The following is a 235,138-nucleotide window of genomic DNA, read 5'->3' on the forward strand; positions in this document are numbered from 1 at the left end:
AATTATTAAGGTGTTACATTGTCAGAGAACAGCGGTGTTGAGCTGTACTCTTCATTGGAGCTTATTATACTAAGATTTCCATACACTGCAGTTATAAGTATAGGGGGGGCTTTTACAAAGACGCGGTGGCATTTTTAGCGCCCTTAGCGCATGCTAAATGCTAGAAACACCTATAGGAATATATGGGCTTCTCTAGAGTTTAGCGCAGGCTTATTTTTATCGTGCATTAAAAACACTAGCGTGCCTTTGTAAAAGGCCCACGTATTTATTGTCTTTTCAGAAATCAAAGGATAATGTCAACACATTTTCAGAAGAAATCCACATTTTTTAAAATGTTTATTGACTAAAAACATAGTTCAGCTAATGAAAATTAGGAGCCATGCTTGCATCGCATTATAAGTGGATTCGCACTGTAACAGATCGCTTTATGAAGCGGTTGAGCTGTACCTGTGTTTTGTTTTTTTTGATAGTAGTAATTATGGAGGGAAGTATAAGTTTTATTTTGTTATATTGTTACTCTGTTTTGTTTTTATTCTGATTTTTTTCCTGTGTTTCCAATTTTTATTGTTTTATTGAGTGTGTAAACCATTTTGAATAATCTTTCGAACAGGAAAATGGTATATAAATGTACATTTTACAAAATTAAATAAATAAACAAAATCCATCTGTCTTCCTCCATGTAAATATTGCATGGAATATAGATTCAGGTCCTGAGACTTTGAAATGGTCCCTGGTAATTTTACACTGAGGAGTTATACTATTCTCTATCAGACAATAAACATTTCAACATTTGGTGTCTCTGGCTTAATTCATAGTTCAATATCCACAGGTGGATTGAAAAACACTAGGATCAAAACCCTGACAGAATTGAGGGAAGTGATGTTACAAGTCTGATACAAGCTGCATGTCAGCCTCCTGATATATGCCAGTCCCGGCCCTGGTCTGAATTAATTAAATACTAATCTTGCTTATGTACTGGAGAATACCGCATACAGGTGTACACTAGAACACAAACTCCTGAGGTTACATAGTAAAGAGAAATAGCTGGTGCTGAGAGGCTTTACCTTGGTTGTTCTTCTGCTCCTGTAGCACTTCTCCTTGTCCTCTTTCTGCTCCAAGCAGACAGTGATGGAGCAGGGGTGTAACCAGACAACAGATTTTGGGTGGGCCTAGGCAAGAATTGGGTGGGCACCAAGTGTTCTCCCCCCCCTCCCCCCCCCCCCACCAAAAAAAAAATATATCTCAGCTGGTGGGAAAATGCTTCTTTCCACCTTGGCAGTCTGCAGCAGATATGCACTGAAAACTGAGAATGCACAGGTGCCGGTGTCATGGAGAGTAGCGTTTTTGTTACCATCAGGGGAAATCTTCAGCTGGTGGAGCTTGGGATTCCCACCAGTTACTACTAAACATGTGCTACTATTGAGTGGGCCTAGCCCACCTGTGGCTACGCCACTGTGATGGAGGCAATGGCATAGCCATGGGGAGGGGGGGACATTGAGGGCATCAGGACAGCTCCCCTTCTGAGAAGGTATAATTAAACTTTTTTCCACAGACTGGTGCCCTAGCATTAAATCTGTACAGTACTTCTGAGTACAGATTGAGGAAAAGTTATCACAACTGCAAAATAAAAATGATGCTTCTTTAATATCTAAGATAAAAAGAGACTCAAGGATATGGCATCTTTACTGTATTACCTGACCAGGGAGGGTAGCAGTGAATGAAATGAACATAGGAAGGTTTGCTACCAGTCTGTAGGCGGCTCAGGTCCTAAAGAAACTTTGTCAGGATGAACATAAGAACGTTCCATACAGGGTCAGACTGATAGTCCATTTAACCCAGTGAACCTCTGACCTTCTACCAACAGGGGTCAGTATGTGGTTGCTGCCACTTATTCAATGGTTGCTACTGCCTCAAGGGGCCATCTTGTTCCTCCTGTTTTGGATTCTTCATTGTGTTTTTTCTATATTCCTGAAACAGAGAATATCATGATGTCTCTGTATTATTCCATGATGAAATTTCACCTTGAGCACTGCATGCAGTTCTGATTGCCACATCTCAAAAAAGAATTAGATGAGGTACAAAGAAGGGTGACCAAAATGATTAAGGGGATGGAATGACTCTGATAAGAATGAAAGCTAAAGAAGTTAGGGATCTTCAGTTTGGAGAAGAGACTTCTGAGGAGGAATATGATAGAGGTCTAAAATCCTAAGTGGAATGGAACAGGTGGACGCAAATTAATCGTTTACTCTTTCAAAAATGTACAAAGGCTAGAGAACACTCAATGAAATTACGTGAGTAGTACATTTAGAACAAATAGAACATACCAGAGATTGTGGTAAAAATAGTTAATGTAGCTGTGTTTAAAAAAGATTTGGACACATTCCTGGAGATAAAATCAATAGACTATTATTAAGGTAGACTTGGAGTCATACTATGAAATCTTGCTACTTTTTAGGATTCTGCTAGGTAATTATGACCTGGTTTGGACATTCTGCCCACATTAACACAGGCACTAGTCCAGTGACGATTGCCTCTAGTGCTGGCGTTAGATTTTGAGCATCAGCCCAGTGGCATAGGAAGGGTGGGGCGGTGGCGGTGGTCCGCCCCGGGTGCACGCTGCTGGAGGGTGCAGAGGGAGCAGGGAGCCAGTAGAGCCAACAGGCACGTGGCTGCTCTCTGCATGCTCCAGCAGCCAAGAATGCACCTGGAGGGGGGGCTTGATGCGCCGGGGAGGGGGGTGTCATTGCACCAGGGGGGGGACTTGATGCATCGGGGGGTGTCGTGCTGCACCCTGGGGGGACGGACACTGCTGCATCCGGGGGGGGTGCGCAGCGGCGATCCGCCCCGGGTGGCAGCCGACCTAGGATCGCCACTGCATCAGCCTATGAGTTTGTAGTCACAGGCACCAAAATATACTGTTTTGCACACACCTCAGAGGTCATCCTCAGCCTCATTTACTGGCGGACTGGCTATATACTCATAATGTTATTATTGGAAGAGGTAAGAGAAGGTCATGAAGGGCTCCATTGGAATCTATGAGGTAGGGGGATACAGCACAGTATTCATATGCATAGGGCTCAGAACAGAGAGCATTGGCCCTAAGAAAGTTACATTGACATCCAGCTGCCAAAATTTATGCCTCTGATATTGGATTTCATCCCTGTACTTCCGGTTCTCTGGCACTTCTGTAACTATAATCAGCTCTGCAGGAAGGATATAATGTTTTACATTTCTGTCTCTCTGAGCATTGTAAACAGCTTTTTCTTTCTGCTTTGTGCAGAATCTTTAGTAGAGAGGTGTGGTAGCCGTGTTAGTCCATTTTTAAAGGTAATCAATAGAAATAAAACAAAATAAAACATGGAAAAGAAGATAAGATGATACCTTTTTTATTGGACATAATACATTTCTTGATTAGCTTTCGAAGGTTGCCCTTCTTCATCAGATCGGAAATAAGCAAATGTTGGTAGATGACAGTATATATAAGTGAAACATCAAAGCATTTCAGTGACAGTCTAACAGGATGGGGGTGGGTGGGTAGGTGAGAGACAGGGAGATATGCATGGAGACAGGAGGGTGTCAAAGCAGTACAATTTTAATCATCTCTAATAACATAGGCCAGTGGTTCCCAAACTGATCCTGGAGACACCCCAGCCAATCAGGTTTTCAGGATATCCACAATGAATATTCATGACATAGATTTGCATGAAGTGGAGGCAGTGCATTCAAATCTCTCTCATGAATATTCGTTGTGAGTATCCTGAAAACCTGACTGGCTGGGGTGCCTCCAGGACCAGGTTTGGGAACCATGCCATAGGCAACAGTGACTCCATGACCCCGCCCCGGTGTATCACACCTAAATATAATAAATAATAACACAGATACTTGGAATTAAAGATGCAACAACTTGGCCACAGCTTTATTACAAACAAATTATCATGCAACAAATATTCATAAAACTAGGGTGCCGGAGCCAAATGTAAGCTCCCAACAGCTGACATAAACATGCTCCAGTCCGTCACCATAAGCAAAATTGAACAATCTTCACAACACAAACTCCAGAACTCCCCCGCCATGCAGCAAGAGATGATCAACTAAAGTTGCAACTATCTCAGCTGCATGTACCGCAGCTTGATAAAGTTAGAGCTACATTAACACTCCAGGCTCAGGTACACCCGCCACCAGCCTGGGGTACTTATTACTTGCCCCAAGCCAAATCTCCATTAGCTGTGGTCAGTTGAGGCCAAAAACAAATTTTTTAATGTGTCTTCAAGTGGTTATTTATTTTTGTTACATTTGTACCCTGTGCTTTCCCACTCATGGCGGGCTCAATGCAGCTTACATATTGTATACAGGTACTTATTTGTACCTGGGACAATGGAGGGTTAAGTGACTCGCCCAGAATCACAAGGAGCTGCCTGTGCCTGAAGTGGGAATCAAACTCAGTTCCTCAGTTCTCCAGGACCAAAGTCCACCACCCTAACCACTAGGCCACTCCTCCACTCATTAACATTATCAGAAAGATGAATGCCATCTTTCCAATAAAATCCTTCACAGAGGTCATCTGCCCATGGATGTAATACCTTTATTATAGAAATGTGTTTTAAGGCGCATTTTTCTAAAGAATTCTTCTAGGTCTGAGTATAGTTGGATTTCATCTAGTTTCCTCGATGGGCAGAATGAGAGCCCTTTGGAGAGCACAGAGACCTCATGCTGTGATAATTGATGGTTCGAGAGGTTTATTATCCCCATTTGGTTTGCATTTGTAAAGGTGTGATCAGTATTCCCTGGTTTGTTTGGGCTCTGATTTTCACATGCCTCAGATGTGTATCCAAGTGTCTCCAAGGTGTCTGGGGATGTTGGTTCTGCAGAGCTGTAGCTATTCAAGAATAAGCAGTTTCTCTCTCTTTGATTTTGAAGAAGAGAATATAGCTTTATTTCCTTTTTGCGGATAGCAATGTATTGTTTTTCTCCTTGGATGTTATGTAGGTCCTCTTTAAGTTGGTTCACAAGGTGTGGATGTAATTCCTCCATGTTCCTCATGATTACATCCCTTTGGGTTTGTATTATTCTTTTTTTCTTGTAGAGTTGATGTATAAGTTCATTTCTTAGTTTCTGACTAGTGCGTTTGCAGAGTTTCTATGCATAGTCAGAATTGTAAGTAGTAGCCAAAGGATTTTTGATCCTCAGTCCTTTGGGAATGATGTCAAGCGCAACCTCACCTGAAGAAACTCATACCAAACCAGCCTTCTGTGGGCACATTCTACATGCTACCCAAGATCCACAAACCGGGAAACCCTGGCAGACCAATCATATCAGGTATTGGCACACTCACGGAAGAAATATCTGGATTCATAGAGGGAATTCTGAAACCTCTCGTACACAAAACTAACAGCTTCATACAAGACACCACAGACTTTCTGAATAAATTGAAAAATATCAAGCAATCACCACCTACCACCCTTCTGGTCACGATGGATGTAGAATCACTATACAGCAACATTCCACATGCGGATGGCATAGCTGCATGTGGAAGACTCCTAAAAAGATCCACACTGGACCATCAATACTCACCAGAAACTATTACAAAATTAATCAAATTCATTTTAACTCACAACTACTTCCGCTTTAACAATGATATCTATCTACAAATAATGGGCACTGCGATGGGCACCAGGACAGCACCCCAATATGCCAACCTTTTTATGGCTGAGCTGGAAGAGACATTTCTGAATACACACCAGACCAAACCTCTAAAATACTACCGGTACATCGATGACATTTTTATGATTTGGACGGAGGGTGAAGAAACTCTGAAACAATTTTATTCTGCCTTCAATACATACCATCCTACAATCAGATTCAAAATTGACTACTCCCCAGAAAAAGTCAATTTTTTGGACACCACGGTCTCAATCAGTGATGGCTGTATACAAATATCTATATACAAGAAACCCACAGACAGATGCAGCTACCTCCACAACTCCAGCTTCCATCCTTCACATACAAAAAGATCCATCATTTACAGCCAGTGGCGTACCAAGGGCAGGGCGGTGGGGGCGGTCCGCCCCAGGTGCAAGTCGTAAGGGGGTGCTGCGGCAGCCATAGGCATCTTCCCCTCCTCCTCCGAGTGATGCGGTGCTTATGCTGCTGGGATGTACTGTGGTGGTGCTGCTGCGATAAATAAGGGTTCCGTCCAAGCGCTGCCCCTCTCCGATTACTCCGATGTATTGTATGCTCTCCTTCCTCTCTCCACCCTCACTCTGCAGGCCTTTAAACTCTGAGAACTCTGGCAGTGTGCATCAGCGACATGAGCGCTGCCTTTGGCCAGCCCCGGAAGCCTCCCCTGTACAACGTCCCGCCTACGCGGGAAGCTGTACAGAGAAAGCTTCCGGGGCAGGCTAAAGGCAGCTCTTAACATCGCTGATGCTGTGTGCCAGTGGGGCTAGAAAGCTTGGAGGCCTGCAGAGCGCGGTAGGGGTGGAGAGAGCCGAGGTGGACCGTGGAAGAGAGCGTCGCGATGTCAGCCAGACCGCAGGGAAAGGGAAAAGGGGGTGGAGAGAGGAGGGAGAGTAAAGGCAGACCTCAAGGGAAGGGAAAAGGAGGGTGGACAGAGCAGGAAAAGCAACGTTAGACCGAAGGGGAAGAGGGGGTGGAGAGGCAGAGAGTGATTCCAGACTTCAGAGGAAGGGGGAAGAAGGATGGAAAGAGGTGGGAAAGTGATACCACGAAGGAAGGAGAAAAGTAAAATATACAGGAGATACATACTGGAAAGCAGAAGATGGATGGGGAGAGGAGAGACAAAGATGGAGGGGGGGGGATGTTGGACTGCATCATGTAAAAAGGACAGAGGGGGCACATGCTGGATGGAAGGGGCAGAGAAAGCAGGCAGACACCAGTGGAAAGGGGGACAGGGCAGACAGAATGGAAGAGAGTGCAACAGTGAATGGAAGGGGCAGAGAAAGCAGGCAAATGCTGCATGGAAGGGAGAGAGAAAGGGCAGACGCTGGGTGGGGCAGAGAAAGTGGGCAAATGCTGGATAGAAGGGAGGGGGAGAGAGAGGGAGCAGATGCTGGATGGAAGGGAAAGAGTGAAGAGAAGATGAGGAAAGCAGAAACCAGAGACAACAAAGGTAGAAAAAGATTTATTATTATTTTATTTTTTTGCTTTAAGATAAAGTAGTATTGTAGTTGTGGTGATAAATAGAAAATGAGCCTGTGATTTTTCTGTTAGACTAATTTTAATACATTTTTGACTAACTTTCGGAGACCAAAACCCCATCCTCAGCTCAGGACAGGATACCGTAACATACTGACCTGAGGAAGGAGGTGTTGGCCTCTGAAAGCTAATTGAAAAATGTATTAGTCCAATAAAATGGTATCATCTTATTTTCCATTTATTTTTTATTTCTGTTTAATTTGTAAAATGGTGATTGGTATTTGTCAGTTTTTTCAAATTTACACCTGCTGTCTTTATATTGCACAGTACTAGGGGACATGCATCACTGTTTCTGTGGTGTTGAATTGCATGCATAATCTGACTTATTGGGGGTTGTTTAATTTTTGTCTACATATTTCTGTTTTTAGTTTGTGGTTACTTATTCTATACTTGGCAAGGATGTGTCTGTGTTCTATATGAAAAAGACATGGTTTTGTGTTGGCAGGATCATTTTTACTAATGTCTTGTTTAGTTTTGCAGTGAGTGTATTGATGTTTTAGTGCTCACTGCAATGTTTAAGATGTTGCCTTTTCCTAGGTATACCCTTGTTGTGTGACTCATGGATTATTATTAAAAATATTTTTTTCTTATAGAGAGGGGGTGTTAAAAATGATCAGCCCCGGGTGTCACATATGCTAGGTACGCCACTGTTTACAGCCAAGCCACAAGATACCACCGTATCTGCTGTGACCCAGGGGACAGAGACAGACACCTTAAAAGCCTGACTGCATCCTTCAAATAGAAAGGCTACAACCCCAAAATAATCTCCAAGAATATTGCCTCCTCCCTCAAAACACCCAGGGAGAATCTGCTATAGTACAAGGAGAAAAAATCCACAGACAGAATCCCCCTTGTAGTGACATACAATCCAGAGCTGGAAAAACTGAGGAAAATCATAAGAGATCTACAACCTATACTCCAGGAGGATGAATTACTGAAAGAGATATTCCCATCCCCACCAGTACTGGCCTTCCGACAGCCACCCAACTTAAAACACAAGCTAATCAGAAGTAAACTTCCATCACAGACTGAAAAGGAACAGATGGGCACATATCCCTGTAATTTATCCAGTTGCAAACTATGACAAAATATTTCACAGGACCCCACAGTTATCCAGAAAGGAAAGATATTCAACATAAAGGGATCTTTCACTTGCTCATCTTCCAATGTGGTATATATCATTCAGTGTAAAAAATGTAATGAAGGATGCTATATTGGAGAAACAGGCCAGATGCTTAAGACAAGATTCAATTTACATAGACATCACATGAACAATACAGCCAGTAGGGCCCCCACCCCGGTGGGACAGCACTTCACAGAACCAGGACACTGTACCAGTGATTTCACAGTGAGAATACTGAAAGGTAACTTTAAAACCATACAAGAACGTAAGACCTTTGAAGTCAGAATGATTGAATATTTTAACACCCAACAGAAAGGACTTAACAAGGATCTGGGGTTCCTAGCCCATTATCTAATATAATAAAACGCACCGTGAACGTTCTGAAGACAACGTTCTGAAGTCACTCAAACACTCCCTGTAGGGTTTGTGGATTCATGGTGTGAAGCCAGCAAGCCATCTCTGCCCCGCCCTCGCATCAAACGTCATGACGTCGAGGGCGGAAAAAAAAACAAACAAACGGATCGCACCCACGCACGGTGCGTTTTATTATATTAGATTTACCTTCGTGGTGGCGGTTCCGGCAGCGCAGCATCAGGGAAGGAGGCGGCGCTCCCAACGTCTCTAGCCTTCCCTTCGCTGTGTTCCGCCTTCTTCTGACGTCAAGGATGACGTCAGAAGAAGGCGGAACACAGCAAAGGGAAGGCTAGACGTCGGGAGCGCCGCCTCCTTCCCTGACGCTGCGCTGCCGGAACCGCCACGGAGGTAAATTTAAAAAGAAAAAAAAAAAAGGGATGTTGGAGGGAGAGAAGAGGGTGGGCAGTAAAGTTGAACAATGGGAGCGGGAGGGCAGGGGAGAAATGACAGCATGGATGCGAAGGGGGGGGGGAAAGAGGGCGGGCCAGGCTGGGACATGGGAGAGAGAGGAGCATGGATGCGAGGGGGGTCATGGAAGGGAGAGAGGGGAATTGCTGGAAAAGGATGAATGGAGGGGGCAGGGGACAGAGGAGCATGGATGGGCATGGATTGGGAGGGCAGGGCTCAGGGAGAGAGGGAAATTGCTGGAAAGGGATGAATGGAGGGGCAGGGGACAGAGGAGCATGGATGGGCATGGATTGGGAGGGCAGGGCTCAGGGAGAGAGGGGAATTGCTGGAAAAGGATGAATGGAGGGGGCAGGGGACAGAGGAGCATGGCTGGGCATGGATTGGGAGGGCAGGGCTCAGGGAGAGAGGGGAATTGCTGGAAAGGGATGAATGGAGGGGGCAGGGGACAGAGGAGCATGGATGGGCATGGATTGGGAGGGCAGGGCTCAGGGAGAGAGGGGAATTGCTGGATAGGGATGAATGGAGGGGACAGATGGACATGGATGGATATGGATTGCAGGGCAGGGCTCAGGGAGAGAAGGGAATTGCTGGATAGGGATGAATGGAGGGGGCAGGTGACAGAGGAGCATGGATGGGCATGGATTGGGAGGGCAGGGCTCAGGGAGAGAAGGGAATTGCTGGATAGGGATGAATGGAGGGGGCAGGTGACAGAGGAGCATAGATGGGCATGGATTGGGAGGGCAGGGCTCAGGGAGAGAGGGGAATTGCTGGAAAAGGATGAATGGAGGGGGCAGGGGACAGAGGAGCATGGATGGGCATGGATTGGGAGGGCAGGGCTCAGGGAGAGAGGGGAATTGCTGGAAAGGGATGAATGGAGGGGGCAGGGGACAGAGGAGCATGGATGGGCATGGAGTGAGAGGGCAGGGCTCAGGGAGAGAGGGGAATTGCTGGAAAGGGATGAATGGAGGGGACAGATGGGCATGGATGGATATGGATTGCAGGGCAGGGCTCAGGGAGAGAGGGGAATTCCTGGATAGGGATGAATGGAGGGGGCAGGTGACAGAGGAGCATGGATGGGCATGGATTGGGAGGGCAGGGCTCAGGGAGAGAGCGGAATTGCTGGAAAGGGATGAATGGAGGGGGCAGGGGACAGAGGAGCATGGATGGGCATGGATTGGGAGGGCAGGGAGAGAGGGGAATTGCTGGATAGGAATGGAGGGGACAGATGGGCATGGATGGATATGGATTGCAGGGCAGGGCTCAGGGAGAGAGGGGAAATGCTGGATAGGGATGAATGGAGGGGGCAGGTGACAGAGGAGCATGGATGGGCATGGATTGGGAGGGCAGGGCTCAGGGAGAGAGGGGAATTGCTGGATAGGGATGAATGGAGGGGGCAGGTGACAGAGGAGCATGGATGGGCATGGATTGGGAGGACAGGGCTCAGGGAGAGAGGGGAATTGCTGGAAAGGGATGAATGGAGGGGGCAGGGGACAGAGGAGCATGGATGGGCATGGATAGGGAGGGCTAGGCTCAGGGAGAGAGGGAAATTGCTGGAAAGGGATGAATGGAGGGGGCAGGGGACAGAGGAGCATGGATGGGCATGGATTGGGAGGACAGGGCTCAGGGAGAGAGGGGAATTGCTGGAAAGGGATGAATGGAGGGGGCAGGGGACAGAGGAGCATGGATGGGCATGGATTGGGAGGGCTAGGCTCAGGGAGAGAGGGAAATTGCTGGAAAGGGATGAATGGAGGGGGCAGGGGACAGAGGAGCATGGATGGGCATGGATTGGGAGGGCAGGGCTCAGGGAGAGAGGGGAATTGCTGGAAAGGGATGAATGGAGGGGGCAGGGGACAGAGGAGCATGGATGGGCATGGATTGGGAGGGCAGGGCTCAGGGAGAGAGGGAAATTGCTGGAAAGGGATGAATGGAGGGGGCAGGGGACAGAGGAGCATGGATGGGCATGGATTGGGAGGGCAGGGCTCAGGGAGAGAGGGGAATTGCTGGAAAGGGATAAATGGAGGGGGCAGGGGACAGAGGAGCATGGATGGGCATGGATTGGGAGGGCAGGGAGAGAGGGGAATTGCTGGATAGGGATGAATGGAGGGGACAGATGGGCATGGATGGATATGGATTGCAGGGCAGGGCTCAGGGAGAGAGGGGAATTGCTGGATAGGGATGAATGGAGGGGGCAGGTGACAGAGGAGCATGGATGGGAATGGATTGCAGGGCAGGGCTCAGGGAGAGAAGGGAATTGCTGGATAGGGATGAATGGAGGGGACAGATGGATATGGATTGCAGGGCAGGGCTCAGGGAGAGAAGGGAATTGCTGGATAGGGATGAATGGAGGGGGCAGGTGACAGAGGAGCATGGATGGGCATGGATTGCAGGGCAGGGCTCAGGGAGAGAAGGGAATTGCTGGATAGGGATGAATGGAGGGGACAGATGGATATGGATTGCAGGGCAGGGCTCAGGGAGAGAAGGGAATTGCTGGATAGGGATGAATGGAGGGGGCAGGGGACAGAGGAGCATGGATGGGCATGGATTGGGAGGGCAGGGCTCAGGGAGAGAGGGGAATTGCTGGATAGGGATGAATGGAGGGGACAGATGGATATGGATTGCAGGACAGGGCTCAGGGAGAGAAGGGAATTGCTGGATAGGGATGAATAGAGGGGGCAGGGGACAGAGGAGCATGGATGGGCATGGATTGGGAGGGCAGGGCTCAGGGAGAGAGGGGAATTGCTGGAAAGGGATGAATGGAGGGGGCAGGGGACAGAGGAGCATGAATGGGCATGGATTGGGAGGGCAGGGCTCAGGGAGAGATGGGAATTGCTGGAAAGGGATGAATGGAGGGGGCAGGGGACAGAGGAGCATGGATGGGCATGGATTGGGAGGGCAGGGTTCAGGGAGAGAGGGGAATTGCTGGATAGGGATGAATGGAGGGGACAGATGGGCATGGATGGATATGGATTGCAGGGCAGGGCTCAGGGAGAGAGGGGAATTGCTGGATAGGGATGAATGGAGGGGACAGATGGACATGGATGGATATGGATTGCAGGGCAGGGCTCAGGGAGAGAAGGGAATTGCTTGATAGGGATGAATGGAGGGGACAGATGGATATGGATTGCAGGGCAGGGCTCAGGGAGAGAAGGGAATTGCTGGATAGGGATGAATGGAGGGGGCAGGTGACAGAGGAGCATGGATGGGCATGGATTGGGAGGGCAGGGCTCAGGGAGAGAGAGGAATTGCTGGAAAAGGATGAATGGAGGGGGCAGGGGACAGAGGAGCATGGATGGGCATGGATTGGGAGGGCAGGGCTCAGGGAGAGAGGGGAATTGCTGGAAAGGGATGAATGGAGGGGGCAGGGGACAGAGGAGCATGGATGGGCATGGATTGGGAGGGCAGGGCTCAGGGAGAGAGGGGAATTGCTGGAAAGGGATGAATGGAGGGGGCAGGGGACAGAGGAGCATGGATGGGCATGGATTGGGAGGGCTAGGCTCAGGGAGAGAGGGAAATTGCTGGAAAGGGATGAATTGAGGGGGCAGGGGACAGAGGAGCATGGATGGGCATGGATTGGGAGGGCAGGGCTCAGGGAGAAAGGGGAATTGCTCGAAAGGGATGAATGGAGGGGGCAGGGGACAGAGGAGCATGGATGGGCATGGATTGGGAGGGCAGGGAGAGAGAGGAATTGCTGGATAGGAATGAATGGAGGGGACAGATGGGCATGGATGGATATGGATTGAAGGGCAGGGCTCAGGGAGAGAAGGGAATTGCTGGATAGGGATGAATGGAGGGGACAGATGGACATGGATGGATATGGATTGCAGGACAGGGCTCAGGGAGAGAAGGGAATTGCTGGATAGGGATGAATGGAGGGGGCAGGTGATAGAGGAGCATGGATGGGCATGGATTGGGAGGGCAGGGCTCAGGGAGAGAGGGGAATTGCTGGAAAAGGATGAATGGAGGGGGCAGGGGACAGAGGAGCATGGATGGGCATGGATTGGGAGGGCAGGGCTCAGGGAGAGAGGGGAATTGCTGGAAAGGGATGAATGGAGGGGGCAGGGGACAGAGGAGCATGGATGGGCATGGATTGGGAGGGCAGGGCTCAGGGAGAGAGGGGAATTGCTGGAAAGGGATGAATGGAGGGGGCAGGGGACAGAGGAGCATGGATGGGCATGGATTGGGAGGGCAGGGAGAGAGGGGAATTGCTGGATAGGAATGAATGGAGGGGACAGATGGGCATGGATGGATATGGATTGCAGGGCAGGGCTCAGGGAGAGAGGGGAAATGCTGGATAGGGATGAATGGAGGGGGCAGGTGACAGAGGAGCATGGATGGGCATGGATTGGGAGGGCAGGGCTCAGGGAGAGAGGGGAATTGCTGGATAGGGATGAATGGAGGGGGCAGGTGACAGAGGAGCATGGATGGGCATGGATTGGGAGGACAGGGCTCAGGGAGAGGGGAATTGCTGGAAAGGGATGAATGGAGGGGACAGGGGACAGAGGAGCATGGATGGGCATGGATTGGGAGGGCTAGGCTCAGGGAGAGAGGGAAATTGCTGGAAAGGGATGAATGGAGGGGGCAGGGGACAGAGGAGCATGGATGGGCATGGATTGGGAGGGCAGGGCTCAGGGAGAGAGGGGAATTGCTGGAAAGGGATGAATGGAGGGGGCAGGGGACAGAGGAGCATGGATGGGCATGGATTGGGAGGGCAGGGCTCAGGGAGAGAGGGGAATTGCTGGATAGGGATGAATGGAGGGGACAGATGGGCATGGATGGATATGGATTGCAGGGCAGGGCTCAGGGAGAGAGGGGAATTGCTGGATAGGGATGAATGGAGGGGGCAGGTGACAGAAGAGCATGGATGGGCATGGATTGGGAGGACAGGGCTCAGGGAGAGAGGGGAATTGCTGGAAAAGGATGAATGGAGGGGGCAGGGGACAGATGGGCATGGATTGGGAGGGCAGGGCTCACACTCTCTCTCTCATATACAATGTCTTTCTGACTCTCACTCTCACACACTCTGTCTCACACTGTATCACATTCACTCTCTATGTGCCACACAGTCACTCACACACTCGCTTGGTCTCATACACTCACTCTCACAGAGAATCTGTGTCTCACACACACTCTCTCTCTCGCACACACACACACACTCTCTCTCACACTGTGTCTCACATACACACTTGCACACACTCTCATTCTCACACACACACTCTCACAAACACACTCACACCCAGACTCACTCTCTCTATCACACACTCACACTTTCACTCTTTCTCTCACACAGTCACTCTCACATACACTCTCCCAAACATACACACTCCGAGGAAAACCTTGCTAGCGCCCGTTTCATTTGTATCAGAAACGGGCCTTTTTTACTAGTAAACCATAAAGCTGTATGTCTCTATTGATCACCCCACCCCTCACGTATCCACACCCATCCTGTTAGAATATCAATGATATGCTTTGATGTCCCCATGCATACCTCCTACCCACCCCCATCCTCCCACCCTGTCAGACTGTCATAGTAATGCTTGAATGTTTTCACTTATATACACTGTCAGCTAGCACATTTGCTTATTTCCGATCTGACGAAGAAGGGCAACCTTCGAAAGCTAATCAAGAAATGTATTAAGTTATGTCCAATAAAAAAGGTATCATCTTATTTTCTTTTCCATGTTTTATTTTGTTTGATTTCTATTGATAACCTTAAGAGTGGACTAACACGGCTACCACACTTCCCTAAAAATTACAAATCCAGTAGGACATATCTGAAGATATCCAAAAAGAGGTAACCCTAGCTACATGCACCTGTGGCACTCTGCCTTGTTACAGGTGTGTAAAGTAGATGAGAGTACTTCAGGAGTAGGGTTTCCTGCTACAGAGGTAAATGGATCAGTTTTCACATAGTCCCTGCCTCTTCACCTCCCTCCTTTCTTTCCTCCTTTATCCCTTTTGTTCTCTTCAGGGCCCCAATCAATCTCTCTCTCTCTCCTAGGCCCTGAGCCACATGAACTTTAAAAAAAAAAACCTTTCTCTTCCTGGTAAACGACCCTAACTCATGCTGATGTGGCAGAAACAGCAGGCAGATAAAACTCCCTCTGCGGGCCGGCTACAGCAGAAATACTGACAGCACCAGAGAAACAGCAAAAGGGCGTGACGACGACATCCAGCTTCACACTGAAACACAACCTCCAGCACGAAGAAGTAAGTGTCGGTGTTATGTGCGTCCCATGTTTCAGTTCTGGCTCTAGGCTGTGTACATCAGTGCTCTGCATGCACGTCAATGTATGTGTTCTACTTTTTGCACTGATCTAGACCATGTGTATCTGTGTTGTACATGCGTGTGAATGCATATGTGCTACTTTCAATCAGTGGTGTAGGCTGTGTGTGTGTATATGTCTGTGCTCTGATATGTAACGGGCTGCAGGAAGAAGATCTGCGTCACATGCAGTTGATCCGAAATACTTCCATAAAATTAATTACAGGCTCAAAAGAAGTGTTTTCATGTTGCACCACTTCTCAAGGCTGCACATTAGCTCTCGGTTACACATAGGATCACTTATAATTCTTTTGCTGGTGTTCAAAATTTAATTCTCTGGTATTCCCTCTTATTTAGCACGGTTCCTGACACCATATACTCCCCAACCTGTTTTCTGTTCATCTCAGCAACATTTGCTAGTGCCACAATCTTTTCAGCACCACATTCGGTATGACACTACAGAGACTTGATTTTTTTTTTTCAGTGGTTGGCCCCCACCCTATGGAATTCTCTGCCCCTTTATCTCGTAACACAGGCAATTTTGACAAAGTTTAAAACAGACCTTAAAATGTTTCTTTTTGAAGACACCTATTCAACACACGAGGATTTATCCTTCCCTTGTCTATTATACCCTTTATCTCTCAATAATGGAGTCAATTTCTCCCTTTACTAGCTATCCTTTCCACCTCTTGTTTCCCATTCTGTTTCTCCTATAATTAGCCTGTAAGCCTCATAGATATATTTTATTTCTATGCGGGATAGCAAGTTTTTAATAAACCTGAAACCTGAACTGCATACATGTGAATATATGTGTGCTAATTTCAGCACTGATCTAGACAGTGTATATGTCTGTGCTCTACATGTATGTTGAATGTACGTGTGCTACTTTCATAAGTACATAAGTAATGCCACACTGGGAAACGACCAAGGGTCCATAGAGCCCAGCATCCTGTGCACGGCAGCGGCCAATCCAGGCCAAGGGCACCTGGCAAGCTTCCCAAACGTACATGTTATTCCTGGAATTGTGGATTTTTCCCAAGTCCACCGTCTAACCCCTTTTAAACTCTGCTAAGCTAACCGCCTTCACCACGTTCTCCGGCAACGGATTCCAGAGTTTAATTATGTGTTGGGTGAAGAAAAGTTTTCTCAGATTTGTTTTAAATTTACTACATTGTAGTTTCATCGCATGCCCCCTAGTCCTAGTATTTTTGGAAAGCGTGAACAGACGCTATGCTGTCTACATATCTGTGCTGTACATGTGTGTGAATGTATGTGTTTGTGCTCTGCATGCATGTAAATGTTTGTATGCTATCAGCACTGATCTAGCCTGTATGTCTGTGCTCTACATGCATGTGAATGTATGTGTGCTGCTTTCATTAGTGTCTAGGTTTTGTGTACGTCTGTGCAGTTCATATGTGTGCATATACGTGGATGCCATTAATATGCTGTGTGCACACCTGTGTTTATGCATATGTACCAGGGATTCTCAGTCCAGGCCTTGTGCTGCCCCCCAACCACTCACATTTTCAGGATAGCTGTAATGAATATGCATGAAATAGATTTGCATACAATTGAAGCAATGCATGCAAATCTTTCTTATTGTGGGTATCCTGAAAACCTGAGTGGCTGAGTTTGTCCCATGAACCCCTGATACATACAGTGTGCTCTAATCAGAGCTGCCGTAGGTTATTAGATACTAGTAAAAAAGCCCCGTTTCTGATGCAAATGAAACGGGGGCTAGCAAGGTTTTCTTCAGAGAGTGCATGTGGGAGTGTGTGTGTCCCTGCCCCCTCCCCTTCCCCCTCAGAGTCCAGTCCTTCAGTGTTAAGTTTCCTGCTGTTCTGTGTTTGTGTTACAGAGAGAGTGAGGGCATCTCTCTCCACCCCTCCCCCCTCTGATTTTCCTTCACTCATGGGGAAACCGGATATCTCTGGCGCTTCACACTTCCGGCTGGAGGCTTCAGTGGTGCCTTTTATATATATGAGGCTTCAGTGGTGCCTTTTATATATATAGATGTTTGTGTGCTGTTTCTTCCAACAGTGCCCTGTGCTCAGTACAGTTGTGTCTGCAGACTAATAGGGGGCGGGGTCAAAAGTGTGTTTAATTCTTGATTGTCTGTAGTTTCCAGGGGGCATCTCAATAATGTTAATAAATACAAAAATCATAAGAAAATCCAATAAATCAGTATATATATGATAGAATTAATGTGTGTATGTGATTTAAACATAAAAAGTAATGTAAACTAAATGCTAAAATGATGTAGGTTTTTAGTCCATTGTTTCAGAAATTCGTTAAATCAGAATCCGTTGTATTGAGGGTCGACTGTATATATATATAATATATATATGTGAGAGTGTGTGTATGTTTACGTGTGTTCCTTGTTTTCAGGCTGGTGGTTGGGAGGCAGGGATAGTGCTGGGCAGACTTATACGGTCTGTGCCAGAGCCGGTGGTGGGAGGCAGGGATAGTGCTGGGCAGACTTATACGGTCTGTGCCAGAGCCGGTAGTTGGGAGGCGGGGATAGTGCTGGGCAGACTTATACGGTCTGTGCCCTGAAGAGCACAGGTACAAATCAAAGTAGGGTATACACAAAAAGTAGCACATATGAGTTATCTTGTTGGGCAGACTGGATGGACCGTGCAGGTCTTTTTCTGCCGTCATCTACTATGTTACTATGTTATGTTCTGCATATAACTCTTTCATGGTTGCACCTATGTGTGTTGCTGTTCCCTCTGGTGTCATGCTGCATTTAAGGGTGTCCCTGTGTGGGTGTGCCCAACATAGTGCAGCCCCTTCTGACACACACAGTCTGATTAGTGCAAGTTGGGGACAAAATAAATACCCAACACATTCCCTGCCTAAACACTGCAGTTTCTACTGTCAAACAGTCCTTCATGTTCTTCTTGTACTCTTTAACACTGAACTACTACTACTTCTACTTAACATTTATAGAGCGCTACTAGGGTTACGCAGCGCTGTACAAATTAACAATTAAGGACGGTCCCTGCTCAGAAGAGCTTACAATATAAAGGACTGAGGCATTCACATGGAAACTGCAGACAATCGGCAATTATAGACACCTTCTCCCCCTCTATTAGTCCACTGAATCAAAGGTCGACTGTACTTAGCATTCTCCTGTTTTAGCTTAGAAACCTACAGGCAAATTGATCTTATAAGAAAACGTATTGGGACTGTCTGTAGCTTTCCTCCCCCAGCGTGGGCAACACATCAGCCCCAGGTTTAGGTTATCAAAAACAAGTGGATGGGACAGAGACTGTTCAGTGGCTAAAAGTTCCTCAGAAGTGTTCCAGGGTTCCCTAAATAAACAGCATACCCCAGGCAGAAGTAAAATAGTCCAGAAAGAAATGAGAAAAACACTATTTACAGCCCTTATCCCACCTTGAATCAGCATTCAGCAAATTACTGGCTCTTTTATTGCTGGGTTTGAAGACATTCAAATATTTGAAAGGTATTAATCTGCAAACGAACCTTTCCCGGAGAGGGGAAGGCGGTAGAACGAGAGGACATGAAATGAGATTGAAGGGGGGCAGACTCAAGAAAAATGTCAGGAAGTATTTTTTCACGGAGAGAGTGGTGGATGCTTGGAATGCCCTCCCGCGGGAGGTGGTGGAGAGGAAAACGGTAACGGAATTCAAAAATGCGTGGGATAAACATAAAGGAATCCTCCTCAGAAGGAAGGGATCCCCAGAAGCTTAGCCGGCGGTGGGAGGTGGGGATAGTGCTGGGCAGACTTATACGGTCTGTGCCAGAGCCAGTGGTGGGAGGCGGGGCAGGTGGTTGGGAGGTGGGGATAGTGCTGGGCAGACTTATACGGTCTGTGCCCTGAAAAAGACAGGTACAAATCAAGGTAAGGTATACACAAAAAATGACACGTGAGTTTATCTTGTTGGGCAGACTGGGTGGACCGTGCAGGTCTTTTTCTGCCGTCATCTACTATGTTACTATGATATGCTGGAAACAGCCTGCCTAGATGTAACCCATATAGGCCATTAGAGGTAGATGCACATAAAATGGATGCGATGCATGGAAATCTCTTTCATACCAATTTCAAAGAAATTTGGTGGTCAAGGCATCTGGGAGAGCTGGAAGAAAAGCCCATACACAATTATTAGCCAGCTAGATTTGGAAAAGCCACCAAATTATCCCTGGAGTGAAGCTCAAGGAAGGCAGCCTTTCTTTGGGATATTCTTCCTATGGTCTCAGATTGGCCTTTGTTGGAGACAGGATTCTGTGCATGATGGACCTGTGGCCTGACCCAGTTTGGAAATCTTAGGTTCTGATGTTCTTATTTCCAATTTGTCTGCTTTTTTTCTTTTTGCAGTGTCTGGCTATGTTATCACCTATTTTCCTGTGCGAGGTAAGTCTGGAACTCTTTCTTTAATTCCATCAGGACCTATGGGGGCACACAGAGCAGTCACACAGAAATAAGCACAGTTCTGCGGGGGGGGGGGGGGGGGGGGGGAGGTGCTAGGTAATCATTCCAGAAGTACAGCTGTGGGTGCCTCACGGGGGCTGAGCACCCCCAGTATTGAGCAAGTTCTTTCACTGTGTCCAGGGAGGGGTCATTTGTTTTGGGTTTGGCACCCCCAACCATTTTGAAATGTTGGCAGCTATGAGGCATCTGATTAGGGGGCGAAGATGGCACATGTCACTATACCATATACCAGTTTCACTGTATTTTCCTGATTTTATGATAATCTTTTGCTTTCAGCCAGTGCCCTCCACTGTAGGTTTTGCTAGTCTAAATCCATGTTATTGTTTGAATTAGATCAAGTCCTGGTTTTCTCTGAATGTTTTTTTATCGACTGTAACACGGCATGGAAGTGGACAGTACATCTCAGCAGCTCAAACCTGTTGCAGACAGATGGAAACAGCAAACAATAAAAGAGGAAATCAGAGCACAACAGAATAAACCAACAGGTAAAAAAGCACAAAGGGCTTTCGAGAACAGGTTAGTGTTGAGATGTGACTTTATTAAAAGACCCAACACGGTCCGTGTTTCAGCAACCTGCCTGCGTCAGGGGTCTTGGTAATAATTAATGAACATCTGCTACGATGGGCCATCTAATATGAAACTATAGCAGTTCATGACAGCTTGTGCCGTCAGAAGAACAAACACATAAGTACATAAGTATTGCCATACTGGGACAGACCAAAGGTCCATCAAGCCAAGCATCCTGTTTCCCATAGTTGCCAGTCCAGGTAATAAGTACCTGGCAAGATCCCAAAACAGTACAATACATTTTATGCTGCTTATCCTAGAAATAAGCAGTGGATTTTCCCCAAGTCTATTTTAATAATGGTCTATGGACTTTAACCTTTAGGAAGCCATTCAAACCTTTTTTAAACACTGCTAAGCTAACTGCTTTTACTACATTCTTTGGCAACGAATTCCAGAGTTTAATTACACGTTGAGTGAAGAAACATTTTCTCCAATTCATTTTAAATTTACTACTCTGTAGCTTCATTGCGTGCCCCCTAGTCTTAATATTTTTGGAATGAGTAAACAATTAATTCACGTCTACCCATTCCACTCCACTCATTATTTTATAGACCTCTATCATATCTCCCCTCAGTTGTCTTTTCGCCAAGCTGAAGAGCCCTAGCCATTTTAGTCTTTCCTCATAGGGAAGTTGTCCCATCTCCTTTATCATTTTTGTTGCCCAACTCTGTATCTTTTCTAATTCCACTATACCTTTTTTGAGATGCAGTGACCAGAATTGAACACAGTATTCGAGGTGCGCTCGCACCATGGAGTGATTCAAAAGCGTTATAACATCCTCATTTTTGTTTTCCATTCCTTTCCTAATAATACCTAACATTCTATTTGCTTTCTTAGCTGCCACAGCACACTGAGCAGAGGGTTTCAACATATCATAAACGATAACGCCTAGATCCCCTTCCTGGTCGGTGACTCCTAATATGGAACATTGCATTACATAACTATAATTCACACGTGCATCACTTTGCATTTTCTCACATTAAACATCATATGCCATTTAGATGCCCAGAAAATCAAAACCACATATTTTCACATTGGATGCCACATATAGAAACATAGAAGCATGATGGCAGATAAGGGCCCATCCAGTCCGCCCATCCTCAGTAACCACTATCTCATCCTTTCCCTAAGAGATCGCACATGCCTGTCCCAAGCTTTCTTAAATTCATACAATCCAGCAGGAGGCTATTCCACGCATCTACCACCCTTTCTGTGAAAAAGCATTTCCTTATATTACTCCTGAGCCTTTAGCCTCTTAACTTCATCCTATGCTCTCTCATTCCAGAGTTTTCCTTCGTTTGAAAAAGGTTCACCTCCTGTACATTAGTGCCACAAAGGTATTTAAACATCTGCACCTTATCCTCTCTCTCCCACCTTTCTTCTGCATGCGTTCTGTACACACACAGCTTCAATTTTGAAAGTATTCTGATTGGTTTTCTCCACTTAGCAGGTGTTTCTCCACTTAGCAGATGTTCATTAATTATTACTAAGACCCCTGACGCAGGCAGGTTGCTGAAACACAGACCAGGGGTCTTCTAATAAAGTCACATCTTGACGCTAACCTGTTCTTGAAGGGCCTTTGTGCTTTTTTTTGCCTGTTGACAGATGGAAATAGGACATCAGTTCTCTCACAGTAAATGAGGTGCTGTTTCCTTTGTTGGTCTAGTCTCACTTTTTATTGGCCCAGTTGCTTCCTCCTATCCCTGCGGGCTTCCAGCTCAATTAGATTCAGTTAGGCTACACAGTTTCGGGGGGGGGGGGGGGGGGGGGGTTATCCTGTAGTTTGTTTTTTCTTTTTTTTTCTTTATCTATTTACAATTTATTATATCAGCAAATAGAAACTCTGCAACAAAAATAGGATAAAGATACAACAATCAGAAAAACAAAGAAAACAGATACCATTTCTTCTATAATTAACTTTCTACTACGCCACAAATAACAGGAAGGATCCAACAGAGAATTTAGGAAAACAAATAATAAAAACATATCGAACAAAGGCTCTAGCGCATTGAAATGTCTTTATCTTACACCAAAGGAAGATATTCCCCTCGATTCGTAGAGTCGTGTTGGGATCTTCCAAGTCCTGGTATTTTCTTTTGATTAGCAGAGGTTTGGATTTCTGTACTTAGAGGCAGATGCATCAACCAAACGTTAAAAAATCTAAATCGTTAAAGTCCCTAATGATTTTAAAAAAACGAAGAATGCACCAAAAAAAAAAGTCACACATGCTGAGATCGGTATTGAAATGTACAATGTATCAAACAATCACAATACATGTCGGTAATCGGCCCCTAAATCATGCGCAGAGCAGCCAAGCGTTTTGCTGGCTGCTCTGCGCATGCTGCAAACGTCAAAACAAACAAAAAAAAAAAGCCACAACACATACACATGGCTACCCGGTCAGCAAAATACAAAAACAAAGGATCAGGAGGGGGCAAGGGCGCTCGTCCGGAGCATCCTTGCCCCCCCCCCCCCCCCCGCTGCCCCCCCCTTTCCGCCGCTCCCCCCCCCCCCACGAAAAAGCAAAATTCTAGCAGCCCCAGTCCCCCTCCCTTCTTGTTCTTCTGTTTTGCAAAAGCTAACTCCGCCTCCCGTCATTCTTCCGCCCCGCCCCCGCTGCCCCCCCTGAGGTTGACTACGCTGCTCCCCCCCCTCCACCGAGACCCCCCTCCCTATTGCCGACCCGAGCAGCGCCTCTCACCTCTTACGTCAGAAGGAGGCAGGGCCTAGGCCAGGGAAGAAGAGACGTCATGGAGACTCTGCGACCAACACAACAGATCTTCCTGCCCGTGCAGCGCTTCAGAAAGAGGTGAGAGGCGCTGCTCGGGTTGGTAATAGGGAGGGGGGGTCTCGGTGGAGGGGGGGAGCGGCGTAGTCGACCTCAGGGGGGCAGCGGGGGCGGGGCACGGGGTGGAAGAATGACGGGAGGCGGAGTTAGCTTTGCAAAACACAAGAACAGGAAGGGAGAGGGACCGGGCTGCTAGAATTTTGCTTTTTTCGTGGTGGGTGGGAAAGTGGTGGAAAGTGGGGAGCAGCGGAGGGGTGCACGGGGCGGAGGAATGATGGGAGGCGGAGCTAGTTTTTGCAAAACAGAAGAACAGGAAGGGAGGGGGACCGGGGCTGCTAGAATTTCGCTTTTTCGTGGGGGGGGGAAGTGGCGGACAGTGGGGAGCAGCGGGGGGGGGGCATGGCCGTCCATACAGGACGCTCCTGATGAGCGCCCTTGCCCCCTCCGATCCTTTTTTTATTTTTTTAATTTGATGTGTTTTATGACACGTTTTCTTTAAGCTCAAACACAGCTCTTTTGGACATATGTAATGCAACGTCCTTTTGACCAATCACAGCGCTTTTAGCTCTGCTAATGCGCTGGGATTGGCTCAAAGTTTGTTTGTTTTTTCACTTTACAATTTTTCCTGGCACAGAACTGTCCTAACGAGAGGTCCAGACCTCTCGTTAGATTTCCTGCCTTTTTTCTGCGTAAAGGCAATCGGAAAAGGTTAGTGCATCTCGTTTCAATGGGGTTTTTACACTAATTGCTCATCTGCACTCCGTTTTCGTTAGCTGCTAGCTTCCTCGGTAAAAGCCCTTTGATGCATGCAACGGCTCAAAATTTCCTCCGTGGAGGGTCGTTAAAGGCTCATTAAGCTTTGGTGCATCTGCCTCTTAGAGATAAGCCTCAAGATACCCAGCCGTGCTTCACAGTTAGGGACTGTGAGCCATTGCCCCAGCCCCCAATGTTGCTGGCGCTTTTCACACAGGACTGGTTAAAATAGGAAAGCCTAAACAGGGTATTCCGGAGTCCCAGTGGCATAACTAGACTCCAAATTTTGGATGGCCTACTGCCAAAATGGGAGAGCACAATGTCCTTTGAGCAGTTCCCTCCCCCCCCCCCCCCCACCACCTGCCCTCCACACATTGACCCCAACTCAAATGTAAAATACTTGAGCTTGTGAGGATCCTCAAGCCCTGGTAGCTGAAGACACCCCAATTCCCTCCAACGCAGCTCAGTCAGTGGCAGGTTTAGAGAGCCACCCCCAAAGCCAGCACCCAGCACATGCTCAGTTTTCACGCATGCAAAAAACTGATCTTGTGCCAGGTGCTAGCATCCGGCAGCTCACTTAAGCTGCTTCCACTGTGCTGGAGGAACTTGAGGTACCTTTGCAAATGTCCAATTCAGAAAAGATATGAAAACCTATCTTTTCAAAACATTTTACAACTAACCACAAAGATATTGTCACCTTCCTTTCAAATCTACCTCTTCATAAACTGTATGAAAAGTCTACAACTGAACACAAAAGCTACCATTACCTTTTCCTCTTCAAATTATCTCTTCACTCTATAAATAACCACACGAACTATAGATGCCCTCTCCACATTGCAGAACACTATTGTAATTCCACCAAAATGTAAATTGTACACCACTTTGAACCAAAATTTGTTTTTGGATAATAGTGGGATACAAGAATTCATTGGCTGGCGGGGCTTGAGGATCCACACAAGCTACAATAAGGGTACACCAGAGCTGGGTAGGCCTTAGCTCAAAGTGAGTAGGCCCCAGCCAATCTGGGTTCACCTGTGGCTATGCTACCATATAAGGACATAAGCGTTGCCATACTGGGACAAACTGAAGGCCCATCAGTGTTGCCAGGTGGGCGGTTTTACCGCCCAATTGGGCGGTTTTCCGCGACCCGCCACGGGAAATTTTTGCCCGTGGCGGGTTGCGGTTTTTTGGGCTTCTTTTGGGCAGTTTTTTAGGCGTTTTTTTCGGCCGCGGGGGGCGGGGTTAGTGACGTTTTGGGCGGGACCGATGACGGGGAGGCGGGGGCCGATGACGGCGGGGGCGGGGTTGATGACGGCGGGGGTGTCGGGGTGGGGGTGTCAGGGGCGGGGTTTGAGTTTGGGCGGGTTTTTGGCTGGATTTAGGCTGGTTTGGGTGGGAAAAAAATTTTACACCTGGCAACCCTGAGGCCCATCAAACCCAGTATCCTGATTCCAACAGTGGCCAATCCAGGTCACAAGTACCTGGCAAGATCCCAGAACCGTAAAAAAAATTTTATGCAGCTTATCCTAGAAATAAGCAATGGATTTTCCCAGTCCATCATAATAATGGCTTATGGGCTTTTATTTTAAAATGTGTCTTTTTCTTGCTCTTCTAATTTTTCATGTTCTTTTCCTTCTCTTGTTCCTGGTTTTCTACCCATCCTGCCTGTGTTGCTTATGAATTAATTCTGCATGTTCTCACTGGGATGATCTCTTTGTCTGTATCACAGTCCACCAGATGTTTGCTCTAGCATTTGGGAGCTTAGCTGTAGACCGATCTGGTGCTGTGCATCTGTTAATAAATTTGACTAAAGATAAATATTAAATGTGCAAAATAAACCAGGTCTGGATCAATCTCTTAACATGACATGGACTTGATGTGGTATTACTGGCTCTGGTTAGTACTGTGACTCCACAGCCAGGAGCTTGTGAGTAGAATAAGACACAATGGATGCTGCCTGCTCACATCTCCACCGTAGTATTTTCTTGCCTTTGAATCTGTAAATAAGTAATTTCTTAGATGTGGATTTGATATGTCTGAACACAGAATAATGCTTTTCGTGGAGTTAGCTGATGCCTTTTCAGCATAGCTCAAGGTTTGTTACATGCAGGTATTTCCCTATCTCTAGAGGGCTCACGATCTAAGATTGTACCTGAGGCAATGGAGGGTTAAGTGACTTGCCCAAAATCACAAGGAGCCACAGTGGGATTAGAACCCACTTATCTAACCATTACACTACTCCTCCACTCCTGTCTTTATTGTTCTATGCCTTTTAACCAAGGTCATTATTATATGCAGGGCTAAAGGTGACTCGGGGACAGGGACTTATCACCAGAGGGTGGTTACACAGGATGGGGGTGGGTCTGCGTGCACATACTCTGAGCAAGCAGAACTAAAGTCCAGAATGGGAGGATGAGGAGGGTGTGGCTCAGATTTCCACATATAACCAGTTACAGATATTTCTGCCACAGGGATCTGTACTGGGACCGGTGCCATTCAACATATTGTATTTATAATAGATCTGGAAATCGGAACGACAAGTGAGATGATTAAAGTTGCAGATGACACAAAACTATTCAAAGTTGTCAAAACACAAGTGGACTCAGAAAAAAAAATTGGAAGACTGGCATCTAAATGGCAGAAGAAATTTAGTGTGGACAAATGCAAAGTGATGCACATTGGGAAAAATAATCCAAATCATAGTTACCTGATGCTAGGGTCCACCTTAGGAGTCAGCACTCAAGAAAAGATCTAGGTATCATTGTAGACAATACACTGAAATCTTAAGCTCAGTGTGTGGCAGCAACCAAAAAAGCAAATAGGATGCTAGGAATTATTAGGGAAGGGATGGCATATAAGACCAAGAATACTATAATGCCTATATATTGCTTGCTCCATGGTGCGACCTCACTGAGTATTGCGTTCAATTCTGGTCGCCGTATCTCAAAAAAGATATAGCGGAATTAGAAAAGATTCATTAAAAGAGCAACCAAAATTATGAAGAGGATGGAACTCCTCCCATATGAGAAAAGGCTAAAGAGGTTAGGGCTCTTCAGTTTGGAAAAGAGGCAGCTGAGAAGAGGTTTGATTGAGGTCTACAAAATCCCTGTGGTGTAAAACAGGTAGAAGTGAATCAATTTTACACTCTTTCAAAAAGTACAAAGACTAGGGGACACTCAATGAAGTTACATGGAAATACTTTTAAAACAAAAAGGAGAAATGTTTTTTCACTAAAAGAAGAGTTAAGCTCAGGAACTCGTTGCCAGAGGATATGGTATCAGTGGTTAGGGTATCTGGGTTTAAAAAAGGTTTGGACAGTTTCCTGGAGGAAAAGTCCATAGTCTGCTTTTGAGGGCAAGCCACTGCTTGCTCTGAGATTGGTAGCATGGAATCTTGTTACTATTTGGGTTTCTGCCAGGTACTTTTGACCTAGATTGACCACTATTCTAAACAGAGCTAGATGGACCATATGTCTGACTCAGTATGGCTATTCTTAAGTTCTTATGGGTGCAGGTAGCTGTTCTCTGAAGGCAGGCGAGTCTACCTGTCTCCCTTTTGCAAGCTCTTCCTTTGCTCTCTCATATTGATTACACTGCCTTTGCTATCTGGCAGCTAAGAGTAATCCTGGCAATGTGCCGGTATCTGACTGGTATTTAATAGGAGGCCAGTGACAAATATGACCTTTAAACAAGAAAGATGACTATGACAACTGGGTCATGGTCGTGGATTTGATATACTGTCTTTCTGTGGTACAATCAAGAGGTTTACATTTATTATATGCAGGTACTTTCTCTGTCCCTAGTGGGCTCACAATCTTAGTTTTTCTACCTGAGGCAATAGAGGGTTAAGTGAGTTGCCCAGGGTCACAAGAGGCTGCAGTGGGAATTGAACACTGTTTCCCTTACTCTTAGGTGACTGCACTAACCAGTAGGCTACACCTCCACTCCACCCAATTGTCCATTTACCTCCCTAGCGATGGCCACACATGTGGTTCCGGAATCAAGGAGTTGAGGTCCCAACCTCAGTAACACTACCCAACAACATCACCTTCCCAGTTGAATCAGAAGCCAGAGTTCTTGGGGTCTTCCTGGACTCCCACATCAACCAACTTTGGAAGAAAACAGTGTTTAAAATGAGACAGTTTCCTCTAATCAGGGCAGTCTTTTGATGAAAAAGCCTTCACTTTACCGGTACAAATGCTAATCCTACCACACCTGGACTACTGCAATGCCCTATTCACTGGCATTAAGACAGGGGCGTATCTGAGGTTCGGCGGTAGGGGGGGCAGGGGCTAGAGTGAGGGGGCACATTATAGCCACCCCCCCTACCGCATTCAACCCTCCCCCCCTACCGCCGTCAACCCTCCCCCGCCTACCGCCGTCACCTACCCCTGCCAAGGTTCGCTTCCTGCTTCCGGTGCCTTTAAAAATATTACTTCAGCTGGCGGGGGACCCCAACCCCCGCCAGCCCAGCCGAGGTCTTGTTTAAGGTTCTTCTTCCTCGTGCTGTTGAAAGCTGCATCCCTTCCAGTTTCGGATGGAGTCTGACGTCGCAACACGATGTGCTAATATGTACACAAGATCACAATGCATTCTTCCACCATGTATGTACGCACTTGATTGCAAAACCATGTGCATAGTTGTAGTCCGGAAATAGCTATTGCCATTACGGCAAATGTAAGCCACATTGAGCCTGCAAATAGGTGGGAAAATGTGGGATACAAATGCTACAAATAAATACATAAGAATATACTCATCCAATGTCCTACCTACAAATCTGTAACGGTTGTTCCATTTGATGTTGTAAACTGCAATGAACCCAATGTCATACCTATAAATCTGTTACTATTGTTCCACTGATGTTGTAAACCGCACTGAACCCTAAATAAGGAGATATTAGCAATATATAAGACCTAAATTGAATTGAATTGAAATTGAAATAGCACAGAGCTACCTACCCCCCCCCCCCCCCCCCCCCCCCCACCGGGGTTTTCACAAACCAGTAATGTTACTTGATATAAGAGCTAATTTCATAAACTGTTAATATTATGGTTGCCATGTTCTGTGTCCAGTCTTCCCTGGATTCAGTGGAAAGGGGTCATTCAGACTTCTGGGTTTTTATGAGATCATTTTAATTTACTGTTTTGCTTCTGAAACCAATTCCAGAATGCTTGTGACAACATCTATAACTGAACAAATAATGAGCAGTAGAGTATTTGTTAGGATTTGTATTTGAACTAGCATCAAATGGAGGAGTATCATCCTCACCTTAATATTCCCTTATCTCTTGTTTGTCCTGTTTGTCCTAATTAGATTGTAAGCTCTGTCGAGCAGGGACTGTCTCTTCATGTTCAAGTGTACAGCGCTGCGTACGTCTAGTAGCGCTATAGAAATGATAAGTAGTAGTAGAGTAGCCTAGGGTTTGAGCAGTGGCCTGGAAGCCAGAGTTCAAATCCCACTCCAGGTGCACTGTTTCACTCCTTCCTGCTAGTGCAAAGTTCAGCCTTCAATACCGTCTGAAACCTGTCAACTTCATCTCTCCTGTAAGGTAAATACCCTTAATACCACTGTTCTAATCCACATGCATTGCTGGGGCCGCCCACTCTGGCTCCTTGTAATTTTGAGAAAGTCACATAATCCTCCATTTATTTATTTATTTTCAGTGCTTGATATACCACAAGTGATCCCTGAGGCGACTATGCGGTTTACAATTTCTATTATAAGTACTTTTGCTCCCAATCAAAAAGTGCATTGCCTTCAAAATCTGTACTATAGTCCACAAAATCATATACGGTGAAGCACCGGAATACATGACAGACCTAATCGACCTACCAGCCAGAAACTCATCCGTATCTACACGAGCGTACCTGAATCTACACTACCCAAGCTGCAAAGGACTCAAATACAAATCAACTTACGCATCCAGTATGGAACGCACTACCAAAAAACTTGAAAACCATATGTACGACCATCTACACTTCAGAAAGACACTTAAAAATTTAACAACAGGCTCTTGCGAGCCTGTGAGAGCCTGCTCCAGCACACCACTGGGGGTATGCCTTTTTTAACAGGTGGGTCTTAAGTGTCTTTCTGAAGTGTTTTAAGAAATTTTTAAGAATTTCGGGAGCCGGTTGTTAGAGCCCTCCATGGCTACTTTAACAACTGGCTCCCAAAATGTGGGCTTGGGCCCCCTGCTGAATTATCTTTTACTTTGCTGGTGGGGATGCTGAGCCCTGCCAGCCAAGTACATAGACTGCTGCTGCTCCCCACTCCTTGTTTTCAGCTCTGAGCAGCAGGCTGGGACTTCTCCAGCATGTGTGAGAAGTTTCAGCATGCTGCTCAGAGCAAGACATTGGGAGTGGTGGCAGACCATTTATTGGCTGCCAGCAAAGGTATGCCTAGCGTGCCCGCACGAAGGGAGGGAGGAGAGAGAGGCAAGTGTTGGCCACCCCTGGCCCTTCCAACTGCAGAGCTGGCTACATCCATCCGGAGAAAGAGCCTGTTGTTACAAATTTACCAGCATACCCCGCAGATCCAACGTAATTAGCTGAGCTCAGCAACACAACAACGCTGAAGTTCGTGATGGCCATCACTGAACCCCACCGTCGAACGTTTCCTCTATGTGGTCCAACCACATGAACCTTACCCTATCACAACTTCACCTTTGTATTTGTACACACCGGAGCCTGCAACTGCTCTCCGGCACTATGTAAGCCACATTGAACCTACAAAGAGGTGGGAAAATGTGGGGTACAAATGTAACAAATAAAAATAAATAATTGTAAACCCTCAAGGGACAGGACAATACCTACTGCACCCAAAATGTAACTCACATTGAACTACAACTGAAAAGAATGTGAGCTAAATCCAAAATTCCTTCCCTTAATGTTTTTCACGGGGTTGTAAATGATATCTGTGGGGAAATGGAGATTCTTATCTAAGCAGGTTACATGAACTGCAGTAGACAAGGGTTAGTGAACGCATCTGGAGCATCCCTTAGTAGGGACATTTGTACTTTTTACATAGGGTGTTATGCTGCCACCTGCTGACCTTTTCAGGAAACTGCATGATCAGCTTTGCTAGGCATGGAGCAAGAGTGTTTCTTAATGAGGGTCCGTCTGTCTATCTGTACACTTAGGTTCATTTGCTGAAAAACAAAAGGCAGCAGTGGCAAAGTCTCACTAAATGTGCCACAGGAATCCCATCCCCTGCAAGAGAGGAAGCAGCAAACAGGCTATGGCCATGGCAGAGAACAGAACATAAGAGTAGCTATACTACAGATCAAAATGGACGTAGTACGTAACAATAATAAGACAGGTGTAAATAACAAGATCTAATATAATAAAACGCACCGTGAACGTTCTGAAGACAACGTTCTGAAGTCACTCAAACACTTCCTGAAGGGTTCGTGGATTCGTGGTGTGAAGCCACCCAGCCGTCTCTGCCCCGCCCTCGCGTCAAACGTCATGACGTCGAGGGCGGGGAAAAAAAACGGATTGCGAGGGCAGAAAAAAAAACAAACAAACTGATCGCACCCACGCACGGTGCGTTTTAGTATATTAGATTTACCTCCGTGGTGGCGGTTCCGGCAGCGCAGCGTCAGGGAAGGAGGCGGCGCTCCCGACGTCTCTAGCCTTCCCTTCGCTGTGTTCCGCCTTCTTCTAACGTCAATGATGACGTCAGAAGAAGGCGGAACAAAGCGAAGGGAAGGCTAGGCATCGGGAACGCTGCCTTCTCTGACGCTGCGCTGCCGGAACCGCCACCACGAAGGTAAATTTAAAAAGAAAAACAAAATAAAAGGGATGTTGGGGGGAGAGAAGAGGGTGGGCAGTAAAGTTAAACAATGGGAGCAGAAGGGCAGGGGAAAAACGACAGCATTGATGCGAAGGGGGGGGGGAGAAGAAGAGGGCGGGCCAGGCTGGGACATGGGAGAGAGAGGAGCATGGATGCGAGGGGGGGTCATGGAAGGAAGAGAGGGGAATTGCAGGAAAAGGAAGAATGGAGGGGGCAGGGGACAGAGGAGCATGGATGGGCATGGATTGGGAGGGCAGGGCTCAGGGAGAGAGGGGAATTGCTGGAAAGGGAAGAATGGAGGGGCAGGAGGCAGAGGAGCATGAATGGGCATGGATTGGGAGGGCAGGGCTCAGGGAGAGAGGGGAATTGCTGGATAGGGATGAATGGAGGGGACAGATGGGCATGGATGGATATGGATTGCAGGGCAGGGCATAGGGAGAGAGGGGAATTGCTGAATAGGGATGAATGGAGGGGGCAGGTGACAGAGGAGCATGGATGAGCATGGATTGGGAGGGCAGGCCTCAGGGAGAGAGGGGAATTGCTGGAAAGGGATGAATGGAGGGGGCAGGGGACAGAGGAGCATGGATGGACATGGATTGGGAGGGCAGGGCTCAGGGAGAGAGGGGAATTGCTGGATAGGGATGAATGGAGGGGGCAGGTGACAGAGGAGCATGGATGGGCATGGATTGGGAGGGCAGGGCTCAGGGAGAGAGGGGAATTGCTGGAAAAGGATGAATGGAGGGGGCAGGGGACAGATGTGCATGGATTGGGAGGGCAGGGCTCACACTCTCTCTCTCATATACAATGTCTTTCTGACTCTCACTCTCACACACTCTGTCTCACACTGTATCACATTCACTCTCTATGTGCCACACAGTCACTCACACACACGCTTGGTCTCATACACTCACTCTCACAGAGAATCTGTGTCTTGCACACACACACACACTCTCACACATTGTCTCACATACACACTTGCACACACTCTCATTCTCACACACACACTCTCTCACAAACACACTCACACCCAGACTCACTCTCTCTCACACACACACACTCACACTTTCACTCTGTCTCTCACACAGTCACTCTCACATACACTCTCCCAAACATACACACTCCGAGGAAAACCTTGCTAGCGCCCGTTTCATTTGTGTCAGAAACGGGCCTTTTTTACTATTCATTAATAAGAGTCTTACATTCACAGAATCACTGACATAACTGCAATATATTGCTTCCCAATCATATATTTCCTAAACAGAAACGTTTTCAACTCTTTCTTAAAAGTGTCATAACTAAAAATATGCCTTATTTTAAAAGGGAAAGAGCTCCACAGATTAGCCGCCTGATATGCGAATAAACAAGTAAACAATTTCTTCGACAAGATCCCACGAGAACCAGGAAAGGAAAATAAAGATATATTTTGACTATTGTGAAATTGTTGTAATTTTTGAATAGCAAACAAGAAAAATTATGTATTGGGGTATCAAACCCTATATAATCTTGAATAGTAAGCAACCTAATTTAAAAAGCACCCTGGCTTCAATAGGAAACCAGTGTAACTTAATAAAATATGGTGTAATTCGGTCTGATGTTTTAAAAAATCAGACACAGAGCAGGTCAGGGGCATTTACTAAAAATGCGTGCAGTATTATAGAATTCAGGGGATTTGCGCCTAACATAATGCACAAAGATTTACACCAGGTTTCAGTTGGTGTAAATCCTCATGCCCAGTCCCAGCACTATGCGCTATTCTATAAATAATACCCAACTCAGAGCACCGTTTATAGAATAGTCCAAATTTGGATGCCATTTACAGAATCATAAGAATACATAAAAGTAGCCATACTGGGTCAGAACAATGGTCCATCTAGCCCAGTATCCTCTTTTCCAAACAGTGGCCAAGCCAGGTCACAAGTACCTGGCAGAAACCCAATTAGTAGTAACATTCCATGTAGAACCCAAAAGAATGGAAAGATTCTGGAATCCTAAAGAGCAACAAGATTCTGGAATCCTAAAGAGTAGCAACATTCCATGCTAACAATCCCAGGGCAAGCAGTTGCTTCCCCTTGTCTGTTTCAATAGCAGACTATGGACTTTTTCTCCAGGAACTTGTCCAAACCACATCCTCCGGCAAAGAGTTCCAGAGCTTAACTATTCATTGAGTCCAATATATGCACTAAATATAGGCACAGTGTTATAGATTACCCTCACTATGCCAAGACTTAAACTTTATGGAGCAGTGTTGGCAGTAGAGATTGCAGAGCTAATCCTACGTGATACTCAGTTTGACTCAGTCCTTCAGTTCTGTGCCATGTTGTTCAAGGCATTGATAGGGGAAAGATCTACTTCTCTCAGCCTGCCTTACTTACTTACTTACCTTCTTATTTAGATTATTTGATGTGCCACTTTTCTAACTCAATAAAATCAAATTGTCAGCTATATAAAAAAGCATAGAATCATTGATAAAATAAATAAAACTACAAAATAAACAGACCAAAGGTTTGGCTTAAATCCCGCACCCTTGCCGACTTCATTCATTTTAAATTCATGCTTAACTCCTTCCAGTCTGCCCTTTCACTTGCCAAACAGGATTACTTCACCCAATTGACAGATTCCCTTGACTCCAACCCTCGACTCCTCTTCGCCACACTGAACTCTCTTCTCAAGGTACCTCCACCCCCAATTCCCCCATCTCTTTCTCCTCAGACCCTAGCTGAGCACTTCCACGATAAAATCCGTAAGATTAACCTTGAATTTTCATCCAAACCCTCCCCACCTCTCTCTCCCTTAGTCCTCACCCCCTACTCTCCTTCCTCTCCTTCTTTTTCCTCCTTCTCTGAAGTGTCTATTGAGGAAACTACCCTTCTTCTTTACTCCTCCAAATGTACTACCTGTTCCTCTGATCCCATCCCCACTTATCTACTTAACACTATCTTTCCTACTATCATCCCAGTCATCTGTCACATCCTTAATCTTTCACTCTCCACTGCAACTGTTCCTATGGCCTTCAAACATGCTGTGGTCACTCCACTCCTTAAAAAAACCCTCACTTGACCCTACCTGTCCCTCCAACTATCGCCCCATCTCCCTTCTCCCTTTCCTCTCCAAATTACTGGAACGTGTCGTTCACCGCCGTTGTCTTGACTTTCTTTCTTCGCAACCTATTCTTTACCCACTCCAATCTGGTTTTCGCCCTCTTCACTCTACTGAAACTGAACTTACCAAAGTCTTTAATGACCTACTACTGGCTAAATCCAGAGGTCTCTATTCTATCCTTATCCTTCTTGACCTATCTGCTGCTTTCGACACTGTTGACCACACTATACTTCTGGATACGCTGTCCTCGCTTGGATTCCAGGGCCCTGTTCTTTCCTGGTTCTCCTCTTACCTCTCACTTCGTTCTTTCAGTGTTCACTCTGGTGGATCCTCTTCAACTTCCATCCCGCTTTCTGTTGGTATGCCTCAGGGTTCTGTCCTTGGACCCCTCCTCTTCTCCATCTATACCTCTTCCCTTGGCACCCTGATTTCATCCCATGGCTTCCAGTACCATCTTTACGCTGATGACTCTCAGATCTACATCTCCACCCCTGAAATCTCAACCTCGGTCCAGGACAAAATCTCAGCCTGCTTGTCTGACATTGCTGCTTGGATGTCTCAACGCCATCTAAAGCTCAACATGACCAACTACTACTACTACTACTATTTAGCATTTCTATAGCGCTACAAAGCATACGCAGCGCTGCACAAACATAGAAGAAAGACAGTCCCTGCTCAAAGAGCTTACAATTTAATAGACAAAAAATAAATAAAGTAATCAAATCAATTAATGTGAACAGGAAGGAAGAGAGGAGGGTAGTTGGAGGCAAGTGGTTACGAGTCAAAAGCAATGTTAAAGAGGTGGGCTTTCAGTCTAGATTTAAAGGTGGCCAAGGATGGGGCAAGACGTAGGGGCTCAGGAAGTTTATTCCAGGCATAGGGTGCAGCGAGACAAAAGGCGCGAAGTCTGGAGTTGGCAGTAGTGGAGAAGGGAACAGATAAGAAGGATTTATCCATGGAGCGGAGTGCATGGGAAGGGGTGTAGGGATGGACGAGTGTGGAGAGATACTGGGGAGCAGCAGAGTGAGTACATTTATAGGTTAGTAGAAGAAATTTGAACAGGATGCGAAAACGGATAGGGAGCCAGTGAAGGGTCTTCAGGAGAGGGGTAGTATGAGTAAAGCGACCCTGGCGGAAGATGAGACGGGCAGCAGAGTTTTGAACCGACTAGATAGGGGAGAGGTGACTAAGTGGGAGGCCAGCAAGAAGCAGATTGCAGTAGTCTAAACGAGAGGTGACAAGGGTGTGGATGAGGGTTTTGGTAGAGTGCTCGGAAAGAAAGGGGCGGATTTTACGGATGTTGTAAAGAAAGAAACGACAGGTCTTGGCAATCTGCTGGATATGAGCAGAGAAGGAGAGAGAAGAGTCAAAGATGACCCCAAGGTTTCGAGCTGAGGAGACAGGGAGAATGAGAGAGCCATCAACAGAAATAGAAAACGGGGGGAGCGGGGAGGTGGGTTTGGGGGGGAAAATGAGAAGCTCGGTTTTGGTCATATTTAATTTCAGGTGGCGTTGAGACATCCAGGCAGCAATGTCAGACAAGCACGCTGAAACTTTGGTTTGGATGCAAGGTGAGATATCAGGGGTAGAAAGGTAGATTTGGGAGTCATCAGCATAGAGATGGTAGGAAAAGCCATGGGATGAGATTAGTGAACCAAGGGAAGAAGTGTAGATAGAAAAGAGGAGGGGACCAAGAACAGAACCCTGAGGTACACCGACAGGCAGAGGGATAGAAGTAGAAGAGGATCCACCAGAGTGAACACTAAAGGTGCGGAGGGAGAGGTAGGAAGAGAACCAGGAAAGGACAGAGCCCTGGAATCCAAGTGAGGACAGGGTATCGAGAAGTATGCTGTGATCGACAGTGTCAAAAGCAGCGGAAAGATCAAGAAGAATGAGGATGGAATATTGACCTCTGGATTTAGCCAGTAATAGGTCATTGGAGACTTTAGTAAGCGCAGTTTCGGTTGAGTGGAGAGGGCGAAAACCAGATTGTAGTGGGTCAAGAATAGCATGTGAGGAGAGAAAATCAAGGCAGCGGCGGTGAACAGCACGCTCAAGTAATTTGGAGAGAAAAGGAAGGAGGGAGATGGGTCGGTAGTGAAGGGTGAAGGCTTCTTAAGGAGAGCTGTGACCACAGCATGTTTAAAGGCAGCAGGGACAGTCGCGGTGGAAAGTGAGAGGTTGAGAATGTGACAGATAAAAGGAATAAGAGCAGGAGAGATGACATTAAGAAGGTGGGTGGGAATGGGATCAGAGGAACAGGTGGTACATTTTGAGGAAGAAAGGAGAAGTGTAGTTTCCTCAATAGTAACTTCAGGAAAGGAGGAAAGGGAATGAGGGGAAGGAGAGAGAGGGGAACGGACTAGTGGAGGGAGAGGTGGTGAGGTAGAGAAAGCAAGGTTTATCTTTTGAACCTTGTTGTGAAAGAATTCAGCAAGGGTCTGAGGAGATAATGAAGGGGGAGTTGGGGGAGGGGGCACCTTGAGGAGAGAGTTCAATGTGGTGAAGAGAAGTCGAGGATTAGAGCCAAGAGAGTTGGTCAGTTTGATATAATAATCCTGTTTGGCACGTAAAAGAGCAGATTGGAAGGAGGTCAGCATGAACTTAAAGTGTAAGAAATCAGCAAGGGCCCGAGATTTCCGCCAGAGGCGTTCGGCGGCGCGGGTACAGGAACGTAGGTAGCGGATATTAGAAGTCAGCCAAGGTTGGGGTTTTGTACGCCTTACAGGGCGGGTCATCAAAGGTGCAAGAGTGTCTAAGGCAGAGGATAGAGTATTGTTGTAAGAAGAAACAGCCTCATTGACAGACGTGGATGGTGCCACAGTAGAGAGGAGGTTTGAAACATGGGAGGATAGAGATGAAGGGTCAATATCGTGAAGATTCCTAGATAAATTAGATAAGATAGGACGGGACTGGGAGGGAGGAGATTTAAGTGTGAAAGTTATAAGATGGTGATCAGAGGAGGGAAGATCAGAGGCAAGGAAACTAGAAGGTGAACAGTTGGAGGAGAAGATGAGATCAAGACAGTGACCATTTTGATGAGTGGGGGAGGTGGAGCATAGTTGGAGATTAAAGGAGGACGTTAAAGCGAGTAACTTGGAAATATAAGAGTTGGAAGGATCATTAGCAGGAATATTAAAGTCACCAAGGATGAGAGAGGGGGAGGAAGGATCATGGAAGAAGGCAAGCCAGGCGTCAAAGTCACTGAGAAAGGATGAAAGGGACTTATCAGGGGGACGATAAATGACCGCTATTCGAAGAGGCAGAGGAGAGAAAAGGCGGATAGAGTGGACTTCAAAGGAGGAAAAACAGTGAGATTGAGGTGGAAGAGGGGGTTGAAATCTGGAGGAGGGAGAGAGAAGTAGTCCAACACCGCCCCCACGGCCAGCAGGGCGAGGAGTATGTGAAAATAGATAACCGCCATGGCACAGGGCTGCGACTGAAGCAGAGTCATCAGGGCAGAGCCAGGTTTCTGTTATGGCGAGCAGATGGAGGTGACGTGAGATAAAGAGGTCCTGGATATAGAGGAGTTTGTTACAGATAGAGCGGGCATTCCATAGGGCGCAAGAGAAGGGCAGAGAAGAGGAGGGGAGTAGAGGAATAGAGATGAGGTTAGAGAGGTCACGGTGAGATCTGTAGAGTTTGGATAATAGTTGGTGAGGAGGGCCAGGATTGGGATTGATGTCACCAGCTGAGAGTAAGAGAAGGAGTAAAAGAGAGCGGAGGAGAGTAGGAGAGGTGTGGCCACGAAGGCGTCGAAGGCGAGAGGTATTTAGGTGGAATGGGGAAGGCAAAATGGAGGGAAGAAAGAGACGGAGATTAAAAGCCAAGAAGGAGGAAGAGGGTAGGAGAAGGTGAGGTGATGAAGTCAATGGATGGGAAGTGAGTTCCTGTAGCGGAGAGAGGTAGGGGGTGAGGGAAAAGATTAGGAAGGGACAGAGCTAGGAAGAGAATGTGAATAGGGGCCATAAACGATTAAGGTACTTTAGCAACTGGAAAAAGATTAGATACAAAGAGTCCTCCACAGCACCTGAAAGGCAGCCGGTGGTAGAGCTGGGCACCTCTCAGCTGAGGAAAGGCTTACCAGGGGTTAGGCCGAAGCCAGCATTCCTCCCCCTGAGGGTCGCCTGACCAAAACGGAACTTCTCATTTTTCCCCCTAAACCCACCTCCCCTCTCCCCCCTTTCTCTATCTCTGTTAATGGCTCTCACATCCTCCCTGTCTCCTCGGCTCGTAACCTTGGAGTCATCTTTGATTCCTCTCTCTCCTTCGCTGCCCATATTCAACAGATCGCCAAAACCTGTCACTTCTTTATCTACAATATTAGCAAAATTCGCCCCTTCCTTTCTGAATACGCTGCCAGAACCCTTATCCACACTCTTGTTGCCTCTCGCTTGGACTATTGCAATTTACTTCTCACTGGTCTTCCGCTCAGCCATCTCTCTCCTCTCCAATCTGTCCAAAATTCTGCGGCACAACTTGTTTTCAACCAGAATCGTTATACCCACACTAGCCCGCTCCTCAAGTCACTTCACTGGCTCCCTGTCCGCTTCCGCATTCAGTTTAAACTCTCGTACTGACCTTTAAATGCATCCACTCTGCAGCCCCCCATTACCTCTCTGCTCTCATCTCTCCCTACATTCCTCCCCGTGAACTCCGCTCACTGGACAAGTCTCTCTTGTTGTCCTCCTTCTCCTCCACTGCTAACTCCAGGCTTCGCTCCTTTTCTCTCGTGGCACCTTATGCCTGGAATAGACTTCCCGCACCTATACATCTAGCTCCATCTCTACCTGTTTTCAAATCTATGCTGAAAACCCACCTTTTCACTGCTGCTTTTAGCTCCTAGCCACAATTGCCCTCCCCTTATCCCTTCCTCCCTTCTCACCCATTACTTCCCTCACCCGTAACTGTCTGTATTATTTAGATTGTAAGCTCTTTTGAGCAGGGACTGTCTCTTTGTATCAGGTGTTCAGTGCTGCGTGCGTCTGGTAGCGCAATACAAATGCTAATAATAATAATAAATAATATCCAACTTAGAAACAATCACCTATGCCAGTGTCTGCACATGTCTCCCAGTTACCTACGGTTCCGGAAAAGCCAAACTAAAAAATATCGCATTTTCCAAAATGAGCACTTCATTTGGCTGACAGCTTCCAGATAACAGTCCTTCCTTTAAAAGTGGCACATTTGTCTGCAACAGGGATAGGAAACCTTTATACAGAGAGGGCTCCTATTCCTAGTGGACTGCAACATTGCATAATGTTGGAACTGAAAATGCACAGAGGTCTATGTGATAAATAAATAAGTAAAAATTTAAGTAAAAATGATGGAAACAAACTGCTGGAGCGGCTATTCTGGAATATTTGTGAAATACAGTATTTAAAACCACCAAAACTCTGGTTAATAATGTTTTCTGTGTATACTTCCCATGGATTCATGGGCCACATAAAATTCAATGGCGGGCCACATTCAGCCCATGGGCTGCAGGTTGCCCACACCTGACCTACAACAAGGAATAGCGCCTTTTCTACATCAAAACCTAGGTTATGGAATCTGCTTCCCATTTCTCTTAGGGCTAAGCAGGACTATTTGATCTTTAGAAAAATGCAAGAAGCTTTTTGGTTTACTTGGGACAAGTTAATGTTTTTTTGTAATGATTGTATTGTATATTTTATTTGGTTGGTTGTTTTTATACTGTATGTGTGGTCTATTGTGTAATGTATGGAGAATGACTCTCCTAGTTTTTCCCTGCATATAGGTGGGCTTTATCTGGAAGGTTCTTCAAGCTCAAGTTGAGGAAGGGAACTAGTGAAATTAACAGCAGCATCTCACCATAATAGTTTACCTTTTTTTTTATACAGTGGTTCTCCTTCCCCTTTAAAATGAAGGCAAGCTGATTCACTTAGGCTCAGGAAGAATGGGGGAGATAACTGCCACTACTTTGGGAATCTCTACTGAACAGTAAGAGGTGCTAAGGGTATGCCGTGAAGGAGATGCGGTGTGGCCACACAGAGCACAAGGGAGACATGGGCACAAAATCACTCCTCATCCATTGTCTCCCCTGTGATGGTTGCATTGCAGTGGGCAGAGTGGAGATGCTAGAGGCATGTTACACAAGGTGCAATTCTAACTTGGGATGCTCCTGGTGGAGCAGCAGAGAGGAGAAAAGATTAAAAAAAAAAGAGGAAGCAGGAAATGCCAAGGAATAGTTTGGACAGACGAGACACCTAAAAAAATAAATTGTGTCGCTGGAAGTTCCAGACCAGTTACTGGGTTTCTTACAAACCCTGAGGAGTGCACATAGAGTTCATGAGGCTGTAGTGATAGAACGGGGTCACTAACATATTTTATTCTCAACCCACAGGACGTGCGGAAGCCATGCGGCTGCTTCTTGCGGACCAGGGCGCCGAGTGGAAGGAAGAGGTAGTGTCATTCCAGAAGTGGTTTGCTGGAGAAGTGGACCTCAAAAAAACAGCTGTGAGTAATAAGACAGAGTGAAAAAAGTACTGGTATCACCTAGGCTTATAATACAGACTTCAGAGCACTTCCTGAGGACTAAGCCAGCAGGGATAGGTAATCCCAGTGCCATGGATAATTTCCTGGGGGCTCAACTGGTGGGGATAGCATGGAAATACTTTTAAAACAAATAGGAGGAAATATTTTTTCACTCAACAAATAGTTAAGCTCTGGAACTCTTTGCCAGAGGATGTGGTAACAGCGGTTAGCGTATCTGAGTTTTAAAAAGGTTTGGACAAATTCCTGGAGGAAAAATCCATAGTCTGCTATTGAGACAGACATGGGAAGCAACTGCTTGCCCTGGGATTTGTAGTATGGAGTGTTGCCACAATTTGGGTTTCTGCCAGGTACTTGTGACCTGGCTTGGCCACTGTTTGGAAAACAGGATACTGGGCTAGATGGACCACTGGTCTGACGCAGTATGGCTACTTTTATGTTCTTATGGATAATTTCCTGGAGGCTTGGCTAGCGGGAATAGTAATCACAGGCCCCCTGGGTTCTATCCTGGGAACTCGTCCCACTGAGGTTTTTCTAATTTATTTCCTTGGTTTGTGACTTCTCCTTTTTGATGTTCTTTATTCATTAGGTATTTGGTCAGTTGCCACAATTCAAAGACGGAGATTTTGTTCTGTATCAGTCAAACACAATTCTGAGATACCTGGGGCGGAAGTACGGTGAGTCGCTGGAGGTGGGCATGTGATATTGGGGAGGGTCTCCATGCATCACTATTCGGGGTTCGGTGGAGAGAGAGGATGTGACTGTGACATGGCTACCACTGTTGTGGCATTTTGGGAAGTTCTGAAAGTTCCTGATAAAAGTAGGATGGGAATCTTGAAACTTGAAGCCAACATTTAAAGTTTATATTTCTAGGTCCTCATTGGCAGGGGTTTGTTGGGTGAGAATCTGTCTATGGAAAATAAACATGTTTAGATCATAGACACAGCAACATAACAGTAGAAAAAGAGCAGACAGTAATCTTAACTCACATCTAGAGCCTAATTTCTTAGGGGCTCTTTTACTAACGTGTGCTGAAGTCTCTGCTTAACGTGTTCTGATGTGGGATTTTAACGCACACTAAGCCCAGGTTTAACACAGCCCTTTTGAATGGCATTTTCCATTGTCTGAATTTCAGGTTGTGCGCTAATGTTTGCATTAATACTCAGGCCCAGATACATTAAGATCACCGTTAAGAATCCATTCGTATTTTCAAATCGGTAAAAATTACAGATTTGAAAATACAGATGGATTCCCAAAGAGAATCGCATGCAAATGAGCTGCTCGTTGCTTTTGCTACCCAGCTCATTTGCATGCGATAGTGGGGAAGCCAGTCGGCCAGCTAAGCATACGCAGAGCAGCCCATCACTAAGTGTGGCTGCTCTGTGCATGCTACAGATGGCTCTTATACACGCAGACAAGCTGCATGTATGAGAGCCAGCGTAGCTTTTTTTTTTCTTTTCAAAAACAAGACAGGAGCCTGCAGTCTTTTGAAGGGGGGGGGGGATTCCGCTGATGCTGGGAGTCTTAGCAATCTGCCACTTTCTTCAGCGCAAAAGGTGGGAGGAAGGAGACAGCTGAAACACCTGCAGCCCTCAGGAAGAGCAGCCTCTCCACCCCCAGGTTCTCGCTAGTGAGCTCCAGGGTTTTCTTCTCTCTTCTGCCGCCCCTGCTTCCTTGCCAGGGGGCAGAATAGGGCAGCAGCAGCACAAGAACTTCTGCAGCTCTCCCTCATCTGTGCCTGGACCCAGACAGCTGAAGCAGGATCGTTTCCTCCCATTGCAGGGACTCACCAGCTCCCTACACCCTTTCAAGTTGGATTTTTGTCACACTTTTTAGTGTTCTGGTTAAAAGCAGTCCCCCTGCCCTGATATTTTGTTGTACGAAGCTCACTCAAATTTAACGGGAGGTCTGGAGCTGTCAGGACCAACAGCTCCAGACCTCCTGTTAACCTTTCCACGATAAAGCTAGGGACTACTTCCGTGCATCGGGTCGGAAAATGGCTGTGCACATTTCTATAGTAATTAGCTCATTATAATAGCTTTGCATTCCGTTTTCATTAGCTGCTACCATGATAGGAAAAGAGCTCGGAGAACCCCTTTGTGCATGTCTTGTTTTACTCCTTGCTCGCTAGACCGGCTAGAACTGGTATAAAAACCACTTTGCAGGCTCGTTAGGTTTTGTGCATCTGGGCCTCAGTACTCTAAAAAGTTAACATGGGAATCTTTACCATTGCCTGTTTAGCAAGCAGAAAGTGTTCCCACATTAAGTCTGTGTTAGCCAGTTAGCACGTTGTAATGCAAATCTAATGCAAACGCACTAGCTGGTTAGTGTTTCAAAAGCATGGATTAATGAGACAAAGCCAACATGAATTTAGTGAAGGGAAATCTTGCCTCACCAATCTATTACATTTCTTTGAAGGGGTGAACAAACGTGGTTAAAGGTGAACCAGTTGATATTGTGTATCTGGATTTTCAAAAGGCGTTTGACAAAGTACTTCATGAAAGATTCCAGAAGAAATTGGAGAGTCATCGGATAGGAGGTAGTGTCCTATTGTGGATTAAGAACTAGTTAAAGGATAGAAAACAGAGAGTAGGGTTAAAAGGTCAGTATTCTCAATAGAGAAGGGTAGATAGTGGGGTTCCCCAGGGGTCTATGCTGGGACTGCTGCTTTTTAACATATTTATAAATGGTCTAGAGATGGGAGTAACTAGTGAGGTAATTAAATATGCTGATGACACAAAGATATTCAGAGTTGTTAAATCGCAAGAGGATTGTGAAAAATTACAAGAGGACCTCACGAGACTGGGAGACTGGGCGTATAAATGGCAGAAGACATTTAATGTGAGCAAATGCAAAGTGATGCATGTGGGAAAGAGGAACCTGAACTATAGCTACTTAATGCAAGGTTCCACGTTAGGAGTCACTGACCAAGAAAGGGATCTCGGTTTCGTTGTTGATGATACATTGAAACCCTCTGCTCAGTGTGCGGCAGCAGCTAAGAAAGCAAATAGAATGTTAGGTATTATTAGGAAAGGAAAACAAAAGTGAGGACGTTAAAATACCCTTGTATCGGTCCATGGTGCAACCGCACCTCGAATATTGTGTTCAATTCTGGTTACCGCATCTCAAAAAAGATATAGTGGAATTAGAAAAGGTACAGAGAAGGGCGACAAAAATGAGAAAGGGAATGGGACAACTTCCCTATGAGGAAAGGCTGAAGCGGCTAGGGCTTTTCTGCTTGGAGAAAAGATGGCTGAGAGGAGATATGATAGAGGTCTATAAAATAATGAGTGGAGTGGAACGGGTAGATGTGAATCGTTTGTTTACTCTTTCCAAAAATGCTAGGACTAGGAGGCATGCGATGAAGCTACAAAGTAGTAAATTTAATATGAATCACAGAAAATTTTTCTTCACTCAACATGTAATTAAACTCTGGAATTCATTGCCAGAGAATGTGGTAAAGGCGGTCAACTTAGCGGGATTTAAAAAAGGTCTGGACAGCTTCCTAAAGGAAAAGTCCATAAACCATTATTAAATTGACTTGGGGAAAATCCACTGCTTATTTCTGGGATAAGCAGCATAAAATGTATTGAACTTTTTGGGGATCTTGCCAGGTATTTGTGACCAGGATTGGCCACTGATCAAAACAGAATGCTGAGCTTGAAGGACCTTTGGTGGGGCATTTTCAAAAGGGACATCCAAGTTTTGATTTGGACGTCCTCGCAAAACGTCCCGATCCAGGGGCGAGGAAACCCGTATTTTCGAAAAAAGATGAACGTCATCTTTCGTTTCGATAATACGGTCAGGGTCGTCCAAATCCTGAAATTTGGTCGTCCCTAGACATGGACATTTCTGATTTTCGGAGATTTTCGAAACCAAGGATGTCCATCTCAGAAACAACCAAATGCAAGCCATTTGGTTGTGGGAGGAGCCAGCATTTGTAGTGCACTGGTCCCCCTGACATGCCAGGACACCAACCAGGCACCCTAGGGGGCACTGCAGTGGACTTCATAAATATCTCCCAGGTACATAGTTCCCTTACCTTGTGTGCTGAGCCCCCCAACCCCCCCCCCCAAAACCCACTCTCCACAACTGTACACCACTACCATAGCCCTTACCGGTGAAGGGAGCACCTAGATGTGGGTACAGTGGGTTTGTGGTGGGTTTCCTCCACAAGTGTAACAAGTGGGGGGGGGGGGGGGGATTGGCCTGGGTCCGCCTGCCTGAAGTGCACTGCAGTACCCACTAAACTGCTACAGGGACCTGCATACTGCTGTCATGGACCTGAGTATGACATCTGAGGCTGGCATGACATATTTTGAAAGATGTTTTTTGAGGGTGGGAGGGGGTTAGTGACCACTGGGGGAGTAACGGGATGTCATCCCCGATTCCCTCTGGTGGTCATCTGGTCATTTCAGACACCTTTTTGTGCCTTGGTCGTAAGAAAAACACAACCAGGTAAAGTCGTTCAAGTGTTTGTCAGGGATGTCCTTGTTTTTTTTGATTATGGGTGAAGGACATCCAAGTATTAAGTACACCCAGGTCCCGCCTTCGCTATGCCTCTGACTCACCCCCTTGAACTTTGGCCATCCCTGCGACGGAAAGCAGTTGGGAATGTCCAAAATCAGCTTTCGATTATACCGATTTGGATGTTTCTGTGAGGACGTCCATCTTCCGATTTGTGTCGAAAGATGGGCATCCTTCTCTTTCGAAAATGAGCCCGTTGGTCTGTCCCAGTGTAGCAATACTTACGTACTTATGCTCTTTCTCCACCCCTGGCATGCCTCCTCCAAAGAATATTTGTAAAAAAATAGCTAACATGCCAGTTGGCATTCGCAAATAGGCAAAATATTGCAAAACGTGTTACAGTATTTTGTGGGAGCCAGTTTTTCCCACGTTAAGTACACATTAGGGCTTAATGCCGTTTAGTAAAAGGGCCCCTTAATTAATTGACTAATAAATGTTAATTCACCATGAGAAGAACTTCCTCCTGTATTGGCTGACTATACATTTTTGTAAACCAATTAATTACATTTAATTTAATCTGACATGTATAGCTTGCTTTTCCAGGGATTCCCATGATCAAGGCAGATAAGAATAATCCATGACCAAACAGCTGAAAGGAAAAGGGCCAGAGATCAAAGCATTATACTAATAGAATCTGAAAGAAGAATTAAGAAATCTCAAATAGGAACTGCAGAAAGTGGGTACAATGTAATAAAATGGTCTTCATAGAATGAGGCTATAAATGCATCTAGAAATTATCCTTAAAATACCTCTGTAATATATTGTTCTCATACCAACATTTTCCAGTGCAATATTCAACAGTTAGCCAAAACAATTCGACATCCAAGAAGATGACTCAGGGGGGAAGTTATCAATGTTGGCTAATTGTTAAGATATGCTATTTTACTGATAACCCCAGTTATTAGTAATTAAGTGTCATTGCATAAAATAGCACGACTTGTGGTAAAATAACCTGTCTTAACAGAAGCCCATGTTGACAACTTCCCCCCTTAGTGCAAAGAGTTTCAGTCTCTGGTAACTAGAGCTGATACTGTGATGTCATAATGCCTCATTCCTTGTCACTTGCAGCAGACAAATTCCGGAACTAGTGGGTTAAGTCTGCCTACCAGCAGGTGGAGATAGAGATAAACAAACTACAGGCAGTGATGCCAGACGGCCAGCTCCTTCCTCAGTTAGTATGTCTCTATCTCATCAGGTGGTGGGTGGCTTTTTCTCCAGCTCCTGGGCCCAAGGCCTCTGAGGGTGCTCCTGGGCCGGTGGCCAGTTTGAGCCAGGGTGGCGGACTGGTGGTGTCCTCTTTGGCAGCATACGCAGTTTCTGGGTCCCTGCTGCACCTTAAATTCCCTCTGAACAGGCTTTTGCTGTTCCTTTCCTTCCCTGTTTGTTTCTGCCTCCTCACTAAAAAAAAAAAGAAAAACAGAGAAGCACAGGGAAGTGTTTTTGCAGGTTTGTGTCCTCTCATGGTTCTCCTCTTATCTCTCCCACCGCACCTTCAGGGTACACTCCCATGGATCTTCCTCCACTCCCATCCCACTATCTGTTGGAGTTCCCCAGGGTTCTGTCCTTGGACCCCTTCTCTTCTCAATCTACACCTCTTCCCTGGGCTCGTTGATCTCGTCTCATGGTTTTCAGTATCATCTTTATGCTGATGACACCCAGCTATACCTCTCCACACCTGACATCACTGCGGAGACTCAGGCCAAGGTATCGGCCTGTTTATCCGACATTGCAGCATGGATGTCCAACCGCCACCTGAAGCTGAACATGTCCAAGACCGAGCTCCTTGTCTTTCCTCCTAAACCCACTTCTCCTCTTCCTCCACTCTCTTTCTCTGTTGATAACACCCTCATCCTCCCCGTCCCATCTGCCCGCAACCTCGGAGTCACCTTCGACTCCTCCCTCTCCTTCTCTGCGCATATCCAACAGACTGCCAAGACCTGTCGCTTCTTCCTCTTCAATATCAGCAAAATTCGCCCTTTCCTCTCTGAGCATACCACCAGAACTCTCGTCCACGCTCTCATTACCTCTCGCCTCGATTACTGCAACTCACTCCTCACCGGCCTCCCACTCTGCCATCTATCCCCCCTTCAATCCATTCAGAACGCTGCTGCACGTCTTATATTCCGCCAAAACCATTATACTCACACCACCCCTCTCCTCAAATCACTTCATTGGCTTCCGATCAGACATCGCATACAATTCAAGCTCCTCCTCCTTACCTACAAATGCACTCACGCCGCGGCTCCTCACTACCTCTCCACCCTCATCTCCCCCTATGTTCCCGCCCGCAACCTCCGCTCACAGGACAAAGCCCTTCTCTCAGTACCCTTCTCCACTACTGCCAACTCCAGGCTCCGCTCATTCTGCCTTGCCTCACCCTATGCCTGGAATAATCTTCCTTTACCCATACGCCAGGCCCCCTCCCTACCCATCTTCAAATCTCTGCTTAAAACTCACCTCTTCAATGCTGCCTTCGGCGCCTAACCGCTCGAGAAATATAAAATACCCCAATCTATCCACCCTATCAGATTAACTGTTCACTCGTCCTCTAGATTGTTCACTTGTCCTTAGTTTGTTCTCTTGTCTTTTAGATTGTAAGCTCTTTGAGCAGGGACTGTCCTTCTATGTTTGAATTGTACAGCGCTGCGTAACCCTAGTAGCGCTTTAGAAATGATTGTTGTTGTTGTTGTTGTTGTTGTTACTGCTGTCCGAGTCCTGTTTTCTGTTGCCTGCTTGTCTGAGCCTGCCTCGAAGTGGAGTCGGAGAGGTTTTTTTTTCTTCAGCTTTCCCGGTCCAGTCAGCTGTCAGTTCCCGCGCTTTCCCGGTCCGGGGTAAGTCCTGCTGGGTTCCTATTCGGGGACGGGTGATGGCAGCGGAGGCGGTAAAACACTGTTCCCGATGTGGGAAATGGCATTCGGTGGCAGGCCTTTGCAGCGCGGGGTATGCTGATTTGGCGGGACTCGACGGAGCGGTGCTCCCCCCCCCCCCCCCCCCGAGAACATGCTTTCCCACTCAGAGCCTGGCGATTCTCACGCCATTTTGCAATCGGTTGCAGAGCCAGCTCCGGTAGCGGTTTTGGGTAAAGCTTCTTCTCCGCCGGTAGGGGAGTCGGGGGGGCCGTCAGGCACTGTGGGCGGTGGTGCAGGTGCCATGGCTGCAACCTCCGTTGCAGGGGAGGGGTTTTCACCAGAGTTTATTTTGCTCCTCCATCAGGCGTTTTTGTTGAAAAAGGCCTTGCCCCCCCCCCCCCCCCCCCCCTCACACAGCTGCGACAGCTTTGGCCTTTGATTCTCTCAGGATATTTTGTAAATAAAAAAGTTTTTAACATCTTCCTAAATTTAACATAATCATCCTAACCCTAATATTGCAGGGAAACCATGTTAGGGGTACTAATCCTAGATTATGTTAATATTCTATGATGAATCCTAAGTGCGCAGGTGCCGTTATAAAATAAGATCCTACCACGCGTCCATGGAACACCTAAATGGAGGTACCCAGTTGTAGACTTGCCCCATATTGTAAGTGCTATCTCCCAGGCTCTATAAATGGCCTGTAAATTTGCGTGCACAGAATTGCACGCTATTCTGAGATATGCACGCAGTGGTGTGCTGGTAAATGTTTAACAGGCTCTCCCAAAAAATAAAAATCCTGGCACACCCAGAGCATCACTGCCATTCCCTTACTGCGTTCAACAGGAAGGAAACCCCGTGAAACACCCCTCCCCATGACACACCCCTTTTGTCTGCCCCAAACGCCCCCCAATATGTCCCAGTTCCCACTCCCCAGCTCATGATTCATTCTTTTACTCTGCCCCCAATCCCCCACTGCCTGTTTGCCCATGAATCCAGTGACTCATGACTCATCAATTACGTGATCCGTTATCCATGACTCACCTACAATATATTGAATATAATCAATGACAATTAACTTTGTAGCTGTTTAACAAGGAGAATGCTATTCTCAATCATTCTGCTACCTTGCTAAATATGCGAAAGCCATTCCTAACTGTTCCCACCTAGAAATGACCACTGTAATAGATAATTGTGAGGTAATATTTGAAATTGAGCTTCAATATATAGGTCTTTAATTTTAAAAGATGGACCACATTTTTAATACACAGACTCATGACCCATCTAACCAGCACATTTTTCAACTCATTTGACCCATTGACCCATTACTTGCTCTTAACATTCCTTTGCTGCAGCCACTTCCACCCTCTACACGGACTGTTCAAGAGAGCTTGTAACTATCAAGAAAAAATCTGTTGTGGAATGAAAACATGTAATTATTATCTGCAAAACTGACCAGTTTTAAAGTGATGATAATGAATTGAAGATGTGGAACTATTTACAGTAGGCACCTTCCTCAAGCTTCCTCAGCACCTGAAGAAGAGACCTGAGCAGGCTCAAAAATGTACAGCTTTACATCATCTCAACCCTAATACTTATCCTTTACCAACAAACATTGTATTTTAAATCTTTTATGCCTGATTCCCTGCCACTTCCCTGAGTCCCTAAGAGAGCAGCCACATTTGGAACCATGGGATGCAATTGAAATGTTTCATGCTATGTGTGTGATGTCATTTGTACTATTACGACTACTACTTATCATTTCTATAGCACTACTAGATGTACGCAGCACTGTACACTTGAACACAAAGAGACAGTCCCTGCTCGACAGAGCTTACAATCTAATTAGGACAGACAAACAGGACAAATAAGAGATAAGGGAATTACTAAGGTGATGATGATAAAATAAGGGTACTGAACAAGTGAATATGGTTAGGAGTTAAAAGCAGCATCAAAAAGGTGGGCTTTTAGCCTAGATTTGAAGACGGCCAGAGATGGAGCTTAACGTACCGGCTCAGGAAGTCTATTCCAGGCATACGGTGCAGCAAGATAAAAGGAACGGAGTCTGGAGTTAGCGGTGGAGGAGAAGGGTGCAGATAAGAGAGATTTACCCAGTGAATACCGAAGCCAAGTGGAGTCTGTAAATGTAACACAATTTGAGAATCTGAATACTATGGCTGCTCTTAGCAATTTAGAGGAACTGCATGAGAAGACACTCACCTTTTCTTTGCGTGATCTTGTTTTCAGCCGCAGCAGAGCCTCTGTTTCATTCTCTCTTCCTCTCCCCAGCTGAGCTCCCCCATCAATGAGGAAGTGAACCACGGTACAGTGGATCACTTCTTCCTCCTGGGCAAGCTTAGACCTGACTGCGGGATCGTGGTTCACATAAACAGTCGGGTCTAAGCTTGTGCAGGAGGTGGAAGTGAGCCGCTGTGCCGTGGATCTCTTTCTCCTCCTCTTGCTGCACTGCGTTGGAACAGGCTTAACAACCAACTCGCAAAATTCAGGAAAACTTAACAACTGACTCTCGCGAGCCAGCTCCAGCACACCACTGTATGCGTGTAATTACATTGGCTAACGAGCCAATTAGTGCCAATCATTGGGTGCTAACAAAAAATTATAGGTGTTAATTGGAAACAATTTGGATTTGTGCACGCATCATGCTCAGTGTTATTCTATAAAGATCCTTGCATAAATCTTTTAGTGCGCAACATAGGAGGAGCATGGGCAGGTCAGGGTAGGGGCGTATCTGCGTGGGGCCATGGGGGCCCCCGTAGATTTGGCCCTGGACCCCCCTGCCGACGACCCTCTCCACCCCCTCCCGCCACCAACCCGCCGTCGCCTATCTTTGCTGGCAGTGGACCCCAACCCCCGCCAGCCGAGGTCCTCTCTTCCGTTGCAGCAAAGCTTCCTGTTCTGAGTCTGACGTCCTGCACGTACAACGTGCAGGATGTCAGACTCAGATTTTGAAACTGAAGGAAGCTTTGGTGCAATGGAAGAGAGGACCTCGGCTGGTGGGGGTTGGGGTCCCCCGCCAGCTTTGCAATGGATGGACCTCGGCTGGCGGGGGTTTGGGTCCCCCGCCAGCAAAGGTAGGCAATGGCGGCGAGGGAGGGTTGGCGGCGGGAGGGGGGTGGAGAGGGTCGTCAGCAGGGGGGAGGTCAAAGTTGGCAGCGGGGGGTTCCGGCAGTGGTGGGGGGGGGGGGTCGGCGGCACCGGGGGGGGCTAAAATGTGCCCTCTGGCTCTGGCCCCCCTCCCGCCGAAGTCCAGATATGCCTCTGGGTCAGGGACATTCACTAAGGGGGTCTTTTACTAAAGCTTAGGTCGAGTTATCTGCAGCAGGGCCCATAGGAGTGACGTTACCTGGCAGTGGCAGCAATTCCCATACCCTGCCCTGCCGCTGGCACCTGCCGCTTCCTTTTACTGTGGCTGCCTCTCTGATGTAACTTCCTGTTTCGTCAGAGGCTCAGGCAGCCGCAGTAAAGGGAAGAGGCGGGTGCCGGTGGCAGGGCAACGCCGTGAACGGGCTGGAGGTAGGAAGTAGGGCATCGTCTCGGGGGGGGGGCATCCTAGCTCCACCTCAGGTGGCATCTTTCCTTGGGCCAGCCCTGAGCTTTTCCATCATTATCATTCTAAGTGTTGTGTCAGTTTTTGCAGTTTGGAGGAAGCCCTCTCCCTCGTGGAGGAGTAGCTTAGTGGCTAGTGCAGCAGACTTTGATCCTGAGTAACTGGGGTCAATTCCCATTTCAGCTCCTTGTGACTCTGTGCAAGTCACTTACTACTTCTTATCATTTCTATAGCACTACTAGATGTACATATCACTGTACACTTGAACATGAAGAGACAGTCCCTGCTCGACAGAGGTTACAATCTAATTAGGACAGACAAGCAGGACAAACCCTTAACCCTCCGTTGCCCCAAGTAGAAAATAAGCACCTGTATATAGTATGTAAACTGCTTTGATTGTAACCACAGAAAGGTGGTATATCAAGTCCCATTCTCTTTCTTGTTACCTCCTTATTCTCTCTTCCCTCCCTTCTGTTGTTGTACTTCTGTTGTTGTAATGTCAATGTCACATGTGCGAGATTCCTCCTGTTCTTTCCTATCCACCATTGTAGTCCCTTTCTTTACTTTGACTAATGTTTTTGAGTATTGTACACTGCTTTGAACTGCTGGTTGGCAAAGATGGTATAGCAAGTATTAATTAATAAATCTCACGCCCAAAGTTTGGCACGGAAATCAGTTTTTTTTGTTACATTTGTACCCGCGCTTTCCCACTCATGGCAGGCTCAATGCGGCTTACATATACAGGTACTTATTTGTACCTGGGGCAATGGAGGGTTAAGTGACTTGCCCAGAGTCACAAGGGGCTGCCTGTGCCTGAAGTGGGAATCAAACTCATTTCCCCAGGACCAGAGTCCACCACCCTAACCACTAGGCTACTCCTCCACTCTAAGCGCTATTCTATAAATGGCGCCCAACTCAGAGCCCCAGTTATAAAATAGCGCTCTACATGGATTTTTTTTCGGCACCGTTTTTTTAATCTAGTCCTATGTGTCTGTACCTGTCAATGACTTTATAAGAGCCCACTATGCTGAAGTACTTTATATATTTTAGATTGTAAGCTCTATTGAGCAGGGACTGTCTCTCTGTGTCAGGTGTTCAGCGCTGCGTGCGTCTGGTAGCGCTATACAAATGCTAATAATAATAATAAATTTACCTCCAAATAATTGATATTACAAGGAGACTAAGTGCCAATGGCTTTTGGGAACATGTTGGCTGTGATCATGACTGTGTGCTAAACTGGTTTTGCTGACTGGGTTGCTCTGCAATCAGTGATTTGGTGGTTTGCAGGTCAGTATTTCACCTGCAGGTTTGTTCCACGGTGGTATCTGAGGCCTGATCAAGCTCTACATTTTGTTTCTTGCATTCATTTTTCCACCACAGACCTCTATGGCAGTAACATTAAAGAATCCGCGCTGATTGACATGCTGAATGACGGTGTGGAAGACCTACGCCAGAAATATTCGGGTGTTGTCTTCTACAAACGTGTAAGTAGAAGCGTAAGGCACCATGGTTTTCAGAGAGGTTGACAGTAAGGAAACTCAGCTTTCAGAACGTGCTGGGATTAAACTCTTTTTACTCAAGGGCTTTTCTTTTTTCTGGTTGTAGTGACAGTTAGATCATATTCTGCATGGGGTAAACTCTTCTCCTTCATGTTCACATGGAGTTAATTGGAAAGGAGGTAGCCACCTGCATTATTAAGCATATACAGCCGAGAACTATGGAAACTGCAAGAGTAGAGGCCTAGTACCAGCATTAGAATTCTCAGCCAGTGGTTCGACCTGAGGAGGGAGGGAGGAAACAGCAGACAATTTTGACCTTCCATTGGTGGATCTGTACTCTTGGACTGAGGTTTCTAGTGTACCAAATAATCGGTTATGCATGTGTAAGGATCCTTTGAGGAACCTCAGTAGTGCACTATGTTCCTGGCCTCAGGACCATACCAATAGTGTAGTGAAGAGGTGCATACCATGCTGCTACAGCATCCCCTGCTGGCAGCAGTATTTCTGCCTGTCCTTTTAGAAGCCAGAGACCCCTAGGGCATGGAGTGGATTTGTGTATGGTGAATTTGCGGCATTTAATGGGAGAAGCAGTGTTTTTGTTTAAGGCTCAGCCTTTGGGCCTAGTTATTTATTTATTTATTTATTTATTAGGATTTTTTTTACCGCCTTTTTGAAGGAATTCACTCAAGGCGGTGTACAGTAAGACTAGATCAAATATGAGCAATAGGCAATTAGAGCAGTAAAAATATTCGAACAACAATACAAAGTATGGCATGGTGTACTACTTGCAATGACAACACAATATGTACTTGAACATTATAATTAGTAGTGAAGGATAAGGCAAAGTTATAACATATAGATGAGTAAGAAAGTAGGAAGAATTAGAAAGTAAGGTGATTGATTGTGTCTAGTTTGAAACCTCCGTTGAGTTAAATTAATGTCTTGTGTGAGGTGTGTGTGAAATTCAGAGGATTTATGCAACTCTCTGGCTGCTGAAGTAAGGAGTGGACTCAGGAGTTTGAGCTACAATAAGCCAAATAGAAAGTGAGAGAAGCACCAAACAGGAGCTTAACTATAGGTAAGAGTATTTTGGGAAGCAGATTCCCATGTGGAGCGAGTCCATGTGGAAGAGATTCCTGTGAAGGAGAGAAAAGCCCCATGAAGTTTCAGTCTGAAAGAAATAGATTTACCTAGTACCTGGAAAACCCCTGACATCCAAAAAAAAACCACCCTGGTAATTATTAAAAGAGATCACAGACACAGATAAACAAGATGTATGAAGTGTGACAATACAGTGTTTACCTAAAGCTGCACTAGGTCAGGAAAGAACTGTTTCAAAACAGTATTTGTTTTGTACAAGCCCTCAATAAAGTTATCTGTCTGAATTTATTGTCAAAGGGAAATGTACACCCAGACCTTGAATGGAAAACTCTTTCCCCTGGAGAGACCCTGCTCCCTTGGAGAAGCATGCATCTGCTAAGTGAAAAAGGGGAGAGGACCGGAATAAATTAATGTTTAGAGAGCCCTTGTGATTGAGACATGCTAGATGGACTACCCCAACATGCATGGGTACCCTTAACAGAAGCATGAATGTGTGTGAGTGTGTATGTGCATGGTGCAGGGAAGGGACAAAGGGAGATCAGAACACAGTGGGTAGAAAAGGAATGGGGTGCATCCTTACCTTAAAAAGCATAATTCCCAAGACTAGAACTAAACAATAGACAGCAGAGGGCATGGAGGAGGGGTGGAAGAGGCCACATCCAGTGGACAGAGTCTCAGAAGGCAAATGATTTGGGACAGTCCTTATTGACTAAATCAGCTGTCCAATAAGTTGTATAACTGCAACAATTCAAATCAAACCACCATAATAAAACACAAAGACAAATACGCATCATCAAACACTCTCCTACTCACATCCAACCTAAAAACTGTACAAAAGGCATTCTTCTAGAACATATAATACAACCATTTCCAACAGTTCTCACCACTCACCAACCCTGTAACGTATTGAAACATGAAGCATGACTTGTCACAAACCCTAACCCCTGAGTCATCAGGGAGACCAAAGTAAAAACCAGGCACATGGAAATATATGGGATTTTACTTTATTCCTGAATGATGGGTAATTTATTTCTTAGCTTGAGTTTTGATGCCACCACTACTGAATAAATCCTTGCTTAGACCTTAACCAACTGAATATCTCAAAAAGATGGAACCTCCAGAAATGCATGTTGACCTGATCTAAGTTCTTGGCTCACTACATACCATCTTGCCTTTCTGAATAGATATTCTGAGCCATTCTGAAAAACTCAGCAGTTTAAACTTAATCTGAGATACTACAGAGAGCCAGTGCAGAGCATGCCACAGAGGGAGGGCATGAAAAGATTTCCAGTTAACTCCTCTGTGGTTCCATCGAAGACCTCATGGACAAAAAAAAACTCATTTTAGTTTCACTTCTCCAACAGGAACCTGGCCCAGAGAAATACATCGAAGAGCTATCAAATCACCTGGGCCCGTTTGAGAGACTTCTCTCCCAGAATTCCAAGGGCAGTGGATTCATCGCAGGAAACAAGGTAAAGTGCCTTTATCACCGCCACATATAGCCAGCCCTGGCACACTTGGAGCAGATGGTCAGTTCCCTGATTGTCCTCTGCTGGTTTTGCAGCTTCACAGCAGCGACTGATAAGGCCTCATTTTGGAAAAGTCCAAAGTAAATAGGATCCTTCCAAGTTTTGTATGTGCAGGATCTTTAAACTGATCTGGAATGACAGACAGAAAAACGTCTTTGTTAACATTTTCTCTTTTACCAAGCTTTAGCCACTGTCAGGGCATTAGCTGTTTTACTTGGGAACGTTTCTACCCATTTGGAAAACATATAAGCAATATTTCTTGTTTTCACATTTACTGAAATGGATACTTTGGGTGAGGGAAGGTGCCCATTTGGGGTCTAAGTCTTCCCTGAAAATTGTGCTTGGCACAGAGCATACATCGAGAACAGAAAATTTTAGAGTATTGTGAAAACCCGTATGCTGTGAATATTCTGTTACCATTCGTTTTAAATTTACCACAATGTAGTAAATTTAAAACGAATCTGAGAAAATATTTCTTCACCCAACGTGTAATTAAACTCTGGAATTCGTTGCCAGAGAATGTGGTAAAGGCAGTTAGCTTAGCGGAGTTTTAAAAAGGTTTGGACGGCTTCCTAAAGGAAAAGTCTATAGACCATTATTAAATGGACTTGGGGAAAATCCACTGTTTCTGGGATAAGCAGTATAAAATGCTTTCTACATTTTTGGGATCTTGCCGGGTATTTGTAACCTGGATTGGCCACTGTTGGAAACAGGATGCTGGGCTCAATGGACCTTTGGTCTTTCCCAGTATGGCAATACTTATGTACTTATATCCCTCCTGTTGAGACATGGCTTAGCCCATGGCTCACTATTGCAGCATAACATTTTCAGTAGATAGGTAGATGTCATCTAAGACAGCGTCCAGTAATGGAAGGATAAGTACATAAGTAATGCCACACTGGGAAAAGACCGAGGGTCCATCGAGCCCAGCATCCTGTCCACAACAGCGGCCAATCCAGGCCAAGGGCACCTGGCAAGCTTCCCAAACGTACAAATATTCTATATATGTTATTCCTGGAATTGTGGATTTTTCCCAAGTCCATTTAGTAGCGGTTTATGGACTTGTCCTTTAGGAAACCGTCTAACCCCTTTTTAAACTCTGCCAAGATAACCGCCTTCACCACGTTCTCCGGCAACGAATTCCAGAGTTTAATTACGCGTTGGGTGAAGAAACATTTTCTCCGATTTGTTTTAAATTTACTACACTGTAGTTTCATCGCATGCCCCCTAGTCCTAGTATTTTTGGAAAGCGTGAACAGACGCTTCACATCCACCCGTTCCACTCCACTCATTATTTTATATACCTCTATCATGTCTCCCCTCAGCTGTCTCTTCTCCAAGCTGAAAAGCCCTAGCCTCCTTAGTCTTTCTTCATAGGAAAGTCGTCCCATCCCCGTTATCATTTTAGTCGCCCTTCGCTACACCTTTTCCAATTCCACTATATCTTTCTTGAGATGCGGCAACCAGAATTGAACACAATACTCAAGGTGCGGTCACACCATGGAGCGATATAACGGCATTATAACATCCTCACACCTGTTTCCATACCTTTCCTAATAATACCCAAAATTCTATTCGCTTTCCGAGCCGCAGCAGCACACTGAGCAGAAGGTTTCAGTGTATTATTGACGATGACACCCAGATCCTTTTCTTGGTCCGTAACTCCTAACGTGGAACCTTGCATGACGTAGGTATAATTCGGGTTCTTTTTTCCCACATGCATCACCTTGCACTTGCTCACATTAAACGTCATCTGCCATTTAGCCGCCCAGTCTCGTAAGGTCCTTCTGTAATTTTTCACAATCCTGTCGCGAGTTAACGACTTTGAATAACTTTGTGTCATCAGCAAATTTAATTACCTCGCTAGTTACTCCCATCTCTAAATCATTTATAAATATATTAAAAAGCAGCGGTCCTAGCACAGACCCCTGAGGAACCCCACTAACTACCCTTCTCCATTGTGAATACTGCCCATTTAACCCCACTCTCTGTTTCCTATCCTTCAACCAGTTTTTAATCCACAATAGGACATTTCCTCCTATCCCATGACCCTCCAATTTCCTCTGTAGCCTTTCATGAGGTACCTTGTCAAACGCCTTTTGAACATCCAGATACACAATATCAACCGGCTCTCCTTTGTCCACATGTTTGTTTACTCCTTCAAGAATTGAAGTAAATTGGTCAGGCAAGATTTCCCCACACAAAAGCCGTGCTGACTCGGTCTCAGTAATCCATGTCCTCGGATGTGCTCTGTATTTTTGTTTTTAATAATAGCGTCTACCATTTTCCCCGGCACCGATAAGATTAGAAACAAAAGCATTTTCTGGTAACAGCATTTTTTTTTTAATTCTGTGGTAATTTATACAGGTCTTACAATTTCTTCTCTATAAACAGACCATTAACAGTTAAAATAAAACAGCACATAGCTTATTATGTGAACAGAAACATTATGAAACAGGAAACAATCAGTTGCTTTAGTAAGGTTGATGAACTGTGTAAAGGAATTAACATATGAGTTTACCCCTAACAAACAGAAAGATATCATTATAATTCAAAATGCAACATAATTTAAGATTATACAAAAAAGCAACACTCCTACAATCAGACCAACAGTTTAAATGCCAGAGTAGAATTTAACAGTTCATCCAGTAAATGGAAATTACACAAATAAGTCTAACGAAAGTCTCCTTCCAGCTGTAGGTATCACTGTTTGGATACTATACGATCCCTTATAGATTGGGTGAAATTCGTCTTATATACCAGCTGGTCAGGCTGATATTTGTAATTAGGGTGTCACATAGGAGGTAACATCATGCTTCTGATGTTGCCTCCTATGTGACCCACCTCACCGTGGGGTTGGTATCTCTTCCCGTCCCAAGTCCAATCTTTTTTTCCTTCCTCTCTTCCTGTGGGTCTGACACTGCTCCCTCATCTCTCTCTCTCTCTCTCTCTCTCTCTTCCCCCCCCCCCCCCCCCTCCGTGTTCCTGTAAAAGTCACATTGATCAGCAGCAGTGTGACAGGCTGCCTTTGGCCAGCCCCTGGGTCTTCCCTCTTCCTGCTACCATGTTTGCCCGCAGCAAATTGCATCAGAGGAGTCAGGACATAGTAGAGGGAAGACCCAGGGGCTGGCCAAAGGCAGCCTATCATGCTGCTGCTGCCACCAGTGTTCAACATAATTTTACAGGACAGTGTGGGAGTGAAAGAGATGAAGGAGCAGTGTCAGACCCAGAAGAAAGAAGAGGCGAGACTGGACTGTGGGGGTGGGTGGAAATCAAAGGCTTAACCTGTAGACCAGGTAAGGTCAGAGGCTGTGTATTCTGGCAGTGCCCTGGGCCAGAGTCTCGCCTGTTCAGTGGTTAAGTTGGCCCTTCTGGTATTCTGTAGCAGAATCTGGGCGCTCTTACCATGCTGCATCAGCATGCCTAAAAGGAGGAGCTCACTTATAGAATTTCTACCGTAGGGAGTATATGTCCAGTCTACCACTGTGTAGCACAGGGTGTCAAACCTTGGCCCTCGCTTAGTTGGGTTTACAGTATTTCCTCAATGAATATGCATGAGATCTGTGTGTCTACAACAGAGCCATTGCATACAAATAGATCTCATGTATATTCAAGCATTGGGCTTGAAGAGGTTTATGTTAAAGAGATGATGCTGTGTTACAGCATCACAGAGCTTGGATTGTGAGGCTTATCCCTGTTCTTCAGCCAACCATGAAGCTGATAGAAAAATAAGGAGCCTACAAGATTGCACTGCTCTAAGATAAGACTTTTTGGGATTACAAATGCAGCACTGTTTTTCAGAAGACTCCTTGCTAAATTAAAAGTGTAACCTTGTTACAGATTGGTTCAGGATATTTGTTTATGCTTAGGATGGGGGTTTTTTTTGTATTGCATTTGTATTTTGAGTAAAAAAAAAGAGTGGTGGCAATGAGCTCCATTGAAGTATGAATGGTGGTATGCTTGGTGTTTAGTAAGTATGATGTTATAACATACATATGTAGGTTGATCTGTGTCTATGCAGTATAAACAGGAAATATTTCAACAAGAAAGTGTTATTGCATAAAATATTTCAGTAAAGAGGAAAATATTATAAAAGTTGAATGAAATTTGTGATTTTCTGACTGGCATTTGAAGTAAGATATAAATTGTATGCACAGCTTGTGTACGATAACTCATTTAGTATCATATGTATATTCATTGGGGAAATTCTGAAAACTCAACTGGGTGTATTGCAGCCCTCAAAGACCAAGTTAAATAGCCCTGGTATTCACTGGGAAATCTTCTAGCCAGCCACACAATAGTTGTTTTTACTATCCTGGTTTCGTTGTGTATCTTCAGCAAATCCAGCTGCTTTGTTGGAGTGCAAGAGGTCCTTCCTCATTACATCACGTCATGTTTTTTCCTTCAACACAGATATCATATGCAGACTACAGCCTCCTAGATGTGCTCCAGAATCACCAGCATCTGGCTTCAGATTGCTTGAAGTCTTTCCCTTTCCTGTCAGCTTATGTGGAGAAAATGACCTCCCGTCCGAAGCTCAAAACATACCTGGAATCAGACGCCCGCAAGAACTGCCCCATCGTGCCTAAGGATTTCAAATGAGATCCATGGCAACTGTGGAGAGTGGAAGGCATGATGGGAGGGTAGAAAGACAATTTGTTGAAGGTAGGGGTGTTATTTATGGTGGGAAGACAGAAAGCTGATGCTTAGCTATGAGACATGCTGTCAAAACCCTTTGTAATGTTGCAGAAAAAAAACATCTGGAATTATGTGAATCACAATTCATAACAATGCACCTTCAGAAAAAGAAAACTGAAAAAAAAAACATTTAAAAAGCTGTGTGCAGGTATCTTGAGACCACATGCATTTACCTGTTCTAGTTCTCCTCTACTGATAGAAAATGAGGGAAGAGGAGAATGGAAGAGACTGGCATATCCATCTGCCATCTACCAGGAACAGACTAAGTGCCCTATCGCAGTCATTCTCAACCATCTCCTGAAGATACACCTAGCCAGTCAGATTTTCAAGATTACCACAATGAATATGAAGGAGATAGATTTGCATACAGTGCAGATTCATCACATGTAACTCTGTCTCATGCATATTCATTGTGGTAATCTTGAAAATCCGACTGGCTAGATGTTCCTCCAGGAGAGGGTTGAGTAGCACTGCCATAACCTAACATCAGAAAAAGTGCAAAATTTGTATAGAGCAGTGCTTCTCAACCCTGTCCTCAAGGCACATCCAGCCAGTCAGGTTTTTAGGATATCCACAATGAATATGCATGAGATAGGTTTGTATGCATTGCCTTCTCAGTATTCAAATCTCTTTCATGCATATTCATTGTGGATATCCTGAAAATCCGAATGGCTGGATGTGCTCTGAGGACTGGGTTGAGAAGCACTGGTATAGAAGTACAAAAAGTACCATTCCCGTAGCGCACGGCTTCTCAACCCAGTCCTTGGGGCACACCAAGTCTCATTGAGTTTTCAGGATATCTACAATGAATATGCATGAGATAGATTGGCGTACACATCCTCCTTGGTATGCAAATCTATCTTATGAATATTCATTGTGGATATCAAAAATACCCAATGGGACTTGGTGTGCCCTGAGGACTGGGTTGAGATGGCCTGCCATAGCATATCACCAGGGGTGTAACCAGAGGGTCCAGGGCCAGTGCTTGGGTCTCTGACACCCCCCTGCAAACTATCAGTTGGCACCCCACCCCCTGGGTCCAGCATCTCCTTTCTGTCTTCTCCCTCCCCGCACCCTTTTTCAGCCCAGTGCCTTAAAAGGTGAAGTACAAACGTCTTGGTTTTTTTTTACTCGACAGCTTTTTAATCTATTTGAAAGCTTCCCATATCCTATATAATAATTTCTACCTGCAACGTTCTCTGGCTGGCTGGCTGGGTTCGTAACATCTCATGATGTCAGCCAGCCTCCAGTGTTCCATTCCCCATTCCATTGACGTCAGAGGGCGGAACAGTGAGAGGGAAGGGAACACTGGTGATGAGCTGACGTCAGGATGATACGAACAGAAGCCAGCCAGCCAGAGAACGTTCAGGTACACATCACTGGACATGGAGGGGAGGAGAGAATCGCGGGACACAGATGGGAGTGCAGGGAAGAGGAGAATCGCTGGACATGGAGTGGATGGGAGGGGAGGGAAGAATTGCTGGACATGGAGAGGAGGGCAGGGGAGAGAGAAAATAAAATGCTTACACGAGAGCCTTTCTAGGGCCTGTTTCACAAACGGGCTTGGTTCCACTAGTGTAGATATAAATATCATGAAATAAAATAGAATATCACTAATACTGCTTTAAACAATTATTGTAGCTGGTTGAAGCAGCACTAATAAAGGCTATATTTTGTGCTCCTTTTTCTACACTGTTCTATACAATACAGTAATATATGGCCAAATTTCAGTGAGAATATCCTGTTTACTGATGCTTTGGGAAGCCTGGCGTTATAAAGATTGGAAGCCAAATTAAACTCTTCTTTCATTACTGTGGGGGGGGGGGGGGGGGGAGTTAAGCAAGGGTAAGCATGGCAGTCTCTGGCACCCCCCCCTGCCATGCATACCCTGCTTACCACGTTCTGCCGGCCCTGAGACGGCCCAGAAGTAACTTAGATGGGCCCTTCCACGCCCCACCCAAAAAATATCTTCCCAGAGATATTTTTTAAAATACAGATATTTTTCACATACCCCACATCCCCCCCCCCCCCCCCCCCCCCCCAGGGGGGCATCACTTCATCTGCGCTCCTGTCTCTGAAACCCTTCCTTCCCTGTTGTACCAAACAGGTGTTCTCGGTGCCTGCAGCGATTCATTCTCACTGCTTGCACCGGCCCTGCAGGCTTCCATCTGTCACATCACACCCTCACTGATGTCATTGCCTGTTTCCTATCTGGTGGGATGCAGCAGATGGAAGCCTGCAGGGCCGGTGCAAGCAGTGAGAATGAATCACTGCAGGCGCTGAGGACACCTATACAGTACAGTGGGGAGGGAAGGGTTCAGAGACAGGAGCTTAGATGCCAGGACGCCGCAGAGGAAAGAGGGTAGAGAGGCAGTGTGGTGCCGCCGCTGGGTAGGCCTGAGCCACAAATAGGTGGGTTTGTGCCCACCCAGGCCCACTCATAGCTATGCACTGCCTATCCAAAACATAGACATTAATCTTGTGTGTCTTCATGTTTAACTATGCTTAATAGTTTATCATTTTGTTATTTTATAACTATGTAATCTGTAATCTGCTAAGAATTTAAAGATTAATGGACTAAAAATGATATGAAGTTAACCTATAAAACCAGCAATAGAATTTGTTACTTCCATTTTTTTTAAATGCTTCAATTATGGGAAAGGTTGACCCTGCAACCAATAAATGATTTTTGGTACAGTTTGAGGGATCCATGTGGTATATTTGGTGACTCCATGATCCAGAAGTGACTTAATTGAGTACTGCAGTGTTCAAGAAAGGTTGGCTTCCTCATCCATTGGAAATTAAAAGTTTTAGATATTTATAATGCATGAACATGACAGCACATAAGACATGATATTGTTCCTTTCACTTTCTGGTTTGCTGTTCTCTGAAAGTTTTGTTTTTATTAAAGTTTGGTAGGCATACAGATCATTCAGGGTATAAGCATACTTAATGCAATAGTTCAAAACACAACATTGTAGCCTCTGTAGTTCTCTGACCCTTCTTCCTCCTCCCCTAACATAGTTGGAAACACAAACTGGGGTTCTTCACACTTGGGTACATAGGCTGTCCAATGTATTATTTCATTTATTTGGATTTTGCTCACACCTTTTGCAGTAGTAGCTCAAGCTGAGTTACATTCAGGTATACTGGGTATTTCCCTGTCCCTGGAGGGCTCACAATCTAAGGGGTCCTTTTACTAAGCTGCGTAAGCGTGTATGCATGCCCAATGCGCACCAAAATGGAGTTACCACCCGACTACCACGTGGCTCTTGCCGTAATTTCATTTTTGCCTGTGTCCGATACGCGCGTCTGAAAAATATTTTTTATTTTCAGGCACGTGTAGCAGACGCACGCCGAGTGGCATCTAGGTCATTACCGCCCAAATTCTTTACTGCTAGATCTATGGCCAGCGGTAAGGTCTCAGACCCAAAATGGATGCGTAGCAATTTTGATTTTGCCGCATGTCCATTTTCTGCAACCAAAAAAAAAGACCTTTTTTACAGCTGCGCTGAACAATGATTCTGCACGTGCCCAAAATCTGCACCCACACTACCGCAGGCCATTTTTCAGTGTGCCTTTGTAAAAGGACCCCTAAGTTTGTAACTTGGAGAGTTAAGTAACTTCCCCAAGCTCACAAGGAGCAGCAGTGGGATTTGAACTGGGCACCTCTGGATGTCAAAACAGTTACTCTAACCACTGCTCTACTTCACTCTTAGTACAGCATACCTTCTAAGAACCACAGAACTCCTCTCTTTGGCTAGATTGACCCTAACACAAAGTAATTAGTCAATTACTAACAATCAATTATTGGTGTTAGATTAATTGGCAGTAATTAGGTGTTACACATGGATCTGCCCTACACCCTATTCTATAACACGCACACATAAATTTCATAGCGTGTAACTCCAAAAGGGGGATGGGCATGGGCGGGTCAGGCGTGTTCTCAGAAATTAGTCCTCCCACCCACCCCCACCAGTGCCTGCTGGGAATCCACACAATCTGCTGCTTTTTTTCTTTTTGGCCCCAGTTCTTTGGAATTCGCTCCCTAAGTATCTGCAATTAGCAGATACGTACAAATCATTCCGACTACTATTCTTTAACTTGGCTTTTAGACTCTTAACTATTTCCAATTTAGTCAGAGATGTTGGATTACTTGACCAGATTTCTGCAATGAGAAGAGATAACTGCAATTGTTAATTGCAACAATATATGCAGATGATATCTGGATTTTTAATATGTTAGCATTTGATACGAGTGTACTGGCCTTGGGTGTGTGTGCTTGACTATCAAACAATGGAGTTCTCTGTTTTATTTGTATAATTTTGTGGTGTTTTTTTATATATTATACATTGTCTGCATTCTTTGTTTATTTGCATACTATAAACCATTTTGATTTCACCACAAGTAAAACGGTTTATCAAATGGAATAAATGATAACTGCCATCAGTTAGGCACCAGAATTTACACCAGCCCAAAGTTAGGTGTGGAATTTGCGCTAAGCTTGTATTCTATAAAGAACACTCTGTGCAGAGCAACCTTTACAGAATACGGTGCTAGCTTAGTGCAGATCATCCAGGCACCTAACTTTGTGTATACAATACTAAATTCCTATCTGTTGTATGGATATAACACACAATGTTAATAATCCATTTTCCCCCTATGTATATAGGGACGTGCTCATATGTTTCCAAAGGACAATCACAGACTCACTGGTCTTCAGAGTTGTCCAGGTATATGATCATACCACGACTCTATTATTTAAAGTAATGCCTTCAAGTGACAAATAACATTTTTGTGCAAAAATTCTGTAAAGCTCTCAAGGGAACACACTAAACAGTTTCAAAGGCTTGAGCAAAAAGCCAAGCCTTTAGTGCAGGTTTAAAAGCCTTAAAGGAAGATTCTGCATGGATATGGAGGGGGAGTGAGTTCCAGAAAGAGAGCAAAAGTAAAAGCGAAATTTCTGGTAAGTTCTAACTGAGCAAACTTAGAACGTGGAAGAGCAAGACAGTGATCATTAAGGGAACAAAGCAGAGGAGCAGGAGAGTAAGAAATAGTAAGTGAATTCAAGTAAAGAGGAAGCCCTACCCTGTGTGCTTTAAAAGTGAGGGTCAGTAGTTTGAAAATTATCCATTGTTGAACAGGTAACCAGTGAAACTTCTGAAATAGTGGAGAAACATGATCCCTGCGCTGAGTATATGTCATACTTTTTCTGCAATCCAAATTATGCCTCCTGTAAACCCCAGCCTGGCTCAGCTGAGCTTAGCCCCTCTCCTCCTCATATTACCCTGCAGTGAAGGTGATGAATGTTTGAACTGTATCAGTCTGTTCTACCCATAGCAGAACAGCAACACAAATCGTGTAGCCTTCCCCTCTCTGTATGGGTCAGCCTCACTCTTGGACATGTTGAGGAATTATCTGCACTTCCAGGGAAGAAGTAAAGAAAATGTGGCCATTGCAGTGGCACCAGTGAGTACAGTGGTGGGAGCAGAGCTCTTCCCACACTGCCACAGGTCTGGGAAGGAGCATATGTGGGTTCAGGAGACAAACTGACAAGAGCCCCTGAGGCCATCTCCGTCGGTCCCTTATATATATGGCACCTGGTGTTTCCACCTGAAGAAAAAAGGACTTAATGGGTAGGATCCCCCCCCCCCCCCCCACCTCAGGAAATTACAACAAACCTATGTAGAGGAGTGTGGTAGCCGTGTTAGTCCACTCTTAAGGTTATCAATAGAAATCAAACAAAATAAAACATGGAAAAGAAAATAAGATGATACCTTTTTTATTGGACATAACTTAATACATTTCTTGATTAGCTTTCGAAGGTTGCCCTTCTTCCTCAGATCGGAAATAAGCAAAAATATTTCCGATCTGAGGAAGAAGGGCAACCTTCGAAAGCTAATCAAGAAATGTATTAAGTTATGTCCAATAAAAAAGGTATCATCTTATTTTCTTTTCCATGTTTTATTTTGTTTGATTTCTATTGATAACAAACCTATGTAAATTCAGTTCTCTTAACTTTCTCATACCTCTCTTATCTGTGATCTGCACTCAACTGTCCGATTTACAGAACTCCCCCTGACTAACAGAAATCACTCACTGATATTCCTTCCTTAGAAAATTCCTCCCTTCTCCCAAGCAACGGTTGCTATGGAGCAGAGAAACAATTCATTCCTTTGTCAGCACAGTTTTTTGTTTCACAAACAGGCCTTATGAAATGCCCCAAATTCAAAATGCCAGTCTAATCAACTCACAAAGCTATGTCCTATCAAAACCCACTTTATAGATGGGTTACACATGTGACAGCAAGATCTCCAACAGCAGTGACATATTTCTGGGTGGGAGAAACAAGTTCAGCAGGATACTGGGCTAGATGGACCATTGGACTGACCAAGTATGGATACTCTTATGTTCTTAAGGGGAACAGGACAAACGTTCACACTACAGTATAAATTGGAGAAATGAGCAAGCTGAGGTGGGGTGAGCCCTGTGAAAATTGACAGAACCAATCTCACATGGGGCAACCCTTTCAAATTTTGGTTCAGATTGGAAGATCAAGACAGGCAGGCCCACCCATCACCACCTGATCTTACTTTTTTTTTAACCATATCTACTTTAAATTGCATTTGATGTTACTCATAAACCATTTTAATATCTAATGCTAGTAACAGTTATGAAAATCCAAAAGATATTGTTTGGATCTTGGGAATAAGTGTTTTTTTTTCCAGTGGGTTCTGATAAAATAAGTTATCTGATAATCCTGCCCATACTCAGTCTCAGTAGAAAACTGGCAAGATGCAGCTATGAGGCAGGAACTACTTCTCATGCTATTTTATGGTTTGGGCCACTAGATGTCACTGAGTGCAATGCATAGATCCTATAGTCATGGACTGGCCTAGGTGTCTTGAGCTGAAAATTCAAACCAGAACAATACAGAAGGCAAAACTTCTAAATCCTTGGCACAACAGCCTCATTTTAAATGCAAAAATGGGTTACTGAGTGTTCTGGCCCAGGAACCTGGAAGCCTCCCAAACAGCACAAGATAGCCATAAAATACAAGGCCCAGCACACTGGATCCAATCAAATCCTTATAGCACATTATACACATGACTTAATCAAGACACTTACCACTGGCTTTTTTTAATATACATGCTATTTACAGAGACAGGGAGTTAAGATATATTATCCACAGGATATGTGGCTGTGCAGGGCAGGAATCATGGGTGCAGGTTACTGGTGAGAACTGCTTAAAGAAAAGCATTTGTGAACACAAGGCATAGTTGCAGCCTTCTGCTAAAGAGCAGTGACGGTTTATGAAATATTTGATCACCAAGACTATTTTCCAGGAAGTTTTGCCAGTACATTCACAACTCGCCAGCAAAGCAAATAGCACTTACAGCACCGCTATGAGTTTGGTTGGAGCAGGGTTCTCAGACCCAGTCCTTGGGGCACACCCAGCCACTCAGGTTTTCAGGATATTCACAATGAATATGCATGAGATAGATTTGCATATAATGAAGGTAGTGCATGCAAACTTCTGCATATTCATTGTGGGTTGCCTGAAAATCTCACTAGCTAGGTGTTCCCAAGGACTGGGTTGAGAACCTCTGGTTTGGAGGCATAGGGGGAAAGTGTAGAGCAGTGTTTCCCAAGTCCAGTCCGGTATGAAAGAGATTTGTATATAATGGAAGTAGTGTATGCAAATTAGGTTCATGCATATTCATTGTGGATATCCTGAAAACCTGACTGGCAAGGGGTACTCCTGGACTGGACTTGGGAAACACTGGTGTAGAGAGGTAACCGTCCTTTCCACCCCATGGGAACAGCAGTGGGATCTGTAGTGAATTGAGTCATTTCTTGTGTATTGGTCAGAAGCCATCTCTCGAGCACCGCACAAACTGATCATTGGCGCCAGGGTAGAAGTCCCACATCCAGTGAGACAGCAGGTGCTACTGCTGGCTGTAATTGAGCACTGCCGATGAACCAGCTGCATAAATGTTAACTGTGTGAAATCCTGGTGCTCTCATGGCTGGCAGTGCAGAGTAGGGTGTCATGCGCCCCTTCGCTCCCGGGCAAACACTGTGGTATGACAGGTGTTTATAAGGAGAGTTCAGCATGTCAGGCAGAGTTGGTAGGCTCTCTGTGTTTGAGGCCGCGTGCACAGTGCTCTGGCGATGAGAAGTAAGATCGCTGAAACCACAGGAAGCCAGGGCACTAGGGCCAAGCGGATGGTGTAGTCGAGATGTATCTCCATGGACCAAGGACAGTAAATTGCGACCAAAGCGTCTGGGCTGGACTAAATCTAAGGATAACACAAAGCTGTAAGGAAATGCAGGTGAGAATGGAGCAAAGAAATACAAAATCTTTCGTCACTAAAGATTCCGGGGTTTACAATTTTATAGCCCACCATTAAATCATACAGAACTATTTCTAATAATCATCGCTAGTGGTTCCAGGCTTTTAAATCCCATCAACTCTCTAACTTCAAAAAAACATGGGCACCACTTGAAGAATTCAGAATAAACTTAACTCAATGACTTACCTTTTCTTATAAATGCATCTGCTTTGTAACTTATTTCTTATGAAATGTAATACATTTGGTACTATCTTTGTACATAAGTTTTGGTTTACTTTCATATGATGCTGTTGATTTCTATTTGAAAAAATCAATAAACATAATTTGGGGGAAAAAATCATACAGAGCAGGTAACAGTAAAAAAAAAAACATGCATTAGAAAAACACAATAAACAGTATAAAAATTACCCACCCACCCCCCAAACTCAAGGTTATCTTCTTTAGGCTGTTGCAGCTGCCCCAAAGGCTGAAGAAGTCTTCCAGCAGCCTAATGAAAGCCCTAGAAGAAGGGCTCCAATGCAGTGCCATCCAAAGGAGGAGAGAGCCAGTTCAGCTATTTTATAGATGTTCTGCCTAATTCTGTGTCCATCTCCCTCCCCCACCCACAATTCACTCTGCTCCTGTCTGTCCTAACCCTGGTCTAGTGTCCTCTTCCTCCTTCACCCATTCCTCAATCCCTGTGTATTTATGTCAAAATTTCTACATTGTTGAAGCTGGAACTGATTCTCCCATAAAAATATACTGGGACTTTTTTTGTGGGGAGCTTTTAGTTCCCTGGAATTGCAAGACTGATCTGGCCCATTTGTGAACTTGACATGTTGGTTCACTGGGTTTTTCCCCACACATAGGTTTTTCCCTACACCAAATTTGTTTACATTCCGTTAAAATTTCCAAAAGTTATTTTGTGGATCCATCAGTATCTTGCAGAACCTGCTAGCACCGTATGATTCTTAACTGCAAAGGTGGATCCACACAGCACAGAATGCTGACATGAGTATAACAGAATACCCTCCTGATGGCTGAGGGAGAAACAATGGCAAAAAAATGGAGAAAGAGGAACAGGGTTCAGGGAGTTTATAAGAAAGGGAGAGAAGGAAGACTGGTAACACGGACAGGCAAGCTCTTCAGGATTGAACCTGGCCTGCCTGTCTCTAGCAATTTGAAAACACAATATTGAAGCACCACCACCTACTGGCAGCAATGTAGTTGGAGGACTCCTTAGCTTAGAGGGAACAGTGATGCCCTTATAGAATAGAGCGTAATGAGCTTACATATATGACGCTTTTCTTTGCACTTGCATACACAATAATTGCCTTTATAATGGGAGAAACCTCTTAGTAAAGATAGGCCCCTAAATGATGGCAGGAAAAAAGACCCTCTGGTCCATCCCATCTGCCCAGTTATTCTGTTCCCACAAGGGTATTGTCCAATGCCAGCCATTGACAGTGACCGCTTGTGTGACTTCTCTCCCTCCAGGACAGTCTTTGTCTTGCCTCTTTGCACTCCACCATCTTGGGTAGAATAGTATACAAGTTCATACCATATCTACACATTTTGGTGATAATTTTATTCAACATCTTCTGCATGTGAAACATGTTTTGAATGAAGGTTGTAAAATTGTGTAGGGTACACACATGTGAGAAACAGGAGCACAGGAACATGGGGGGGTCGATATTCAGTGGGACCTATCCAGGTAGGAGAGGCTAAGTCCCATGCACTGGGTCCTCTCTGGATTTTAAGTTGCACTTTCCTGAATAGGGCTACTGAAAATCCAGTCTGAACACTTCACCACTCTCCAGGTAATGCAGGGGTGGTCCGGAAATGGAGCTAAGGCAGAGCTGGAAGATATCCAGTACCAATGACATTAAGTGCTTCTACCCAAATAACTAGCCAAGCAACTTAGATCAGCTCAATATCTGTCCTGACTTGTCTGCATAACTGTCTGGGTTCTGACACTGAATATCAGTGGTACCTGGATAGCTTCCAGTGGCTAGTTAATACCCAGATGTTTGCCACTGGATAGCTGTCTGGATTCTGGCCAGGGTTGCCAGGTGGAAAATTTTTTTCCCACCCAATCCAGGCCAAAAACCAGCCCAAAACCCACCCAAACTCAAACCCCGCCCCTGACACCCCCACCCCCGCGTCATCACCCCGCCCCCGCCGTCATCAACCCCGCCCCCGCCGTCATCGGCCCCGCCTCCACAGTCACCGGCCCCGCCTCCCCTGTCATCGGCCCCGCCTCCCCGTCATCGGCCCCGCCTCCCCTGTCACCGGCCCCGCCCAGAACGTCACTAACCCCGCCCAAAACGTCACTAACCCCACCCACAACGTCACTAACCCCGCCCCCCACGGCCAAAAAAACCGCAAAAAACCGCCCGAAAAACCGCGGAAAAGAAGAAAAAGAAGCCCAAAAAACCGCAACCCGCCGTCGTGGAAAACCGCCCACCTGGCAACACTGATTCTGGCACTGAATATCGGTGGTACCAGTAAGGAAACTGGAAGTGACATCCTGCCTTTGCTGACATCACTTCCTGTTCATTCATTGGTGGACGTGACAAAGAGAAGCCTGTGAAGGGCAGCACAGGCAGCAAAGATGAATCGTGAGGATGCCTCTCAGGTACTGGGGAGGGACGGAGGGTTTCAAAGAGGGGCACTTCCCACAATACATGAATACAAAACTAGGAGTAAATTAAATAAACCATACCACAAATTAAGACAACCAATTTTTTGGCTCGGGATAAACATGTTTATACATGTATAAGACTATAATAATAAATCAGTTTTAATGTTTAACCATTTTTAATGAATTTTCTTTTACATTTCAGATCATTTTTATTGTTATTAAAAACATAAAGAAATTAACAGTACAGCAGAATATTGATACAGGAACTGAGTAGCCTTGTAAGTCATATACACAAGTCACGCAATAAGACTGCAATATGAAAGCAAACATTGTCATAAAGGAACCAACAATGATAATATCAAGAAAAGATGAACCAGTGACAAAATATCTTAGTCCATTAGGTTCCCAGTGCTCAAGCTATTTATATATAGCATATAGGGAAAGAGTGTGCATAATAAATGTAGTAAGGATGAAACCATCTACTATAATAAAACTCACCCTCAACATTCTGAAGACAACGTTCTGAAGTCACTCAGTCACTCACTGAAGGGTTAATGGATTCATGGTGGTGAAGAGCCAGAACACTGACCATGTCTCTGCCCCGCCCTCACATGACGGACCAATCAGAAAAAACACCCTCAACATTCTGAAACACAAAGGACCATCACAACACCGTTCCCAGGCAACGTAAGACGGACCAATCAGAGGAAACTACGTGACAATAAGGGAGGAGCATTCCCCAGCAGAATGGCTCATTATCTGTGCAGCACGGAGAGCACAGAACCACCGCTGGAACGAGAGAAGAATATTCCTGCTGTGGGTATGTGCAAAAATAGACCGGGGGAGAGTGGGGGGGGAATTTTTAAATGCCTAATGCCAGTACTGAAGAGTGCCAGAGGGCCCATAGCAAAGACTATATTTGGGATCGCTTGACATGGAGTCAGAGGAGCCGGAAAACAACATGCCCGTCACCATCTGGGACGTGGGCGAACAGGACAAGCTGCGGCCCAGCTGGAAGGATTACCCGCGACCCAGCCAGCAGCAAACAGCGATCAAGGAAGGGGGAGGAGTAGGGAAACATGCAGAGCGTGTTTCCCTACTCCTTCCCTGCCTAGGAATCGCTGGAGACTGGCTGCCAAACTAACGAAACAACCGCACACCGACGCACCACCTCCATCATTCGAAAGGCATCCACTCTTTCTTCAACAGAAATGCAAACTAATAATACAAAACAAACAAAGAATACATGGTTTCTCAGGCGGCTGCAGGTAACTCCACACCCCCTTCCTCTTCCCCTTTTGCCGAAGCGGCCAAGGACGTGCCCAACCATCCCCAGCCTCAGGCAAGCTGTCTCCCACCTCGGGGATTCCCCGAGCACCCGGAAAAAGACGGCGCTGATTCCTGCAGTGCATAAATGTTCCAGCATTCCCCTGCAGCCGGCCTGAAATGGACCAAACATACCGGATCACCCCCCGACGGCCCGAGACCGTGCTCTTCTCCCTTCCGCCAACTTAAAACAACCATCCCCGTCCTCAGGCAAGCCGTCACCCACCTCCAGGATGCCCAGAACCCCAGCCCAATGGAAAAAGATGGCGCTGCTTCCAACAGCACATTTCTCTTCCAGCATTACTACTACTACTCCCCTACAGCAGCCCTGAAACGGCCAAAAAATACCGAAAGACAAAGAACGTGCTCCTCAACCTTCCGCCCATCTAAAACAACACTGCTGCCTCAGCACAACACAAAAAAAAAAAACATGGAAAAAAAAAACAACACTCAACAAAGGCTGACCCCCCCCCCCTACAACCACATTTACATTTCACCAACAGAAAGACCCCCCTCCACAAACCTCCTTGACAGACAAAACCACACACACACAATACAACAGAAACACACCCTCAAAGCCACACACCAATCCAACACACTTTGCCAGCACAGCACAGCACATCCCCCAACCCCCAAGCAAAAAACAAAACAAAACAAAAAAAGACACACATCAACAACCTGCACACACACCACACCCTTACACCCTCACACACACACAAAATAACTCTGTGACACATACACACACACACAAAAAAAACCACATGCTAGCGCCCGTTTCATTGGTTTCGGAAACGGGCCTTTTTTACTAGTCCAAAATAATTAAGTCAAGAAGGTGGAGAAAACCAAAAAAGGGTGGCCAAAAGTGAGTATATCTCCAAGGCTGACGCTGCCAAACTAGCCTTTCCATTCCAGCTACCCACCAAACTTTATCCAGCCAAAAGTGTTGGGAAGGTAAGATAGAACTTTTCAATTCTTGTGCAACATAGACCTTAACAACTAGTACTAATTGCCTAATCAAGTCTAAATGAACAAAAGACACTAAATGATGAGGAGACATACAGAGAAGAATAAGGGGAAATGGGACTTGATATACAGCCTGGTTTTTGCAACTACATCCAAAGTGGTTTACATATATTCAGGTACTTATTTTGTAGCAGGGGCAATGGAGGGTTAAATGACTTGCCCAGAGTCACAAGGAGCTGCAGTGGGAATTGAACTCAGTTCCCCAGGCTCAAAGTCCCACTGCACCAACACTAGGCTACTCCTCCACTAGGCTAGAGCTAATGGAATTGCTGTCTGGACCAAATTGGAGATATATGCAATTATCATTTTCTAAAAAGACTGAATGTGTGGACATGTCTATCACATGTGTACCATATCTCCTGGAATAAAGTAATAAATCCATGTAGTAGTCCTTCATGTGAAACAAATTCTGATGTTTCCTGAAGAAGGCCTACCACATGAAGGACTACTATTTGGATTTATTACTTTATTCATGGGATTTTATGTGAATTGATTGGTCACGGGGACTGATTTTGCCGACATTGCTGACCCTGAGAGGCACAGAAGTTGATATACATTAAGATAAGTAGCACATTTTATTTTTCTATATATACATAGGGCCATTGTTTAGATTTTGGAGCCACTGATGAAGGTGACAAATTTTGACATCTATTTGTCATTATATATGAGAATATAAGGGATGCAATGATGGTTCTCATTTAGTCACTCTTCGTGCAATGTGTGGACTGAGCACTCTTCAAAAATTTAATTAAAATTTGTTAAACATTAAAACTGATGTATTATTATAGATCTTATACATGTATAAACACAGCTAAATCAATTTAAATATTGACCATAATAATTGGCATTTATCAGGGTCTCATACAGTATACAATGTTATACTTTAGGATCATGCCCAGAGCTACTTCTGGGCATGGTAGACATGGAACAGGTAGACATGAATCGCTTGATTACTCTTCCAAAAACTACAAGGACTAGGGTATGCAATTAAGCTATTAAGTAGTAAATTTAAAACAAATCATAGAAAATATTTGTTCATTCAATGTGTAATTAAACTCTGGAATTCATTGATAGAGAATGTGGTAAAAGCAGTTAGCTTAGCAGGGTTTAAAAAAAATTTAATTTCCTAAAAGTAGAGTCCATAAACACATTGTTAAGATGGACTTGGGAAAATCCATTGCTTATTCCTGGGATAAGCAGCATAAAATCTGTTTACTTTTTTGAGATCTTCCCAGGTAATTGTGACCTGGATTGGCCATTGTTGGAAATAGGATATTGGGCTTGATGGACCTTCGATCTATCCTGAAATGGCTATTCTTATGTAGTATGTACTTATGGGGTGCAGGGCAGCAACACTGAAGAAGAAAAGCTTCCAAAGGTGAGAGTCTAGGGAGATCATTTTTACTGTTGCCCAATCAGAGTTGGATAAACCCAGGCACAGGGAGAGTAAGTGACTTGCCCAAAGGCCTACAAAGGGTTTTGATAGAAGAAATGTGAACTTGCATCCTCAGATGTTTAACCAGCCAGTTCACCCTGTCTCTCTTGTTAATTACTTCATAGCTGATTTCACTCAAGCTACCAGAAAAGAATCTGAGGATCTGAGCCTGCAGCTTCCTGACCCTATTGCAGGGTCTCAGCTATCAAGTGAAAGGAGTTGCTTCTCTACTAGTGCTTGTTGGAGAAATTCACTTGCTTCCCTTTATTTCTGTGTTTACCTTGTACCACTGAAAATATGTATTACACAGTGAGAAGACACACAAGCTCAGAGTTTTACCTTTCTCCCGTTCGGCTGGTTTGACCTGTGATGTGACAACAGCAGCAGCACGACTACGTATGAGAGATCCCAGCAATGGTCGATGAGTGCTGGGCCTGGAGGAGACCAGGAACGGGAAAGAACTTTAGTTCATGATTCTAAACAGCTGAATAATTACAAGCAAAACCAGAGAGAGACATACTCTCTCCTCCTCAGTCCACGCTTCAGAACTCCTCAGGCAGCAAGGGGTTAAGCACTAGGAAACATCACTGTGAGTGCTGCAGAGTAAAACAGTGGTGTAGCCAGACAACCAATTTTGGGTGGGCCTGAGCTCAAACTGTGTGGGCACCAAATTTTCTGTCACTCTCCACCCCTTCCCCGGCACCTCCCAATTCAAAATATAAATACTTTAACTTATGAGGATCCCCGTCAGCTGAAGACTTCCTCCAAAGGTGGCCAGAACTTCCTTTTTCCAAGCTTGGCAGACAACAGAAACATCCATGAGCCACCGATGCCAATACCTCATTCATGCTTAGTTGCTGCCAAATGCAGAGCTTGGTAGAAAAGAATTCTGATTGTCTTTGGAGGAGGTCCTCAGCTGGTGATACTTGGGGATCCCCACCAGCTACAGCAACGGTCAGGGCTGGTGTTAGACATGCTAGGGCCCAGGTCAGAAAATAAAGGAGGGCCCCCCCCCCCCCGGATCCTCGCTCCTCTCTGCCTCCCCTCTGATCTCTCCGCCTGCCAAAACTATCCCATTGACATACCCTCACCAAATACAGAACAAGGGATCACAAATTAGAAATAAAAACACATAGACAAAAATTGAACTGGGAACCCCAAAAAGCATGTACTGTAACACTATAGAAATAGAAAGGAAATGCATTTCCTTTTCTAGTGAACAAAGTACAAAGACATCTGCTATGTACAGTGGTGGAAATAAGTATTTGATCCCTTGCTGATTTTGTAAGTTTGCCCACTGACAAAGACATGAGCAGCCCATAATTGAAGGGTAGGTTATTGGTAACAGTGAGAGATAGCACATCACAAATTAAATCCGTAAAATCACATTGTGGAAAGTATATGAATTTATTTGCATTCTGCAGAGGGAAATAAGTATTTGATCCCCCACCAACCAGTAAGAGATCTGGCCCCTACAGACCAGGTAGATGCTCCAAATCAACTCGTTACCTGCATGACAGACAGCTGTCGGCAATGGTCACCTGTATGAAAGACACCTGTCCACAGACTCAGTGAATCAGTCAGACTCTAACCTCTACAAAATGGCCAAGAGCAAGGAGCTGTCTAAGGATGTCAGGGACAAGATCATACACCTGCACAAGGCTGGAATGGGCTACAAAACCATCAGTAAGACGCTGGGCGAGAAGGAGACAACTGTTGGTGCCATAGTAAGAAAATGGAAGAAGTACAAAATGACTGTCAATCGACAAAGATCTGGGGCTCCACGCAAAATCTCACCTCGTGGGGTATCCTTGATCATGAGGAAGGTTAGAAATCAGCCTACAACTACAAGGGGGGAACTTGTCAATGATCTCAAGGCAGCTGGGACCACTGTCACCACGAAAACCATTGGTAACACATTACGACATAACGGATTGCAATCCTGCAGTGCCCGCAAGGTCCCCCTGCTCCGGAAGGCACATGTGACGGCCCGTCTGAAGTTTGCCAGTGAACACCTGGATGATGCCGAGAGTGATTGGGAGAAGGTGCTGTGGTCAGATGAGACAAAAATTGAGCTCTTTGGCATGAACTCAACTCGCCGTGTTTGGAGGAAGAGAAATGCTGCCTATGACCCAAAGAACACCGTCCCCACTGTCAAGCATGGAGGTGGAAATGTTATGTTTTGGGGGTGTTTCTCTGCTAAGGGCACAGGACTACTTCACCGCATCAATGGGAGAATGGATGGGGCCATGTACCATACAATTCTGAGTGACAACCTCCTTCCCTCCGCCAGGGCCTTAAAAATGGGTCGTGGCTGGGTCTTCCAGCACGACAATGACCCAAAACATACAGCCAAGGCAACAAAGGAGTGGCTCAGGAAGAAGCACATTAGGGTCATGGAGTGGCCTAGCCAGTCACCAGACCTTAATCCCATTGAAAACTTATGGAGGGAGCTGAAGCTGCGAGTTGCCAAGCGACAGCCCAGAACTCTTAATGATTTAGAGATGATCTGCAAAGAGGAGTGGACCAAAATTCCTCCTGACATGTGTGCAAACCTCATCATCAACTACAGAAGACGTCTGACCGCTGTGCTTGCCAACAAGGGTTTTGCCACCAAGTATTAGGTCTTGTTTGCCAGAGGGATTAAATACTTATTTCCCTCTGCAGAATGCAAATAAATTCATATACTTTCCACAATGTGATTTTCCGGATTTAATTTGTGATGTGCTATCTCTCACTGTTACCAATAACCTACCCTTCAATTATGGGCTGCTCATGTCTTTGTCAGTGGGCAAACTTACAAAATCAGCAAGGGATCAAATACTTATTTCCACCACTGTACATTTCCCAATGCTAACATATTTCAGTTAATTAATTAAAAATAAAATGCTTTTGTCTACCTTTGTTGTCTGGACATTTTATTTTTCCATCATGTTGGTTCCAGTTTCTCTTTTCTGCTTACCTGTCCCCTGCTAATTCTCCTTCAAGTGGTTGCTGTCCTCTTGTATTTTCCCCTCTCTCCTGTCTTGTTCCATTCTCTAACTACACCTGCCTCTGACATATTGGTCTTTCCTAATTAGCTCTTTTCTCTCTTTTTTTCTTTACTGCCTCCTGTTCACTCAAATTTCACCCTCTCTCACCCTTCTCTTTCTTTATTCTTTTCAGTTATTCATCAAATTCTATCTCTACTCTTACCCATTAGCTCTCCCATTCCCCATCTCTCTCCTTCCCCAGCCTTCCATTCCCTTTTATCTTTAATCTACTCCCCATTAACATATTTCTACCCCCTATAATCACTATCCTCCTCTCATTCATTCCCCCACCTCTCCCACAACATCTTCCTCCCTCCACCCTTCTAGCTCAGCATCTGCTCCCTCTTTCTCCCTTCCCCACCCTCATAGCCTGATATCTTCCACTCCACCCCCACCCCATCCCCAGCACCTTCCTGTTCCTTTTCTCTTCCCTCTTGCTCCCTTCTCCCACGGTCCAGCATTTCTCCGTGTCTTCCCTCCCTCCCAATGTCCAGCATCTCTCTTTCAATCCCTTAGATTCAACATTTTCCTCTTTCTCCCCTACCTCTCCTGTGCATCTCTTTCTCTCCCTTCCCCCCCCCCCCCCCCCCGCCTTGTGCCCTAAGCCCAACATCTCTCTTCCCCCTCATTGTAAAATATTTTTAAAATACATATAACAGAACCCTATATAACAAATAGATATAAGTTGCATAATTAATATGTCAGCATATAATATAAAATAACATACAAAATAAAATAAAATGAATTGAATACAAAATGAAATTCATAGGACAACAATCGTCTTAAAAGACAATTATATACACATAAAATGATAATAACAACAGTTATATGCACATAAAATAAGACCGGATAGGACACCCACCTACACATTGATCCTTAGTTGTCAATATCTGTTTTTTGCTGAAGCTTTACCTTGCACTATTTGAGCTTTTGCTCTGTGTGTTATAGAGTTTGTTTTCTCCTTCCTTGCTGTAGCCCTCTGTTGATCTGTCTCAGTGTGCTTGCTGCTTCCAGCACGTGTCTGATTACCCCTCTTCCCTCACCTGTGATTTCCTCTGTTTGACTGTGGTGCTTTGTGGTAAGCTCGTTTATCATTCTGTTCCAGGTTGTTTGTTTTGTTTCCCTTGGAGTTACCCTTTGTGCTGTGTTTGTATTTTGTCCTGCTTCTTGTCTTTGTGGCAGACTCCGAACCTTTGTTTCTTTCTGTGGGGGTTGTTTGTTTGTTCTTCCCTGTGTTTACGTTAACTCTTGTCTGCAGTGTTCCTGCCTCTGGCAGCTGTGTGTTCAGAGTCTGGTTAACCCTTTGAGTGTAGTATTTTGCCTGCCTCTGGCAGCTAAGTGCTTGGAGCAGTCTTTCCCTTGTGACTGTTTTAATTCTTTTTTGCTGTCACTACCCTCGCTATTACTGTGTACTGCTCTTTCTGAACAGGGTGCGTCTCAGGCCCGGCTTTCTATTTTTTGCTGGCTTTTCCCTCTCCTGTCTGCTGAGGGTCTCTGCTCTCTGTATCCATATTTCTCAGTCCCTCATTTCCTTTGTGTGCTGTGGGGTACAGCCTGACATGTTTCCTATAGTTACCTCTCTTAGTTCATTTTTCCCTTGTGTCCTTAGCGAGCACTTAGTATGTTGGTGCTCTAGTCCCCGTGGGAACCCCTCGTTTTTTATTTCTCCCTTCCCTGGGTTTGAGTCGGTTCTGGTTAGGCCGTGAGGCCCATATGACTGTATTCTGAGCAACTGGGTTCCCGATAGGCCATAAGGCCCACCTGAATGCCCTATCTTCCCCTTTCTGGTAGTGCAAATTGGTCGCGTGTGTATATGCAGGGCTTGGTAGCTGGGGTGGCTTATAGTACCTGTTCGGTCCATCCTAGGCCTTGGCCTAAAAGCTATACTAGGCCTCGGCCTAGGCTCAAGGGCTCACGACCAAGCCATGAGCTCAACTGAACCCTCCGCTATGCAGTTACTCTAGCGCAACTGCATGCTCAGTTACAACAAGTTATGGGAGCTGCCAACATACAACCGGATATTCAAAGCTGGTGCCCAGACATGGCCTGACATTGAATGTCCAAGAATACAGCCAGCAACAGACATAAAAACGCTGACCATCGCCAGCTGAATATCGGTAGGATGGTTTTTATTTGCAGTATATCAATTAAACTTGAACCATACCATCTTAGTGTAATGAGGAGGTGTATACCATTCTACTATAGCATCCCCTGTGGTGATAGCTGCAATGGTTTTGCCTATTCCCATAGAAACCACAGTCAACTAGGGATTATGATCATTTTAGTGGTGGATTTGCTAGGGTTACCACATGTCCTCTTTAAAAGGACATGTCCTTCTTTTGGATTCCTTCAGCTATGTCCTCCAAGTTTTTTTAATTGTTAGGAAAATATCCTCTTTTTCTTTTATGTGCTTATGCCCAACACACTTGCTGGTTGAATCTGTCAAACGAATTTTGTTCGTGCAGTACAACTTTAAGCATATGTCATGCAAAGACTTTCATCTCAGAAGCCAGCCAAAGTTGTTGGATATCCACTCTTCTGATTACGCTTAGGCTCAGACTCAGTCAAACTCAAATCCAGAAGTTTTTGAAAAGTAGATTATTGTCTACTGCTGTACTATAAGTCAGTCACTGATGTGCGTTCATTAACTAAAAGCCATTTACACATTTGCTAAGATTAAATATTTCTGTAGCAAAGGTAGCAACTATTTTTATTTTTGTGTCCTCTTTTTTGTCTCTGCAAATATGGTAACCCTGGGATTTGATAGATGCAGCAATTCATTCCTTAGTGATTTGCTGTATGCACAAGGCCAGCCCAACCACTAGGCAGATTAGGCTTCCATCTAGGGCAACAAATATTTGGGAACGGCACCAGCACAGCAAAGTCATTAAGTCAGAGTTGGGTCGGCCAATACAGGAAGTTCTAAGGAAGAGGGATGTGGCAGGATTTGAACCTGTCCAGATACTCAAGATCCTGTGCCAGCCACACTGACTGTGGTTTAGAACGCAGACCCAGGAGGTCTTGGTAGTGGCAGAGCAGCACATCAGAAATAGGGGGAGAGAAGGAGGGAGATGCAGGACACTTCATGAAGGATAGGGAAGGGGAGATGGTGGACATAAAGGGGAAGGACCTTGAGCTGTCCCTGGCAGGGAAGATGTTGGTATGCACAACTGAACGTTCACCTAGGGCACCCGTGGGTCAGCCTAGTGAAGCATGATGTCTATGCTTGCGCCTTGAAGGGAAATCGCTTCCCCCCTCCCCCCTCCCCCAGACACACCCCCTTGTAAAAGAGTGTGTATGTGCTGAGTGCAGGAGGAGAGAGGTCAGGTATAAAATAAATGTTATGTGGGCTCTTGGAGTGACAGCTGCCTAATGGAGTTCCCCAAGACAAGGTCCCTATACAGAAAGTTAACCTAGAACATAGAGTCATAGATCTCTATTGCCTGCTTTTCAGAGGTCCAGGCCCCAGGCAAGTACTTTTCTGTATGGGTTGGTTTTATGTTTCTGTGGACTCCTGAGTCCTTATGACCAATAAAAACAGGCATTTAGCATGAAACCTAAAATCAAAGTGCAGAGGGATTCCTCAATATGCTTACCAGTCCTCAGGGTCACAGTCCCGGAAACCCTTCGCAAATGGGTTACTGGCGATTTTTAGCTGTGTGATCTGAAATAAGAAAAGAGATGTGAGCCCTGTGGAGAGCCCCAGCTTATCTTCCACATCTCTCCACCCCAGACACAGTCCTCTCCTTGGGGAGGCCAAAGGAGATCACTTAACCCCCTCTGGTCTGGAAGGCAAGTTCATCCTGAAAGAGTGTATTTATCTGTTTATTTTGTGGCTTACTTCTCTCAGTTTGGTCAGGGTCAAGTTTTATGTCTTCAGTGAGGTTGAGTGGCAAAGCATTATCCCCTGTATTACACAATCTGAACCAAGCTACTGATTTCTCTTAGTCAAAAAGCCAGACAGGAGGAAATTCAGCAGGTTGGTTATTGATCCTTTGATGCCCAATCCTTTAAGTGAGATTCAATTAGATGCATTAATTTTTAGCCACAGCTGGTAGCAGAGCACATGATTTTATTACACTTCCATGGTTCAGGTAAAGTGATGTGGTTGATGTTTGGGGAGCACTGATCAGTCCCCTCCATCCTTATGTGTGAGCACTAATGCAGGTTACAATGCTATTTCAGCACCTCTTACGTAAACAAAGGAGACGTGCAGACTGTAATACCACTGAATAAACAGTCATGCCTCTAATTTAGTCTCGTACCAAGCTGATACTCAAGCATAACCAATCACCTGCCTGACCAAGTCGTTCCATTCCAGCATACCAAGGGTGGGATGGTGGGGGTGGTCCACTCTGGGTGCAGGCAGTAAGGGGTGCGCTGAGCCGTCATCGTGCAGCTGTCGGCTCTGCCGTGCCCCAGAACAGGAAGCTGATGTCCAAGGAGGCAGGAGACCGGCAGAGCTGACAGCTACGCGATGGCTGAGCACACCCCCTTGCTCGGAGGAGGGCGGATGGGGGAATGTGCCTGGAGAAGGGGGGTGCTTCGCCCTGGGTGGCAGCCAGGGTAGATAGGCCACTTCCAGACACTTCTATGAGCGCTACCCAGTTTGTAGAAGAGCAGGAGACTGAGGGGAAAATAAGAAATGGAACCTTTCAGGAGAGGCCTTTCTTCAGTGGTAATGAAGTGCCTAGAGAATGTACAGCTACTGGCAAATTTCCTCTGAAAATTTATGAGAAAGAGGGCATTTGTGAGCTAAAGCAAAGGGACAATTGGCTTGCAGGTCCATGAGCCAGCAAGTATTATAGGGAGGCTAAAAATAAGCCTTCCTGTGTTTATGCATGAAAAAAACACCAATTACTGTTAATTCAATGCAGCACATAAGGGAAGTAATGAGGAAAGAAGAGAGAGACTCCATAGAAGTTAGCATAGAACATGAGACTTCCATTGCGAGTACTGGCTTTCACTGGCACACCCAGTGACGTAATGACAAGGAAGCTAATCCAGGAAACAGTGTGAAGAGCAAAGTCTCTGAGGGGGAGGCAAGGGAGGGGGGTCACTGTTCCCTCTAAATTGAGCAGAAGTCCTCCACCTATTGTCCTGCCAATAGGTGGTGCTATTTCACTATCACATTTTCAATAGTGAGGGACCAGCAGGCTCTGCAGGACTCCAGGGAACCTGCCTATCTCTAGCCATTGAAAACACAATATTGAAACACCATCCCTTACTGGCAGCAATGCAGTTGCAGGACTCTCACTCAGCTTAGAGGGAATAGAGGAGAAAGTGTGCTTTTGATAACTGTAATCTTTGTGTTTGACTTGTTGGCACTTTGTATAAATTTAAATAAAAAGTTTTGAAAATAAAGGGAGCTGAAGGGATGTGAGCCTCTCTCTGAAGTTCCAGGTCACATGTAATATCATTATCCTGGGAACAGAAGTATGGCCTGACCATGTAAAACTACCTCCTCTTACCCTGTGGTTCTGGTAGGCAGTGACGGCTGTAAACTGAGTCTCCTGGAAGATGAAGGTTTTGAAGTTCTGCTCAGCGTACCTCTCACTGTCCTTGCGTGGGTCCACAAAGACCACATGGAACCGTGGTTGGTATCGATGCATCGAATTTAAGATGATCTGCCCAGGATAATGTAAAATATATTATATATGTGTACTTTCTCATCTCTCCCATACTCTTTTCTTCTCTACCACCTATTACCTAACTCCAGACCTCTTCAGCACTGTTTAAGGTTTTGCCAATATTCGTTTCTCACTTATGCCAGTTGTGCACCCTTTCTTGCCATCACTTCCATCACCAGCCTCAGGGCAGGATTAAAGTATAGACAAACTAGACATGTGCCTAGAGTCCAAGGACCCGATATTCAGCTGGTGACTGGCATTGAATATCTGGGTTTATTTTGGCTGCTAACCAGATATGCCGATGTTCAGCATTAACCAGTTAACTTTTTTTGTCATCCAAGATAGACCTGCTATGTAAGCAGCCTATTTTGAATGCTCAACATATCGGGTTAGGCGCTGAATATCCACACCTAACTGGCTATGTCGTGCGATATATTCAATGGGAGATAACCAGTTATCTCCCACTGAATATCTGCAGTTAGGTGCTTAAACCCTATTTAACCCGCCAGGAGCTATTCCTGACCAGTTAACTAACTTTGAATATTGGGAGAGGGGAGGGGAGAAGGTTTAGAAGGGGTCCTCTCAGTTGTGCTAATTCATTGGCAAAGCAGATTTTTGTCCTAGTAAGTCAACTACTGGCAGAAAGAAGAGTTGGGGACGTGGTGACCAGAGTCACCTTTGCTCACAGAGTTCTATTTATTCTCCCAGTACCCTGTGCACTTTTCTCCAGTCAGAGTTCGGTGAGCACTGCTTCTTAACTGCTGCTTCTGCTGATTTCCCTCTACAGTCAGAAACATGTGGGACCCCATTTGAGGGAGTTTTAAAATGTATTTATGGTAAAATTATGTATAATCATACCTGATAATTTTCTTTCCATTAATCATAGCTGATCAATCCATAGACTGGTGGTTGTGTCCATCTACCAGCAGGTGGAGATAGAGAGCAAACTTTTGCCTCCCTATATGTGGTCATGTGCTGCCGGAAACTCCTCAGTATGTCGATATCAAAGCTCCATCCGCAGGACTCAGCACTTAAGAGAATTACACCCACGAAGGGACACTCTGCCCAGCTCACCACCGCCGAAACGGGGGAGGGGAATTAACCCAGCTCATCCCCACACAAGTGGGGGAGGGGAATCCGTCCAGCTCATCCCCGCGGAGCGGGGGAGGGACACCACACCCGCCGATGCGGGGGGATCTGGCTTATCCTGCAACCGCAACCGCGGGAGGAGCTGACTGACCCTAACACTGCCGAAGCGGGAGGGGTACAAAGCTGCCCTACAGCCGCACGAAGCGGGAGGGAGTGCCGGCAGAATTTAAATCTCAATCCAGCCCCGTAAAACGGAGGGGAGAGGAATGCAGCAGCTCACTGTAACACAAACTCGTCTCAACTCTTGAAGAATCCAAGTGAAAGAAGAACTTGAACACGAAGTCCTCCTGAAGTAACTGAAGGCTAAACTTGAACCTAAAATTCAACCAGAATATAAACAGTACAGATATCTGGGAGGGGCTATGGATTGATCAGCTATGATTAATGGAAAGAAAATTATCAGGTATGATTATACATAATTTTACCTTCCATATCATCAAGCTGATCAATCCATAGACTGGTGGGATGTACCGAAGCAGTACTCACCCAGGGCGGGACATAGAAATCCCTGACCTCAACACTGAAGCTCCAAACCGGGCCTCCGCCCGTGCAGCCACAGTCAAACGGTAATGCTTGGAGAATGTATGAGCCGAAGCCCAAGTTGCCGCCTTGTATATCTCTTCCAAGGAGACGGATCCGGCCTCTGCCCTCGAGGCCGCCTGAGCTCTCGTGGAGTGAGCCTTCAGCTGGATAGGCGGCACCTTCCCCGCGGCCACATAAGCCGCTGCAATGGCTTCCTTGACCCATCTTTCCACTGTAGGCCTAGCAGCCTGCAGACCCTTACGAGGACCTGCGAACAGGACAAACAGATGATCCGATTTCCGGAAATCATTGGTCACTTCCAAGTATCTGATGATGACTCGTCTCACATCCAGATATTTAAGAGCGGAGTACTCCTCTGGGTAGTCCTCCCTACGAAAGGGAGGGAGACAGAGCTGCTGATTCACATGGAAGCGAGAAACAATCTTGGGCAGGAAGTAAGGCACTGTGCGAATAGTCACTCCTGCCTCAGTGAACCGCAGAAAAGGCTCTCGACATGAGAGCGCCTGGAGCTCGGAAACTCTTCTGGCTGAAGTGATGGCCACCAAAAAGACTGCTTTCAACGTCAGGTCTTTCAGAGATGCCCTCGACAAGGGTTCAAAAGGCGGCTTCTGCAATGCTCTTAGCACCAGGCTGAGATTCCACGCAGGCACCACTGAGTGCAGAGGAGGGCGCAGGTGATTAACTCCCTTGAGAAAGCGCACCACATCTGGCTGCGAAGCCAGGGAAGCACCCTTCAGGCGGCCCCTGAAGCAAGCCAGAGCCGCTACCTGGACTTTAAGGGAACTGAGCGACAGGCCTTTCTCCAGACCTTCTTGCAGGAACGCCAACACTGAAGAAATTGGAGCAGTGAAGGGAGAAAGTGAGCCTGCTTCACACCATGCTGCAAAGATACGCCAAACCCTGGCGTAAGCAGTAGAAGTAGAGCGCTTCCTCGCTCTCAGCATAGTGGCGAGGACCTTGTCTGAGAAGCCCTTCTTCCTCAGACGCTGCCGCTCAATAGCCAGGCCGTAAGACCAAAGGGAGAGGGATCCTCCATCACCACGGGACCCTGATGTAACAGGCCCTGCTCCACTGACAGCCGCAGAGGATCGTCGACTGAGAGCCTGATCAAGTCCGCATACCAGGGACGTCTGGGCCAATCCGGACCCACCAGGATTACCCTGCCGGGATGCTTTGCCACCCGGTCTAGCACCGTGCCCAACATGGGCCAGGGCGGGAACACATAGAGGAGCTCTTGTGTCGGCCACTGTTGGAGAAGAGCATCTACTCCCAGGGATCGAGGGTCCCGTCCTCTGCTGAAAAAGCGCGGCACTTGGCAATTGGCCGATGACGCCATCAGATCTAGGCTCGGCTGGCCCCAGCGCTTCGTGATGTCCAAGAACGCCTGAGCAGATAGTTGCCACTCTCCGGGCTCCAAGGTATGGCGACTGAGAAAGTCCGCCTTGACATACATGACTCCGGCAATGTGGGCCGCTGACAGCTGTTCCAGGTTCGCTTCCGCCCACTGGCATAGATTCATGGCCTCCTTGGCTAGAGGGGCGCTCTTGGTACCTCCCTGGCGGTTGACATAGGCCACAGCCGTGGCATTGTCCGACAGGACCCGTACAGGCTTCAACACCAGTACCGGGATGAACTCCAACAACACCAACCGAATGGCTCTGAGTTCCAGGAGGTTGATAGACCACTTGCCTCTGCAGGAGACCAGAGCCCCTGCGCTGTCCTTCCCAAGCAGTGGGCTCCCCAGCCCATCAAAGAGGCGTCTGTCGTGACGACAATCCACTCCGGGGACACCAGAGGCATTCCTGCAGACAACTTGTCTGTCTGCGTCCACCAGCTCAGCGCCTTGCGCACTGCTGGGTCCAAGGGAAGGCGCACAGCATAATCCTCCGACATCGGAGTCCAGCGCAGCAGCAGAGATTGTTGTAGTGGTCTCATATGAGCCCTGGCCCAGGGCACTACTTCCATCGTGGCCGTCATAGAGCCCAACAGCTGCACGTAGTCCCAAGCCCGAATAGGAGAGGCTACTAGGAACTAGTCCACCTGAGCCTGAAACTTGACAATCCGATTGTCTGGCAGGAACACTCTGCCCACTTGGGTGTCGAATCGAACTCCCAGATACTCCAGGGACTGAGTCGGGTGCAGCTGGCTTTACTCCCAGTTGATGATCCACCCCAGGGAGCTCAAAAGAGCAACCACCCGGTTCACAGCTTTGCCGCACTCTGCATAAGAGGGGGCTTGGATCAACCAGTCGTCCAGATAAGGATGGACTTGAACTCCTTCCTTCCTCAGGAAGGCCGCGATGACCACCATTACTTTGGAGAAGGTCCGCGGAGCAGTAGCCAACCCGACCGGGAGGGCTCTGAACTGGAAGTGTCGGCCCAGTACTGCAAAACGCAGAAAGCGTTGATGAGGAGGCCAGATGGGAATATGCAAGTACGCTTCCTTGATGTCCAAGGATGCCAGGAACTCTCCTGCCTTCACTACCACTATAACAGAGCGGAGGGTCTCCATGCGAAAGTGCCGAACTTTCAAGGCCCAATTGACCCCTTTGAGGTCGAGGATAGGCCGTATAGAACCTCCTTTCTTTGGTATCACAAAGAAAAAAGGAGTAACATCCCTTGCCAAGCTGATTTTCTGGCACCGGAACGATCGCCCCCAGGCGGATCAGATTGTTCAAGGTCTGCTGCACTACCACAGCTTTGACTGGAGACTTGCAGGGAGAGAGTACAAACCCGACTTTTAAGGGTCGGCAGAACTGTAGCTTGTAGCCGTCTCTGATGACTTCCAGCACCCAAGCGTCTGAAGTTATTGTGGTCCACTCGCCCATAAACGAGGACAGCCGTCCTCCAATCTGCACTGGGGCGTGGACCAAGGCCCCGTCATTGGGTACGAGACCCTGGGGGAGGACCGGAGGGAGCACCTCCGGGACGGCGGTCTCTGCGAAAGGAATGCTGCTTGGGGGAGAAATTCCTCTTAAAGGAAGAGGGGGCAGAAGAACCCGACCTGCCCGGGCGGTACCGACGGGCTTCCTGAAACCGTCCTCTGGAGGTACCGGGACGAGCACTAGCCCGAGCCCTGACCTCTGGTAACTTCTTGCCCTTAGACGTGCCGAGATCGGTCACGATTTTGTCCAGCTCGACCCCAAAGAGCAGCTTGTCTTTAAAAGGCAACTTAGCCAGGCGGGATTTAGAGGCGTGGTCAGCAGACCAATGTTTCAGCCAAAGCCACAGCCGCGCAGAGACTGTCTGAGCCATGCCTTTAGCTGAGGCTCTCAAGACATCATACAGCAAGTCTGCCAAATAGGCTAAGCCCGATTCCAGGGCCGGCCAATCAGCCCTCAAGGAAAGATCCGAGGGGAAAGCCCGCTGCACCATAGTCAGGCACGCCCTGGCCACATAGGAGCCGCAAATTGAGGCCTGCAAACTTAAAGCAGCTGCCTCAAAGGACGACCTTAAGGCCGCCTCCAATCTTCTGTCTTGGGCGTCCTTTAGGGCCGTGCCACCTTCCACCGGCAACGCCGTTTTCTTAGTCACCGCAGTGATTAAAGAATCCACGGTAGGCCACAGATAGGCCTCACGTTCACTTTCAGTCAAAGGATAGAGGCGGGACATAGCCCTAGCCACTTTAAGGCTTGCTTCCGGGACATCCCATTGAGCCGCAATTAAGGTGTGCATGGCATCATGCACGTGGAAGGTTCTAGGTGGGCGCTTCGTCCCCAGCATAATGGCAGAGCCAACAGGGGCTGAGGGAGAGACGTCCTCCGGAGAGGAAATCTTCAAAGTGTCCATGGCCTGTAACAACAGGTTGGGCAAATCCTCTGAGCTAAAAAGCCGCGCTGCAGAGGGGTCATCCGCTCCATCCGAGCGGGGATCCGTCTCCTCCAAGGAATCCGCAAAGGACCGTTGGGAGACCTCAGACACGCTGCCCTCATCTACATCGGAGGAGACAAAGTCCGCCAAGGCCTGGAAATCAACCCGAGGGCGTTTACCTCTGGGAACCTCAACCTCTTTACCAGAAGAGGGAGCAGGGGCAGCGTTTTGCATGAGGAAAGCCTGATGCAGCAGCAAAACAAACTCGGGGGAGAAACCCCCCAGACTGTGCACTTCCGCAGCCTGGGCAACAGCCCTAGACGCACCCTCAACCGGCGCTCGCAAGAGCGGGGGAGAGACATGCTGCGCATCCAAAATGGCGTCCGGCGCGACACTCCGCGAAGGAGCCGCGCGGGAAGAACGGCGCTTAACTTTAGCCGCTTTTGTGCCGTCGCCCAAATTAAGGGCGTTCATGGCGGCCCACGAAGAGGAGGCGAGGAGCGGGGGATGGGCGTTTATGGCGGGAAAAAACCGCCACGCCGGAGGAAGGACCGGGACATACATCGGTCACGAAACTGTCACCCAACAAGGGCGAATCAGGCTGTAAGACCCCCGCATCCCCTCTAGAAGCGCTCAAGCGATCCGGGGAGCGACCCTTTGCGCCCTCGCCCTCCGACGCCATATGCCACGAGGAGAAGAATCGGGGAACCCCCTGCCCGCTATAAAAAGGTAAAATTACCTGCTTGCCGCTCCGAGCTGTAACGAACTGGTGTCCCAGTGAGTAGCTGCAATGAACGTTTAAATAAACGTCGAAATAAACGCCTTTAAGGACGTTTAAAATTTTTTTTTTTTTTTTTTTAAACGGAGCCAGCGGGAGGGGGGGAGAAAAGGAGGGACCTGGCACCACCAGGTTTGCACTTGCTCAAAAGAGCCCTCAACCCCAGGCCTCAACAAAACCTAAAAATTAGGCTTGGAGGCCTAGCCAGAGCTGCTGCTATGTGTGACCACCACCTGCTGAGATAGAGAACATACTGAGGAGTTTCCGGCAGCACATGACCACATATAGGGAGGCAAAAGTTTGCTCTCTATCTCCACCTGCTGGTAGATGGACACAACCACCAGTCTATGGATTGATCAGCTTGATGATATGGAAATTATGTTGGCGAGGCCCCAATGCAGGGCCGTGCTAACACAGTAAGCAAGGTAAGCAGCGCAGGGGGGCGCCGACCTCTGGAGGGCGCCTACCGTTTCCTGAGGTCAGCTCACTTGCAAAAGTGTTTTACCTGAAGCTGTGATTCTCCTCTCTCCCTTGCACTCCCCTCTTGGCCACAGTGCTCACTGAGGCAGGCAGGCTGGCTCTGCTGCTGAAGTTGTTTGAAAGAATACAACAAGTGCTATTTATGTGGTTGGTGTGGGATGAACTCCTCATTCAGGGTGAGCTTGAACAACATTCAAATTAAGGAGAACAGCCAGGTTTGGAGGGAGGTGTGCAAGTGAGACTGGGGAGAAATAAAAACTAAATAGTGTAATTGTTAAAATCTGTAAGTGGTTCAAAGTTTTTTTTTTCTCTGAGCTTGTACACCTAGAGGAGAGCATGACTGCAATGATGTTTGCATGATTGTCAGGTAACCGGAAGCTACAGCTAAAAGCCATTTCATTGGCTAATGGTTCCAACAGTAGTTTCAGAGGAAGTTTAGCTGACGTGTAGTGTAGAAGAGCTGGTAAGTGAAAATCTGATTGGTTTTTTTTTTTGGTGTTTGCTTTTATATAAAAGATTCTCCTTGGATAGGAAGAGTACATAAGTACATAAGTACATAAGTAGTGCCATACTGGGAAAGACCAAAGGTCCATCTAGCCCAGCATCCTTTCACCGACAGTGGCCAATCCAGGTCAAGGGCACCTGGCACGCTCCCCAAACGTAAAAACATTCCAGACAAGTTATACCTAAAAATGCGGAATTTTTCCAAGTCCATTTAATAGCGGTCTATGGACTTGTCCTTTAGGAATCTATCTAACCCCTTTTTAAACTCCGTCAAGCTAACCGCCCGTACCACGTTCTCCGGCAACGAATTCCAGAGTCTAATTACACGTTGGGTGAAGAAAAATTTTCTCCGATTCGTTTTAAATTTACCACACTGTAGCTTCAACTCATGCCCTCTAGTCCTAGTATTTTTGGATAGCGTGAACAGTCGCTTCACATCCACCCGATCCATTCCACTCATTATTTTATACACTTCTATCATATCTCCCCTCAGCCGTCTCTTCTCCAAGCTGAAAAGCCCTAGCCTTCTCAGCCTCTCTTCATAGGAAAGTCGTCCCATCCCCACTATCATTTTCGTCGCCCTTCGCTGTACCTTTTCCAATTCTACTATATCTTTTTTGAGATACGGAGACCAGTACTGAACACAATACTCCAGGTGCGGTCGCACCATGGAGCGATACAACGGCATTATAACATCCGCACACCTGGACTCCATACCCTTCCTAATAACACCCAACATTCTATTCGCTTTCCTAGCCGCAGCAGCACACTGAGCAGAAGGTTTCAGCGTATCATCGACGACGACACCCAGATCCCTTTCTTGATCCGTAACTCCTAACGCGGAACCTTGCAAGACGTAGCTATAATTCGGGTTCCTCTTACCCACATGCATCACTTTGCACTTGTCAACATTGAACTTCATCTGCCACTTGCACGCCCATTCTCCCAGTCTCGCAAGGTCCTCCTGTAATCGTTCACATTCCTCCTGCGACTTGACGACCCTGAATAATTTTGTGTCATCGGCGAATTTAATTACCTCACTAGTTATTCCCATCTCTAGGTCATTTATAAATACATTAAAAAGCAACGGACCCAGCACAGACCCCTGCGGGACCCCACTAACTACCCTCCTCCACTGAGAATACTGGCCACGCAATCCTACTCTCTGCTTCCTATCTTTCAACCAGTTCTTAATCCATAATAATACCCTACCTCCGATTCCATGACTCTGCAATTTCTTCAGGAGTCTTTCGTGCGGCACTTTGTCAAACGCCTTCTGAAAATCCAGATATACAATATCAACCGGCTCCCCATTGTCCACATGTTTGCTTACCCCCTCAAAAAAATGCATTAGATTGGTGAGGCAAGACTTCCCTTCACTAAATCCGTGCTGACTTTGTCTCATCAGTCCATGTTTTTGTATATGCTCTGCAATTTTATTCTTAATAATAGCCTCCACCATCTTGCCCGGCACCGAGTCTGTGATATGTGAAAATATATTTTGCTTTAATGAAATTGCTAAACTTTAGAGTCAGAGACTTATCAATGATCAGAAAAAGAAAGTCACCAGACAACAAAGGTAGAGAAAAATCATTGTATTTTAATTTTAGTGTTTGGAATATGTCCACTTTGAGAATTTACATCTGCTATCTTATTTTGCAATGTATAGCAATTTGTTTCTAAGAATATTGCTGACAATTCCTGTCAGTGTAGCAAGTGGTGAGCGATCATTTTCACGGTTAAAAATCGTAAAAAACTAGTAAAAAATGCCCGTTTCAAAAGGGAAGGAAATGGGCGCTAGCAAGGCCATCCCCCACCCTCCCTCCCTCGCTGTTCCAGACTTTGCCGTCCCTCCGTTTTCACCCCCCCTTTCCGTGACCCAGTCGACCCCTCTTCTCAGCAAAAACCGTCCCCCACCGCCGTCCAGTACCTGTGCTGACGGGGGACCCCAACCCCCGTCATCCGAAGTCCTGTGCTGGTCTTCGAGGCGTTGCTTCTTCAATGATTTTGTGTCCAAGTTGCTCTGCGTGCATCTGACATCAGACGCACGCAGAGGAACTTGAACCGAAGATCATTGAAGAAGCAACGGCGCGAAGGCCAGCACAGGACTTCGGCTGATGGGGGTTGGGGTCCCCCATCAGCACAGGTACTGGACGGCGGCAGGGGACAGTTTTCGCCGAGAAGGGGGAGGTCGACTGGGTCGCGGAAGGGGAGTGCAGTGGGCTGTAACACAGGGGGAGGAGTAGGGAAACACGCTCCGTGTGTTTCCCTACTCCTCCCCTTGCTTTGGTATCAGCTGTCACTGACATCACTGACGTCAGTGCGTGCCTGTCTAGCCGACCACCTCCGAGGGAGGCACAGTCCCAGGCACATCCTGTTGGAGGTGAGAATTATTATATAGGATTATTTGCGATCAAGTATTTCGCAAGAAAGGCTTGTAAACCTTGCCATGATTGCTATTGAGCATGATATATGAGCCCAGTTAGATATCAAAGATTTAATTACTAATTCCGTGAACATGAAAGCACGATAAGCTAAGTGGGTGTAAACCCTCTATTTGTTCAGCAATCCCACAAAGATGCACTCCATCTTTCAGCTCCTATTTCCTTTGCATCTTAAGCCACACCGGGGGGGGGGGGGGGGGGGGGGCGCCAACTGATAGTCTGCAGGGGGGCACCAGAAACCCTAGGCACGGCCCTGCCCCAATGTGTTCATTTGCTTAAGGCCTACCAAAGGCTTAATTCTGCCATGAGTACCCTGAACATAACTCAATAGATTTACACTAGTGAAGCACTAAGGGGGCAATTTTATAACATGGTGTCTCAAGTTAGGCACCTCAACGCCATGTGCTGAACACCAATTCTGTAATGGCATCCCAGTGCCAATATTCTGTTATAGGAGGGCTCAACAAATCCCGGGCACCAGGTCACTTATTTTTGAAAGAGAAGGGCGCCCATCTTTTGACACAAATCGGAAGATGGGCATCCTTCTCACAGGATCGCCCAAATCAGCATAATCGAAAGCCGATTTTGGGCGTCCCCAACTGCTTTCCTTCGCGGGGACGACCAAAGTTCACGGGGGCGTGTCGGAAGCATAGTGAAGGCGGGACTGGGGTGTGCTTAACACATGGGCGTCCTCGGCCGATAATGGAAAAAAAAAGGGCGTCCCTGACGAACACTTGGACGACTTTACTTGGTCCTTTTTATTTTACGACCAAGCATCAAAAATGTGCCCTAAATGACCAGATGACCACTGGAGGGAATCGGGGATGACCTCCCCTTACTCCCCCAGTGGTCACTAACTCCCTCCCACCCTAAAAAAATTTTTGTTTAATTTTCCAGCCTCAAATGTCATACCCAGCTCCATGACAGCAGTATGCAGGTCCCTGGAGCAGTTTTAGTAGGTACTGCAGTGCACTTCAGGCAGGCGGACCCAGGCCCATCCCCCCCTACCTGTTACACTTGTGGTAGTAAATGTGAGCCCTCCAAAACCCACCACAAACCCACTGTACGCACATGTAGGTGCCCCCCTTCATTCCTAAGTGCTATGGTAGTGGTGTACAGTTGTGGGGAGTGGGTTTTAGGGGGGTTGGGGGGCTCAGTACACAAGGAAAGGGAGCTATGCACCTGGAAGCTTTTTCTGAAGTCCACTGCAGTGCCCCCTAGGGTGCCCAGTTGGTGTCCTGGCATGTGAGGGGGACCAGTGCACTACGAATGCTGGCTCCTCCCATGCCCAAATGGCTTGGATTTGGTCGTTTCTGAGATGGGCGTCCTTGGTTTCCATTATCGCCAAGAAACGGGGATGAACATCTCTATGGACGACCATCTCTAAGGTCGACCTAAATGTTGAGATTTGGGCGTCCCCGACCGTATTATTGAAATGAAAGATGGACGCCCATCCTGTTTTGATAATACGTGTTTCCCCACCCCTTCGCAGAGACATCCTGCGAGGACGTTCTCAGGAAATCTTGGGCGCCCTGTTCGATTATGCCCCTCCACGGCACCTAGAAATTGCATGCTATGATTTCATGTCCCATGAATGTTATGGGTTTTTTTTGAAGAGCTGCCTCAAAACAGTACATTCTCTGTGTTTATGCTGCGATTTAGCTCTATGTAAACTTGAGCCGCGAGATGCAGGAAGTTCAGGAAGTCTTGCGGGACTTAAAACTGCGAGGCCAGCCCAAACTTTCTGTATTGAACAGCTCATTTACATAGAGCCGAATCGCATCAGGGGAAAAGAAGAATACGGTTTCTTCTGCCAATGCAGTCTTCAAGATGAGGGGAATAGTTCTAAATTCCCATTTAGGAGTTTAGAGGGGGGGAGTTCTAATAGATTATCTTTTTTTGTTTCACAGTATATGAGACTGCAAGTTAGTCATGTCTATGTAATATTTCTTACGCTTTTTGTGCTACCTAGTATAATATATGTGGAATAGAATAAATATTTTTTTGTCAGCTTCTTTTCTTTAAGTGTACCCTCCAAGGTAGGAACCATAAGAACAGAAGAATAGCCATACTGGGTCAGACCAATGGTCCATCTAGCCCAGTACCCTGTTTCCAACAATGGCCGAGCCAGGTCACAAATATCTGTCAGAAATTCAAATAGCGGCAACATTCCATACTACCAATCCCAGGGCAAGCAGTAGTTTCCCCGTGTCTTTCTCAATAGCAGACTATGAACTTTTCCTCCGGGAACATGTCCAAACCTTTTTTTAAACCCAGCTATGCTAACTGCTATTACTACGTCCTTCAAAGAGTTCAAGAGCTTAACTATTCATTGAGTGAAAAAAATATTTCCTCCTATTTGTTTTAAAAATATTTCCATGTAACTTCTTTGAGTGTCCCTAGTCTTTGTACTTTTGGAACGAGTAAAAAAAATCGATTCACTTCTACTACACTACTCAGCCAGCTTTTCATAAATACTGGAGGAACTAAATTCAACCCCCATGGCTCCAAATATGCATTCATTGCATTTACATGCAGAATACATTAATATAAATCTACAAGTTCCCATGAAAGCCCTAGTATTCTAAGCAGTCACACTCCTTTTCAACTTGTTGAAAAGGGGAAGGGGTCACACATACCAATGCAAGTACAAAAAGAGCTCTTATTTACCACTAAATCCCCAAATATGGGTCCAGTGCAGTTTACAACAAAGTACAATTAAATTAAAAAATAACAAAAGATTAATACATCATAACAAATAACATAAAATTGTTCAGAGAAAATTGTAATAAAAAATAATCATAGTAAATTATTATTTGACAAAAACATTTTCTAAATCTTAAATAATGTGGCTCTATTCTAATAGAGAAAGGAAGGGAATTCCAGTGGGAGACCACAGAAAAAGAGAATACAGTATCAGTCAATCTGGAAAATCGTAACCCTTTAAGAATTGGAGGATGAAGAACCAGTTGATTTTGCAAGCCACCTTGGCCACCTTTAAATCTAGACTGAAAGCCCACCTCTTTAACATTGCTTTTGACTCGTAACCACTTGTAACCACTCGCCTCCACCTACCCTCCTCTCTTCCTTCCCGTTCACATTAATTGATTTGATTTGCTTACTTTATTTTTTTTTTTGTCTATTAGATTGTAAGCTCTTTGAGCAGGGACTGTCTTTCTTCTATGTTTGTGCAGCGCTGCGTATGCCTTGTAGCGCTATAGAAATGCTAAATAGTAGTAGTAGTAGTAGTAACAAAAGGAACACTCACTAAATTTGTCACTAATTCAGATGTAATGACATAAATAGCCTGAAACATCAAACAAGCTAATTTAAATTAAGATTCTTTCTGGTACTGGAAGCCAATGCAGTGTTGCTATATAATGAGAAATACAATCAAAACTTTTTAAACCTGTAAATTAATCTAGCTGAAGTATTCTGAATTAGTTGGAGTTTCTTCAAAATTTAACAGACAAACCCGAATATAGAACAGTGCAGTAGTCGCGATGAGACGTTATTAACATATGGACTAATATAGCAAAAGCACCTAATGAGCCTCAACTGTCTCTTTGGCCGCAGACATAGAATAGGAAAAGATCCTTAGTAAGTTGTTTTTTAAAGGAGTTGCTGCTAATTTGGGAGGGGATTCCACCAGTGGCATAGCTAGTTGGGTCTAATCCCCCAAACAGACATCTGATGACACAGTCCCACCGGTCCGTCATGCCTATGCGCGCCTGCACAGTCCACTCTCCACTCCTCTGATGTCTCAACCTGGCTATGCTTCTAGATTCCACCCCTACCCACCCAACCCCTGTTCACTGGGAACAGTATTGGAGAGGTGGGAAAGACGTGAGAGAGGTCTTTGCTTCTGGCTCCTTAGTTTTTTGGCCCGTCATGCAAAAGTGTGAGCTTGCTGACATAAAGTCACAATTCTGGTCAGAATTAGTAACAGAAGTCCATACATTTTAAACTGAAGGAGACCTCCAGCTTGTTGAGGGTTTGTTGTTAGCCTTGGTTCTGTGTAGCAAGGCTTATGAAATCATAGCAGACCGGTATGTGTCCCCCCCACCCTTCCCTTTCCTTTTTCTTGTTTTACACAAATTTAAAAGTGGAGATGTAACCTTTCTAGTTTGGAATAAATAGAAGGGGAGCTGTATGACAAAGAACTACCTTTTCAAGTTGGTGGTGGGAGGGAGGTGGGGAAAATATGCAGCGGCACCTCTGAGAGTTTGCTGCGGTGCCCAGTTTGGGAACCGCTAGCTTAGATGTTTTAATGATAGGCGTTAAATCAAGAATACAGTAAACTTGCAATTTAATAGGTCTGCATCCTTCCTCCTTAGAAATGTGACATTGTGGCTCTGTTTCAGTACTCACATGTCCATTGTCATCCAGCAGGTTGTTGGTGAGCTTCAGTTTGTCAAAGGACACGATCTGTCGCATCCACTGGGCACCCCTCGCAGGTGAATCTGGATGGAAGTGTACCCTTCCTGGTGTGGCAGGGTCTGCCTTCCCTGCAACCAGCCATGAAGAATTGTGAAAGGCATACCTGGAAAGCGCACAAATAGGCTAATCAGATGGCTCAGCATATACAGAATTTGTTCACGCCAGGAACAGACTGAACATTCGGGCAACCAGGCAGTGCCTGAGGGCCCAGTACCGCCTCCCTACATACCCGATATCTCTCTCCCCTCCATCCCTGGGTCTGGCACTTCCCCTCTTTCACTCCCCCCCCCCCCCTGGCATTTACCTCAAAGTCCCTTTCTCTATACAGGGCTCCAGCTGTTTGCTGCTGACCGGAACCTTCTCTCTGCCACAACTCACCCCTTTCTAACTTAACGTCCTGCTTCCACAAGTGTGGGCCGCAGCAGAGAGGTTCTGATCAGCGGCAGATAGCCAGGGCCCTGTATAAAGAAAGGGACTTTTGAGGTAAATGGGGGAGTGAGAGGGGGGAGTGCCGGACCTGGGGCAGGGGTTGAGAGAGGGGGAGTGCCAGTCGGAAGTGGTGTGAAAGATGTGGGACCCAGAAGGGGAGGGGGAGGGATATGGGACCCAGGGGTGGAGGCCCAGGACCCTCTTATTGCATGGGAGCCCAGATCCCTAGCAGTCCACCCTTGGTTCATGCACAGCTCATGTTCATGCACTGGTACAGCAGTCATGGAAAAGTTACACAAATCTTAAATTAGTTATTAAGAATATAAGATGTGCCATGCTAGGCCAAATAAAAAGATCCATGAAATCCAGGATTCTATTTCTGACAGTGGCTAGTCCAAATCATTAGGAAGTACCTGGCAGATCCCAAAAAGCAAATCCATTCCTTGTTGGTTACTTCCCCTTTCCCAAGTCTACTTAGCTGATAATGATTTATGGACTTTTACTCCAGGAACTTGTCCAAACTCTTTTTAAACCCACTTATACTAGACATCAGCAATAAATTCTACAGCTTGATTGTGCTTTCAGTGAAAATAATACTTCATCCAATTAGTTTCATGGAGTGTCCCATAGTTTTATTACCACTTGAAATGATTTTATACATGTGTCACCTCTTTTATCATACACCCTCTTGATCATCTCTTCTCCAAGCTGAACAGCCATAATCTGTTTAGCCTCCTATCATAAAGAAGGTTGTTATCCCCTCTATAACTTTTGTTGTCCTTCACTATACACCTTAGTTCCACCATATATGTTTTTAGATGTGGTGATCAAGATACAGTCATATTTAGATCTACACAAAGGCATAATAATATTTCCCATGTTGTTCTCCATTCCTTCCTAAAAATTCCTAACTTCTAAATGTTTATTTAAGCTGAGCCTTATATTATATTATCCACAATAACTCTAAAATTCTTTCAGAGCTGCTAAGAGACAAAGCTGGACCCCAGGCAGGGGCAAGGGGCAGGGCCACGCATCTTTTCTACCTGTATGGCCAATTTCAACACTTTTAAAACCTCTTTCCTAATACTGAGAGAGATCTATGTCTTTCTATCTTGTGATACTGGGAGCCATTTTATAAAGACAGACTCCATTTTAAGAACCAAGCTTTTTACCATTTTTGTCATTAATTTCTACATCTTAAGTGTTACACTCAATTTGAAAGTTGTACCAGGTTTCAATAAGACTTACCAAGCAGTCCTGCTCTTGCAGGCTCTCAGCTATAAAGCCATCAGCTGTTTATCAGGCCTAGTCAGTGCTTTTCAGCTGTTTAAGCTATGTAACTTGGCCCACCACTATTCCAGTGGATAGGTCTCAAGCTGGGACACATATTAACACACCTTAAGATCATCACGTAGAAAATCTCAGCAGGAAAGGACAGTTTGGTTCATCACATCCTGCTTAGTGTCCTGTCACAACTTTATTTGTTCTGTGGTTTCGTCTCTTCCTCTGACACTAAAAGATTAATTTTTTTTAAGACTCCCCCACTACATATCAACCAGAATTTCTGCCCTTGCCCCACAAAAGAATGAAAACAGGAATCAATGTTAGAACAAAGCCTATGATGCAGAGAGACACCTTTCCCAAACAACACTCATACAGAATGCCTTCATAGCACTGGAAACAAATAACACTCCAGAAACATTACTGCAATCTGAAATAGTAAAAGAAATTAAGATGTCCATTGTATATATATTTTTTTTTTACCTAATATCACTGTCAAAACATTCAGAAAGAAAGAAAAAATTATTTTGCTGGGGGACTCTACCAACAAAGGCATTTATCTGGAGAAACAGTTGGAGAAAAACAACATGTTTAAATATCTAACGGAATTAGAAAAGGTGCAGAGAAGGGCGACGAAAATATTAAAGGGGATGGGACGACTTCCCTATGTGGAAAGGCTAAAGCAGCTAGGGCTCTTCAGCTTGGAGAAAAGGCGGCTGAGGGGAGATATAATAGAGGTCTATAAAATAATGAGTGGAGTTGAACGGGTAGATGTGAAGCGTCTGTTCACGCTTTCCAAAAATACTAGGACTAGGGGACATGCGATGAAGCTACAATGTAGTAAATTTAAAATGAATCGGAGAAAATGTTTCTTCACTCAACGTGTAATTAAACTCTGGAATTCGTTGCCAGAGAATGTGGTAAAGGCTTAGCGGAGTTTTAAAAAGGTTTGGACGGCTTCCTAAAGGAAAAGTCCATAGACCGTTATTAAATGAACTTGGGGAAAATCCACTATTTCTGGGATAAGCAGTATAAAATGTTTTGTACATTTTTGGAATCTTGCTGAGTATTTGTAACCTGGATTGGCCACTGTTGGAAACAGGATGCTGGGCTCGATGGACCTTTGGTCTTTCCCAATATGGCAATACTTATGTACTTATGATCCTCAACTAGCTGAAATGTAAACCAAATTCTTAGTACTATCAGAGAAGGAAAAAATAACTCTGAGCTGAATTTTATAATCTATGTGTGGACCAATGAAGTGACTGGCAATGGAGTCAGAGCCTTAGAGAGTGTTCTGCCATTTATATCCTGCTTTACTGACACAGATTACTCAGTAATTACTGTGGATTCTTTTGGATTCGTATTAGGTAAATGAGACCTTTATTAGAGGTTCTAAAATACACAGTGATTAAGATATATACAATGATTAGCTATATAACTGAAAAGATCTATCTATAATTAAACAACACCTATCTATAAACAATCATTACATCACTAGGAGTTCCTAGACCAGGAAAAGAAGCAATACACTATAAACAATCATCACTGGTCCTTACATCTTCCAGACTCTTATCATCAGCTTGGGGGGGGGGGCCTGTTCACAGCAAAAGCCAGGAGCTTCTTTGACAAGGAGTCTGGTTCTACGCGGTGCGTCCACCCATAGATGAGCTTCCCATTTCACTGCCAGAAGCTCCCCTTTTTTTATTAGGTTTAGAACTTGTTCAGAGCTAAGGAAAATTACAGAATGCTTGAGAATTTCTCTGTTTAGGTAAACAAGCCATACTGTGGGAATGTGGTCACATGTTTCCCAGTCCAGGTGGCCAGTCTGAACTTGAAAACAGGCTCTACCTCTCCCTTCACATAAATTAATTAGAGCTGTGTCTTATCTTCTACATTCCAACTTATTTTCACACAATCAAAGTTAAGCGATCATTTTCAAAAATACAGACCCTGAGTGCACTGGTCTGTCATGGAAGAGTTGAAAAACAATCTTTAAATTTCACTTTTATTACACAGAGGAAATTTCAGAATTAAGGAATGATCTTAGCCGCAGGCAAAGATCATAGGTTTGCCTGTACAAAGCAATGGAGAGACTCCACCACCTTACAGCTGACTTCAATACTTGGCTCACAGCCTGGGCATAAAGAATAAAGAAGATTAATTTATTTATTTTACTTTCAGCACTTGATATACTGCAAGTGATCCCTGAGGCAACTATGCAGACCTGCCAAGTCTCCCGCTTTTGCAGGTCAAAGGGGAACCGGGAACCGGGATCTCCCACTGAACAGCCTCCATTTCCAGTGACAGCAGGAAATGCATTCATTAAATGTCATCTCCTGCTACTGCTGGTCTCGCGACAGCAGGAGATGATGTTTGATGAAGGCATCTCCTGCTGTCGCTGGAAAGGAAGGCTGGTGCTCCTAGCTGCAAATCATAGTGTGCCGGGGCGAGCTGTGGGTGGATCTGGGCAGGCTAGGCAGAGCCGTGGGCGGTTCTGGGAGGAGTTATGGGTGGGTTGGGCGGAGCTATGAGCAGGTTGAGCAGAGCTATGGGCAGGCCCTAAATCTCCTGCTCGGAAGGCTGACCCCCTTGGCAGCTCTGGTCTATGTGGTTTACAATTTCTATTACAGGCACTTTGCATTGTCTCTAATGGGCTCACAATCTAAGTTATATATTGTACCTGGAGCAATGGAGGGCTAAGTGACTTGCCCAGGGTCGCACAGAGCTAATTGAACCTGGCAACCCGCTGCACTAACCATTAGTAGGGTTACCATATGGCTCCAGAAAAAGGAGGACAGATTAAACCAGTCTGGGTTTTACTTCCATTGCTTTCAATGGAAGCAAAACCCGGACTGGATTAATGTGTCCTCCTTTTTCTGGAGCCATATGGTAACCCTAACCATTAGGCCACACCTCTACTCCAATTTAGAGTAGCTGGGGAAAATTACTTTTAGTAAAATATTATATTTTATATAAACACATAAGTAATGCCACACTGGGAAAAGACCAAGGGTCCATCGAGCCCAGCATCCTGTCCATGACAGCGGCCAATCCAGGCCAAGGGCACCTGGTGAGCTTCCCAAACGTACAAATATTCTATACATGTTATTCCTGGAATTGTGGATTTGTATTTATTTATTTACAAATGTTTATAGTCTGCATTATCTCAAATGCTGGAACCAGCTTTCACTAAGAGGCCTTGGAACAATACATCCACTCACTCCACATTCCTCTTTCACTCATTACGTCACTCTAGGCCAGAATGTAAATTCTGAACCAAAGGGTTTACTGAATTTGGATACTTCAGGCAAAGAGACAAATGCTCATTAGCAACTATTTACAGGCACAGGTAAAATAAAGTTATTTCCAATACTTACAGTCTTGAGTAGATGTTCCTGATAACAAGTCCTTTTAAAGCTTAGCCTCTCTGGAGAGGCCCCTTCCATAAACGGAAGCTTCTCTGTTAGTATCCATTCAGTTCCTTCAGTGCTGGTTGAGCCTAATCACAATGTCCTTAACTGTACCTTCAACAGATCGGATTCTGCTACTGGGCTCCTTTATACTTGTAGATATCTAGGGACTCTCCTTTAGTCCCCCTCCTGTTCCTTGGGCTTGATATTTCAGCACGTCTCCCTCCTTCTCCTTGGAAGGATGTGGTGAAGAGCTGGTTCCCCATTCCACTTACCACCTAGTGCAGTGGTTCCCAACCTGGTCCTGGCTGCACCTCAGGAAGCCAAGCAAAGGAGTAGTGTGACCAGCAAGGCAACTTCAGTAACAACAGGACGACAGAGTAATGGAAGAAAAATCTTTATTTATAATGCCCGGCATGGCACCGTGTTTCTGCCAAGTGCCTGCCTCAGGGGCCTTTGTGTAGAGAAAGTACCTAATATGGATAAATGGACTTGAGTCTGTTGAATACTTGCTGTCTTGAAAATGAAGCTTAGTGCTGTGCAGAGAAAAACGCTGGAAATCCGTGATCACTGCTGAACAGGATACACGGTGCCATGTCGGGCATTGTAAATAACGTGTTTTCTTCCATTACTCCGTGGTCCTATTGTTCCTGAAGTTGCCTTGCTGGTCACACTACTCCTTTGTTTGGCTTCCTGTTACATAGTGGATCACAGTCGTCTGCTCCTGGAGGCACCTCAGCCAGTCAGGTTTTCAGGATATCCATAATGAATATTCATGAGAGAGATTTGCATGCACTTCTGCATGCCAATCTCTCTCATGAATATTCATTATGAATATCCTGAAAACCTGACCGGCTGAGAAGCCTCCAGGACCAGGTCTGGGAAACACTGACCTAGTGCAAATGCAGCAGCTTAAGTGGCTCTGGTACTGCTCCCTGTTCCTTTACTCATCAAGTACAGTGGCTATGTTAACCAGAAAACCTCTTCCCTTTACAACAGTGGTGCAAAACCCAGGGAAGGAGGAACAAATACAAAGGAATTGAAACTGTGCTGGGTTTTATACCAGTACAGTTTCCCTCCAAGAGGTGTCTCTTCCCACCTTTGTCAATCACTAGTCAGGAGAACCAGTCCCTTGTTCCAGAAGCTGTGGGGGTATTTTCAAGTCAAAGTCAAAATATTTCAGTAGAGCCACTAGAGGTCTCTCAGCTCCTGAGTGAAGCTGAACCCTAGGGTCTCGACAATATCAATATTATCCGTGGGATCGTTAGTGGGTCCTGTTGAAATTTTTAAGGCAAGTACAAAATCACTTTTACAGAGCCACCTTTTGGAGTGTATAACCTGGTAGGGGTGAGGAATAAATAATACTAACAGAACAGCTGGGCCTAAGAGCAATAAAGTATCAGCCAATCAGCAGCTTTCCAGGGCTACCACTCAGGAGGTGGCTTACATCTAGACTTCTCCTGCAGGAAATAAGGTTGTAAGATGTGCATGCCAGGGTCAAAGTTGCCAGTTCTGCGGTTGTACTGCAAAATTGGGCGGTTTCCCATGCCCCCCCCATGAGATTTTTTGAAAGTCACGGGTTGCAGCTAATTAGGGTTACCATATGGCTCCAGAAAAAGGAGGACGGATTGAGCCAGCCGGGTTTTACTTCCATTGCTTTCAATGGAAGTAATTGAGCCAGCCGGGTTTTACTTCCATTGCAATGGAAGTAAAACCCGGCTGGCTCAATCCGTCCTCCTTTTTCTGGAGCCATAAGGTAACCCTACAGCTAATTGGGCAGTTTTTCACCGCCATGGCCACAGGTTGGACGGTTTTCTCTTGCTCTGTTTGCCCTTCTATTGGTGCAATTGGACCAATAGGAGGCCGAGGGAGGCAGGATCCAGCCCTCTTTAAATGCCTGCGTGCCAGTGCTTTGCTTATAGGCTATGCTGGAGCCTCATTAGGTCATGCCGTGTGGGCCCCTCATCCTATGCAGGTGCTCTGTAGAGACTGTGGGCCATGTCCTTCCCATGGAAATGTTGTACAATGCTTGCAGATTGGAACCCTTCCTGTAAGGACAGTGGAACATTGTTTTCTGTGAGAGGGTAAAACAAACCAAGCTCTGTTTCTGCCCTCCATATCCTTGGTTGCTAATGCTATTAAGGCAAAAATTTGGTATGGCAATGGCTCCTGTGATCCAACTTGTCCTGTAGCCTATGCCTCCCTGCACATCTGCATAGAAGATGCAAAACTGTCCCTCTGGAGCTCCTGCCTTGCCCCCCCCCCCCCCCCCAAGTTATTGGTACAATAATGCATCTCAGTGGAGTAAGACTATGGTGGAGAAGGCTTGGGGCAGGGTATCAGAACAGGGCTCCACTAGTGGGACAAAAACCCAGGACACCACAGGGAGGTGTAATTACAAATGTACCTTTCCTTGTTGGATTCTGCAGCTTATAGCTGGTGAGTAATTCTTTTGCCATTTCTTAAACATTCTGAAAGAATGGCTGAAGGTTGTTCTGGTAGTTTTGAAGGGCTCAAATGGGGTCATATCTACTAACAGTTTTGAAAACACTGCAGTAGTTGTTGAAAGAAGCAAGACTACCTCCTTCTCATGGACTACTAGAAGCTGCAGTTAGAGCAATTTGGGTTACTCCTAAACCTTCATCTCCTGCGATACCAACCAAGAAACATCTGGAAATCAACTTCTGCACAGAAAGCACTGTTTATCTGGGGATGAAAAGCTCAGTAATAATCTCCACCCCCTGTGAAATGGCCTTTCAGAATTTACTGCTTCAGCACAAATGGATACAGCTGATGACATCATATATCACACAACACATCACAACACAGAACACTTGTTGCTAGGAAACTGCACCAACCACTAGGCTATTCTAGGAACCTGCTTGCTGCAGGGTTGCCAGATGGGCGGTTTTTCTGCAACCCGTGGCGGGAAACTTTTGCCCGCGGCGGGTTGCGGTTTTTTGGGCTGGTTTTGTTTTTTTGGGGCGGGTTTTGGGGCGGTTTTTCGGCCGGCGGGGGTGGGGCTAATGGTGACAGAGGCGGGGTTTTATGACGTTTTGGGTGGGGTTTGCCGACGTATTGGGCGGGGCGATGACGGTGGGGCGGGGGTGATGACGGCGGGGGTGGGGTGATGACGGAAGGGGCGGGGGTGATGACGTCGGGGGTGGAGTGTGTGCGGTTTTTGGGCTGTTTTGGGTCGGAATTTTTTTTTTTATATGGCAACCCTGGCTTGCTGCTCTAATAGAAATCGGCCATAACATCTGAAGTTGTCATAAAGGCTGGTATGTACTGTTTCTTTCACATCTTTGGGGTGGGGAATAGGAGGGGGTCATTGACCACTGGAGGAGTAAGGGGGGGTCATGCCTTATTACCTCCAGTAGTCATTTGGTCATCTAGGGCACCTCTGTATGACTTAGTCATGATTGAAACAGGTCTAGACCAAACTGTAACTTTTAGCTCTGGATGTTTTTGTTTTTTTCCATTATGGCAGAAAAACATCCAAGTTTTGTGAATGGCCATATCCCGCCCCCAACATACCCCCTTGCGATTTGGATGCACTGCATACAAACTACATAGACAACCATCTTAAAAATGGGTTTTGAAAATAGCGATTTGGATGTTTTGGCAAACAAAATGTCCATCTGCCACTTTTTGGATGTTTTTCGATCAGCTCTCTGCACTAATATATAAAATCATGAAGGAAGGTAACTTTCAAGTGAATAGCTCTAATATGAATTAGCTGAACTGTAAGTTTCACAAGTTCCTCTACTCGGGCAATAATCTCATGGCAAGTTACTTCCTTAAAAAAAAAAAGAAGACGCTTTGCATTTAGAAAAGTTAAGCTTGAGTTTATTTTGCTAGAGCCAAACTGCAACAGCATCCAGTGGGGCTCAATAGGGCCACACTGGAGACCACAAGCTGTATGTCATCAACTAGTTCTCAACTTCATGGTCTTCTATGCAGGGTCTCTCAAGGCTCTATCTTGGTTCTTTTTCAATTCAGTATCTTTCTTGCTCCTTTAGCCCATAGGGGCTTGATGAACCCTATACCAATGCAGACACCGTCTCACTCATTAGGAGTGTGTTACACGCATTTGAAAGCTTTCTCACTCTCACACTTTTTGAGCCCTATTTTTCACTCATCAGAGCTTAGTATGGGTGGACTGATCTCGATCACTGCTTTCATGAGAGGCAAGCCTTAGAAAAGTAAACCAAGTGCTCCAACCAGTAGGAAGAGATCTGAGCACACCTTCCTGCCTACTGCTTCCCCTTGCCCTGTCCCTTTGCCCTTTACTGCAAGTACATGTGCTGTGAAACTTATGTACATACTTTTAATTACTGAGTGGAAGACACCTTTCAGCTAAAAAAAATTGATCAAAATTTCTCCCCACTTTGTATTCTTTCAGAGGCTCCAAAGAAAAGTCAATATAATTTAATGCTCCCTTCAGTGGCATAGCCAGACAGCCAATTTTGGGTGGGCCTGAGCCTAAAGTGGGTGGGCACAAAATTATCTCTGCTCCGCCATACCTCCACCTCAAAATATAAATACTTTAGCTAATGAGGATCCTCAAGCTTTGTTAGCTGAAGACTTTCTCCAAAGGCAATTAATACCAATCGGTCCAGCACTTTTCTCCCTTCTCCGCCTCCAGTATACGGTCTGGCACCTCTCCCTAGCTCCACCCCATTGACAATTAATACCTTTAATTAAATTTAGATATTAGATATGTATCATATGTCAAATAATTTTAGATATTAGATATGTATCATATGTCAAAGAATAAAGTGGTTGCTCAAAGCATCAATCAAAGCGACAATCACTCAACTGCAAAACACTATGCACAAATTTGTGCAAAAACACACTCAGAACCTTACTGTACCATAAATATTACACTGGGCAGACCCTAATACACCAATATACTGATATGGAAAATGCAGACCGTCAACAATATGAAACAAGGGATCATATCACAATTCTCATGTAGAGCCACAAAACACCTTTTTAGAGTGGATAATGTTCACAATGAGCTCCTTTTATTAACGACCATATATAGATCCTTCAAGAAGTAGTGTGTCATGATTTAGGCTCTACACCCTTTCTGATGTTTTGGTGCCACCTCAGTAAGGCCAATACACAAATTCTCCACTGCAAAACACTATACACAAACTTGTGCAAAAACACACTTATAACCTTACCAAACCATAACAGCACTAATTCCAAGGACAGGACGAGCTACAACCTTATGCGTGGAAAGGCAACACTATAATTACACCGGGCTCTAAAACACCAGTACAAAACCTAGTGAAACAAAAAAAACAAAACAAAAAAGGCTGCAAATACTACACGCTAGCAGAATACTGCACCTTGATCACACATGAAAAACACATGACACAACAGATATGAAGGCAAATTTCTGAACTGGAAAGTTACCTCAAGAAGTCAGACTCAGCATGCAGCAATACTAGAAAAACTGAAACTTACATGCAAAATATCACAGATGCACATTTCCAAAAGCTGACATATTCCAATTAATAAATTCTGAATTAAAAAATGTTTTCTACCTTTGTTGTCTGATCATTTAGTTTTTCTATTCGCATTGGTCCCAGTGTCTTCTGTTTTATGCAGTGTCTTCTTTCTATTTGATATTTTCCACTCACCATGTCCACCATCCTCCTGTGTCCTTATATTTTCTCCCCCTGCCCTCCCCTCCCCTCTCCTCATCCATGTCCAGCAATTTCCTCTCTTCCCTCCATCCATCCATTCATGTCTTGATGTCCAATTTCCTCTGTCCCCTTCCCTCCAGCGATCTGTTCTCTCCCCCCCCCCGCCCTCCTCTCCATGTCCAGCGAGTCTCCCTGCCCTCCCTCAGTTCCCCAAAAGCCCTCTGAGTCCTCTCCGTTCCCCCCTCCCCTCCCACCCATGGCCAGCGAGTCTCCCTGCCCTCCCTCAGCTCCCCAAAAGCTCTCCGAGTCCTCTCCGTTCCCCCCTCCCCTCCCACCCATGGCCAGCGAGTCTCCCTGCCCTCCCTCAGCTCCCCAAAAGCCCTCCGAGTCCTCTCTGTTCCCCCCTCCCCTCCCACCCATGGCCAGCGAGTCTCCCTGCCCTCCCTCAGTTCCCCAAAAGCCCTCCGAGTCCTCTCCATCCCCCCCACCTCCCGCGCACACGAACCTGACCTTTTTCTTTCAGTAGCAGCGAGCGACGTGAAGGCACTGCAACGCTCGCAAGCTTCAAGTTCTCCCTTTCCTCTTCACGCAGTGTTCGTCCCGCCTTCGTGGAAACAGGAAATACATCATCGTAAAGGCGGAACGGACACTGCGTGAAGAGGAAAGGGAGAACTTGAAGCAGTGTCTTCACGTCGTTCACTGCTACTGAAACAAAAAGGACAGGTTAAACATTTGTGGGGGGGGGGCGGACGGAACTGAGGGGGGGGGAACGGAGGAGGAGCGGAGGAGGGCTGATGGTCGGGCGAGGGAGGGAAGGAGGAATGCCACGCGGGGCCTCAGAGCGACTCGGGGTGCACCATTCCTGGGTGGGCCTTGGGCTTAAATGGGTGGGCCTGGGCCCACCCGTGCCTACACCCCTGGCTCCCTTGATTCATTTATAAAGCAATACTACACTTAAATCATTCTAGATTTATACCCTGGATGTACTGTCTGAAAAATCTCACTCTTTGACCTTCAGTCTCACTCCTTGGCGTAGTAAATCTCACTTTTTGGGATGGTTTCACCCTTGGCATCTCTACCATGAATGTTTCACCCACCGGTCAACTGTACCATCTGATGGACTATGACTTTAAAGAACCTGAAGCCAAGTAAGTCTAATACTGCAGAAACAGATAGACCAAATCTACCATACCCTCCCCACCACCACCACCACTAGCACACTCTACCTTCATGGCTGAGTTTGGGGGATCACTGGAAGAGGGAAGGGACTACCTCACAAATGCTGGGAGGACAGGCTGAAGATGAAGTGGAAATGAGATTATAGCCAACGGGTGAGCACAGCCGCATGAGCCACAAGGACTCCGAGCACATGCAATGTTGTTGGCCCCATGAACTCTCCTGCCTCAACTCGCATGCTTCCACTTTGGAACAAGAAGCATGCAGATAGGAAAGGAGGCGGCCATGGAACCAGCAGTACTGCCCACGCTCAGAGACCCCACAACCCATGTTGCTGTGTATACAGAAAGGTGGGAGAGAAGACAGCAATACAAAAAATGGAGGAGAACAAAGAGAAAAACAGAAAGAAGAAATGGGAAAGAGCAGTTTGATAGGAGAGGGTAAGTCAAGAGGAGGGAGATGGTGGAGAAGGGAAAGTGAGAAAAGGGGAATGTAAGAGAAGAGGGAGAAGGAAAGGAAGAGAAGAGAGGACGGTGAAGGGAAGAGATTGGAGACTATAAGAGGAGAGGGAGGGTGAAGAAGGAAGAAACATGAGTTGAAAAGGGGGAAAGAGAGCTAAGTGGGGAGCTGTAGGACTAGAGAGAGAAGAAGGATGATGTGGAGAAGAGATAAAAGGAAGGGGGTAGAAGAAAGGTGAGGAAAGAGGTGAGGGATGTGTGACAGAAGCAGGAAGACAGCAATATGTGATAGGGGGAGAGAAGTAAGTGTTTGAGGAGGAAATGATATGTGTGAGAAGGAGAGCATGTGAATGAGAAAACAGGACAGAAGGGAGAAAAATGTGGAAGGGTGAAGGTAGAATAAAAACTAACACAAAAGAAATGGAACCCAAGATTGACATTAGCAAAAGAAAGATGACCAGGTGGAAAAATCTAGAGGAAAAAGGGAGGGCCCGATATGCTGACTGTCGCTGGCGTTAAACCCAGAAATTCAATGTGTTCAATTCTGGTCGACGCATCTCAAGAAAGATATAGTAGAATTGGAAAAGGTGCAGCGAAGGGCGACTAAAATGATAGCGGGGATGGGATGACTTCCCTATGAAGAAAGGCTAAGGAGGCTAGGGCTTTTCAGCTTGGAGAAGAGACGGCTGAGGAGAGACATGATAGAGGTATATAAAATAATGAGTGGAATGGAACAGGTGGATGTGAAGCGTCTGTTCACGCTTTCTAAAAATACTAGGACTAGGTGGCATGCGATGAAACTACAGTGTAGTAAATTTAAAACAAATCAGAGAAAATCTTTCTTCACCCAACGCATAATTAAACTCTGGAATTCGTTGCTGGAGAACGTGGTGAAGGCGGTTAGCTTAGCAGAGTTTAAAAAGGGGTTAAACGGTTTCCTAAAGGACAAGTCCATAAACCACTACTAAATGGACTTGGGAAAAATCCACAATTCCAAGAATAACATGTATAGAATGTTTGTACGTTTGGGAAGCTTGCCAGGTGCCTTTGGCCTGGATTGGCCGCTGTCATGGACAGGATGCTGGGCTCGATGGACCCTTGGTCTTTTCCCAGTGTGGCATTACTTATGTAATGCCGGGCCATGTCTGGACAACAGCATTGAATATCTGGGCTAAAACATAGCCAGTTAAGTGCAATATTCGGTACTTAACCAGCAATGAAGAACCGCATAAGGACAGGACTGCAGGTCCCTTTTATGCAGTTATCTTAACCAGCTAAGTGCCACCTCCGCCCCTGGGACACCCCCAAAACAGTTGGTTTTGGCTTGAGTGCTAACTGGGCATTTTCAGCAGCACTATCAGGTTAAGTGCCCCTGAAAATGCCCGGTTAGCCCTGGACAGGTGATTTAAAGGGCCAGGAGCCTCTCCTGGGCCCAGAGAAGAAAATGGGAAACAGAAAAAGAAAATTGAAATCAGAGGGAAGAGAAAATATGTAAAAAGATATCAAGAACAAAATGTAAAAGAAAACAATCCAGCTGATTTTTAAAACCATTTAACCAACCAGGAATGGCTCCTGGTCGGTTAAATGGCACATAACTGGCTATCTGGCAATATTCAATGGGAGATAGCTGTTATCTCCCACTGAATATTGCTGGTTTGCATTTAACGGATAGCTGGTTATATCTCGCAATATAACTGACTATCCGCCAGTATTCAGCGCATCGCCAGCTAAGTTTGGCAGCCAAATTAGGTCACCAAAATAGCTGGAATATCTTTGGCTGGTTTAAACTTAACTGGCCAGTGCTGAATATTGGCTTGGTCGGTTAAATTTAAACTGGCCAAAATGCACACAGATATTCAATGCCGGTCACTGGAAATGGCCTGGCATTGAATATCTAGACAGCGCTGACAGCGGAAAACAGTCCGGTAACCTCCCATGGTCTGAATATCAGCCCCAATCAGTAGCATACCAAGGGCAGGGCGATGGGGGCGGTCCGCCCCGGGTGCAGGCAGCAAGGGAGGGCACGGAGCAGACGCATGGCTGTCAGCTTTGCCGGTCCCCTGCCCCCTCTAACACTTCTTGTTCCAAGGAAGGGGAACGGCAGAGCGAACAGACGTACGCCTGCTCCGCACACCTCCTTGCTGGGAGGAAAGGTCTGGTGATGCGCTTCGGGGGGGAGTGATGCGTTTTAGGGGGTGACACACTGGGGGGGGGGGTGATGTGCTTTGGGGGTGACACGCTGAGTGGGCGATGCAGCAACCTGCCCCGGGTGGCAAACAGGCTAGGAATGCCACTGACCCCAATGAAAATAGAACATCAAGACATACAAAGATTTGGAAATATTTGACTCTCTCAGTAGCTCAAGGTGAGTTACATTCAGGTACAGGTGGCATTTTCTTGTCCCTAGTGAGCTATGTTTGTTCCCGAGGCAATGGAGGGTTAAATGACTTGCCCAAGATCACAAGGAGTGGCAGTGGGAGCTGACGGAGGCTTCCCTGGTTCTCAGCTTGCTACTCTAACCATTGGGCTACTCTGTCATTCATTTTATTGCAGTATCTTCCTGCAGCTATAACTGAAAAGGTGGGAGGGTTGAGGTTGGAGGTATCAGGACTAGAGTAGGGGATTAGATAGACTAATAGAGTGTATGGATGAGTGTGTATTTGTGATAGAGCAAGTGACTGTTGGGGGAAGGAAAGCTAATTCATGGCAACCTTGAGGAGGGAGAAAATTCATTCCCTCTCCAGTAATCTGACTGCATTACCCCTTAGCCCATCCCCCTAACAAAGCAGACAAGCTATGCCTATGCCCTCGTTCCTTGCCCAAGACCTATTAATGATTGAAATCCACCTTGATTTCAATCATTGAAATCTCCATTTTGGTAAAGAGGACAATAAATGCCCATATTAAATTAATCTGGACACATTGTCAAGATTTTCCTTTGTGAAATCATGTTCCCTATGATTGAACCACGCTCCCTGGTCACTGCCCCTAGAGGTTTACTAGTCAAGGTTGTACATAAGGCCCCTGCCCCTAGTACCTGTATCTCTTGTCATCCAGAGGTACAAAGTCCATCAGCAGAGCATAATCCGCCATGGGGTCCATGCCAAAAATTTTCACCTGGAATGTGGGAAACATCCTCCTGTGGAGACAGAACCCAGTTGGGTTAATGGGAAGCAGAAATGTGTGCTTTGGTGTAGGAGAGATTCTGCAACCACTCTGTGTGGCCCGAACTCAATAACTTGTGTGGATTTAAAGTCAGAGTTTCTACTGCTAACCACACCAGTCTCCAAATGTGTCTAGTTTTCAGGAGAAACACAAAGAAACCACAGAAGTGGAAAGAGCAACAATGTCCCATGAGAAGTCATAGGAAAAGGAGAAGAGTGGGAACAGAATCATGCTCTTCAAAAACAGACCAAAGATGCTCAACATAGATATTAAAATGTAATAAAGGATGACTCAACACGGTGCCATGTTTCAGCACTGAAAGTGTCTTCTTCAGGAGTCTTGGTAAGACATTCTCATAAGGACTGTTAGACACGTTTACCAAGACTCCTGAAGAAGGCACTTTCAATGCTAAAACATGGTACCGTGTTGAGTCATCCTTTATTAAATTTTAATATCTACGTTGAGCATCTTTGGTCTGTTTTTGAAGAGCCTGATTCTATTCCCACTCTTCTCCTTTTCCTAGTTTTCAGGAGATCCACACCAAACATTCATGACATATGTTTACACGCCTGCTCTATGATTTTGTGTCTTATGGCTGCCATAAAACCTGGACCTCAAGGATTAGATCTGAGAACACAAACATAGGGTAAGAGGGGGAAAAAGAGAACGAAAGTGAGGAAAGAAGAAAGAAAAGACGGTAGAAAGAAGAGCGGAAAGAATACAGATGGAGATAGGAGCGGTGCTGATCGGAGTACAGAAGAAGGGGTGGGATGGGTCTCATTACCTTCCTGCTTTAGTGACAATCATTTCCGTCCCTAGGCGATTAAACTCTTCCCAGAGGGTCTTCATCTCAAGCTGCACACTGACACCAGACACCCGTACATTCTTCTGAACGTCTCGTGGCGTGCAAGAGCCCACGCTGCCTCCCCTGGAGCATGGCAATCCTCTCTCTTCACCATCTGACATAAGAAAAGATACTCCATACTGTCCATAGCCCTGAGGTTGCGCAAAGGAGCAGGGGGCATCCATGCTGTTCCCCCACTCAGGGCTGGAGGTTATGGGGTACCCCTCTGCTGAGGACGTCAGGATGCTCAAACTGGTTGCTGTGAACACTGGGGGAGGAAACCATCCAAGTTAAACTGAGAATTCAAATCACACAAACCCACAGTGACTCTACTGCAGCACCCCAACCTAGACCTGTATCTCTTCCAACCCTCACCTACAATACTCCCATTCCTCAACCATATCACCCCTGATTCTAATCTTCAGCACCCCAACCCTGACCTATAGGACTCCCCGTCTTGACCCATATTGCTTCTGACCCCAACTCATATCACATCTGACTAATCCTCTGCACCCCAACACTGATCCATATCACTGTCGATCCTGACCCATATCAACCCTGAATGACCCTCAACACCCCCAACACTGACCCACATCGCTCTTGACTCTAACCATCAGCAACCCAACACTGATCTATATCACTCCCAATTCTGACCCATATCACTTCTGACTAACCCTCAGCACCCCATAACTGGTCCTTATCAGTCCAATTCCCAACCCATATCACCCCTGTATTACCCTCAGCACCCATCACTCCCGAATAACACTCCAACACTAACCCATATCGCTCTTGACTCTAACCCTTGGTACCCCAACAATGACCCTTATCACTCCTGACTAAGCTCAGCACCCCAACACTGACTCATATCATGTTTTACTCCAACTCCATTTCTCCAGATTCTAACAAGTCTCCTTAGCAGTATGCACACAAATCTTTATAAAGATATAAAGACCAAAATCTATAATAATAGGATGAGTTTTTTCACAGCCATTCCCACAGGTAAAAGCAGTCTTCTAGTCATGAAAATGGACCCTTTGAAAACTGCTCACCCTGCATGTGGGTGCAAGCATGCACAGACCTTAACCACATTAAGCTGTTCCCAGGGTCTCAGTTAGGACGGGAGTACAGCAACCTGCATACTTCTGCGTTTTCAAAAGAATATGTGTTATTTTAGTTAGAAGAAATTACCCACAGGAAAAGTAGGTAACAGTGTCTGTAGGTAATGTTCAAAGTGAAAGATCCATGTCCATGTTTCCAAGCTTATTAAAAGCTTGCTATCCTGCACAGCAATCAATATATTTGTGCATTTTACAATTCTAAAATTAGTGGAAATGAAGAGAAGAGAGAGGATATGAGCAAGAGGAAAGACAGTATAGGAGGGAGAGAAATGGAACTACATTGACTAATAGGAAAGGTGGGGTGATAACTAAAGGTAGAGGAGAAGGAAAGTAGTTCTGAACTGACCTGCAGGCACTATCTTCATGGCAGATCTAGGAGAGTATAAAAGTGTCCTCTAAAAGGAATGTTTTGAGATCTGCTTTAAACTTTATTAAGGAGATCTGTGACCTAAGATAGAGGGGCAGGGCATTCCATAGAGTGGGATCTACAAAAGATGGAGTGATGTGTAGTGTCATGTCTAATGTACCAAAATGCAGGTATTTTTATTTGTTTATTTATTTATTTATTTATTTGTTGCATTTGTACCCCACATTTTCCCACCTATTTGCAGGCTCAATGTGGCTTACATAGTACCATCAAAGGCGTTTGCCCAGTCGGTGGTTAACAAATACAAAGTTGTATAGTGATTTTATGAGGTATAAGTGGAGGGTCGGAATGAAGATTGCATGTTGTCCTGTTCGATCATAGTCATGCTGTGTTGGAAGGTGAAGAGGGTTAGGTGGGTTGTTGGGGTAGGCCTTTTTGAAGAGGTTGGTTTTTAGTGATTTCCTGAAGTTCAAGTGGTCGTAGATTGTTTTCACAGCTTTTGGGATCCCATTCCATAGTTGTGCGCTAATGTAGGAGAAGCCGGCTGCGTAAGTTGTTTTGTATTTCAGTCCTTTGCAATTTGGGTAATGCAGGTTTAGGTAAGATCTTGACGATTTGACTTTGTTTCTTATTGGTAAGTCTATAAGGTCTATCATGTATCCTGGGACTACGCCATATATGATTTTGTGGACTAAGGTGCATATTTTGAAGATGATCCGTTCTTTGATTGGGAGCCAATGTAACTTTTCTTGAAGGGGTTTGGCACTTTTGAAGCATGTTTTGCTGAATATCAGCCTGGCTGCTGTATTTTGTGCGGTCTGGAGTTTTTTTATGAGTTGTTCTTTGCAGCCCACGTAGATTCCATTGCAATAGTCTGCATGGCTTAGGACCATTGATTGTATAAGGTATTGAAAAGTTGCTCTTGGGAAGAAAGGTTTTAATCGTTTGAGCTTCCACATTGAGTAGAACATTTTCTTTGTTACAGAGTTTACTTGGCTCTCAAGGGTTAGGTTGCAATCAAGTGTGACGCCGAGTATTTTCAAACTGTCCGAGGTAGGGAGGGTATGTCCTGGAGTGTTTAAGGTTGTGGGTTTGTATTTGTTATAAGCAGAGGAGAGGATGAGGCAATGTGTTTTTTCAGTGTTCAGTTTCAGTATGACCAATAGGTGCTGTTGAGATGAGCAAAGAGTACAAAAGGAGATATATGGGGTCAGGAGATGTGCCAGGAAAGGAGGGGGGATCCAGAATTTTTAATTTTGAAAACAAGGAGGAGAATTTTATAAGTGATTCTGTGTGTCATTGGTGGTAACCAATGTGCCCCTTTAAGAAAACTAATGCAAACTTGTGAGTTAAAGTACCTGTGAGCACTGTAGTTCTGCAGGGAGTATGGCAGTCTCCCCCCCCCCCCCCCCCCCCCCACACACACACACACTACCTGGCAATGATGCACGTATAGAAATATAATGGCACCTGACACAACTCTTTCATTTACACAAACATTGGTTATAACAAACAGACGTCTTGTCCCGCTTTGTAATTTTTAGCTAGGATTTCCTATACAATCACATCTAGCACCATCTCTGTGGAATCATCTTCCTGTTAGATCATAGAATTCTCTAATGAAATTCAGAGCACTGCTGAAGACATAATTCTGTAGTTCTGTATTTGAAAATTGATTATGTGTTGTGGGAGACGGCACAAATCAGATTGCCACTCCTGGCACTTATGCTGAAATTTGATTTTTATTTCTTTGTTTTCATGTGTGTTGGAATTCGTGTTTTCTTATTTGTGATAATCTATTGTACTATGTGCTTACTTTATTTTTTAACTTTGGCTTTCTATTATGTTATGTGGGGTTTTTCCCCTTTTTATTTTGACGTTCTCTTCTAACTTTTAAATTTTACATTGCAAACCGCTTTGATGTCTTTGCCAAAAGCAGAATAGTAAATGCTTTAATAAACATAATCTGTAACAACCCTGCTCTATCATGCACGCAGTCCTGGACTCCCAGTATACTTATTATTGATCAGGACCAGTATCAAAAAAAATCTTTTACTTTCAAGTTGCTAATCGAATCAGAAGTTATAAGTCAGTCCAGTCCTCTTTAATCTACTTTTCGAAGGATTTAGGGTTATGAGTTCAGGGTGCATGTGTAGGTGTGTGTGGCCATGTGTCTATCTGCATCAAATTTTAGGGCACGTCAGGGGTGCAAGGGGACCCTGACATGAGATATTTTGTATTTTTATGGATCCATTTGTATGCATACCCCAGAAAGTAGGATCCATTACTTCTTATCATCCTTAGATAGCAGTTTAATACAGAATAAAACTTCAGAATATCAACTGGATAGGTAGAAACAGCAAGATAGATCCATTTAATACCAACCCAAACTACAGTAATGTTAAAAGAATCTTGGAAATTGTAACCCGACAAAGTGGACCTCTGCTTTAAAATAATTAACCTCCTAAGCCAGTGATATGAAAAAGAAATTAAAAGACATATTAAAACAGGTATAGCTAAGTGGGGTGCAAGGGGAGCAGCTGCTCCCCTAAATAGATTTTAAATGAAATGGTACCTATGCAGTCTGGCTCCTCAGCCTTGAACCAGCACCTATTTTACAAAAGGTCTGCTCTCCCTGACATCAAAACCTGGCTACGTTTCAAAATAGTACCAAGATAGAAAAGACAAATTCAATGGTAACTTGGGTTTTTAGATTTCTGGGGGCTAAGCAAGGTAAACCAAGTGCTAAAATTATATATTAATGGCCCAGTCTTTACCTATATATGTAAGATAAAAAAGAAAGCGTGACTCACCTGACATAGCACCTGGGAGCTCCTTAAGATGCCGCGCTGCCTCTTCACGCAGTGCTGGACCTGTCCTTAGTCCAACAAGAGTAACTCAGAACTTGGCTTCAATCCTCCAGTTCAGAAGCAGAGTGCTTTCCCCTGGAGGGTGAGGGAGGCGGTGGGTGGAGAAGAGAGCATTGGAGGTTCCCCCCACCCCCCCCAACTCCCTTGTAAAGGCACAGGAGTCAAATTAACATCTAAATGAGAAATATTAAAAATCCATTGACAGTACTGCAGGGCACCAGTAGTCATTCTGGTCCCAGAGCAAGCTGAACTCTCTGCAGAATGTGACAACTTTTATTGGACTGGTGTGAGATGTATTCAGCAACGAGGATGCAGATGATCTTGCAAAACCTCCGCAGTTCTTACCTTTAACTAATACAGAATTTCAAACGTTATTACTAAAATTAAAATATTAGGATTCATTTCAGACTCGAAGACAAGAGGGGAACAAAGCAGAGACAGACTGACAGAAATAAGCCCACTGAGGGGGGGCAGTTCTATAACTGAGCGTCCATTAGTATGCACACTAATTCTGCAATATCTGTGTGCACAGATTCCATTATAGAATACACAGTTGTGTGTAGAAAGTTAGGTGCACTCACGTATACCAGGTCAATGTCAGGCATAAATGGCACCCCTAACCATTATGTATCATGAGGGAAATTCTATATATGGAGGAATGGCCTAGTGGTTAGAGCACCGGTCTTGCAATCCAGAGGGGGCTGGTTCAAATCCCACTGCTGCTCCTTGTGATCTTGGGCAAGTCACTTAACCCTCCATTGCCTCAGGTACAAACTTAGATTGTGAGCCCTCCTGGGACAGAGAAATATCCACTGTACCTGAATGTAACTCACCTTGAGCTACTACTGAAAAAGGTGTGAGCAAAATCTAAATAAATATAAACTTCACCTAAAGTTAAGCTCAGTTTACAGAATACATGTAGCGCCCTTCCCCGTGACTAAATTTGGACGCGGATAAATTTGGACACGGCCATTTATGCCAACTAAAACCTGGTGTAAGTGGCCATGCCTAACTTAGGTGTGGATTGGACATAGAAACATGACGGCAGAGAAGGGCCATATGGTCCATCTAGTCTGCCCCTCCTCAATAACCACTCACACCTCATTTTTCTAAGAGATCCCACTTGTCTGCCTCACGCCTTCTTAAACCAGTGCATGTAATTTTTAGGAGCGCTCATGACCCTCCTATGACCTTCCCATGGCTACGCCTCCTTTGAGATCCATGTGGTAGAATGTATGCGTACCACTTTATAGAATATGCTTAAGCGAGTTGTGTGCGTAAATTCTGATTAGTGCTAATTGCTTGTTAGTGGCCAATCAGTGCCGATTGGCTTAATAAAGTTGTATGGGCAATTTGGCCGCACTGCCATAATTGCATGCACAACTTTAGTCGCCATTTCCAAAATGTTCAAAAGGGGGAAAAAAGGGCCATTCCTGAAAGTTAGTCCTAAGGTAAAAACAGGAGTATTATCAATGTGACAATGAAAAATGCTACAAAGCTGTATATTATTGAGGGGTCCTTTTACTAAGGTATGCTGAAAAATGGCTTGCGGTAGTGTAGGCGTGGGTTTTGGGTGCACGCTGATCCATTTTTCAGCGCACCTGTAAAAAAAGGCCTTTTTATGTTTGCCGAAAATGGATATGCAGCAAAATCAAAGTTGCCGAGCGTCCATTTTGAGTCTGTGACCTTACCGCCATTGACCTAGCAGTAAAGTCTCACATGCTAACCGGGCGGTAATGACCTATGCACATCAAATGCCACTCAGCGCACGTCCAATACGTGTGTCCGAAAATAAAAATTATTTTTTTCAGCCGCGCATATTGGACGCATGCCAAAAATGAAATTACCGCAAGAGCCACACAGTAACTGGGCGGTAACTCCATTTTGGCGTGCATTGGGTGCACATAGGCGCTTACGCAGCTTAGTAAAAGGGCCCCTAAGTTCTTATTTACTTATTCTTATTGTCTATTATTATTATCTTACGATTTTAAAAAAATGTTTTAAAGAAAGTAGAAAGAGGAACAGAGGCATCAGACAGCCCACAAGACAAGCTGTCAGACCTCTTACAGTGCACAGCTTTGACCTGAAATAGCTGTGCACTATAAGAACTCAGTAATAAGCATTTTGTTTTGGATATAAGTTTAAAATTGGACCAATTAGTGTTGAATGTTCTAATTGAGCTTTATAGTCTTTTTCCTTTGCCACATTGGTAATACTACTGTTTTTACCTTAGGTTATATAGAATTTCCCCCATGTGAGTGGAGGAGTGGCCTAGTGGTTAGGGTGGTGGACTTTGGTCCTGGGGAACTGAGGAACTGAGTTTGATTCCAACTTCAGGCACAAGTAGCTCATTGTGACTCTGGGCAAGTCACTTAACCCTCCATTGCCCCAGGTACAAATAAGTACCTGTATACAATATGTAAGCCGCATTGAGCCTGCCATGAGTGGAAAAGCGCGGGGTACAAATGTAGCAAAAAAATGTGTGTAACTTACAGTATTCTGTAAGTTATGCATGTATATGCCCTTTGCAGTTACATGCTATTTTCTAGCACTTACACGTGTATGGATGCGCAACTAATTGTATGCAGTTATAGAATTGCCCTAATTGTGCATGATTGTGAACAAACTCTACAGTGTGACTCACATGACAAAGAGAGAGGAAAAGAAGACAATCCTGCTTATAATCGAACGAGAAAAACGCCCAAGTTCCGACCTAAATCGGGAGATGGACGTTTATCTCACAAAAACGAATAAAGCGGTACAATCGAAAGCCGATTTTTGGACTGCACTCCGTCGTGGATGCGGACAAAGTTGATGGGGGCGTGTCAGAGGTGTGGCGAAGGCGGAACTGGGACGTGGTTATCTGCCGAACAAAGATGGGCGCATTTCACCGATAATGGGAAAAAAGTATGCGTTTTTAGCTAGAATTTAGGACACTTTTCCTGGACCCTGTTTTTTCACGAATAAGGCCCCAAAAAGTGCCCTAAATGACCAGATGACCACTGGAGGGAATCGGGGATGACCTCCCCTGACTCCCCCAGTGGTCACTAACCCCCTCCCACCACAAAAAAATGATGTTTCACAACTTTTTATTTTCACCCTCAAATGTCATACCCAGCTCCCTGGCAGCAGTATGCAGGTCACTGGAGGAGTTGTTAGGGGGTGCAGTGGACTTCAGGCAGGTGGACCCAGGCCCATCCCCCCTACCTGTTACAATTGTGCTGCTTAATGCTTATTAGTCGTCCAACCCCCCCCAAACCCACTGTACCCACATGTAGGTGCCCCCTTTCACCCCTTAGGGCTATAGTAATGGTGTAGACTTGTGGGCAGTGGGTTTTGAGGGGGATTTGGGGGCTCAACACACAAGGGAAGGGTGCTATGCACCTGGGAGCTCTTTTACCTGTTTTTTTGGTTTTGTAAAAGTGCCCCCTAGGGTGCCCGGTTGATGTCCTGGCATGTGAGGGGGACCAGTGCACTACGAATCCTGGCCCCTCCCACGAATAAATGTCTTGGATTTATTCGTTTTTGAGCTGGGTGCTTTCATTTTCCATTATCGCTGAAAAACAAAAACGCCCAGCTCACACATTGTTGAATAAAACATGGGCGTCTATTTTTTCCCAAAATACGGTTCGGTCCGCCCCTTCACGGACCCGTTCTCGGAGATAAACGCCCATGGAGATAGGCGTTTTCGTTCAGTTATGCCCCTCAATGGCAGCCAAAGCAGAACTGTCATTAGCAGACCCCACCCCGGCTCTTTTCATTTTTTCACCCAACAATTTCCTCCTGCTCCTTTGGGTCTCAAGCTTAATCCAGACCATGGCTGGAATCTGGCACCATTAACTTGTGGATTTTTTTCCCTTATTTTTGTACTCTGTGAAGCATACCTAATTTGGCCATTGAAGGCCATGCACCAGGCTCCTTCCAGAACCCTGCAATAATGGGCTTTGAATCCAACCTCTAGGAGTCACCCTTAAGTGATGATCATGATAACACCCTCTTCCTCCCACAGGGCTGCGAGTGCCATTTCTGCAGCATTCCCAATCATTTGGGGAGTGAAGACCTGACTCAGGAATCAGACTGGGCTCTTCCTCTAGCAGTGCATATCATTTGCTATGTGAGCTACAGAGCTGGTCAGCCCTCAGCTGTAATAGAAAACCAGATAGTGATAACCAAAAAAAGAACTGTTATTAAGAAAAGCTCCATTCCCCTCCCTCCACCTACTCATTTGAAAAGAAAACCAGGTTTCTTACTTTTGACTTGATAACTAATGATCATTTGGACTTGTAAAATGCCTTTTACTCTAACACGACTTCAGCACACTTTACAAGGATCATCCTTTAAACATAGTAGACATATGCCTAAAGATGCCCTGGAACCCCCCCCCCCCCCCCCCCCCCACTTGCAAAGGTTGGGGAGGGGAAAATGCACTGAAGATCCTTTGCCTAAGGGAAGCACCATACCAAGGGCTACACTTCAGACAGCCTAAAAATACTCAGCCTCACAATTGACCGAAACCTTACCCTTGAGAGCCAAGTAAACTCCATAATAAAGAAAATGTTCTAGTCAATGTGGAAACTTAAACGAATAAAACCTTTCTTCCCGAGGGAAATCTTTCGAAACCTAATACAATCAATGGTACTAAGCCATGCAGATTACTGCAATACAATCTATGCGGGATGTAAAGAACAACTCGCAAAGAAACTCCAGACCGCCCAAAACACAGCTGCCAGGCTGATATTTGGTAAATCACACTTCGAAAGTGCTAAACCCCTCCGAGAAAAGCTGCACTGGCTCCCAATCAAAGAACATATTATCTTCAAAATCTGCACCTTTGTCCACAAAATTATCTACGGCGTAGTCCCAGGATACATGACAGACTTCATAGATCTACCAACCAGAAACAGAATCGGATCATCATGATCATACCTAAACTTACATGCAAAGGACTTAAATACAAAACAACTTACACATCCAGCTTCTCCTACGTAAGCGCACAACTATGGAATGGACTCCCAAAAGCTGTAAAAACAATCCATGACCATCTAAACTTCAGAAAATCACTAAAACCCAACCTCTTCAAAAAGGCTTACCCCACTGATCCAACATAAATCCCCACACCCAGCAACACAGCACAACTAATGATCGTACAGGACAATATACAATCTTCATTCCCTTCTACCTTCACGGTGCCTGACACACATCTACCTCATTCGACCACAATACAACCTTGTATTTGTTATCAACCGACTGGCAAAAGCCTTTACAGTACTATGTAAGCCACATTGAGCCTGCAAATAGGTGGGAAAATGTGGGGTACAAATGTAACAAATAAATAAATAAATTAGTGGTATGACTGCTTAGAATGCAAATATGGACATCAAAATTACTCCCAGCCCACTGCCTCCTCTTACTAGCATTGGTGAAGCAGGCAGGCTGGGGTGTATCAATGGACAAGTCACACAGGATGCAACTAGTTCTTGGAAAAGTCCTGCCTAAGGACACATGAGATGTAACTCAACCCCTGAACACAACCACCTCAGGGGTGCATGACTACACATATTGGCCTGCACACTGTATGGAAGAGGCAAGAACGTTTGGCAAACTGAGGCCAAGGAGATTAGATAAAGGTATTCAAGCTGCTCAGAGGTAGCGGTAGGGTTAGAACTCAGTCAACTTTCCTTGGCTGTTCTACATTTAGTTTACTCTACCTGTCTTCTGCCAGAAAATGAGGGAGAGACTGAACAGGGGTCACAGAGAAGAGTGCCTTGGCCTCAAATGTTTCATGCACTTCTATTTCCTGAGGGTGAATGATGAAATATAATGAAGCCAATATTACACAGTCCCGAGGGGAAAGAGTCTGCCTGCGGCAGGAAGCACTCTGCAGAGAGAACTTCTCTTACTAGCAAGTCAATTCATCGTTGCTGTTAAGGCCATCCCCACCCCCCAAAAACTTTCAAGCACGTTGACAAAAACTTCTGTCTTCTGAGTAGAGAAGAGCAGAAAAAGGACATTTCATTTCCCTTCAAGTTTTGGGGGAAAAAAAGAGCAAGACCCTAGCTAAATAACCCTTACCCAGAACAGGTCACATCCGTCCCTTTCTTATGCACCTTTAGAGGTGACCCATAATCAAAACAGTTTTTATCAATCTTGTGCATGTCTGTGAGGCAGATAAAACAAAAAAAAAATCATGAAATATCAATTTAGTATTTTATGAACTAAAAAAAAAAGCTTGTTTGTTTTCAGTTAGTTTGAGTGCAATATCACAGATGGGAACTGGTGGCACACGCACACAGACTGAAGTTACGAGGGGTAGGGACCTGGTGCTGTGAAGTTTTTCCTGGTGGCTGTTAAAGACAGGCACCAGAGCTTATCCACCACACACTAACAATGGAGCAGCCCAGCAGATCTCACTGGGCTGGTGAAGACTGATGCTGAGGACAGGGAGGTATGAGAGAGGGAGGCAGATGGGGAAAAGAAAGGATGAGGCAGTGAGAACAGAAACACAGAAACAGAGAAATATGACAGCAGATAAGGGCCAAGTGGCCCATCCAATCTTCCCATCCTCAGTAACCACTAACTCTTCCTTTCCTAAGGGATCCCACATGCCTGTCCCACACTTTCTTAAATTCTGATACAGCCTCATTTCCATGACCCCCGCCAGGAGGCCATTCCATGCATCCACCACCCTTTCCGGGAAAGATTTTCTTAGATTCCTCCTAAGCCTATTTCCTCTTAACTTCATCGTATGACCCCCTCATTCCTGAGTTTTCCTTCATTTGAAAAAGGCTCACCTCCTGTACATTAGTGCCACAGAGGTATTTAAAGATCTCTATCATACCCCCTCTCGAAGGCAGGGAAGAGGTAAGAGGACCTCATTCCCCTAACCCCTGCACACATAAAACCCATACTCTCACCCATGCACACCATCCCCTTCATATTATTAAGTCATAAAGGACAAAATTCAGTAAATGGTGCCCAAAAGATATAGCGGAATTAGAAAAGGTTCAAAGAAAAGTGACCAAAATGATAAAGGGGATGGAACTCCTCTCATATGAGGAAAGGCTAAAGAGGATAGTGCTCAACAGCTTGGAAAAGAGGTGGCTGAGGAGGAGATATGATTGATGTCTACAAAATCCTGAGTGGTATAGAATGAGTACAAGTGAATTGATTTTTTACTCTTTCAAAAAGTGCAGAGACTAAGGGGAACTCAATGAAATTACATGGAAATACTTTAAAAACAAATAGGAGAATTTTTTTCACTCAATTAATATTAATCTCTAGAACTTGTTGCAGGCGGATGTAGTAACAGCAGTTAGCATATCTTGGTTTAAAAATGGTTTGAAGAAGTTCCTGGAGGAAAGTCCATAGTCTGTTATTCAGATGGACATGGGGGAAGCTACTGCTTATCCTGGGATTGGTAGCATGGAATGGTGCTACTAATTGGGTTTTTGCCAGGTACTTGTGACCTGGATTGGCCACTGTTGGAATCAGGATACTGAGCTAGATGGGCCATTGGTCTGACCCAGTATGGCTATTCTTATGTTCTTATTAGCACCCAGTGCTATTCTATAAAGGGTGCTTTGGGTTGAGTACCCTTCATAGAATAGTGCATAGCAGGGGCATAGCCAGACTTCGGCAGGAGGAGGCTCCAGATCCCGAGATGAGGGGGCACATTTTAGCCCCCCCAAGCACCACTGACCCCCCCCCCCCACCATTGCCAACCGCCGCCACCACCAACAACAACAACTTTGACCCCCACCACCACCACCGACCCTCTCGACCTCCCCTGCCGCTACCAACCCTCCCCTACCGCAGCCTACCTTTGCTGGCGGGGGACCCCAACCCCGCCAGCCGAGGTCCTCTTCTTCCGGCGCAAGGCTTTGTTCTGTTTCTGCGAGTCTGACGTCAGACTCAGAAACAAAACGAAGGAAGAAGACTTTGGCTGGCGGGGGTTGGGGTCCCCCGCCAGCAAAGGTAGCAGATGACAACGGCGGGTTGGCGGCAGGAGGGGGGTTGAGAAGGTCATCGGCAGGGGGGTCCAGGGCCAAATCTACGGGTGCCCAGGCCCCCGTGGCCCCATAGTAGCTACGCCCCTGGTCTCGGGATCATGCTCAAATTTGGGTGCCCTTTATAAAATCCAGGGGAAAATGCTCTCTTCTAAGTTGCCTACTCTCTAACTTCTATCTTTTAACCAGATCCCAATCCACAAAAGAACATTACCTCCTATCCCATGACTTTTTAATTTTCTCAGAAGTCTCACATGAAGGACATTGTCAAAAGCTTTCTGAAAATCTAGAAACACCGCATCAACCGGCTCACCTTTATCCACTTGTTCATTCATGCCTTCAAAAAAAATGTAGCAAATTGGTGAGGCGAGATTTCCATTCATGTTGACACTGACTCATTAAATAGGGTTTGTCTAAGTGTTCAGTAATTTTATTCTTCAGCAAATAAGAGGATGAATATGTATATCTCAAAAATTAAGAACCTCTCTCCTATGATATGCAAAGTACTATTGCAACACTGTGTTCCTGTGAAGTACAAAAATATAAGAAAGGGGAAAAAGCCTCTGCACCCACCCCTCCACCCAACAAACATTGACAGAGTAAAAAGGGCTTAAACTGGGTCAAAATATCTTCATTGGCATTAAAAAAAACCTTTCATACCAAACTTTTCTTAAAACTACACAGAAAGTTAAATTTTAATGGATCCACCCAAAATCGTGGTAAAGTAAAGAAGGCAAACACTTAACCATCTGAACCACTGGGCCAGCCCTACTATTTTCACAAAACACTTATGAGTATCAAACAAAGTCAGCACTCACTATACACACACACACATGCACTTCACAAGACAGAAAAAGTCATCCAGTTTCTCCTTTCTGGGTAGTCAACTTTGGAATGCTCTCCCAAGACCCATCCGAGCTATTAATAACTATTTACCTTTCAGGAAAATGTTAAAGTCCCATTTTTTCAAGCAAGTTTACCCTAATGGACCAGCTTAATTCCACCAGATCACCTATGATACTCCTGCTAAGACGTCGACGCTTACTCTGACCCCAATGTTATACTCAATCCCTCATCTTCTTCCCTCTATCTTTTACCATTTCCCTCCCATTCTCCTTCCCTTTCACCTATCATATCCTTGTCTACCTTCCCTATTCTAGTTCATTACGTTCTTTTCACATGTCCTTTGTAATGCCTTTCATAATGTAAGTAGTTATGATCATCACAATTTATAATACTGTTCCTACATTCCCTTGTTTTTACTAGAAATCAAACAAAATAAAACATGGAAAAGAAAATAAGATGATACCTTTTTTATTGGACATAACTTAATACATTTCTTGATTAGCTTTCGAAGGTTGCCCTTCTTCGTCAGATCGGAAATAAGCAAATGTGCTAGCTGACAGTGTATATAAGTGAAAACATTCAAGCATTACTATGACAGTCTGACAGGGTGGGAGGATGGGGATGGGTAGGAGGTATGCATGGGGACATCAAAGCATATCATTGATATTCTAACAGGATGGGTGTGGATAGGTGAGGGGTGGGGTGATCAACAGAGAAATACAGCTTTATGGTTTATAATGGGCTAGGAACCCCAGATCCTTGTTAAGTCCTTTCTGTTGGGTGTTAAAATATTCAATCATTCTGATTTCAAAGGTCTTACGTTCTTGTATGGTATTAAAGTTACCTTTCAGGATTCTCACTGTGAAGTCACTGGTACAGTGTCCTGGTCCTGTAAAATGCTGACCAACAGGGGTGGGAGCCCTACTGGCACCAGTATTGTTCATGTGATGTCTATGTAAATTGAATCTTGTCTTAAGCATCTGGCCTGTTTCTCCAATATAGCATCCTTCGTTACATTTTTTACACTGAATGATATATACCACATTGGAAGATGAGCAAGTGAAAGATTCCTTTATGTTGAATATCTTTCTTTTGTGGATGACTGTGGGGTCCTGTGAAATATTTTGGCATAATTTGCAACTGGATAAATTACAAGGATGCATAGCTGCATGTGGAAGACTCCTAAAAAAAATCCACACTGGACCATCAATACTCACCAGAAACTATTACAAAATTAATCAAATTCATTTTAACTCACAACTACTTCCGCTTTAACAATATCTATCTACAAATAATGGGCACTGCGATGGGCACCAGGACAGCACCCCAATATGCCAACCTTTTTATGGCTGAGCTGGAAGAGACATTTCTGAATACACACCAGACCAAACCTCTAAAATACTACCGGTACATCGATGACATTTTTATGATTTGGACGGAGGGTGAAGAAACTCTGAAACAATTTTATTCTGCCTTCAATACATACCATCCTACAATCAGATTCAAAATTGACTACTCCCCAGAAAAAGTCCATTTTTTGGACACCACGGTCTCAATCAGTGATGGCTGTATACAAACATCTATATACAAGAAACCCACAGACAGATGCAGCTACCTCCACAACTCCAGTTTCCATCCTTCACATACAAAAAGATCCATCATTTACAGCCAAGCCACAAGATACCACCGTATCTGCTCTGACCCAGGGGACAGAGACAGACACCTTAAAAGCCTGACTGCATCCTTCAAACAGAAAAGCTACAACCCCAAAATAATCTCCAAGAATATTGCCTCCTCCCTCAAAACACCCAGGGAGAATCTGCTACAGTACAAGGTGAAAAAAGCCACAGACAGAATCCCCCTTGTAGTGACATACAATCCAGAGCTGGAAACACTGAGGAAAATCATAAGAGATCTACAACCTATACTCCAGGAGGATGAATTACTGAAAGAGATATTCCCATCCCCACCAGTACTGGCCTTCTGACAGCCACCCAACTTAAAACACAAGCTAATCAGAAGTAAGCTTTCATCACAGACTGAAAAGGAACAGAAGGACACACTTCCCTGTAATTTATCCAGTTGCAAACTATGCCAAAATATTTCACAGGATCCCACAGTCATCCACAAATGAAAGATATTCAACATAAAGGAACCTTTCACTTGCTCATCTTCCAATGTGGTATATATCATTCAGTGTAAAAAATGTAACGAAGGATGCTATATTGGAGAAACAGGCCAGATGCTTAAGACAAGATTCAATTTACATAGACATCACATGAACAATACTGGTACCAGGACACTGTACCAGTGACTTCACAGTGAGAATCCTGAAAGGCAACTTTTAAACCATACAAGAACGTAAGACCTTTGAAGTCAGAATGATTGAATATTTTAACACCCAACAAAGAGGACTTAACAAGGATCTGGGGTTCCTAGCCCATTATAAACCATAAAGCTGTATTTCTCTGTTGATCACCCCACCCCTCACCTATCCACACCCATCCTGTTAGAATATCAATGATATGCTTTGATGTCCCCATGCATACCTCCTACCCACCCCCATCCTCCCACCCTGTCAGACTGTCATAGTAATGCTTGAATGTTTTCACTTATATACACTGTCAGCTAGCACATTTGCTTATTTCCGATCTGACGAAGAAGGGCAACCTTCAAAAGCTAATCAAGAAATGTATTAAGTTATGTCCAATAAAAAAGGTATCATCTTATTTTCTTTTCCATGTTTTATTTTGTTTGATTTCTATTGATAACCTTAAGAGTGGACTAACACAGCTACCACACTCCTCTACTTGTTTTTACTGTATTCTTTACCATGTAAGATGCTTTCTTTTACTATGTAAGCCACACTGGACCTGCTGTATGTGGGAAAGAGCGGGGTACAAATGTAATAAATAAACAAATAAATCTCTTATCTATTATTGGTTAAAGGCAGAAAGAAATGGATTAGCACTCAGGTCAGACTTTCTGCAAGACTGGTCAGGGAAACTAATGATCCAAACAGGAATTTCAGTTAACTGGGCAATAAGTACATATGCTAAAATAAAACATAGTAGATGATGGCAGATAAAGACCTGTAAACTCATTTCACATGGTATGTGATACATCATATGTATACCTGACCTTGATTTGTCCTTGCTATTTTCAGGGCACAGATCATAGAAATCTGCCCAGCACTGTCCTTGTTCTAAAATTTCTGAAGTTAACATTGAAGCCCCTGAGAAGCTACACTCCAGCCCATCCAAATCTATTCAGCCACGACCAGGGCACAGACCGTAGAAATCTGCCCAGCACTGGCTTTGGTTCCCAATTATCGGTGTTGCCACCCAATCTCTGCTAAGCTTTGGTGGATCCATTCCTTCTAAACAGGATTCCTTTGTGCTTATCCCATGCATTTTTGAATTCCATTACTGTTTTTGTTTCCACCACCTCCTGCGGGAGGGCACTCCAAGTATCTACCACCCTCTCTGTGAAAAAATTCTTCCTGACATTATTTGTTTTAAGCTGCAGGTTCCATAAGCAGGGCCAGTGCAATGTATTAGGTACCCCAGTGGCGTAGCCATGAGTGGGCCTGGGTGGGCCAGGACCCACCAACCTTGGGCTCAGGCCACCCAAAATTGCCCATCTGGCTACACCACTGAAGCACCCTAGGCAAATCTTCATTCATTTTCCCCCACCATTAACCTTTTAGGCACCTAAGCTCATCTCCTCAGACCTCAGTTATGAATTCATAAAAGCTTGGGATAAGTACATAGTATCACTTAAAGAGAGATGAAGGAATAATAGATGGCATAGATGTGCAGACTGGATATGCCATATGGTCTAAATGCCTTCATTTTTCTATGTTTCTGTGTAATTCCACGTAGAAACAGAGAAAAATGCATAAGGCAAAAACTTGTTTCACTCTTCTCTGGCTTATCCTTGACCCAACACATTGCTTTCCCTACCCACTCCTCAATTAATATGTTAGACCTCATCCTTTCATTCGATTCTACCTCAGCTTATCAATTTCACTTCTGTACCCATTCCTTGGTCTGGTTTTATGCTCTCCATTTGTCATTGCCTAATCGCCCTTTCTTCCCTACAAGTAGTTACTTCTCAAACTCAATTGATCCTCCTCTTTGCCACATCTTTCACCGTTTCTCTAGCTTCATCTCGCTTCCTGTTCTTGAACAATCGGAACTGTGACCATGTCTTAAGCTCTAAACTGTGCAATATTGCCCCACCTAAATTGACCCCTATGATCTAGGGTATGGTTTCATTCAGGTCTCGCTATGCTTAAGCGCCAGGTTGTCCAGGCCAAATGACAGTGCAGGTGCTCCAAGAAACTACAAATTTTACAACTTTTTAAATCTACTTACTGTTATGAGGTGAGAAGCTAATGGCAGTTACTTCGCTACTCCAATTACAAACTCTAATAGTCCTAAATTTTGTTGTCATTTCCAAACTGCTGCTGTTCCCTCCCCTCCAGTGGAGGACTTGGCCACCTTTTTCTGTAATAAGATAGCCTCTCTTCGACAACCTGTTCTTTATTCACCACATTACCAGACTCACCGCTTGGGACACTGTGCTGCACTGGTGACTGTAAGAGCAAATGGATACTCCCACGGAGACAGTAAAGCGATGTTCCCAAAGTGGGACCCACTGGCCAGCATCAGGGTGTTGCAGTGCGTGCAAGCTGGGAATCCCATGGGATGCAGAGGAAACTGTTGATGGTAGCACATCTTTGAATTTGGTGCAGCATCCGAATATGCCAGGGTCTTCAGGCTCTCCAGCAGGGCGGGTGCGCAGTTTGATGCAGGAGAGCGTGAGAATGGGTGCCATTTTGTCAGGGCAGACTGGCAGTGAGGAACAGCCTCTGATCATGTGTGGAGCACACCCACCATTTTACAGCCTCGGGGCCCAACAGCATTCAGCTGCATCTGGATCTGTTTTCTCCGGAGTTTATATTTTTCTTACTCCAGGCCTATTTACTGAAGCAGGGACAGTCAAAGTTGCTACCAGGTGTTTCAGTTTCTCACCCTGTTGCGCTCTCTGCTTCTTCCTCCTTATCTGATGTGGTCTCGGTCTATTCAGAGGAGCCATTATTGAAGGAGCCATTACATGAAGGAGAGCTCCCTGCTGAGGGCATAGGCGCCAATTCCGTGGGTGCTGTGGGTGTTCGAGCACCCCCAATATTTCACCCACCGGAAGTTCGTTCACCCACCAGAAGTTCGTTCCCTCCCTCCCTCCTCCCTTTGAGTTTTGAGTTCCAGGCCCCCTTCCTCCGAATTTTAAAAGTCATCTATTTTACCTCATCGGGGTTAGGGCGGCAGCAGCGGTAAAAAGCATGCAGGCATGGCTCCATGCTTAGTTCAGTTTTCCCTTCTCTCTCTCTCAGCTCTGGTCCCTCCCTCATTTCTTGTTTCCGCAAGGGCGGGGCCAGAGCTGAGAGAGAAAACTGAACTAAGCACCGAGCCAAGCCTGCATGCTTTTTACCGCTGCCCTAACCCCAACGAGGTAAGATAGATGACTTTTAAAATTTGGAGGGAGGGGGGCCTGGAACTCGAAGGGAGGGAGGAAGGGAGGGATGACGACCCTGGAACTGGGAGGGAGGGAGGGGGGACCCTGGAACTCAGAGGGAGGGGGAGGGAGAATGCACCACCTGTAAAAAAAAAAAAAAATTCCAGCATCCCCAATCATTTTGAAAAGTTGGCTCCTATGGCTGAGGGGAATGATTTGAAAGCACTGAGGTGGTTTCATAAAAAGGAAGCAAGATCTAGGTGTTTCCTAAAAATTAGAGTGGCAACACTGATGCAGAGTTCCGGGATTTGTTACTTTTCCTGGAGAAAAAAACTGGGGTCTTTTTAGATTGTGATACCTTTTGTACAACCGACAAAAGAATCATCAAAAGTGGAAGACCATACAGATCATTTCTTTAAATGAGATACCCAAAGAAGCTTTCACACAGGTGATTTTGGAAGGAGCTCAAGAAGGTCCATACACATCACCACCATTTGGACAACTCTTTTTGGTCCAATAAAAGAGATCACAACTTACAAACCATCTAGCCTTATTCTTTACTTTCCTTTTTCTCTCTCCTCGGTTTTATTACATTTTTTCCAAAGGCCATACCTTTTAATAGCAAATGTCCTTCTGCATGTGCCCTTCTCACTTATGAGGCAATTCTGTTACAGGTTGCCAAACGTTAGGTGCCAACTTTCTGACTTTTCATGGGTGACTGACCATTTGGGCAACTGGACAGTGCCCAAGGGCCCAGAGCAGTTGGAGGGGGAGGTCCAGTACCTCCTCCCCACATGACCGACATCTCTCTCACTTCCATCCTCAGGTCTGGCACTCCCCCTCTCTCTCAGCCCCTCTCCCGCTCCAGCATCTCCCCATCTCTCTCTACCCCCCCCCCCCCCCAAGTTTATCTCAAAAGTTCCTTTCTCCATACAGGGTACCGGCATAGGCTATCTGCTGCCAACCGGAACCTTCTCTATGCTGCAGCCTGCCCTTTTCTGATGTAACTTCCTACTTCCGCAAGAGAAGGTTTTGATCATTGGTGGACAGCCTGTGCTGGGGCCCTGTATGAAGAAAGGAACTTTTGAGGTAAATATGTGTGTGAGGGGGGGGGGGGGATAGCTGAACCTGGAGATGGAGGAGAGAGGGGGAGATGATGGCTTCAGAAGGCAGAGATGTGGAACCCAGTTGTGGATTAGGAGGCAGAGATGGTGGAGCTATAGAGGGAGGGGGCAGAGACAGAGGTGCTCCACCTGGGGGAGGGAGAAAGAATGAGAGGGAGCGATGTTGCATCTGGGGGGAAGGGAGGGGAAGAAAGATGTTGGATCTGGGGAAAAGGGAGGGGGAGAAAGATGTTAGATCTGGAAAGGAAGGGGGAGAAAGATGTTGGATCTGGAGAGGGGAAAGAGATGTTGGATCCGGGGGGATGGAGGATGTGGGCCCGGGGGGGGGGGGGGGGGCATGACCCTTATTGCCCAGGAGCCCAGATCCCTGACAGTCTGCCTCTGCTTAAATTAAACCCATGGCCCTCCCCTGTGAATCCCCCTTGCATTTGCATGCTAAGTCATATGTGCACTCAAATTATAGAATATCCTTTGCATGCAGCTGCCATTTACTACTACTACTACTACTTAATGTGTAACGGTACACTTAAGTGCATAGAAAGCAGCATGCTATTAATTTAAGTGCACAAATGGTGCTAACATTTAGGTGATCTGTTACAGAATGAGGGGGTTAACGTATATTCACAGATAATTACATGGGATCTGCTAAACATCCACTTCATATTGCATGTGTTACCACTATGACAGTTACCCAGGCCCCAATGAGGGTTAATACAACAATCCCCTTGATTTAAATTCATTCTTAACGGTGGAAGCAGATAAGCAGGAGACATCTCCAGATTTCAAAACACTAATATCACAGAAATTAAAAGGAAAAAATATAACTAAAACATATCATGTTAGTGATTTTAAAACTATCACTTTATACATTTTTTTAAATGTCCTATTAGTTCTTTTTTGCAAGAAAAGGCTAGATAATGGGGGGAAGAAAACAGGAGATCCAGGAAAAGAGACAAAAAACAATGACAAAAAGTAGTGAAGGGAAAGAGAGAGCACGTAGAAACAGTGAAGAAACTTTGCTGACAGAATGCACTAATGAGACACTGCAAACACTCTTGCAACCCTCAGGCTTTGTGACCCCCTGCCAACTTTTCCTGTTTGCACCTCGCCTGCTCCTCTCATCCATCTTTCCAGCTGCCAACACACAGTGTCCCCAAGCCACCCTCCTCTCACACTTCCTCATATCAGCCACTCGATAACTGAGCCTGAGCTTATTAAACATGATGACAGAGAGAGATTAATCCTTGTACACAGGTGAGACACTCAGCATCTCTCAGGCTTTGTGCATGCGTGAGATTGTTTTTATTAAAAAAGTCCATCTCATTTGCTCCTTTCCTGCACAGATACAATGAGTTATCATTCATCATCTATCTACTGATCCTGTCTGTCTTGAGTATACTTTATGAACCCAGAAAGGTTTCACATGCAGAACCTGCTCATCTGTGGATCCTTCCAATGATCCAGACTGTCATCGTCACAGGGAAAAACAATCAACCAAGTCAAGGTACCACATGTGTCTTATCACCTGTCTCATAATTTATAACATATGGACCATAAAACCTATCCAGGCTGTCCATTTTCACTCCTGGTGCAATACCACAGACCCCCAGATGATCTCTGCCTTTCTCCCTATTTCAACAAGGGATGGTCTGTGCTTATTGCAAGCTTTACTGAATTCTGTTACTGGTTTTGTCTTTGACATTTCCACTGGGAGAGTTTTTTCTATATATCTACCACCCTTTGCATCAAGAAATATTTTCTATTGTTCGAGAGCCTACCTCATAGGTGTCTCATACCAAGAACTATTCTAGAGCACTCTTTCTTCAAAAAGATAAGCTTGCTTCTTGTACATTTATACTTTTGAGATTTTTAAATGTTTATCTCATGTATTCCATCTCTCTCCACTACTCTAGTGTATACATGTTTAGGTTTAGACACCTTAACTCACAACAATAGGGCTTTTGGTGCAGGCCTGTGCCATTTTGGTAGCCTTTCTCTGGTCCACTCCCACCCTCTTTAAATTGTTTCAGAAATATAGCCTCTAGATGAGGTTTTCAGGCATTGGTGCAGAGGTATTTTTGTCTGTTATGTCTTTCCTTGAGCACCTTGACTGTATTTACCCCCTTGTCACATGATGAAACATGAGGTAAGCACAGAGATCCTCAACTGTGAAGAAATTAGGGAAGTCAGGGGTGGGGACAGGGCTGGTGCTAGACATGATGGGGGCTCAGAGCAGACAACTAGAGAGGGGGGCCCTAAAGCTTGATTGCAGGTTGTTCCTCTTTCAACTTTAGGCAGGTTTGCCCCCCCCCCCCCCCCCCAGTGACATGGGATCCCAGGGCAATTGCCCTGTTAGTCCACCCCAACGCTGGTCCTGGGGGAGGAGGGTAGTTTCAGCACAGTTTCAGAACGCTATAGGACTTGATGTCCCTGTCAAAGTCACAGGACATAGAGGCTGAAATCTAAAGAGCTCCCTCCCTGGGGATGGTTATAACGAAAAGACTGAAAAGATGAAGCCCAGCAGTAATTTATTTTCTTGAATGATTAAGCTCTACCTTGGACTTTCCATTGCAGAAGGTATGTGGTCTACAGAGACTGGCAGTTTGCAACCTCAGCTGACTCCCTGCACCTAGTCGGTCACAGCAGGGTTATTCCTAGTGGAGCAGAACTGTAGAGAGGCATATGATCACATCCAGGAAAGATTGGAAACAGGCTCAATAACTCCAGCCATTGGCAGGAAGATCAGCCATTTAACCTCCTCTATATGCTCTGGCACCCACAATTGAGAATCAGTGACTAAACAGCAGGAAAGGCCTGCAGATGCCACAACCAACTCTTCTGCTAGAGATCTTTCAAGGACAATTCCTTATGGAATTTTATTGGTACTGGGAATACTGCCTGATGCAGCTGCAGACAGAACGGCCCTCCTCCTCCACTGCAGTGGTTTTATTTAACAAAGTAAAACAAAATAAGAGACTGATCATGAAACAGCCCCATTATACCTAAGCTAGAAAGAGAAATAAAGAATCTCTGGGAGGGCTTTCACCCCAGTTTGGTGAGTTCACCTGGGGACCCTCAGACGAAAGAACAGGAAGCCTGGTGAAGCAGATTTCAGTAATCTGGATGAGAGAGAGAGAGCGCCTCTGCAACTAAGAAAGGGGCTTTAGTGAAAATCTCCACGACTCTACCCATAAATCACCTCTTGTGAACTGAGAAAGCCCAGGTCATTTTTCTTACCATACCACCCCTTGTCTAAGAGTCAGACAGAAAGAACGAACCCGATTTTAGAGCAGTTCTTGCGCTGTTATCTATCCAATCAACAAAATCCACTCAGGGCAGCTGTAGCAATCAAGGGTTGATAGAATGATGTGTTCATAAAAAGAACAATGTAGAATGAGTGCATTATTGCCGACTCCGAAGTTATTTGGAGGTTAATCCTACTCTTAGTTTAGGGTATTATTTCATTTTTGGGTTATTGACCAAGGAGAGAGGTTTTGGGCTGCATTAGGTGTGGCTGAGTTGATGTTTCAAAGCGCAAAGCAAAACAATTTGCTGTGACAAAAATTATATGGGTTTTGCCCCAAAAGACATAAGAGAAGAGACTGGAAGACCTGACTATGTACATCTTAGAGGAAAGACGGAATAAGGAAGATATGATACAGATATTGAAATACTTTAAAGGTATTAATATGCAAACACATATTTTCCAGAGATGGGACAAGGTAAAACTAAATGACGTGAACTAAGGTTGCAGGGTGGTAGGCTTAGGAGTAACATCAGAATTTTTATTTTTTACAAAGAGGGTTGTTGATGCCTGGAATTCCCTCCCAAGAGAGGTGATGGAGACAAAAATGGTGATAGAATTCAAAAAGACATGGGATGTACACAAAGGATCCCTAACATTAAAAAACATGTGTGTTGATGTGTTGAGTGGCGCTTAAACTCCAGCTGTGAATAACTAAGGTCTACGGTCTGTGGATGGGCTGGAGAGGGATTTGATGGCAACTCCAGTAGTTGGAATGTAAGGACAGTGCCAGATGGACTTCTACAGTCTTTGATCTAAAAATGGTAAAGAAAGACTAGGATCATTTTTTACACTATATTCATTGTTGGTTTAATCATTAATTGATAAGGAGTGTGACAGTTCAGGTTTTAATCAGCTATCTACTATGCATAGGTGCTCATTTTCAAAGTACATAAACTTACAAAGTTACATAGAGGCATATTTTCAAAGCACTTTGGGAGGCTAAGTTCCATAGGTTTCTATGGAACTTTGGGAGGCTAAGTGCTTTGAAAATGAGCTTGATAGTAACCTAAATAACTTTGTAAGTCTATGTACTTTGAAAACGAGCCTCCTCATAAGTTATCTTTGGTTGGTTTTTAACCTGGGTTCTTAGCTTTGATAGAGGTAAACTGAGGCGCTGAAGGCTGCATCTAAGAAGAGTGCAGTTAGCTCTGAGCTTGTCTCTGTCTCCATCTTGTGGAGCAGAGTCGGGACTAGAGGAAAGGAAATTATCATGTATGTGCAAATTTCACTAAGTGTCAGAAAATAATGCTTGTCCCTTCTTTGAACCTGGTCAAGTTACTTAACTCTCCATTGCCCTAGGTACAAAAAACTTAAGGCCATGTTTACCAAGCCAACCTGTAGGCACACAAACATTTTAGCATGTGCCAACACTAGAGACACCCATAGGAATATAACAGGAGTCTCTATCTTTAGCATGCGCTAAAAACTTAGTGCAACTACAACACAGCTTAGTAAGCAGAGCCCTTAGAGTGTAAACCCACTAGGTAAAGAGAAAGTACCTGCATATAAGAAATGTAAATCACTTTGGTTATACCACACAAAGGTGGTATATCAAATCCATGACTAGAGTACTAGAGTGCATTATCAGTGCTCATCTTTTGGGGATGGAAGAAAAGTAGTGATAGATAAGTGTGTAATACAATGCAATCCGCTTAAGTGCAAGGGTCTGGGACCAAAGAAATACATGCAGTTAAATGGAGTGTGCACTTAACCGTTGTGACCCAAAGAAACTTGACATCTGATAAACATATGTACAGTACTGTTTATTATGCATACAGTATACAGTCTCCATTAACTGACGTTATACAGTCTCCGTTAATTGACGTTAGGCTTACTTGAAGTAATCAGTCATAGTTCTCTGTACACTATTGGGTCTGTGAGTGCCATAGACTACATCTGCCAGACGGTAAAAACTGTCATAGCACTGACATCCAGTGGCCTCCAGATAGGCCCGCAAGGTGTTGAGACTCTCCAGCACTCTTGCAAAAGTGACAGGAGGTTGTTGAATTTCGTCAGCATGTGCCTCGCTGCTCATTTCATCATCTGTTTCAACATCAGCCGTTGTCTGCATGTAGGCACATATCTCGACATCAGTGCTGTCGTCAGCTGTTTGTAGATTGTAATCAACAGCTACGTAGTGATGAAACTCCTCTTCAGTAACACTGGCTGGGATGTCAATAGCCTGTTCATCTGACGCGTTTGCAACAGCTGCATCTGTTTCGTCCTTCTCCACATCCTTAACAATGCTTGCCCACTTGTAGCAGTTCACAATGGTTGCCTGTGTAACATGATTCCACACTTCTTTCTACATACGCAGGGAATCCAACAGTAATAGATTACAAGCCAGTTCAACAGCACGTTTATCCTTCCCAGTCTGGTCATCCATAACGCTCATCAGATGATGTAGCACAAGAGCCCGATAATGTTGTTTGAAATTGGCTATTATGCCCTGATCCACAGGTTGGATCAGAGAGGTAGTGTTTGGTGGCAGGAAGACCACCTCGACGTTAGACAGCCTGACATCATCCCTGTGTGCAGCACAATTATCACAAAGCAACAAAATCTGACGCTTTTGTGCCCGCATTCTAGTTAACTTCTTTAGCCACTGCTTCCAAATTTCCCTAGTCATCCATGAATTTGCGTTAGCCTCGTATGACACAGGAAATCGCTTCACATTCTTGAAGCAATGGGGCTGTTTGCTCTTTCCAATGACGAGGGGTTCCAACTTCTCACTCCCATCCATATTGCAGCAAAGGAGGATCGTCAGTCAGTCCTTCAACGTTTTACTTCCTGTAGTTTCAGCTTGTTTGAATGCAAGTGTTCCATCAGGAATCGCTCGCCAGTAGAGACTGTTTTCGTCAGCATTGAAAATGTCACGAGGTGCAAACTCATTCAAGATGGTCGGAAGAACTGAAACAACCCAATTTTCAGCACCAAAGTCATCAGCGTCTTGTTTTTCACCATACTGTTTCTTGAATTTTATGTTGTTCCTCTCCTTCCATCTTTCCAACCTCCAACAGTGGCTTTGAATTCAGTTAGTCCAAGACTTTCAGCTAGCTGATTAGTTTTCTCCATAAGCAGTGGACCACTGACAGGAAACTGTCTGCTCCTGACTTGAGAAAACCACCGAAGAAGAGCATAAGTACATAAGCACTGCCACGCTGGGAAAAGACCAAAGGTCCATCAAGCCCAGCACTCCGTCTCCGACAGCGGCCAATCCAGGCCCCAAGAACCTGGCAAAACCCCAAAATTTAGTAATCATCAATGGACTTTTCCTTCAGGAATCTGTCCAGACCCCCTTTAAACTCAGCAAGGCCAGCTGCCGTCACTACCTTCTCCGGCAATGAGTTCCAGAGTCTAACCATGCGCTGAGTAAAGAAAAACTTTCTCCAATTTGTTTTAAACCTACCACATTCTAATTTCATCTTGTGTCCCCTGGTTCTATTATTGTTAGAAAGCGTAAACAAACGCTTCACATCTGTCCGCTCTACCCCACTCATTATTTTGTACACCTCTATCATATCATCCCTCAGCCGCCTTTTCTCCAGGCTAAAGAGTCCTAGCCTTCTTAAACTCTCCTCATAAGGTAGTCGTTCCATCCCTTTTATCATTTTCGTCGCCCTTCTCTGCACCTTCTCCAATTCCTTAATATCTTTTTTGAGATGAGGCGACCAGAACTGAACACAATACTCCAGGTGCGGTCGCACCATGGAGCAATATAACGGCATTATAACATCCTCATGCTTGTTTTCCATCCCTTTTCTAATAATACTCAACATTCTGTTCGCCTTCTTAGCCGCCGCAGCAGCACATTGAGCGGAAGATTTCAATGTCCTATCCACGATGACTCCCAGATCCCTTTCTCAGTCTGTAACTAAAGCGGAACCTTGCAATGACATAGACGTAATTTGGGTTCCTCCTTCCCACGTGCATCATTTTGCACTTGTCAACGTTGAACTTCATCTGCCATGTGAACGCCCAATCCCCCAGTCTCACGAGGTCCTCTTGTAATCTTTCACATTCCTCCCACGACGAGACGACCCTGGATAACTTTGTGTCATCTGCGAATTTAATTACGTCACTAGTTACTCCCATCTCAAGGTCATTTATAAATATGTTAAAAAGCGGTGGTCCCAGCACAGACCCCTGAGGGACCCCACTAACTACCCTTCTTCATCGAGAATAATGACCATTCAACCCTACTCTCTGCTTCCTATCTTTTAACCAGCTCTTAATCCATAATAATACACTGCCTCTGATCCCATGACTCTCCAGTTTCCTTTGGAGTCTTTCATGAGGCACTTTGTCAAACGCCTTCTGAAAATCTAGATATACAATATCGACCGGCTCCCCTTTGTCCACATGTTTGTTCACCCCCTCGAAAAAATGCAGTAGATTTGTGAGGCAAGACTTCCCTTCACTAAATCTGTGCTGACTTTGTCTCAGTAGCCCATGCTTTTGTATGTGCTCTGTAATTTTATTCTTAATAATAGCCTCCACCATTTTCCCACCCGTTTCGTTTCCTGTGTGGATTTGTATTGTTTTACCAGTCTTCCAGAAGCTGAGCTTTCTGCTTCAAGATACGTAAACTTTGACTGGGATTGACCCCATATTCTTTAGCAATAGATGCATGACTGTTTTCTAATTTTTTAAGAACTTCTATTCGTTCAGCCAGTGTTAAAGTCTTACAGTTGCACGACGACAATGATGACTCCAGTGTACACTCTAACAACTTTCTTTCGCTTATTCTGCCTATGGCAGTTAACCGAGATTTCAAATTTACCGCCCCTTTGTCACGTGCCAATTGGCTTCTGTATTCCGTGCGTGCGCTTATGCGGAGTCTTTCCTGCAGAGGAGTGGTCTTAAACCATGCATATAAGTGAATCTTGCAGTTATCAGTGGTGCACTAAACCAAAGTTTGTTCCCATAGAAATTGATGGCGCCAAAAATGGGACCGAAGTACGGCATGCAGTTAAACAGAGCATGCGCTTATCCGACGTGCACTTAAATGGAGTGCACTGTGTGTGTGTGTATATATATATATATATATACATATATATATATATACATATATATATATATATATACATATGAAGTGAAAATTCTTGGAGGAGGTGATCCACCAAGGTGGATGAACACTAACTCCCACGAGAAATCAACAGATAAGGGAAAGTGGGAAGTGGACCAATGACTCCAGGGAAACGGGATGCTGGTGTACAAAGTACCACTTTATTCACAGACTCGACACACAGTACCGTGTTTCGGCCACAGACCTGCCTCAGGAGTCTTTAGAAAGACCCTTGTAGTTTTGATACGTCACTCTGTAGTCTGTTTGGAAACGGAACAGTGTGTGGCTATTTTGTTTACAACTGACCAGCAGTTCACACACTATTCCGTTTCCAAACAGACTACAGAGCGATGTATCAAAACTACAAGGGTCTTTCTAAAGACTCCTGAGGCAGGTCTGTGGCCAAAACACGGTACTGTGTCGAGTCTGTGAATAAAGTGAAAATTCTTCCCATATGTTATTTCTACTATGCATCAGTGAGTAATTATTCACACCAAAGGGCCTTCATATACAGACTGCTTAGTGTCCTGCAAAAATCTTCACATCCTTGTATATATTTTCACATTCTGCTGTCTAAAATATACCAATTCAAAATGCATTAAACAGAAGCTTATTTCACTGATCGGAACAATAAATCTTCCACATGAAAGAACTATAGAAAGATTCATAAAGTAATTGTGAATAAGAAACAAAATAAAATCAAGATTGCATAAATCTTCACCCTTTGTCACTGCAAATCCATGTCCTCAGAAGTGGATCAGTTGATTCAACAGTGCCTTGCAAATGTGTGTGGGGAAAACCATGTGGCAACTTTACAGATGTCTGGCAGTGGAATATTAGCCAGATGATGGAGGAGGCCATGGCCCAGAGACTGTGAGCACCTGTGCAGGCAAGTGGCTGTTGTCCTGCATGGCTGTAGCATAAATTAATGCAATCGGAAATCCAGGAGGACAAAGTCTGTTTGGAGGCTGGGAGTCCTGGATTATTGGAGTTAAAAATTACGATAAACTGAGTAAATTTGCAGATCAATTCTGCTTGCTGGAGATAGAACAGGCAAGCCCGACGACAGTCCAGTGAGTGTAGGACCATTCCTGCTGGCAAGTCGTGGGGTTTGGGTAAGAAGGATGGGAGCACGATGGACTGACTGATGAGGAAGTCGAAGACGACCTTGGGGAGCAACTTGGGATGAGTTTGGAGCACCACTCAAGTTGGGGAAGAATTGTAGGTATGGAGAGTAGTTAACTAAGGCTTGAAGCTCACTGACATGTCTTACAGATGTGATGGCTGTAAAAAATAGCACTTTCCAGATGGAGCCAGGTCCATGGGTGCTAAGGGTTCCTTTATTAACATGACCAGAACCAGGTTGAAGTCCCAGGACGGTGATGGAACTCATAGGGAAGGTCACATGTTGATGAGGTCTTTCATGAAGCAGGCTACCAAGGGATGCATGGAGACAGGTTTCTGATCCACATGGTCATGGTAGGCAGCAATAGCAAAGAGATGACTCTTGAGGCCGGGGCAAACGAGATGAAGGCGATAGATAACATCGGGGTGGGGAAGCTGAAGGAGTTCTACTCCTTGTTCCGTGTCCAACAGGCGAACCATGTAATATAATGTAATATGATTCTTGTACCCTGCCAACTCCCACTAATAGTGGTTCCAAGCGGGTAACAGACAGAGAGAGGGAAAAAAAAAAGATCACTGAAAAATATAAAAGTCACTTAGCCAAAATTTTTTAAAGAGATAAGTCTTCAGATTCTTGCAAAAAGAAAAGTAAGAGAAAGATGAGCAAAGAACAGAAGAAAGGGATAACCAAAAATTAGTGGCTTGATAACAAAAGGAATCCTCTAAAATTCTTCTACACAACACCAAAAAAGGAGGACAGAAATAAACAATAAACGGGGGGGGGGGGGGAAGAAAGCAAATTAAAAAGATAAACAGGGGCAAGGCCAACATACATTATGAAAACTACACAGGTCTGTTTAAACAAAACTCAGGCCTGAACTTGTAACCAATGGAGAGAAGTAAGAGAAGTCGTAGCACTATCAGATCTCTTGAGGCCATAGATGAGTTTAGTTGTGGTGTTCTGTAATATCTGGAGCTTAGAATGGAGTTTAGTTGTAAGAGATAAATAGAGAACATTACAATAGTCTACATAGGCTAAAATAACTACCTGGACCAGAATGGCAAAGTGTTTACAGTCAAAGTAGTGGCGAATATGACATAACTGACAAAGTTTGGAGTGATACAATTTCGGTGTGCTGGGCCTCCTGGCTGCCAAGAGGATAGATTTCACTTCCTGGGAGACTGGGAAGTGGTCAACAAGGTACCAATTTCCATGCTGTGTGGGAGAGGCCACAAAGACTGGGGGTGGAAGAATTAGCCATTCTGTAAAATGATGAACATTGGGTTGAGCCCTACAAGGACTGGACTATCCTTTCACATGGAGAGAAGGCGGGGGAACCCATTCTGCTGTGGCCAACAAAGCGCAATTAATGTTTAAAAGAATGCTTGATTATCACCTTTCTTAACAGGAAAACCAAAGAAGTACACAAAGAAAATACATCAAGAGGATAGAAAGGAACTACAATATCTTAGGAAAGGACAGAAGAGAAAGAAAAAAAAGCGGAAAGCATATACAGGAGACCTTTGCTCCAAGAGATTATGAAGGCAGATCGGGCAACGCTGGTGCCTCCTGGACAGAGGGAACAGAAGAGTGCACATTTTCTATTGGTTGAAGTGGCAGCAGGTCCATGCAAAGATGTCCAAACTTACTGAAGAGTTGAGATGTGTTGTTGGGTTTGAGGGACCATTCATAAGGGTCCAAGTTTCAGCTAAGGGAATCCACAAGCCGGTTGTGTTGGCCTGAAAGGTACATAGCTTGAAGAACGGTATAAAGAGATATGGTGAAATACCAGATCTGAGTGGCCTCCTGGCGAAGGCATAGTGATCCTGAGCCACCCTGCTTGTTTAAGTAGAACATTGCCAGCTGTATCTGTGTCGGATCCAGAGGAAGAAGGTGTGAAGGACATAGTACACTGCACGGAGTTCAAGCTGATTGATGTGAAGAGATCATTTGTGCTGGGTCCAAAGTCCCTGCATTCTGGTATGAATTAGAGAGGCTCCCCAGCCCAGTGTAGAAGCATCAGTGGTGATGGTGAGATGCAGCAGTAGAGGTCTGGAGGGGCAACCTGCCTGTAGGGCTGGGGAAGTGCACCATTAACAGAGGGATTGATGAAGATTCTGAGGAATTGGAACCAGTGTTGAGAGGGGCAGTGTTGTTTTTTGGTTTTTTTTTGTTCCAATGGTGTTTGAGGTACCCACAAAGTGGCCATATGAGAAGTCTGATGTGTGGTACCAATAAAATTGTGGACACCATGTAGCCCAGCAGCTTGAGAACATTGCATGCTGAAGTCTTGGGCATGGGCACAGAGGCAGGTATACCATGCTGCAATGAAGGTAGGCAGTTGTTGAGATGGTGTCCAGTCTGGCTCCAATGAAAGTCAGGGACTGCACTGACAGAAAGTGAGATTTGTCAAAGTTGATGATAAACCCCGTTTGAAGAGTATGCAGTGTACTGCGAAGGGCAATTCTCAAGTCAGTCTGTGAGTGAGTCAACAGGAGCCAGTTGTCCAAATAAGGGTGTAAGTGCAATGCTATTACTGCAAGACACTTTCTAAACACCCTGGGAACAAAGTAGAGGCTGAAGGGCAGGAACTTGTACTGGTAAGACAGTTCAAAAAAGGTAAATCTGAGGAATTTCCAATGCTGGGAGTTAATGGTGATGTAGGTGTAAGCATCTTTGAAGTTGAGGGAGGTGAGCCATTTTTCTCGAGGAGGGGCAGAATGTTGAGCCAAAGATTGAGAATGGGCCCGAGTCTGCCTGTCATTTTGGGAATAAGATAAAACTTGGCAGTAGAATCCCATGTCACAGTGGTCTAGAGAGAACTCTTCTACTGCATTGTTCCGCAGTAGCTCATCCAGTTCCGAGGCCAGAATGGGCAGATAATGGTGTGGTGTTCTGGAGAAAGGATGTAGAGGTCAAGTGGATATTCTGGATATTCTTGGAAGTTCATGCAGTACCCTGTGAAGATAATGCTCAGAATTCACTTGTTGATTGTGACAGTTCTCCATGCTGTTGTGAAGTGGCTGAGCCGCCCCTCGATCAGCAGTGTGTCAAAAGCTAGGGTTTGATTTCAAGGATGGGCCTTAAGAGGTCACTGCTGGTTTACAATCTCTGGCCCTCTGCCATTGGGCATAAGACAGACTGTTTAGCTGGACAAGAAGGTGACTGATTGTAAGGTATGTAGTACTTCCTAGAATAAAATTCGTTGAAAACTGCTGGTGAAGGTATGTCACAAGGAGGATGGAGTGAGCTTCTGGTATTGGGAAGTCTGCTCCTGAGATGGATTGGATAGTTCACACATGGTAGAACAACTGTTCTTGATTTCAGATATGGTGTCTTTGACTTTATTGCCAAAGACTTTGTCACCCAAGCAGGGTGAATCTGCAAGAAATCATGGTGGTCTTCTTGAAGATCTGAAGCAATGAGCCATGCTAACTGGCATGCTGCGATAGCAACCACAGCTATTCTGAATGAGGTATCATATGCATCATAGCTGGTTTTGATGAAAATGTAGATCGCTTCTTGAACAGCCAAAAATAGGTGAGCAATGGTCTCACCATGGTCAGTGGCAGTAGTTTCCTCCAATTACTGTAGGAGTGATTGTTGATTGTATAAAATTTGGAGCTGGTTGAAAGCAATTTTCAAGGAAAGCATGGCGCTTTGATAAATCTTGCATCCAATGGAGTCGAGTAAGCTAGGTTCCTTGCCAGAGGAAACTGGAGCAATTTTGAATTTCTTGATAGCCAGTTCTGCAACCATGGAATAACATAGTAACATAGTAGATGACGGCACGGTCCATTCAGTCTGCCCAAGAAGATAAATTCCTATGTGCTACTTTTTTATTTGTACTGTCCTCTTCAGGGCACAGACCGCATAAGTTTGGCCTGCCCTATCCCCGCCTCCCAACCACCAACCCCGCCTCCCACCACCAGCTCTGGGACAGACTGTGTAAGTCTGCCCAGTACTATCCTCGCCTCCCAACTACCAGTCCCGCCTCCCACCACCAGCTCTGGCACAGACCGTATAAGTCTGCCCAGCACTATCCCCGCCTCCCAACTACCAGTCCCCGCCCCCCACCACCAGCTCTGGCACAGACTGTATAAGTCTGCCCAGCACTATCCCTGCCTCACACCACCGGCTCTGGCACAGACCGTATAAGTCTGTCCAGCACTATCCCCGCCACCCAACCACCAGCCCCGGCACAGACCGTATAAGTCTGCCCAGCACTAGTCCTGCCTCCCAACCACCAGCTCTGCCACCCATTCTAGGCTAAGCTCCTGAGGATCCCTTCCTTCTGCACAGGATTCCTTTATGTTTATCCCACGCATGTTTGAATTCCGTTACCGTTTTCATCTCCATTACCTCCCGCGGGAGGGCATTCCAAGCATCCACCACCCTCTCCGTGAAAAAATACTTCCTGACATTCTTCTTGAGTCTGCCCCCCTTCAATCTCATTTCATGCTCTCTCGTTCTACCGCCTTCCCATCTCCGGAAAAGGTTGGTTTACGGATTAATACCTTTCAAATATTTGAACGTCTGTATCATATCACCCCTGTTTCTCCTTTCCTCCAGGTATACATGTTCAGGTCCGCAAGTCTCTCCTCATACGTCTTGTAATGCAAATCCCATACCGTCCTCGTAGCTTTTCTTTGCACCGCTTCAATTCTTTTTACATCCTTAGCAAGATACAGCCTCCAAAACTGAACACAATACTCCAGGTGGGGCCTCACCAACGACTTGTACAGGGGCATCAACACCTCTTTTCTTCTGCTGGTCACACCTCTCTCTATACAGCCTAGTAACCTTCTAGCTACGGCCACCACCTTGTCACACTGTTTCATCGCCTTCAGATCCTCAGATACTATCACCCCAAGATCCCTCTCCCCATCCGTACCTAGCAGACTCTCACCGCCTAACACATACGCCTCTCTTGGATTTCTACTCCCTAAGTGCATCACTTTGCATTTCTTCCCATTGAATTTTAATTGCCAAACCTTAGACCATTCTTCTAGCTTTTTCAGATCCTTTTTCATGTTTTCCACTCCCTCCGGGGTGTCCACTGTGTTACAAATCTTAGTATAATCCGCAAATAGGCAAACTTTACCTTCTAACCCTTCGGCAATGTCACTCACAAATATATTGAACAGAATCTGCCCCAGCACCGATCCCTGAGGCACTCCACTACTCACCTGTCCCTCCTCCGAGCGAACTCCATTCACCACCACCCTCTGGCGCCTGTCCGTCAACCAGTTCATAATCCAGTTCACCACTTTGGGTTCTATGTTCAGCCCATCCAGTTTATTTAAGAGCCTCCTGTGGGGAACCGTGTCAAAAGCCTTGCTGAAATCTAAGTAGATTACATCTATAGCACATCCACGGTTCAATTCTCCGGTCACCCAATCAAAGAATTCAATGAGATTCGTTTGGCACGATTTCCCTTTGGTAAAACCATGTTGTCTCGGATCTTGCAACTCATTTTCTTCCAGGAAATTCACTATCCTTTCCTTCAGCATCGCTTCCATTACTTTTCCAATAATCAAAGTGAGGCTTACCGGCCTGTAGTTTCCAGCTTCTTCCCTATCACCACCTCTGCCATCCTCCAGTCCCTCGGAACCTCTCCCATTTCTAAGGATTTATTAAACACATCTTTAAGAGGACCCGCCAGAACCTCTCTGAGCTCCCTCAATATCCTGGAGTGGATCCCATCCGGTCCCATGGCTTTGTCCACCTTTAGTTTTTCTAGTTGTTGATACACACTCTCTTCCGTGAACGATGCTATATCCACTCCATTCTCAAATGAACTTTTGCCTGTCCATCGTTGTCCTTCTCCCGGATTTTCTTCAGTAAAAACAGAACAAAAGTATCTATTTAGCAAATTTGCCTTTTCTTCATCATTATCTACATAGCGGTTTGCAGTATCTTTTAGTCTCACAATTCCCTTTTTAGTCATTCTCCTTTCACTAATATACCTGAAGAAATTTTTGTTACCCCTCCTTACCTTTCTAGCCATTTGTTCTTCCGCTTTCGCTAGACGTATCTCTCTCTTGGCTTCTTTCAGTTTTCTCCGGTATTCCTCCCCGTGTTCCTCGTCTTGAGTTTTTCTATATTTCTGGAACACCAACTCTTTAGCCTTTATTTTCTCAGCCACTTGCTTGGAGAACCATAGCGGTTTCCTTTTTGTCTTGCTTTTATTTACTTTCCTTACATAAAGGTTTGTGGCCCTATTTATAGCTTCTTTCAGCCTGGACTACTGTCCTTCCTCTTCTCGTACGTCCTCCCAGCCCATCAGCTCCTTCCTTAGGTATTCCCCCATTTTACTAAAGTCAGCATGCTTGAAATCCAGGACTTTGAGTTTTGAGTGGCCACCCTCCTCTTCAGCCGTCATATCAAACCAAACCGTTTGATGGTCACTGCCGCCCAGGTGGGCACCCACTCGGACATTTGACACGCTATCCACATTTGTGAGCACCAAATCCAGCGTCACTCCCTCCCTCCTGGGTTCCATGACCATTTGTCTGAGCAGAGCACTTTGGAAAGCATCCACAATCTCTCTACTTCTTTCCGATTCTGCAGACGGAACCTTCCAATCTACATCCGGCAGATTGAAATCTCACAGCAACAGCACCTCTCTCTTCTTTCCCAACTTTTGAATATCTGCGATCAGGTCTTTATCTAATTCTTCCAATTGTGTTGGAGGTCTGTAGACAACACCCACGTGGACAGAGGTTCTATCATCTCTTTTTAAGGTGATCCATATTGCTTCTTCCTTACCCCAGGTCCCTGTCATTTCGGTTGCTGTGATATCATTTCTCACATATAGAGCTACTCCTCCACCTCTACGACCCTCTCTATCCCTCCTAAATAGATTATAGCCTGGTATGTTTGCATCCCATTCATGGGAACCATTGAGCCATGTCTCTGTGATTGCAACGTCGTCTAAGTCTGCCTCCAACATCAGGGCTTGAAGGTCATGAACTTTGTTGCCAAGACTGTTCTGAGTGGTAAGGAAGTTACAGCAAGTTGTGCCCCAACACCTTTTGGACCTTATTCTTGATTTCAAGCTGTCTAGAGACAGAAGGTGCTGAGAAAGGAGATTGCCAGTTGGCCAGTTACAGGTCCTGAAGCACCTGATGCACTGGTAAGGCGATAGTCTGTTAGATAGCAGCTGTACAGGATTTGAGGATAGCAATGGAGTCTTTTTTTGTTTACTGGTTCTGCAGTGACGTTAACTTCCAAGAGCTTAGAGATTTTCAGAAAGAACTGGGTATAGGAATAATACTCCTCAATTTGCTCCTGGATGGGTTTAGGAGTGTCCTGAGGTGAGGGTGTTGGCAGTTGTGATTGAGGTTGTATTCCATTGCCATGGTCTGAGATGGCATCCTGTGGCTCAGAACAGTCTGACAGGGCACATTCTGGTGAAGAACAGGTAGATGAAGATGGGTTCCAATAGGATTCTTGGTGATAGTGGGAGGGTGCATAGCTGGATCCGGAGTGGGGAGGAGAATCCTGAAGATGGGTAGAGGTGCAGTGCATACTTTGTCAGGTGTGGTGAAGCCGTATAGTCCTGTAGTGCAGTAGAGGGCACTGATGACCGAGGCACAAAGCTGTCCTGTATGAAAGTGGGGAATGCTAATGGTTGAAGCACTGAGCTTTCTCGAGGGGATGGGCTGTGGAGCAGAGGCTAGGGCACTACACATGTGAGAAGCTGGTGAAACAACTGCACTATCCTGAATGAATTTCAGTAGCAGAGTGAAGAAAGAGGCAGCTTGATCCTGCACTTGTGGTAGGGATGAGGGCTATGGGGTTAGAAGGGACAAGCAAGCTGAAGGGTAAATTTTTTCACGGTAAAGCTTCAAGAGAGAGAGAAAGCAGGTGTTTGCTTGCAGCTGTTGAGGCCTATTTAAGAGAGCCAGGAGCTGTTTTCAGGCTCTTACGGTGAGATTTCTTAGGGATCTTACCTTTGGTGGCAGCACCTCTCCCCCGGGGCTGCATGATCAGACCTGTGGCTGCTGCCGCCTGTGCTGCTGTGTGACACTGGAGCTGTGTAAGAAGGCAGCATCAGAGCAGCACTGCTGTGTACCTTCTGAAGCCCCACGGACCCAACTGCCAATATAAGAGGAGTGGGGGAGGAGCAAAGGTCAGTCAGCCATGCCTCCCCCTTTTGCTGGAGCCTGCCGTTGCTCAAATGAAAGCTGAATCTGGGAGGGCGGAGGTGTGATCCTGAAGACTCCTGCTCTGGCTCACCTCCCCCAGTGGTACTGGTACTAGGCCCTGGGAGGAGGGAGATTCATGTGGAGTTATCAGGGCTTGAGCCGAGGCAGCCATGCGGGTCCCGCGTGGTCTGAGGAAGCTGGGCTGCTACATGTAAGAGGCAGCTCGTGGCTGATTTTAGGTCTTTCTTTTTTTTTTTTTTAAATTAGAGAGCATTGCTGGTCTCTGGAGAACTCTTGCTTCTGTCTGTACTGAAGGCCAGTTGAAAACTCCAGCACCTCAAGTTCTGTAAACTGATTTTGTGAGATCAGCGTGCAGGAATTTTCAACTTGTTTGAAGCACCAGTAGAAACAAGAGGAACTGTGGGGACAGAGGCATAGACTTGGTGTTTGGCTCCTCTTATCTTTTGGTCAGGTTTGTGCTACCAGAAGCAGTCGTGTTTCTTTCAACCACTATTGCAGTGCTTTCAAAACTGTTGTGGATAAGACCTTATTTCAGCCCTTGAAAACTGCAACTTTCAGCCATTTCTTGTCTCAGAATTCAAAGCTTCATAGTCATCACTATGTAGTGGCAAATGCCACCCCAAAAAATGGCTTGCCACCACAGTTTAAGACATCGGACCAGGCCCGGGGTATCCTAATACCTGCCAGATTCCATCATGTGCAAACATTCATTCTACTATCCTCCCAAGCCCCATTTATCGTCAGCATGTTCCCTCACCCTCTCCAACCCTACAAGCCTGTCTGTTCTCTCAGAGTTATGCACACGCCTCAGGCACAGAGCTCCTAGTGCAGAATACACATGTGTGCAACTGACAGAACAGACAGCCCTGTAGGGTCAGGGAGGATGCTAACAATAAATCAGGCTTGGGAGGGTAGCAGAAGGAATGTTTGTACATGATCTGATCTGGCAGGCATTAGGATACCCTGAGCATGTTCCGATGTCTTAAACTGCGGTGGCATAGGGGTAAGAAGACATTTTTGGGGGGTGGCACTTGCCACCTCATAGTGATGCCTATGAAGCTCAGAATTCTGAGACAAGAGATTAGTTGACGGTTGCTTTGGCAGTTATCAAGGGCTCAACTGGGGTCTTATCCACAGCAGTTGTGAAAGGTAGTGGTTGAAGGAAATACAACTGCCTCCCTCTCATGGAATACTAGAGGCTGCAGTTAGGGCAGTGCAGGTTACTCCTAAACTTCTATCTCCTGCAAATCATCTGCACAGAAACTACTGTTTAACTAGGGAGGAAAAGTGCAGTGATAACTCTCATCGCTCTGTGAAATGACCCTTCAGAATTTACTGCCTCAGCACAGATGGATGCAGCTGATGACATCATAATACAGAACACTCATTGCTAGGAAACTGTACAGAACCTGCATTTACCTTCACAACTGCAGCCTAGAGCCGGTTGAGAAAACCTTCTAGACAGACAAGCAAAGCACAACTCTGTGCCTGGCGACCCTGGGGATTGGAAATAAACAGCTGCCCTCCATAGCACAAGTTCTGAGGAATGGAGTGAGGTTAGAGATGACACCACAAAGCAGAAAACATCTCAGACTCACAACTGCTGCTGCCTGGTCCACTCAGGATCTACTGGTAAAAAGAAGACTTAAGAGACCAAGGACCCGACAAAGGACACAGTGCAAGTTAATGGAAAAAAGAAGCTGGAGCAGTAAAGGACAAGAAACAGCAGGCAGGATCCAGAGGGGAGACTCAGACCAAGCACTGGAAGGGAAGTTATCAGGTGGAAAAAACTAGAGATCAGTGAGGGTGTTGTGTGAAAGGTGGACAGCAGGAAGCAGCAGATCATGTGATTTTTTAAGTCTAATTCTGCTGCTCACAGCTGGTGAGTAATGCCTTGGTGTTTGTTAAACATCTGGATAGGAAAGCTCAGAACTGTGAGACAGATGATTGGCTGCAAGTGGCAGGGAGACAGAGGAGATGGACGGAAGGTGAAGACTGAGAGATGGGTTGGAGGTGGGTTAAGAGGACCTGTTAAGGCAGAGAAGGGGCTGGGTGAAATGGGAGTATCTCAGATAATAATTACTTGAACATGGATTTACTTCTGTGTTAAACAATACTACTAGTTTAAGAAACATAATGAATGTATTAAACTATTTCAGAATATGAGATAATTTGTTTTGGTAGTCATCTGGTGACATATGACCCCGTTTTTTTAACACTTGAAAATTCACATTAATGAAAAGCACCGTTTCAGATAACAGAACATGAAACATGTACGAGGGTGTGAAGACTTTTGTAAGGCACTTTATATAAAGGTCTTTTGGTGTTACTTACTTTCTCCGTTTTAAGAGAAGTAAATTTTGGGGAGAGTTTTCATTCCACTCAGGTTTTACTGTGAAGTACAAATAATTACTATAGAACTCATATAAACTGACATGACCAACATGGTTCAAATCAAATCATCAAGTGGAACGGACACAGAACTAAAGGAAACAAGGTTCAAAACTTAAACATGTAGATTTTCTTTAATAAAATCTCTTCTCTAAAGGAAGCTTAGAATAGAAATACAAATAATGGTTTCCTGACCAACAATACATGGTCTGTAACTGATCAGGGGACAATTCCCTTAGCTCAGTCGTATCATATATGCATACACTGTCCTTTTGAGAAAAAAAGGAAAAGACACACTTAGGAAAGCATTCCTAATGTTTTAGTATTCCTGGCCAGGCAGAAAAAAGTCTCAGTGTGTTTTCATTTTTTCTTAGGCTTGCGCTTTTTGCCATGCTCCTTCCGCCTCAGGGCCCGATTGTCTTTCTTCATACGACCGTCCACCACCTTAAAGTGGCCCTTCACTCCAGCAGGTCGACGTACTTTGCGTCCAGCTCCCTTTTTCGCCACGACATAGGTGATTTCTCTCTTCTCTTTCCCAAGCCCTGCCTTTTTATAGATGCTGAAAAAAAAGGAAAACATGAAAATTATCTTCCTCCTTCAACCGTTATCTTCCAGGAGAATGACCTTCTAAATGCTGAAGTATGAGGTGAATTCAATCTGCAGGGGAGTTTTAGGCTCCTCCCCTCATACACTGGTCAAATCCTCCACAGCAATCAGTGCTCCTACATTACCCAGCACAGCACTTACATAAAATTCATGCAAGATCAATGGTCAGGCCCATACCAGGGTATTAGGTACCCTAGAGAGGGCCAGTATTAGGGAGGTGAAAACAAGGCAACTGCCCTGGGCCCCTAAGCCTGTCAAACTGAAGGAGGTGCAGTTTGTGGTGGGCTTAGGGGCTCCCTTCCAAATAATCTGCCTTGGGCTCCAACATGTTTAACACCGGCCCTAACTCTAGGTCAGTGGTTCTCAGTCCAGTCTTCGAGACATCTAGCCAGTCAGATTTTCAGGATATCCACAATGAATATGCATAAGATTAATCTGCATGCAGTTCCTCCTCTGTACACAAATTTGTCTCAAAGATTTTCATTGTGGATATCCTGAAAACCTGACTGGCTAGGTATGTCTCAAGGACTGGACTGAGAACCAATGGCCTAAGCTAACCTACAGAATGCACCCCAACGACTTTCATGCTGGTAGATCCCCATGAGATTCAGATAATTGAAATTCAGCAAGAGTGTTTTACTGAACAATATCCCTCCCAGAACAATCCTGTAAAAGTGCTTATCTGGATATCATACTTTTAAATAGTCTACTTTGTTTTGCATATATATACCCTGTATATACACACACACACAAACAAACAATTAGGCTAATTTTTAAAAATCACTTTCCTCAGTAAAAGTGCATGTTTCTTGCTTGCTTATCTTTTCTATCAACTTGTTGCAGTTCCTTTCCTTTTACCGTTTGATTATTGCAAACCACCAAGGCCTGCTAGTTAGCCTAGATGGTATAGCAAATGTCTAATAAACTATAAACTATCTAAAAGATGCCCACCCTCTCTGCAGATAAAAGTAAATGCTGATTGTTCTGTGAGCTTTTCTTACTGTCAGGACTTAATGTTTTCTTGTGACTGTGACTGCTGTTTGCCGCACTCAAAAGCTGCTAACCTAGGCAGCTGCTTAATTCTAATGGATAGGCCAGCCCAGTCAATGGTCCATCAATCCCAGCATCCTGTCTCGGACAGTGGCCATTATGGGTCACTTGGAAACGCCCATCAACACCCAAATAGGAAAGTCCATTCTCTGAAACTCATTCCCACAAGCGGAAGGTGTAGAACCACAGGGGACCATTTGGCTAAATAATGCAAATTCTGTTATTTAATTATGTACTGACTGAAAAAAATACTTCTAGAATTTTACTTCATGCCTTAAGGATACCCTAAGTTTATTTACTTTCCTGCACGTTTACTAAGTCATCTGTAGGACTGATGGCAGGGGTGACCTGAGAGATGACAGCAGGGACAGGGTAGCAGACGGTGAAGGGGGAGGAGGGAACGCAAAGTGGTAGGTAGGAGGCTGAAACAGAAGCAGGAGAGACAGCATAAGGTATAGGGGGAGAGGAAATGTTTGAGAAGGGGAAAGACACAGGAAATGAGTGGAACAGGGAGGCGAGGTGTTAGCGTCAAGTTTTTAGACTGTTTCATTATTTTTAATACCACCTCAACAGAAATTCAGGAAGTGGTATTAGCAATCAATGGGAAATGATCGTTGCACCACAGAGATGTGGAAAGGGCAAAATGTTTTGTTTTGAATGGGTCCCCCACCACCACCCAAACATCAGGCTTTTTTCAATTCATTTCACACATTTGTTTTAATTAACTGTATATATATATATATATATATATATACCCCATTGACTTAATGTGCAATAATTCATAGGTTAAAGGGCATTACATCGATTTTGTGCACACTCAATTTTTTTAAGGTACACTATCAATCCAAATGCACATCTGTACTGCAGCAGAAGTAAATTGCTGGTATTGATCTCACCTGCGTAGCTGGGCCACTTTCTCCCGCTCTGAGACATCCACAGTGTTCACCACAGCCTCAGCTTTCTTCTTGGCCTGCTCCAGTTTCTTCAGCATCTGTGGGAAATGGATGGGGGGGGGGGGGGGGGGGGTTAATGTCGCCCAGAATGGCTGCCTTACTCTCCCCTCTATCCCTGAGCAGCACTAATGTGAAGGCATAAATGTGAATCAAGTTTACAAGGCAGCACTGCTTACACATCATCTATCCTTTGGAAAGGGCAGGAGGAGAAGTCACTTGCAATATTATTGGCTCCGTACTCTCACGTTCACCGCTATATCACTTTTGAGTATGACTAAGGAAGTATGATTTGCCAAAGTAACAATGAGTGAATTTCCCTGGCCCGATGTCACCTTGTGGCCCTTGAGAACACCACATGGGAAGACAATGGGTTTCTTGTGTGGGGGGCCTTGGCATTCTTGCTAATTAAAGCGTGCCAGATCAAATTAGAGTGCAGGATGAAGATCACATGACAGATCTAAAACAACCTGTTCTTGTAAAGATAAGTAGTCCTAGTTTAAAATTTGACAACCCAGAAGCATAAACCAGTTACTAGCAAAAAAAAAAATGCTACAAGGAATGTTCTTACCCGCCTCTTCTTTCTGGCCTTGGCTTCCGCCACCTTCTTAATAGGCCGAGCATTAAGTTCCCGCCAGCGCTGCCGGTACTCTTCCACCATCTTGCGGTCAACGGGAAGCTGCTTCATTCTGTGCTTCTTTTCTTCTTCCATAAACCATTCTGGCAGCTCCTCATCCTCTTCATTAAAGGTGTACCTTTAAGGGAAAGATGAGGTGACATCCATCGTCAACTTTGACAGAAAGTAATCTCACCATGATCCTGAATTAAAGCAACAGAATCAGTCGAGACAGGAACACATTTCTGACAAAAAAAGGGAGAGATCTATACAAATGTTGCCCCTAGGAAAAAGGAGAATGTGATATAAGAAATATCAAATGTAAGGCAAAAAATCAAATATAAAGAAATATATAGAAATGCAAACCAAAAATCTGAAAAACGTACTGGTTAACAGATACAGAAAGTTTACTGAGCAGGAACAACAATGGAGGAAGAAAGATTCTTGGCTTGATTTCCCATTCTGATAGAAAAGACAGTTGATTCTTTCAAATAAAATATACACTTTTTATTTACAAGCTGTTTTATATCTACACTACAGCAGGGGTTTGCAACCCAATCCTCAGGAGACAGCCAGCCAGTCAGGTTTTCAGGATATTTACAACAAATATGTATGAGAGAAATCTGCATGAACTGCCTCCACTGAATGCAGATCCAGATTTCATCTCTTAATTGTGGATATCCTGAAACACAAACTGGCCAGGTGTATCTTTTTTTTTTTTTTAGTAATTTTTTATTGTTAACCATTCAAGATACATTGACATCTAAACAGTATCATATAGCTATTACATAGTTAATCCCCCCATTTCCCCACCTTGTATATTCCCTCCCCCTAGACCCGTGGTGTTTGATCTTGCTCTTGTAATTGTTCATATAGTGTCCATATTTTCGTGAAGGTCATCATAGTCCCTCTTCGTAATGCCGTTAGCTTTGACATTTGGTAAAGGAAATCTACTTTCTGCGTCACCACCTGCAACGTTGGCATTTCCACTTGCTTCCATGCCCTGGCTAATGCGATTTTGGCCGCTGCAAAGTATTGGGTTGCTAGTCTATGTTGCCAGCTAGGGATTGATATCGGCCGGAAGTGGAGTAGGCATTGTTCTGCCCTATTTGGGTAGGGCTTTTGGATTACTTTATTGACCAATTCCACCACTTTCGCCCAGTATACTTTTGCTTTCGGGCATTCCCACCATGAAGGAATGTGCCCCTTTGACCACACTCCCGCCAGCATTGTCCCGTCAGACCCGGATATATTTTTTGTAGTTTAACGGGGGTGTAGTACCACCAATACAACATTTTGAACTCATTTTCATTTACTGATTGTGCTAAAGAAGATCTGAGCAAGTATTTATAATTCCTCACCCACACCTCCTTAGGATAAGAGTATTGCAGCGCCTTTTCCCCATCTCGCATGGTAGAATACCTGAGGATCTGTACAGCTCAATAGGGCTAGATAGATACGAGTGATACTACCCTTTCCGCCCCCCCTGCATATTGCTAATTCTAGGGCTGTTTCAGTTACCTCTAATTCTTCTTGTGCTCGCCTCTTAACAAAGTTCCGAAGGCTGCAGTAGTAGGCCAGATCCCTTTCCTCCAGTCCATACTCCTCTTGCAGATTTGCAAAGCTAACCCACTCTCCCTCCTTCTAAACCTGTCCCAATGTACGCAATCCCGCTTTAGCCCATGTGTCGAATACCTTTTCTGACCCTCCCATTGGGAATACCTTCGCCCATCTGATCGCTGATTGTCTATAGTAGTTCCTCTCCGGGAACATTTGTTTTCTAATCTGATACCATGTCATAAGCGGGTGTTTCAAAGCTAGAGGCATCTGTTTTATGATATGTGCTAGTTCTCCCCCTGGTATCCATAGAATATCTTCAATCTCACGCCTATGTAGCCATGCCCTCTCCCAATGCAACCATTTCTTTGAGGCCCCGGTGGTCCACTCCGCCAATACTCTTAGTTGGGCTGCTTGATAATAAAGAAAAAAATTGGGAACTCCCATGCCTCCTCGTTCATAGGGTTGGTACATCATCGCTCGTCGCACTCTCGGTGGGCGCTTCCTCCAGATATACGCAAAGATTTTGCGATTCAGCTTAACAAAGAAGGAGGCCGGGATTGGGAGAGGTAGCGCCAGAAAGAGATATAGTAATTTGGGAAGCAGCATCATCTTAACAGCGTGTATACGGCCCTTCCAAGAAATATTAATGCCTTCCCAGCCATCAAGTTCTTTAAATAACTCCTCTGTCTTACCAGGGAAATTAGCAAGAAAAAGGTCCTCCACCTTTGGTGTTATCTGTATGCCTAGATACCTAATGGATTTTTGCGCCCAAACAAATGGGAAAGCTGCACGAAGACCCGGCAGATCTCCTGGTGCTACTGTAAGATTAAGAAATACAGATTTAGCTAGATTTGGTTTAAACCCGGATAACTGTCCATAGTGTGTCATATGTTCTATTACCCTCTTTACTGAAATTTCAGGTTGTGCTAACGTCAATAAAATATCATCAGCAAAAAGCATAAGTTTATGTTCTCTCCATCCTCTCACTATCCCTCTAACCTCCTTATCTTTCCTCACCAGGCAGGCCAATGGTTCTATATATAAGGCAAAAAGGAGCGGAGATACCGCACATCCCTGTCGGGTCCCTCGCCCTAGGTTAAACGTTTTAGTATATGCTCCGTTAATTTTTAATGTGGCTAAAGGGCCTTTGTATAGGAGTTGGAGCCAGGCTAAGTATCTCCCTGTAATACCGCAAATAAAAATGTCCAGTCCACGCGATCAAACGCTTTCTCAGCATCAATTGAAAGCAGGACTGCTGGCGTCTGATCATCCCTCACTTGTTGGAGGACATGTATTAGACATCTAATATTATCGAATGTTTGACGTCCAGCTATAAATCCCGCCTGATCTGCGTGTATTATGTGCGGCATTTGTTCTTGTAACCTACGGGCTAATATTTTTGTAAAGATTTTATAATCCACATTAAGGAGTGAAATCGGCTTATAGGAGCTACAGAGCTGGGGATGGCCAGGTGTATCTTGAGAATTAAAAAAAAAAGAAACGTTTTCATCACTTTTTCTAACTGCCTGACAAAATTTTTTAAATTTTTTCCGTTTAGCCTAGGAAACTCTGGAAACACCAGGATATATGCTAGCATTACTGTTAAGAAGTTTCCTGCATTTCTCCAGAAAAAAAAAAAAAAGAAGTTCAATCTCTGACTCTAGTCCCCGTCAGTTTTTTTTAGGGTATCTACAATGAATACGCATGAAAGAAATTTACATGCACTGGAAACCAGCATCAGAAGCCATTTTAATTCTTCATGCGAGATGTCCTGGGTGGGTCCCAATGCTTCCTTCAACATCTTTGCTGGCTGCTGAACGTTTGGGTTGGGCATCTGGTCTCCTACGGAAGCGGACTTTTTCAGAACCCTCACATCGAAGGATCATATTGTGAATTCAGTGATTAGGTAACTAGGCCTGTTAGCAAGTGCAAAGTGATACATGTGAGAAAGAGGAACCCAAACTATAGCTACGTGATACAAGGTTCCACATTAGGTGTCACCGACCAGGAAAGGGATCTAGGTGTCATCGTTGATGATACGTTGAAACCCTCTGCTCAGTGTGCAGCGGCGGCTAAGAAAGCAAATGGAATGTTAGGTATATTTAGGAAAAGAATAGAAAACAAAAATGAGGATGTTATAATGCCTTTGTATCACTCCATGGTGCAACCGCACCTCGAAAACTGTATGCAATTCTGGTTACCATATCTCAAAAAAGATATAGTGGAATTAGAAAAGGTACAGAGAAGGGTGACGAAAATGATAAAAGAGATGGAATGACTTCCCTATGAGGAAAGGCTAAAGTGGCTAGGGCTCTTCAGCTTGGAGAAAAGACGGCTGAAGGGAGATATGATAGAGGTCTGTAAAATATTGAGTGGAGTGGAACAGGTAGACGTGAATCGCTTGTTTACTCTTTCCAAAAATACTAAGACTAGGGGACAAGCAATGAAGTTAATTTAAAACAAATCGGATCTTATTCACTCAACGAGTAATTAAATTCTAGAATCCATTGCCAGATAATGTGGTAAAAGCAGTTAGCTTAGCGGGGTTTAAAAAAAAGGTTTGAATAATTTACTAAAAGATTATTAAGATAGAAGACTTGGGGAAAATCCATTGCTTATTTCTAGGTTAAGCAGCATAAAATGTAGTTCTGTTTTGGGATCTTGCCAGATAGTTGTAACCTGGATTGGCCACTGTTGGAAACAGGATGCTGAGCTCTATGGACCTTTGGTCTGTCCCTGTATGGCAACATTTATGTACTTATGGCCGTAGCTAGAAGATTGCTAGGCTGTATAGAGAGAGGAGTGACCAGCAGAAGAAAGGAGGTTTTAATGCCCCTGTATAAGACGTTGGTGAGGCCCCACCTGGAATATTGTGTTCAGTTTTGGAGGCCGTATCTTGCGAAGGATGTTAAAAAAATGGAAGCGGTGCAAAGAAAAGCTACGAGGATGGTATGGGATTTGCGTTCCAAGACGTATGAAGAGAGGCTTGCTGACCTGAACATGTACACCCTGGAGGAAAGGAGGAACAGGGGTGATATGATACAGACGTTCAAATATTTGAAAGGTATTAATCCGCAAACAAATCTTTTCTGGAGATGGGAAGGCGGTAGAACGAGAGGACATGAAATGAGATTGAAGGGGGGCAGACTCAGGAAAGATGTCAGGAAGTATTTTTTCACGGAGAGGGTGGTGGACGCTTGGAATGCCATCCCGTGGGAGGTGGTGGAGATGCAAACGGTAACGGAGTTCAAACATGCGTGGGACAAGCATAGAGGAATCCTGTGCAGAAGGAATGGATCCTCAGAAGCTTAGCTGAAATTGGGTGGCGGAGCAGGTGGGGGGAAGAGGGGTTGGTAGTTGGGAGGCGAGGATAGGGGAGGGCAGACTTATACGGTCTGTACCAGAGCTGGTGATGGGAGGGCGGGACTGGTGGTTGGGAGGCGGGAAATACTGCTGGGCAGACTTATATGGTCTGTGCCCTGAAAAGGACAGGTACAAATTCAAGGTAAGGTATACACATATGAGTTTGTCTTGGGCAGATTGGATGGACTATGCAGGTCTTTTTCTGCCGTCATCTAATATGTTACTATGTTACTTACGTACTTCCATTTTGGAGTCATTTTGAAAGAAAATGATCCACATTCTCTTATTTTGCTTTAACCCAAATTGAATTCACAAGCAGAGTTAACAGTAACTGAAAAGGGTTTTTTTTCCCATAATTTTTAAAGATCTTGCAGCTTTTCTTTGTCCTCGTCCATTTTCTAATGGAACCAAAACCACAATAGAAGAAATACAGATTTTTTCCATTTTTTGTTTTCTTTGCATGTATGATTTAATCCGATGCAAACACATCAATATACAGTATGTGCTGTTATATAAATTGTACAATTTATTTAAATACAAAAAAAAAAAAGAATTGTTTTTATAGATATGAGGGGAAATGATCATATAGCAGAACTAATTGCTTTCAGTGAGTCACGATTGCCATCTATTACTAGACATCAGATATCTCCGGACAGTGTAATCCTGGGGCCTCTACGAGTGGTGTAGCTGAACAGGGCACAAGACAGGAAAGGCGCAAAAATCACTCTCCACCCATAGTCTCCCCTGTTTGGCCATGATGCAGTGGGCGAGGCAGGGGCACTAGGGGGCAAGACACGACACAATCCCAGCTCAGAATGCTCCTGACTCCAGGGTTATCTTAGGCTAAGCAGGGCCTGGCTTTTATGTACTGCATTGCAGGGAGAGACATTTTATGCTGCTTATCCCAGAAATAAGCAGTGGATTTTCCCAACTCAATTTAATAATGCTATATGGACTTTTCCTTTAGGAAGCCGTCCAGACCTTTTTTAAACTCCACTAAGCTAACCGCCTTTACCACATTCTCTGGCAATGAATTCCAGAGTTTAATTACTCGTTGAGTGAAGAAATATTTTCTCCGGTTCGTATTAAATTTACTACTTTGCAGCTACATCAAATGCCCCCTAGTCCTAGTATTTTTGGATAGAGTAAACAAACAATTCACGTCTACCCGTTCCACTCCACTCATAATTTTATAGACCTCTATCATATCTACCCTTAGCCGTCTTTTCTCCAAGCTGAAGAGCCCTAGCTGCTTCAGCCTTTCCTCATAGGAAGGTCATCCCATCCCCTTTATCATTTTCATTGCCCTTCTCTAATTCCACCATATCTTTTTTGAGATGCGGCGACCAGAATTGAACACAATATTCGAGGTGCGGTCGCAGCATGGACCGAAACAAAGGCATTATAACATCCTCATTTTGTTTTCCATTCCTTTCCTAATAATAACTAACATTCTATTTGCTTTCTTAGCCGCCGCAGCACACTGAGCAAAGGGTTTCAATGTCGAGATCCCTTTCTTGGTTGGTAACTCCAACATGGAACCTTGCATTAGGTAGCTATAGTTCGGGTTCCTCTTTCCCACATGCATCACTTTGCACTTGTTCACATTAAATGTCATCTGCCATTTAGACGCCCAGTCTCCCAGTCTCGTAAGGTCCTCTTGTAATTTTTCACAATCCTCTTGCAATTTAGCAACTTTGAGTAACTTTGTGTCGTCAGCAAATTTAATTACTTCACTAGTTACTCCCATCTCTAGATCATTTATAAATATGTTAAAAAGCACAAACCCCTGGGGAACCCCACTATCTACCTGTTTCCATTGAGAATACTGAACAAAAAAGAAGAGCACAAAGGACCTTTAAAAACAGGAGGGAACACAGTTTTTTCATTAAAATAATCCTTTAATGGTAAACTTTGATTGAAGAGAGACCCGACACGGGCCGTGTTTCGGTGCTTCAGGGGTCACACCAATGACAAAGGAGGCTTCAATAGACTAATTCTTTCCGAATTTTGTAGTTTCAAAGAGGAAGAGCTGGAGGAATATATTATACAAAATTTCGGAAAGAATTAGTCTATTGAAGCCTCCTTTGTCATTGGTGTGACCCCTGACGCAGGTGCGGCAGCACCGGAACACGGCTCGTGTCGGGTCTCTCTTCAATCAAAGTTTACCATTAAAGGATTATTTTAATGAAAAAACTGTGTTCCCTCCTGTTTTTAAAGGCCCTTTGTGCTCTTCTTTTTTGTTTAGTCTTTTTGTACTTGGTTCCCTCTCTTTGTTACTCCATTGAGAATACTGACCATTTAACCCTACTCAAATTTAACCCTACTTAAATTTTGTAACCGCCTTTTTAGCAATATATAAGCCACATTGAACCTGCCATACGGTGGGAAAATGTGGGATACAAATGCAATAAATAAATAGGGATACCCAAACTCCATTTCTATGCATGCAATGGGATAGGCCCAGGACTGGGTCACCTGTTTTAGGTGACATGGAATCATCTGGTAATCCTGTCCACTCCAAACAGAGATGACAACAAAGGTGAACTGAGAAAAGCTGGCATCTCACTACCTCCTCATGATGTACCTGTTAAAGGATCCATCCATCAGATCTCTAGTTGCCTTCTTCGAAGTAGCAATCACGGTTCCCAGAGCTAGTCCTTCAGGGTCCAGAATTCGGGCCTTTTTCACTACAGAAAGTAAAAGCAATTAAAGCAGTAATAATTGCACAAGAATTCACCCCAGAATCTCTGCATATAAGTCAAAATGAATAATGAGAAGCACATGGAAAAGAGTAATTTGGGAATTATGTGGTTGAGTCATTGGAGCTGCAAGACTGCCATGAAGACACTGAACTCCATCTGCTAACCTGTGTGCTCAATAGGAACGACCTCAAAGCCTTCGCTCTCATCTTCCTCCAGTGGGCGTTTCTTCACCATCTTTTTCTTCATCGCTTGGATCTCCCTGAGTGCAGCAGAAGGAGTTGGCATCAAACCAGGGAAGAGCTATTGCTTTAATTCAGAATCAAAGAAACAAACACCAGACATCCCTCTCAGCCTCACATTTACTGACACATGATCTGTTCTAACTCAGCTATGAGACTTATTACTTCTCAAACAAGGCACTATCCATGGTCAATATTCAACAGGATGCTTATTCTGGAACTCTCTAGGAGCACTAACAATTACAGCATTTCAAGATCACACAAATCAACACAAGCAGGAAAAGACTCAACTGATTTAAGCTGTAGGCAATACAAATCTGATGATATAGTCAATATGGAAACAAATAGATTCAGTATTATGCAAGATAAGCCATGACACTGTCCTAAGCAGAGCTGAACACCAGGGTGCAGGGGACAAGCAAGAGAGAGCAATGAGATATGAGCAAAAAGAGGGTAGGGCGTGAAATATTACTTACTAGTAAAACAGGCCCGTTTCTGACACAAATGAAACGGGCGCTAGAAAGGTTTTCCTCGGAGTGTGTATGTTTGAGAGAGTGTATGTGAGAGTGACTGAGTGTGAGAGAGAGAGTGAATGTGCGAGTGTGTGTATGTGTGAGAGAGAGAGAGAGAGTCTGGGTGTGAGAGAGTGTGTGCAAGTGCGTGAGACACAGTGTGAGAGAGAGAGTGTGTTTCACACAGATAGCGTGTGTGAGAGAGTATACGTGAGACACAGAGACTGAGTGTATGAGACCAAGAGTGTGTGAGTGACTGTGTGACACATAGAGAGTGAATGTGATACAGTGTGAGACATAGAGTGTGTGAGAGACAGTGTGTGAGAGTGAGAGACAGAAAGACATTGACTGTGAGAGAGAGAATGTGTGTGTGACAGAGATACCTCCCCCCCCCTCTCTGGTGTCAGGCCCCCCCCCCCTCTCTCTGGTGTCAGGTCCCCCCCCCTCCCTCTCTCTCTCTGGTGTCAGGTCCCCCCCCCCCCCCCTCTCTCTGGTGTCTGAGCGTTACTGTGCAGGACGCTGAGCTCTGGCTGTGCTTCAAGGAACTGAATAATCCTATTTAATAGAATGCACCTCCAACATTCTGAAGCCAAGAAACCTCGTGTGGTTGGTCACTTCTGCTTGTGACGAACCCAGAAGTACGTGACGTCAATTCAGGAGATGGATACAGAGAGCAGGAATGCCTCAACCATGCAGTCAGCTTCAGAATGTTGGAGGTGTGTTTTATTATATAGGATGTGTCATTTTAAAATATCTCGTGGGACAAGAGACACAAACTGTGTTTTGTTTTTTTAAGTATCCAGGCAGATACACAAACATATAACCTCATCCATATGCATCCTTGATATAAACACACAATGGTCTACACTCATTGTCTCATACATGCACACATGTACAGTTACATTCATACCCACATATACTTGCTAGCACAAGTATATGGGACCTTTTCACGCCATAAGGCCTTCACCTTTCCTCCTCGCTGCTGTCACTCTCAGAGCTGGAGTCGGGCTCCGCAGTAGGGATCCCATCCCTTCCAATCACAGCTGGCTGGTCTTTAACCCTTTCATCTGCTGCTTTCTGCTTGGCCAGCTCCTCATCCTCCAGGTGCTGCGCCTGGAGTTTTCTTCCTTTCTTTTCAGAAGGGGTAATTTTTTCTGCCCCCTGAGGGCTCCTCCTGCCATCCTCTGAGAGATAAACATTGTATATTAGGGAAGAATATTCCAGCAACCTCTCTCCCCCTTCCCCCTCTTCAATTTCTACACTATCCCTCTGCAACTGTTCTCCTTGAATAGCTTGTTCCTTATCCATTTCCACACCCTCCACTTAAATATGCTCTGCCCATTCTTTGACATGGTTCCTTCATTCCTTGAGCTCTCTCTTGTCTATCTGCCTGCTCCTACCTTCCAATAGAAAGACCCCCATACCTGATATAGCACCTCCTCTTTTTCTGTGCAGTGTCTTGGATTGTTTAATCTCAAGTTCCTCATCTGCATCTTCCCCTATCCCAGCAAAAATATCCTGAAAATAACGTAGACATGAAGTTAAGTGCACATCAGGGCAAAAGCCACAGCTGTAGATCACGAAAGATGTTTTAACCCTCACCTTCCCAAACCACAGGCTGGTCTCCCGTTCCTGCCTCACTGACTTTTCTTCCAGAGGTACAACCAGTGGGTTTTCATCCTCATCACTGGGTGCAGCATCCGCAGAGAAAGTCACTCTGCCAAAGAGAGTTCAGTCAGACAGGGCAATTGAAAAACCCAATTTGCCGGCCATTGGCCAGCACAGCTCTGAATGGACAAACAGCTACACAAAAGTGTTCAGAACTAATATCCAAAGAAGCTGTTTGTTTCATCTCCAAGACAGAAACAATCATAATTTCACCATTAAAGCACAAGGTCAAATAACCACAAGCAGCAAAGAGAAATGAAGGATGACACCACCACCCATACAGGTTCTTACATTCTACCACCACTCAAAATATCCCCTACCCCAATAATGGAAGTACTCCTTCCTGGTTTTTTGCTACGTCCCGGTCTTACTTTTTTTGGGAAGCCATCTTTTCCTTCTCCAGTTTCTCTTCGCGTGCTCGAATCTCCTCCAGATCTTCCTCATCCAGGTCACTGGCAAGAGAGACCTCATCCTCTGAGGGTTCCTCATCAGAAAGGTACATTTCCCCGCCCTGCAGCTGCTCTTCTAAGACTGCATCGGCAGAGCTCATATCACCCCTTGTTATCTCATTTAGCAGCTGAAGGCAAAAAAAAAAAAAAAACACCCTACTGTTACAGCTCTTCCAATGCATCTCAATGCTGACCCAGAGCACCCCCTGCTATTCCAGTAATGAGACTCCCCACACACACATAACTGTGCCATTGCGCTTCATGAAGGTTACTGGGAATCCTAGCCACTGACCTTGGTTTTGCTGATGCTCTTTAAGGAAAACATGCCTGTATCACCCTCCTCTGCGATGGACACACCTGGAAGGTCCATCTTCAACTCAATGCGCTCACGACGACGTCTATTTTCCTTTAGGATCTTCTTCTTCTTCCTAATATAGAAAGAGATCACAAATGGGGAAGAGACCACAAATGGTGAGATGGCAGTCCCAGGACAACCCTGCCCTACAAAGCGGCAGCAGCAAGACAGCAGTCCCAAGAAAGCCCTGCCCTACTAAGCAGCAGAAGCATCAGCGGGATGGCAGTCCTAGGTGAGCCCTGCTAAGCGGTAGAAGCAGCAAGACTGCAGCCCTAGGGGAGCCACACTAAGCAGCAGCAGTGACACAGGAGCCCCAGGGCAGCAGCAGCAAAAGTGAGCCAGAATGCTGCTCTCTTCTAGTACTTTAGAAGTTTGCATTTTCCACGAACACTTTTCAAAATGTCACCTCTTCAGCTCTGCCAGCTCCTCAGCCTTCAGTTCTGTCAGTTTGTGCTCCAGCTCCTGCTCCTCCTTCTCCTCCTCTTGGGGCTCTGTGCCAAGGGTCTGTGACCCTTTTTGCTGTTGCCCTTCTGCCACATCTTCTTCCTCACCAGAGCTTAAACTGTAAGAAATGAAAACAATGAATAATTACAGAGCTCCTCATTTTCTGTGATCAGGGCCGTCCTAACAAATGGCCAAGATGAGTGCCAGACTGTGGCATCCCGCTGCTGCTGCCACTAACAGACACTTACATAGCTGCTCTCAGTTGGCAGGTAGGCCGGGTCATTGGTAAGGGGACCGCCCCAAGTGGCCTGAGGTACTGTTATGTCCTGCAAAGGTTCTGTTTACCGTAAGTGACAAGTAGAGCCTGTAGTAATTGAGCTACATATTTCCTGAAATGTACATTATTTAATATATTTATGTTTCAACGGTTTTTATTGATAAGTAAAAAAAAATACAAATCCACCTTAACATAGCGGCGTCAATGCAATTTTACACAGCTCAGTGTAGCAACATTTCAAAAATACAGCATTACGTACAGCCATCAAATTTTTTATAACTTTTATCCCCCCCCCCCTTTTTTATTTAATATATTTAAAAAACGATGCAAGTCTCATCTTGCGTTTGTCTCTCTTTTTTCTTTAAGGTGGGAAAAAGGCTCTCGGGTATTGGCAAAGGAAACTGATCTCAAGGACAGGACGGGAAGAGAAGGGTAGGTTCTAGGATCTGAGGTGGTGGAGATTAAAATAGAATAGAGGATGAGGATAGGCAGAGTCCAGGCTGGTGGGTAGAGGAGAAAGATGTCTGTCCCAACTCTAGTCCTGCTCTACCACCATCTCCCCTTCCCTTTTTTAGATTACCCTGTTCTTACCTGACCTCTCACCTTTCTCCCTACCAAATTCTGCAAGCCCTTTTACATATATCAACATCCCCCACCTCACCAGTGAAGAATTACTTCTCACTCTCACATCCCAAGTGCTGCTTCTTTTTCAGTCTCTCATATAGCAAAAGAGCACCCCAAACCCAGCCAAGCCTCCTTTCCCACAATTCACACCCCATCTACTTTCTCAGCTGATCCCATCTCTCTCTCACCCCTCCCCCCTTCCAAATTACAGCAGGCAGATATTTAGGCGGGGTCCTCTCAGATGTGTAATTTTATGACTCCCAAGGCAGATTTTTGTCCTGACAAGTCACCTGCAACTGCCCATTGGGGGTCTCCTATTTCTCCAGTCTCCTGTGCATAGTCAGTCAGTCAGTAGCAGGGAGATATACTTTGCTGAATAAATGCACTTGAGGCGATCTTCTTTCAAATGAAAGGAAGCTATGGAATGAGAGGGCGTTAAGATGAAGGTGAAAGGGGATAGACTCAGAGTAACCTGAGGAAATACTTCTTCACGAAAAGGGTGGTGAATTTAAAGAATTGGCTCCTGGTGGAAGTGGAGATGAAAACAATACCTGAATTCAGGAGAGCTTGGCCAAGTACATAAGATCGCTAAGAGAGTGATAGGGAGAATAGATGGGGCATGGATGGGCAAACTGGATAGGCCATATGGTCTTTAACGGCCTACATATTTCTATGTTTAAGTACTGAATACCCTCCCATGAACCTTTTTCTGCAATATGCCACATACCCTCTGCCAAAAAGGGTTCTAAGACTCTGAAGGAGCATATACATTTACCAAAGTCATAGGCATCTCCAGCAGGGTCCCCCATACCAGCAGCAATCTCCCAACCCCATCGCGAACTACATCTTGCACCCCAAATTTTAGGGAATCATGAAGCAAAATAGATACTCCACATTTCTTGGCCCCTCCCCGTATAGAGCTGTAATAAATTTGTGTAAAGTGTTTAAGGCGAAGGAGTGTTTCCCCCTTTTTATTAAAATGCGTTTCCTGAAGCACTCATGTATATGTGAGTTAATCATGTGACATCCCAGAAATTAACTATCCACAAGCTGTTTGACCAAACACCCTCTATATATGAGCCACAATACAAAATTTCCCCCTCTTCCCTACCTCCCCTCACAACAATGATGAGATAAACATGACATAGTGATCATCAGGTTCCCAGCATTGATATGTTAAAACAGCAAAAACTCTAATCCTCTATAAAGTATACAACAATAAACAGCAGCATGCATCATCCAAACATCAGGAAAACCAGGTGGAATCTGGACTAAACCAATAAATGGCAACCACCTTCAACCTAAAAAATACCGCAATGAAAAGCAAACATGGAACAGCATTGCACTGGAAATCTGAAACAACAAGCAACACATATGAATTAGCAAGTTCAAAATTCGATCTGTAGAGAAGGGGAGTTCGAGGCAGATTCCTTGCGTCTCCGCCTGCCATCTGACAAGCGGGACAGAAGCTGATGTAGTGAACCAGAGGAACACCCACTGACCTCAGCTGGTAAATTAGGGACCTGTAGTCAAAGCAAAATAAAGCCAGGTCTCCATTGCATCCACAGCTCAGTGTGGGGCCCCTTTCAGTGTCAAAATCAAACCCATAGGAAATGCCGAATTAGTCCTGAGGAACTTCTCCCATCTCTAAACAAACATCACTTCAAATACACTTGTGCTCTGAACTATGCAGGCTCTCCTCCTCCTTTTAGCCTAGGTCAGCAAGTAGTTAAGATGCTATGTAGCTGACTAGCACACAGCCTATCCCTGGGTCCCTAACACAAGACATACTTGACATCAAAATCTCTTGTATAGTGGCACTAGCAATATTCAACCACTATCTCCCTAATTCTATAAACCTACATGGGTCTGTTCAGTTGTGGTACTTTATCAATAAACCTCTTCTTTTGGAACCTTGGAATACGGTTAGATTCAATACACTCTCATTTCCCAAATCCAAGCAGCCTTCAAGAGCTGCTTCTATCATTTGCAACAACTAAACTGCCTCTGTCCCAGCTGTGCATGCCATAATAACAACAAGACTGAACTACTGTAATGCACTCTACACTGGTCTGACTGGAGATGGTGCAGACCCTTTGTAACTGATTCAGAATGCTGCAAGACTAATAGAAGGTTACAAGTGAAGTGACCACATCACACCATTGTTGCAAAAATTTCACTGGCTACCAATACAAGGTTAAATTTAAAACTCTATGTCTGATCTTGGGTGGCGGAGCAGGTGGGGGAAGAGAGGCTGGTGGTTGGGAGGCGAGGATAGTGGAGGGCAGACTTATATGATCTGTGCCAGAGCTGGTGATGGGAGGCGGGACTGGTGGTTGGGAGGCGGGAAATACTGCTGGGCAGACTTGTACAGTCTGTGCCCTAAAAAAGACAGGTACAAATCAAGGTAAGGTATACACATATGAGTTTATCTTGTTGGGCAGACTGGATGGACCATGCAGGTCTTTTTCTGCCATCATCTACTATCTTCAAGGCCCTTAAAGGAAATGGACCCAAGTACCTGAAGAACAGATCACCCTCTACACACCTTCAAGGACACTAAGGTCCTCCTCCCAAGGAGTATATCTAACCACACCCTCTCCAAAGGATATTACATGATTTGATACTCACAAGCGAGCCTTCTCCAGAGTAGCCCTCACAATCTGGAATGCACTCCCTGGAAGGCTCCATTTAACATAAGACTATCTCTACTTCAGGAAGCAGCTGAAAGCATGGCTCTTCAACCAAGCCTTTAATGGAAGAAGTAATTAACTTGCAAGTCTCAAACACACAAGGAGTGGCATGGGCTGCACATACTAAAGCAGGACATGTTTATCCACTCTTATCCTAGATGAGAATATTTAATCACCTCTCTGACATCATGTGCAACTTTCTTTAAATTAGTCCCCTTATTTTCTAACTTCTCTTACTCTTTTGCCTACCTATATGTTCCATTTTTAATACCCTACACCGTCTATTAAAATGTTTTACATAATTGTGTTGATATTGTAAGCAATATACTATGCCATACTTTGTATTGTTATTTGAATATTTTTACTGCTGTAATTATCTAGTGCTTATGTTTGACTTATTCTTGCTATACACCACCTTGAATGAATTCCTTCAAGAAGGCGATAAATAAATCTATTCTATTCAAGGTATTTCATATCCCACTAATATCAATGCAGAGTCTAAGCAGGTTACAGAAGTTCAAAAACCCTCAATTAAAAACAAGGCGGCCCTACAAAGTTATTCATTCAAATACTAAATATAAAGATAGGTCTTCAATCCTTTCTGGAATTGTAAATAGCCAAAAATCACCCACATTTTTACAGGTATAGAATTCCACAATTTACTAGCTTGGAAAATAAAGAGCCATCATGAAATCTCTTACAGCGAACTTTTTTAACAGATGGAAATTCTAACGGTAAAGTAGGATGAAAATGGGAATTCATTTGAAGAGCTGGATAAGCTATTAACTGTGGAAGAAGGGAGGAACAATTCACCTGTAGTATGATAAATACAATACAAGAAGTCTTAAAAACTATCCATGCAGAGACTGGTAACCAATGTAAACGTCTAAGCAAAGGTGTCACGTGATCATAATGAGAACAGCCACAGATCATTTTGGCTGCAGTATTTTGTAGTAAGTGCAACCGTTTAACTAATCTTGAACTTAATCCAACATATAAAGTACTACAATAATCCAGTTGAGGTAGTACAATAGCCTGAACCAACATACAAATATGTTCAATAAAAAAACAGAGATCTTATTGCCCTTAATTGTCACAATTTAAAAAATAACTTCTCACTCAAATAGTTTATCTTAGTATCCAGAATAATACCCAAAACCCTAGGGGATTTTTCAAACTAACTGTATTCCTGAGGCCATAGTCACACTACAAGGGACCAAAGTAGCGTCATTGCAAAAATATAACAATTTCGTCTTAGCTGCATTACGTTTTAAGAAATGCTGAGTAGGCCAAGATTGAGTCAAGCCTATATAATCAGAAATAGAAGTCTGTAAGTTTGGAAAATCTAATGTTACTGGAATTAAAACAAATATGTCATCTGAATATAAAAAACCACAGTAATCTGATGCCTCCAAAATTGAACCCAATGAGCTCATAAATACATTAAACAAGACTGGAGACAGTGGTGAACTCTGTGGGACACCAAAGTCCAATCTCCACAAAAATGAGAAAGTATTCTTTTTGACGCAGTAAAATCTATTCTTAGTAAACCTTCTATCCATTTATAAACAGCTCCAGATAACCCAAATTCACTCAACCAATACATCATGATCAACTGTGTCAAATGCTCCAGAAATATCAAATTGAAGCAAAACAGAATGAACCCCCAAGCCAAGAAATTCTTGACCATTTTGTAGTGAAGGCTGGATTTCGCACTCCTTGCCCCAGAGTATTACAGGAAGATGGAGGCCCATGATTATATCGAGCATGCTGCAGATATAGGGAGCTAAAAGTCAGTGGCAGAGCTGTGATTAGAGCCCTCAAAGTCTCAGAGCACCTCATCTTACCTAATATCTGCATCCAGTTCTCTTGCCTCATTTTTCAGTTTCTTCACCAGATATCTGCGCAGCTTTGACCTCCAATTTAGGAGTGACCTGAAACAGCAAAAATGGTGAAATGGATATCACACAATGCCCTGACTCATAAGCATCACATACACCGTCAGAGATCCCTCCCTTCCCATTTCCCACACCTCAGCTCCTTGCGTCCAAGCACTTTGATATCCTTGCAGCACTCTCGAATGTCTTCTGTTGTCGTAGAGTGTTGCTCCAGCTCTGGACTGTCCAACGTGATCTGGCAAAAAGATCCCGCCATCACCCCATTAGAAAAATGTCAACAATACCAAAAGTAATTACAAAAAAAAAAAAATGACATTATGTAGCCAAGTTCCAAGTTACCTATGCTTTGGGGAACAGGGGGACCAAGCCATACCCAAGCATTTTATGCAGTAGCCCCTGCTCTTCTCCTCCATCAAGCCAGCCCTGTAAAGTTCCCGTTTTCCTCCCCTACCCCATTACACCATATGGTGTCTCAGTACTTCCCTTTCATCCGTCTTCATCATTAGAGGTTCAAGGGAGAGGGGAGAAGATGGTGGGCACCAGGCAGTATCCAAACCAGAACTTTTACTGTCTTACCATGAGCAAGGGGGCTAGACTAGACAGTGTGCCTGATATTGGTCTCCTTACTGCAAAGCCCTCATCCTGTGCTCACAGCTGCCCTAGATCTTAACTTATGCTCCATTCATGACTCCTCACAGTGCTTCTTTTTCTACATTCCATTTTCAGTTGTCCTCCTCCTCCTGTTGGTCTTGGCCTACTGACTCACCTCGCTCGCCTTGGAAAGGAAATCGACCGGGTTCTGAGCTTTCAGGAACTCTGTAAGTGTAAACCGGTGATAGAGGGTTAGGTCGCCTTCTGTGTATCCTTCAGCCTAAGCCGGGGAAAGAGAAAAAAGGAGAGGAAAAAAAAAAGTGTACATAAAAACATAAGAGTAGCCAAACTGGGTCAGACCAATGATCCATCTAGCCCAGTATTCTGTTTTCCAAACAATGGCCAAACCAGGTCATAAGTACCTGGCAGAAACCCAACCAAAGATTACAAAGTACTATCACAGAATTACTATTAAGTTTAGCAAAAAGTTGTTTATTATTCAGCGAGAGGACTGAGAGAGAGAGGATGTATCATTTTACATCAATTCCTGCTGCAGTCCCTTGTTATCCTGGCCACACAAACAGCTACACATCCCCACATACACCCCCTTCACTGATTCCCAGACAGGTAGACATGCATCCCTGCTGATATCTCAGTACACAAATTTGCAACTGAAACTCTGAACATAAAGCCCACACACTTACTGAGGGACCCTAGGACCCTGCACTCAAGGGCCCCACACACTCACCTTTGGCTTTTTGCTGGTCACCAGCTCCTTTACAGTCTTGGCCTGAACTTCCACCTCCTTGAATGCAAATTTAGGGTCAAAAAATTTACTGTCAAATTTGTCTGGTGCCAGGTACCCTGGAGAGACAAGAATAATTGTGGTTGTAAAAGCTAAGTTTGTTACAGGGTCCCCAGTGGGTGCCTAAACATGTAAGTGCCTCTTTTACAAATCTTCCAGCACAGCAAATGCGACAAAGCTCACAGGAATTGAATGGTCTTAGTCTCATTTGTTGCACCGGAATCACTAGCGTGGCTTTGTAAAAGGAACCCTAAGTATTTTTATAAAACAGCCAAGGAAAACCTGCAGAAGTTAAGGCTAAATGCACATGCACACTCGAGTAGGTGTAAAAGTATGCAAATGAAGTACACATGTTATTTCATAAACTGAGTGTAGTTTGTGACCTTGGACTACATTATGGCCCAAGAATGCTTACACATGACCTTCTTGACAATAAACATACTTTTATGCTTATATATCATAAGGTAGTTTTATAAAAGCCATTTTCTGTGGATAAATCAAAGTTTACCCAAAGAAAAATAAAAACTTTAATTTTAGGCTTCGGCGTAAAGACTCAGGTCAGCTTTATCGCTATCTGAGGAGGTTTGTGTGGAGAGATACTAAACCGAAACTTCCATTGAATTTACTTATGGGCTCATGGAGGGAGGGAGGTATGGGACTTCCCAATATCCACAGATATAACCAAGCTTGTCTGCTGCGCCATTTGGGGGACTGGCTAATGGGGAGACAGGATTATACACCACGGGGTATGGAATATGAGTTTTTTAAACCGTTCCATCCACATTACTTATTGCATTGTGAGAGGAGAGCAATTCCGATACACAATACGCAATAGCGTACTGTTGGGCCCCTTACGGGAGGTCTGGAGGGACTTGAATAGGATATGGGGCTTGGAGGCAGATGTATCAGACCTACTGCCACTGCAGGACAACCCACAATTTGCCCCAGGATCTGAAAATAAAATATTTCACAGATGGGCGGATCTGGGGATCACGAGGCTTGAGCATGTTCTGGATACAAGGGGGAAGATCTTATCATTAGGAGCCTTAGGAGTTGGTATTTGTATGAATCACTTATTTGCATATCATCAATTGGCTCACTACGTACGCTCCCTGAACCAAAGTAAGCTGGAAAGTGGACATGGGCGTAGAATTAGGGCCTTCTTTGGGATGATCCCCGGAGATAGGTTGTCGGTATCGGGCCTGCAGAAAGCTATAGGGGTGCAGGAGGGAAAGAGAGATACGGAGGCTATTCGCCAAAGATGGGGAGTAGATTTGGGACAACCAAATTTGCAGTTAGATTTTCCCAAACTGATAGCACGTATTCCCCAGCTGTCGGTAAATGCAGGCCTTCGGGAGTGTCAATATCGTATAACGTACAGGGCGTATAAAAAAGTCAATTGTTCAAATTTGGGGGGGTTGTGGATCCGCTTTGTGTGATTTGTGAGCAGGAGGAGGTTACGCTATTGCATTCCCTTTGGACATGTCATAAGATTCAGGCATTTTGGAGGCAGATATTTCTCTATCTAGAGTCTTTGGTGAATCTTCGGATTCCATTCTCACCACAGGGGGTATTATTGGATAAATATGAAGTATTTCGACTTCATGGTAAGGGGACCCAGCAGCTTATTCGTAAGGCAAGTCTGGTCGGGAAGAAGGTCGTAATGGGCGCTTGGACGAGTGAGTCTCCACCAGATTTCTGGCATTGGAGGAACAAATTACATTGGCATTGGAGGAACGCAGGGGAGTTGGGTCTTCCCCCAAAAGGAGGAAAGCATTTTTGGCGGTGTGGGAACCCTATATACAATCCTTGTCACATAAAGCTCGCAGTTTAATATTTAACAAGCTCTGAAAGGGAAGATGTGTTGTTTTTTTTTTTAATGTTTTGGCCTTTTGATGGTAAGGTGAATAGTTAGGGAGGGTTAGGACACAGGGAATGGGAATATTCATTAATAGTTAGGGATTGGACAGGGTCGTGGGGGGGGGGGGGGTTATTAGTCGGTTACTTAATTAGGGTGTCATCAGAGTTCAGGCACTCCGCTAGAGCAGTAATTTCTAAATACTGCAGTGATAATTGAAGGTTCCACTATGTATGCTTTTTGACGCAGCATTGCAATATAGTTTTTATTCTAGATGGTCATAAATGGTTTTCAATACAATGAGTTGAGTGTTGTAAGAGAGACTTTTGGGAGGGGGGAGGAGAACGTTGGGAGAAATGTTTGATGGTAGATTGTATTATTCTGTTAGAGTTGCACACAAATTTGAGCTGTGTATTTTATTTCCATCTGTTACTTGGAAATGTTCTTTCTGAATTACCATCAATACAACTGTTGAAACCTTAAGGGGGGGAGGGGGGAGGAAGGGGGGGAAGAAAATGTAAAATGTTCTTGGAGAGCGTAGTTATTTTTCTTTTTTCCATGTGTTAGTTTGCAAAATGGAAGTTGTCTCTTCAATAAAATATATTTAAACATAAAAACTTTAATTTTATAATGCGTTAAAGATCTAGTCAGCCTTAATTTTATAAAGCGTTAAAGATCTAGTCAGCCTTCAAAGATATTTGTGGACCTGGGGCAAGATATTCTTGTTTATTAAGTCATTTGCCCTTGGACACTGCACCCATATACTCTGGATGTGATCAGTCCATGCAGCCTGGGATTTGAGGAAATCACACACAATATGAACCAATCTAATCCCACTCCGAGTGATTTCTGAGCAAGGGTGGTCCTGGGCAGCTATCAATAGAATTACAGAATAAAATTAAAACCTATATTTTATTCAGCCACAGTGCATGGAAGATATTTTTTGTTAGCCCAAACTGCTTTTTACTAAATTTAAAATAAGAGCCAGCAGTTACAACAAAAGGAATAATTCTCCAGATGTTCCCTGGGACAAAGGATCTCACATGCTAACCCTGAATGTGATGAGAACTTCTGATCCCTGAACCCTGCAGGCACACCTGTAGATCTCCACAGCTGCGTATAAGAATCTGATCTGTTGATCACAAGTCAGACAGAAGACAAAGGAAGACATAATCTCAGGTCACTTAAGTGAATACCATTTTCTGGTAATAAATAGTTGTACTAAGGAATGTTATCCCCAGTGTGTGAGAGCATGTCACTGGATGTATTTGGATATGGGGATGTAATCATCCAAAATCAAAACATTATAACCATACAAGACTGATTCCAACAGAACCCACTAAACACAAAACATTTAGTACTCTAATCCTTTCAAATTGTGACTGTGCTCAGTATTACCACGCCTATTTGTGAGACTCACCCTGACAGACAATAAAGATCTCCGCAGACTCATTCCTTGATGCTTGTGGTTTTGTGGCCTGCACTTTGTGGAAAAACTGCTGGAAGATCCACAGGAGAGACTGATAATCACGAGAGCGAAAGACTTTGGTGATGAACCAACCACCTTTGTTGAGGAACTCGCAAGTGAGCTTCAGTGCCATGAGTGTGAGGTGAGCTGTGGGCAGGAAGGAAGAGGAGAAATGGTTAATACAGTTCCTGTTGTTCACTGCCATAACACAAGGATAGTAACAGGAAGGAGGGTGGAGAAATGGAGGGATAGACACACAAAGAAAGAAATCACTGAGGAAACGAGAGAAGCAGCTTCACCCTGTGAGTAGGCGTCATGCACCCAGCTTGCCCCCAAATTAGGAGCCCCATCATTCAGTACCACATCCACCTTCCATGTCTGCAGTTCCTTCCGCAGTGCCTGTAATGGGAAAACAGAAAGTCAGTCAGAGGGTTCTCTGGTAGTAAACTGTGTTCCCACAAATCTGGGCTAATTTGCTTCAAGGTTGTGAAAGAGGGCAGCATGACGAGAAGATCCCGCAGCGCTGAAGACTCACATCCATTCTGATGATACCCCCCCACCTCTTACCTGGTGACACTTCTCTGTGGTGATGTCCTCCTGCAGTGTTATCACATTAGGAATTGGTTTAATTGGCACCAAATCTACTCCTACGAACAAACAAACCATTGTAAGGACCAAGAGAGTTTACAGGGGTTGTTCAATTCCATATTGTCTCAGGACCTTGTGTGCACGTTTTCCCTGACAATTTCCCTTCCATTATCTCGAGTCCTTCCAATCTCGCAGGATAACACATTTATTTATTTGCTGCACTTGTATCCCACATTTTCCCACCTATTTGCAGGCTCAATGTGGCTTACAAAATGTTATAGCAACATGTACACATTATAGGATAAGAATTTCAAAATATAGATACAGCTGGGTACATAGAATATCAAAGCAATCATATTAACGGAATAATAATTTTACAATTATTACAAATAAGAGTGCATAAGTAAATCATATTGGATTGAAAGATCAACATAACATAACATAACATAATGATATCAGGACAAGATATAATATTCAGTCATGAGGATGTAATTAGGATGAACAGATAGGGTTCCTCAATAGTTGTGACTGGAATAATTAGGAAGTCAGATCGTTATGGGGAATCTTTATTGTACGCCTTTATGAATAAGTAGGTCTTTAATAATTTTTGGAAGGTTGTCAGGTCGTGTGTTGTTTTTATGGCAATCGGTAATTCATTCCATAGTTGTGTGCAGGTGTATGAGAAACTGGATGTATGTACAGACTTGTATTTAAGTCCTCTGCAATTGGGATAATGACATAACACAGTAAACAATGGCACAAAAACCAGTGTGGCTATCCAGTCTGCCCAGCAATGTGCCACACTGCTCAGGTTACTCCCCAGCCATACCTGCTTTAAAAAGCTCTAAACTTGGTTTCGATATTTTTGCCATTTAGAGACCTTGTTCAGGTTTATTAAGGTAAAATTATGTCTTACCTGATAATTTTCATTCCTTTAGTCGCAGCAGATTAATCCAGGAACTGGTGGGTTGTATCCGCCTACCAGTAGGTGGAGATAGAGAACACTGAAAGAAGCAGTGATACTGGACATCCAGCTCCCTCTTACTTCAGTATATGTCGCATCCCCAAACAGAGGAGAATAAAACATAGCAAACAAGAAAAAAACCTCCTCACAACAAAGCTGCAACAGCAGAATCCAACAATAGATAAAATAGGTCTCAAAATACACTAAACAAACAACTCCAAAGTGAACCATTAGCAAAGAGCTGTGTCAAGATTCACATTTTCTTATCAAAATCTACACTTGTGCTGTTCTCTTCTTTTTCTTTTTAATTGGTACATCATCAGCTGAATGCAAAGACAAAAGAATGTGTCGCAAACAACAGGGCAGGGATCCTGGATTAATCTGCTGCGACTAAAAGAAAATTATCAGGTAAGACATAATTTTACCTTCCTTAGCCCCAGCAGCAGATGAATCCAGGAACTGGTGGGATGTAAAAAAGCAGTCCCCTAAATAGGGTGGGAAGCTGCCACTCCCCAAGAGAGAACAGTCGCCCCAAAGTGAGCATCACCCCGTGCTGCTACATCAAACCTATAGTGTTTGACAAAAGAATGTCGAGAAGCCCAAGTAGCCACCCGACAGATCTCCTCCAAAGGAAGACTACCCGTTTCGGCCCAGGAAGTAGCCTGCGCCCAAGTCGAATGAGCATGCAAATCTTCTGGAGGAGAAACTCCCTTCAGTAAGTAAGCCAAAGAAATGGCTTATTTGAGCCATCAACCAATGGTCGCCTTGGACGCCGCATACCTGCGCCTGGAACCAAACAGTACAAAAAGGTGGTCAGAAAAATTAAACTCATTAGTGACCTGAAGGTAGCGAAGAAGAGCCCAACAAACATCCAAAAGACGAAGAAGTGAAAAGTTATCCGGAAAATCCGACTTCCTGAAGGAAGGAAGAAAAAGTGGCTGAGTCAAATGAAATGCAGACACGACCTTGGGCAAAAAATAACCGGAACCGTCCGAAGAGTAACACCAGATTCCGAAAACTGAAGGAACACCTCCTGACACGATAAGGCCTGAATTTCAAAATCTCTGCACGCCGAGGTAATAGCCATCAAAAACACAGTCTTCAGAGTAAGATCTTTATCAGTTGCTAAACGCAAGGGTTCAAAAGGCGCATCCTGCAAACGCACTAAGGCCCAAATTCAGCTTCCAAGAAGGACATGGACGCCGCAATGGAGGTCGAAGATGAAGGGAACCTTTAAGAAAGCGCACCACATCCGAATGAGCCGCTAGAGAAGAGCCCGTCACTCAACCATGGAAGCAGACTAGCACAGCAACCAGAACCCTGAGAGAGTTATAAGACAACCCCTTGTGCAGACCATTCTGAAGAAAGGCTAATTTCTGAGAAATCGATGCTTTAAAAGGAGACCAAGCACACTCCCTAAGCCTGTTCCCTCTGGATCAGCAATATTAACCGCAGCTAAGGCTTCAGAAATCAAAGCCGGAAGCTGATCTCGATGAAAACTCCGGACAGCTGTGGGGTCATCCTGCTCAGCTGTCAGAGGCTCACCCTCCTCTAAATCATCAAGCTTAGCACACTTTGACTCCCCTGATCCTGCCAAAAGAGAGGGAGTAGGAGAAAGCAATCTCAAAGACCCCTCGTTAGGCAAGGGTGCTAATTTTCTGCACTTAGCAGAATCTACAAAGGAAGAGGATCCAAGATCACCCTGGGAAGGCAAAGACTCCCTGATCTCCACAGCAGAAGGAGAAGAGGGGGGAGGAACAAAAGAAAATCCTCTCTTCATTAAATAAACTTGATGTAATAACAAAATAAAATCAGGAGAAAAATCCATGCCTGCCATAGAAGTGCCAGAAGCATCCAAGATAGAATTAGCTACAGGACCTATGGTAAAACAGGCAACACCCGCCCCCGCACCAGAAACACCCGTTCCAGAACCAGAGGGACGGGACGCCTCAGAGGAGGAAAATGGCGCTGACTCCACAGCCGCATCAGATGCAGCAACCACGAGGCGCATGGCGCTCTCTGAAGCGCGAGAAACCTCCCCCAGTGTAAAAGCTGCCTTCAGCGCCTGAGGCCGCGTCAGAGCAGCAAGACACACACAAACCAGCTGCGGAACGGCAAGAGCCGCAGCGGGAACATCGCTTCACAACTTCGGCCGCCATGCCGGTTTCAAAGCGTGCAAAGGGAGTCTCCACAGCACTCCCACTCCCCACAGCCAGGCAGACGCTAGCAGAGAAACAACTCCTGATTATGTCTTCTTTTTTTTTTTCCAGTTAGATTCTGCAACGTTGTGAGGGGTTTTCTTTTTTTACTGCAGCAGCAGCAGCAAAGACAACAGACCAGGGAGCTCACAGAGAGCAGGGGGAAAGGGGTAGAGCAGGGAACTGCAAAGCAAGTATGCCCTCAAGGTTGGCACCATCAGCCAGACCCCCCCCCCCCCCCCCCAATCTCAACTGGCACAAATGCCCAGGAGCACCCCAAGATGAACCCAGGAGCTGGAAGGAATCCGTCCACCACCTGCTGGAGATAAGAGATATAGAAGTAAAGAGGGAGCTGGATGTCCAGTATCACTGCTTCTTTCAGTGTTCTCTATCGCCACCTGCTGGTAGGCGGATACAACCCACCAGTTCCTGGATTCATCTGCTGCTGAGGCTAAGGAAAACTTTGATATAAAGCCCTTGAGCAACTAAACACTGAATATTTCATCAAAGGCTTGCTCAGTTATGGAAGATGTACTGTGTATCTAAAACTGACTAAACAGCAATATCAAAAGATAGCTATGCCTAAGGTCAACAGATGACTTTTAGTTGCATGGAGGAGCAGTGATTAGTGTAGCAGACTTTGATCCTGGGGAACTGGGTTCGATTTCCACTGCAGCTCCTTATGACTCTGGGTGGGTCACTTAACCCTCCACAGAAAAGTAGTAGATCAACTCCCATTCCCTTTTTTATTTTTTTGGTTTCTGTGGCCATTAATCTTATAAGAGCTCATTTTCAAAGCATATGAATGTCTTAAAATGGCAACAACAAAAAAAGTCCATCTGTCAAAAATGTCCAAAATGCAACTTTGGAATGGCAGGATTTGGACATCCTACACTACAATTCATTCAAATAGCAAGTTTCTGTTGTGCGTGTGTTCTGAGCTGGACTACAGGAGGTCCAAAATTAGGACGTCCAACAGTGATAATCAAACAGGAAGAAACGTCCAAATCTAAAAAAAACCATTTTTTATTTAGACTTGTTTCAGTCAAGTCCAGGGTACAAAAAGGTGCTCTGATTGAGCAGCTGAACACTGAAGGGATTAAGGCATGACACCCTCATGAATCCCCCAGTGGTTGTTGTCCCCCTGCCTCTCCCCTGAAAGTGAAACCAGAAAGGAATTACCAGGCTCTACGGACAGCATAAGGTATTATGGGCATTTTGAGCAAAGCACATCTGAGGAGCAGCCTTGTGGTCGGTACAGTGAACTGCAAACCAAGGGACCCAGGTTCAATTCCCACTTCAGTTGGGGGTTTTTTTCCCTTTAAATTGTGAATCCTCCAAGCTCATGCTGTGGGAGTCCCAAGGAGCACATCAACCCCCTAAGAGGCAGCAGAGGTTCCTTGTGGTGTGGGGGGCCTATCTGAATAAGATTTCTCCAATGGCATGTAGCCAGGTCTTAAATAGATTTCACTGGGGCACTTAGGGCAACTAGGATGGATGGTGATTAGACGGTGCACACAGGGGATGGGGGGTTGGGATAGAAGTGGGAGTTTCAGCACTTAGGATTAGGGAAAGGGGGGAAGTTAAAATCCGGGAGGGGGGGGGGTCGAAAGGTTTGGGCAGGGAGGGGGGAATACATTTGATGATGGAATTTATCACCTTGTTCTAAAGTGTGTTTTGATATTCATTTCGTTATATATGGAGCCTGCTGGCTATGTTTACAATTTATTTATAGCATTTATACCCCGCTCTTTCCCGTTCGATAGCAGGTTCAGTGCGGCTTACAAGGTATAGTACAAAGTATCACAGAGATAATACAAACTACGGTAAGAAGTATCACAGAGATAACCCAGTTATAGAGAGTAGGACAATAGGAAGAGACGTGGGGGAGAGGACTGGAGTAGGGTAGTACTAGTGGTGTGGATTAGGTTCGAGAATTAAGTTGGGTTGTTTGGGTAGGCTTGTTTGAAGAGGTGAATTAAGTTGGGTTGGATCATCAATAAAAATTGTTGAAACAAATTGTGAAACCTCCGGAAACGGACATATACCTACTGTACCTAAATATCATCTGAAAGCCTGAAGGCTATTGAAGTGGTGTACACGGTGAGGTATATTTTCAAAGTACTTACGCTTACAAAGTTCCATAATAACCTATGGAACTTTGTAAGTCTAAGTACTTTGAAAATGAGCCCCTGTATCTCCCTGTTCCTGTAGGGCTCAGCATTTAAAAGTTATAGGGGGACATGAATCTGGATGCCTTGATTGACAATCCATTGCACTGAACACTAAGCTGCCCTTCTGCTTTGCAAGGACATCTTTATGGTCATTCCTGTAAAAATGCTGCTAGACAGACGTCCTGGTCCTTGCATTTTTGGCATTCATAATTTGGACATTTCACTTTGTAAAAAGCCTGTTCATTTTGGACATCCTCGTGTATTTTTTTTTGAATAGGAAACCCCAAAGTATTTCCTGTACGAAAATGGCTGTGAGATTGACTTTTTTTTGGACGTTAAGAGCAGGACTTCCCAATTCTGACAGGAACATCCTTTTGAAAATACTGGAAAAATGTACATTCATGGTGGAATTGGGTTAGTTTATTTAGGAATTATGAGAGGATTTCAGAACAGAAATGTTTTATTTTTTTTTTATTACATTTGTACCCCGCGCTTTCCCACTCATGGCAGGCTCAATGCGGCAGGCAATGGAGGGTTAAGTGACTTGCCCAGAGTCACAAGGAGCTGCCTGTGCCGGGAATCGAACTCAGTTCCTCAGTTCCCCAGGACCAAAGTCCACCACCCTAACCACTAGGCCACTCCTCCAGAAATGTTCATCGGGCACCATTAAAAACTGCAAATGGGAGATATTGGATAGGTAGATTTTACTGTTTAATGAGAGGAAATGTTCTTTTAAATTGTTGAAGGCTGTTTTATGTTGTTTACAAGTTATAATTTTGAAAATGTTAATAAAAGATTTCAACAAAAAAATAGACATTTTTGAAAAAAATATGGTTATTTCTTACATGGTGTGGGAAGGAGTAGAGAGAGCATGTATTCAGTCTTGAGTAGGATATGACTAACAGAAGGGAAACAAGAGGTGCAAAAGAGAGGGTCTGGGGGGGAGGGAAAGGAGGAAAATACTGTATTGGTGATGTACTGAAGAAACCACTGTGCATCATATGTTTGTTATTTTTGGAGCACGCCTTTGATTTTCTTTTTTTTTTTAATTCTATATTTAGAGAGTCAAGCACATACATCTTTAATGCAGTTTTAAATTTTGCAAGGGAAATTTCCTCCCTTAAGATAGTTAACGGGTTCCATAGGAATGGGACTAAATAAAAAGAGGAAGTTTGCAAGTAATTTTTAAATGGCATATATGAGGGAAAAACCGATGTTCAAGTTGGGAAAGAAGAAAATGAATTTGTGTATAAATCAAGAAATTCTCTAAGCATTCCGGAACCCTGGAGTTCAGGGCTGTGTGTGCAAGTATGAGAATTTTAAAATTAATCTTGAATGATAACAAAAGCCGGTGTTGGAGTGACCAACAGAGAAGATACATCATCCAAATCAAACTCACAACTGCTTGCTCTGGGATTTGTAGTATGGAGTGTTGCCACGATTTGGGTTTCTGCCAGGAACTTGTGACCTGGCTTGGCCACTGTTTGGAAAACAGGATACTGGGCTACATGGACCACTGGTCTGACCCAGTATGGCTACTCTTATGTCCTTATGTAAACATCTGCAAGTTGTCTAACAATCTGACTGGGATTTCGTAAATTTTGGAGTTGCTTTATAAAAATCACACGCAAGTCCACTGTAAAGCAGATTTCAGTAATCATTCTTTTATAATGGCAAATTTTGTAGATATCCTCTTCCAGGCCATATATTTCTGAGCAACTGCCAGTTCACCCAATCTCCCACCCCCCAAACTAGTTTAAAAGCTGCTCTCCTTTTCAATTGTTAGCGAGACATCAAGGAAAGGAGAACATTGTTAGGTGCCAAGGAAAATATCTTCATTTTTTCTAGCTTTTCCACTCTCTTCTTTTTAAATCATTGCTACTACTATTTTGTTTGGATTTTTTTTTTTTTTTCATTTTTCACATTTGATTTTTTGCTTCTTATCCTTCCTTTCTTTTCTTTTGTGCATTTTAGTCATCAGGTGGCCTGGCGTCTCGGATTTTTCCCTCTATTAAAGAATTATTATAACTTACCAATAATTAGACTGGAAACAGGCATAAACTTAGATGCAACTTGCAACCTAAAAACAAACAAACAAAAAACGTTACAAATAAGATGATGTACTAGTGAGATCTGATGTTCACAGGATGGTTCCGTTACTAAGGTTCTTGCAATTAAAAGTTTAGCTATAGTATTCTGGATACATTCCTCCAAAAACGCAGCTGTGCAGTAAGATCTTTGCCTTCCCAGTCTGCCCAACTGCCCCCGCCGATGTGTCACCTTAGACACTACTCAATTTCCAATCATTTTCTTCCTTCAGTCTGATCACAGTTCTGTTTCTGTAATTCCCAACATCCACCAACTACAGTGAAGAAGTTATTTCCTCCTATTGCTTTTGAGCCTATCTCCTTGCAGCTTCATATCCTGCCATTTTTAATGTTCTTCCTTTCCTCTACAGCACCCACTCCTTTTCACAGCTATAAAGCTCTAACATACATCACTGAAACAGGATATATTACAATTCATAATCATTTAAAAATCTGTTCAAATAACCAAGCCTTACATTTTCCAATTACTTACTTTATCAAAGCCCCCCTCCTGTTTCCCATCTGTTTACTAGACTTTAAACAAATTTTGAACCTTGCAAGCTGTGGATCATTTTGGTAGCACTCCACTAAAATCACTTCCACCCTCTCAACGTCTCCAGAAAGAACTGAACACAATACCGTAGATGTGGTCTCATACCCATGACCTACACAGAACTATTCCCACATCTTTATTCCTCACAGTAAGGCCTCCACTTATGCACATTTATTTATTAATGTATTTATTTTAAAAACTTGTAGTCCACTTAATCCAAAGTTCTTAGTGGATTCCAATTAAAACATTCATAAAAATTATAAAAACATAATACACACCGTAAAGAAAACTGGAATATTACACATTACCCCAAACAGCTCACATGACAACTTAGAAATCAGTCTTCACCCCAACTAAAGACTTGCGTAAAGAGTAGAGTTTTAAGCTCTCATTTAAATTCTCTGAAGTCTTAACTTTCTCAGTCTCGGTATGGACACACTCTTAGCTTTCCCAGCTATTTGATCACACTGACTGCAACCTTCAGTAACATATAGTAGATGACGGCAGAAAAAGACCTGCACGGTCCATCCAGTCTGCCCAACAAGATAAACTCATATGTGCTACTTTTTGTGTATACCCTACCTTGATTTGTACCTGTCCTCTTCAGGGCACAGACCATATAAGTCTGCACAGCACTATCCCCGCCTCCCAACAACCAGCCCTGCCTCCCACCACCAGCTCTGGTACAGACCATATAAGTCTGCCCAGCATTATCCCCGCCTCCCAAACACCAGCCCCGCCTCCCACCACCGGCTCTGCCACCCAATCTCGGCTAAGCTCCTGAGGATCCATTCCTTCTGAACAGGATTCCTTTATGTTTATCCCACGCGCCTGAGAAGATTCCTCCATGGTCCAGCCCTATTTGGATGTTTCCAGCTCTTGTCTTCCTGACTGATAGGTGTTTAAGGGGCTCATTTTCAAAGCACTTAGCCTTCCAAAGTTCCATAGAAACCTATGGAACTTTGGAAGGCTAAGTGCTTTGAAAATATGCCTCTTAATGACCTTTTGCTCTCTAGTGTCAGGATTCTACCTTTTCAACACTACTCATTGCTTATAAGGAGGCTTAGATCATTTCTCCAGGTGTTTATGAGTCAATAGCTATAATGAGGGATCTGTGGAGATCGCATATAGGGAATGAGTGAATACTTTTTATTTATAGACCCTAAGTTTCTGAAATCCCCTCCCTCCACTGATGCTTCTTACCCCTAACCTCGAAAGAGGATTTTAAAATGTACAGAAGAGGCCCTCAAATCCAGTCCTCAAGATCCACAACCCAGCCTGGTTTTCAGGATTTCCACAATGAATAAGATCTATTTGTATTCACTGCTTCCACAGTATGCAAACAGATCTCATACATATTTATTCTGGAAATCCTGAAAACCAGGCTGGGTTGTGGACCTTGAGGACCCCTGATGTAGAGGGTGATTAAGTGTGTATGAGCCTTTATAAAGCAATAATCTCCAGTAACAAAGTTACAGCAGCTGCGAGGCAGGTCAGCATTCTGCATGTGCTCTCTGCAGGTATTTTAAAAATAAGCACATACCTTGGAACGCACTACCCCCTGGGAGTAGCCTAATGGTTGGAGCAGTGGACCGAAAGCCAGAGTTCAAATCCCACTGTGGCTCCTTGTGATCTTGGGCACATCACTTAACCGTCTACTGCCTCAGGTAAAAAACTTAGGAGCCAATACTAAAAAATAATACCAGTGGTAAAAAGCAGTAAGCGCCAGATGTGCGTGAATATTAATATGCACCAAATGAATATAGAGGGCTCGAGCATGAGTGGTAACCTCAGTGCTGAAAATGGCCACAAACTGTACTGAAATTTATTGAAATGGATGTAAATGAAGTGAATAAGTACTCCTTCATAATGCCCAGATGGTAGCCCTGCAATGCACAGAATGATACGATGGCCTGAAAAATTAATGCCAGTTAAGGGGCAGCATTAAGGGTTTTGAGGAGAGGATTTCTCATCAATGTTTCAGATTCGACTGCCAGTTTTGTCCTTTTTTACAAGCCAAAGGAAGCCCCCATGCAACTTTTAAAAACTGAAGTGAGAAACAAACATATGCGCAAGTCCAAGCAAAACCAAAAGCTAAGGCACTTATCTGCACCCGTTGATCTGCGCTTCAATATGAGCATTTCGAAAATTTAAATTGCAAACTATTTTTGAAAGGCTCATACTTAAAAAGCACAGAAGACAAGTGCCAATATGTGCTTGTCCTTCCACTTTTATCTGGACATGTATGCAAGAGCCTTGCTTACCGCAAAACCCTTAAGCGCACGTGCCAGGAACGTTCCTCCTCATGCTTTCGGTTTCATAGCATGATTTTAACTACACAAAAAATTTAAATATAATTAGCTTCGGGCATCTCTTAGCTATTCTTTTGCATTTTCATTGCCTTGTGTGCTGTTGCGTTGTGGGCTTTATTGCCCGGCTTTGAGCTTTGACCCCTTAGACTGCAAGCCCTCAGAGGACAGGAAACTACCTCCTGTACTTGAACATAATGCACCTTGAGCTACTACTGAACAAGACATGAGCTAAATTCAAAGCCTACGTGTAGTCTGCATTAAAGCACACATGCTCATTTTTATTTAAGAAGGCATCCAGTGACATGTTGATTAGGCACACACTGAAGTAGGTCTTTTTTTGTTTTGTTAAATATCCATATGGCTTTACAGACCTTTAGGTTACACTGTTTTAGTTGTTTTCTTTAAAGTGGGTGTATGTTTTTTATGTGTTTAAATCTTTTTATTGACGTATTATATAAAGCATCGATACACGTCAACGAATAACCTTCCTAATACAACAGAGAACTATCAATCCGTCCACATACGTCAAAACATTTTCTACTTTTTATCCCCAAACAACCCCCCTCCCCCCACCCTCCCCTCCGTTTAATTGTAAACCTGTGTTAACTGAATCCCCAAGACTCCCTTTTAACATAATATTAATCAGACCGTTCTAATACACACGTAACTGCCCCTCCATCTGAAAACTCCAGTCTCTTCCACTATTATTGAACAAGTTGCATGCCCTCCATCTACCCCAGAAAGGACATGGAACTCCAGCAGTGAACCAAAATACAGTGTTTCCACAAAACTTTGTTCCCTCCCCCTGTTCCCCCCACTCCTTAACCACCCATAACTTGACTTACTAAACAGCAATTCCCCTCTCTCCCTCCCCACCCTCCCTTCCCAAACCATCTTACAATTGTCTCGAGTGTAAGCAACTTAACCTCCTTCATCTCTTATGGACTTTACCCCAGGAATTTTACAAATTGTTAATAATGAAACTCCTACCTCTTGGGCTCATTATTTGCAAATAAGGGTCCCAAATTGTCAAAAACTGTTTCTTGCGTCTTAGAGTGCCTTTCGCATCTCGAGCTTCCCATGCCATCAATTGGTGTATCTGATTCCTCCAATGCCCCAAAGCGGGAGTCTCCGTCCCCACCCAGTATTGTAAAATTGTTTTCCGAGCCACCAAGCATAATTTCCTACAAAGCAGTCGCCCAGGCCCCTTTAAACTGCGAAATGCTCCAGGCACATCCAACAGTAATTGTTCCATTGAACCTTGAAGAGATCTGTCCACCAGGCGTTCCAAAAAACGCACCACCTGGTTCCAAAATCTCCTCACTTTCTGGCAAGCCCAAAATGCATGATAGTATGTATGTCTAGGATGACCACATTTGGAACACTGCGAATCTTGGCCCCCTTCCACATGTGCTAACATCGCCTTAGTCATATATGCCCGTAGGATCACCCGAGCCCCACATTCCCTCAACCGCATATCAGATGTTAAAGTATAAACTCCTTTTAAAGATTGCAAAACTTCCCAAGTACCTAGCCCCACCCCGGAATCCTCCTCCCATTTTGCCTTGATCCCCTCAAACCCTCTAGCAGGGCATAGCTGAACAAGGGCCTGCACTAACCCAGAGATGGACAACCCACTATCAGAAATCTTTGAAAAGAATGACCTGAGCTCTACTCCTAGCTTGAATTGCAACTTATTCCTGTCCAAGGTCCTTACGTAGTGTGTTAGCTGTGCGTAGGCAAACTGTGCACCCCACCCCTCAGAAGACTCTTCCTCCCAAGTTCCTAACGGTTCCAACTCCCCTGTGGCTCCCATTACATGCTCCAGAAGATATATCCCTTTTTGCTCCCATTTCTTAAACCAAACATTATCCCATCCTGATCTAAACCTTCCATTCCCTCTAATAGGCAACTGATCCGACACCTCAGGGTCCCCACCTAACCGCCTCACTAAAACCTTCCACCCCTCTCTCAATGAATTCAAGAGCACACTCCCCTTTATACCCTCAGGCAACTGACTTTTTTTGCAGTGCAACAGAAAATAAAGATGATAAGGCGCAAAATGTTCCTGTTCTAAATATAATGGTGTGTAAACAGTTGTCCCCTCAATCCAATCTCCCACATGCCGAAGCATACAAGCTTGGTTATATAACTTCAAATCTGGCAGTCCCAGACCACCCTGCCTCCAATGACCTATCAATAGTGCCATTCTCAGCCTCGGCTTTTTCCCTGCCCAACAAAGTGGGTGTATGTTTTTTATTTGAATGGTCTGTATTCTGTTCATGATTTTGCATTCTTTCCTTCTTCCTTAATTTTAGCCTGTACACCACCTTGGCCTGTCAATCATTAAAGGCGGTATAATAAGTCTACAGTTTATTTATTCTATCTTGTTGACACACATATGTACATTTGCTTCATTCACTCCACGCATCAACCTGGTATTGCAGTATTTCCAGGAATGGTGCACCAAAAAAAACAAGTTCAATTTTTATAACGGCCATTTCTGGGGATACTGGCTGTCTTTTTTTTAATTATTATTTTAACTAGAAAAAAAGAAAACAAAACAATCATTCAAAATATACAAAACAGCCTGTGCAAAGGCATACAATCAAATATAGATAGTATGGGTCCTTGTACAACAAAAAAGGCCAAAGCATACACCAAAAAGTGTCATGCAAAATTGTAAATAAGGGCTGTAACCAAATGGCATTACGTTTTGGTCTCCCTTGTGTTTTCTTGAAAGTATCCTGTTGACTACACTCCTCCTTCGCTACTGAGTCACTTATTCCAAAACATTTTCTGCTTTTGCAGTCAGAACATTTCCTTGGTGTCTCTGCTGCTTGTCTCATGACTTTTTAGGGTCTCTATGAAACTTTATTACCCCTTCTGTGTATTTCTGTTATCTTCTCGCTTCTCTCTCATCAACCTCCTGTTTTGTCCACCCTATATTTTCTCTATTCCCAGCTCACTCAATGAGCCTCTCCCTATCTTGCATCTGCATTATCTTCTCTCTCTCTCTTTTTGCCCTCACCTCCTAATATTCCTTCCAGACCACATATATATTCACCCCCACTCTCTCCTTTGTCTCCTTTTTCACCCTCTTTTCTTTTTATATTTTCACACACCTCACAGCTTTTCATTCCCTTTCCCACCTCTCTCCATGCCGTGCAGGACTCACAGTGCAAACTTTCTGTTCAAAAAGCACGGCCACAGAGAGCGGCAGTCTCAAGAATTCTACTGAACACACAGGCCTCCTGTATGACCCACAGGAGTGGTTCACTCTTCAAGGACATATTCCACAACCCCCTCCAGTTTGAGAACCCTCTTGCAAAGAAGCTTGCCACTTTTCATGTACTAACCAGCCACCAGGTGCAGCACAGAGGTCCACCAGAGCCCGTGCTTTCTGCAAGAACTGGAACTTCCGGTTCAACTGAATCAACTTAAAGGATGAACGAGACCGATAACCTAGCAAGAAAATGACATAGATGCACAGAGAATGAGAGACACTCACACATAGAATGGACAGTCACAGAAGGAGTTCCAGATTGCCCAGAACTGTTTACAGTACTTTGAAACAATTTAGTTTTATAAAGTAAAATAAGCCAGACTGAAGTCTCATTGACAATATAGCCAAATGAAAGACTTGGGTACCATTCCTAGGTCAGATTTTCCATTCCGTGTGTCAGGGATGCTCAAGAGGCAGCCTTCTCAGCCCCTGCAGGGAGAGAGTCCAATAAGCATGCAACAGCAACATCTAGTGGTCAAATTTAGGGACTACAACTGCAGGGCCTTAGAGGGAGCTGCAGTCAATGACCCTCTGCCACCTTAGCTATAAACTGTACTACAATGACCAGGCTAAACAAGTTGGGCAGGAGCAGGAAGAAACTGCTAGTAGAAAAATATTCAAATCGCATGTTTTAAAGAAGGAAGGAGTCACTGTATACAGGCCTCTGACAACTTTGCTTACAAATTACTGCCTTACTATAACTCACCAGTTTAAAGGGGGTCGGGGGGATACACTGCACAGAAAAAGGGAAGAGAACTGCAGAGCTGCTCACACTCTAGGACTGGTAGATATTTCTGATACTGACATTAAGGAAGTCATGAGTGGAGGAGCAGCCTAGTGGTTAGACCACCGGACTGACAACCCACTTCAGGCAGCTCCTTGTGACTCTGGGCAAGCCACTTAACCCTCCATTGCCCCTGGCACAAAATAAGTACCTGAATATATGTAAACCACTTTGAATGTAGTTGCAAAAACCTCAGAAAGGCAGTATATCAAGTCCCATTTCCCTTCCCTATAATTATTCAGCAATACTGAATTTGGGAAAAAAAAAAACCCAAATAATTGGGTAAGGTAAATAACCTAAATCCTTCCCCCATCCCCCTAACTAAATCACCTTCCCTTCCTATAATAGAGACTCCCAAGTCATTATAAGATGGCAAGACAGCAGGTATGAACCTTAGCACTTCCGAAGCTTACCAAGCCAAAGAGGACTTGGGCTCTTAAAGCCCACTCTGACATAAATCGCCTATTGGAAACAACTAAAAACATATTGTCACCCTGTCAACTCCCCTCTAGTCAACCCCCCCCCCCCCCCCCCACCATACTCTACCAACCAGCAACCCATGCCCTCATCATTATAACGTTCTAAAATCTCCTTCCAAAGAGTTTATAACTAAACTCCATACCCATGGATTTTGCTCTAAGTAAATACCAACCAATGGCTGAAGACTACTATCACTGTTTGAGGAGACAGAGACAGACTACAAGGAACTTAGGGGTGACACCCACAGATGTTGGGTAGATGATGTTCCTCTCCCCCATCACTCTAGCCTCATACAGCACAAAATAAAGACTTCACTTACCTGTTTCTTTGGCCAAATGGTAGAATTTGTCCTTCCTGCTTTTGCCGACCTTCTTCTTCTTCCCCATAGCAGCAGATCAGAGATGACTGGGACTGAGCAGAAACACCCAGAGGATCTCTCTGTCAAACCATGCAACTGAGGTCAGATTAAACATGAACACAATCTATATTCTCAGAGCCGCTGCTTTCAGCCTTGTACCCTCTCCCCCCAATTAGCTTTCATGCCCTTAAACCCCCCTCCAAAAAAATTGTCATGATTAAACTCTACAATTGTGATTATCCCACTACCTATCCTAGAACAATCCTGAAAAAATGGAAAAACATACATCACACTTTTAAATATTAAACTTGGTTTTGTGAGCACGAACATATTGGGGGCAATTTCCAGAAGTTATTTACCCAGGTAAATGGGTTATATGACAATTACCTACCCTCCTTGTGGGTAAAAGCACATACTGATGGTTCTCTGACTTTCAGAGTGTATTCTTTTGTTTTGATGGCAGTTGCCGCTTGCCACTCCAAAAAGCAATGCCCTAGGCAACTATCTAGTTTGACTAATGGTTGCATATCCTGAGACATTGCTATAAGTAACCCAGACACAAGAACAAAACACAGGACACAAGACTACTATGTACGAACAGAATGACCACAGCAAAGGCTGCAGCAACAGTGCAAGCTTCCCTCACACACACACATATAGCACAGGGAGCAGTGACAGCTTCCCTCACACACATATATTATTCCACCAAAGTACAGTACGAGCAAGGGTGAACTAATCATACGCAGAGTTAGCACATGTGAATGGGCAGATGCTCTCAAATATAAGTTATATATGTCTCAGATGTGACAAACCACCACCCTGGATGGACAGCCAGGGAACACTTGACATCAAGTACAAGCAGTAGCAGTGCAAATTTTCTGACACACAAAATTATAAAGAAAGCATGCCTCAGCTATCCTCAAGAAATTACTGAAGAGGTCCGTGAAAGTTAAATTAGCCTGTTTGGTTTTTAAGATGTTTGATTGAACTAGCCCAGAGTATCTTACTGGTTTACTCTCGTTTCCATCTAACTGTCACATTTCAGGAAAGGAGGAAAGGGAATGAGGGGAAGGAGAGAGAGGGGAACGGACTATTATATTTTTGTTACCCACTCCAAATCTCTATTTTAGTCAGAGTTAGTGGGGCATAAGACACATATTACAATTATATTACACTCCCTGTATCCACTCAGACTTTTGATTTACTTGCAAGGGCACCACAACCAGTGGCTGTTACAGTGGTTTTAAAAGCCAGGACCTGAACTACAATTCCTAACTCACACCAGCCAGACCCTAGATGAGATTTGCTACTAGCTGCCGCCTTGTTAACAGAGAAGATGAATCTCCAAGGCAGTCAGGATGATAATCGCTTGTTTGGGGTTAACCACTCATCTAAATATCACACATAACCAGCAGTAGTCAGCAAAATACTGAGTGTCGCCAGCTGAATATTGACCCCTCTAGGTTTAAATGGAGTTTTGTACAAGAGCCAACTGTGCACAAGGACTCATGTACACATTGATACACAGCTTATTTAAATCTCATGATAATGAAGTATTAGCTATTAAGCAAAGATGAAGATATGTGAACACAAGACCCAAAGGCTGAGCTGAATGCACAGTTTTCTAGTACTGGGGCTTTAACACAAGGTCTGGGGGCACCAAACATTAGCTCGTTCTTCTGCAGTTAGCATTAGTGAGGCTTTCATGCCTGTTTCATCTCCTTACTGGAAGTCTAAAGGACCCACAAATTTCTTTCAGCTTCTGAAAAGGACAGGTCCAAAAAAATTAAAAAAAAAAAAAAAAAAAAAAAAAAAAAAAGACAGCGATGTGTAGCTAAGGGGAAGATGTGCTGTAACATACGTGTTGGACTGTTGACAAATTTAATCTGATGACTGCGTTGTCTGCCATGCTGCAATTGCTAGAACTATAAATCCTGTATAATGTTTATTTAGAAATTAAATCGCAGAAAAAAATCCACTAAAAAACAGAAAACAATCAGTTACAAAAATAGAAGGAAAAGCCTCAAAGAGCTCAAAATTCGCAAGTGATCTAACAAGCTGAGGGGCGCACAGTGGTCTCTCACTCTTTCATCATCGGCATAAAAGCCTTCCATACCAAAGACTACTCAAAACAAAACTGATCATCAAAGTATTTTTTAGAAAAAATGTGAATAAAAAAACACTTATCTTTAAAAAGATCCAAATCATAATGTGTCCACAATAAACAACTGAAGCCCAGCTCAAAGCCTGGCCGCTCCTCTGCTGATAATCCGCCCGACCCTGGGCCAACGATGGCCAACATTTCGCTATGCTTCTTCAGGGTCCACGGCAACAGGATATTTTAGGCACACCATTAGCTATCCACGCTGTTCCTCTGAGAAGAGCGTGCATAGCTAATGCTGTGCCTAAAATATCCCATCGCTGTGGACCCTGAAGAAGCATAGCAAAATGCTGGTCGTTGGCCCGGGGGCGAGTGGATTATCAGCACAGAAGCAGCCAGCTTCGAGCTCAGCTTCAATTGTTTATTGTGGACACATTATGATTTGGATCTTTTCAAAGATAAGTGTTTTTTGATTCACATTTTTTCTAAAAAATACTTTGATAAGTTTTGTTTTGGGTACACTTTTGTATGGAAGGTTTTTATGCCGATGATGAAAGAATGAGACACCACTTTGCTCTTTTCAGCTCATTAGATCGCTTGCGATTTTTGACCTCTTTGAGGCTTTTCCTTCCATTTTTGTAACTAGTTATTTTCCGTTTTTAGTGGATTTTTTCTGTGCTTTCATTTGTATGTTTCTGTAATCCACACCCGCTTTTTTGCAAACTTTAATGTTTATATTTAGTTCAGGTAGAGGACGAGCTGTTATCTAAAGTACTAGAGTCATCTTGGATTCTCAATTAACAATGGAGAATCAGATTAAAAAATCTCAGTTTTAAAAAAATTTATTTATGGCATTTATATCCCACAATATTCCCACCCAGAGGCAGGCTCAATGTGGCATACAGTGGTCTATTAAGCAAACATTAATTCAAAATACAGTATGTGGCGCCAGGTGGGCACATGGCATATGCTCTACTAAAAAGGAAGGTCTTGAGTCGCTTCTTGAAGGTTGGATGATCAGGAGTGAATTTGACCACCTGAGGCAGCCCATTCCATAGTTGAGTGCAGAGATAAGAGAAAGAACAAGCATAGACAGAAGATCTTATATTTAAGGCCACTAAAAGCTGGGTAGTGGAGATTGAGGTACAAATGAGCTGACTTGTGGGAGTTCCTGGACGGCAAGTTAATTAGAGTGTCCATGTAAGCAGGGGCTTCTCTATAGATGATTTTGTGTACCAATGCGCAGATCTTGAAAGCGATGCAGTCCTTCACAGGAAGCCAGTGTAACCTCTCTCGCAGTGGGCTTGAACTTTCAAATCTCGATTTACCGAAGATGAGTCAGGCTGCGGTGTTCTGAGCCATTTGCAATTTTGTTTCGCGCTTACTTGTACATCCCCCGTAAATACTGTTGCAATAATCGAGACGGCTTATAACTAGAGACTGGACTAGATTGCGGAATACTTCTCTAGGGAAATAAGGCTGGATACGCTTAAGCTTCCAGAGAGAGAAGAACATTTGCTTGACTGTAGAGTTCACTTGCTGCTCCAGTGTCAAGGATCTGTCAACTATGACTCCCAAGATTTTTAAGGACTCCGAGATTGGCAGGACGAGCTCAGGAGTAATTAATGTAGGAGGTCTGAGTTTGTTGTAGGGAGAAGAGAGAATCAAGCAGTGTGTTTTCTCTGCGTTCAATTTGAATCGAAATGAGTGGGCCCAGTCGAGCATGGTGTGAAAGCCTTGCCGGATCTTATTGGTTATTTCGTTTAGGTCTTTCGCAAAAGGGATGAAGATAGTGATGTCATCAGCATAGATAAATGGGTTGAGTCCCAGTTTGGAGAGAGCCGCTGCCAAAGGAATCAGCATCATGTTGAAGAGGGTTGGTGATAGTGGGGAACCCTGTGGCACTCCACAGCCTGCTTTCCAGAGAGATGATAAGATAGAGTTGGTGTTTACTTGGTAGGTTCTTGATGTTAGAAAGCCTCTCAGCCAGACTAGTACATTTCCACTGGCACCAAAGTAGTCTAGGAACTACAGCAGGATGCCATGGCGCACCGTGTCGAAGGCACTTGACATGTCAAACTGCAGGAGCAAAATGCTCTTCCCTACAGCTATTTCCCTCTTGAAGTTGGATAGGAGAGTGACAAGTACGGTCTCAATACTGTGGAGCGGTCAAAATCCCGACTGCGAGGTATGCAGAATATTAAACTTGTCCAAGTGCTCACTAAGTTGTTTATTCACCAAGCTCTCCATGAGTTTCACGAAAAGGGGAATAGATGCTATTGGTCGGTAGTTGGACAGATCATTACTCTTTTTCTTGGCATTTTTGGGTACTGGGGTAATTAAGATGTTACCATAGCTTACAGGGAACTTGCCAGTACCAAGCATGTAGTTAAGATGCAGTGTCAAGTCATCGAGGAAAGAGGCAGGGGCACACTGAAGTAAATTGGGGTACACATCCAGCCTGCAGTACTTCCTGATAAATCTGCAAAGCTCCAGCTTGACGGAAGCTATGGAAAGAGGTGAAAAGCTTGAGAGCAAACGGTCTGCTGGCTGCTTGTCAGGCCCCGAATCCAAGTAACTAATAAAATCGCTAATGCTGGAATTGTTCAGAGGAAGGGAGCTCTGTAGTTCGGTGACTTTGTCTTGAAAGAATTTGGCCAGATCTGCAGCCGGCGGGACGCCTTCACCTGTTGTGGTAAGCACTGTGGTGTGCATTAGTTTGTTTACAAAGAAGTAGAGTTTTTTGGAATCGTTGTAGTCCAGGCCAATTTTTGTTTTAAAGTAGTGTTTTTTTGCCTGCCTAATTGCATAGTTGTATTTTCAGTGAGACCGTTTCCATGCAGTGAGATGTTGGCTATCCCGGTGCTTTCTCCAGGCCCTTTCGAGTCTTCTGTTATCGGTTTTCAGCCTTCTTAGGTCGTCATTAAACCACTGGGCAGCAACTTTCCTTTTTATTGAGCACACTTTAAGTGGCGCTATGGCGTCTAGGGTACTTCTGCAACGGTTATCCCAATTGAGGAAGAAGCTATCCGAGTCCACCGGTTCAGGCCAGTCTGACTCATAGATGGATTGCCAGAATGCCGCTGGGTCAACATACCCTCTTGTTGTGTACGACGTTAGGGAATGTGTACGCCGTGAACCTTTTATCTGCCACTGAATTGAGCAGGTGAGCTTGAAGTGATCTAACCAAGGGACAGCTGACCACAGGGCTTTGGTTATGCACAAACTGTTGTGATTAGCCGATTTGAGGGAGAGGAGGTCTAAAGTGTGTCCTTTTGTGTGGGTGGCCTGAGTATTCCAGTAGATAAAGTCCCAAGAGCTGAGAAGGTCTAAACAGTCTCGCGTGTGTGCTGAGGAATAGTTTTCAAGGTGCAGATTGATGTCGCCCAGGACAAGTACATTGGGACAGGACAAGCACGTATTGGAAATAAAATCAGCAAAAATAGGTTGTGCTTCGTTCCAGTTGCTGGGTGGCAGGTATAATAGGATGCAAGTCAGGTGATCAAATAAGGTTTTATTAAGGATTCTCACTGTGGCGATTTCAAGTTGTGGCGTAATGGAGTCAGCAATGGGTTCTATGATAAATGTGGAACGATAGATGAGTGCCATGCCTCCACCTCTCCTCCCAGTACGCGGCCAGTGGACAAGCTTATGTTATGTTTCGTCAACTAAGATTGATAAGAACACTTTAGACTCTTGGTTCACGCAGTCTTGATGTCACAGGTGGATTATTGTAATGTTTATACGCGGGTACTGCTTATAAGATCAAAAACAGAATTCAGCTTTGGCGGAATACGGCAGCTAGGATGATCTTTGGTTGCAGGAAATTTGATCATGTGACTCAGCTGCTGAAGAATTTCAATTGGTTAACAACTGACGCTCACATTGAATTCAAGGTAGCATGTTGGGTTTTCAAAATAATTAATGGTTGCTGTCCTCAAGATCTCATTCAATTGATTGCTTTTCCTATTATTCGTTCTGCTTCTCATTTCAAATCTTTATTAAGATTAGGCAGTCCTTCTGAATCACAAGTTCATTACAAATGTATTCATGAAAGTTTTTTTACCAATCTAGTAAAATATGGAATTCTATTCCAATCCAAATACGTACACTTTCCAGTTACATGTTATTAAGCAAAATGTTAAAAACTTACTTATTAGATAAATATATGGAGGATTAGTTCTATGTGTTTGATACTGAACTAGATAATATTTTTCTGTTCCTTTCTTTTCTGAATGTAACCCGCTTTAATTCCAAGATAATATAGACAGGATATAAAATAGAATAGAATATGTAGTAATGGTGTTACGGTTGGTGTTTGTATGGCTATTTTGTTTCTGTGCTATGTTGTTGTTTTCTTTTATTATTTTATGCATGTACTGTTGTAATCCGCATAGAATTGGTGAATAGTGCAGAATACTAATTCTGAAATAAATACATGCACCATTAATTGCTGATATTAAAAAACTGCACACACATGCTACTCAGATTGCCAATACACATATGGTAGAATCCTATTATATATAAAAATATTGGTATTACAAAAATTACATACACAAAAATAGCGTTACATCACGTACGTGGAAACCATGGGAAAAATAACCTTCACTGCATGGCAAATACTGCCCTGGTAACCCTACTGGACAGTCTGCGTGGACCATGCCAATATAATTTTTCCGTGTGCCTCAAATTTATTTTTAACACGTTAGGAAACTTGCACTGAGTCAGCTCTAGGGACGCTACAACCTACAGATGTGATAAATATGCAAATATAGAATGGCACACGCAAATTAAATACATTTCCTAGACTCCTGCCAATGTAAATATGTATGCTATGCTTATATAACCATAGTCCTCACACTATCTGCTAGATTCTATATATCACGTCTTAATTTTCATTCGGAAATTAAAGCATAGTCTATAATAATGCGTGTAACAAACTGGTTAACTAGCTAATCAGCACTCAACTGATATTAACAAGCAATTATCAGCATTAATTAAGATTTACATGCACAACTCGCTAAGCATATTCTGTAACGTGGTGTGGTGTGCATAAATTCTAAGCCACACAGTTGAAAAGGGGGCATGGGCATGGCCATGAGTGGGGACGTTTCTATAATTATGCACATAGTTATAGAATACACCCGCTCTGCACCTAATTTAGGCATCAGGATTTACACTAGGTAAAGCCTGGTGTAAAATTTGGTCATGTAGAGAGGAGCTCAGTATATTCTATATACGGCACAAAAATTTAAGCCTATTTTATAAAATTAGGCGTACTTTGGAAACCACACCTAGGCATATTTTTTTTCCACACTATCAGCCACCATATATACAGAATCTAGCCCTATATGTATCATAAATATGGTTAATAAATACACACATAAACATGATCCTTAAGCACCAGAAGAAGTGACCTGTGGTCCTGAAAAGCTCATGCCTCAATAAAGTATCACCATCTTATCGCGTTTGCTACCAAAAAAACCAAAACTGTACTATTATCAACTATGAGGAGGCAGAGAGACACCAAATCACACGCATTTGACTGCCCTCATATCCTCACACGCTGGGTAGCCCTCTTTACAAGCATTCGGAGACCAGTCTTCCCTTCCCGTGGTCTGCCATCTCTCCCTCTCTCTTCCCTGTCCGCGATCCGGCACCTTTCCTACAAACGACCCCCCTCCCTCTCCGCGCGAATCCTACCATCAAATTCATACCCAAGATCGCCCACCACCAGCTTTGCTTCTTCTGTATCACGTCCTCTTTGACACAACTGCACTCCTAAGTTCGCATGCGTTCCTGTACAGTCCCGGAAACAGGAAGTTGCGTCAGAGGGCAGGACATCGGATAACTCCTCCCAGGAAGGATTTCCTCAAGCATTAAACCCAAAGAGGTTAGATTGAGAACGGGAGACGGTATGATGCAAAGAGGTTAGATTGAGAACAAGAAACAGTATAAATCAAAGAGATTAGAAATCAGAACGGGAGACGGCGTGACGTAAAAAAATGAAGCCAATTAGGGTAATCTCTCATTCCATTTTCTTCGCGCAGCCCCTCATCCCCTTTCACCCAAAACAAACAAACGAGCTTGCTCTACCCAAGTTGTTGTTCTTTATCATTGGTAGCATTTTTATTCGATTTCACTTATATTTTCAATTAGCTCTAAATTATAAATCATTTATTATAGGGGGGACCTTGTAGTCCTACAGAGATGTTTTCACTTCGTTAAAGGGGCCCCAGCACAAGACATCGTGTTATGAGAATCAGGTACTTAACAAGAAGACACTTTTTTTTTAATTTCTTTTTTATTAGTACTAGTTCACAGAAAGTTATTGACTCAGGAGGGAAGGGCTTCCTTCTTGCAGAAGTTCTGTCCAGAATCAATGTAAATATGCCAATAGTGAAATCTGTTGGATTATTTGTAGTAAATAATTAGCAGATTTTAGTACACACAGCTTCAGCTTTAGAAATGTTAATTTCTTTCTTCATCTCTCTCTCATTCACCCCTGAATAATTCACTGCTGAGTCACTTTAAAGTTGAAGTAACAAAACATCTGTTTACTCACAGTTTGTAGTTAGATTATAATCAGACAGGCTTATATATACATATTACTATACATTTGTATTATCAGCTCCTTCCATGTGCTTAGATGGTAATGGATGCTCACACCACCATAGATCCTCTCAGGTTAGGAGAGATCATGAGCTCCATGTGCTGCATGTGCTGCATCTAAACCCCCACAGGAAGTTGCATAGCTGTGTGACCTCTCTAAGTAATTCACATCAGAGGTCACAGAGTAATCACAGAGAAATAATAGGTGACAGGCAATGCATGTAAAATACAATTACATTCCAACAAACCCCTTCTCATGCATAACTGTCATGCAATTATTTATTCATACAAAGTCCAAGCTTTATACGCAGATTCACAAAATGTTCTCTGGGTAACGGTTTGGTCATGATGTCAGCTGTCATCTCACTGGTGTGACAATAGTGTAGACTGATGACCCCTTCTTTCGCCAACTCTCGCACGTTGTGGTATTTCGTTGCGATGTGCTTGGTGCGTGACTGAACCTTGTCATTCTGTGACAGTCGGATGCAGCTCTGATTATCTTCCATTATCTGGATTGGTCTCTTTTCAGCTATTCCAAAATCCAGCAAAAGTTTTTCAATCCACATCAGTTCTCTGCACGCTTCCGATACGGCCACGTATTCAGCTTCTGTAGAAGACAGACTCACAATACTTTGTTTATGACTGGCCCATGAAATTTGTACATTTCCATACATAAACACATATCCACTTGTGGATTTATAATCAGAATGATCCCCTGCCCAATCTGAATCACAGTAACATATTAGTTTTGGATTACTATTGGCTGAAACCTTTAATTTACAATCAATGGTACCCTTTAAATACCTTACCATCCTTTTAACTGCAGTCCAATCTGATTTGGTAGGTGAGCTGACCCTTCTGCTCAAAATTTCTACTGCATTTGCTATATCAGCCCTGTATGTGGTAGCTAGATATAAAAGCTTACCTATGGCTGATCTATATTGGATGTTATCTGGTAAAGGTTCTCTTACTGTTTCATCCTTCAGAAAATCAGTGATCATGGGAGTGCTTACAACTTGGGCATCTTGCATACCTAAACTTTCAATAAGCTCATTTATTTTCTGCTTCTGGCTTAGAAGATAAGAACCATCATTTTGTTTCTCAATTTCTATACCAAGATAGTATGACACATTACCAAGTTCTTTTATCTCAACATTGTGGTTTAAACATTTTACAATGTCCTTGTACTCTTGCTCACTTTTGCTTGCAATGAGCAGATCATCAACAAAAGCTAAAATGTATGCATATTGTCCATTTGTGCACCTAGTGTACAAGCATTTATCTGCTTCATCTTGCTTAAATCCTAAATTTGTCAATATTTCATGCAATTTTTCATTCCAACATTCTGCACTTTGCTTTAATCCACAAAGACCTTTGTTTAATTTACACACTAGCTGTCTTTGTTTTGTATTTATGAAACCTGTTGGTTGTTCCATGTACAAGTCTTCAGTTATTTCTCCATGAAGAAATGCTGTTTTCACATCAATGTGGTTGACTTGCATGCCTTTTGAGACTGCAATGCTCAGAAGTGTTCTGATTGTCGTGTGTTTCACTACAGGTGCAAACACTTCATCAAAATCTTCTCCATATTTTTGAAGATATCCCTTTGCCACTAATCTGGCTTTATACCTTTCCACTTTTCCTTGTGCATTCCTTTTTAACTTGAATACCCATTTGCATCCTATAGCTTTCTTGCCAGGAGGTAATTTTGTAAGAATCCAAGTATTATTTTTATCCAATGCATCAATTTCTTCTTGTGCAGCTTTATGCCATTCAGCAGCTTCTTCTGCTGGCATTTTCTCAATCTCATCCCATGTTAAGGGCTCTTGAGCTTCTGCTGACTTTGTTAGGTAAGACAGTCTTGGGGGTGGAACACCTTTGTTTTCCCTGGATGAGCGTCTGACAACAGGTTGGTCTGACCTTTCCGCATCCTCTAAATCTGAGAGTCCTTCTCCAATTGATTCCCCTTCTCCAACTGTACTGTCTTCTTCAATGATCCTTTCTGTGTCTGCTTCCTCTGCCTGTTCCTCGTTAGATACAGATGAGTTGCTTTCAGACATCTGCCTTGGTATGGCATTTATATACACTGGCATATCTATTATGGTTCTAGTTTCATATTCTGGATGATAAGGCTCATCTGGGATAATCCAGCCTTTATCAACCCTTTTGTTTTCATCAAAATATGTAACATGTCTTATGCCAACAATGCCAGTTTTCAGATTCAAAATTCTATATCCTTTGTGTCCTGGAGCATAGCCAACTAAAATGCCCCTTTCTGTTGTGGAATCCAGCTTATGCCTTCTTTGCTTTGGTACATGAGCATATGCTGTACTTCCAAATGTTCTTATGTGTGACAGGTTTGGCTTCCTACCATGCCATGTCTCATGTGGTGTGCGCTCAGCGCCTTTAGTTGGCATTCTGTTTTGTAGGTACACTGCTGTGAGAATGGCTTCCCCCCATAGTCTTTTAGGGAGATTGCTATCTGACAGCATACATCTGGTCATTTCCACAATTGACCTAAATTTTCTCTCTGCAACAGAATTTTGCTCTGGTGTATAAGCTACTGTTGTGATATGCTGAATGCCTTCTTGTTCTAGAAATGTGCGCATGCTTTGTGAAGTGAACTCACCACCATTGTCGGTCTGAAGAACCTTTGGTTTTCTTTCAAATTTATTGCTCACCATGGCTACGTATTTCTTCAGCATGTCTGTGACTTGACTTTTTTCTTTCAGCAAATAGGCCACACAATATCTAGAGAAATCATCCAAGAATATTAGCACAAATCTGTTATTTCCCAATGATGGGATATTAAACGGTCCACATAAGTCACTGTGTATTAAGTCCAGCACTTTATTACTCCTATTTCCTGTGTATGCAGGAAATGAGGGTCTTACACCTTTTTGAGTAACACAGTCTATGCATTTCTCCATTTTACCAGCATCTGCACTTATCTGAATGCCGGTGGCCAGTTGCTTACTGTAAAGATCCTGGATCACCTTACAATCACGATGTCCCAGGCGGCGATGCCAGATTTCCGGACTACATTTACCATCATTCTTCCTTACTTGCGCCATATGTGAGGCTTCACCTGAAATGCTCAGTTTATAAACATCATTATGCATAAAAGCTTCAGCATACACTTCATCATTTTTAGAGATTGTGCACTTACTGTTTTCAAAATGAATCACAAATCCCTTCTTATCTAATGTAGATACACTAAGCATATTACAAACTGCTTGGGGAATATACAAGACATCACTTACAGGAATTTCTGTAACTTCATTAGACACTTTGCATTTTAAGAATCCAATACCTTTTGCTTGGATCTTAGCAGTCCCTGCGTTTGCAGTTTTAAGAATACCTTCCTCTGGACACATTTCCTGAAAGAAATCCTTACAATTGGTTAAATGGCATGTGCTCCCCGAATCCAAAATCCAAGTACTTTCATTTGAATTATTATTTACCATAGTCAAAGATTTTTCTGTCATTAGAAAGCCCTTGTGTTTATCTTTGTCCTTCATACATTTCCTGGTTTGAAAATTCTTTAGTTCCATTGGCTTAGGTGAGCTAGAGGGAGTGTCTTGTGTTTCCTTACACCATTTAGATACATGTCCCTCCTTTCCACATGAGTAGCAAATCAGCTTGCCCTTGGGTGGAGTTTTCCCATAGCTCCGCCTTCCTCTGTTCTTTGCCAAGAAATTTGTTTCATTTCTCTCTGACTTGCTTTGAGAACACATCTCCTCAGAATCATTTATTATGCATTCCTGCCTTAGTTTTGATGTTGCCTGTTCAAAAGATTGCCCTTCAATGGCCTCATTTACAGACCTAAAAACATCAAACTTCTTTGATAGTGAGGTAAAAAGAAATGCTCTTTTCAATGCATCACACATGGGAATTCCAGAAAGTTCTAACTTTTGAAATGAAGACATAAGATGCATAATGTGATCATTACATTTACTTTTATCCCTTAATTTGGTTTCATTCAACTCTGCCAACCAAATTGGTTGCTGCTTTGCATATGTAGTTGCATACATAGTTCTCAGTTTATATAAAATGTCCTTTGGTGTATCTTTTCCCTCCACTAATATGGCTTGTTTCTCTGAGAGAGCTTCCAAAAGCATGCACTTCACATAATAGTTTGCATTGTCCCATTCAGCCATATTTTCAGCTGTTCTGTCTTGGTCTAAGCATATATTTAATCTTTTTGCTCGAAGGAGACATATGAATCTTAGTTCCCACTGCCGATAATTAAACTCAGTTAATTTAGGCACCTTGAGAGAATAGAAAAATGGTGAATTTCTTCCCTCAGCCATTTTCTTAGCCTTCTGTCTGCTGTGTGGGGGGAGAGAGAGACAGACTGAATCTTTCCTTTAAAACTTAAGAGAAAAATGTGGCCTTTTTTTCTGCCTGGTAATATTTCTCTTCTTTTTCAATTCCTGGACCCTGGGCCCATAACCCTTTTGTTGGATTATTTGTAGTAAATAATTAGCAGATTTTAGTACACACAGCTTCAGCTTTAGAAATGTTAATTTCTTTCTTCATCTCTCTCTCATTCACCCCTGAATAATTCACTGCTGAGTCACTTTAAAGTTGAAGTAACAAAACATCTGTTTACTCACAGTTTGTAGTTAGATTATAATCAGACAGGCTTATATATACATATTACTATACATTTGTATTATCAGCTCCTTCCATGTGCTTAGATGGTAATGGATGCTCACACCACCATAGATCCTCTCAGGTTAGGAGAGATCATGAGCTCCATGTGCTCCATGTGCTGCATGTGCTGCATCTAAACCCCCACAGGAAGTTGCATAGCTGTGTGACCTCTCTAAGTAATTCACATCAGAGGTCACAGAGTAATCACAGAGAAATAATAGGTGACAGGCAATGCATGTAAAATACAATTACATTCCAACAAAATCCTCTATACAACTGAAGTAAATCACCCTAAAGTATCCTACACTGAAAGATGCACGCACGCACACATACATACATACATACATACATACATACATACATACATACATATATATATATAATGACGGGAGATAAGCATGCATTTATCTCTTAAAAGAAGGAAAAAGCCTCAAGGTACTCCAGACCCAAAGGTCTAATGAACCAATAGCAATCAAAACTGACCTAAATATTGGTCAAATTATCCTGTTCATCAGCATTGGCAAAAAAAACTGATTTTTTTTGGACACAATATCCATAAACATGTGTTCCTAACAACCAGCTACACACTTCAATATCCCTCTTCTGTTCACTCCTACATCCAGAGAGTCATAAATTCACCTCCTCCAGGCTTCCGTCTGTGTCCTGCCATCTTCTGATGTAGTTTCCTGTTTCCGCAAGGGCGGGACACTGAAAGGGCAGGCTGGAGAAAGCGAGCCTGCTGCTTTTACTAACAGCGGCACTGTGACTTCAGGTAAAAAAATACAAGATTTAAATGCGGGACAATAGGAACAGAAAACAGGGGTGTCAGGGCGCTAAGGGCAGGCAGGTGGGGTTGGTATTTGAACTCAACGGGGGCTGAAAAGGGGGGCAGATGGAGGCTGGGGCAAGTTAGTGGACATGGATGGGAGGAGAGTATAAGGGGCAAAGGACAATCGCTGGACATGGAGGGGAGGGAGGGGAAATCACTGGACATAGAGGGGAGGACAGAGGAGAGTGGAGAATCACTGGACATAGAGGGGAGGGCATAGGAGAATCAGTGGACATGGATGGATGGAGGGGAGGGCAGGAGAGAGAGCAGAGTTACTGGACATGGGTGGATGGAAGGAAGGGCAGGAGAAATGTTGGACATGGATGAAGGATAGGGAAGACAGAAAGAGATGCACATGGATGGAGGGGAGAGAGGAGAAATGCTAGACATGGATGGAGTAGAGGGCAAGAAAGATATAGTGGAATTAGAAAAGGTGCAGAGAAGGGCGATGAAAATTATAAAGGGGATGGGACGACTTCACTATGAGGAAAGGCTAAAGCGGCTAGGGCTCTTCAGCTTGCAGAAAAGGTGGCTGAGGAGAGATATGATAGAGATCTATAAAATGATGAGTGGAGTTGAACTGGTAGATGTGAAGCGTCTGTTCACGCTTTCCAAAAATACTAGGACTAGGGGGCATGCGATGAAGCTACAATGTAGAAAATTTAAAACGAATCGGAGAAAAGTTCTCTCTGGAATTCGTTGCCAAAGAATGTGGTAAAGGCGGGTAGCTTAGCGGAGTTTAAAAAAGGTTTGGACGGCTTCCTAAATGAAAAGTCCATAGACCGTTATTAAATGGACTGGGGAAAATCTACTATTTCTGGGATAAGCAGTATAAAATGTTTTGTACATTTTTGGGATCTTGCCAGGTATTTGTGGCCTGGATTGGCCACTGTTGGAAACAGGATGCTGGGCTCGATGGACCTTTGGTCTTTCCCAGTATGGCAATACTTATGTACTATAAATGTTGGCGAGAAGAAAAGACAGAGGAAGTAGATGCACATGGATTTAAGGTAGAGAGGAGAAATTCTGGACATGGAAAGAGGAGAGGAAGTGAGGTGAAGATGGATGGAGGGGAGGAGAGAGGAAAAATGCTGGACACGGATGGAGGGGGAGAGGAAAAATGCTGGACATGGATGGAAAGAGGAAGGAGATGCATACTGACAAGATGAGGGAAAGGGAAAAGAGGAGAAAAACTGCACATGGATGGAGAAAATAGGCAAAAACTGAATCCACTCTATGCCTCCTCCAGTCAAGTCCATGGAGGACCCAACTTTTACCTATGGATGTAGGGCAAGAAATTAAAAAGAAAGGAGGAAAGTAAAGAAATAAATGGAAAGGAAGCCCTGGAAACAGAGTTAAGGGAACAGATAGCAGCAGCAGAATCAGAGACTGGGACCAACATGATCAGAAAAACAAAGTCACCAGATAACAAAGGTAGAAAAAAATAATTTTATTTTCATTTTAGTGTTTGGAATATGTCCAATTTGAGAATTTATATCTGCAGTCTTATTTTGCACTGGGTATACTGGAGCTGTAACAGCTTACAGAAATTATTTATAATTTTAAAAAAATCACACTATTTTTTCTCCTATACTAGTATAGTATTTTGAATGATACTGTTTATATGCGCCATGGCTGGTATAAGGGGTGTGGCTACCATAGGGGCAGAGCCATAGATGGTGACCCCACCCACAATGAGTACCAGTACCTTTTTTCCTAACAAAAAAAAAAAAAGCACTGTACAAAACCCTACAAATGTCACTCAGGAACTATAGAGCAATTCTACCATACCATAATAGCACATTTCTAGGAGTCACACAAGAACGGCCTACCTAAGAAAAGACTGCACTGTAAACATTGTGGTGACCTCTAGAACATCAATACACCTATTGGAAAACTAAAAAAGCCAGATTAGTACAGATTGATCCTGCACAGACATTCATTGCTAGCAGAATACCTGGTCTCTTCCATACATGCAGAACGCAGATGGACCCTCACCAAATATAGAATAAGTAACTACAAACTAGACAAAAATTAAACTGAATTCCTAAGATGCCAGACTTTGCACACAATGCAACACCAGAGAAACAGTAGTGTGTTCCCTTATACTGTGCAAAATATAAAGATAGCAGGTATAAATTTCAAAACCCGACATATTCCATACTACATTACAAATTAAGGGGTCCTTTTACTAAAGTGTACTAATTGATTTAATGTACACTAAATGCTAGGAAGCCCATTATATATCCATGAGCTTATCATCATTTAGTACATGCTAATCATTAGTACGCAGTAAATCCATTAGCACACCTTAAGTAAAAGGACCGCTAGATATGATATGCTGAAGAAGGTGGTTTTGTCCTCTGAAAAGTAACTCTTTCCTCTTCCCGAAACAGGATGTTACATCATGAGAGAGGGGGAAGATGGCAGCTGGCAGAGGCGCATGCAGGATGTCCTGGGCCCTGCACACGGTTTAATATTTTTACATTTTGCAGGGGACGGAGGGGGCAGAGGAGAAAGAGTGAATGAGAGGCATGGCCAGAAAGTTTGGGGTTCCTTTGGGCTGCTGCCACTGCAGTCAGTCACCACCAGCAGAGCAGCTTGTTTAGGGGGGGAGGGGGCAATGCCCCCTCACCCCCCACCCCAAGACTACACCCATGCCAGTACTCTATTTACTTCATGGTCCTGGAGCTGTTCCTGTCCTATTCTAGACCTCAAGGGAGAAAATGTGGCCCTACAGGTCTCTTCATGGAAACGCTGCATTCTGTCATCAGCATTGTTAAGCAAGACAAATTTCTCATCTGCTTAGAACTTGCAGAGGCTTGCCTGCATATTACCATTTCAAAACAGCACAAGCATTTCCTCTGGTTCTGCATATTGGGAAGACACTTTCAATTCAGAGCACCTCTAATAAAAGTCTCATTTACCTAATATGAATCCAAAATAATCCACAGTAATTACCGAGTAGTCTGTGTTAGTGAAACAGGCTATAAATCCATAGCAGTACAGTTTTTGGCAACAAGGGTCAGGGATTCGTAGAACTAATGACACTTTTTAAGAGGAATGCATAGAGAGTTGAATTCTAAGGCTGGAATGAGGTACTATATGTTATTATAGCCGAGTGGTCAAAATGGGAGGAATAGGATTCTAGTTTAAAGGAATCATTGCCTTTGACTATGGTTTGCTGCAGGCAAAAAGTTAAAACAGACAGGGAGAAGGAACAATATTTCTTATCTGAAAACCCATTAGAGACGGGATAAACAGCATAGGAAAAGTACAGGATTGGAATGATGTGTGATTTACACAGTTAAAATTATAACTGAGCGTGCCGCTGTAAGAGTGACAGTATAAATATAAGAAACGAAGGAGAGAAAATTAGCAAAAAGAAAGTACATTTATATCATGATTTAAAATTATGTTTAGACATTTGGAGTCATTAATTGCACATTTAAAGGACAAGGGATGGGAGATAAATCTTAAGATACAAGGACGATTTCAGGCAGTGAAACTTTTAGGCTTTGGAATTTATTAATTACTTAGCTTTTGCAAGCAGTGCATATCAGAAAAAAATAATATGACCTTGAGCGGAGGGAACAATAGAAACAGGCTTTTATGCAGCCAACACAGATTGTTTCAGATCTGTGGCCAGTGCAACTAGAAGTAGAATTGTCTCAGTGAATAAAAATTATGCTAATTGGAGCCTTTGGCAAAAAACAAAGGAATCAGGTAACACTGGGGTTTTGGAGCCATAGATTTTTTAGAAGTAGAAAATAAAATATACTTATTTTGAGGAAGAAAAATACTCCTTTTGAGAAACACTATTAGCATGTTATTGGGCTCTGGTGGATACTGAGCAGATAACTATAGGACATGTGGTTATCCTGAGACCTGAAATACCAATAATGCAATGGATACATAGCTCCCCAAAAACTCATCGGATGGGGTATACACAAGAAGCTAGTATAATTAAATGGAAACCAGGGATTGGGTGAATTCCTTTGCTGCATGAAAAGGTGGCAGCCCTTCCAGAAACAGGACAAACTGGGCTAGAACCCCTGGAACGGGTGGAGAGCCCAGTCAGGTGGGGAAAAGCCTATGATCAATTAACTAATAAGTAATTATTTATAGGGCATTAGAATGCAGTGAAGGAGAAAATAGGTTTCTTTTTGTTTTACATAGTTACATGTTTATATAGTTTTGAAAATTTAGAATTTGGGATCATGTCATGTATATATACTAACTCAGTCTATGGCAAATAGATTAGCAACTTGCCTACCCCTACTTGCTTCAAAAATAATTGGAAAAATATGCCAAGGGTTTGTGGGGCAGAGAATTGTGGCAAGATATTTGGAATTATGTATACAATACTAATGTTATTGTTTTTATGTAGATGCCCATTGCAAGGGTGATACGTTAGAACGTCTCTACAGCACCGTGACTGATTAATAAAGTAAAATCACACCCCACCAGGTGGAAAACTGTGGAAGAGCCAGATAATTGCTCAGGTTTGGAGAAATGGGCGCACCAAAAATGTAAACATCTGGATGTTATTAGAGCTGTTATTGTTGAATGTCTGGTCTAATACCAGACTAGGCAATCTGTTCCCCAGATGTCTAAGGGGTAATTATAAAGGGGAAAATTTGCCTGAACAAATTTGGTAGATGGACTATATAGGATCTTTACCTAATTTGCAAGGATATCAATATGTGTGCATAGCAGTAGATAATTCTAGATATGTAACTGCACATCCTTGCAGGCAACACTATTAAAACTTTAGAATTGATAATTGATAATGGTTCCCATTTTGAAGGCTAATTAATATAACAATGTGCCTTAAGTCATAATATAATACTGTCTTGACCCTCTGATCTGGGCAAGAAGAATGGATTCATGTCCCAGCAAATGACTGTTTATCTTAGAGAATAACTGATCTGTTTATATGCTTTATTCATAGATCCTTGTAAGAATCATTCTAATCCTTCTTCTTATGGTGTCTTTGGGTATGGCTATTAGATGTTTATGACTCACAGCCAAAAGTCAGGGCAAGCTGATTGAGAGATGAAGGAATCATAGTGAAATCTGACAACAAGATAATTACATGTTCAGCTTACTAGATATGGCCTGTGGCAACTATTAACAGAAACTATTATGGAAAGGAGTCCTGCCACACAAATGAGTTTAATATGACTTGCACAAGTCAGAGGCAGACAATACAGCATTGTTAACCCAAAAATGCGGACATTGTTGACATTTACACCACCAATGTGTTATTAGCATGTTTATATTCTTCCTGTGTGAATGCTACACCTATGAAGACCTGTGTAAATACTGTAGTACCCTTAATTTTCTTAATTATAGAGTAAAATGAAGTTGGTATGATACACTGTTAGGAGCTTTTGGAACAAGTGTACAGATAATAAATGCTATTGATGCTGAAACTTTAGCCAAAGTAAAATGTATTAGAACTGACATTAATCAGCTTATTAATTTGCAATATAAAGTTTTTTTTTTTTATTATACTCGGATAGTTTATTATACTCAGATAGTTTACAAGTAGAAATTAATATAGCATAGTTTACTACTTGCATGTTGTAATATTTATTTACCCTTATACAAACTCTGAACACTTATGGAGGTGAATTTCACTGGTGGATTCCTTCCACAACCTGATTAATCATTTCAAATACTGGCTTGTGTACTGACCTCTTTTGTTCTGGGCAAATTGTGCAGTTTAATGTAACTAAACAGTGTGTATTATTTGTAATACTGAATTTTGGTTAGTTATTAGTGGGTAGCATTATTACCATTAGTATACTTCCTACTAATTTTAGTATGTTTGTTGAAATTAGTGCTCATTATATTATCTATTTGTATAATCTGTCTTGTTCCATTTTTTTTGGGGGGGGGGGGGGTGTCATTCCATGTCAAGTGGTCTGGTGGTCCCTGCGCGACCATCACAGATTTCGATGAAATTTTCTGTGAACATTCATACATGTCCCCAATCAACATGGGTAAAGTTTTACGTTCACCGATGCAATACTTGCTGAGATATAGTAATCTGTTTGACCCCATACTGCAGCCTTCGCACAGGGACCACCAGACCACTTGACATGGAATGACCCCTTTGGTTGTTTTACCTGATGTAGAGTAATGACTTATGTATGGACTGTCATTCAGACAGAGTTGAAAATCAAGGACCGAATGTAATAAAAGTGAATTTTAAAGATTGTTTTTCAACTCTTCCTTGACTGACCAGTGCACTCGGGGTCTGTATTTTTGATTAGAAGTAATTCTGTTTAAAAATGATTGTTTAACTTTGATTGTCTGAAAATAAGTTGGAATGTAGAAGGTAAGACACAGCTTTAATTAATTTGTTATGTGAATGGAAAGATGGGACCTGTTTTCGAGTTCAGACTGGCCACCTGGACTAGGAAACATGTGACCACATTCCCACAGTATGGCTTGTTTCTCAAGCATTCTGTAATTTTCTTTAGCTCTGAACATGAGTTCTAAACCTAATAAAAAAGGGAGGCCTCTGGCAGTGAAGGGGGAAGCCCATCTATGGGTGGATGCACCACACAGAACCAGATTCCTGGTCAAAGAAGCTCCTGGCTTTCACTGTGAACGGGGCCCCCCAGCTGATAAGAGCCTGGATGATGCAAGGACCAGTGATGATTGTTTTATTGCTTATTTTCCTGGTCTAGGAACTCCTAGCATTGCTTAGATGTAGGACCAGTGATGATTGTTTTATTGCTTATTTTCCTGGTCTAGGAACTCCTAGCATTGCTTAGATGTAGGACCAGTGATGTAATGATTGTTTATATATAGTTAGATATATAGATAGCTATTGTTTCTTTTCAGTTATATAGCTAATTATTGTATATTTATCTTAATCATTGTAGATTTTAGCACCTCTAATAAAAGTCTCATTTACCTAATACAAATCCAAAATAATTCACAGTAATTACTGAGTAGTCTTTGTCAGTGAAATAGGCTGTAAATCCATAGCAGTACAGAGAGCTAAGAGAAGACAAAGGAAAATAGAAACCAAGGACTGGGCCTGACAATGAAAAAAATTGGCCAGACAACAAAGGTAAATAAAAATAAGTTTATTTTTATTTTAGAATACATCACTGTTCACATGGCCAATAAGATGCTGGACTAAGGCACTAGGACTGACCAACAGCCAAGTGTTAAGCTACCTGCGCATAATACTGCACTTCAAAGTTTTGGCATATAATTCCCTGGAGTGTACTCAGTGTGCAAGATACCATCAGTTACAGAGGTACTAGGGGAAGGCAAGCTGGTAGGGGTTCTTCCGTACTGTGCTGAAAAGCACATCTGCTGTCCCTTTCCTGCTGATGTAGGTATTGCCCCCTAATGTTTTTAACTTGATCCCACCTACCATAACCCCGCCCACCTTAGGAACCCCCAAACAGTTGAGTCACCGACCACCTATGGTTTTATACATTTTCTGCCCCCACAAGCCATGGGCTTTGAAAGGAAGAAAGGGTATTTTCCTCACTTTTTCAACACCCTGGAAAACCAAAACTGTGTGGGGTGAAATGTCAGAGGAAAAGTACTACGGTGTTGAGAGCATGATGCCTGATGAGGAAGAGGCTTTCACATGCTGGTATGGCGAGAACATGCATAAGGCGTTTGATTTACAAAAAGAACTAGCCTTCTATTGTAAGCTTATATTTTACAAAAAGCATAGGTCCTATACAGAGAGGAAATTATGAAAATGACGGACAGGACTGTGGAGGTAGACGTAGAATAAATCCCAGAGGGTGGGGCAGCGACCCTAAAGAATTGTATATACCCATTACAGTACGTCACACTCGCTTCCGTATGTATGGCCATGTTCAAGTTCATACGTTTAAAACTGAAAACCATAGCTCTGCCAGTGGTTGGCAACTATCATTGACAGACCAAAAGATATTCAACTGCCAGTCTCCGCTGGCTGATGTACACTGAGGACAAAGAACACAAACAAATCAGGTACGCTCTAAAGAGGGGTGAAATGCGGGTAGGTGACTACTTTCTTGACAGGTATGCCGTTGTTAATGGCAAACGCACTGCGCCTTTTAAATTTAATGGCTGTACAACCTGCTATGATTCTAAAAAAACAGAACCCTTTGACGGGCACCACCTTCAGGTTTCTCAACCACAAAACACAGTGCAAGGCACATTAACTAAAAGAGAAAGGGTTTGTCGTCAGTATTTGGGAACACGAGTGGGACAGTTTGGTTAAAACAGATAGGGAATGTATGGCCTTTCTGAGCAGAGCCGCGTTACCCAAACATTTAGTTCCATGAGACCCCCTTTTTGGAGGCAGAACGAACTTTTGTTTTACATTTTTCTAAGGGAGGGGAAAAAGTGGGAAATATAATCAGAAAAAATTGGGACATAGTAAAAACCAATGCATTAATTCAACGCAGTAAATTATGCATAGCCTTTTCAAGAGGAAGAAATCTCAAGGAAATTTTAAGGCCAGTGGGTCTAGTTGACCATTCTGAAAAAATTGCACAAGGGCACACAAAATGCAGCAAATGCAGCACTTGCACGATAACAGTTGAATGTAGAGAGTTTGTCAATCCCATCGACCAACAGATATATCAGATAAAATCCAACACAGATTGCACCTCAAGTTTTGTTGTATACATCCTAGAGTGCCCCTGCAACAAGATCTATGAGGGGAAAATGACCAGAAAAGCTACACACGAGGTTATTGGAACATAAATCATGTATAAAAACATCCAAAATAGGATCTCCGCTAACAGCACATTGTAATTGAACTAAACATGAATTTAGACACTTCTGATGCTTTGTGATCGATCAAGTATTAGAAGACATAAGAGGGAATCGCGCTAGACGCCTTCTCCAACTTGAGCAGTGTTGGATTTACAGATTACAACCTTTAGAGCCGAAAGGCTTAAACACAATAATTCAATGGGCAGTATTTGTTTAAGATTTTAAAGAGTCTAATGACATCATTGAATTAATGAGTGTCTACTTTAAATAGACAGGGGCCATTTTAGATGAGCAGCAGACTGAAGAAAGAAAAACAGCAATAGCGGATTGAGGGCAAGCACCTAAGAAAAAGTTAATTGAACATGCTGACTTTAATAGTGGAATATGAGACTACAACAGAATTGGCAGTACAAAGACCGAGTATGGATTGAAATGGTAGAAATGATGAGGTTTCTTTTGGTTTTTAGATAACTAAGTATAGCCTGGATGACACACGTCTGAACGACTGTGAAGTATAACAAAGATTTCCCTGATGAAGTCCATATCAATAGAAGGGTGAAACGGAACCCGCTGATCAAGAACCTAATGTGAAAGGTTTAGGTTGAAATATTTACATATAGCTATACTCGCTTTCAAAAGCATTGAAAGAAAAGAAAACAATTAATTATAAAGAGAGAGATACAAGCAATCAAAAGTGATACAAGCAATCAAAAGGAAAAAGTAATTATAAAGAGAAAGAGATACAAGCAAATAAGTGTTATTACCAATGAAGAGTGGGCTCAGCAGATCTGTTACAACAAAATTATTCAGACCACTTATGTAGAGGCATTTTCCCGCTTAAAAAAGCTCATCTTTAAAAAATCATCTTTAAGATCTCATTGTAAGATAATCAGCATAAAAGTGAAATTTAAAATTGAAAAAAGATAAAATACTTAATTTATAAGATTATCTGGATAGGATTTCATGTGCAAAACCACTTTAGATTGGGATTAATGTTCATGTTTGAGTGGTAAAAGTTCTACTATTTTTGAATGTACTATCAGGTTAAACAGGGTGAGAAAATACACTATTATGATTTTAACAGCCTGTATCCTTTAGTCAATAAAACTAAAGAATATCCAGTCAGACACCCCAAAATCATCTATGACAATTTCAGCCCCCTCTGAAATTATTTTGGGCTTATGAAAGTCAAGATGCTCCCCCCATGTGGACTCTCTTTCACCATACTACCCTTTAGGGTGCACAGTAAACATGTTCCCATTGTATTGCACCTGAACTGTAATGAGTCAGTGGGAGAAATGTACCCACGATGATGGCAAGAGAGCCCTGGCGGGTACGTGGTGTACCGTAGAATTGGAAATGTCTCTCTCTAAAGGGTATAAGGTGGGGGAAAATCTATGAAGTCGGCATTTTGAACAGACATCTACACAACTCTTTGCAGAATACATAAACATGCATCTAATACAAAGGCAGGAAGCATTGGGGTTTCCTCAGTGGTGTATAAATGCTGAACAACAAAACCGGTACATAGATGATTTCTATCAGAAAGAAGGTGTGCGTTTACACGCTGATCAGATAACTGTGAACCCTGCAAACCGACAAATTGCAAAACGGTTCTTAAACTCTTTGCGGGTGAAGTTTGGTCAAAGAAGAAATCTACCTTGCCACTAGCATCGTAAGAGACCCCAATGAGCACCGTTTTCCCCTGAATACACCGTGTTGCCTTGCGATCTTATAGACAATGATGCGGCATGCATCACCTGGAAGCGCACAAAGGAACATTGTGCACCACCATTTAACACTAACATCTTCATAGCCTCTTTTACAATGGCGCATGCCCGACTAGAGCTGTACAGGGTTCTTGATGCTTTATAAGAGCACTGCCTTTATCACAATACAGACTGTGATTTTTATAAGTAAGGAGGGTGAGTGGGATCCTCCTTTTGGTGACTATTTAGATGATGTAACGAGCGAGATCCCCAAGGGTGAGCATATCACAGAGTTTATATCAGCTGGTCCTAAAACATACGGGTACAAGCTATCCAGCGGTGAGATCCGTCTGAAGGTAAAAGGTATCACACAACGGTGATAACAGCAAAAAAATTAAATTTTTGCAGTCTAAAGGACCTAGTTCTGGATTACAATCGGAGGGTGCCACTGAATGAACAAAGATATCCATTCAGCAAAAAGCAATAGTCAGAAACAAGGCCCGGTAGCAGGTTCAACCTCATGTACTTAAAAAAAGAATTCAGAGAGTTGTGTATGAGACACGGGTTTTGATTCAAAATTTTAACACTTTGGCTTATGGCTATTGATTATATTTTTACTTGACTATGCCTAGGCTTTGCCATGTGTTATTAAATTTTTATACATGTGACTGTAGGATAAACAGGTTTGCTATGGGAAAGGGGGAGGAGGCTACAGACAGAAAAAAAGGTGGGGGTCTAGAGGGAGGTGCAGAGACTGAGAGGTTTGTTTATCTGTAAAACTTGTATGTCTCAAATAGAGGAGGAGGTAGGGGAAGGGGAGTAGAAGGGAGGCTACTTCTCCCACACAGAGAACAGTATATTTCCTGGAAAAAAAAGAAAAAAGGTCAGAGCTGGGATTCAGTGTATTTAGTTTGCTTTTGCAGGATACAGACAGAGAAAAGGGTGGGGGGTGGTCTGGGGGGCTGCAGAGAGTGAGATTTTGAAAGGGAGCAAAACAATGCCTATAGAAAAGCATTTATTCAGCCATTCTGCTTTTTTCATTTAAAATAAAAGTGTTAAAAAGTTAGACAAGCCCACTTTTGTTTTCTTTTCAAGTTAATCTGTCTAATGTTATAGCTGTGATTCTCCCTGTAAGTTTTGTTGCTAGCTAAGAGGTGGGGGGGGGGGGGGGGGGGGGAGGCACAAAGCAGCAGCGCTCTGCCTTGGGAGATCAATTAGAAAAGGGGATTTCTTTTCGAATTGGCTCGGCTCTTACACAAGCAACCCACTGGCATTTTTTCTGTCTCATCAGCCAGTTAGGGTATGATCTCACACAGTTGTCTCTTGAAAACATGAGGGGAGCCAGCTCTTGCATTCTTATGTAAGCTAAAAGCAAAGAGGAGGAGGAGGGTTGGTCTATTCTTTTTGTTTCTTCGGTTGAAAAAGGCTCACTTCCTGTACATAAATGCCCTTGAGATATTTAAATGTTTCTATGTCTCCTCTCTCCCAGTGTATACACGTTAAGGTTCATAAGCCTGTTCCTATATTTTTTGTGTTCAAGACTGTTTACAAATTTTGTGGCCGCCCTCTGGACCGATTCCATCCTGTTTTTATCTTTTCATAGGTGCGGTCTCCAGAACTGCACACAGTACTCTAAATGGGGCCTCACCAGAAGCTTTTACAATGGCACTATCACCTCCTTTTTCCTGATGATCATCCCTCTTTTTATGCACCCAAGCATCCTTCTGGCTTTGACCATCGCTTTTTCAACCTGTTTGGAAGCTTTAAGGTCATCAGACACAATCACCCCCAAGTCCCACTCTTCCTTTGTACACTGAAGCACTTCATCCCCCTACACTGTACCGTTCCTTTGGATTCTTGTGACCCAAGTGCTTGACCCTGCATTTTTTGGGATTAAATCTTAGTTGCCAAATATCGGTCCATTCCTCCAGCTTCACTAGGTCCTTCCTCATGTCATTCACACTCTCCAGGGTGTCCAACCCTGTTGCACAGTTTGGTATCATCCACAAAGAGACAAACCTTGCCCGACAGCCCTTCCATAATATTGCTCACAAAGACGTTAAAAAGAGCCGGCCCAATCCCTGCGGTACTCCACTGACGGTCTTTTCTTCAAAGCAAGCTCCATTTACCACTACCCTCTGTCTCCTTCCATTCAACCAATTTTTAACCCAGTTACTCTAGGTTCCATACCAAGGGCACTCAATTTATTTATCAGTCACCTGTTGGAACCGTGTCAAAGGCTTTGCTGAAATCCAAGTATATCACATCAAGCGCCTCTCCCATGTCCAACTGTTTGGTCAACCAGTCGAAGAAATCAGTCAGATTCATCTGACTCAACCTGCCACTAGTGAAGTAATGCTGCTTCGGGTCCTGCATTCCATTCAGTTTGAGAAATCTCACAATCCTCCACTTTAGTAGCGTTTCCATTAGCTTACTCACCACCGAGGTCAGACTGACAGATCTGTAATTCCCGACCTCCTCTTACTTCCAACTCTTGTGCAAAGGAACCACATTTGCCCTTCTCCAGTCCTCTGGGACCACTCCAGTTTCTAAGGAAGCATTGAAGAGGTCAGCGGAGCTGCCAGAACTTCTTCGAATTCCTTGAGCACCCTCGGTGCATCCCATCAGGCCCTATCACTCTGTCTACTTTTAGTTTGGCTAGCTCCTCACGAACACAGTCCTCCGCAAACAAGTCTTGGTCTACCATACATCTATCCCCTTTAGCCTTTGTTTTCTGCAGCCCTACCCCCAGCCTTTCATCCATGAACACAAAGTAGAAATAATTGTTAAGAAGCTCAGCTTTATCCTCATCTTCCACCTATTTCTCTCCCTCAGCTTTGAGCCTCACAAAGCTATTATGGCACTTCCTGTTGTCACATATCTGAAAAAGGTCTTATCCCCCAATTTTACTGTATTATTTATTAGGATTTATTTACCGCCTTTTTGAAGGAATTCACTCAAGGCGGTGTACAGTAAGAATAGATCAAACATGAGCAGTAGGCAATTAGAGCAGTAAAAATATTTGAACAACAGTACGAAGTATGGCATGGTATACTAGCAATGACAACACAATATGTACTAGAACATTATAATTGGTAGTGAGAGGTAAGGCAAAGTTGTAACATATAGATGAGTAAGAAAGAAGGAAGAATTAGAAAGTAAGGTGATTGATTTGAAGAAAGTTGCACGTGAGGTCAGAGAGATGTTTTAATATTATCTCAACTAGGGTAGGAGTGGATAAACATGTCCTGCTGCAGTATGTGCAGCCCGAGTCAATCCTTGTGTGTGTGAGTGAGACTAACAAGTTAGTTACTTATTCCATTAGAGGCTTGGTTGAAAAGCCAAGTTTTCACCTGCTTCCTGAAATAGAGGTAGTCTTGTGTTAAGCGGAGCCGTTCAGGCAATGCATTCCAGTATGGGGGCTACTCCGGAGAAGGCTTGCTTGCGGGTATCACATCATGTAATGTCTTTTGGCGAGGGTGTAGTTAGTGAAAGTCCTTGGGAGGACCTTAGTGTCTTTGGCAGTGTGTGGAGGATCATCCTATTCTTCAGATACTCGGGGCCATTTCCTTTCAGGGCCTTGAAGATCAAACAGTTTGAAGTTTAGCCCTGTATTGTACTGGTAGCCAATTTTTTGCAAAAATGGTGTGATGTGGTCACATCGCTTGCAACCTTCTATGAGTCTTGCTGCTGCATTCTGAATCAACTGGAGCTGGTGCAGGCCCTTTGTAGTTAGACCATTGTATAGTGCATTGCAGTAATCCAGTCTTGATGTTACCATGGCATGCACAACTGGGATAAGATTTACCTTCTTGATGTGAGGAGAGAGGCAGCGTAGCTGTCGCAAACAGTAGAAGCAGCTCTTGAAGGTTGCTTGGATTTGTGGAATCAGAGTAAGTGTTGAATCTAATTGTATTCCAAGGTTCCTGACTTGTGATTTGAGGGGGAATTCATACTTCCCAAAACGGATTTTGATGTCAGGTATGTATCCACTTGTGTTAGGGACCCAGAGAAGCTCGGTTTTACTTGGGTTCAGGCAAAGTTTGTTGTGTTTAGCCCATTCTTGAATTGATGTTAGACAAGTGATCAGTTTATTCAAGGCTGTAGGTAAGTCAGGTTCAATGGATATGAGTAGCTGCACATCATCCGCATAGATGTAGAACAGTGTCCATTGACCGAATCAGCTCAGCTAGTGGCTTGAGGTAGATATTGAACAGAATAGGTGACAGTATCAATCCTTGTGGTACCCCACAGGTCTATGTCCATGGTGGTGAACAATCATCATGGATTGTTGCCTGTCTGATAGATACGATCTGAACCAGGCAAGTACTGTTCCATTGATAGCTGTTTCTGTCAGTCATGCTAGCAAGATATCATGATCCACAGTGTCAAAAGCTGCTGAGAAACCTAGCAGTACTAACTGAGGCAAATCCCTTGTCTCGGTTTCTGTGAAGATCATCTAGCAGGGATACGAGGACCGTTTTCTGTTCCATAACCAGGTCTGAAACCAGATTGACATGGATCTAGCCAGTTACTCTTTTCTAGCCATTCATTAAGTTGAACACAGACTGACTGTTCTATGAGTTTCCCTAGAAACAGGATGTTGGATACTGGCCCGTAACTTTCAAGTTTGTCCTGGTCAAGGTTGTTTTAGCTATCTTTTCTTCCATTTGCCGCTTCGCTTTCCTGATAGCTTTTCCAGCTTCTCTTCGCTTATTCAGGTATTCTCTCCTGTATTTATCTTTTTGAATCATCTTATAACATTTGAAAGCTAACCTCCTTTCCCTTATCTTTTCAGCTACTACATTCGAGAACCAGCGCGGCCTTCTTTTCCTCTTAGTGTTATGTAATTTTCTAACATAAAGGTCAGTTGCCTTTAATATAAGCTCCTTTCAGTCTTGTCCACTGCTGTTCTACATCCTTCAGCTGTTTCCATCCTACTAACTGTTCCTTGAGAAATTCCCCCATCTTGGCAAATTTAGTTCCATTGAAACCCAGGACCTTCAATCTCGAATGAGCCCTCTCTCCTGTTTTAATATTGAACCACACCATTCGATAATCACTAGATGCCAAATGGTCTCCCACCTTGATATCAGAAACGTTCTCGCCATTCACAAGCACCAGGTCCAGAATAGTTCCATCCTGCATCGGCAGTGTTACCCACTGCTGAAACAATTCTTCCTGTAGAATCCAAGATCTCTTTGCTTCTAGATGACCCCATAGCAGGGACACCCCAATCGACATCCGGCATATTGAAGTCACCTATCAGTAGTACTTCCTCATTCCTAGCTATCCTGTGGATGTCTTCAATTAAGTTCCTGTCCATTTCTTCTGATTGTGAGGGTGACCTGTATATTACTCCGCTATAGATACATTTTCCTTTTCCTCTTTCCAGTTTAACTCACAATGCTTCTTCCGTACCCCACCCCAAGTTGGGGGAAGTCTGTGATTTAAAGTCCCATGAGGCTTCCCCAACTTCCTTCAGAGCCTAGCTGTGCGGGGAAAGTCAAAGACTTTGAGGCAGTGAGGAAGGAGAAAAATCCAGAGCTCAGCAATAAAGGTAAATGTATGTGTGTGTGTGTGGGGGGGGGGGGGGGGATGATGAGCTGTCCCTTGTGCGACTGGTGAGATCAGTGGTGATTGGCGTCTTGCATGAGAGGAACTGGGACAGGGATGTTCTGCTGTGCATAGCCCCTGAGCCCTGCTGTAAAAGTCAACTTGGGTGGGAGGAGGGTTTGCGTTAAATTTATTTTATTTTTAAATTGGGCAACATTAAAATGAATTACATGCTACTACTGAAAAAGGTGTGAGCCAAAATCTTTAAAAAATGTTAATCACATTAATAACATATTAATTGCCCACCTGTAATATAAAGTCAAGAAATTTTGACTTTAAAAAATCTCATCACTAAACCAGGGTCGTCTTATCTATAGGTCATTCTCATCTTGCTATTGCAAGTACTTGTGAACAGACTCTGGCTGTACTGAAGGGGATACAACCATTGCTATATGTCTCGATGTGGGAAGAACTCTCAATTCAGAATAATTTGAACATTGTTCAAGCTCAAAGAGAAGCGGTTTGGTGGGAGGTGTGCAAATGAGACTGGGGAGTGATAAAAATAAAATAGCAGCAATTGTTTAGAATCTGTAAAGTTTGTTTGTTCTGAGCATATACACAGTGGTGGTCATGCCTGCAAGAAAGTGTGCAGTGCTCGACAATTATCAGGTGATCTGGAGACAGATACTGCTAAAAGCCATGGCTGATGGATGAAGCAGTAGGTTCAAAGAGGAAGTTTAGCTGAGACAGTATTGAGAGTTGGTAAGTGAAATTCTCAAATTTTCTTCTATTAAAAAAAAAACCAGGAGGGTGTGTGGGTGCAAATGCTGATTTCTGAATACTGTCCTTGGACAGAGGAAAAGTGATCGATTTGTGAAAATACATTTTGATTTAATGAACTTACCAAAGTTTAGCGTGAGGCACTTATTAGTGCGGGATAAACACATAATCCTCATAATGCTGAAATTTTATTTAGCCATTTCCTTCTTGCCTGTTGAAATCTGTGATGCTGTGCACTATGGGCAGGGGGTGGGTTTGGGAAAGGCAGGGGAAATGCAGGAGAGGGACAGAGGGAGAGGAGCAATGTTGGACCAGGAGATGGAGAGGAGTGAGAGCGGGAGCAATGTGGGACCAAGCCTTGACTTATACATAGGTCACAGCTGTTTTGGTCATTTTTACTCCTAAAACGACCCTCGACTTAAAGATGAGGATATATACAGTATATAACTATGCCACTTCATCTCAGTTATCTGCTTCACAATCTCATTCTTTGCCTCCACAAAGTTGATTTCAATCTTTCCCTTTCTGTATTAATTTGACCACCGGTAATTATACATCACTTGTTCACCATCATTGCAAAGTGACAGCTTTTCATGCTAGAAATCTTCTATATAAATAATTCTCACCTCCAGCGTTCTGAAGCTCACTCTGTGGCAGGGAAACACTGAAGCCCTGTACTGTTGGTAGGCTAGGCTGTCAGCACGCACCACTCACTCTCTCTCACTCATAGACCCGCCCTCAGCCACGCCCCTTCTGGACATAATTCGCAACCCCAACGTTCTAATGAAGTGTCCACAAGTCCCAACGTTCTAAATCCATGGTGGTGTAGATCGAAATTTGCCCATGACTGTTTGCCCCGCCCCTGCGTCAAACGTGATGACGTCGAGGGTGGAGCAAGGACACTAATCCAATCGCATCGCTCCGCCATCGACGTCATTACGTTTGACGCGAGGGCGGGGCACACATCGATGTACACCACAACACACCCCTACCCTACCCTCGGCGCATCACCAAAACCCCTCCCCCCGGCGCATCACCCAAGCCCCTACCCCCCCTTCGGCCACCTCAACCCCCTCGCCACCCGCAGACGCAGCAGCCGGTACAAAAACAAAACAAAAAAAAACCAAAACAAATACGGATCCGGACAGCCATCTGGCATTGGCTGTCGTCTCTGCAGCCGCTCTTCCTCTCCCCTGCACATCACTGCCCCTGGAGGAAACCCCAGAAGAGCACAGCGACGTCTGAGGGGAGAGGAGGAGCGGCTGCAGAGACAACAGCAAATGCCAGCTGCCTGTCGGAGCCCTGTTTCACGGAGTTCAGAGACAATGCCACCCCCCCCCCCCAGCAATGCTGACCCCCCCCTCAAAGCCCCTGAACCCCCTCCAAACCCCCACCGCCGCTGCAACACACCTCCCACCCCGCCCTCTCCCAGTCCTCCCGATTACTACACAAAGAAAACAGAGCTCCTCAAACCTGAAAAAAAAAGGTGAGCCTATTTAGTTCCCTGTAAGCAAGGAAGCCAATTTGGTTGATCTCTGTTTCCACTCTCCCGTGCAGCTGTCATTGCTATACACTCAAAATACAACAAGCAAACTTATGAGCTGCTGCATCCAGGTTGTCATTCTTTATTATTGGTCCATCTGTAACAAGTCTAAAGCTGTTTCATTTGGACCCCTCGAAGCCAACAGCCATTCCCTCACAGCTCACCATCCACCCACCCCCAAACATTCACACACACACTCTAGCACACAAAAAAACAACAAAACAGCCACCAAAAACACAACCTGAAGGATCCCTCACTTTCAACCCATCACCACAGGAACATAGACCACCACTTCCAAAACCCCCGCCACTCCCTCACAGTTCACCATCTGGCCCACCACACCAACCATTCACACATACACACTCTCTACTACTACTACTACTATTTAGCATTTCTATAGCGCTACAAGGCATAAGCAGCGCTGACAACAACAACGAAAACACAATGACAGCCAACACAAACATGGCATGAACGATTCCTCACTTTCACATCATCCACCCATCTACACAGACCCCCCTCCAAGAACCCTGCCACTCCCTCACACATCACAAGCAGGCGGTGGCCGACCACAGGGCCGTGGAGAACACCTGGAAACCTATGCACAAAGTGGTGAGTTGCAGGGGAGTGGGAGAGGGAAGAGAGGAAAGGGGGCCGTGGGACTCGCAGGGGACAGAGGAAGACAGCGACGGAGGGAGGGGGGGATAATCTTGCTAGCGCCCGTTTCATTTCATACAGAAACGGGCCTTTTTACTAGTAGCTCAATATTGCAGACTGGGCAGTCTCCAACTTAATAGTCTTAATTCCCACATGGTGCTTCCTTAAGTTTCAGCTTTGGGCAAAATCAAGCACACTCTTCTTTACACCATCCAGAAAGATCTCAAATTTCTCATGATACACACATACTAGCCGATCTTTATCACCAACTGGAATGACATGCTGTTGGATGTAAGCTGGCAATCTTCTGTTTCTGATTTTAGCCATAGTATTTTCTGCCTTAAACTGTTTGAATACCCCCATAACTGTTATAACAAACACCCGTTTCAGCACTCGCTCTTGCTACCTTTTAACCACAACAAAGTTTTTCCACCCAGGTAGCTGATGCAATACTGTCACTCCTATAAAATTCCAGAATCAACTTCTTCAAAGCAGTGAAAACAGCAATTTTCTCTGTCTTTTATTTTTTTTACTCCAAACATTATGGCCAAGTTTTTTACAAGTGCAATTTCCTTCCTTAGGCTTTTTGGTAACGTACCCTTTTTGCTTTACTCATTGCTTTTCCAATTCTGGGGGGAAACAAAGGCTTTGGCTGGTGTTAACACTACTAAAGAAAGAAGGAAGGAAGGAAGGAAGGAAGGAGGTGGAGTCCAAAACAATAAGAACAAAATACCTCACACCATAAATATGTAATACGACAGACACAAATATCTAGCAAGCAATGTTAAGAGCGCCTCATATTAAATCTTTATCATGTTTTCCATTACCATGCAACCCAAAATACTTCTGTAACACTAAATGTCAACTCTCCTCTCATTTCCACTATCCACGATATATTGTAAGCCACATTGAGCCTGCAAAGAGGTGGGATAATGTGGGATACAAATGCAATAAATAAAAAAAAATAAATAAATAGGAGGAAAAAGCCTCTGCAGTCCCAGACCAAATTGAAACACAATGGTCTTTAAGGGTTTTAAATTTCAGTCATTGGATAGATGTGGTGGTTGAAGGGCTAAAGCTAAGTATTTTTGCTTTATTTATTGAAATGGTAGAATGTAGCTTCTTTGAATTTTTGATAATACACAGGTTTTTTTATGCCAATGACTGAAATTTAGAGCTCTTAAAAGACCATTGTGTTTCAAGTTGGTCTGGGATTGCTGAGGCTTTTTCATCCTAGTGTTCATTAATTTGCCTCTTCTTATGTATTTATGGTGTGAGGTATTTTGTTGTTCTTATTGGATGGTGTTGACTTAAGTGATTTTGTGATTATTCATATAATTTTATTAATTTTTTTTTTTTTACTCGTATCCTGTTTACTTTGTTCCTTTTCTTTACACTTTACTACCCAATTTTGCCCATGGTGCCTTTTGTTGCTCTCTCTCTCTCCTTGGCTAACACTTGTTCATGTTTTTCTGCACTCATAAGCTCTCTGTACTTTTTTTTTTTTTTTTAGCTGAACACGGTGACATTTCCTGTAAATTTAGGTCCCACAAAAGGCACTAGAAGTGTTTTATTGTTTCGTTCTGTAGTTACAATGCATCAGTTACACAGCTAAGTTGTGTCAGTTACTCTATTACTACTAGGGCTATGCCGATTATTTGTATTCGATTCAGCCCCCAATACATTATTTGTATTCTGCCGAATAGCAATTTCAATTCAAACACAAATAATCCACATTACCCCAAACTGCCTCAGGTTCAACATGGCTTACAAGCAATAAACAACATTGACTAACACTAAAAGGTTAACAATAAACAGATTATTAAAATCACACCAGAATACATAGATTACCACCATCAGAGAAGTGTTGAAGACCGATATCGTCAACAGTTGAATCATATTTTGTCATTATTAAAAGCAGTACTGATCAAGAATGAGTTCAATATTTTGAGGAAGGACATACAGTCTACTAGGAATCCAAGATGTTTAGGTAATGAATTCTATTTCTTAGTGCTTTGATAAGAAAAGCTTGCAGTATGAATAGATTTGTAGATATCTCTTCCCTATCCTTGTTGTAAGAAAGTTAAGACTCTAGAAGTGGTTAGAGTATTTCGTTTAGGCAGTTGAATGAGGTTTTGAATGTATGAAGGAGACATACAAGAACTCGTATACAAATACTTTGTTGAAAAGTATTTCTGGGCCTTTAATGGAAGCCAATGTAATTTTAGAAGTAGAGAGGCAGCTTTCAAGTAATGTGGTACCCTGCAAACCAGGCAGGCAGCGGTATTCTGTGCGTCTGAAGTTTTCTAATTAGAAGGTTCTTGCATCCAACATTAATGGCATTGCAATAGTTGAACTTGGAAACTATTAAGGACTAGGCCAATGTGCAGCATACTGAACTAGGGAAAAACAGCCAAATTCTTTTTAACTTCCATAGTGAATTGAAGTTAGAGGAGACTTTTTGAAATTTGGAAGTCAAATGCTGCCAATTAAACCAAGCAGCTGTTCAGCATAGCAAAACATCCTACTGCAACCCCTGTGACAGAACCAGCCTGCCTAGTCACAACTGAACTGCAGTGATTTAGCTGTATATTTTACCAATAAAATTAAAAGTCTCTGCTAGGATTTATAGGCAGTTGCACCTAGTCTCCAATCAGCTAACCAGGAGCGCACAAATTCACCCCCTCCTACCACAGACATATGGGATTCTTAACCAAACAACAGAGGAGGGCCTTGACAAAATCTTAAGAGACCTTCAACCAACTACCTGCTCCCTCAACCCCTGCCCATCAGTCTGCAGCAGGCAAGCAGGGGCCTCATAGAAGGTGCCACAAAAATTGTGCCTCTTTCTAATGGACAACTATCAACAGCATTAAAGAGCAGTAGTTTGTCCTTTGCTAAAAACGAACAATCTTGACCAGCAGAAACTTGAAAGTTACCGTCCAGTATACAACATCACATTTTTAGGAAAAAAACTTCTAGAACAGTCTGATCAATTCAGTGATTGGCTAGAAGAAAGAAACTAGCTAGATCCATGTCAATCTGGATTCAGACCCAGTTACGGAACAGAAACAGTCCTTGTATCCCTACTAGATTCTTCACAGAAACCAAGACAGGGGATTTGCCTTCGTATTAGTACTGCTAGATTTCTCAGCAGCTTTTGACACTGTGGATCACGATATTATGCTAGTCCAACTGCAGAAACAGGTGTTAGTGTTACACTTGCCTGGATCAGCTCCTATCAAACAGACAGGTCTATAGTGTTCAGCAGCACCTCATCGCCACCATGGGCACTGACCTGTGGGGCTCCACAAGGATCAATACTGTCACATATTCTGGTCAATATCTACCTCAAGACACTAGCCAAACTGATTCAGTCAATGGAAACTCAGTTCTACATATATACAGATGAGTAGCTACTCATACCCACTGAATCTGACAACCACAGTCCAGAATAAACTGACAACCTAACATCAATTCAAGAATAAATTAAAACAAGACGACAAACTTTACCTGAACACAAGTAAAACTGAACCTCTATGGTCCCTAACACAAGTGGGCACATATCTGACATCAAAATCTCTTTTGGGAAATATGAGCTCTCCCTCAAATCACAAGTCAGGAACCTTAGAATACAACTCAAACACTTACTCTAATCTCCCAAATCCAACCAACCTTCAAAAGCAACTTCTATCACTTGCAACAACTATGTCACCTTTCTCCTTACATTGAGAAGGCAAGCCTCGTCTCAGTTGTGCGTGCCATAACATCGACTGGATTACTGTAATGCACTCTACACTGGTACGACTACAAATTATGTATTATGTTGACATTGTAATGTAGCATACTATTCCATACTTTGTATTGTCTGAACATTTTTACTGCTGTAATTGTCTATTGCTTATGTTTGACATTCTTGCTGTACACTACCTTGAGTGAACTCCTTCAAAAAGGCAGTAAGTAAATCCTAATAAATAAATGTCAGCTATTGATGTGTACTCCCAGGATTTTCATTGTATCGAATGGATATGTTATATCATTAATAGTGAAATTACTAAGGCATGAGATGCAAATGACTGGTTAATATAAGAAATTTAGTTATATTAAGTTTCAATTTGAAATCAGCTACCCAGGATCCCATTAAGTTTAGGGCCAATTTAATGGTAGGTAAGATTGTAAGCTCTTTGAGCAGGGACTGTCTTTCTTCTATGTTTGTGCAGCGCTGCGTACACCTTGTAGCACTATAGAAATGCTAAATAGTAGTAGTAGTAAGATCTCTTGTAAGTTGTTTGCAAAAGGAACTCTGACATCAGCATACACGAAGGTGTTAAAACCATTTGCTTCAAGTATACTACACCCAAAGGAGTCATGACATTGAATAATGTGGGTGAAAGTGGTGAACCCTGAGGAACATTACAACTGGGTAACCATGGCAAAGATCAGTGATCAGATTGTTTTACTTGATAGCTTCAGCCATTGAACTAATGTAAGACTTTACCACAGATCCCAAATAGTTCTAATAAGTATATGTTGTGGTTGACCAGGTCAAAAGCACTTGACATGTCAAATTGAAGAATTATTTTTCTGCCTATACTAATTTCTTTTCTGAAATTTGCCATAACAGTGTTAGTATGGTTTCTGTACTGTAGGATGGTCTGAATTCGGATTGAGAATTATGTAAAATGGATAAAGAATGAAGGTACTCCATAAGTTGATGTGCAATCATTCCTTCAGTCACTTTGACAAGCAGAGGAATTGAGGCAAACCAGTCTAATTAGAGAACTTACTCCTGCTGATCTGAAGGTTTTTGGAATAAGAGTTAAAATCACGTAGCCTTTGTCTTCAGGGAATAGGCCATGAAGGAAATATGTGAATTTAAAACAGTTAAGTTGTTCAGGAGCTGACTACAGAAGATAGGTAGGGTAGGTGTCTAGAATGCATTGTGAAGATGCATATTTACTGAGGAAGTGTTTAACTAGTTCTGGAGTGGGAAGGGAAAGAGAAGGCCAAACTTCTATCAGCTGTTATGCCTGCAAGAGAATTGGTGGGAGCCTTTGACATATTTTTCTATATTGATATTAGATTAGAGTCCTTAATTTCTTTCCTAATTTTAATTAATTTTCTGTTGGAAGTATTTCACTAGCTGGTCAGTAGTTGGAATTGGTTCACTGGTAATGGTTAATGGTTTTATGTCTAGCAGATTGGAGAATAGAGTTTTCTTCTATTTAGCAAGTGTCCTCCAATGACTTTTGCGTAGTAAGTAGATTTGGGGTTTTTTCTTTATTTTGCATTTGTATTTTTAATTTCTTTAGTTGTTCCAATTTTCAGTGTTTTTGGCTTTGAACCATGTTCTCTACACATTTGGGATGTCTTTTTGCCTCCAAAATATCTGAAGTGAGCCAGGGAAATAGTTAAACTTAGACCCAATAAAAACTTTCTGGTGCGGGATCCAAGATGGCCGACAAATAGGAAGCAGAGATGCTGGCTCCCTAAAGAACGTTAAGTTTTCTAATATTGCGTACCTTTTGCCTCTGAGTCTCTAGTGGAGCATGCCGAAAAGAAAAGGGAAACCCAAGGGACCTCCTCTTCCTAGGGTAGATACCCCTGGACTTCGGCAAACATCCATCTCTTCTTTCTTGGCTTCGACTCCATCGGGCGCTTCCGCTGCCAGTGCGAGGAAGAGCACAGGCTTGGAGAGCGATTTTTCGCTCAGCCCGGCAGGCCCATTAACCTGCCATTCCCACGACCTACTGGAGCTCTAGTTCCGGAGATTGAAGAAGGAACATCTCCGAAAGGGAGGCAGAACTCTGGAGAAAAATCAATGGCGGGAAAGAAACCAGCAAATTTGCGCCACCGTGGTTGAACCAGAACAGAAAGACATTTCCTCGAGTACTATTCAAGCTGAAACTTTGTTATATGTAGCGGCAATTCAACCGCGGAGACCGGCCGAAATTTCGCTGGAGGCTATATGGACTGCCCTAGAAAACCTTCATAAGGTCCGTGTTTCATTCATTACAGTTTCGTTGAATAACACTACTCAAATAAAAGATATGAAAAGCGATTTGGAAGCATTATCAGTTAAACAAATACTGAGGTGGAATTACAAAAACTACGAGAGGTTCACACTCAAGTAGTGACTGATAAACTTCTGATTAGTAGAAAAATTGAACATGTAGAAAATACCATGAGGAATCTAAATCTTAGAATTCTAAATTTTCCTATGAGTGATTTGATCTCACCAAGAGAGATGTTTTTCAGATTTTTGAAAGAAGAATTTAAATATTCAGAGCAGATGCTACCACCTGTTCAAAAACTATTTTATTTACATGTAAAGCAAGATATTCCACAA

General features: G+C 44.1%; 3 protein-coding genes across 4 annotated transcripts; 1 reads left to right on the plus strand and 2 right to left on the minus strand.

Moving 5' to 3' along the window:
* The first annotated feature begins 15,125 nt into the window (after positions 1 to 15,125).
* On the plus strand, positions 15,126 to 61,963 carry LOC115456755 (glutathione S-transferase P 1-like). The gene is made up of 7 exons (XM_030186031.1): positions 15,126 to 15,367; positions 19,765 to 19,800; positions 41,243 to 41,355; positions 41,981 to 42,068; positions 53,716 to 53,819; positions 56,300 to 56,407; positions 60,878 to 61,963. Coding segments are annotated over exons 1-7 (639 nt in total). The 5' UTR covers positions 15,126 to 15,366; the 3' UTR covers positions 61,067 to 61,963.
* A 7,148-nt stretch (positions 61,964 to 69,111) lies between these two features.
* Positions 69,112 to 152,837, minus strand: LOC115461502 (T-box transcription factor TBX1-like). Its single transcript, XM_030191350.1, has 12 exons — positions 152,757 to 152,837; positions 152,471 to 152,552; positions 151,722 to 151,924; positions 125,224 to 125,312; positions 119,459 to 119,523; positions 115,101 to 115,428; positions 114,189 to 114,290; positions 98,666 to 98,837; positions 84,429 to 84,584; positions 82,554 to 82,621; positions 76,265 to 76,359; positions 69,112 to 69,464 (listed from the first exon to the last, which is right to left on the minus strand). The coding sequence occupies exons 1-12, from the start codon at positions 152,835 to 152,837 to the stop codon at positions 69,112 to 69,114; spliced, it is 1,794 nt and encodes a 597-aa protein (XP_030047210.1).
* Positions 152,838 to 155,206: 2,369 nt separating this feature from the next.
* FTSJ3 (FtsJ RNA 2'-O-methyltransferase 3) lies at positions 155,207 to 203,521 on the minus strand. Of its 2 annotated transcripts, none has more exons than XM_030186067.1 (22): positions 203,411 to 203,521; positions 195,554 to 195,672; positions 194,044 to 194,149; positions 187,766 to 187,812; positions 180,376 to 180,455; positions 180,108 to 180,207; positions 179,761 to 179,955; positions 176,426 to 176,541; positions 175,853 to 175,957; positions 175,221 to 175,321; positions 175,036 to 175,122; positions 169,557 to 169,712; positions 169,088 to 169,223; positions 168,718 to 168,923; positions 168,281 to 168,395; positions 168,103 to 168,196; positions 167,646 to 167,862; positions 166,092 to 166,186; positions 165,810 to 165,912; positions 158,255 to 158,438; positions 157,630 to 157,724; positions 155,207 to 155,636 (listed from the first exon to the last, which is right to left on the minus strand). In XM_030186067.1, exons 2-22 carry the CDS (start codon positions 195,618 to 195,620, stop codon positions 155,438 to 155,440), a joined length of 2,604 nt encoding a protein of 867 aa, XP_030041927.1. In that variant the 5' UTR covers positions 195,621 to 195,672; positions 203,411 to 203,521; the 3' UTR covers positions 155,207 to 155,437. The 2 variants fall into 2 exon arrangements, with proteins under 2 accessions (XP_030041927.1, XP_030041936.1); XM_030186076.1 differs by having other exon boundaries at positions 203,397 to 203,485.
* Positions 203,522 to 235,138: the final 31,617 nt, after the last annotated feature.

The sequence above is a fragment of the Microcaecilia unicolor genome, chromosome 1 (genome assembly GCF_901765095.1).
Source record: "Microcaecilia unicolor chromosome 1, aMicUni1.1, whole genome shotgun sequence".
Lineage (NCBI taxonomy): Eukaryota > Metazoa > Chordata > Amphibia > Gymnophiona > Siphonopidae > Microcaecilia > Microcaecilia unicolor.

Excerpts from the sequence above, each read along its gene's own strand:
- LOC115456755 (XM_030186031.1), top strand. Across the intron at positions 41,356-41,980 it reads TGGACCTCAAAAAAACAGCT|GTATTTGGTCAGTTGCCACA; the intron begins GTGAGTAATAAG and ends TTTATTCATTAG. Across the intron at positions 53,820-56,299 it reads GTGTTGTCTTCTACAAACGT|GAACCTGGCCCAGAGAAATA; the intron begins GTAAGTAGAAGC and ends CTTCTCCAACAG.
- LOC115461502 (XM_030191350.1), bottom strand. The coding sequence starts at position 152,837 with ATGGCTGCCTCGGCTCAAGCCCTGATAACTCCACATGAATCTCCCTCC. Across the intron at positions 119,524-125,223 it reads CATTTTCTGGCAGAAGACAG|GACAGGTCCAGCACTGCGTG; the intron begins GTAGAGTAAACT and ends TGTTGGACTAAG. Across the intron at positions 115,429-119,458 it reads GCTCCCAGGTGCTATGTCAG|TGTTCACAGCAACCAGTTTG; the intron begins GTGAGTCACGCT and ends TTCCTCCCCCAG.
- FTSJ3 (XM_030186067.1), bottom strand. The coding sequence starts at position 195,620 with ATGGGGAAGAAGAAGAAGGTCGGCAAAAGCAGGAAGGACAAATTCTAC. Across the intron at positions 168,197-168,280 it reads CCAGCCTGTGGTTTGGGAAG|GATATTTTTGCTGGGATAGG; the intron begins GTGAGGGTTAAA and ends CGTTATTTTCAG. Across the intron at positions 157,725-158,254 it reads AGGCCAGAAAGAAGAGGCGG|ATGCTGAAGAAACTGGAGCA; the intron begins GTAAGAACATTC and ends CATTTCCCACAG.